At 53.3% G+C, this 274536-nt stretch overlaps 12 protein-coding genes, 3 long non-coding RNA genes, 1 other non-coding gene and 2 pseudogenes across 48 annotated transcripts in view; 10 read left to right on the top strand and 8 right to left on the bottom strand.

Moving 5' to 3' along the window:
• The window catches only part of B3GNT3 (UDP-GlcNAc:betaGal beta-1,3-N-acetylglucosaminyltransferase 3), an 18292-nt gene extending 8180 nt beyond the window's left edge, over nucleotides 1-10112 (top strand). The window contains exons 2-4 of the mRNA XM_077859440.1: nucleotides 4536-4595; nucleotides 6523-7109; nucleotides 8524-10112. Of these exons, the coding sequence (XP_077715566.1) occupies nucleotides 6543-7109; nucleotides 8524-9075 (1119 nt within the window). The 5' untranslated portion in view covers nucleotides 4536-4595; nucleotides 6523-6542 and the 3' untranslated portion in view covers nucleotides 9076-10112. The remainder of the gene's footprint in view (nucleotides 1-4535; nucleotides 4596-6522; nucleotides 7110-8523) is intronic.
• Nucleotides 10113-12675: 2563 nt separating this feature from the next.
• INSL3 (insulin like 3) lies at nucleotides 12676-14376 on the bottom strand. The gene is made up of 2 exons (XM_077859441.1): nucleotides 14166-14376; nucleotides 12676-13242 (listed from the first exon to the last, which is right to left on the bottom strand). The coding sequence occupies exons 1-2, from the start codon at nucleotides 14359-14361 to the stop codon at nucleotides 13040-13042; spliced, it is 399 nt and encodes a 132-aa protein (XP_077715567.1). The 5' UTR covers nucleotides 14362-14376; the 3' UTR covers nucleotides 12676-13039.
• A 2683-nt stretch (nucleotides 14377-17059) lies between these two features.
• JAK3 (Janus kinase 3) lies at nucleotides 17060-34315 on the bottom strand. Of its 3 annotated transcripts, XM_077859436.1 has the most exons (24): nucleotides 34160-34315; nucleotides 31981-32173; nucleotides 31399-31522; nucleotides 30987-31098; nucleotides 30663-30808; nucleotides 29976-30270; nucleotides 29310-29432; nucleotides 29054-29211; nucleotides 28281-28392; nucleotides 27851-28037; nucleotides 27198-27325; nucleotides 26848-26979; nucleotides 25383-25467; nucleotides 24455-24582; nucleotides 23628-23760; nucleotides 23400-23551; nucleotides 23100-23250; nucleotides 22299-22438; nucleotides 22033-22222; nucleotides 21466-21590; nucleotides 21031-21203; nucleotides 20389-20506; nucleotides 19912-20022; nucleotides 17060-18328 (listed from the first exon to the last, which is right to left on the bottom strand). In XM_077859436.1, exons 2-24 carry the CDS (start codon nucleotides 32162-32164, stop codon nucleotides 18224-18226), a joined length of 3312 nt encoding a protein of 1103 aa, XP_077715562.1. In that variant the 5' UTR covers nucleotides 32165-32173; nucleotides 34160-34315; the 3' UTR covers nucleotides 17060-18223. The 3 variants fall into 3 exon arrangements, with proteins under 3 accessions (XP_077715562.1, XP_077715564.1, XP_077715565.1); XM_077859438.1 differs by lacking the exon at nucleotides 19912-20022; XM_077859439.1 differs by lacking the exons at nucleotides 31399-31522; nucleotides 31981-32173; nucleotides 34160-34315 and having other exon boundaries at nucleotides 30663-30764; nucleotides 30987-31085.
• Nucleotides 34316-45698: 11383 nt separating this feature from the next.
• RPL18A (ribosomal protein L18a) lies at nucleotides 45699-49208 on the top strand. The gene is made up of 5 exons (XM_077859435.1): nucleotides 45699-45848; nucleotides 47120-47299; nucleotides 47943-48072; nucleotides 48721-48830; nucleotides 49060-49208. Exons 1-5 carry the CDS (start codon nucleotides 45831-45833, stop codon nucleotides 49150-49152), a joined length of 531 nt encoding a protein of 176 aa, XP_077715561.1. The 5' UTR covers nucleotides 45699-45830; the 3' UTR covers nucleotides 49153-49208.
• Nucleotides 48444-48577, top strand: LOC144291320 (small nucleolar RNA SNORA68). Its single transcript, XR_013358620.1, has one exon. It is a non-coding gene; the product is annotated as a small nucleolar RNA SNORA68 (small nucleolar RNA).
• Nucleotides 49209-55481: 6273 nt separating the features above from the next.
• Nucleotides 55482-68057, top strand: SLC5A5 (solute carrier family 5 member 5). Of its 7 annotated transcripts, none has more exons than XR_013358043.1 (15): nucleotides 55482-55926; nucleotides 56735-56800; nucleotides 57103-57154; nucleotides 57341-57408; nucleotides 58249-58403; nucleotides 58840-58980; nucleotides 59062-59191; nucleotides 60100-60188; nucleotides 60917-61029; nucleotides 61110-61180; nucleotides 61509-61595; nucleotides 61678-61871; nucleotides 64887-65011; nucleotides 65463-65830; nucleotides 67066-67099. XR_013358043.1 is itself a non-coding variant. In XM_077859432.1 (15 exons), exons 1-15 carry the CDS (start codon nucleotides 55570-55572, stop codon nucleotides 67228-67230), a joined length of 1884 nt encoding a protein of 627 aa, XP_077715558.1. In that variant the 5' UTR covers nucleotides 55493-55569; the 3' UTR covers nucleotides 67231-68057. The 7 variants fall into 7 exon arrangements, 4 of the variants coding, with proteins under 4 accessions (XP_077715558.1, XP_077715557.1, XP_077715559.1 ...); XR_013358045.1 differs by lacking the exon at nucleotides 67066-67099 and having other exon boundaries at nucleotides 65463-65615; nucleotides 65715-65836; XR_013358044.1 differs by lacking the exon at nucleotides 67066-67099 and having other exon boundaries at nucleotides 65463-65611; nucleotides 65715-65830.
• Nucleotides 68058-93241: 25184 nt separating this feature from the next.
• LOC144289300 (small ribosomal subunit protein uS8 pseudogene) lies at nucleotides 93242-94569 on the bottom strand (annotated as a pseudogene).
• A 1981-nt stretch (nucleotides 94570-96550) lies between these two features.
• LOC144290316 (uncharacterized) lies at nucleotides 96551-99811 on the bottom strand. Its single transcript, XR_013358042.1, has 3 exons — nucleotides 99512-99811; nucleotides 97545-97622; nucleotides 96551-97034 (listed from the first exon to the last, which is right to left on the bottom strand). It is a non-coding gene; the product is annotated as an uncharacterized LOC144290316 (long non-coding RNA).
• Nucleotides 98812-109081, top strand: CCDC124 (coiled-coil domain containing 124). The gene is made up of 5 exons (XM_077859429.1): nucleotides 98812-98962; nucleotides 102956-103125; nucleotides 107717-107906; nucleotides 108397-108511; nucleotides 108631-109081. Exons 2-5 carry the CDS (start codon nucleotides 102967-102969, stop codon nucleotides 108836-108838), a joined length of 672 nt encoding a protein of 223 aa, XP_077715555.1. The 5' UTR covers nucleotides 98812-98962; nucleotides 102956-102966; the 3' UTR covers nucleotides 108839-109081.
• Nucleotides 109082-115326: 6245 nt separating this feature from the next.
• On the top strand, nucleotides 115327-146501 carry KCNN1 (potassium calcium-activated channel subfamily N member 1). Of its 4 annotated transcripts, none has more exons than XM_077859427.1 (10): nucleotides 115327-115473; nucleotides 117271-117385; nucleotides 127449-127931; nucleotides 128614-128709; nucleotides 131181-131599; nucleotides 134427-134568; nucleotides 137868-137978; nucleotides 138585-138712; nucleotides 143590-143659; nucleotides 145900-146501. In XM_077859427.1, the coding sequence occupies exons 3-10, from the start codon at nucleotides 127530-127532 to the stop codon at nucleotides 146152-146154; spliced, it is 1623 nt and encodes a 540-aa protein (XP_077715553.1). In that variant the 5' UTR covers nucleotides 115327-115473; nucleotides 117271-117385; nucleotides 127449-127529; the 3' UTR covers nucleotides 146155-146501. The 4 variants fall into 4 exon arrangements, with proteins under 4 accessions (XP_077715553.1, XP_077715554.1, XP_077715552.1 ...); XM_077859428.1 differs by lacking the exon at nucleotides 115327-115473 and adding an exon at nucleotides 115752-115770; XM_077859425.1 differs by lacking the exons at nucleotides 115327-115473; nucleotides 117271-117385 and adding an exon at nucleotides 122902-123056.
• Nucleotides 146502-148049: 1548 nt separating this feature from the next.
• ARRDC2 (arrestin domain containing 2) lies at nucleotides 148050-154591 on the top strand. 2 transcript variants are annotated; one of them, XM_077859424.1, is made up of 8 exons: nucleotides 148050-148323; nucleotides 151255-151321; nucleotides 151545-151692; nucleotides 152218-152320; nucleotides 152409-152665; nucleotides 152744-152906; nucleotides 153156-153313; nucleotides 153520-154591. In XM_077859424.1, exons 1-8 carry the CDS (start codon nucleotides 148065-148067, stop codon nucleotides 153571-153573), a joined length of 1209 nt encoding a protein of 402 aa, XP_077715550.1. In that variant the 5' UTR covers nucleotides 148050-148064; the 3' UTR covers nucleotides 153574-154591. The 2 variants fall into 2 exon arrangements, with proteins under 2 accessions (XP_077715550.1, XP_077715549.1); XM_077859423.1 differs by lacking the exon at nucleotides 148050-148323 and adding an exon at nucleotides 148550-151146.
• Nucleotides 154592-164145: 9554 nt separating this feature from the next.
• On the bottom strand, nucleotides 164146-164445 carry LOC144291098 (small nuclear ribonucleoprotein G pseudogene; annotated as a pseudogene).
• Nucleotides 164446-164480: 35 nt separating this feature from the next.
• Nucleotides 164481-165881, bottom strand: LOC144289299 (uncharacterized). Its single transcript, XR_013357262.1, has 2 exons — nucleotides 165388-165881; nucleotides 164481-164715 (listed from the first exon to the last, which is right to left on the bottom strand). It is a non-coding gene; the product is annotated as an uncharacterized LOC144289299 (long non-coding RNA).
• Nucleotides 165882-176987: 11106 nt separating this feature from the next.
• IL12RB1 (interleukin 12 receptor subunit beta 1) lies at nucleotides 176988-199854 on the bottom strand. Of its 2 annotated transcripts, XM_077859422.1 has the most exons (17): nucleotides 199639-199854; nucleotides 198641-198703; nucleotides 197494-197608; nucleotides 196833-197002; nucleotides 195296-195438; nucleotides 192530-192563; nucleotides 191987-192112; nucleotides 191270-191352; nucleotides 189951-190188; nucleotides 187374-187541; nucleotides 186570-186707; nucleotides 186051-186212; nucleotides 183974-184108; nucleotides 182999-183104; nucleotides 182599-182680; nucleotides 181698-181787; nucleotides 176988-177595 (listed from the first exon to the last, which is right to left on the bottom strand). In XM_077859422.1, the coding sequence occupies exons 1-17, from the start codon at nucleotides 199715-199717 to the stop codon at nucleotides 177425-177427; spliced, it is 2103 nt and encodes a 700-aa protein (XP_077715548.1). In that variant the 5' UTR covers nucleotides 199718-199854; the 3' UTR covers nucleotides 176988-177424. The 2 variants fall into 2 exon arrangements, with proteins under 2 accessions (XP_077715548.1, XP_077715547.1); XM_077859421.1 differs by lacking the exon at nucleotides 176988-177595 and having other exon boundaries at nucleotides 180719-181787.
• Nucleotides 199855-206818: 6964 nt separating this feature from the next.
• Nucleotides 206819-245926, top strand: MAST3 (microtubule associated serine/threonine kinase 3). 20 transcript variants are annotated; one of them, XM_077859417.1, is made up of 30 exons: nucleotides 206869-206922; nucleotides 213464-213495; nucleotides 216104-216193; nucleotides 224150-224238; nucleotides 224318-224390; nucleotides 224573-224593; nucleotides 225151-225265; nucleotides 225674-225834; nucleotides 226017-226092; nucleotides 226393-226602; nucleotides 226686-226787; nucleotides 227076-227208; nucleotides 228986-229047; nucleotides 229454-229539; nucleotides 230591-230799; nucleotides 231453-231591; nucleotides 235021-235153; nucleotides 235358-235523; nucleotides 236116-236217; nucleotides 236912-237034; nucleotides 237871-237980; nucleotides 239053-239189; nucleotides 239713-239957; nucleotides 240434-240640; nucleotides 240883-241109; nucleotides 241561-241683; nucleotides 242263-242399; nucleotides 242506-242687; nucleotides 243573-243988; nucleotides 244176-245926. In XM_077859417.1, the coding sequence occupies exons 1-30, from the start codon at nucleotides 206884-206886 to the stop codon at nucleotides 244176-244178; spliced, it is 3948 nt and encodes a 1315-aa protein (XP_077715543.1). In that variant the 5' UTR covers nucleotides 206869-206883; the 3' UTR covers nucleotides 244179-245926. The 20 variants fall into 20 exon arrangements, with proteins under 20 accessions (XP_077715541.1, XP_077715540.1, XP_077715543.1 ...); XM_077859406.1 differs by having other exon boundaries at nucleotides 224321-224390; nucleotides 225151-225229; nucleotides 243573-245926; XM_077859400.1 differs by having other exon boundaries at nucleotides 224321-224390; nucleotides 243573-245926.
• Nucleotides 238617-246716, bottom strand: LOC144290310 (uncharacterized). Its single transcript, XR_013358041.1, has 3 exons — nucleotides 243814-246716; nucleotides 243230-243366; nucleotides 238617-242499 (listed from the first exon to the last, which is right to left on the bottom strand). It is a non-coding gene; the product is annotated as an uncharacterized LOC144290310 (long non-coding RNA).
• Nucleotides 246717-246729: 13 nt separating this feature from the next.
• Nucleotides 246730-259190, top strand: PIK3R2 (phosphoinositide-3-kinase regulatory subunit 2). Its single transcript, XM_077859420.1, has 16 exons — nucleotides 246730-246884; nucleotides 248671-249414; nucleotides 252332-252424; nucleotides 252770-252820; nucleotides 252903-253034; nucleotides 253129-253339; nucleotides 253754-253839; nucleotides 253984-254092; nucleotides 254182-254280; nucleotides 254390-254570; nucleotides 254663-254788; nucleotides 255843-255985; nucleotides 256216-256392; nucleotides 257239-257310; nucleotides 257463-257633; nucleotides 258021-259190. Exons 2-16 carry the CDS (start codon nucleotides 249093-249095, stop codon nucleotides 258226-258228), a joined length of 2181 nt encoding a protein of 726 aa, XP_077715546.1. The 5' UTR covers nucleotides 246730-246884; nucleotides 248671-249092; the 3' UTR covers nucleotides 258229-259190.
• Nucleotides 259191-261965: 2775 nt separating this feature from the next.
• Nucleotides 261966-265353, top strand: IFI30 (IFI30 lysosomal thiol reductase). Its single transcript, XM_077859398.1, has 7 exons — nucleotides 261966-262138; nucleotides 263111-263293; nucleotides 263379-263453; nucleotides 263695-263787; nucleotides 264595-264747; nucleotides 264920-264973; nucleotides 265065-265353. The coding sequence occupies exons 1-7, from the start codon at nucleotides 262007-262009 to the stop codon at nucleotides 265125-265127; spliced, it is 753 nt and encodes a 250-aa protein (XP_077715524.1). The 5' UTR covers nucleotides 261966-262006; the 3' UTR covers nucleotides 265128-265353.
• The last annotated feature ends 9183 nt before the right edge of the window (nucleotides 265354-274536 follow it).

Here is a 274536-nt window from a genome sequence, read left to right as displayed (position 1 = left end):
GCAGGAAAATTAATACCAAGAAACTTCCCCTCCTTGGTGGAGCTGAGCCTCTAAGACTCTGTGCCTTCAGGTCATAAAACCCTTAAGGACAGATGGGTGACTACCTGGGCCCTGGGGTGCTACCCACAGAGGCACCCAGACCAGTAAAATCCTCAACACTCAGCCTTGCTGACAGGGAGGCCCAGAAGTTTGCCCCGTCCGTCCGTCCGTCCTTCTTTCCTTCCTTCCTTCCTTTTTATTTTTTTATTTTATTTTTTTTTAAATTTTATTTATTTATTCATGAGAGACACAGAGAGAGAGAGAGGCAGAGACACAGGCAGAGGGAGAAGCAGGCTCCATGCAGGGAGCCCGACATGGGACTCGATCCAGGATCTCCAGGATCACACCCTGGGCTGAAGGCAGGCGCTAAACTGCTGAGCTACCAGGGCTGCCCCCTTCCTTCCTATTTAAAGATTTTGTTAATTTTTATTTTTTTTAAGATTTTGTTTATTTGGCAGAGAGAGAGAGAGCACGAGCAGGGGGAGTGGCAGAGAGAGAAGCAGGCTCCCCGCTGAGCAGGGAGTCAGAGGACATGGGGCTCCATCCCAGGACCCTGGGATCCTGACCTGAGCAGAAGGCAGATGCTTAGCCAACTGAACCACCCAGGTGCCCCAAGATTTTGTTTATTTATTTGAGAGAAGGAGCAGGAGTGAGGGTGGGGAGGTGAGGGAGAGGGAGAAACAGACTCTGCTGAGTGGGGAGCCTGACACAGGGCTCATCCCAGGACCCTAAGATCATGACCTGAGCTGAAGTCAGACACCCAACCAACCGAGCCACCCAGGCATCCTCCCAGAAGTTCTTTCTTATGCCAGGCCAGTGTGAAATTTTATGAGGTTTGCAACATTATCTGCTTGAAGGTTTAAGGGGCTATGAGTTAGGAAGGGCCTTGGTGGATCATAGAGGGAAGGAGATCTTGGATGCATTAATAGAGGTCTAGCATAATGTGGAGGGAAAGTGAACCTTCCTCCCCCACCTCCCACTTGAGCTCTCAAACCCTAATCAGGAACCTCAGGGGGCTGAGAGGGTAGAGCAGCAGAATCCCTCCATTGAGAGAAACCTAAGACCCAGGGAGAAGAAGTTGGGAATGCAGGTAGCCAACAAAGGCCCAGTGTTCCATATGCAAAGAGTTCTTATAAATAAACAAGAAAGAAAAATGCAAGAAAAAGAACAGCCATTAATGGAACTCATTAAAACCAAATGGGCCACCCCAAGAGGTTCTCTTTTGCCCTGAAACCCTAAGAAAAGCCATTTAGCCATTTCAGTTCTTCTCCTGCCTCCCCTTCCCAAAGCCCAAGTTTGGCTGAGTGGTAAATATTCATATTTGCCAAAGTATCTTCCTTCATTTTAAAACCCTTGTTTGGAACTTATAAAACACATTTCCAGTGAACTGATCCTTGGCCACTTAGGTTTAATTTTCTATTTAATAGATGTTTAATAAGTACATATATAATATAAAAATAACAAATCTCATAAATACTTAATATGATGAATTTATACAAACCTGTATCAAAGGCTTTAGTCTGATCCTGATTTCCTCTTCTAACCTTCCCTCTTTTGAGCTCCTCATTCCGGATTTCTATGTTGGTTTAGACCAGGATATCTCAACCTTAACAATGTTGATCTTTGGGGCTGAATTTTCCTGAGGTAGGACTATCCTGTGTTCTGTAGGATGTTAATTTATGCAGCGTCCCTGGCCCCCACCCACTTATTTTTTTTTTTTTTTAAGATTTTATTTATTTATTCATGAGAGACACAGAGGAGGGGGAGGGAGGGAGGGAGGGAGAGAGAGAGAGAGGGAGGGAGAGAGGCAGAGACACAGGCAGAGGGAGAAGCAGGCTCCATGCAGAGAGCCCGATGTGGGACTCGATCCCGGGGCTCCAGGATCACACCCTGAGCTGAAGGCAGGCACTAAACCACTGAGCCACCCAGGGATCCCTTACACCCACTTAATGCCATTAGCAGTACCTTACCTCTACCCTGCCCAAATCACGACAGCCAAAAATGTCTCCAGATATTACCAGGTGTTCCCTGGGAGATAGAGTCACCTGTTTGAAGATCCCTAATTTAGGCTCCAAACTGTAGATGGGGAGATGGGTAATCACTCTCTAAAATTTTAAGAGTCCTGGAGCACTTGGGTGGCTCAGGAGGTTAAGCCTTTGGCTTGGGCTCAGGTCATGATTTCAGGATCAGGACTTTGCACTCAGTGGGGAGTCTGCTTGTCCCTTTCCCTCTGCCCCTCCCCTTGTTCATGCTTTTTCTGTCTCTCTTAAAAAAAAAAAAGAAATCTTTTAAATAAATAAAATAAAATGAGATAAAATTTTATGAGTGTTTAACGAGAATGTCTCTTTCCCAGGTGTTGAGTTCTGAGGTGTGCTATTGTTTTCCAGGATCCGTGGGTCTCTAGCCACAGGTGTGGCCCAAGAGAACACTGTGGCATTTCTAGTCTGATTTCCTTTTTTGGTGATATGGTCTTTCTATTACAGTTTGTGAAGGTTTTTTATTTATTTATTTTTTTCTATCCTTGAAGCTTCAGGGATCAGCACCAGGTTTGCCTGGGAGCACTCCTTTCCCATTGTCTATCCTGGACTTGGGCCTGTCTTTGGCTCAGGAAAATGTCTTTCTAGGATTCAGCTCATTCTTGTATCACATTCACCAGTACACAGTTTCTTTTTTTTTTTTTTTTAATTTTTATTTATTTACTTATGATAGTCACAGAGAGAGAGAGAGGCAGAGACATAGGCAGAGGGAGAAGCAGGCTCCATGCACCGGGAGCCCGATATGGGATTCGATCCCGGGTCTCCAGGATTGCGCCCTGAGCCAAAGGCAGGCGCCAAACCGCTGCGCCACCCAGGGATCCCCAGTACACAGTTTCATCCCAAGATTATTTGCCTTTTGAGGTCTCCCAGACCTGACTTCCAGCAGCTGAACCCCCAGGGCAGGCAGCCAAGCTGGGGTGCCACAGCAACTAGATGGGCTCTCTGCCGCCGGCATGCAGGGTTTTGAAGCCGCTTAGGCTCCGCTGGCCTGTTGTACCTGCCATTCCCTCCCCTGGGACCTTCCCCCCCAGATCTCAGCCATACTGGATCTTCTGTGCCATTCACATCTGACTTAAATGTCATCCAGACCTCAAAATCCAAATCTGCCACCCAACCCCATTTCCTCCTGTGGCTTTCATTGCCTCTTATCATTTCATTGAGGTTTTAATATGTTTGTTCTCCCTCAAGGGTCTGGGTTCTGTAGTGGAGACATTTAGGTATCTTCTGTCTGCAGAAACCCAACATCCATGCACCAGTCATTCAATACACATTTATTTATTTGTTTGTTTATTTATTTATTTACTTATTTATTTATTTATTTATTCATTCATTCATTCATTCATTCATTCGAGACACACAGAGAGAGAGAGGCAGAGACAAGGCAGAGGGAGAAGCAAACTCCCTGTTGAGCAGGGAGCCCGATGTAGGGCTTGATCCCAGGACCTCAGGATCATGACCTGAGCCAAAGGCAGACACCTAACCAACTGAGCCACCCATCGTCTGGGTGGCTGTCCTGAGATGGAATCTCGCATCGGGTTCCCTGCTCAGTGGGGAGTCTGCTTCTACCTCTGCCCCCCCTACTTGTGCTCGCATTCTCTTTCTCTTTCTCTAATAAATCAATAAAAATTAAAAATAAAAAACAGGGGATCCCTGGGTGGCGCAGCGGTTTGGCGCCTGCCTTTGGCCCAGGGCGCGATCCTGGAGACCCGGGATCGAGTCCCACGTCGGGCTCCCGGTGCATGGAGCCTGCTTCTCCCTCTGCCTGTGTCTCTGCCTCTCTCTCTCTCTCTCTCTGTGACTATCATAAATAAATTTTAAAAAATAAAAAATTAAAAATAAATAAATAAATAAATAAATTCCTTTACAAAAAAAAAAGTTATCATGTATTTTAGAAGGTGAAAAGTGGAAGAAAAGTAGAACACGGTCTGAGACCAGGGCCACCAGTAAGATACTGTATCCCGAGGAGTCCCTCCTGAGAAAGGGATGTTGGAGGAGAGGCAAGAAGTGAGGGAGGGAACCAGGTGCATATCCTGGGAAGAGTATTCCAGCCAGGCAGGAATAACCTGAGCAAAAGTCCTGAGGCTTTTCTGGGTCATGCCCAGAATGTTTGAGGTCAAAACCCCCACAACAACACTCTTACATAGGGTTAATTCTCCTCGTTTTCCATGGAGGCTCTGCGAAGTCCAGCTTCTTTTCCAGGGTCACACAGTGGAACCTGTGGGGTAGGATCTGAGCCCTGTGTCTGGGAGACACCTCGCTGGAGAGGCTTGGCCAGGCCGTGTGCAGAGACAGCAGGGGCACGTTGGAGAAATGGCCTCCTGAGTGCAGGCGGAAAGCCCTTTGCCCACTTCTAGGTGGAAATGCAAAGCCACTCTTCTTTGCTTCCAGGCAATAGCTGCTGGGGTTGCTTGGGGCAAGTGGAGCCTTCCAGAATCTACTGACTGTGGTCATGTTTTCCAGGTGCCAGTGGAAAGAACAGAGAGACCCCAGAACAGCACAGACAACCCACGGCAGCCTGAGGTAAGTACTAAGCTTCACATATTCACTCAACAATAGGCATTGAATGCCCACGAGGTGCCAGGTGCTGGCAGCTCCCTTCATGCCTGCACAGTCCCGTGAGTTGAGAACTGCTCAGATGCCCCCTTTTACAGCTGAGGAAACTGAGGCCCAGGGAATGGAGGGCACACAGCCAGAAAGTGATGCAATTGGGATTTAGACCCAGGAGTTGGGCTTTAGAGTCTGTACCTCTCCAGGTGAGTCAATAAGTGTTTTAAGAATGGTTAAGTCCGGGATCCCTGGGTGGCACAGCGCTTTGGCGCCTGCCTTTGGCCCGGGGCGCGATCCTGGAGACCCGGGATCGAATCCCACATCGGGCTCCCTGCATGGAGCCTGCTTCTCCCTCTGCCTGTGTCTCTGCCTCTCTGTCTCTCTCTGTGTGGCTATCATGAATAAATAAATAAAATCTTTAAAAAAAAAAAAAAAAAAAGAATGGTTAAGTCCTACTTTGGGTCTAATCCAGCACTTTCATGCTGCACTGGAAAATAGCCCTTCAAATTTAGGGCTGAAAAACAGGGCAGATACTACCTCTCCAGACAAAAGGACATTAAGGGAATCCAGGGAAGCCTGGGATCTGGAAGGAAGACCAAGAGCCCTGCCTGGATATGGGGAAGGAAAGCTTCTAGGAGGAAGCGACATTAGAGCTGAGGTTTTGAAGGATGGATAAGAGTTTGCCGGAGAAAACTTTAACAAATTTATTCATAAATTGTATTTGTTCAAACACTCCCTGCTTTCCCCATGTGTCTGCCTCATGCTGGGCGATGCAGGGACCCTCCAGAAGCCCCCAGTCTCAGAAAAACAGAGCTAAACATAGACACCCCCATGGGATCAAGACTGGGTAGAGGTAGACAGAGCTTGAGGTGCCAAACAGACCCAGCAGTGTTCCTGAGGGGTTAAAGAGAACTTCCCAGAGAATGGATCATTTAAGATGGGTTATAAAGGAAGAGTAAGCGTTTAACAAGGAAGATAGCTCTGTTTGAAACATGCCAGGCCTAAGGGATCTGTAAAGAGCCCATGCTCAGGTCACAAGACCATTAAGAATAGTCAAGAAGAAGGGTGCCTCGGTGGCTCAGTCAGTTAAGTGTCGGCCTTAGTCTTGGGTCACATCCCAGGGTCCTGGATCAAGCCCTGCATCAGGCTCCCTGCTCAGCAGAGAGTCTGCTTCTCTCTCTTCCCTTCCCCCTGCATGTGGTCTCTCTTTCTCTCTCAAATAAATAAAATCTTAAAATAATTGTCAAGAAGAATGGGTGATGGCTTGTTTCAGAACGCCAGCAGCAGGCACGTGGGTGGCTTAGTCAGTTGAGCATCCAACTCTTGGTTTTGGCTCAGATCATGATACCAGAGTCCTAAGATCGAGCCCCCCGTTGGGCTCCACACTCAGTGTGGAGTCTGCCCCTCCCCCCACTCTCTCGCTCACTCTCTCTGGAATAAATAAATGAAATCTTTAAAAAAGAGAGAGAGAGAGAATGCCAGCAGCTCTCAGCTTCCTGGAAGGACTGGGTTAGGACCCCAGTAGTTCTCAGTGATAAAGAGGCAGTTCTTTGCCTCCCTCAGGGGGGCTCCTGGGCCATCTCTGAGGTAGAGACATGAGGAGGACCAGGTTGAAAGGGGGGATTCTGGGCACACTGAGTCTGGGAGGCTCACCTTGGCATCTCCATGTCTCAGTCTTCTCTGTAAGCACTTAATCCCCAGCCAGACCTGGGCAACTGTCAGAGCCATCAGGGGTTGAGGTGCCAGAGGAGGAGGTGGGGGGCATGGGGGTGTAGGTGAGGGTGCATCTCGATGTCATACCTCCCTGAGCACCTACAGGTCTGCAGCCAGGTGTTGGGGTCCGCAGGTAGCTCAGGGAAAGTGCTTGGCCCATCCCATCTCATCAACGCGTTCTTGGCAGGAGCCGCCAGGCCAACCAGGATGAGGTGCTGCCGGCCCCTGCGGACAGAGGTGGGCTTGGCCATAGCCCTGAGCATCCTCGTCCTCTTCCTCTTCTGTCTGCACGTGTCACCACCCACCTTCCAGAGCTCGGAGGAGCTACGGGACAACCCCAAGACTCTGGCCTGGCCCACTCAGCCCTCCCGCCCACTGCCCACCCCCTGCAGGGCCAACACCTCCATGGCTGCCCTGCCAGGCTTCTCTGGGCAGCCACAGCAGGTGCGCGACTTCCTCCTGCATAAACACTGCCGCGACTTCCAGCTGCTGCAAGATGTTCCCCTGAACAAGTGCGCAGAGCCTGTCTTCCTGCTGCTGGTGATCAAGTCCTCACCCAAGAATTACGAGCGCCGGGAGCTGGTGCGGCGCACTTGGGGCAGCGAGCGCCAGGTGAAGGGTGTCCAGCTGCGCCGCCTCTTTCTGGTGGGCACAGCCCCTAACCCCATGGAGGCCCACAAGGTCAACCGGCTGCTGGCGATGGAGGCGCAGGCGCACGGGGACATCCTGCAGTGGAACTTCCATGACTCCTTCTTCAACCTCACGCTCAAACAGGTGGGCCGGCAGGGGTTACCTGATCAGGGCCACCCATCCTTCCTGCCCACTCACCATCATCTCCTCTGAGGGGCGCCAAGAAACCAGAAGTCCCCACCCACCCTACCCCACTCCCTCTGCTGTCCTCATGGTGATCTGAGGCCTTCTTCCTCTAGGGGAGGCAGGGAGAAAGGGCAGGGTAGCCTGAGGTTACGAGCCTGGCTCTCAGAGCCCATGATCTGGGTTTGAATTCAAACTCTGCCACTTACCTGCCATTTGCCTTTGATAATCATTTACCCCTCTGCGCTCGTTTCTTCATGGTCATCAAGGAACTGGGATTTAGTTGGATCCAGCTGCCTCTGAGGGCTGCTGCGAGGATTACAGGAGAGGATGTTTACAGGGCACCTGGAGTGGCGCCAGGTGCTCCAGTAACAGTGGCAATCGGTGGGGGTGGAGGGGCACTGGACAGGACACATCTCGTTTATTTGTTCTTATTCTCTCTCCCCATGAGGCCCACATCTGTGCAGTTGATGCTCAGTAAAGACCTTTTAGCTGGACAAAACCCCTCCAGAAGTGGAGGGAATCCTGCCTGTGCACAGATGAGGAATTAGAGGCTCCAAAGGCCCACCCAGGAGTTGAAGGGGGCCCAAGGCAGGTTCTTGCTCATAGTAGGCATAGAAAAGTCTGGGCTCAAGACCTTGAGTACCAAGAACAGTACTTTTCTGTGTGTGACCCTGTTCCTGGCATTTTTTCTGGAGATCCTCTATTTCCTCGTCTGTAAATGAGGTTGAAGACTACTCCTGCCTGCCTCCTAAGCTTGCATGAGCGATTCGAGACAGGGGAGGCACTGAGCACCGTGCAAGGCATGCGGCAAAAGTTATTATGGAGGAAGCTGAAGCCGAGGTGGGTAGAGGGCCAAGACCTCTTGACACAACGTGTTCTTCATGCAGAACACAAAAACATGTAAGAAATGTCCATTTGACAAACATGAATCCAGTACCTATGAGAGGATGACCCTCAGTGGGTGCTGGGGAGATGTCACAGAGAGGAGAGATAGTGCCCACCCAAGGGAAGCCTAGAGTCCGTTGGGGAAGGTAGACGTCAATAACAATCACATAAGTAATTATTTAACAGCAGTGCTTGGCCAGGAAGAGTCAGAAGGAATAGCAATAAATGTAAATGCGACAATTTTCAAGTACTTCTTGGTGCTTCACGAGGATCATCTCCATGGATCCCCAACACTCCCAGGGGCAGGTCCTATGATGAGGTCTGTCTGGAAAGTTGGTAGCTGAGGCTCAGGGTGGGTCCTCAAACCCATGGCTGGCCTGACCAGTAACACCCTCAATTGGGTTCCCTGGGATGGGGTGGCCAACAGGGACCCAAGGCTGATTGCCCCAACCCTTAAACTTGTGTGTCCCGTCCACCTTGCCTGCAGGTGCTCTTCCTACAGTGGCAGGAGACTCGGTGCACCAATGCCAGCTTCGTGCTCAATGGGGATGATGACGTCTTTGCACACACAGACAACATGGTCTCCTACCTGAAGGACCACAATCCTGACCGCCACCTCTTTGTGGGACACCTGATCCGCAATGTGGGCCCCATCCGGGTGACTTGGAGCAAGTACTATGTGCCAAAGATTGTGACAGAGGAGGAGCGCTACCCGCCCTACTGCGGGGGTGGTGGCTTCCTACTGTCCCGTTTCACGGCTGCTGCCCTGCGCCGGGCTGCCCCCAAACTGGACCTCTTCCCTATCGATGATGTCTTCCTGGGCATGTGCCTGAAGAAGGAAGGCCTGGAGCCTGCATCACACGGTGGTATCCGCACAGGTGGCATTCGGTCTCCCTCGGGCCGCATATCCTCCTTTGACCCCTGCCTCTACCGGGAGCTGCTACTCGTGCACCGCTTCTTGCCATTTGAGATGCTACTCATGTGGGATGCCCTGAGCCAGCCCAAACTCATCTGTGGCAAGCAGTCACAGATCTACTGAGGTGGTATCAGGACCCCTAGCCTCTAGGCCCTGATCTCTACCCCCGTAGAAAGGGGCAGCATCATCTTCCCCTTTCCAGAATTGGAAATCTTTGTTCTAAGTGGTCGGCATAAGAGAGTGTCCCCAGGGAGGTTTGGATGAGTGCATAGTCTAGCTGACAAACTCCTAGACATCTTTCCAAGCCCACCTGGTACTTGAACCCATGTTCCATCATCCTCTCTAGATTCTCAGCTGAAGGGACCTCCTCTTTCCATGGCAGCTAACTGCAGGAGCCCTTCTGCTAGGCTTCCAGTTGTTCCGTTTGAGTCAAGGTCCCATTTTCCAGCTCCGACTTTGATCTTGGGTTGGATTTTAAAGGGTGGCCAACCCCTCCTTGCTTGTAAACTACAGTGGTTTAGTGGTAGGTGAGTCCCAGCCATGCTTCAAGGTCAGTTGGGAATTCCTAGGTCCATTTGCAACTGAACTGAGCAGTATTTCTCAGCCTAGGAAAGAAGTTTTTTTCTCAACCTCTCCCTGCCAGTCTCCACACACCTCAGATGGTAGAAGGGGCCAGAGAAGCCATGAGTGGGACTGCCCCCTCCCTGCTCATGGTATCAAGTGCTCTAAAGGCAGAAGCATTGGGCACAGAAAGGAGGCAGCTGTCTGACTCAGGCTGTGCCAGCTCAGGGTTTCTGGAGTCCCTGATGGGGCCCAGCCCCCACATTTGTGCTCCCCAAGAATTCAGGTAATGATACTGGGGCCAGAGAGTCTTCACTGGGCCCACGGTCCGCACACATGCTCACCCCAGTGTTCAGAGAAGAGAGAGATTCAGATCTTTGGGTGTCTGTGAGCTCTGAGGACCCAGGACTGGCCCCTGACCCAGTATGTCTTTCAGACTGGGGAGACCCAAGCAAAATGGTGACACCTTAGTTCTGCTGACTCTGGGCAGAGGTCTGGGGCCTGGGTTTACAGGCATTCACAGGTAGGGGGAAGTCAGACAGCAGAATGACCACTGGGGAATGGGTACTCAGGGAATAAAATGTTTTGTGAAGACCTGAGATTCTTTTTTTTTTTTAATTAAGTGATTTATTTATAAGTTTTAATTCAGATAAGTCTACAATCTGTAAAAGTCTCATTTCCAATAGAAAATATGCACCAGGGATCCCTGGGTGGCGCAGTGGTTTAGCGCCTGCCTTTGGCCCAGGGCGTGATCCTGGAGACCCGGGATCGAATCCCACGTCGGGCTCCCTGCATGGAGCCTGCTTCTCCCTCTGCCTATGTCTCTGCCTCTCTCTCTCTCTGTGTGACTATCATAAATAAATAAAAATTAAAAAAAAAAAAAAGAAAATATGCACCAATAAAAATGGCAGGGATGAAATGAGGGCTGTGGAGCTTCCATTGGGCGGGTCTGATGCCATCCTGCCCCTGCTCACACATCCTCCATGGTTCCCTATTACCCTCAGATCATATCCCACCAAGACAGTCTCACTATCAGCTCAATGGCACGCTCAGGAGAGGCACAGGGGTGAGACTGGCTCCGTGGGACAGCGGGTTTGCCTTGGCCTCTTGCTTCCAGTCAGGCTCCCTTCTTTCCACCAGACTCCTCTCCCACTAACACTGCGGCTTTCCTGTCCTCCATCCCACCCTCTTTCCCTTTCATAAGCATTAATTGTGTGTACCTCCTGTATGCTGCACACCTTGCCCTATACTCCTGCTCCCAGCCCCATTAGGGTGGCAGATACCCACCTAATAGTGAGAAAACAAACCTATGAACAATCAAATAGGAAGTTATCAGAAGTGGTAAGAGCTTCAAGTAGTAAAATGAAGCAACTAGATGCAACAGTGATGGGAAAGAGTATTAACTGAGAGATCAGGGGACTGGGACAGAAGAGGTGACATTGGATCTGGGACCTGAAGAAAGAGGACATGGCCTTGGGAAGAACCGGGAGAAGGATGTTCCAGGCAGAAGGCACAGGATGTGCAAAGGCCCTGAGGTAGGACAACCTGGAAGCATTCAAGTTGCAGCGAAGAAGCCCTGGCTGGAGTTTGGTGAGACATGAAGTCAAAGGGGCTGGCCACATGGGAACTTATGGGCTGGGGTGAGAGGAGTTATTTTGGGAGTGATGGCACTTTGGGGGCAAGGAAATGACATGATTGATTTTTACGTTTTAAGAAGCCCTGTGGCTGCCGTGTGGACTGTTGGAAAGGGAGGTGGAGGCTGAAGCAGCATCCAGGCAGAGAAGGCAGGCCTGGATGAGATGGGGGCTTTCAGAGGTTTCTAGCCTACATCTGACCTCATCCTGCCCCTGCTCACCCATCCCCTGGGGAGAGAGTCCTGCTCCCCTGCTGCTCCAGGTTGAACAATATACAGCCCCTCAGAACCTTAGAATATGGCCCTATTTGGAAATAGGGTCTTTGCTGGGTCACCTGGGTGGCTCAGTTGGTTAAGCACCTGACTCTTCATTTTGGCTCAAGTCATGGTCTTGGGGTGGTGAGATCAAGTCCTGTGTCAGACTCTGTGCTCAGAGGGGAGTCTGCTTGGGATTCTCTGCCTTTTCCTCTGTTGCTTCTCTCCCTCAAATAAATAAATACATCTTTAAAAAAGAGAGAGAGAAAGGAATAGAGTCTTTGCAGATATAATTAAGGTAAGGATCAAGGTGAGATCATCTTGGATTAAGTGGGATGGGCCCCAAATCCAATGACAGTGTTTTTTACAAGAGACAGAAACGAACGCACAAGAAACGCGGAAAAGAAGGCCACGTGAAGACAGAGACAGAGCTTGGAGTCCTGCATCTAGAAGCCAAGGAAGGTCAGGGATTGTGAGCAGCCACCAAAAGCCAGGAGAGAGACTCAGACCAGGTTCTTCCTCAGAGCCTTTCAGAAGGAAACAACCCTGCCACACTTTGACTTCTGTCTCTGGCTTCTAGAATTGCAAGGAAAGAAATCTCTATTGTTTCAGGACTCCCGATTTCTGGTAATTTGTTATAATGGATTTAGGAAATTAAGACACATGACTGGCTCACATAGTCAAATGCGGTTGTTCTGCCTCAGGAGTCCTAGCACGCAAGTTCTATCTCAGGGTAAAGGGAGGGGCAAGGAAAATTGTCAGAGCTGGAACAGTAGGTGTCCACTCTGATCCATTCCCATGTCTGTGTGTCCATCGTATAGCGTGGACTTTAAGCGATGTTAAGCCACCCCCCCCCCCAGGTGGGTCTTGACAGATAATCTGGATTGGAATCCGGCACTCAGCCATTCCCTAACCTTGCAAGTAGCTGTCTCCCCTAGCCTCAGTTTCCCCACTTCGTATGGTGATGACTCTGAAATTGCTATCAAACTTCTGAAAGTATTGATGGGTCCATGGCTGGGGGGGAGGGGGAAAGACAACCTGCACAAAGGCTGAGGTAGGCTTATCCCTCTTTCTTCAGAAAAATGGAAAAAGCTGGGGCACCTGGGTGGTTCAGTGGTTGAGCGTCTGCCTTTGGCTCAGGTCATGATCCCGGGGTCCTGGGATCTAGTCCCATATTGGGCTCCCCACAGGGAGTCTGCCTATGTCTCTGTCTCTCTCTGTGTGTCTCTCATGAATAAATATATAAATATATAAAAAACTTTAAAAAAAACTGCTTCAGATTCTGCAAGAGCTTCATTTATTCACTACTGAGGAGAAATAGCAAAGAGGGTGGCACAGATGGGAGGGTGGCGCCTGAGGCTCCTTGGAGGGGCAGACAATTGGCCATGAGTATCTGGCATCTCTGCAAAACCAAGGATCTTCCAGCCAGGATGGAGGTGAGTTTTTTGTTTTGTTTTGTTTTGTTTTTTTTTGCAGTTGGCCCCACAGAGGAAGGCAGCCTGGGGGAGGTGGGGAGCATGGGGAGATCATTCTCACCATCCTCCCAGATAGGGCTTGATGGTGCTGTGTGGCTTCAGGAGGTCACCAGACCAGATCTGTCTGGGTCTCCGGACCCTCTGAAGTCACACCTGGGAGGGTTCAGTGAGGACACAGGGTCAGCAGGTCCTGTCGTGAGCAGCCGCTGAGGCAGCAGTAGTGTGCGGGATTGGTGGCAGCTGCTCGCCGGTGGTGGTGATGGAGAGAGGCCTGGGGCAGGGCCTGTGGAACGAGAACCAGCATGGGGTCCCCATCGGACACCTGCCCATGGAGATGTCGTCCTTCCAGCCACTGCAACAGCTCACCTGGGGACAGAGCAGAATTCAGCATGGACAGGGGACCCTAGGGGAGCCCTCCCCGAGATATGCATAGACCTGCACACTCACGTCCTGCTGAGTGACCCACCAAACACTCATCTTGGGCACAAATAGAAAGTGAGCACCTATTAAATGCCTACTATATGCTGCACTGAGCACAGATGTGTGCGTCCAGTGTGTGCACTCTCAACCCAAAACCACGCTCAGGCCCCCAGCTGTGCACATTCCCACAAGCCAGCTATCACACAGACGTACAGACACTTCACAAAGCCAAAGACAGCAGAGGTGACATGTGACATATACATGTGCCCATGTGTGCAGGCAGTGGGCTCATGTGGACATGCACATACGCAGGCGCGTACCCTCACAGCCCTTCCCAGTCCTCCCCCATGCGTGCCCCTGCACATCCGTCTGCATCTGTGTCACAGAGATGCAGACATATAGGCCACACATGTGTGACACACAGGCATACCCACCCCCCCTTCATACCCTCTGCACCAAGGCCTGGCGTAGGGTGAGAAGAGCGCACACTGGCCTCAACGCACAATTTAAGGGGGCGCCAGGGCACTCAACAATGAAGATCCATTACATTTTAATGCAATGTTTCTAAAAATCAAAAGCAATGCAAAAATTCACGAAGATCAAAATACTGAAATTGTAAATAAGACGGGATCTGCCCCGTGCACTCGCTCGTCACGCACAGATTCCGGCCTGGCAGGGGACGCATCCTTCGCGAACTTGCGCACACCAGCGTCCGGGCAAGCGGACCGGGGCAAGCGGACCGCGGCGCGTGCGTGCAAACCCACCCGCCTGCCCCGACGCCCACCAGCGCCCCGTGCACCTGCCCCGCCAAGACTGACTCTTGACTGAGCCCCGAACCCGGGGCTCGGTTCGCGCCCGCCCGCACTCACGGTCGCCGCCAGCCACCCGCCGCCCGTCCTCGGAGGACCAGCGCGGGCCCCCGCACACCCGCACCAGCGCCCGCACGAAGTGGTGGCCACACAGCTTCTCCCGCGCTCCCGGAGCGGGCGCAGAGCCCAGCGCCAGCGCCACCGCCAGCGCCGCGCCCAGCAGCACCAGTGCCCAGGCGAGCGGGCGGGGGCCCATGGTGGCAGGAGGCCGGCCCCAGCGGGCACCCTTCTTATAGGCATCCAGCCTGCCCCAGCTGAGGACCTTGGATGGGGATGGAACATTCTGCCCACAGCTCAAGGAGAAGGTCAAGGGCGGGGTGAGTGCAAGTGTAGTGTAAACCCAGCAGTTGGGTTTTCTCTTTCTCTCTCTCTCTCTCTCTTTTTTTTTATAAGTAACCTCTAAGCCCCACGTGGGGCTCGAACTCACAGCCCACAAACCCGAGATCCTGAGTTGCATGCTCCACCCACTGAGCTAGGCTTTTTTTGTAGTGTCTGATTTAAGCTCTGAGTGCCCAGGCATCCCCTTCAATGATGGCTGTTTGGAATAAGCCTATTTGTCAGCAACACCACTAGATAGAGCCAGGCTGCCTCCCCGCACTGAAGGCTCTCTTGTTAGAGGGGTTTTGGTCGGTTTTGATAACTGGCCTTTGGGGCCACTTGTTTTTTTTTTTCCCCTTCTGGCACTTAACATTCCCACTCCTATGTTTTAGGTTTATCAATAAACAATGAGTCCTGGGAGACCCAGGCTCCCATTGTGAACCCCAGTAAAAGCAGAGGCCCAGCCAGTGAACAGGTGGCTCTTTCTCTCTGTTCCCCACCTCCTCACTGTGTGGCCCTGGGGTGCTGTACAATTCCCAGGTCTTGTAAAGAATAAGCCTTTACTTTTTTCAGTTTCCTGATGGTTGTTGCTGAAGGGTGTCCTACAGTCAGCACCACAGAGGCCAGTCCAAGCACACACTGGATATTGACAGGCTGGGATGTAACCAGTACAACCTCCCACCTCTGCCAATTCCTATGTTTAAGCCCTACTTCCCATCGTGAGGGGGTCTGTGGATGTGGGGGCTTTGGAAGATCATCAGGTAGTGGAGGTGGGGGGCTCGCACTGGGATTGGTGCTCTAAGAAGGGGTATGAGAGAATGTGCCCCCACATCCCGTCCCTCTCCACGTGAGGACCTGGCCAGAAGACAGCCAGCTGCAAGCCAGGAGGTATCCTCAGCAGACCCCGACTGTGCTGGCACCCTGACTTCCAGCCTCCAGGGCTGTGAGAAGTGAGTGTCAGTGTTGAAGCTGCTGGGGCTTTGGTTCAAGCAGCCTGACCGTGCTGAGCCAGTGCCTGATGTGACCGCAGGGAGGAGTCCCCGGTAGCTGTAGAGGGAAGAGAGTTGTGCGCCCTCAGCTCAAAACATTAAATTCCTGCTCTATGACTTTTTTTTTTCTTTTAAGATTTTATTTATTCATGAGAGACATAGAGAGGGGCAGAGACATAGGCAGAGGAAGAAGTAGGCCCCTGCAGGGAGTCCGATGCAGGACTCAATCCCAGGATCCTGGGATCAAGACCTAAGCTGAAGGCAGATACTCAACCACTGAGCCACCAGGTGCCCCCAGCTCTAGGTGCCCCCATTCTAGGACTTAAATCTACCAATAAAGAGTAAGCTGGGGAAACTGTAGGCCCCCCGCCCTAGTCCCCAATAAAAGCCGAGCCCCAAGCCAGAATTGGTCTCTGTTTCTATGCATGACCTCACTGTGTAGCCCTAGGTCCGCTGTGTGACTCTGAGGTCTTGTGAGTAATAAACCTTTACTTTTTCAGTTTCCTGATGGGTGGTGCTAAAGGGGATCTAGCAATCATAATAAGAACCACAAAGATGGTTTTAACCTCAACACTGTTTATTAATAGCTGAGAGCGCCACAAAACAGTGAAGGTCTCTCTCTGCCTGGGCCAGGGCCCTGGGTGTGCCTCCCCTAGGGGGAGCACTGGCTGAGGAGTCTTTTTAAAAACAACTATTTTAGAGAGGTGAACTAGATAAATAGAATAATTTTGCAGGGTGGTGGTCGGGCATCCAGCCAACTGAGAGCAGGGACAATCAGAAGATTGTTGTCCTTATTCCTGTATAAGTAAAGAAACTGAGGCTGGGGGTGGTGGGGCTGGTCACCACACTTGTCCATGGTCACAGCAGGCTGGGGCTGTTGGCTGGCTCTGTCTCTCCCATATCGGTCTCTTTGGGTGGGGCAGGGACTGGAGGGCCCAGAATGAAGTTGGCTGCATTTGCTCATTATGACCTCGGTTTACTGAGGAGGGAAAGGAGCAGAGGGAAGGCAGGATACTCCATCCAAGGCAAGGGAGGGCCTGAGCTGAAAACCCTGTCTTGCTTGAGCCCAGACCAGCCCCCTCCTGCTTTTCACCAAAGCAGGTGGCTTTCTCTGGGCTAAGAGGGTAGGCCAGAGAGACAGAGAGAGACAGAGAGAGAGACAGAGAGAGAGAGAGAGGACTGCCTCCTCCTCCACTGTGTCTTTCTGTTACTCCTCATATCTGTCCAGCAGTCCTAAGGGAGACTTGCTTGTTCCCCACTAGTGTTGGACCCAGTCTCCCAACCCAACCTTGCCCTTGGCCTCCCCCCAGAGCAGCCTGTTCCTTCCACCCGCCCAGAGCCTGTAATCAGTTCCCAGAGCCAAGGCCAGCAGCTGGAGCTGGGGGGAGGGCTTCTGTCCTCCAGGATCCCAGCCCATGCCCCATCCTGCTGTCTCTCCTCCCCCAGCCAGCCCTGAGGCTTCCATTGTGGCCCCCAGGGGGTCTCCATCCCCCCCCAACACCAGCCCTAACCACATTCCTCCCCAACTCACAGCGGGGGGGGGGGGGGGGCATAAATTCCCCATCACCCAAATCCAGCAACATACCATTCTTTGCACAGAACTTTATTCATTCAACAAATGTTCTGTGCCCTTTCCAGCCCAGCCCCCAGGGAGCCTCCAGGTCGGAGGAGGTGGATCTAGACAGACACCCCAGCCCTAGGGTTGGAGGGAAGTACATGGCTGGTGAGTAAGCATTACAAGGAAGCCTACAGGGAGGTGATAGCTGGGGTTTTGAATGATAAATAAGAGTTTTCCAAGGGGTGAAAGTGGCAGAAAAGCCTGCAGGCAGGCGAGGAATGGGGGGGGGGGGGGGCTTAACCTGTGCCAGATGCCTTCTCACAAACTCCAGAAGCTGACTGTGTACAGCAAGGCACCAACACCATTTATCTGCCCATTGTACAGGGGATAGAACTGAGACCCCGTAGGGGAGGCAACTTGCCCACCATCCCACAGCAAATAAGACGCAGAACCATGGGTTCCAACACCTGGGTTCTTAACTTCTGTACTCTGAGCCTTCTCACTCTCACCTCACTGCTCCCTCTGCCAAGAAGACCTTTCCTTCCCGCAACTGCTGAAAAGCTCCTGTAAGTCTCCAGTGTCATCAATCATGTGACCCTCTGGTCCAGACAGAGGGGCAAACTGAAGCCCCGGGACGATCTGGTACAGTTAGGGTAGACCAGGACCCCAGCGTCTCCTGGACCCTCACATGATCCCAAAAAGTCATACAGGCTCCCCCAGAAAGTCAATTTCCAGCTGGGGCAAGCTGCTCTTGTCTGTGGCTTCCTCCAGCAAAAGAGGGATGGGGAGGACAGAAGCCTGAGAGCATATATTTAAAGCTATGCAACGTCTTCACTGAGACAGGAAGCTCAGAGCCAACCCTAAGAGGATAGGAAGATGGGAGGGACTTAAATTTGTTTCCTCAATTCTGGGGACAACGCATTCATCTTGAAAATCTACACGTTCGTTCCTAAGGCCACAGGACTCTTGTTGCCTCACAAGCCAGGGATGGCCCCCCAAATGCAATGTCAGCTTCCCCCCAGGGGTGGGGTGGGGAGTCTGTAGAGCAGGAAGCCCAGAGAGGAGCAACTTCCTGCCCAAGGTCACATAGCCAGTCCACAGAGACCAGAACCCAGGGGTATGTGCGCAGGAGATATAAAAATGGAGTGAGTGGGTTTCTCCTTCCAGACAAGCAGAGAAGGCTGAGTCTCACACTATGCTACTCCACGCCAGAGTGCATCCAGCTGGGGGCCCAGGGCACTGAATGTTGGCCGGTCTTTCGGGCTGGGGGCCCAGCACAGCTTCATGAGCTCGTGAACCTGAGGGGGCAGGAGGAGACAACAGGATCACATGTGAGCATAACTCCTAGTCACAGCTTTATTTATTTTTATTTTTTAAAGATTTTATTTATTTATTCATGAGAGACACACACACACAGAGACAGAAACATAGGCAGAGGGAGAAGCAGGCTCCCTGCAAGGAGCCTGATGTGGGACTTGATCCCAGATCTTGGGATCATGTCCTGAGCTGAAGGCAGATGCTCAACCACTGAGCTTCCCAGACGTCCCCTAGTCACAGCTTTAAAATATAAATTAGACTCCATCCCCTCCTCTGCTCCAAAGCCTGCCATAGCTCCCTACATGTCTTAGAACAAAATCTCATCCCCTCCCTTACCTCCTTCCATCACCTCCTTTCTTGTTCCCTGCAGCCACATCTGCCCCAATCTCATTATTTAAATGCATCAAAATGGGGATGCATGGGTGGCTCAGCGGTTTAGCACCTGCCTTTGGTCCAGGGCATGGTCCCAGAGTCCCAGGATCGAATCCCAGATCAGGCTTCCTGCATGGAGCCTGCTTCTCCCTCTGCCTGTGTCTCTGCCTCTCTTTCTCTGTCCCTCATGAATAAATAAGTAAAAATCTTTTAAAAAAATAAATGCATCAAACTCATTCCCACCTCAGGGCCTTTGCACATGTTCTGTCCACCACTGAAGAATGCCCTCTCCCACCTTTTCCCAGGGGTGGGCTCCTCTTCCTCCTTCAGGATCACCCCCCCTCAGAGGCCCTCCCTGACCACCACCACACCACACCGCCTCATCAACCCCTGTTCAACTCTTTCCAAACACTGATAACCACCAGAATGCTCTTGTTAGCCTCTGCTGATTACTAGGAGAACAGGGTAGTATCTGTTCTGTCCCCTGCTGGGTCCCCAGCACCCAGCACAGAGCCTGGCACACAGCACTCAATAAACATCTGTGACCTGGGCAGATAAATTTATTTATTTTTAAAGATTTTGTTTATTTATTTATTTATTTATTTATTTATTTATTTATTTATGAGAAAGGGAGCCTGTGCATTGGGGGAGGAGCATGAGGGAGAAGAGGGAGGGAGAAAGAATCTCAAGCAAACTCCTTACCCAGTGGAGAGCCCAACGTGGGCCTTGATCTCACAACCCTGAGATCATGACCAGAACGGAAACCAAGAGTCAGTCACTTAAATGACTGAGCCACCCGGGCATCCTTGGGCATTTCACTTTATGAATGACCAACCTCATGTCAGACACTTCCACAAAAGTTGTTACGATAAACCGTAAGAGTCGTTAACATTTATGGAGTGTTGACAGTGCGCTGGACTCTAAGCTGAGCGTTGGAGAAAGGTGGTAACTTGTCTGATCTTCCCCCACCCCATAAAGCATTGTTATTCCCATTTTGGAGATGGGTAAACTGAGGATCTGAAAGAGTTTGTGAGAACAGCAAAGTAGAAGCCAGAATCCTCTTTGGCTTCATGCCCCAGAGTATGCTCTCAATCAAAAGCCATCAGTGGTGGCTGGGGAGACCCAAGAGGCCAGCTGGCTCACCCAGAAAAAATCCAGAGTGGGAAACTGAGGCAAGCCCTCCAGTGCTCACCTCACCAGGGCAGGCAGGAGGCGCGGGCAGCCTCTGGCCCTCAGCCAGCAGCTCCACCAGGCGGCAGAGGGCCGGGACATCTCGCTCACATCCCATTATCCTCAGGAACTCCTGGGGTCAGGAGGGAGCACCCTCAGTGGGGGAGAAGCCATCCGTGAAGGAGGGAGAAGGGGCTGCAAGTGATTGGGGAGGGGCAGGGGGCAGCCCTAGGGAAGGGCAGGAGAGAACCACCCGTGATGGGGAGAGGGGCCATCCCTAAGGGGGGAGCAGGAGTCATCTGTGCTGGAGGGGGACTGGGCTGCCTTGTGGTGGGAGTCGGCCTTAGTGAAGAGAGGTTCTCCCCACTATGGAGGGCCTATATGATGCTGGGAACAGGTAACACTGAGGAAAGAGGCACTCGGGTACAAACAGGCCAGGGATTGGCCCGGAAGGGGTTGGGGAGAGGAGGGTCCTGGGGATGCAGGGGTGCTGACTCACGGCTGAGGGGCTGCAACTCTTGTTGCCATAGGTGAAAAGCTCGTACAGGACAACCCCGAAGCTCCAGACGTCCGACTGGCACGAGAAGATGTTGTCAGAGAGGGACTCTGGGGAGTACCTGCAGGGGACAAGGAATTCTTGGGATGCGAGAGGACGGGAAAGGGGACAGCCTTGGGCTGGGGGAGCCGGTCAGTTGTAGGTGGGGGCTGTGAGAAGGTCGGTCCCAGCTCCGGGGTCAGGGTTTGTTTCCCTGCCGGTGGGATGGGGTATTCGCCAACCTTAGGAGGGCCTGGGCGGGGTCAGGGCGGGGCCGGGGGCTAGGGGGCGGGGCCAGAATCGGGGGGCGGGGCGGGGTGGGACCAGGCTGCGGGGAAGGACCGTAGCTGGTAGGTGACGGAAGGGGCTAGGGCCGTGGGAGGGGCGGGGCCGGGCGGCCCCAGGACACTGAAGGCAGAGGAGGGGTCTGGGTAGTGAGGAGAAGTGGGGGGCCTGGGCGGGGTCAGGACGGGGCCGCAGCTGTAGGGGCAGGGGCGGGGCCATCACGCTAGGGGGAGGGGTCAGGACTGAGGGAGGGCGGGGCCATGGCGGGCCCACCAGGGTGGGCGCGAAGTAGCCGCCAGGGTAGTGGGGAGGGGTCCACACCAGAAGATGGGGTTCTGGCCGGGCCCGCGGACCACGTAGTAGTCTTTGTCGAGGGGCAGCAGCTTGGCGAGGCCAAAGTCGGCGATCTTGACGTGCGTCTCGCTCTCCACCAGGATGTTGCGGGCTGCCAGGTCGCGGTGCACGCAGCGGCAGGAGCCCAGGTACTCCATGCCCTGCAATTGAGCAGGAGGTACAGACTCCAGCATAACCCTCAGGGGCCCCAAGCCTGACCTGGAATCCAACCCAAACCCATTCCAGACCCCAAGTCTAACCCTGCCCTGGACCCAGCCTGCCCTCCAGTCTCGACCTTAGCCCTAACTCAACTGCTCCTCCAACCTGACCAAACTTCAACCCTCAGCCTTCCCCGCGACCCCACGCAGATCCCTGCCCAGACTCGGCCACCTCAGCCCCCGGGTCCCGGGGCGAGCCCCGCACCTTGCAGATCTGCGAGGCGTAGAGGAGCAGGCGGCCGGCGTCGAGGCGCGCGCGGTGCCGCTGCAGGAAGTCGCGCAGGCAGCCGCTGGGCAGGTACTCCATCACCAGCCGCAGGCTCTGGCGGCCTAGGGGAAGCGAGGGGAGGCTGGAGGAGGCCCCGCAGGACCCAACTCTGTCTACTGCCCCTCCCGGTTCTTTCTCTCCGTTCAGAGTGCCACCCTGGGGCCCTCCCAGCCTCCCAATGCTTTCTGTAAAATGACAACAGCTATAGTGACACCTATTGCCAATGGCCGTTGAGTAATTTCTACAATATCCATGGATTCATTTAAACCTGATAGTGACCCCATTTTTCAGATGTGGAAATGGACTCTCAGAGAGGTTAAATCGCCAGCCCAAGGTCTCCCAGCTACCAAGGGTTTGAGCAGGAATTCGAACCCCAGGTGATCCAAATTTGGATAAACAAGCGAGCCAATAGCCCCTCCTGGTGTTCCCAAACCACTCTAAAATGTTCCTGCAGGAGGACAAGGGTGTGTGATTTGAAGAGCACCCGTTTGGGAAGTGGCTCACCTGGGCCATAGCTGACTCCGCGGTACTTGACAATGAAGTCGCTGTGGAGGGCTTTGAGGATCTGGATCTCCCTCTGGAAGTCCCTCTGCTGGTCTGGCCCGCTGTGCTGCAGCTGCTTCACAGCCACTAGGGCGCCCGTGTTGTCACCCAGTGGGTCATAGCGGCACAGTTCCACGCTCCCAAAGTTGCCCTGGGGGACAGGAGGGCTGGTATACATGTGCATGGGTGCTTCCCCGCCCACCCCACCCCAGCCCAGCCCACCTCACCTTGCCCAGCTGTGAGATGTACTTGAGGTGTCTCTCCTCAAAAATGGTAGGGTCCTGGTAGGCATAGAGCTGGGCACCGTTCCACAGCCCATCGCGGGGTGCCAAGGCACCAGGTGTGGGATCTGAGAGAAGCTCATAATCTGTGGGGCACAGATAGTAAGTGACCCTTATTATTGGGCCCTGGGTCCCCCTCCTAAGCTGACTTGCTATGGGACTTCTTCGAACTGCATGCTTACTTTTTCCGAGTATTATGACAGGGCCACTGCAAGCCTAAGGGTATTTTGTGGGGGGCTGGAAAAAGATGCCAGCTGGGCAAAGGCAAACCCCTTCTGTATGCTGTGCAACCTACACATGGTTTTGGAGACAGAAGGCATTTTCCAGACTCCACTGCTGTGAAGTGTGACACATGATTGAGCTCAGGCTGACAGGGGAGAAGTCCTGGGTTTCTTTCAGGCCTGGCCCATGGAAACCTAGCATGAGACCCTCCACAGCCTCTCTCTTGTCTGCAGAGGATGCAACAGGGACTGAGGACATGGGATGTGGGGAGCCACAAAGGGAGAGGTGCCTGTTGACCTGGACACCCCCATTGAATGAAAAGTAAATATCCGTCACATTCAGCCTTGAGCTGAGAGGGTCTGTTTGTTACAGCAGCAGTTGAGGCTCATGCTGATTGCTACAGTCACCAACCACTCCAATCCTGCCAAGCACACAGGGCCAGCTCTGCATGCAAATTTCATTTTCCCCCCTCTGTGCCTAATATAATATGCCAGCCCTGCCTGCCCTGCTGGGCCCAGTGGGCACCTGAAGTGATGAGGCTGTTCAGGTCACGGATGATGGCACGGAAGGAGGGCCTCTGGCCTGGCTCATAGGCCATGCACTGTTGGATCAGGACAGCCAGCTCCATCCACTTCGGAGCAGGCAGCTGCTGCCGTTCCTCATAAAACTGGAGCTTCTGAAGTTGAGAAGAGTGGCTGGTCACTCCCGGTACACCTTCAGGAGCCCCCCCCCCCCCAGACCAGCCCATTTTCCCCAAGCTGGACCTCAGGCCATTCAACCCTTATACCAAATGGGCATTCAAGAGGCCAGTGCTGGTGTTCCGACCTTGGCTGGATCCAGGGTGCTGATGGGCATCGGGATCCCGCTGAACACTTCCCAGACTGTGGCACCAAAACCCCACTTGTCAGCTTCCAAGCCAAGTGTTCGGGCCTCCTGGAAACACTCAGGGGCCACCCAGGGGATCCTGTCAGTGAGCACTGGGGAGTGGGGCTGGGATCAGGATCTGCTCCTCTGCACCATTAGGCCCCTCCGTCTCCACCCTTCTGTACGTACTCTCCAGGCTTAGCACAGTGGGGCTGACACCAGGGTCACTCAGCTTGATGAAGGGCAGGTTCCCATCGGCCCCCTCCCGAGCCAGGAGGACCTTCCGGGCTGAGACATTGCCATGGAGGAGGCCTTTGTCTTCCTGGGTGGGCCAGGCATAAAGAATACCAGGGTTTGATGAATGAATACTCTGGCTGGAAAACTACTACACAGCCTTCAAAGCACACCTGGTGCTGCTCAGACCATACTCCTAGACCACCCTCTAGTCTACCGGCAACCTGTATTGCCTCCTCTTGGCCACCCCCTACGCTGACCTGAGTCCCTCCCCTTCTCAAACCCACCCTAAAGGCAATGGGGTAGCCAGAGGTCCTGAGCCTAGTGCTCAAGGCCCTTTGAGATACTTGCTCACTCTTCTATGACATTCTCTCTTCCACACCCCTACCCTGGTCTCCTGTCAGCTGAACTGCCAGATGCATCCCAGGACATGCAACACATCTTCTAAGCAGCAGCCCTTTGCCTAGGCTGTGTCCTCAACCTGACAGACCCTTCTTATTTTCTCCTCTTGAAGCTTCTGTTCAACCTTTGAGGCCCAGCTCCCATATTTCCTCTCCTGGAAAGCCTTCCCCATGCCTGACCTCATTGCTCACGACTCCCCTGAAATCCACCAATGACCAGCCGTCCCCTTCTCCTGCACCCTACATCTCTGAGCATGTACATATGCTTTTCCCTCAGTCTAAGATGCCTTCCCCTTGCATTCCTGCCAAACTCTTATCCATACCACAGAGCCCACTCACTCTCAATTCCCCCTCCATTCTGTGCAGTGAAGGAGCACTCACCAGGTAGTTGAGGGCATATGCCAGCTGTTTGATCACCTGCAGCTTCCAGCTGGCTGGCACCAGGTGGCCAGACTTGCGCAGGTATGTGTCCAGCGCTCCCAGGTGTACAAATTCCTGCACCATGATACCTGGTGGCAGCGAGGTGGGGAGGAGACAGGGCTGGGAGGCAGGACTGCATTTGTCTTGAACAGGCCCTGCCCCACTCCACCCTCAGGGCAGGGAGGGCCTGGTACTCTCAGTTGTGACTGTTCCCTCATCCTGACCTTACTCACTTCTCCTCCCCCTCCTCACTTCTCATATGGGAACTATTGGCCAGAAATCCCTGGAAGGCCCTAAGCTCTCTTCGCATCTCACTTCCAGCCCTTTGCATGTTCTGTCGGGAACATACCTCCTCCTCCTCTTCTCTAATTCCTACTTATCTTTGCCTTCTCTGCTTAGAACTTGTCTTTGCCTACTCAGGATCATTGCCTAACCTCCAAGCTGGGCTAGTGGCCTCCGACCACCTGCAGTGCCCTGTGCTGCCCCATCGCACATGATCATTTATCACCCTCCCCAGCCTGTCATATTCCACGCTGTGTGTCCAGCTCCTGGCACATCCTGGGCACCGATAAATAGCTGCTGAACTGATCTGGTGGCACTGAACCTTGGAGAGGTAACTTGGCCCTTGCAAAGCTGTAGACAGGCTATACTGTGAGGTGAGATCGGAACCCAGGCTTGTCTGACTTGAGATCATTTTGAGGGACTGGGTATTGGTGGAAGCCTAGAGCTGCTTCCCCAAGAGTGACCAGTGAAGGACACAGGTCCAGGGTGATGGACCCTGGGGGACACAGGGCCCCAGCTAGGGCAGGCTCTGGATCTGTATCGCTAATGCTGCCATAGAGGGTCTCAGTGAGGAAGGGCCGGGGTCGGGGCGAGGGTAGTCTCTCACTGTCTCCAGCCATGCACACGCCATGGAGCAACACGAGATGCTGGTATGACACTTGGCTCATCAAACTCGCTGCTTCCAGAAATGACTGAGGAGAGGAGAAGGGGAAGAAAAGGTCCACGGGTTCCTCCCACTCTAAGATTAAACCAAGCATTCCAAACATGCTGCTCACAAATCTGCCTCTGGGGACACCTCACCACAAGCCTTTGACCTTGGAGTCCACCCACTCGTATACACAGGACTCTGAATCATGATTTTCGAATGAAGTCCCCATTGTAACTACTTTGGGTCTCTTACACAGAAAGGGGAGATTTGAGGTTCAAGGAGGGCTCAAGCCTTCTTAGGATGGCCCAGCCCCTGCTGGTGCTCTAGCATCACCTCCCTCTTCTCCTTGGCTTACTCCTCTCCAGCCCACTGGTCCTCCTTCACTTTTTTTTAAATATTTATTTATTTATTTATTTATTTATTTATTTATTTATGTATTTATTTATTTATTTATTTTTATTTTATTATTTTTTTTTTAAAGATTTTCTTTATTTATTCATGAAAGAGACACAGAGAGAGAGAGACAGAGGCACAGACACAGGCAGAGGGAGAAGCAGGCTCCATGCAGGAAGCCCGATGTGGGACTCGATCCTGGGTTTCCATGATCACACCCTGGGCTGAAGGCAGGTGCCAAACCGCTGAGCCACCCGGGTTGCCCTAAAGTTTTATTTATTTAAGGAATCTCTGCACCCACTGTGGGGCTTGAACTCATAACCCTGAGATCAAGAGTCACATGCTCAGGCACCTGGGTGGGTCAGTGGTTGAGTGTCACCTTTGGCTTGGGTTGTGATCCCAGGGTCCTGGGATCAAGTCCTGCACCAGGCTCCCGATGGGGAGCCTGCTTCTCCTTCAGCCTATGTCTCTGCTTCTCTCTGTGTTTCTCTCATGAATAAATAAATAAAATCTTAAAAAAAAAAAAAAGAATCACATGCTCTTTCAACTGAGCCAGCCAGACGACCCCTCCTCACTGTTCCTTTTTTTTTTTTAATTTTTATTTATTTATGATAGTCACACACACACAGAGAGAGAGAGAGAGGCAGAGACATAGGCAGAGGGAGAAGCAGGCTCCATGCACCTGGAGCCCGACGTGGGATTCGATCCAGGGTCTCCAGGATCGCGCCCTGGGCCAAAGGCAGGCGCTAAACCGCTGCACCACCCAGGGATCCCTTTTTTTTTTTTTTAATTTTTATTTATTTCTCCTCACTGTTCCTTAAACAGGACCTTTGCGCTGGCTGTTTCTTCTGTTTGGTGTACTCTTTCTGTTTGCATCTAAATTCCCTGATTCTTTTGCATGTCATGGTTTGGAAAAACTACAGCTACATTTCTGTTGTTTTAAGACCTGTGTGTTTTTAAACTTCTCTAAATCCACAACACTCTCCCCAGCCAGTCCTGACCCCAAAGTCCTGGTCCCCATCACACTTACCTCCATGCAGTTTTTGTGCTTGGCATCCATCACTTTGAGCAATACCTCTGTCTCCCGGGCCTCCCCATCCACGACCTCATGGCGACAACCCCGGTAGATCTTGGTGAAGGACCCATGACCCAGGTTCTCATGCTGGAGGGTGAGGGAGCAACAGGAGAGGCTGGTAAGGGGGTTCCTGGTGGGATCCTGGTCCCCGGCCCTGGCCCCATTTTTCAGATAATGAAACAGAGGCACAAGGAGGCTATGTCACATGCTTGAGGCCGTACAGCAGAGATGTAAATAGGATGAGATGTAGACCCAGGATTTGGATCCCAACTGAGGTCCCTCCTCTATTTCCTGAGGCCACTTACCCACTCCAGGCTGTCAGCAGGGATCTTGTGAAATGTCATCTGACTGAGCTGGCATTGGGATTGGGGCTGAACAGGGGATGATGTGGGTGGGTTGCAACCCCTCCGCACCACAATCAGGTTGGACTTTTCTATGGGGAGTGGACGGAGGGAGAAAAACAGAGATCAGAGGTGGAAGGTCCCCTAAGTTTTGCTCACTCCCTGCCTTAATTTGGGGTCTCCCCGAGAAGCCAAAGGTGTACCCTGAGGTGAGGACTCCAGGGTACACAGTTTATTTGCAAGGAGGCTCCAGGAAGCCCCAATGGGGGTGAGTCACCAATAAGCAGGCAATCCTGTGGGTAACCTCAGTCCTGCTAGAGATTCTGGAAGACTCTGAATAACTCACACCTTGGAGTTGTCTCACCCAAAGAGCTGGTCTGAGAATGAAATTCACCCAAGGATGAGTCAAGAGATGTAGAAAGACTAAGTGCCAGCGACATCTCTCTGATCCGGTCAGCTGCAACTGGATCTCATCGTGCCTGAAGATAGCATCCATTCCACAAGCCAATAAATCACCTTTTCTTCCCTAACCCATCTTGACCTGCAATTTCTGCCACTTGCCACACAAGGCACGACCCCAGATTGATTGTTCAGCTCAGCGGAAGGGGCGGGCTCACCTTTGGGTCTGGGGGTGCAGCAGAAGGTGAGGTTCAATGCAGCTCCGTCCATGTGCAGCCCGCCATCCCAGCAAGCTGTCAAGAGTTCTCGAAGGCTGCTGTGGGGACGGCCAAGCCCAGCCAGGGAGAAGGTTCCCGTGGGGTCACACCGGATCAGGCAGCCCTTGTAATCAGGACCCAAGGGGGTCTGCAAGGAGGAGTGGTCCTTGAGTGGAAGTGGGTAGTACCTTCCCTTCACCCCATGTTCATCGAGCACCATAAGCTCATTCCAATCTCCAAGCCTTTACATATGCTGTTCCCTCCGCTGGGAATACTTTTACCCTTCCCTTCCTCAAGGAGCGAATATTAATTCATCTTGCAAGACTCAGCTCAAATGTCATCTCCTTCAGAAAGCCCTCCCTGGCCACCTGGCTCCTACTGGTGGACTGACCTGGACACAGACAGTGAGAAGGAAGCTGTCAAAATCTTGAGGACTGCGGCGGAGAACGTAAGAGCCAGGAAGTGAGCCCCCAGTCTTGAGCTTGTTGATGGCAAAATCCAGCCTGTGGAGATAGGTGAGAGGAAGAGACAGAGACAGAGAGATAGAGGCAGAGAAACCCAAGCTAGACTTGGGTTCTAATCCTGATCCCTCTGAAGCCTGGGGACCCTTACCAGCTAACATTCCCTGTCTCCTTCCTATTTTTATTTACTTTTAAAAAAGATTTTATTCATTCATTCATGAAAGACACACAGAGAGAGAAAGAGGCAGAGACACAGGCAGAAGGAGAAGCAAGCTCCATGCACCGGGAGCCCGACTTGGGATTCGATCCCGGGGCCTCCAGGATCTCGCCGGGCCAAAGGCAGGCGCCAAACCACTGCCACCCAGGGATCCCTCCTTCCTATTTTTAAAATGAGCCAAAAGTCACGGCTTCTACTAGGGGATTAAAGAAGACGCTGCAGGTGGAACTTCGGTGCCATCATATCCCCAAGACTGGCCCTGCAGCCCTGAGGAATCAGAGAGGGAAGCCGCTGGCCTGGCAGCGGAAAGGAAAGCCCAGTCTCCTCGAGCGCCAACCATGTACCAGGCGCTGTTCCAGCACTCGACCCTTGTGCAAGGCCCCTGGGAGGGCAGGACACTGAGGCCCGAGAAGGGGCGTGGTCAAGATTCGAACCCAGTTCTGGCCATCGAGGGCAGGCACGGGGCGGTGGGGGGCAGACCCTTACGTGATGGGGCCGTGGCACTGCTCGGCCACCTCCTCCAGCAGCCGCGGCGGCGCAACCTCCTTGCAGAAGAAGTGCCTGGAGTCGGAGGTCAGCCGGAAGTATCCGTCGACGAGCGCCACGAAGGACAATGCGGCGGGCAGCCCCGGGAACTCGGCCTCCTGTGAGGATCCGCGTCAGCGCCGCTGCGGCCCCAAGGCGACGGTGCCACGTCCCCGCGGTCGGCATAAGGCGGGCGGGGAGAGGAGCCAGCACCCACCAGGATCTGCTTGTCCGTCTTGGTGACGGTGACCAGGCGGTGCTCCCCGGCCGGGCCAGCACGCGGAGCCTGCTTGATGCTGATGTCCACAATTTCTGGAAAGTCGCAGAAGGGCTGGAGGGCCTGGGAATGAGGGGGAGGGCTGAAGCTGGCGGTCCCTTCCCTCCGAGTCCAGTCCCTCCTCGAAGCCTGGACCACACCATCCCACGCCATAAGCCCGGTCCCTCTCGGCCTCGCCCCTTCTGTCAAGGCAGCCCTTCTCACCCCCCCCCCCGCAGCGCATCCCCAGTTCTCCCACCGCACCCCTGCTAAAGAGAGAGAAAGAGCAGAGACACAGGCAAAGGAAGAAGCAGACTCCATTCAGGGAGCCCGACGCGGGACTCGATCCCGGGACTCCAGGATCACGCCCTGGGCAGAAGGCGGCGCTAAACCGCTGAGCCACCCAGGGATCCCCTTTACACACACAGGCCATCTCCATCGGTCGGCAGGTGCCCTCGCTGAGCCCCTCCCTCTCTTAGCTCCACTCCACCTCCAGGCGGGAGCCCCGCCCCCACTCAGCCCTGACTCCTCCCCCGACCTTCAGTTGGCCCCGCCCAAGCCACGCCCACCCATTCGCTCTAGGTCCCGCCCCCGCCTCGCTCAGCCCCGCCCAGCGGCCGCCCACACCTCCTGTCCTCCGGGACTCCAGGCGATGCCGCGGTCACCGGCCACTCGGAGCAGCCCCTGCGCATCCTGACCACCAGCAGCCCCGGGGAAGCTCACGAGGAAGGTCTCGACAGCCCTGGCCGGGTCGAGCCTCTCCAGGTCCATGATGTACTTGGCCATGAGCGAGTGCCGGTCAGCCTGGCAGGCGGTCACGCGGCCCAGGGCCCGGCGCACCATCCTCCGGATGCGCTTCCGCGTCACGAAGCTCAGGCCCTGGATCAGGTCGCGCAGGTCGGGGGGCAGGCAGACCTTGTAGCTACGAGTGGGGGTAGCGGGTCCTCACTGTGGGGAGGGATCTCCACAGGTATGGACGGGGACACACACACAAACCCGAATTTTAGTTGGGCTGAAGTGTGGCCTCAGTTGGGGGGCACGGAGACACTCAATGACACACATGGGGGAAGGACCTCGGGGTGGGGGCATGGCCATTGGGGTCTACAAGATAGACGGACACACACACAGGCCTTTAGCTGCGGGAGGGAGGCATGGGCTAGGGTTGGGTTGGTGGGGTCCTGGGTCACATGGACACACTCTGCAGGCTTATAGGTGAGGAGCTTCATGGGAGCCCGGGCTCTAGGGATGCCCTGGTGGAGCCACGTTTGCTCACCCCCAGGTAGACGCCGGTAATCACTGGCTGGAAGCCCTCACCTGACAGTCTTCAGCAGCTCCTCCGGCTGCTGAGCCTGCTCGCGGGCCATCCGGGCCAGGTCCAGCACCGCCAGGCTGAGATATTCATCTTGCTCCTTGAGACTGAGGCCCACGGGGAAGCGGCCGCTCACCAGGTCATTTCGGTGCTGGGGGCCGGCCACAGCCCTACCGTGAGCTCTGATGTTGCCCTACAGACCCCCCACCCTTGGGCTGATCCCCAGCCCTGGGCTGCCACAGATAGGGTCAGCCAAGGCCACCCAGCTGCACGCCCTGATGCTGCCCTGTGGATCCCACCCCCTGGCTAAGACCCAGACAGACCCCTACCTGGGCAAAGAGGTGCTCCAGGACTGGCAGGTCAAGGATGGCACTGGCCAAGTCCTTTCGTAGCCCGAAGCGGTGGCACTTCTCTAGCCCAAACCAGTTGGGGAAGTAAAAGCTGTTGGGGAAGGGGAGAACCTGGAGTAGAGGTATGGAGGGGTGGAAGACCGTGCCAAGACTTCACAGAACCCAAGTTGTGCCACTGACTTGCTATGTGACCTTGGGTAAGCAACGCACACTCTGACCTCAGTTCTTCACCTGTGATCACATCCTCCCTAGGGCACACCGGGAAGTGCAGGGAGATGACAAAGTTGTAGGATGGTGGTTGTTTTAAACTCCCCTTGCCCTCAACAAAAGGCATCCCCTCTTGGTAACATTTAGCCCATGCCTGTGGGAGTAGGGGTGATGTGCTTCCTACCGGAGCCTGTAGACCAGGACTTGGGTGCCCGAGTCCTCCACGGAGAAGATGTGGCTCGGGGGGAACCAGCAGGACAGGTCCTCCGTGGCCAGAGCAAAGAGGGAGTGGTACACAGGCAGGATGCCTGAAGGGATGCCCGCATCAGCACCCTCCTAAATCTCCCCATCTGTCCCTTGCAGGGCTGCCATGGTTATGTAACCCCCATGCAGCCCTACAGGGCTCTTTCTCACCTTTGGTTCTCACACTGTGACCCACCCCAGCTCACACACACTCCAGGCCTCCCATTGCCCTTAGTAGAGAATCCACACACAACATGCTTCCTGGGGCTCCCTGCCTCTCTCCCTAGAGTGCTCCTTCCACTGTATACTTTACCTCAAGGAGTGACCAACTATTTCCCCTCATGCGCCTCCAAGTCTTTGCACAGCCTTTCCCTCAGCACCTTCCTCCATTTACAAACTCTTATTCATCCCTCAAAGCCCCAGCTCCAGTGCTGACTCCACTTGAATGCTATTCCAGCTCCCAGTCTGGGCCTCCCACAGCCCTATCCCCTTCTTTGGCCCAGCCTTCCAGGGACCCACTCACCACTGGCCTTAGCAGCCCAGACACAGAGCTCTTCAGCTGAATGGTCCCCAAAGGAGAAGGATAGGCGCTGTGGGGGTCCAGGGCCCCGAGGGGGCAGCAGCACGTGCAGGGCACCAGCCTCTGAAGACGAGAGGCTGCAGGAACGCTGGGGGATCAGGGGCGTCTCCTCGCTTGGAGGTGCCATAGGTGTAGCCTGTGTGGACACAGAGAGAAGCATCCACTCAGTTCCAGCCAGAGAGACCACAAAGCTTCCAGGGGTGTGGGGGGCAGAGATGCTGCAGGGTGAGGTAGTGTTGAAGCTGGTGAAACAGGGAGGAGAGAGGAACAGAGACATACAGAAAGAGAATGAGATAGAGAAAGAGAGAGACAGTGGAGCTGAGTGTGAAAGGTGGGTGAGGAGCCAAAAGTCCCCAGATAAGGGAGATAAGGGTATGCTGGGGTCTGGAACCTTTTTTTTTTTTTTTTTTTATGATTTTATCTATTTATTTATGAGAAACAGAGAGGCAGAGACACAGGCAGAGGGACAAGCAGGTTCCCTGCAGGGAGCCTGATGTGGGACTTGACCCCAGGACCCCAGGATCACAACCTGAGCCAAAGGCAGATGCTCAACTACTGAGCCACCCAGGTGCCCCCCAATTTCTCCTCTTCTTCTTCTTCTTCTTCTCCTCCTCGTCTTCCTCCTCCTCCTCCTCCTCCTCCTCCGTAGGGTTAACACACATAATTTGTGCATATTCTTGTCAGTGTCCAGGGCAGACATCTCCAGTCAATTTGCAGCCTCCTCATATACCTTACTGCAAAGCCCCTGCCCCAGGCAGGCATGAGCGATCAACCACAGATGTGCAGATTTGCCGACCAGGAAGCCAGTGGATGCTGGTTTGTGTATATGGGGGTTTAAGGGGATGGGGTGGCCCATCACTTCCTGCGGGTGTAGGAAACTCAAGCTCTTCTGGGGCTGGAGCTAGAAGCTTTTGCAGCTGATGTAATGTATGCCTTGCAGCGTGTTTAAGATGCAGACTGATGACTCGTTCAAGAGGGACCTCTGTGTCTTATCTACCCACCATCACCAACTCTGTCCCCTTTACCACTCCCACTGTTTAGACCCCTGTAGCAAGCAGCCTTCTCTGCAATGGGCCCAGGAGGAAACTGCCCCTCACTCTTTATTCCCAGATCTCAGGACTCCTGGCTAGGCAGAGGAAAGGATGGGCTTTGAACCCAGCAGGGAAAGGCGTGTAGTAGATGGACAAGACCCACTTACATTGACTTGAATAAAAAAGATACGACTTCAGCCCAGGGTGTGATCCTTGAAACTTGGGATTGAGTCCAACTCATTGCATGGAGCCTGCTTCTCCCTCTGCCTGTGTCTCTGCCTCTCTCTCTCTCTGTGTCTCTCATAAATAAATAAATAAAATCTTAAAAAAAAAATATCCTCACTAACTGGCACAATCCTTGGCAACATGCCTAGCAAGCCCTTGACAAATGTCAGCTAAACAGGAAAGTCCCTTGACACAGTGGTTTGGTGGTTCCTATGAGGGAAGGGAGGGCATGAGGGAAAGAGGAAATTTCCCTGGGGACACCCCCATTTACCAGACCAGGAATTGGAACATTCCCAGTCCTAGGAGCTGTGGGGCCCCTGTCACTCCCCACAGAGGTGATCACCGTCTTATTTCTAATAGTCAACTTAACCATGGTCTTTGCACTTTGATGTAAATGGAATCACACTGTGTGTGGTTTTTTGTTTAAAATAAAGATATGTATATTGTTTTAAATATTGAAGGTTAAAAAAAGAAAAAGCCAGAGGGGTTGTTTGGGACACAGAAAAAATGTCCGTTTCAACACCCAAAGTCCCATCCCCTACCGTTGGTTGGTCACTCTATGTTCTGGCCTGGGTCCTGGGAAGGTGGAGGCTGGGAACTGTGTCCCCAGGGATCAGAAGCTCCAGGCCCAAAACACAGAATCATTCTGGCCCAGGGAGCTGGGGATTTCAGGTCTCATTTCATGCAGAAAAAGCCGAGGCCCGGAGCGAAGGGCACTTTGTTGGAAGCCACAGGGCCAACCCTCCCAGCTCTTGTCTGTCTGTCTGGCAGCTTTCCTCCGAGGCCTTGCCTTTGTCCCCAGCCACCGCCATTCACACACTCCCCCCACCCCCACCCCAGAGCCATGTGGCCCCGCCAGCTCTTACCTGGCAGCTGGGACCCCTGGGCCAAGGACAGGAGGGCAGAGCCAGGAGGCGGGAGGCGGCAGGAGGAAAGTCCCAGTCGGCTCCTTCCTGTGTGGGCCCCTTGGCTTCCTGAGCTGCTGTCACTTACCGAAAGTCATGGCCCAAGTGGGGGGATGGGGACGAGGAGGCGAGAGGGCCCAGCCGCGCGGGAGAGGCAGAAAGTTCCAGAAGCCTCCACAGCAGTGGCCTTCTTCAGACAGGGTGCTGGAAAACCTGGACCTAAGGGGAGGAGCGACAGCACAGAGTAGGGCCCCGGTCAAGAGGGGTTTTCAGTAGGCTTCAGACTCACTCATGGGTGGCCCTGGCAATGTCCCAGCTCCTTGGGCTTCAGTTTACTTATCTGTGGCATGTCTGGGTTGGGCATCTAGCAGAACTAATTCTCCAACCCAGAGAAGGAAACTGGGCTGAACTTACCCACGAAGGAGGCAGGAAAGTTGCCCCAGACAAAGGGCAAATTTTTCTTCAGGGTGTTCTCCCATGAGACCCTAGGAGGACTAACAGGCCCCTCTTGTGCACCATGCCCTCTGCCTAGAAACAGTGCACACCAGGCAGACCAGGCCTGCCTTCAGGCTTCAGGCTCACCTCATCTTCTGGTCTGTCAGGAAGACAATCACTAATTATGGATAACAAAGAAAAGCAGGGTGATGGGACAGGCACAGGCTGGGGCTCAGGGGTGGGTGGGTGTGTGGCAATGGGGAGATCTCTGTGCGGAGGTCATGATTAATTGAGCTGGAATCTGAAGCAGGACAAGGAAAGAACTCTCCTAGTGGAGGGAACCGCAAGTGCAAAGGCCCTGAGGCAGAGTGACATGAGCAGTTTGAGCAGAGACGAGGTAGAAATGGCAGGAAGAGGTAAGAAGCCGGAGGGGAGGGGCAAGGGTCAGGTCTGACTGACCATTTAATACCCCTGACTTTGTCATGAGTGGAGGAGGCAGGAGGCTTGGGCACCATCCTGGTGAGACCTGACCCAGGGTCCTTAGCCCAGAAAGTAGAGTTTGGGGGATAGATTTTAGAGGGCTCTCTTACCTCTCTAATATCATCACATGTCCTGGCATGAAAATGGCTTTGGTACATATGCATTTTGTCGACCTTAGTTCAATCACCCACAGAGAACTTTGGGAAATACATCAGGAGACAGAGCAGATCCAGTCTCGGCCTGGTAGAGCTGACAGTCTAGTGGGGGAGATGATATTGAACTAAGACTGAGGCCTGGCTGCCTCAGTTGGAAGAGCATGTGACTCTGGATCTCCAGGTCGTGAGTTCTAGTCCCATGCTGGGTGTAGAAATCACTTAAAAAAATAAACTTAAAAAAAAAAAAAAACATCCAGGGTGCCTGGGTGGTTCACGCCTTTAAGTGTCTCTGCCTTTGGCTCAGGTCATGATCCTAGAATTCTGGGATCGAGCCCCACATCAGGCTCCCTTGCTCAGTGGGGACTCAGGTTCTCCCTCTGCTCCTCACCTGGCTAGTGCTCACTCTCTCTTGCTTTCTCTCTCCCAAATAAATAAATAAAATCTTAAAAAACAAACAAACCCAATAATTAATTGTTTTAGTGGCCCTCGGGGCCAGGCTGCTAGAAGAGTTCCCTGAGTCTTCCTGGAGGAAATGACTGATTATACTGAAATCCAAGGACAAGTAAGATTAGCCAAAGAGTGATCTGGAGGTGTGAAGTGTTCATGCAGAGGGAAGAGCCCAGGTGAAGGTTAGGTGACTGGATCAGATCACAGTGTTTCTGAGAAGGGCAGGGTGTCAGGGACTTGATTAGAAGCATCAGTGAGGCCTTGTGGGTGGAGGGAGAAATATGAGTGTGACCTTGGTGCAATGGGAGATACAGCAGACTAGTGGCAGGAAATGCTGCATGGAGACTTTGCTGTAGTATTTTTCTTTTACTTCCTGGGTGGCTTCAGCAGAGAAGAATGAAAGGTACTCCCATCCCTGGCCCTGAGATGGAGGCTCAGCCCTCAGGAAGGACAATGACTTTCTAGGCTCCTGACAACTCTAGTGTGATAGTGACTGTGGTATTTCGAGAACGAACAGGAAGGGAACAGGGTTAGGACAAAGGTGACACCCTCAGCTCCAGAGAGGAGTATGTGAAGGCTCCATCAGGAAGTTTCAGGGAGGTAGAGCCCAGAAAATTTGCTCAAGGACAAATTGGAAACTTTAGTGATGTAAATATCCCAAATTTTCTGCTGGCAAAAAGCCCAAAATGCAGTCAAAGAATAAACAAATGAAACTAGAAACAAATGTGAACTCATATCGTGGATCAAGTATCTTTATTACACAAGCACCTCCTAGAAAACAGTAAAAAAATCCCATTAACTTAGCAGGATATGAACCCAGAAGTCACAGAAAATGAAATGCAAATCATTCTTAAACCCAGAAAAAGAGGGGCACCTGGGTGGCAAAGTCAGTTAAGGGTTGGACTCTTAATTTCAGTTCAGGTCATGATCTCAGGGTTGTGAGATCAAGCCCTGTGTCAGGCTCCATACTCAGCATGGAGTCTGCTTGGATTCTCTCTCCTTCCCCCCCTCCAAATAAATAAATAAATCTGTTTTTTTTTTAGATTTTATTTATTTATTCATAGACACACACACACACACACACACACACACACACACACACACAGAGGCAGAGACCCAGGCAGAGGGAGAAGCAGGCTCCATGCAGGGAGCCCGATGTGGGACTTGATCCCGGGTCTCCAGGATCACGACCTGGGCTCAAGGCAGCGCTAAACTGCTAAGCCACCCGGGCTGCCCAAATAAATAAATCCTAAAACAAAACAAACAAAACAAAACAAAACAAAACAAAAAACCCACAGGGGCACCTAGGTGGCTCAGTGGTTGAGTGTCTGCCTTTGGCTCAGGTTGTGATCCTGGGATCTTGAGATCAAGTTCTACATAGGGCTCCCCTCAAGGAGCTTGCTTCTCCCTCTGCCTGGGTCTCTGCCTCTGTGTCTCTCATGAATAAATAAATTCAAAAAAATCTTAAAATATGGGACACCTGGGTGGCTCAGTGCTTTAGCGCCTGCCTTTGGCCCAGGGCATGATCCTGGAGTCCCGGGATCCAGTCCCACATCGGGCCTCCTGCATGGGGTCTGCTTCTCCCTCTTCTTGTGTCTCTGCCTCTCTCTCTCTCTTTCTGTGTCTCTCATGAATAAATAAATAAAATCTTTTTAAAAATCTTAAAAAAACAGGGATCCCTGGGTGGCGCAGCGGTTTGGCGCCTGCCTTTGGCCCGGGGCGCGATCCTGCAGACCCGGGATCGAATCCCACATCGGGCTCCCGGCGCATGGAGCCTGCTTCTCCCTCTGCCTGTGTCTCTGCCTCTCTCTCTCTCTCTCTCTCTCTCTCTGTAACTATCATAAATAAATAAAAATTTACTTTAAAAAAAAAATCTTAAAAAAACAAAAAGATGCTCAGCCTCACTCAGGAGAAACACAAATTTATTTTATTTTATTTTTGAGAAACACAAATTTAAAGCATAGTGAAATTATATGACCATTTCAATGGATACAGAAAAGACCTGACAAAATTCTACACCTATTCATCAAAACTTTTAGCAAAGTAGGTGTAAATGAGAATGTCCTCAAACTGGTAAGAACCATCTCCAAAAATGCTATAGGTAATATTTTACTTAATGTGAAAGACTGAATCGTTTCCTCCTGAGATTGGAAAGAAGACAAGGATGTCCATTTTTACCACTTCTATTCAACATTCCTCTGGAGGTCATAGTCATTACAATGAGGCTAGAAAAATAAATAAAAGTATAAAGACTAGAAAGGAGGAAGTAAAACTTCCTCCTTGATGATATGATTATTTATATCTATGATGACGACTAGAACTAATACAGTTATTTAACAAGTTCTCAGGGATCCCCAGGTGGCTCAGCAGTTTGGAGCCTGCCTTCAGCCCAGGGTGTGATCCTGGAGACCCGGGATCAGATCCTACATTGGGCTCCCTGCATGGAGCCTGCTTCTCCCTCTGCCTGTGTCTCTGCCTCTCTCTCTGTGTCTCTCATGAATAAATAAATAAAATCTTAAAAAAAAAATTCACAGGTAAAAAAATTAATATACAAAACTCAATTGAAAAAAAAACAACTCAATTGAATTTTTATATACTATATATTCTTATATAATAGCCAATAATTGGAAAATGAAAAATTTTTAAAAATCCCATTTGCAGCAGTACCAAAAAATTTTAAATATCTAGGGGTACTTCCTTTTTTAAGGTTTTATTTATTTATTTGACAGAGAGCACAGCAAGAGAGCAGTAGACAGAGGGAGAGGGAGAAGAAAGCTCCCTTTTGAGTAGGGAGCCCAACAGGAGACTCGATCCCAGGACCCTGGGATCATGACCTGAACTTTAACCAAAAGCTCATGCTTTTTTTGGTTAAGGCAGATGCTTTAACCAACTGAGCCACCCAGGTGCCCCACCCCCAACTCATTTTTTAAAAAGGAAAGTCACAGGACTTACTCTACCTGATTTTCAGGCTTATTACAGAGCCACAGTAATCAAGACAATTTGGCATTGGTGAAAAGATACACATGTAGATCAATAAAACAGAATAGGGGATCCCTGGGTGGCGCAGTGGTTTGGCGCCTGCCTTTGGCCCAGGGCGTGATCCTGGAGACCCGGGATTGAATCCCACATCGGGCTCCTGGTGCATGGAGCCTGCTTCTCCCTCTGCCTATGTCTCTGCCTCTCTCTCTCACTGTGTGCCTATCATAAATAAATAAAATAAATTAAAAAAAAATAAAACAGAATAGATAACATACCCATATAAGTACAGCCAATTGGTTTTTAACACAGATACTAAGCCAATTAAATGGACAAAAGGAAGGTCTTTTCAACAAATGGTGTTAGAACAACTGGACATCATGCAGAAAACAACTTTGACCCTTTCCTCACACCATATACAAAATTAACTCAAAATTGATTATGGATTTGAGTGTAAAACTAAAGCTATAAGACTTCTAGGGGAAAAAAAAACATAGGGGGAAATCTTAACAAACTTGTGGTAGGCAATGTTTTCTTACCTGGAAAAAAATGATAAATTAGGGTAAATCAAAATTTGAAAGTTTTGCTCTGGGACGCCTGGGAGGATCCACCGTTGAGCGTCTGTCTTTGGCTTGGAACATGATCCTGGGGTTCCAGGATCGAGTCCCACATCGGGTTCCCCACAGGAAGCCTGCTTCTCCCTCTGCCTATGTCTCTGCCTCTCTCTGTGTCTCTCATGAATAAATAAATAAAATCTTCAAAAAAAAAAAAAAAAGTTCTACTCCTCCAAGAAAGCACTGAGAAAACAGAAAGGAAGATCCAGATCAGGAGAACATACTTATAATATGTGTGTTAAATAATCCTTACAATTCAACAATACAGGCAGCCCGGTGGCTCAGCAGTTTGGCACTGCCTTCAGCCCAGGGCCTGATCCTGGAGACCCGGGATCAAGTCCCACATCAGGCTCCCTGCATGGAGCCGGCTTCTCCCTCTGCCTAAGTCTCTGCTTCTCTCTCTTTGTTTCTCATGAATAAATAAAATCTTTTTAAAAAATAATAGTAATAACATGGGCAACAGATATGAGTAAATACTTCACCAAAGAAGATATATGAATGGCCAAGAAGCACATGAAAAGATACACAGAATCCTTAGCCATGAGGTAAGCACAGATCTACACCAACGTGAGATAGCCCTTTATGCCCAGTAGGTTGGGCAAAATTAAAAAGACAGGCAATAACAAGTGTTGACAAGTGCTGCTGGTGGCAATGCAAAATGGTGCAGCCACTGTGGTGAATAGTTTAGGAGTTTCTGAAAGTTAAACATACATTTACCATAGGATCCAGCCTTTCTTTTCCTAAGTACTTAGAGGAATTAAAGCCTACGTCTATACAAGGGCTTCTAAATGGACATTCACGCCAGCTTTATTTGTGACAGTTTTAAATTGAAAACAACCCAGATGTTCATCCAGGTGAGTAGATGAACAACCTGTGGCCCAGCCATACAGTGGAATACAACTTGGTTAAAAAAAAAAAAAAAAAAAGGGAAGAGGGCTGGGTGGCTCAGTCAGTTAAGTGTCCAAGTTTTTATTTTGGATCAGGTCATGACCTCAGGGGCCTGAGATGGAGCCTGGCATCAAGCTAGCACTGAGTATGGAGGCTGCTTGAAATTCTCTCCTCCTCTCCCTCTGCCCCCCCCACATGTGTGCTCCTTCTCTCTCTCACACACACACACACTCTCTCTCTCTCTCTCTCAAAGGAAACAAAAGGTAATCAACTACTGATACAGGCAACAACTTGGAAAAATTTCAGAATCATCATGCTGAGTGAAAGAGGCCAAGCACAAAGCTTATGTATAACATTCTGGAACATGCGAACTATTCTTAGTGGTAGAAAGCAGATCAGATAGCCTGGCAATGAAAGTGCAGAGAAGAAGGCACTTGTGAAGGGGTGCAGGACACTGGCGGGGGTATGTTGGGTGTTCATCATCCTGACTGTGGCTATGGTTTCCTAGATTCACATACTTGTCAAAACTGCACAAGGCGCCCACTTCACTTATGTGCGATTTAGTGTACTCCAATTACACTTAAAAAGGTTGAGAAGGGGAGCGCCTGGGTGGCTCAGTTGGTTGAGCGTCTGCCTTTGGCTCACTCAGGTCATGATTCTGGGGTCCTGGGATCCAGTCCCACACTGGAGTCCCTGCTCAGCAGGGAGCCTACTTCTCCCTCTCCTTCTGTCTTTTGCCCCTGCTCGTGCTCAATCTTGCTCTCTCTCAAATAAATAAAATCTTTTTAAAAAACAAAGTTGAGGGCAGCCCGGGTGGCTCAGCAGTTTAGCGCCGCCTTCAGCCCAGGGCGTGACCCTGGAGACCAGGGATCGAGTCCCCCGTCGGGCTTCCGGCATGGAGCCTGCTTCTCCCTCTGCCTGTGTCTCTGCCTCTCTCTGTCTCTCATGAATAAATAAATAAATCTTTAAAAAACAAAAATAAATAAATAAAATAAATAACAAAGTTGAAAGGGTGGGGCCAGGAAGGAATAACATGGGGCTGTTTCCCACCTGTTAGACGGACACAGATAAAAATGTAAGACTTCAGTGTATTATCCCAGGGTTCTGCACCGATTCTCATGAGTGCCATCAGGAGTGGAAATGGCCCAGCCCGATGGAAGGAATCAGGCAAAAGCAGGAGAAAATGCCCTTGGCCCCAGCAAGGCTCCTTCCAGCAAATCAGCCTCGTGGGAGTGATACCTGTACAGGGCTACGGATTCATCACAGGGCTCTCTGTAACAGCAACCAGCTGGAAATGACCTAAAGGTCCAGCCACAGGGGATTTGCAGTATAAACTCTGGCCATTCTCACCACTGAATATTATGCAACTGTGCAAAAGAACAAGGCGGCACAATGCTGACAGTGTGGGAAGACCCTCTGGTTTGCATAGAAAGAGATGATGAGGATGCGGAGACCCTTTGCTGGGGAAACATAAACAGAATTATAGAACTCGTTCCCGTGGTGGCCACTGGGGAGCTACGGTAGACAAAAGAGGGAGATAGTTGCCAGTCACCTTTTCATGCCTGTTGAGCTTTCTATTTGTTAATAGCATTTAAAGGTAAGTGTTTACTCAAAAAAGGGAATGTATGTAAGCACATGGGACGGGAGAGGAAATAGGAATGAGTAGAACTGCTGTTCAGGAGTTGACCGTGAACCAAAGCAATTAAATTGATCATGAGAAGAGCAAACACATGGAGTGCTCACCAGTGCACTATAGCTTTGCACACAGAGCAATTCATTTAATCCCTGCACCAGCCTCAGAGGTATGGACTGTGATTCCCCCCATACAGGGGGGAAACCGGCTCAGGAGGGCCCACTGACAGGATAGAAGAGCCTCCAGATTGTTGTGTTTTCCCTACTCACAATGCTCCAGGATCCTCTTCCAGTTAGGCTGAGAAAAGGGAAATAGGACCTGGCCCCTGGCTGGGGGTGGATGACAATAGTTGCATGGAGCCTAAAGAGACACCCCTGCTTGTTTATTTTTCTCCCCAGTACACATCACACTGCTGTGGTGCCTATTCTTATTTATCTTCTGTTTTTCTTTTTTTAAAGATGTTATTTATTTGTTTGACAGAGAAAGAGCACCCACATGCAAGAGCATAAGCAGGGGGAGCTGCAGGCAGAGAGAGAGGGAGAAGTAGGCTCCCCACCGAGCAGAGAGAGGCAGGTTGGGGCTCTATCCCAGGACCCTGGGATCATGACCTGGGTGGAAGGCAGATGCTAAACCGACTGAGCCCCCCAGGTGCCCCTTATTTATCTTGTTTTTGTCCATTTCTCCCATTAGGATGTCTTGCAAGCCTGGAGTATTAGGATGTCTTGCAAGCCTGGAGTATTTGGTTATCCTGATCACTGCGGTGACCTCCAGTGTCTGGCACCTAGAGGTACTTGAATGAATGAATGATAGAATTGGGAAGGAGAGCCTTAGGAGAGTCAGGAGCAGGGACAATTAGGGGCAGAAGGCCAGGGCCTGGGGGCCTTGCAGCAACTGGAGTCCAGGGGAATGAGTGGATTGGGGGCAATTGTGGGACAAAGGGACAGGAGCAGAATCTTGGGTCACTGCATGGAGTCCTGGAAAGATGGAGGTGCTGGTAGCCTGGAACCAGGAAGGTAGGAAGCCGGATGGGGGCAGCTCAGGCTGTGACCACCACGGTGGTGATCCAAGCTGGGGTGAGGCTGGGTATGGCCGAGGATCCTGGATTAAGGTCGGGCACCGTCCAGGTCCAACGGAAGAACAAAGACTGGGAGGACAGGAACTCGGCTGGGCCTGAATGGTGGTGACAGGCCAAGGGACACCAAGCCCGAACCAGCTGGCCTAGTTGGGCTCCCCACTTGACCCAGGTTGGGCAGGGGCAGCCAGGAGGGAGTACCTGGGAGGGAGGGGGCAGGTAGGAGGATGGGAGGCGTGGCAGGGGCCAGGGCAGCGCTCTCCAAGCAGAGCCAAAAAGGAAAAAAAAAAACTATCTTCTTAACAAACTTTAGACAACACACACCCGCCTCTCACCTCCGGGGTTCCTCCTTCTGCTCCAGCTGCTAGGGTCACCCTGACCCGGGGCCTTGGAGATACAAGCACCAGACTCCAAGGCTGCGGCGGGGCTTGGGGCCCTTTCTTCCCTCACCCTGTACCTCCCCGCAACCCCTCCTCTGGCTCCTCTCTGGCCCTCCCAGCACTCCATTTGCTTCATTTGCGCCGCAGGCCTGCTCTCGTTTTCCAGGACCTCTTTCTACTCTCCCATTTCCTGGCTGCAGCCTGGGGAAACTGAGGCCCAGAGCCAGCCCTGCCATAGCCACACAGCCCCAGGGCTAGGGCCTCTGTCACCCTAGACACCAAATATTTAAATCTCATAACCCCAGGAGCTGGGGACTATTACTAGCCTCATCTGATGGATGGGGAAACTGAGGCCCAGAGAGATAATGCTCTGTGGGATACGAACCTGTGCTGGCCCCACCCACACCAGCTCCTGGCACTTGGCCTCAGCCCTGCAGGCAAGGCAAGAGTTCTGCTGCCACCCCGTGGACACTCGCAGCAGCGTCTGCCCAGGGAAGGGGCCAGAGCCTGGAGGAGGCTGCCTAGTTCCCTGACTACACTTCGTCCCCCATGCTCCTCTCCCTCCAATTTCCCGATTTTTCAAGACCTCAATATCCACCAAGAAGGCACTGCCTATTTCCTGCTCATGTTTGGCTCAAGACTGAAGTTAGAAAAGATCCTAGAGGGCAGTTCTGGTGGCTCAGCGGTTTAGTGCCACCTGCAGCCCAGGGTGTGATCCTGGAGACCCTGGATCGAGTCCCACGTCAGGCTCTCTGTATGATGCCTGCTTCTCCCTCTGCCTGCGTCTTTGCCTCACTCTCTCTCTCACTGAATAAATAAATAAAATCTTTTTAAAAAAGGACCCTAGATGTTAATCCTAACACACACACAAAAAAATGAAAAGACCACAAAAAAGACCATTCTGTAATTATAAAAAGCAGCACAAATGCATTTTTGTGGTCACTTAGCTGATTTAAAAAAGCAGTTGTATGAAAATATATATTACTTGGGACGCCTGGGTGGCTCAGCGGTTGAGCATCTGCCTTTGGCCCAGGAGTGATCCTGGAGTTTGAGGATCTAGTCCCACCTCAGGCTCCCTGCATAGAGCCTGCTTCTCCCTCTGCCTGTGTCTCTGCCTCTCTCTGAGTCTCTCATGAATAAATAAATAAAATCTTAAAATACATATCTTATATATATATATTGCGTCATCGAGGGATGCCTGGGTGACTCAGTTGGTTAAGCATCTGCCTTCGGCCAAGTCATGATCCCGGGGTCCTCAGATCCAGCATCCCATTGGGATCCCTGCTCAGCAGAGAGCCTGCTTCTCCCTCTGCCTGTTTCTCCCCCTGCTTGTGCTCTCTCTCTCTCTGACAAATAAACAAATAAAATAAATAAATAAATAAATAAATAAATAAATAAATAAATAAATAAAATATTTAAAAAATAATTGTGTCATCAGCTCTCTATAACATTCAAAACATAATACATTTGACAATAGTACAAAGCAGGTGAGCGAAGCATAGGAATAAGGAAATGACACCCGCTAGTAACGCTAATCCACAAAATCAAGTGACTAGAACCAGAAATGCAAACGGAGAAAATTAATGTAACAAACTCTATAAATACATACTTGTCCTCTTCTATTTTCTCAGATTCTTTAACAGCTGTACAACTTTAAGTAACAATTATAACAATGTATCGTTATGTTTGTAACATATATGGATGTAATACGTATAAGAATAATAGCACAATAGCAACAATAATGAGACAAAAGGAGAAAGAGGAAATAATCTATATAGAAGTGACATTTCCAAATCTCATTAAAATTAAGGTATGTGGGTGGAGCACGGGACTCGACCTTCAGGTTGTGAGTTCAAACCAGCCTTGGGTGCCGAGGTTACTTAAAAAATAAAATCTTGGGATCCCTGGGTGGCTCAGTGGTTTGGCGCCTGCCTTTGGCCCAGGACGTGATCCTGGAGTCCCGGGATCGAGCCCCACATCGGGATCCCTGCTTGGAGCCTGCTTCTCCCTCTGCCTGTGTCTCTGCCTCTCTCTCTGTCTCTCATGAATAAATAAATAAGATCTTTAAAAAATAATAAAAATAAATAAAATCTTAAAAGAAAAAATATTAAATATACATAGCAAAAGATCATTAAAGGAATTAAAACAGTGCACTAGGAAATAGTCACTTCGTGCAGTATAAAGCAGTAAGGAAATAAATTCTACACAGGACCATACCCGGGGAGTGGCACTCTCTGCCACCCAGACCTCCCCGGGTGCCTACAATTCCCGGCATGCCTCATGCGACGCTCCCCCACGGCCAAGGTGGAAAGGGAGGGGCTAATGGAGCTACCTCCTGTGAGTTGTAGTCTTGCTGCGAAGGAAGGAGGGGCTGTGGAAGGTTGGTGGATCTGGAGCCAATGAAAAAGCACATCTTGCTGAGCGTCGGATCGAGAAGCCAATGGGCGTGCGGCTTGTGGGAGGCGGGACTTCCGGCAACGAAGTCTTGGTGAGCGGCTGCGCGAGGACATCTACTTCCTTTTTGGTGTGGCGGCGAGAGCAGAGAGTACGCTATGAAGGCCTCGGGCACGGTAAGGCGAGCGCGCGGCGGGCTGGGGGGCCGGGGAGTGCAGTGCGGATCGAATCGGGGGCCCCGGCCAGCGGTGTAGGTCGCGTAGGGGAAGCACACTCTTGACTGGGTCCCGCGCCCTCGCGCGCCATCGCTCTCGGGTGCAAGCCAACATGGCGGCCATTGCGGGCACCGCGTGGGGAGGCTTGTGCCGTGGGTCCGGCCCGCTGAGGAATCGCGGGGGCCGGGGAGGCCGGGTCTCCTTTCCAGGGGAAGGGACAGGTTACGCGGCTTGGACGCTCTAGTCACGGGACCTCGAGTTTTCAAGCCTCGGTTTTCCCGTTTGCAAAGTGGAATGGTGGGAGGACGTAGTAGTATTTCTTTCCTACTGGCGGGGCTGTGAAAAGGTAGAAGGAAACTGTAAACTCGAGCTGACACGGGGAGTGAGAGCCTTATGGCTGTGGCAAGTGCTGGGTAAAATCCTAGGGCGCTGTGGTGCAGAGATGGAAGAGCAAGCCCTCGGGAGAAAACAGGGCGGGCCCTGTACAGCTCCCCAGCCTCAGTTTCCATCTGGGAAAGAGGCCAGCTGCATAGGTCTGTTCCTGAGCGGGTGGTATTTAGGGCTAGCTTTTTCTCATATTGATAAAACGTTGGCAAGTCCGTTACAAAGATGGGTTCTTGGCACTATGTCACGGGGTTTGGCCTTGGCGGATTTTTTTTGTCTTTGCATCCGTGTAAACAGAGTTTCCACTGGGAAATCCAAACCATTTTTATTGTTGCTGGGAATACAGAGGCAGCTGCAGGTCCCATAGCAGCAGGACTGGGAAGGGAACTGGGTTCTTGTCCTGGTTCTGCCTGGTGTGGGCTGTCAGATCCCAGGCTGGTCACTGTCTTTGGGTCCCAGAGCTAAAGAGGACTTTGGGAAGATGTGAGCTGCAAAGATGTGTGGAGAAAGGAGGTTGCAGATCTAGACTGCAGCTATTTTCACGAATATAAATGGAAAGGGAAGGACAGTGAGATTGACAGCCTTGCCCAGCTTTCCTGAGTCCAGGCAGAGGATACTTAGCCATCTTAGTTCATCTTCCCCACCCTCAGTACCTATTCTGGGAAGTCTGGAACGGTGGGGCATGATCCAGTCACCCAGATTCCTCATGGATGCCCTGGGATGGGGCATCCTGTTGTCACTTTGGGGATGCAGTTCTCACCTGGGCTTGGGGAAGGGAGTAAGGTGAATCTTCACAGTTGTGGCAGGGCTCTGGGTCAGGCCCCACCTCACCTCTGTTTCTGTTTCAGCTGCGAGAGTACAAGGTGGTAGGGCGCTGTCTGCCCACCCCTAAATGTCGCACTCCGCCCCTGTATCGGATGCGAATCTTTGCACCTAATCATGTTGTCGCCAAGTCCCGCTTCTGGTACTTTGTGTCTCAACTGAAGAAGATGAAGAAGTCTTCTGGAGAAATTGTCTACTGTGGACAGGTACAGGATGTCTGAGACTGGGGGGTTAGGGGGAGCTGGAGTGGATTTATACCTTCTTGTGAGGGGCATTTCTCACCCCACAGAGTTCGCAGATTTCATAACCCCTGGCTTGTTCACATGCCCTAATTAAGCCCTAGTTTGGAATGTAATGGATACCTCTTGTTTTTTTTCCTAATGAGAGAGCCCAAGGCCCAGGAAGCTGTGCCTTGGCATGCTTGGATACTTTGGTTGAGGCCAGCACCTTCGCTGGGCCTCACGTATAAAGTGCGGAGAGATGCTGTCACCTGGGTACATTTGCAGTGATAGGCACTGGACTCTGTATATCATACGCTGCACTGGGTGGCAGCTGCTTTTTGGCCCAGATAGGTCTGAGAGAGTAGTTTTGGGAGGAGTTGAGTTGATGGTCTCCATGGGAGAAGTATGCTAGCCTGGACTGTTCTGTACACCCTGCTGTTGCCATGGGGTTTGTCCAGTACAGCAGATTGCTTTCATATGCTCTCAGATTCAAGGACTGGGAAACAGACGCAAGAGAGGCCTGGGGCTGGGCTTTCTTTGGGAACAGCAAGGGCACAGGATCAGTGAGTTGGACCTGGGTCGGAGCCCACTCACCACCCTGGCCTCCGCTATTGTCTTTGGCATCTAGGTGTTCGAGAAATCTCCCTTGCGGGTGAAGAACTTCGGCATCTGGCTGCGCTATGATTCACGCAGTGGCACCCACAACATGTACCGGGAATACCGGGATCTGACCACCGCAGGCGCCGTCACCCAGTGCTGTGAGCCATGGGGCCTGTGCCCAGTCCCTCCTTAGACTCCTGTTGCAGCCATCTGCAGCCCATTGGGCCTGCGCTCCCCTCTTCCCCAGACTGAGGCAGGACAAATGCAAGAGGCTTCTGGGATTGGAGGACGGGGAGTCCTGGGGGTGGTGATGGGGGATGCAGAGGAGGTGTTTGTGTAGGGAGCAAGAGTAGAGAGGATGCTCCAGGTACATCTTTTTCTGGAACCTGGCAGCAGGCGAACCTGTGGAGTTGATGACTTGTGTAGACATAATTCCCACCCAGAGTCTAGCCCGGGCCCTGTCAGTCAGGATCTGGTGCTAGTGGCCCCAGGCACACATAGAACAAGTTAACCTGCCAGGGCCCAGACCCCAGCACCTCAACCCAAGAACTGCTGTTTCTCATAGCAGCGGTTTAAACAGAGGTGCTAACAGCAAAGTGGATCTCGTCGCCTTTGGGGGGCTGTGGCTGTGCTCCTCAAAGTGAATTTGGAGGTTCTACACCCCTGATAATGCCAGCACCTGCTGGAGTCAGAGGTTATAACCACCTGGTCCCTAAGTTGGGGTACTTCTAGGCCAGCACTCAATCGGAGGTTTCAGGAATACCCAGATGTTGGGGTACACATTTGCCCTGCCTCCCTCCCTGCAGACCGAGACATGGGTGCCCGACACCGTGCCCGGGCCCACTCTATCCAGATCATGAAGGTGGAGGAGATTGCAGCCAGCAAGTGCCGCCGGCCAGCGGTCAAGCAGTTCCACGTGAGTGCTCTGAGGGCCCTGTTGGGTAAGGTGGGCGGGCAGGGGGATGACACACATTCCCTTGGAACATGGAGCTGGCCCAGCTGCTCCCCTGTCCCCTAGCCTTGGGAGCTGCAGGGAGGGACTGGGTTTGACGCAGGAGCCCAGTGGGGGGTGGCCACACTTCAGTGGCCCTGGAAGACAAGGTTGAGAGGCTTTTACCTCCCTCACCCACCTCTCCTTACCACAGGACTCCAAGATCAAGTTCCCACTGCCCCATCGGGTCTTGCGTCGTCAGCACAAGCCACGCTTCACCACCAAGAGGCCCAACACCTTCTTTTAGATGCAGAGCCTGCCGGTGCCCAAGTCTGCTCAAATAAACTCCTCGGGTAAAACCAAGGCGCTCAGACACATTTGTTTTCTTTGTACACCCTGCAGAACTCAAAAGGGCACAGCCAAGCTGTGAGTTCTCTGCCCTGGGAGGGCTTCTCCTCTCTTGAAGTGGGGCCCAGACACCTGGTTTCTCCAGAATGGGAGCCTCCAAGAATGGCAGAGGCCACACACCCCCAAATGCTCTCTCTCCTGCCTACTTGGCTCCCCAGGGCTGTTAGCAGGATCCTAGAGCCAGAGGGCCCGGTTTTCCGCCCTATCAGGTGGCTCTCTGCTGTGATCTTTGTCTTGCAGGCCACAAGATTTGGTCCCTAAACCTGTCCTTCCTTGTTAGATAACAAGCTTTGACTTCCCATACCACAACCACCATGTCTTTGGTGAGATGTGGGCAGTCCGGTGCCTGGAAGGAATCAGGATTATAGGGTTGGTTCATGCCACATGCAGATTTTCCTCTCCAGGTTCAGAACCCTGGTCTTTGAGTCCAGGATACTCAGGCCAGACATGAGGGGGCGCCAGAGAGGACCAACAGCTTGCTGTGCTATGGCTGTTGTCCTTCACTAGGTGGGGCCCCCTTGAAGGACACCCTGATCCTGCCCAAGAAGGTCAAGGTCTCACTGTGGGTCTCTGTTTCCAAGAAACCACTTGAGGCTCGAGGGAATTCCAGGCATGAAGCTAATCCCACCCTGGCTGAACCCCCTCAATCAGGACGCTGAGGCACAGCTAGGAGCACAGATCTTGGGAAGCATCAGTCCTCAGTGCATGAACTTGGGCAACCCTGGTCTGCTGAATGAGTCTTCATCAGAAAGTTAGGGGGCTCAGCAGATTTATTCACTTGATACTTGGGAGAGTCAACTGTAGGCACTGGGGGGCAAAGGTCAGTCAGAGATGTGACTTCTCTTCCAGAGAGCCATGGAATAGATCAAGAAGCCAGAGCACAAAAAGGCAGTGTGGGGTAGGGGCCAGGGCAGCAATCAGGCCTGCAGTATTGCAGGCAAGGGTACAGCTTCCCTTCCCCCACTGGGGGGGTGGGGGTGGCTAGTTGGCAGGAACAGTCCCAGTGGTTTCCAGAAAACTAGGTCACTTCATACCCCACCTGTGTTTGGAGAGGTGCCCAAGGCAGAGCTTGGGCACAGCCAGCAGCCATCGTCACAGGGAAAGATCTGAGGACAGAGTACTAGGCTTCCTGGACTTCACTGGCTGCTTTGCCCACTGCTCCGAAGTGGTTCCTCCCTACCTCCGTGCCTGACCTCGCTGAGCCTTCTCCCTGGGCTGTTCCATATCATCACTGGCTGGGCCTCCTAAAGTTTGTAAGTCACACGCATATAAGAGTGACAATTGGTGGGTTTTCTGTGCCCCACCAGATTGAATCTGAGAGGGTAGGGACCACATTTATCACTCCCTGGCCCCAGGACAGGCTCAGTAATTTGGGGGCCCAGAGAGGGGCTATGACAGCCAGTGACTATTGCTTTGTTTGTACACACCACGAGGAGTAAGGATGGTGGTAAACAACTAGGTCTGGCAATGCCGGACCCAAGTTTTGTATTTTGACCTTGCCAAAATCTGTTGCACCAGCACCCTGTAGACACTCCAGTTTACTCTCCTGATAGCATTTAACCATGTCAGCAACCATGGGTTAGCAAACTTTGACAGCTGGAAAAAAAAAAGACAAAAAACACCTCTAAGGATTTGTGTTTGCTTTTTCTTTTCAGGAAGTAAGCACTTTGCCTTAAAATAAAAATCATTTGTATGGACTTGGTTCTTTTCTTCATAGGACTGCTGGTTATCTTTTTTTTTTTTTAAGTTACTATTTTGTAAAAGCTTTCATAGGTAGGGCAAAAAACAGGAAAAATAACTAAATGGGTTTTACCCCATGCATGGTACAAATTTTTTTATCCAGGGCACTTGATTTTTTTTAAGGTATTTTTTGGGAACCAGACTAGAATTTTTTGCCTTGTTGGTGTCATTAATCTTGTGATTTGAGGCAGAAACCCTAGTTGCCCCCCAAATACTCCTTCCTCAATAATAGGGTTTCCATATCTAGATGCCACCCACAAAGAAATACATTTCCCAGCCTTTTCATCTGGGGTAACCATGTGATACTAGAGTAGCAATGTGTGCCATTTCCAGGAAATACCCATCTGGCTGGAATATAGGCACAAGGTCTGGTGCTCTGGCAGCCAGCCTTCTTTGGTCATCAAGCCACCCTAGAGCAACAAGGTAGAACTTTGGGTACCTGATCCTATGTCCACGTGCTGAGAACAAGGGGGAGAAGGAAACCCCAGTCCTGCTTAAGCTGTAATCTGGAGGCCTGAGGTAGGCCCCTATGGTTTTGCCGGGCCAGGTCACTATCCACACAGCTTTAGTTTCTATGAGGGCCCCATGAAGGCCTACTGTGCACCCCCATCCCCACCTTGGGGCTTCATCAGTGCTTCATGGCAATCAGTTGAGAGGGCTCTGCCTCAACCAGCCAAAGGATGGGGTCAGTCCCTTATTGAGGGACCTATGAACCGAAGATGAGTGAGCCCCAGCTTTCACACCTAGACATCCACCCACCCTGCCATCTACTCAGCAAGGTTGCCACAGACCCTCTACCCTGTAACCCTCCTGGGAATTCACACACACACACACACACACACACACACACACACACACACATACACCCTGCACAGAGCAGTTGTCTGGACACCGGCTGGATGTGAGAACTCCTGAACTGTGCCCTCATCCTCCAGAGAGTGTTGTGCTGGATCCAAGCAGAGCAGAAGCTTGGAGACCAGCAATGATGATCCCTTCATTGTGGGGCCTGTGAGTCAGAACCGGCCTCTGGGACCGTTGACACCCCTCTGGTTGCCTGGGGCCCAGGGAGGGGATGACTCTGCTGGGGTCACCCAGCCAACTGAGGATGACAAGGACAGGAATTTGGAACCAGCATGGCCCTAGTGGGCCCCTCCAACCTCAGGTGCTGAGGTGCTCCCAGGTCCTGTGCCTGGATTTGGCCAGGTGCCCAGGCTGGCAGGCCAGGAGCCCTGGGGAAAGAGGTCACCAGCTGCCCCTCCCTGTACCCCACTCCTGGGTCGGAACCATCAGGCAAGGGCAGACACCAAAACAAGACGAGCAGGGGGCCCCAGAAGACTTGACCCCAATCCTTTTTTTTTTTTTTTTTTAATTTTTATTTATTTATGATAGTCACAGAGAGAGAGAGAGAGAGAGAGAGAGAGGCAGAGACACAGGCAGAGGGAGAAGCAGGCTCCAGGCACTGGGAGCCCGACGTGGGATTCGATCCAGGGTCTCCAGGATCGCGCCCTGGGCCAAAGGCAGGCGCCAAACCGCTGCGCCACCCAGGGATCCCCCCTGACCCCAATCCTAAACCAAGAGGGACTATCTGAGAATCCTGGAATCCTAGAATCACAGTTGGGATCCTCAGGACTTCAGGATGGTGGGCTCAACAGAAAGCTACAGCACCATTGGTAATAATGGTTTGCTTTTACTGAGTGCAAGGGAGAAGTTCAAGGCCAGACACCCAGAAGGTCATGTAGGAGTCAGAGTAGCTCCCAGCGTCTCACCCCTGCCCCCTGCCTTGTCATGGGAACACTAGGCGGTGCCCCGGCAGCAGGTGGGGGTGGGGACAGCAGCCAGCCATGAGACACCCTGACATTCCTGCCCCTCATGGTAAGACTTGCAGGTGCCGGGCCCTCGGGATCTCCCTGCCGCTCCGTCACCACCGGGGTCCTGCCTCTGCCCAACCTGTGGTCAGAACTGGACAGTCAGGGAAGGTGCTGCTGCATCCCCCCACCCTGCTCCCTGTACCCGTCCGACCCCAGAAAGCATGCGCCCATCCACCCCTCAGAGTTCCCAACTCTGGGCCTTCTCTCACACCTTGGAATTCCAGAACACGTTCTGAATCCACCCATTTCTCCCCACCCCACAGTCGCTGCCTTGGACATGGCGGGCTTTTCAGAGTCCACAAATCTCATTAGGCCCCTCCTCCAAACTCTCCAGTGGCCCTGGCACCCTCAGAATAAAATCTACACCCTTTGCCAAGGCTCAAGGTCCCTGGTAGCCTTCCCTGTCCTCACTCTGCTCACTCCACTTGCTCCACCTCAGGGCCTTTGCATCAGCTGTTCCCCCTGCCTCTCTCCAAGCTTGGCTCATTCTCCGCCTGCAGGTCTGCAATCACCTCCTCAGAGTCTCCCTCCCAGAGATCCCACATAAAGGTGTCCCCCAGGCCAGCTCCATCTCTGACCTTGCTTCACTCTTGTCATCCATCAGCTTCTGGAATATGTGTTCCTCTCCTGGCTCGGTCAGTGTCAAGTGCCTGTGAGCAGTATGAGTCTGCCTGGATCCGGCTGTGTCCCCAGCAGCTGGGTGCATGGTCCAGTACACAATAGGTGCTCAATGAATGGGCCTCGGCCCAAGTGTCCTTCTGTAACCTCCCACCTCTAGAGGAAGAGAAGGCGGGCAGCAGATGGTAACCACTCCCAGAGCCTCCCTGGGGAGGGAGGACTGGTTTGTAAGCTCGGCAACAATTGGCATATGTTTGCATTCGATTGTATGGCTTTCAGGAAGGGATCCCCTCCCGGATTTCTCCTTTCTCACCAGGTTTTCCATGAAGGTGAGCGCGGGAGGGACTGAAAAATGGTGAGGGAAGGAAAAGGAACTCAGTGTCCTCTCCCCACCCTCCTGGCCCAGGGGGAGGAGTGCATGGCAGCGGGCAACAGAGGCATGTGTGGCAGCCTTGGTATCCCAGTCCCCAGGGGTGGGGGTCAGGCCAGCACCCCAGCACGGGTGGAGAGGGAGAGCCCGGGGGACACGAAGGGATCCGTGGGGGATGCTGGACCAACTGGAGTGGTGCCTGTCGGCCAGGGACCACCAGGAGGCGACAGAGGCTTGGACAGGACTCCAAGGCCCGGGCATTCACCTTGCGGAAGTCTAGATCCCTCCGGCTTGTGGAGCAGGGAACCCAGTTTTGGGAGACCAGTTCAGGACTTGAACCCAGGGTGAGAGCCTCCAGAGACCAAAGTCCCTCTGGTCCACCAGCAAATCGCCCCAAGACAGCAGTGTCTGGGTCCCTTGATGGCATGACCCCACGCAAGGGATGTCTCTTCCCCAACCTGGGTCTCCCCATTTGCGTGCCAGGGAGAATGCCAGACACCATCTCCCAAGTAGTCATGGGCCCCCCCATTTCTTTAGATTCAAGGCCACTCACAGTTCTTCCCCCATGACTACTTTAGACACTTAACGCTTGACACAGGACAGAGGCTCCATGAATATTTGGTGCAGGAAACAACAAATGAATGAAGACACTGACAGATGAGGGGCTTACTCTGTGCCAGGCTCTTACTATGTGGATTCAATTTATTCCTCGAGCCAGGGGCTACTTTATCCCCATTTACAGATGAGGAAACTGAGGCACAATGACAAAGACTCTCCCAAGTATGTATGCATTTAGGATCTGAACCCCAATGTCTCTCAGCTTGGCCTGTGTGGGGGGGTAGGGGTGCGGTTTGGTGAGGCCCTCCCCCTGGCTCTGGAGAAAGGGTCCAGGAGCCGGTTGGGGGCGGGGTCCAAGCAGGACGAGTTCTCCCCCAGTGCCAGGGCAACCCAGAAAGTGCCCCCTGTCTGTGGGAGCAAGCACTAGCTCCGCTTGGCTTAGGGTACAGAAGCACGGCGGGGATTTGAACGCTGCAGCCCCTGCTCCCAGCCGCGTCCCCCAGGTGAGCGACAGGCTCCGTGAGCCTCAGGTCCCCACCTGTCCACGGGGCACTTGAACAGCCCGGAGTGAGGGGAAGTGCCACCGAAGTAAGAGGGGTATGTGGGAGCCTCACCCCACCCCCACCCCAGCTGCCATCCACGTGCCGGGGCCTGGCCTATCTGGCCCAGTCCCGGGCGGAAAGGGTGCGGGTCCCGCCCGCCACCAACTCCAGGGGCGGGGTTTCGCGGACCCGGGAGCCCAATAAATCCGCCGCGGGTCGCCGGGAGCCACCCCTCCAGGCCCCACGGAGACCGGTTGTCGGCGCTGAGCCCAGCTCCCAGGGAGAGGGACCGACGGCTGCTCCGCTAGAGGCCGGCCGGAGCGCGCGGGGGGCGAGGGGGACGGACAGACGGACGGCGAGGCAGACGCGCAGACGGAGAGCAGGGACAGAGGCGCACGACCGCAGCGAGGACCCAGGTTCCCCGCCCGGGAGCCCCGGCCCGAGCCCCTTTGGCCGCCTCCCGCCAGGGGCCGAAGGACACAGGTGTGCGGCCTCGCCGCAGAGGCCGAGCATCTCCCCGCGCCCGCCGCCCTGCGTCCTCGGCCGCTGCCCGCTTCCCTTACCCGGGCGCGGGGTGGCGGAAGGGCCGAGGGCGCGCCTGGCCCCGCACCTGCGACCTCATGGCCGCCGTCGAGGCAGGGGCGCGGGCCACGTTCGGAGCCTGGGACTACGGGGTCTTCGCGCTCATGCTGCTGGTGTCCACAGGCATCGGGCTGTGGGTCGGGCTGGCGCGGGGCGGGCAGCGCAGCGCCGAGGACTTCTTCACCGGGGGCCGGCGCCTGGCGGCCCTGCCCGTCGGCCTCTCGCTGGCCGCCAGCTTCATGTCGGCGGTACAGGTGCTGGGCGTGCCCGCCGAGGCCTACCGCTACGGCTTCAAGTTCCTGGGGATGTGCCTGGGACAGTTGCTCAACTGCCTGCTCACGGCCGTGTTCTTCATGCCCGTCTTCTACCGCCTGGGCCTCACCAGCACCTACCAGGTACCGGGCAGAGGCCCGGAGGCAGGACCTGCCCGGCTCAGAACGGGGATGTGGCGGGGAGGCCCTGGGGCTTTGAAGTGCCGTGCCGGGGGGCCGCCGGCGGGCTCCCTGGTGCTCCCCGGTGCTTTAGCCGGGAGGCCCCAGGCGGACGGGTGCGGAGGGTTCTGGGAAGTAGCCCCAGGCAATGGGGTGAGAGGCAGGAAGGAGGAAGAGGAGCCACCGTCCCGGTTCTCCTCCGTGGAAGCCCACGCAAGGCGGAGCCAGGTGTGCACAGAGCCTGGACAGGCACAAACCTGCCCCCCACATGCCCGGGCGTGCGCACACCCGGGCGATCGGCAGCGAGCCGAGGGTTCGAAACCCGACTTCCCCCCACCTACTCCGCTCGGGCTTCCCAAGTGTCAGACTGGGCTAATTAGAGGACCTCCCTCCAGGGCAGTGGGTACTGTGATTAAAATCGTGACCCGTATACAGTAGGCGACCAATAACAATTGGCCACAGGCACTGTAGAGTGCGCTTGTAGGGTCAGAGCGGCGCCGCCCCGGGGGGCCAATTAGCCACCGGTGGGGGCGGAGGAAGGTGCGCATTGGATGGATCCGTCTTCCTGGGCACACTCCGTGTGCACAGGTGTGTGCAGACTGATCGGAATGTGTTCGCTTGGCGGGGGGCCCCCCCACGGGCGAGAGCGGAGAGAGAAGCCGGCGTCCGGAGGGAGGGGAGAAGCCGCGAGGGCGGGGGAAGTACCCCAGAGGCCTCGACCTCCTGGGTAGGACCTGTCCAGGTGACCACGAGCCTCGGCCCCTCCTTGCAGTACCTGGAGCTGCGCTTCAGCCGCGCTGTGCGGCTCTGCGGGACCCTGCAGTACCTGGTGGCCACAGTGAGTGGCCTCGGCCCCGCCCCCGCCCGCGGGGTCCCTCTCAGGTCCAGCCTGGGATCCCGGCGGCGGCGGCCCCGCCCACAGCCCGCCCCATCCTCTCGGCCCCGCCCCGTGGGTCCCACCCCATCCTGTAAGACCCTTCCAGGGCGCATCCTCCACCTCTCTGGCCCCGGCCTGCTGACCGCGCCCCCACTCTGCCCTGTCCCCTACTCGCCAGGCACCACGGGCTCCGCCACCACCTTCCTCTCCTACCCCCTTCCCCGCCGTCCGCGGGCCTCACCTGGTCCCGGCTCTCCTCGTAGGTGCTGTATACTGGCATCGTGATCTACGCCCCCGCGCTCATCCTGAATCAAGGTTTGACTCTGGGAGATCTAGGGAGGGTGACCGGAGGGGGCAAAGGCTCTGAGACGAAGGGGAGGGGCAGGGCAGCCCCAGGAGAGACTTGGGGAGGGAAGAATCCTGGAGAGAGGAGGGCCCTAGACACTGGGGGCCAAGTTTGCACCCTGCCTGGAGGCCTAATGGGGGGAGTTCCTTGCACAGTGACTGGATTGGACATCTGGGCATCGATCCTGTCCACTGGAGCCATCTGTACCTTCTACACGACGGTGGTGAGTGACACCCCCACCCCGCCCCACTGCGGGGGGTGGGGGCTCCATGCACACTGTGTGGGGGAGACCCTGAAGCCATCATCCACTCCCTACTTTCCCTTCCTGCCCCGCAAGCCTGCATCTCAGCTGGGCCCCTGTTTCCTCATCTTAATGAGGACAAGTCAGTTGAACGGCTCACTGCTGAGAGTCCAGGGATAGGCTAGCTTCAGGAGTGGCTGCATCCAGGTGGCTGCCACAGAGTCCTCTGGGTCCCTCTCCCATGTCTCGGGGATCCCATCAGCTCAAGAAGTGGGTTCCTATTTCAGGATGGGTTGGCCTCAGTCTTGGGTGCAGGATGAACCAATCACAGAAGTTTGGGGGGCCGGGGAAGATGTTCTGGTTGGCTGTTTCTGGAGCTGGGAGTAGAAGGATCAGCTTTCCAAGAATGGCCTGTGAGGGAGAAGGGGCTTCTCCAAGGGAAAATCCAGGGGCTCCCAGGGGAAGGCAAAGATACGGAGGCTGGAAAGGTAAAAGCAACAGCTAAGTAATCGTAGTAGTAGTAGTAGTAGTAGTAATAGTAGTAGTAGTAGTAGTAATAGTAGTAATAGTAGTAGTAGTCGTCGTCGTCGTAGTAATGATACTGCTGGCAGCCATTACTCAAGGAACTGGTACGTGCTAGGTGCTATTCCAAAGATTTTCCTAATTAATGAACTAATTAAATCCTCACAACAGCTGCATTTTGCAAATGAGGAAACAGGCAGAGAGGAGCATCGGTCCCAGCCACTGCCGAAAGCCAAGCTGGGTTGGCCTCAGACAGATCCCTGTCTGACCCCCTGTCTCCCCATCTGTCACGTCTTGCAGGGCGGTATGAAGGCTGTGGTCTGGACTGATGTGTTCCAGGTCGTGGTGATGCTAACTGGCTTTTGGGTGGTCCTGGCCCGCGGGACCATGCTGGCGGGTGGGCCCAGGCACATGCTTGAGATTGCCCAGAATCACTCCCGGATCAACCTGATGGAGTGAGTGAAAATGTAGTGAGGGTACTGAAAAAGGTGGAGCTGACATCCCTCCGCCCTGGGAGAAGCCAACCAATGCCTCCTGCTCCAGGAAGCCCTCCCTGCTTCCCTTCCCAGACTCCCGACAGACCAAACATCTGCTTCCCCTCTCTAGACTGCCCTAGCCCCCATCCCTCCATCTGTCCCACCATCTGTCCCCCAGCCCAGGCTGGAGACTGAAGGTTCTCTGAGGTCCTAGCTGGGCACAGAAAGGTTTTTGAATGCACACATGGACCACTCAGTCAACAAATAAATTTTCAGTCTGGCCAACTCCTACTCACACTTCAAAACCCACCCCAAAAGTCCCTTTGAGGCCCTTAAGGTTCAGAACGGCCATCTGGGGCCCTTGGGAGGGGGAAGTCTGTGTGGCCTTCCCATATGGCTGTCTTGTCCCACCCAGCTTTGACCTGGACCCGCGGAGCCGCTACACATTCTGGACTTTTGTGGTGGGTGGCACGTTGGTGTGGCTCTCAATGTACGGTGTGAACCAAGCCCAGGTGCAGCGCTATGTGGCCTGTCGCACAGAGAAGCAGGCCAAGCTGTGAGTGTTTAGGAGGGGCAGGGTGAGGGCCTCTGGGACGAGCTGCCCCCTCCCCAGCCTGAAGGCTGCCCCTCCCCACAGGGCCCTGCTCATCAACCAGCTGGGCCTGTTCTTGATCGTGTTAAGCGCTGCTGGCTGTGGCATCATCATGTTCGCCATCTATATAGACTGTGACCCTCTCCTTGCAGGGCGTATCTCTGCCCCGGACCAGGTGAGTTTGGCCCAGGCTCCTAGGCCACTCCGGCCCTCCCCACCCCGACTCTGAACTTCTGCGTGGATGGACCCCTGGGGCCAAGCTAGAACGGCATTCCTAGCAGAGAACAGCCTGAGCGCAGGTCCAGGGGCAACAAAGAGCTTGGCTCAGAGGAGGTTCTGGAAGGAGTGAGAAAGACAAGGCTGAGAGGCAATGGGGAGCCACAGAGGGTGTGTGAGCAGGGGAAGGGCACATTCAGATTTAGAGTCAGAGACTCCCTGAGGGACAGCAGGGAGGAGATGGGACCACGGTTCAGCACGCAATGATGGTGTTGAGAATTACATGATCGCCAGCTCTCGTGCCCCAAGCACCTACCCTGGGCCTCACGCTATTCCCTTCACGAGCGGTTAGTCTCCCATAAAATCCTTCAGCATGTGATGAGGCCAAGGCTGTCATGGCCCCCACTTTATAGATGAGGAAACTGAGGCTGGCGTGGGTGGGAAGCAGCTGCCTGAGGTCCACAGGTGAGTCCGGGGTAGCACCAGGGCCAGGACCCATGCCTTGTTCAGAGTCAGTTCAGAATTGGCAGGAGATGGAAGGCTATCCGGCCCGCTGCCCCCCCGCCCCCCCGCCCCCCCAGCTGACTCTCCAACCACAGCCATGGCCTGCACCTGTTGGCCTCACCATCCTTGTCAGTAAAGCGGGGGTGACACGGGACTCTGCCTCACTGGGATCCCAGGGCCCTGTGCGTGGGGAGGGGCGGGCTCGGTGACAGTCCTTCGGTGCATGCAGTCAACCCACGAACGCACACTAAGTGCCCACCTGAGTTCCGATCTGCACGGGGCCCTGGGGACATGCTGCGTGAGGACGGAATCCCCAGTCCTTGGGGTGCATTGTCCCAAAGATCAATGCCTGGCTCCCCCCAGTACATGCCCTTGCTGGTGCTGGACATCTTCGAGGACCTGCCTGGAGTCCCTGGGCTCTTTCTGGCCTGTGCCTACAGTGGCACCCTCAGGTGAGCGGCCCTGCTTGCTCACCCCGCCACGTTTGAGCCCCCTGGGGTCTCCTTGCCCCTACTGGCTGTCCCCCTGTGGGATGGAATGTTCTGGGCATATCCATCATTGACAGTTCCTTCTTGGTCCTCAGCGCCCAGCTCAGGTGGGCTCCAGTGGAAGGCACACCCTGGGGACAAGGACCCCAGCTGTGGGGTTTTCCATCTTATCACCTGGCAGGGCCACACCTGACCCCCCTCTCCTTTCCTTCTTTCCTTCCTTCCTCCTCCAAACAACTGTTTACTGAGCACCTACTATGTGGCAGGTACTGCTGTTCTAGATCCCAGGATACAGCGGTGACCAAGTGGTCCCCTGATCCTGCCCTCGGGGGCCTCACATTGTAGTGTTTTCAAATACTCCATGACTTCTGGCACACCCCTGCTTCTGCTGCGACCGGGGTGCCATGCAGCAGTGCTCTGCACCCTACTATTGCTGTGTAATGAGAACTTGTGTCATTCGTGTCCGTGGTCATGTGTGTCCTTGCTCCCGTGGGGGTGTCTCGGGTCTAGGGGCAGGGATGGGGGGGTGGACATCGCCTCCACTCTTAGGGAATTTTGTCACCGCGCCTCGTGGGGTGCAGGAAAGTCAGATGGTATGAGCAGCTGGGGCCTGCGCCAGCAGGTAGACCCAGGGGAGGTGTGGCCCGTCCCTCGAGGAGGCCTGTTGACCACCCTCCCCACCCCACTCTCAGCACCGCCTCTACCAGCATCAACGCCATGGCTGCAGTCACCGTGGAGGACCTCATCAAACCTCGGCTGCCGAGCCTCGCGCCCCGGAGACTCGTACTCATCTCCAAGGGGCTCTGTGAGTTGGGGAGACTCGGGTTGAGGGTGGGGGGCACGAGGACATCTCCCCGCTGACCATGTCGCCTCCATCTGCCATAGCACTCATCTATGGCTCAGCCTGCCTCACGGTGGCGGCTCTGTCCTCGCTGCTGGGGGGAGGCGTCCTCCAGGTGAGCCCCCCCCTCCCTGACCCAGCCCCATCTCCGCAAGGAGCTGCATCATGGGCATGGAACTGAAGCCCGGGGGTGGGGGACCCTACTTTTCCCACCAGCTTGATACTTTCTGCAGCCACCTGGCTGGTGGCAGTGGGAGGTGGGAGGTAGGGGGTGGTGGCTTGGAGGGGGGACCAGAATTTGTCAGGACAGAGAGAATGTGGCATCTTTGCCTCCCACACAGGGGAGAGAGGCAGGAATGGGGAGTACCGCCTCCCCTCTTTAGGGACACGGAGGCCAGGAGAGGTAGGACGCCTCTGCCTCAGCTCACCACCCCCTCTCCCAGGGCTCCTTCACCGTCATGGGAGTCATCAGCGGCCCCCTCCTTGGAGCCTTCATCCTGGGAATGTTTCTCCCGGCCTGCAACATACCGGTGAGTGGGGACCGGTGAGGGGGGTGGCTTGGGGCCGGGAGGGCACAAGGCCTCTCTCTCCTGATCTGGGCTCTCCCCCCAGGGTGTCCTCTCTGGGCTGGCCTCGGGCTTGGTGCTCTCACTGTGGGTGGCCGTGGGTGCCACTCTATACCCGCCTAGCAACCAGTCCTTGGGAGTCCTGCCATCATCGTCTGCTGGCTGTGCTGTGCCCTCAGCGAACGCCTCTGACCTCATGGGCCTGCTCCTTGCCAACAACACCTCCAGCAGGAACCCCAGGTGAGCAGACTGGTCTGAGTGTGGGTGTGGCCTCAGGGGTGTGGTGGGGAACGGGGGACTCTTAAACTGGGTCTCAAATGAAAAGGAGGAATGTGCTCAGGAGGAGGTGAAGGAAGGGCATTCCCAATGGAGAGAAGGGAAGGTGCAAAGGCCCTGAGGTCGGGTCCAGTTTAGTGCATTCCAGCTATGGTGAGGATGGGGTGTATTTAGTGAGCCGAGAAAGGATAGGAGATGGAGTCCAGCCAGAAGAATTTGGTCTGATTCTGTATTATTATTATTACTACTAAGATATAATTTACAAACCATAAAATTAACCATTTAAAAGAAATTTTTAGCGTATTCATAAGGTTATACAACCATCACCATTAACTCAAGGACATTTTCATCACCTCAAAAGGAAGCCTCATCCCCATGAGCAGTCACTCCCCATCTCCCCCTCCCTCCAACCCCTGGCAACTGCTAATCCTCTTTCTGTTGCTATGGATTTGCCTGTCTGAACATTTCTCATAAATGGAGTTATACAATATATGGCCTGTTTTGTTTGGCTTCTTTCTCTCAGCATGATGTTTTCACGGTTTTTATTTTGTTTTGTTTTTGGTGTTTTCAAGGTTTATCCACATTGTAGCACATAGTGGGGCTCGATTCCTTTTTATGACTGAATAATATTCCCTGTATGGATGGACCACATTTTCTTTATCCACATCCTTGATAAAACATGCTATTTTCCATTTTTTAAAATTCTAGCTATCCTAGTGAGTGTGAAATGATATCTCACTGTAGGCTTTTTGTTCTTTTACCTTTTAGTTCATCTTTCTTTTTTTTTTAAATTTATTTATTAATGAGCACTACAGAGAGAGAGGCAGAGACACAGGCAGAGGGAGAAGCAGGCTCCATGCAGGGAGCCCGACGGGGGGCTCGATCCTGGAACTCCAGGATCACGCCCTGGGCTGAAGGCAGGTGCCAAACCGCTGAGCCACCCAGGCACCCCTCATTGGTTTTTCATATATTTCCAAAGTTGTGCAATCCATACCACTATCAGGTTCCAAAATATTTTCCAACTCCAGAATATTTTAAGGAATTAAAAAAAAAAAAAAAAGAATTTTTCTTTGATGGGACGCCTGGTGGCTCAGCGGTTGAGCGTCTGCCTTCAGCTCAGGGTGTGATCCCAGAGTCCCAGGATCGAGTCCCGCTTCGGGCTCCCCTGTGTGTCTCTCATAAATAAATAAATGAAATCTTTTAAAAAAATTTTTAGTTGAGTTTAGTTGACACATAATATTCTTGTGTTTCAGGTGTATGATATAGTGATTCCTCATCTCTGTACGTCATGCTGTGCTCACCACAAGTGTAGCTGCTGTCTGTCACGTTGCAGCGCTGTTACAATCCTGTTGACTGTACTCTCTATACTGTGCCTTTATCCCTGTGCTGTATTCATTCCAAAACTGGAAGCCTGTACTCCCCTCTACCCTCCACCTGTTTCACCCGTCTCTCCATCCCCCAAAATTACCAATTGTAATTTTGATTTGCATTTTCCTAATAACTAATGATTGACCATATTTTCATGTGTTTATTAGCCAGAGTTATCCCTTTTTTATTTTTTTTATTTTCTTAAATATTTTATTTATTTATTAATGAGAAACAGAGAGAGAGGCAGAGACACAGGCAGAGGGAGAAGCAGGCACCATGCAGGGAGCCCGATGCGGGACTCGGTCCCCGGACTGAGGATCACACCCTGAGCCAAAGGCAGACGCTCAACCACCGAGCCACCCAGGCGTCCCGGATTTATCCCTTTTTTAAAAAATAGATTTTATTTGTTCATTTGATACAGAGAGATAGATACAGAGAGAGGGAGAGAGAGTGCGCACATGAGCAGGGGCAGAGGCAGAAGGAGAAGCAGACTCCTTGCCAAGCAGGGAGCCTGACTTGGGGCTTGATCTCAGGACCCAGAGATTATGAACTGAGCTGAAGACAGATGCTTAACTCTCTGAGCCACCCAGGCACCTCTCTCCCTTTTTTTGGGAGAAATGCTTATTTAGGGCAGCCCGGGTGGCTCAGTGGTTTAGCAACGCCTTCAGCCCAGGGCCTGATCCTGGAGACCCGGGACTGAGTCCCACGTCAGGCTCCCCGCATGGAGCCTACATCTCCTTCTGCCTGTGTGTGTCTCTGCCTCTCTCTCTCTCTCTCTCTCTCTCTCATGAATAAATAAATAAAATCTTTTTAAAAAATGCTTATTTAAACCCTTTGCCCATTTTTTCAATTGGCTCATTTTTTATTTATTATTGAGTTGTAATTTGTATATTCTTTAAATCTTTATGTATTCTGTACACTAGATCCTTATCAGATGTATGATTTGCAAATATTTTCTTCCATTCTGTGGGTTGTCTTTTCATTCTCTTGATAGTGTCCTTTGACACACACAAGTTTTCAGTTTTGATGAAGTCCAATTTATGTTTTTTTGGGTTGCTTGTGCTTTTTGTGTCAGATCTAAGAAACCATTACCAAATCCAAGGTCTAAAGATGCACACCTATATTTTCTCCTAAGAGTTTAATTTGGGTAGATTCTGAGGGAAATAGGGAGCCACAGAGAGTGGTGAGCAGTGGCAGAAGGTCATCTGAGTTACATTTCAGTAATGCTCCCTCTGGCTGTGTGTAGAGAATCCCTGTGGGTGGGAGTGGGTTAGCCAGAGAGAAAGAGAAGTGGCTACTGCACACATCTGAGTGAGCAATGATGGGAGACTGGGGGATGCCTAGGTGGCTCAGCAGTTCAGTGTCTGCCTTCGGCCCAGGGCATGATCCTGGAGTCCCAGGATCGAGTCCCACATCGGGCTCCCTGCATGAGCCTGTTCTCCCTCTGCCTGTGTCTCTGCCTGTGTCTCTGTATCTCTCATAAACAAACAAACAAAATCTTAAAAAAAAAAAAAAAATGGAAGACTGGGCTAGGTTGTGACAGTGGAGATGGGAGGAAGTGGACAGACTGGGAGAAGCTTTTGGACTCATGCCCACCTCTCCCATCCCTAGCCCTGGAGCGGACCTGGGCCGACCTGCCTTGGCTGACAGCTTCTACGCCATTTCCTATCTTTACTATGGCGCCCTGGGCACGATGAGCACTGTGCTATGTGGAGCCCTCGTCAGCTGCTTGACAGGTAAGCAGGGCGGATGGCCTCCTCAGAGATCACCTCACCAGTCCCCCTGCCTCCAGGACGCACCGGGCAGGAAGAAGAGGAAGGACATTCTGGTCAGCCAAATGGCCACTGCGTGCTGGATGCATCAGCACCCTTTATGCTGTGTCGCTTTTGGGACGACCCCGCACCTCGCGGCGCTTGTCTCGTTTTGCAAAGGCAGAAGAAACTGAGGCACCACCCGCCCCACCCTTCCTCCTGCCTCCTAGTCCCTTACGTGCCTCCAAAACTAAGTCCTCGCTGGAGGATACCGGCCGGAACCGCGAGGCGCTGTCCGTTGTGCTGAAATGTCTTCTCAGCAGGGCCTTGGCGCTTCCGTGTCCCTCCGGGAATTCTGAACGCCACCGAGAAGTGGAAAGAGACCAAGAGAAATCAATAGTGATCACAGTACCTGTTCTTTCTTCCTGTGTCTCAGCCTTTACCTTCACCGGGGCTTTACTGAGTCCTTCCCTGTGCCAGACGCTACTCTAGATGCTGGGGAGATAGTGAACCACCCACTGATATTACCTCCCTTCACTGTGTAGATGAGAAAACTGAAGCCCAGAGAAGGGGACAGGCCTGCCAGTGGGTCATTATTGAATCTTGGATTGGAACCCATCAGAGCTCTCCCTTCCCCTCCCTCTCCAGTTGCCGTCACTCCTTTACTAAATACCCTCATTTCCCTCAGGCCCCACCAAGCGCAGTGCCTTGGGTCCTGGGCTGCTGTGGTGGGACCTTGCACGGCAGACAGCATCGGTGGCCCCCAAGGAGGAAGTGGCTACCTTGGATGACAGCTTGGGGAAGGTGAGTCACAGGGCTGGCTCCCAGAGCAGGGGGAGGGGCAGTGAAATGACCTGAGGTGCCCTGGGCATGGCCATAATTCAGGGGAGGGACATGATGGGCCACCATCTTTCTCAACATCTTCCATTGAAAAGGCTCAGTTGAGAGCTGACTTGTCTTCAACACTTGTTATTACACCTTTTAACAAAGACTGAGCAGAATTTCATACTATTTATTTCCTTGGATTACTTCCAGGCTGTGGCAGGTGAAACTGGTTTACCTTTACGGTATTGATATAAAGTCTCTCCTATAAAAGTATTTAATTCAAAAGTGAGTCAACTTAGAGAAAATCTTACACAAGAAACATGACTGGCATAGGCCAACTTCAGCCAAAGTCATGTGGTTGCTATGTGAATGCCCTGAATTTGGAAAATGCTGTCCCTGATCCAGACCTGCCCCTGCTCTGGAATCCCTGTTTCATTTTCTCATTTCTTACAACTTGCTGTGGCCCCAACCCTATGCTAGGTGGGGGTTTTTGTCCACTGTCTAGGAAGAGCTGGTGAAAGCTAAACTGAGACATGAGTAGGATCTCAGCAGGTAATGAATACAATAAAACAGGGTATTGTGATGAGGGTGGCCTCTTGGAAGAGGTAAGAGAGGGAGCCCCTAAGGAGGAAGAGCCAGCCCTAAGAAACTCGGGGGAAGGGCATTCTTTTTTTTTTTTTTTTAAAGATTTTATTTATTTATTCATGATAGTCACACAGAGAGAGAGAGAGAGGCAGAGACACAGGCAGAGGGAGAAGCAGGCTCCATGCACCGGGAGCCCGACGTGGGATTCGATCCCGGGTCTCCAGGATCAGCCCCGGGCCAAAGGCAGGCGCCAAACCGCTGCGCCACCCAGGGATCCCGGGAAGGGCATTCTTGATGGAGAGTACAGCAGGTGCAAAGGCTGAGGCCAGAAGCTTGAGAGGGGAGATATGGAGAGGGAAGGGATTTGGCTGGAGTGTTTTTAAAGCTCCTTTCAGCTGTTGTGGGGAAATATTGATCTTCTTGAAAGGGAGCAGGGAGAAAGTCAGAGAGCAAAATGGAGGTTCTAGAGGCAGAAGGGACAGGACTGGCTGATGCATTGACCAAGGGGACAGTTGTACAACCCTGCCCAGGTTCTGCCCTTGTAGGCCTCAGTGATCCCTTCTGGGGGAGGAGCTGATACAGAGCAGAACAGGGTCTCTGAAGGGGTCTTTCTTCTCTTTTCATTCCAGGGTGCTGAGGAACTGCCCCCTGGAACCAAGAGGCCCCCTGACTTCCTGCCCAGTGACGAGGACCATCTGCTCTTCCTGGGGCAGAAGGAGGTGAATGGAGCTGGCTCCTGGACCCCCAGAAGTGCACGTGACCATGGTCAGGACCTTCGGGAGACAGACCTCTGAGCCAGCAGAGGGGACTGACCACCTGGGATGGAACCTCAAGATGGGCCCTCCCAGGCCACAGAAGAACAGCCTCGGGCTCTGACCAGCTAGACTGTGTCCTGTGCAAATGAGTTTGGGATTGTGTGTCCCTGCCCTATGGAAAGAGGTGAAGCCCTGCCTTTAGGAGATCATTTTATCCAGCACCCTCTAGCCAGCCCCTAGTTTTAGATGCTGCACTCTTGCCTGCTCCCCTAAAATGAAGCCAGATTTCTCTCTATGTACGATAGAAAGATGTTGGAGTCCCCTCTGGAACATGTCTGAACCATAACAAGGATTTGGGAGGTCCTCAGGCACAACCCTGCACCCCATTTCACAGATGGGGAAACTGAGGCCTAGAAAGGGTCAACAACTTGACCAAGGTCACAGAGCATATCAGAGATTCATTGAGAGTTGGACACCAGCTCTTCTACCTTTACCTCCTCCTTGTTTTCCTCCCTCTGGAGGGTCAGACATCACATGGCCCCTGACCCTGGGAGCAAGAGGAGAGGATAAAGGATAATCACATTTTCGATCTTCCTCTTACACTTGGACACTATCTCATCCATTAAGGAGCATGAACCCACTTCACAGAGGAATAAACTAAGGTTCAGTGAGGTAGCCTGAGGTCACAGCAAGTTGGATCTGGGCAGGGACAGACCTGGGAGTCAAATGATGCTGAAGCTCTACTGCCAGCATGTCACTGGTAGACAGGGTCAGATAGGTTGGGCAAACTTATGTCCTGGGGACACGCTTGACTTTGGATGGAGATTTAATCCATGCACATCAAATAAACGGACTTTGACGCTTGATGTTCTGTACTCTCTAAAAAATCATTCTGTTAACTCCTATCTCCTCAGTCAGATCTTAGTGTGAATCTCGGAGTCTCTTGCCCCCAAGCCTGTGAGTGAATAAACCTGGGTATATAAGGATCAGAGCAAGGTGACAATTGGCTGTGGCGGGGTACATTGTGCTGCCCTCCCTGAGATGCATAGCTTCTCTCCCCCTCCCGATTTGCTCCTGAAGCATCCCCTCCTCACTGTCCTTTCTGCCTGGACCCTGCCAGCCTCCACACTGTCCCTGCACCAGTCCCTTGGGGTCTCTGTGACCTTGAGAGCTGGCTGCACTCACATCTGCCCACATACCTGCTATGACTCCTGTAGTCCCCAAGGGAGCATCCCCTGCTCAGTTCAAGAGAATCATCTCTCTCTGTGTCTCTCATGAATAAGTGAATAGAATCTAAGGATAAATATTTCTCTAAAGATAAATCTAAAGATTTTATTTATTTATTCATGAGAGACAGAGAGAGAGAGAGGCAGAGACATAGGCAGAGGGAGAAGCAGGCTCCCCACAGGGAGCCCAACGTGGGACTCGATCCCAGGTCCCTGGGATCACGACCTGAGCCAAAGGCCGACGTTCAACCACTGAGGCACATAGGCTCCCCTAAATAAAATATTGTTAAAAATCTTTTTAAAAAGTTCCAGTTGTTTCACGTACATGGATCATGCATTTAATTTTGGTCACTCTAGTAGGTGTGTGGTGGTATACAGCCATGGTCTTGATTTATATTTTTCTGATGATTAATCATGAGCATCTTTCATGTCCATGTATGTATTTTTGGTCAAGTGTCTACTCAAGCCTTTCGCCCATTTTTTAAACTGAGTTGTTTATTCTCTTATTATTGTCATAATTCTTTAAAAAAATTTTTTAAAGTATTTATTTATTTACGTTAGAGGGAGAGCACGCACTCATGTGAGGGGGGGGCTGGCGCAGAAGAAGAGGGAGAGGGAAAGAAGCAGACTCCCTGCTGAGTAGTGAGCCTGAGGCAGGCTCCGTCCCAGGACTCTGAGATCATGACATCCTGATCTGAAATCAAGAGTCAGTTGCTTAACTGATTGAGCCACCCAGGCACCCCTGAGATCTACTATTCTAGAGACCTCATGTAATTGGAATCCTGCAATCTTTGTCCATTTGTGTCTGGCTTATTTCATTTTGCATAATCTTTCAAGGTTCATCCAAGTTGTAGCATGTGTCAAAATGTCCTTCCTTTTCAAAGCTGAATAATATTCCCTTGTATGGATATATCACATTCTCTTCATTCCTCCATCAATCAGCATTTGTATTTGTATGGTTTCCACCTTTTGGCTATTGTCAATAACACAACTGTAAACACTGATGTAGAATATCTGTTCAATATTTGTTTTCAGGGATCCCTGGGTGGCGCAGTGGTTTGGCGCCTGCCTTTGGCCCAGGGCACGATCCTGGAGACCCAGGATCGAATCCCACGTCAGGCTCCCGGTGCATGGAGCCTGCTTCTCCCTCTGCCTGTGTCTCTGCCTCTCTCTCTCTCTCTCTGTGACTATCATAAATAAATAAAAATTAAAAAAAAAATAAAGTCTTTTATTTAAAAAAAAAAAATTTGTTTTCAATGTAATTCTATGTTTCACTTTTTTAGGAATCCTCATAGCGTTTTCCAAGGCAGCTGCACAGTGTACATTCCCACAGCAAGGAACAAAGCTTCCAATTTATTCACATCCTTGCCAACACTTGTTATTTTGTAACAGTGGGTGTGAAATGGTATCTGTTGTGGTTTTAAGTTTCCCTAATGATTAGTGATGTTGAGTATCTTTTCATGTTTTTATTGGCCACTTGTGCATTTCCTTTGAAGAAATGTCTATTTAACCCCTTTGCCATTTTAAAAATTGGGTTGTTTCTTTGGTTGCTATTGTTGAATTATAGGAGTTTTAAAATATATTCTGTAAAAAAATTTAAAGGGGAGGGGTTCCTGACTAGCTCAGTTGGTTAGGGGGCAATTCTTGATATCCGGTTTTGAGTTCCTGCTCAACATTGGGTGTAGAAATAACTAAAAAACAAAATCTTAAAAATTAATTAATCAACTAATTCTGGGGCATCTGGGTAGGTCAGTCTGTTAAGCATCTGACTTTTGATTTTTGGCTCAGGTCATGGTCTCAGGGCTGTGAGATTGGGCTCCACATTAAGTGTGGAAACTGCTTAAGATTCTCTTGGCCTCTTCCTCTGCCCCTCCCCACCTCTCACGTGCTCTCTCTCTCAAAAAATTAAAAACTAAATAAAAGCAAATTTTAAAATAAATAAATAAATAAAATTCTGGATATTAACCCCTTATCAGTTAGGTGATTTGCAAATATTTCCCACCATTCTGCTAGGTTTTCTTTTCACTTTAGATGGTGTCCTTGGATGCACAACAGTTTTTATTTTTCATAAAGTCCAATATATTTCTCTTTTGGTGTCTGTCCTTTTGGTGTCATCTCTAAAAAATCATTGCTAAATCCAATGTTTTAAAGCCTTTTCTTATTGTTTTATTCCAAGAATTTTATAGTTTTAGCTCTTATATTTAGGTCTTTGATTCACATTGAGTTAATTTTTGTATATAGTGTAAGACAAGAGTCAAACTTCTTTCTTTTGCTGGTGGGTAACCAGTTTTCCCAGCATAAGTTATTGAAAATACCCTCTCCTGCCTCCTCCATTGAATGGTCTTAGCACCCATGTCAAAAATAATTTGACAATAGGGGCACCTAGTTGGCTCAATCAGTAAGCATCTGATTCTTGAGCATGGCTCAGATCTCAGTCTCAGGGTTGTGAGTTCAAGCTCCACATTGGGCTCCACACTCATGATAGAACCTACTTAAAAATTAATAATAAGGGCAGCCCGGGTAGCTCAGTGGTTTAGCACCGCCTTCAGCCCAGGGCCTGATCCTGGAACCTCAGGATTGAGTTCCACATCAGGCTCCCTGCATGGAGCATGCTTCTCCCTCTTCCTGTGTCTCTGCCTCTCTCTCTCTCTCTCTGTCTCTCATGAATAAATAAATAAAATAAAATAAATTAATAATAATAATTTGACCATATATACAAGGGTTTATTTCTGGGTTCTTCATTCTATTCCATTGGTCTACATGTCTATTTGGGTTCTGGATCCAATTTCAACATATAGAAGGGGTTTTCCCCATACCAAGCAATTCTCAGGACATTGAATGGCTCTCCTACAAATGAACTCAATTCTGACACTTACTTATCAAAAATAGTATCAGATTCCACAGGTTAAGGGCTCATTTCAACAAGGCTGTCCCCACCCTCTTCAGATGCCAGTTACAAGTCCAGGTTGTCATTCATGCTTCTGACTGATCAGCTATAGATTGGAGGTTTCAACAATACCCTCCAACTCAGGCTACCAATCATAAGTCCAGGTTATTACCTGTACTTTTTTTTTTTCTTAAATGTAGATTCCACACCCAGCATGGAGCCCAACACGGGGCTTGAACTCAGGACTCTGAGATCAAGACCTGAGCTAAGATCAGGAGTCGGATATTTAATCAATAGGACCACACAAGCACCACATTACCTGTACTTCTAACCAACTGGCTACAAATCAGATGTTCCCCATGACCCCCTCCTTGGGTTCGATTAAATTGCTAGAGAGGCTCACAGCACTCAGAAAACCCATTTACTCAAAAAAAAAAAAAAAAAAAAAAAAAAAAAGAAAGAAAGAAAGAAAAAGAAAAAAGAAAAAAGAAAACCCATTTACTCACTACACTGTCAGTTTATCATAAAAGAATGTAATTCAGGAAAAGCCATATAGAAGAGATGCATAGGGCAATGTTTGGAGAAAGGGTGTGGGGATCCCTGGGTGGCGCAGCGGTTTGGCGCCTGCCTTTGGCCCAAGGCGCGATCCTGGAGACCCGGGATCGAATCCCACGTCAGGCTCCCGGTGCATGGAGCCTGCTTCTCCCTCTGCCTGTGTCTCTGACTCTCTCTCTCTCTGTGTGTGACTATCATAAATAAATAAAAATTAAAAAAAAAAAAAAAAGAGAAAGGGTGTGAAGCTTCCATGCTTTCTCCTAGCACAACACTCTCCTCCAATCTTCATGTTCACCAACCTGGAAGCTCATAACATAGTCTTTATGGAGGTTTTTTTTTTTTAATATTTTTTATTTATTTGAGAGAGAAAGTGATAGAGAGCACGAGCCAAGGGGTGGGGCAGAGGGAAAGGGAGAAGCAGACTCCCCACTGAGCAGGGATCCTACTTAGGGCTCAATCCCAGGACCTCAGGATCCCAACCTGCGCTGAAGGTAAATACTTAACCGACTGAGCTACCCAAGTGCTCCTTACAGAGGATTTTTATGGAGGTTTTTATGGAGGCTTCATGACATAGGCATGATTGATGAAATCATCAATTGATGATTGATTCAACCTCCAGCCCCTCTTCCCTTCCCAGAAATCAGAAGATGGGCCTCAAAGTTCCAACCCTTTACTGATTCCCCTGGCAATCAGCTCCATCCTTAAGTTTTTTTCAAAAGTCACCTCAGTAACACAAAACCCACTGTGATGGAAAGGGGCTTGTTATGAACAGCAAGACACCTATTTCACTTCTATGACTCTGAAGCATTTTAATGAACTGAGGACAAGAGACCAAACGTTATAACACAATATTTTCCCAACGCTCTTATCCCCTAGAAATTCCAAGGGTTTTGAGAGCTATTAATCAGGAACTGTGAATGAAGACCAAATATATATGAATATATCTCATAAATCTCAGCATCATGATGTCTATTATATTATTTTGGCTATTTGGTATCCCTTGAGATTCCACATGAAATTAATGATGGAGTTTTCTATTTCTTAAAAAAATACCATTGGAACTTGATAGGTATTGAATTAACCCTGTAGATAGCTTAGTGTTGATACCTTAACAATTTTGTCTCCCAGTGCATGAACATGGGATGTCTTTCTATTTGTCTTTTAAGATTTCTTTCAGGAACATTTTGTAGTTTTTAGTGTATAAGACATTCACCTTCTTGACTAAGTGTTTCATAATATTTTATTCTTTTTAATGTTATTATAAATGAAATTGTTTCTCAATGTTTTTTCATATTGTTCATTGTTGGTGTATAAAAATGCAGCTGAATTTGTATATTGATTGGTATCTTGCAAAGTTCTATCCTGAAACTGCTGACTTGGTTTATTTGTTCTCATAGTTTCTTTTTTTATTTATTTTAAAAAATTTTTAAATTTATTTATGATAGTCACACAGAGAGAGACAGAGAGGCAGAGACATAGGCAGAGGGAGAAGCAGGCTCCATGCACTGGGAGCCCGACGTGGGATTCGATCCCGGGTCTCCAGGATCACGCCCTGGGCCAAAGGCAGGCGCTAAACCACTGCACCACCCAAGGATCCCCTGTTCTCATAGTTTCTTTTATGGAATCCTTAGGGTTTTCTAAGAATATCATGCCATTTGCCAACAGAAATTATTTTATTTCTTCCTTTCCAATTTGGGTGCTTTTTATTTCTTTTTCATGTCTAATTGCTTTGGCTAGAAATTCTTTTTTTTTTTTTTAAGATTTTATTTATTTATTCATGATAGTCACACAGAGAGAGACAGAGAGGCAGAGACACAGGCAGAGGGAGAAGCAGGCTCCACGCAGGGAGCCCGACGTGGGATTCAATCTGGGATCTCCAGGATCACGCCCTGGGCCAAAGGCAGGCGCCAAACTGCTGCGCCACCCAGGGATCCCAAATTCTTTTTTTCTTTGAAGGTTGAGGCTTCTTGTGCCAATGAAAGAAATCTTTGCTTAACCTATAATCATTAAGACATTCTCCTTTATTTAGTTCTAGAAGCTATATTGTTTTAAGAGTTAAGCTTTTTGTATGAAACATTTTTCTTCCCAGTCTCAAGTGAATTACCTTGGCACCTTTGTCAAAAATCAGGTGGCCAAAAAATAAAAATAAAAAATAAAAAAATAAAAAAAAATCAAGGGGCCAGTACATCTGTGGGTTATTTCTCTACTCTTTATTTTTATTCACTGGTGTATTTCTCGATTCCAGGTTTGGCATTACTGATACTTGAGTCTAAATCATCTTTTGTGGTGGGGACTGTTCTACTATAGCTACAATGCTATAGGACATGTGGCAGTATCCCTGGCCTCAACTTACCCAATGCCAGTAGCACTTCCTTTGAGTCATGACGACCAAAAATGTCTCCAGACATTGCCCAATGTCCCTTGGGGGCAGAACCAGCCCTGAGTGAGAACAGCAGGTCCCTGCCTATACTGGTACTACCTTATCTTGATCACCATAGCTTTATAGTAAGACCTCCCAGCATCAGCAGAAATCAGGGACTCTGAGCCGTTGAATGATGTTGCCTGACCCTGGCCCAAAACAATGCACTAGTGTGTATGGGGAATATACTGGGGTTCAGAAAAGCCAAGGGCTGAGGGTAAAAAAAAAAAAAAAAAAGACAGTCCAAATGTACACCTCAAGAGACTGGAATATAGGACACGGTGCTTTCAGGGGGGAAGAAAACCAGACTGGTGATAAAAATATCAGGGTGGGGCTTCACAGAACTCCCGGTGACAGGAAGAAAAAAGCAAGTTGCCTGGTGATACCCATAATCAGGCCTCATTCTGATTAAAAAAAAAAGTCACGGCCAGAATTTCTCAGTCAGGGCACTGTTGACATATTGGGCTGAGGAACCCTCTATTGTGAGTGTTATTCTGTGGATTATAGGGTGTTGAGAAGCATTTCTGGCTTTCACCCACTAGATAACAGTAGCACTCTCCCTCCCCCTAAGTTGTAATAACCAAAGATGTCTTCAGATATCACCAGTGGTCCCAGGAGAGCAGAATCATTCCCAGTTGAACACCACTATTTCATGCTCAAAAAGAGTCAAGATGGCATATGTAGGGTTTCCTTTTTCATAGTATATATTTAATATTTAAATTTATTATTTATTAAAGATTTTATTTATTTGAGAGAGAAAGCATGAGGAGGCAGGGAGGGACAGAGGGAGAAGCAGACTCCCTACTGAGCAGCGAGCCTGATGTGGAGCTCAATCCCAGAGCCCCGGGACGACAACCTAAGCCAAAGGCAGATGCTTAACTAACTGAACCGCCCCTGTATTTAATTTTTAAAGTCATTCATTTTTATAATCAAAATAGAGGAATATTTTTAAATGGTTGACATTTATTGAGCTTGTATGTGCCAAGTAGTTTTCTCATATTAGAAGTGTTAGTGTTTATTGAACAGTGACTCAGTAGCAAGCACCCTTTTTTTAGTAATTATTTCCTTGATTTATTTTTTTAATTAATTGATTTTATTTTTTAAAGCAGTTTTAAGATTACAGAAAGATTGAGCAGAATGTTTAGAAAGTTCCCATAGACCTCTCTCTCCCCTATAGCCCCAGTTTCCCCTATTATTAACATCTTTCCTTAGTACGGCATGTTTGTTAAAGTTGATGAGTGAGTATTGGTACATTATTATTAACTGAAATTCACAGTTTACTCTCTGTGTTGTATATGTGTTTTGACAAAGGTGCAATGCCATGTCTCCACCTGATATTGAAATCCTGACCAATGATACCCTACAGAATAATTTTACTGCCCTAAAAATCCCCTGTGTGTTCCACCTCTATTGGTCTTGCATTCAGTCTCTTCATCAGTTTTATCTATTTTGTTTGTTTATTCTTTCTGATTTTCTATCAATGATAGTATCATCCGGTCTCAATTATTTTTCTTATTTTATTACATTGGCCAGCACCTCTGCATCAGCATTTAATAGTAGCCATGACTGCGGGCATTCTAGCCCTGTCCTGGACTATGGTGTCCCTTCTGTTTCACCATCCAGCACAATGCAGATGATTTCTTTCTAAGCATGATCTTTGGTCAAACTAATTTTTTTCCTACTTTGAATTAAGAACTTTGAAAAATCAGAAGTGGTTGCTGAATGTTATCCAATGCTTTTCCAGCATAGTGAGATGATCGTTTGGTATTTTTCTCCTTTCATCTCTTCATTGAGTAAGTGAGATTTCTGATGCTGAACTTTCCTTGCCTTTTCCGGGAAGCAAAAAAAACAACAACCCTAGATGCCCCTGGTATGGTGTCCTTTAAAGTGCAGCTGAACTCAATTTGCTAATATTTTATTTAGCATTTTTGCATGCAGCCAGGCTCCTGACCCCTTCCTGGCATCTGCTTATCCTGCAGCTGAGCTGATTCCCACAGGGGGTGGGGGAGGGTCTGTTCAGAACATCTACATCAGCTTAACCAGGTGACTTCAACTCAGCAGCTCCCCAGCACCCTTCTCAGAACTGCTCCTCCTCCAGGTAACCCTGCCATCCTGGGAAGCCTTCTGCTTCCCGCTCACTTTCTACACCCCATTCCTTAGTACTGTTGATTCATTCTACTAAGTGAGGGGGAGGGGCCAGCTACAAAGCTCCCCGCCCCCCCACAACACCCCAGGGCCTCAGGCTTGTCTCCGTCTTCCCTGCTGATCTTGGCATCCGCAGCTGAGGCCAACAGAGGCCTTAAATTCTTGTTGTTCTGGTGCTGTGAGAGAGTTGTCAAGAAGCCAAACTGAGCAAAAGACAGGACCTGGTGGGAAGCAGGTAAGTTTCCACTGGTTTGACCCTACCTGTGTCCTCTCCGGGTCCACAACTTGTGTCAGCTTCAGGCTTAGCTGGCTCCAGGGACATCTGGGGCACAGCAGTACAAGGATAAAGGATCCACTTTATATCCTGTCCTCCTTGGGGCCAGGTCTCAGACTGGAGCAGGAATCTGGGATCCCCCTAAATCAGAAGCTCCTGAGGAGACAGCTCCCCTCACACCAGCCCAACCTGCAGTATAGAATCTCAATGAAATTGCTGAAGCAACTGCAGCAGTTGCTGCCCTTCCCTGGGTCATTCACATCACTTTCTCCAAATTCTGACCTAGCAATAGGTCACTCAAAAAGCAGGTCAAACTCATTGTTGCCCCGACAACACAGAGCTCCTACATCATGGAAAAAAAAAAAGATCAAGAGGTAAAGATTTCCTTTTTTTTTTTTAAATGCATAATGGGTCATATTAATTTTGCTCTGAAATCTACTTTTTCCTTTCAAGAGTAAGTCATAGAAATGTTTCCTGAGCAGTAATTATAAATCTGATTCATCTTTTGATTTTTTAAAAATATTTTATTTATTTATTTATTTATTTATTCATTCATTCATTCATTCATTCATTCATTCATTCATTAGAGACACAGAGAGAGAGAGGCAGAGATATAGGCAGGGGGAGAAGCAGGCTCCTCTCAGGGAGCCCCATACAGGATTCACTCCCCAACCCCGGGATCAGGCCCTGAGCCAAAGGCAGATGCTCAACCGCTGAGCCACCCAGGTGTCCCTCATCTTTTGATTTCTTTAAAATTTTTTTATTTTTCTTGTTACTTTTTTTTTTTTTAACACACAGCATTAAATTTAAAGAGCCAGATTGTTCTGGAGGGCTTATGAAAATCTGTAGCCCCCTACAGCTCCTATGTTTGATGAAATCAAGAAAAATATCAACACAATCATGGGAGAAACATGAACGGTGTTGGAGGGATCTGACTCACAGGTGTTAGGGAATGAGGGTGTTTGAACTGGAGCCAGACACCTGGACAAGCCTCCCTCTTGCCTCCCTCCAACACCTGCTGATCCCAGATCCTCTTTACTCAGACTCTGAATCAGCCCCTTGGTCTCCCCTCCCTGCATTCTGGTCTTTACCCTGCCCCCTATGCCTGAGGGATCTAACACCCAGACTCCCTCCCCAGCTCACACATCCTGCATAGCTCCCTACTGCCCTCAGAACAAAATGCATCTGGTAGCATGAAGCCAACTCTAATCCCCTACTGCTCCTTTTCCTTTCTCTCCTTATGCCCACCCCCAGTTTGGTGGTGAGGCTCTGGACTTAGAGCCTGGCAGAGCTGAGTTCAAATCCTGACTTTACTGCTTACCAGCTAAGCATGGGCATCTCACTGCCTTGAACTTTCACTTTCCTGGTCCATAAAAATGAGTGTGTGTTCTGAGGAGGTGGATAGTTCTGGGCTCTCTCTCCTTACATGGGTAGTAAAGGCACTGCCCATGACCAAAGGCACTGCCAGGATGACTGCAGGCTCTGAGGGGACCCCAGCCCAGGGCTGCTCATGGAGGTCCATGTTTGATGCAGGGAAAAAGGCACCCAGATAGCTGCTATCAGGGCAAAGTGAAAATGATGTGATGTGAAGTGGGGTTTCATGAGCCAGTGGTCAGGGAAGAATTCTTGAAACGTTTTTGGTCCAAAAAGTTGGCTCTATTATAGGACAGGGATGGGACCCATAGGCAGAAAGAGCTGCCCTGGGATTATGAGGAGCAATTGATTATATACTTTGGAGTTGGGGGAAATAATATAAAGGAAGCTTCTAAAAGGATTTTCACATGTTAAAGAAGACTTACAGGATCTTGGAGGCCCCGCTATTTGTCAAACTAAGGTTGTTTTTCCATCTAGCAAGGCATTAACAGTCAGATTGGGAATTTCTGGAGGGAGGTTACACTCTGCTTGCCTCAAGTATTTGTGGATGAGCCCAAGTTCTCTCTCTCTCTCTCTCTCTCTCTCTCTCTGCAAGTTCTCTCTCTCTCTCTCTCTCTCTCTCTGTTTTTGTAAAGGTTTTATGTATTTATTTATGAGAGACACAGAGAGAGGTAGAGATATAGGCAGAGGGAGAAGCAGGCTCCCAGTGGGGAGCCCAAAGGGGACTCTATCCCAGGACTATGAGATCACACCCTGAGCCAAAGGCAAACGGTCAACTGCTCAACCACAGAGCCACCCAGGCGTCCCTAAGGGAATTTAATTGTATTTATGTTTCCTTTTACCTTTGGTCTCCATGTCAAAAATAGCCCAGGTGTGCAAGGGCTGCAGGGCACCCACAGATTGCATTTACTGGGAGGAAGGGTCAACCCCAGAAAGCAAATAGCAGATTTGTGTCCTGGTCAACTGTTGAAATCTGGTCCCCACCCCAGCCATCCTGGGGCAAGTGCCATCCACACAAAGGTGCAGGATGTTTGCTAAATTCAGTCCTTGCTCAAACATTTGTTTTCAAGACAAGATGCCTGCAGAGGCCCCATGCCCTTTAGCTGGGGTCAGAGCCCACAGCTGGGGGGAGGAGGAGGAGAGGCACATGTCGGGGCGGGCTTCTCTCCAGGCCTGAGACTGTGCCAGGAGTCCTGTGGTGGGAGAACACGCACCACCCAGAGTGATGTCGTTTTTTGGGGTGTTTGTGGGGTGAGGACCATAGCCAATGGCCAAGAAAAAATACTTGAGATGTCTTTGGTGCAAAAAAGTGGTTTTATTAAAGCACAGGGACGGGACCCATGAGCACAAAAAGCTGTCCTGGGATTATGAGGAGTAATTGATTATATACTTGGGAGTTGGGGGAAGTAAAGAAAAGGAAAGTTTCCAAAAGATTTTCATAGGCTAAAGGAGACTCACAGGATCCTGGACACTTGGCTATGGTCAAGCTCAGGTAGTTTTTCCCTCTAGCAAGGTATTAAGAGTAAGACCGTTGGGGAGTTTCCTGGAGGAATTATACTCAGGCTGCCTCAAGTACTTGGGCTGCAGGTTATAAGGAGATTTAATTTAATTTAATTTTATTTTATTTTTTTTAATTTTTATTTATTTATGAGTCATAGAGAGAGAGAGAGAGAGAGAGAGAGAGAGGCAGAGACATAGGCAGAGGGAGAAGCAGGCTCCATGCACCGGGAGCCCGACGTGGGATTCGATCCGGGGTCTCCAGGATCACGCCCTGGGCCAAAGGCAGGAGCTAAACCGCTGCACCACCCAGGGATCCCTAATTTTAAAAAATAAATTTTTTAGAGGCGCCTGCGTGGCTCAGTTGGTTGAGCATCTACCTTTGGCTCAGGTCATGATCCTGGGGTCCTGGTATCGAGCCCCCTGCATCAGACCCTCTGCTCAGTGGGGAGCCTGCTTTTCCCTTTCCCTCTGCCATTCCCTTTGCTTGTGCTCTCTCTTTCAAATAAACAAAATCTTTATTATTTATTTATTTACTTATTTACTCACAAGAGACACAGGCAGAGGGAGAAGAAGCAGGCTTTCTACAGGGAGTCCGATGTGGGACTTGATCCTGGGACTTTAGGGTCAAACCCTGAACCAAAGGCAGATGTTTAACCACTGAGCCACTCAGGTGTCCCTAAACAAAATCTTTAAAAAATTAAAATAAATAAAATTTTATTTTTATTTATTTATTTATTTATTTATTTATTTATTTATTTATTTATGATAGTCACACAGAGAGAGAGAGGCAGAGGGAGAAGCAGGCTCCATGCACCAGGAGCCAGATGTGGGATTTGATCCCGGGTCTCCAGGATCGCCCCCTGGGCCAAAGGCAGGCGCCAAACCGCTGCGCCACCCAGGGATCCCAAAATAAATAAAAATTTAAAAGATTTATTTGAAAGCATACGCACACACACAGACACACACAGACACACACACAAGACCGAGTAGGGAAGGGGCAGAGGGAGAGGGAGAGAATCTAAAGCTGACCCTCTCCCTACCCAACTCCTGCTGCACATGGAGCTCGAAGTGGGGCTCAATCTCACAACACTGAGATCATGACCTGAACAGAAACCAAGAGTCAGATACTTAACCCACGAAGCCACTCAAGTGTTCCAGAGATTTAGCTATATCTCCTTTTTGCCTTTGTTCCCTGCATTAATTCCACAACATCATGAATATAGTAAATGTAACTGAATTGTACACTCTAATTGGTTAATTAAAACAAATTTTAAAAAGATTTTATTTATTTATTCATGAGAGACACACACACACACAGAGGCAGAGACACAGGCAGAGAGAGAAGCAGGCTCCCTGCAGGGTGCCCGATGTGGGACTCGATCCTGGGACCCCAGGATCACACGCTAGGCTGAAGGCAGGCACCAAACCGCTGAGCTGCCTGGGGCTGCCCATAATTAAAAAATTTTATGATATAATTTATTTATTCGTGAAAGACAGAGAGAGAGAGGCAGAGGAAGAAGCAGGCTCCCTGCAGAACAGAGAGCCCAATGCAGGACTTGATCCCAGGACCCTGGGACCCTGAGCAGAAGGCGGATGCTCAACCAACTAACACCCAGATGCCCTCTAATTGGTTAATTTGATGTCATATGAATCTCACCTTAACAAACATTAATAAATAAGTAAAATACTGTACTGAAAAAAATCACAGCTGATGTGGAGAGCAAAAGAAAAAGAAATGTAGATAAAATTAAATCTCCTTATAACCTGCAGCCTATTGACAAGTACCTGAGGCAGGCCAAGGATATCTTTCACCAGGAAACTCCCCAGTGGTCTTGCTGTTAATGCCTTGCTAGAAGGCAGAACAACCTAAGGGTGACCACAGCCGGGCCTCCAGGATCCTGAGTCTTCTTTAATATGTGACAATCCTTTTGGAAGCTTCCTATTTCTTTACCTCCTTTAACTCCCAAGTATATAATCAGTCACCTCTCACACTTAAAATGCAGCTCTTTCTGCCCACAGGTCCTGTCCTGCACTATAATAAAAACCACACACACACACAAAACAAATAAAAAAATACCTTGCACCAAGAAAGTCTCAAGAATTTCTTTGTTGGCCATTGGCTCCTGAACCCTACTTCAAACCACATCAATAGCCACTATGGAAAACTATTTGAAAATTCCTTAAAAAATTAAATGCAGGGGGGATCCCTGGGTGGCTCAGTGGTTGACCACCTGCCTTTGGCCTAGGGCATGATCCTGGAGTCCCAGGGTCAAGTCCCACATTGGGCTCCCTGCATGGAGCCTGCTTCTCCCTCTGCCTGTGTCTCTGCCTCTCTCTCTCTCTCTCTCTCTCTGTGTCTCTCATGAATAAATAAATAAATAAAATTAAATTAAAATGAAATCCAGAATTACTGTAGGATCCAGCAATACATTTCTGGGTATATCCCCAAAAGAACTGAAAGCAAATATTGAATAGATTTTTGCATACCCATGTTCGTAGCAACATCATTCAGAATAGCCAAAAGGTGGAAGCAACCCAGATGTCCGCAGATGAATGGGGAAATATATGTGTGTGTGTATATGTATGTGCGCATGCACGTGTGTGTGTGTGTGTGTGTGTGTATCCATTAGCATAGCCACTGGACCCCATTAGGAGCCAGTCATCTAGTTCTAGTTCTGGGCCTCTTTGAACCACAGTCAGGATATTAAGGGCCATTTGGTTTTGGAGGGCCACTTTTCCAGAGGATTGTGGACACTGGGCCAAATGTAGCTAGTAATTTTTTTAAAAAGATTTTATTTATTTATTAGAGACAGAGAGAGAGAGAAAGAGAGAGAGAGAGAGAGAGAGAAAGGCAGAGACACAGACAGAGGGAGAAGCAGGCTCCATACAGGGAGCCCGACATGGGACTCAATCCCAGGTCTCTAGGATCACGTCCCCGGCTGAAGGCAGCGCGAAACCGCTAAGCCACCGGGGCTGCCCTAGTAATTAATTTTTAAGGCCCAAGCTATTGGCTGAATTATTTGTGCCATAAAAGACAGTCCATTCTCACTTTGTAGGGATCAAGGGGTCCCAATCTAGGGACAGTTTCTTTGGGCAAAGTTTTTGTCACCTCAGTAGCCTTCCTATTCCAATGAGTAGCCTGGTGTAAATCCTGTATTACCTTCCATTAGTTATTTTGGGGCATAAAGATTTTTCCCTTATTAACAAGCCAGTCCTGTGCATTTTTTTTTGAATATCCTTGTTCCTGGGCAATGTGAATTTCTTGGTCTGAAGAGACTGGAGTTATGGACTTTATTGGAGTGAAGACTGATGTAAAACTTAATATTTGTTTATTTGGTGCTGCCTGCTTGGCTGCATGGTATGCCAGATAGTTCCCTTTAGATTCTGAGGTCATATCCTCATATCCTTTTGATGTCCTTTGAGGCGAGTTATAGTTACCTCCTTAGGTAAGTGTATGGCCTCCAGAGAAGTCATAATTTCAGGTCTCTATCTGGGAACTTATGGCTTGATAATAATCCCCTTTCCTTCCAAATTGCTCTATGAGCATATAGGACCAGGAAGGCATATTTAGAGTCAGTATAGATATTAATTTTGAAGCCCTCTGCCAATTGTAAAGCACAAGTGAGCACTCTTCTTTTTTTTTTTTTTTTAAGATTTTATTTATTTGAGAGAGAGAACGAGTGGGGAGAAGGGCAGAGGGGAGGGAGAAGCAGACTCTCTGCTGACTGGGGATTTGGGGCTTAACACCAAGACTCTGAGATGATGACCTGAGCAGAAGTCAGATGCTTAACTGGCTGAGCCACTCAGGCACCCCACAAGTGAGCACTCTTAACTCTCCTTTTTGGGCAGATATACTTGCTGGGAGGGCTTTGGCCTCAACAATCTGAGTGAGACTGACTGTAGCATACCCAGCTTTTGTTGCCCCCTTTTCCATGAAACTACTGCCATCAGTAAATCAACTGCTATCTGCATTTGCAATGCGGGAATTTGTGAAGTCTGATAGGCTAAAATAAACAAGATCAATAATCCCTGAGCATGGGATCCCTGGGTGGCGCAGCGGTTTAGCGCCTGCCTTTGGCCCAGGGCGCGATCCTGGAGACCCGGGATCGAACCCCACGTCGGGCTCCGGGTGCATGGAGCCTGCTTCTCCCTCTGCCTGTGTCTCTGCCTCTCTCTCTCTCTCTCTCTCTCTGTGACTATCACAAAAAAAAAAAAAAAAAAAAAAAAAAAAAAAAAAAAATCCCTGAGCAGGGCAGCCTGGGTGGCTCAGCGGTTTAGTGCCTGCCTTTGGCCCAGGGTGTGATCCTGGAGACCCAGGATCGAGTCCCATGTAGGGCTCCCTGCATGGAGCCTGCTTCTCCCTCTGCCTGTGTCTCTGCCTCTCTCTCTCTGTCTCTCATGAATAAGCAAATAAAATCTTTTTTTTTTTTTAAAATAGTTCCTGGGACAAGGGCACCTGGGTGGCTCAGTGATTGAGCATCTGCCTTTGGCTCAGGTTGGGATCTCAGGGTCCTGGGATTGAGTCCTGCATTGGGCTCCCTGCAGGGGACCTGCTTCTCCCTCTGCCTATGTCTTTGCCTCTCTCTCTGTGTGTCATAAATAAATAAATAAATAAATAAATAAATAAATAAATAAATAAATAAATAAAAATTAATTAAAAATAAATAAATAGAATCTTAAAAAAAAAGTTCCTGGAACAAATACGACTAAGAAATAAAACTATCAAGAAGCCCTCTTTGAGGTGCAGACTTAACAATACCCTTGTTCCGAAGAATCACTGGTAAGTGGGAAAAAACTTGTCTCAGGAAATAAGGATGCCCGAGCGCATCATCCAATCCAATCATAAGGAAAGTGGGATCACCCATTATCTTCACAAGTCCATAGTTTTTTCTTTTTTTTCAATGGAGATTCCACTGAACTTTTTTTAGTAGTCTCGCCAGGCCAGAAGCTAAGCCAAATACTTGTCACTAGACATACCTGTAGTACCTCTGGATTTGGGTGGTCCCCAAAGTATCCTGAGGTCCCTGCACCTGCCAGGAAGTGACATTCTTTACTTATAAGGTGAGGCTGCTGGGAACTTTGTATGCAAGTATCAGGCCAGCAGTTCCAAAGGGCTTTGTGGCTCTATAAAGATATCTTGAAGTCAACATTATTAGTTCCTTAAAGCTGTCTGGTCATATCTGAGCCTATGCATGCCTCTCAAATATGACTTCCAGTCAAAGCCTTAGTAGAGTAACCAGTGTTTCCAATGGTGTCCTGTTACAAGGGGAACAGATTCTTACTGAATTTATGCAAATGACTATGATAGCCATGGAAGAAAGAATACTCACCGAGACTTACTGAATTTCAGAGGTTCAAGTACGGAAATGCTTCAGTTTGTTCATAAATGAATACTCTATCACATTTTTATAAGTCATAGATATCTTTTTTTAAAAATTTTATTTATTTATTCATGAGATTCAGAGAGAGAGAGAGAGAGAGATAGAGAGAGAGAGAGAGAGAGGCAGAGACCACAGGCAGAGGGAGAAGCAGGCTCCATGCAGGGAGCCTGATGTGGGGCTCAATCCTGGAACTCCAGGATCACACCCTGGGCCCAAGGCAGGCAATCAACCGCTGAGCCACCCAGGCATCCCAAGTCATAGATATCTTAAGAGAAAGTTTCCTTAATCTGGAAGAGTAAACATTAGAGAACCAGCAATGCTTTAATCATGAGTCACAAACACTGTAATCACCTTCTTCAGTTCATTTAGTTTCTTTCTTTTTTTTTTTTTTAAAGATTTTATTTATTTATTCATTAGAGACACACACAGAGAGAGGGCAGAGACACAGGCAGAGGGAGAAGCAGGCTTCCTGGAGGGAGCCCAATGTAGAACTTGATCCCCAGACTCCAGGATCTCCCCCTGGGCCAAAGGCAGACGCTTAACTGCTGAACCACACAGGCATCCCAGTTCATTTAGTTTCATGTTTCTAATTCTTGTTCAGTTTGAATGCAGCTTTCTGGTCCTGAATTTTTTTTTTAAGATTTTTAAGATTTTATTTATTTATTGACTGAGAGACGCAGAGAGAGGCAGAGACAGAGACAGAGGGAGAAACAGGCTCCTCACAGGGAGCCCAATGTGGGACTCAATTCCCAGACCTGGATCACACCCTGAGCTGAAGGCAGACGCTCAACCACTGAGTCACCCAGGCATCCCATAGTCCTGGAAATTCTTATCCATTTTATTTCTATGATCTTTTTTTAAAGATTTTATTTATTTATTCATGAGAGACACACAAAGAGAGAGGCAGAGACACAGGCAGAGGGAGAAGCAGGCTCCATGCAGGGAGCCCGATGTGGAACTTGATCCCGGGACTCCAGGACCATGCCCTGGGCCGAAGGCAGGTGCTAAACCACTGAGCCACCCGGGGATCCCCCTATTTCTATGATCTTAAATGATTCGTCCTTTTCAATGAATCTTCATGAAGACAAACCACGTTTTCAAGAGAATATGAATGATTATAACTGACAAAAACTCAAAAATGGACATTGTAAACAACCTAATATGAGTTCATTATGATGCAATTGACAAGGAAATTCAGTTATTTCTGTGACACAGAACACTTCAATAATTAGAATATCCACTGATGGCCTTATACCAGAATTTAACATACCAAATAAAGAAGCCTAATTCATCAGAGACTTTGTTTACAATTTAAATCTTAGGGAAGTTTGTTAAAGCTGAAGCAAGTTTTAAAGCACATGTCTAATAAATAGGATTATGGATTATCAAAGACTTAATAAAGACAAAACATAGAAATTGTTTTTTCTGGGTTGCCTGGGTGGCTCAGCAATTGAGCGTCTGCCTTTGGTTCAGGGCATGATCATGGATCTGAGGATTGAGTCTCTCATTGGGCTCCCTGAGAAGAGCCTGCTTCTCCTTCTGTCTGTCTCTGCCTCTCTCTATGTGTCTTTCATGAATAAATAAATAAATAAAATATAAAAAAAAGAAATTGTTTTTTCTGAGCAAAGAAAAGAGACAACAACTTTGTTTACATTTTCTTATCAAGAGCAGACCAATAATTTAAAAAAAAAAACTTGTCTTTTTAACAGAGAGAAAGCAGAATTTGAATCTTTTTAATAAAACATATCTGAGGGACTGGGTGGCTCAGCTGTTAAGCGTCTGCCTTCAGCTCAGGGCGTGTTCCTGGGGTCCCGGGATCGAGTCCCACATCGGGCTCCCTGCAGGCAGCCTGCTTCTCCCTCTGTCTTTTTTTTTTCTCCCTCTGTCTATGTCTCTGTCTGTCTCACTCTCTCTGTGTCTCATGAATAAATAAATAATATCGTTAAAAAAAACATATATGGGGATCCCTGGGTGGTGCAGCGGTTTGGCGCCTGCCTTTGGCCCAGGGCGAGATCCTGGAGGCCCGGGATCGAGTCCCACGTCGGGCTCCCGGTGCATGGAGCCTGCTTCTCCCTCTGCCTGTGTCTCTGCCTCTCTCTCTCTCTCTCTCTCTCTCTCTCTGTGACTATCATAAATAAATAAAAATTCATAAAAAAAAAAAACATATCTGCTTTTTAGGAGTGCCTGGGTGGCTCAGTGGTTGAGCATCTGCCTTTGGCTCAGATCCTGATCCCGGGATTCTGGGATCAAGTCCCGAATCAGACTCCGCACAGGGAGCCTACCTCTCCCTCTGGCTATATCTCTGCCTCTCTCTCTGTGTCTCTCATGAATAAATAAATCTTAAAAAAAAAAAAAAATGTTCCACCTGGGTCCACTTAAAAGTCACTTTGTTCCTCATTGTCAATTTTTCAAAATAATTTTTTTAAAGATTGTATTTATTTATTCATGAGAGACACAGAGAGAGAGAGAGAGAGGCAGAGACAGAAGCAGGCTCCATGCAGGGAGCCCCATGTGGGACTCGATCTGGGGTCTCCAGGATCACGCCCTGGGCTGAAGGCGATGCTAAACCACTGAGCCACCCGGGCTGCCCCCCATTGTCGATTTTAACCTAGGGCACCAGTGGAGAAATCTGAAGTGGGTGGTGTAAACTCAAGAGGGTGCTCTTTATTTATTGAGAACACCCTCAATGTTCTGTTGAACATTGCTCAAAGGGTACCTTGACAACAGGGTAGGAGAAGGAGCCAATAGTGCTGGAGGCACCCAGATGGTATAGGAGCCAGGTATGCAGGCTGCACCCAAGGTGATGCAGAAACAGGTTGAGGGGGAGGGGGAAGCAGAAGAGGTGAAGTGCTGCCAGAAGGCAGAGAAAAAGATTTCCTGGTCCTAAACCCCATCATCTCAATCAGATGAGCAGATACCATGATTTTTTTCCACCAGAGTGGAAATAAGCAGTCCATATGGGCCAGAGAAGATAGGAAACGTCCCTGAAACAAAAGTTTTGGCAGCTACTCAGGAATATTTCTTAAAGTCCCTGTTCTCAAAGTAGACAAACCAGAGATAGCTGGCTCTAATTATTGTACCCATTAACCTGGTAAATGAATGAGGGAGAAGCCCCCACATCTATTAGGAAGAGGAACAGTGAGAGAAGGTCAGTCCTTCAAACACAGGGATAGTCTGTGTTTCCTCTAGCAACCTGGATTCTATCAGGAGAAGGCCTATTTATTTATTTAAATATTTTATTTATTTATTTGATAGAAATCGAGAGAGCACAAGCAGGGGGAGCAGCAGTGGGAGAGGGAGAAGCAGATTCCCCACTGAGCAAGAAGCCTGACGTGGGGCTAGATCCCAGGACCCTGGGATCACAACCTGAGTGGAAGGCAAACACTCAACTGGCTGAGCCACCCAGGGGCCCCAGGAGGAGGCCTATTTAGATAATTATCATCCAATATATCAGACGGAGCTTACTGACCAAACATGTTCTGCAAGAGGCCCTTAGGTCCAGGTCCTGATTTAGAGCCATGAAGGCCTGGACCTAGGGTGCCTCAATCCATTTGCCCTGTCTCCAACAAAAGAGAGATCTAACTGATAGACCATACTGAGACCATGCAGTGTTACAGGAGATCAGTCCTTTCTTAAATTTTGCAATCTGAATGGTTTCCAGTGGTTCAAAGGCATCCCAAGGGAGAGCCCTTGGGAACTGAAAAAGAAGCCTAGCAGGTCCATTTCCAAGAAAATCCCCCAGACTCCCAGGTGGTGTCCCATGCAGGATATGTCAGAGGTTCCAGGTGTCAAAAGTGACTGGAGGCATCCCTCGAACAAAATCACTATGATCACTGTCCTGCTGTAAAAGTCTCTGCAGGAGAGATGCTAGCATTCCCCCCTTTCCCATTACATTCTAGGGTACAGACGGGTGCCTGGTGAACGAACCAAAATGCCATGCCATGCCATGCCATGCCATGAAGCCTTGTGCTGTGCTGTGCTATGAAAGCCGTGCCATTTTTAATCTATAGAAAACAGTAGAAAAGTTTTCCAAGGGGAAATGACCCAATTTTATAGTTTAAGTGGTTATTAGAAGACATTGATGGAAAACAGTCAAGATAGGGATGCCTAGGTGGCTCAGCGGTTGAGTGTCTGCCTTTTGCTCAGGGTGTGATCCTGGAATCCTGGGATCAAGTTCCACATCAGGCTCCCTGTGGGGAGGCTGCTTCTTTCTCCCTCTGCCTATGTCTCTGCCTCTCTCTGTGTATCTCCCACATATATTAGAATATAATAAATAAATAAATAAATAAATAAATAAATAAATCTTTTAAAAAAAGCAAACACAGTGAAGATAGAAATATATCATGGTTTAAGCAACATTCCAACAAATGTAGTCTTTGCAACCAACTTCAGACTCCTTGCTGAGCAAAGAGGCCAATGTGGGAGACTCAGACAAGACTCTGAGATCATGACCTGAGCAGAAGGCAGGTGCTTAACCAGCTGAGCCACCCAGGTGCCCCTAAATAAATTTTTTTTTCAAAAAGGGCAAAAATATATAAAACAAATATTAACAGGCATAAAGGGAGAAACTGACAGTGATATAATAATAGTAGGGGGCTTTAACTCCCCACTTACATCATGGGGTAGGTCATCCCAACAGAAAACCAAAGGAAACAGTGGCCTTAAATGACACATTAGACCAGATGAACTTAACATACATTTTATAGAACATTCCAAATCACATGTTACGTCACAAAGCAAGTCTCCATAAATTCAAGAAGATTGCAATCATATCAAACATCTCTTCCAACCATCATGGTATGAAACCAGAAATTAATTACAAGAAGGAAACTGAAAAAATCACAAAAATATGGAGATTCAACAGGAATGCTGCTGAATATTCAATAGGTCATCAAATAAATCCAAGGAGAAAAAAATTACCCAGAGACAAATGGAAATAGAAACATAACATACCAAAATCTATGGGACACAGCAAAAGGGGTTTTAAGAGGGAAGTTCATAGCAATACAGGCTCTCTTCAAAAACCAAACTAAAACACACACACACACACACACACACACACAAATTAACAATCTAACTTAACACCCAAAGGACCTAGAAAAAGAAGAACAAACAAAACCTAACATTAGTAGGAGGAAGGAAATCATAAAGATCAGGATGGAAATAAATGTCTAGAGACTAAAAACAATAGAAAAGATCAATGAAACAAAGAGCTGGTTCCTTTAGAAGATAAACAAAACTTACCAACCCGCAACCAAGAAAAAGGAGGAGTTAGTGTTTCATGGGGACAGTTTCAGTTTGACATGAGGAGAAAGTTCTATGGATGGAGGCTGGTGATGGCCACACAATAATGTGAATGTGCTTAATGCCACTGAACTATGCTCTTAAACATGGTTAAAATGGATGTGATTTATATTAAGAGAATAAAGGATACAGAGTCTTCAAGTGTCAGATTCCTAGAATTTGAGGCTCTTAGGGGCAGTAACCTTGGAACGTGTCCCTCTGAGCTACTCCGGGCTCTGACGAAGGCCAGCAGCCTTGTCCACGGCAGCCATGTCTCAGGGGCCCAGCCAGACCCTAGCAGAAGTTCTGGTTGGACAATGCTGGGTATGTCGGTTATGGGCTTGCTGCAACAAGGGAGACATACACCACATGCAGACAAGAAGGGGCTTGTTTTTACTGGGTTCAAAGAAGAATAGTTTTACTCTGGATTGACCACAAACAGGAGGTGGGAGGAATGACTATTTGGGCATCTTGATTTTTATCTAGGAGATAGGAGGAACAGGGTGAGGATACAGCTATAGCTGTGACAAGTGACAGTTGCTCCTGGTAGCCAGGAAGGGGGATTTTTGGCCATTTTTGTGGTTTGTATGGTGTTCTTGCTTTTCTCTGTGCTCAGACATGGTTATGGAAAGGTCTTTTTGGGTATCTGGGTGGCTCAGTCAGTTAAGCAGATGCCTTCAGCTCAGGTCATGATCCCAGGGTGCAGGATGGAGCCCCATGTTGGGCTCCCTGTTCAGGGACGTGTCTGCTTCTTCCTCTCCCTCTGCCCCTCCCTTGGCTTGTGCTCTCTCCTCTCTCGCTCACTCTCTCCCAAATAAATAAATAATTTCTTTTATTTTTTTAAGATGTTATTTATTTGTTCATGAGAGACACAGAGAGAGGCAGAGACATAGGCAGAGGGAGAAGCAGGCTCCCTGCAAGGAACCCCATGTGGGACTCAATCCCAGATCCCAGGATCACACCCTGAGCCAAAGGCAGATGCTCAACCGCTGAGCTACTCAGGTGTCCCAATAAATAAAATATTTTTTTTTAAAGTTCTTTTCTTCCCCATTTTTTATTTTGAAAGGTTAAAGACCCACAAGAAGTTGCAAAAATAGTACAGAGAGGTCCCCTATACCAATCACGCAGCTACCCGGAAAACTAACATCTTAGGTAACTTTAGTACATTTTCAAAACTGGGAAATGTTGACAAAATAAATTATGTGTATTTATGCACACAGAATACAGACACATGTACATTATATATTTATATATCGTGTTTGCATGTTAAGTAAAAACATGGCAAAAAAATAAAGGCACAGGGAATCCCTGGGTGGCTCAGCGGTTTAGTGCCGCCTTCAGCCCAGGACATGATCCTGGAGACCCGGGATCGAGCACCACGTCGGGCTCCTGCATGGAGCCTGCTTCTCCCTCTGCCTGTGTCTCTGTCTCTCTCTCTCAGTGTTTTTCATTAATAAATAAAATCTTTTAAAATGTTTTAAAAAGGCACATCACAATTATGTTTAATGGCCAGTATTTTCTCTCTCTCTCTCTCTCTTTTATATTTTATTTATTTATTTGACAGAGAGGGAGAGAGCACTCACAGTTGGGGTGGGGGGGATCTGGAGAGAGAGAGGGAGAAGCAGACTCCCCACGGAGCAGGGAACCTGACTGGGGCCTTGATCCCAGGATCCTGAGATCACGACCTGAGCCAAAGGCAGACACTTAACTGACTGAGCCACCCAGGAGCTCCTTGTATCTCTTTCTTACTTAGAAATGGAATTCTTTTTCCATTTGCTGCCACATCAAATGACCACATACTTAGTAGCTGCAACTTCTTATCTCAGACTTTCTGTGGGTCCAGAGTCCAGGTGCAGCATAGCTCAACAGGAGTTTGTGCTCACGGTCTCACAATACCAAAGTCAAGGTGAAATTCAGCAACATTTAATACATTCACCGTGTTGTATAATCATCTCTGTCTAGTTCTGGAACATCTCCATCACCCCAAAAGGAGACCCCATCCCCATGAGCAGACACCTCTTCCTCCCCCTCCCCCAGCCCCTGACAACCACCAATCTGCATTCCATGGATTTGCCTGTCCTACACATTTCATATACATGGGATCCTACAATGTGTGGCCTTTTGTGTTGGGCTTCTCTCACTCAGCACAAGGTGCTCCATGTTCTTCTACACCACGCACGTGTCAGAGCTTCATTCCTTTTTATGGCTGAAAAATATTCCACTGTATGGATGAATCACATTTTGGTCATCCGTTCATCTGTTGATGGGCATCTGGGTTGTTTCCATTTTTCTCCCTAAGATTTTATTTATTTATTAGAGACAGAGGGTGCATGAGCAGAGAGGAGGGAGAAGCAGACTCCTAGCTGAGCAGGGAGCCCGATGTGGGACTCAATCCCAGGACCCTGGGATAATGACCTGAGCTGAAGGCAGATGCTCAACTGACAGAGCCACCCAGGTGCCCTGTTTTCCATCTTTTGATGAGTGTCTGCAGCGCTGTTATAAACACATATGTACAGGTTTTTGTGTCTTCTGGCCATTTTGTCCCATTTGCTGGAGTAGGCACTGAGAATACCCACAGAAAGACAATGATATTTCCATTAAATCAGCTTTTAAGTTTCCCAGGTGAGGAGAAAACGGAGAAAGACAGAAAAAAAGAATGAGGGGAATCATCTTCAGACATGACATTTCCACTGTCAACGGATCCTTAGGATCCTTAGGGGAGAAGTTTCGGTGGAGGAAAATCCATTTGGCACATGCATGCAAGCACAAAATAGGGTCATTATACTCAGTTTAAAAGATTAATTTGGGTCCTTGACAACCTTATGGAGCCCTAGAATGCAGAGCCAGCACTTATTACAGATGCCCCGAGGTCTGAAACAAACAAAGGGGCGTCTCTTATGTTTGGCCAAATGGTCTATTTAGACAGATGCAACAAATGATCTCTTTTTTTTTTTTTTTTTTTTTTTTAACAAATGATCTCTTTGTGACAGTTTTTTCCTTCCTGTTTCTAGATCCCTGTCCAATGAAAGTCTCCACAGCGGCCATGGCAATTCTATACTGCATTCCAAATTGTCCCTGATGGGGACAGTACCAGCAGAGAGGGCCATGTCTGAGTTAACCTGATGGAAATATGAAAGACACGGTGCCTGGTCCAAAAGAGGACTAGCTTTTTTTTTTTTTATATATTTTATTTATTTATTCATGAGAGACAGAGAGAGGCAGAGACATAGGCAGAGGGAGAAGCAGGCTCCCTGCGGGGAACCCAACGTGGGACTTGATCCCCGAACCCCAGATCATACCCTGAGCCAACAAAGGTAGGTGCTCAACCACTGAGCTGCTCAGACGTCCGTCCCAAAGGGACAGCTTTTGATGAAAGGACAGCGCCTGTGCAACCTTGGATCTCCAGGACTTTGCTAAAGGCCAGCAGATACCTATCAGAGGGTGGACGCGCCCCCAGCTCCAGGCAGTTGGAGCTTAAAAAAGCAGTTCTCAGAAACACAAAGATAGGATTGATTGGAGGAGATGACCTTTTGGGGTATTCTCTTTTCCCTTTAATATTTCAGAACGGTGAACAGTTCGTCCAAAGGATGCTGCTCTGAAGAGAACTTCCAAACACCTCAGCCAGCCGAGCTGAGTCCAGGGTGATTTACTGGATCTAGGCCTCTCCTCTTCCAGCAGATCTTTATTCTCATGGACTCACAACCCTCAAGGCACTTGTATTGAGGTGATGATGGTTCCCAAATATGTTCAGGTCCTGACCTCCAGAACCTGCAACTGTGACCTTATTTGGAAAAAGGCCTCTGTAGGTGTAATTAAGGTACGGATCTGAAGATGACAGCATCCTGGATTTTTTTTCCATTGAGGCATTTTATTTGCACGTATGAATTACATCCCTAGAAAAAGAATCCCGGGATTTTCCCTCCTGTGTGTTTTCGTCTTGCTTCTTCGTGGTCCTTGATGCCAGCTGAGGTCATCAGGACAATGAAACCTAACTGGCAGGATGGGAGCAGGTTATTCTGCCATTTTTCTAGATCTTTCAGTTGTATGTCAAATCTGGGGCTGATCACTCCACACTTGTTTAACCTGCCTGTGAGGTTCACAACAATTTTCCCAGCTCTGTGGTCATCAATGATTTCAAATTCGCCGATGTAACCACGCTTCATCATCACAGTGAGAAATCAGATGATGACTTTGGAGCATGGCCTAATAAGAACCTGGCTCTTACCTCTCTTTTCAGCATTGTTAATGCTCTTGAGAGGATCTGCCAGGACATTCATGCACACCATTGTGGTGCTCCAAGAGATGGCGGAAAGAGGACGGGAGGGGCGAGTGCACGGAGCTATGGGAAGCCACATCCTGGATTTAGAGTGGACCCTAAATCCAATGCCAAGTGTCTTTATAAGAGATTCAAGAGAAGGGACACCTGGGTAGCTCAGCAGTTGAGCGTCTGCCTTTGGCTCAGGGCATGATCCTGGAGTCCCGGGATCCAGTCCCACATCAGGCTTCCTGCATGGAGCCTGCTTCTCCTCCCTCTTCCTATGTCTCTGCCTCTCTGTGTGTGTCTCTCATGAATAAATAAATAAAATCTTAAAAAAGAGAGAGAGAAGGGCAGCCCAGGTGGCTCAGCAGTTTAGCGCCGCCTTCAGCTCAGGGCGTGACCCTGGAGACTTGGGATCGAGTCCCACATCTCCCTGCATGGAGCCTGCTTCTCCCTCTGCCTGTGTCTCTGCCTCTCTCTCTCTCTCTCTCTCTTTCTCAAATAAATAAATAAACTCTTTTAAAAATATAAAAAAAAAAAAAGAGAGAGAGAGATGCAAGAGAAGGCCATGTGAAGAAGGAGGCAGAGATTGCAGTGATGTGGCCAATAAGCTGAGAGACGCCTGGGGCTACCAGATGGTGTAAAGGCAAGGAAAGATGCTTCCTGCGAGCTCTTGGAAGGTCCCAGATGGGGGCAGGGAGGGTCTACTTGGTGGACCTCCATTCCTATTGACTCCCTTCAGCCAAAACCCACCAGAAACACACCTGTAGTCAGACAAAGTTGGGTGTATTGTCTTGTTGCAATGGGGCTCCACAGAGCATCCCAGAAAGACGGTGTGAAGAAGGGTTTGTTATAAAACTGAAGTTTATGTTAGGTGACTTGGGGGTGCTTAAGGAAGTGGACTTTGCTCTGGATTGGTAGCAAATAGCAAGTGAGGACAATTCTCTACTTATTTTAATCCTTTTTACCTAGGAGTCAGGGGAACCAAGTGAGGCCAATACTGTGATTAGTGAGAAGGAGCTGTCACTCACATTAGCCAGGGGACAGATGGAGAGGGCCTTTTTGTGATTTGGATAATGCCCTTGTTTTTGTCTGTGGTCAGATAAACAAGAGGGGTATTGTTTTTGTCTTGTTTCATGCTGGCCAGACTGGCCATTTCTGATAATGATATTCTGTGAAAGTATGTTCAACAGGAGAACACAGTGGTTTAGCTGTGGACATTGGGCCAATTCCCAGCTGCCAAAGTCAGGGTCTGCTTTCTTGTTTCTCACTTCACACTCATCACCCAGCCTTTGCATATGCTATTCCCTCTGTCCATTTGCTCCATTTCTTCACCCAACACTGCTTAAATGATACCTCCTCTGAGAAGGCCTCTTTGATCACCCAGCCTCCTGGCTTCCATAACCCACTCTCAACATGGGGACTATCTTCTGACTATAGTTAGGATCATAATTTTTATTTTTATTTTTTAAGACTTTATTTATTCATGAGAGAAACAGAGAGGCAAAGACACAGGCAGAGGGAGAAGCAGGCTCCATGCAGGGAGCCTGACATGGGACTCGATCCTGGGTCCCCTGGACCAAAGGCGGCACTAAATCACTGAGCCACCCAGGCTGCCCCTGATCATAATTTTTAAAAAGATTTTATTTATTTGGATGCCTGGGTGGCATGTATGTGTGAGTTTTTTGTGTGTGACTTCCTGACTGTGAGCTCCAGGAGACCAGGGGCCATATCTGTCTAATTTGTCACTGTATTTCCAGCACAGGCTCAAAGTAGACACTCAATACTTAATTGAAAATGTGAATATCCAAAAGCTATAGAATGTCACAATGATAGAAGTCAAGAATCTTCAGGTCTAAAAAAAAAGAAAAAAAAGAATCCTCAGGTCTAAGAGCCGCACCTCATAGCAAGGGTGTCTGATTGATGGCAAAAGTCACCTTGCAGAAGATTGAGCTTGTTCTGGAACGATTCACTTGACCTATACCTCAAAGTTATGTCAATATGAAGTAAGAGGCTTCCTGCCCCAAGAAGGCGTGACAAGCCAATCTTTTTAAAATTTTTTATTATTTTTTTAAACCTGGCTCTTTACCAGTGGCAGGCTCACGAGGTGGTGTTGGCTTTGCCACCTCCACACATCCCACACCCTGATAATGAACAATACAGCTGACCCTTGAACATGGGTATTTAATCTGTGGGTCTACTTACCCAAGGATTTTTTTTTCTTTCAATAAATATAGTAGAGTACTTGGGGCATCTGGCTGGCCCAGTTGGTAGAACATGCAATTCTTTTTTTTTTTCCTTAAGATTTTATTTATTTACTCATGAGAGACACAGAGAGAAGCAGAGACACAGGCAGAGGGAGAATCAGGCTCCTCACAGGGAACTTGATGAGGGACTCCATCCCAGAACCCCAGGATCACCGGGGTCTCACAGACGCTCAACCGCTGAGCCACCCAGGCGTCCCAGTAGAGCACGGAATTCTTGATGTCAGGGTCATGAGTCCGGGTCATGAGCTCAGCCCCACATTAAGGGTAGAGATTACTTACTTACTTACTTACTTAATTAATTAATTAATTAATTAAAAAATACAATACTGTATATAAATGTATTTTCTCTACCTTATGATTTTCTAAAGATTTTATTTGTTTGAGAGAGAGAGAGAGAGAAAGAGAACATGAGTGGGGTGAGGGGCAGAGGGAGAAGCTGACTCCCCACTGAGCAGAGTCCCATGTGGTTCTCAATCCTGGACTCCAGGATCATGACTTGAGCCCAAGGCAGATGCTTAACTGACTGTGTCACCCAGGTGCCCCAACCCTACGATTTTCTTATTAACATTTTCTTTTCTCTAGCTTACCTTATTGTAAGAATACATTATATAATACATACAACATGCAAAATATATGTTCATCAACTGATTGTGATTGGTAATGCTTCAGATCAACAACAGATTATTAGTAGTTAAGTTTCGGGGAGTCAAAAGTTATAGACAAATCTTTGACTACATAGAGGTGGGTGCTCCTAAACCCTGTGTTGTTCAAGGGTCAGTTGTACCTATTTTATACCGAGCCCCTTCTTGCTGATAAACACCATTTCAGCTGCATGGATTCCATCCTCCAGATATCACAGACACTGGAGAAGCAGAAAACAAACAGGTCAACAAATGGATAAAGCAAGTTGCTGCTGTGACAGAAATACAAAAGGGAAAAAGTCTGGGGATGGAGCACCAACTCCTTGGTTGGATGGAGCACCAACTACATGGGCAAGTCAGGGAGGTCCTTCTCTGGAAGGGGTATCTCGGTCAAAGCCTGAAGGAAGTAAAGGAGCTGGCTATTGGAAAAGCTGGGGGCAGAGAGAACAGCGCTGGGAAAACCCTTGAGGCAGGGTCATTCCTGGCAATTTGGAGAAAGGAGCCTGGTGTGGCTAGAGCTGAGGGAGAATGGAGAAGAGGGGGGAGATGGGATGGGGAGCTGTAAGGAGTCTTGCAGGACAGTGGGAACCCACCAGGCTTTAGAGCAGAGAGGTCCCAGCCGCGTCTCTGCGGTTGCCTTTCAGAAAATGACTCTGTGGTTAGCTCATCCTCCTGAACTTAGATCCAAAGCCTGCCCCCTCCCCACGGCCAGGTTCAGTGTAACCAACCTCAGACCCCTAGTACCACCATTTTTACAGATGAGGTCACTGAAAAAATTCTACAGGTGCCTTGGACAATTTGGCCTCCGAAACCTATTTTTTTTTCCCAAACCTAATTTTTGTTTTTTTTGCTTTTTTCCAAACCTAATTTTTGAATAAAATAAGCAAGGTATGTTTGGAGGGAGTGGGTGAAGAGGGGAGGGGAGGAATCTGAGCTGCTTGTGGTTACATTTTTGGCTAAATCCAGTTCCTGGTGTCTCTCGGCCTGTTTTCCCATCTCAGCTGGGTGGAGTGTGTTAATTTCCCGGTTCCCTTCTCCTGCCCTCTCCTTCTCCAGCTTCGCAGGTGAGAAGCAGAGAGGGTGGACTAGAAGAGCGCCTTCCAAGCGCAAAGCGACAGCAAAGGCTTCAGAGGATTCCTCTGGGCTTGGCAGCTCTAAGGCCCGCGGGAGGACCGCGGGCTCTGGCGCGCCCTGGCGGCCGGGCAGCTCCCGCCTGGCGCCGCCGGACCACGTGTGAAGTGGCGGCGGCCATATTTCATCCGGGCAACGGCCATCTTGGTAAAGGCACTATTCTAAATTACAGTGTTTACCCTCCTCTCCTAGTTTGCCAGTATCTGAAGTGAGAGAAGGAGGTGGAGCCTTATGTAACATAGCCTCCGCTCGAAGAGGCAAAGAAACGGCCGATGACCTGGACTCGGGTTCACGGAGGCGAGGGTGGCATTTCCCTTACCAAGATGGCGACGGCACCGAGGCGTAATCAGCGCGCGCCTCCGGGAGGTCGGCGCGCAAGCCCGGCGGTGACATCACGGACTCGCGACCGGGCCGGCGCTGGGGGAAGGAGGTAGGAGCGGCCGCCGCGCGGGCGGAGCCGGGGTGTGGGGGGCGGGGTGCGGGTGGGCCCGGCGGGGCGGCTGGGTCTGGGAGCAGCCCCCCGACCCGAGGGCTGGAGGCGGGGTGCTCAGAGACAGGGGCACCTTTGGCGCCCAGTCAAGAGGGCTCTCGCGGGGTCTGTGCCCATTTCCCGGAGCGGGCGACTGAGACCCGGAGGAATTGCGTCCTGTACGAGGCCAGCTAGCTCCGGTCCTGACTCTGAGCACCTTCCAGGATTGGGGGTGGCCCAGCTGGGTCGGATGCCCCCCAGCCTCTTGCAGTAGGGTCAGGGCTGGGGAGAGGGACGACGGGCAGGGGGAGCTCAGGAGGGGTAGCTGGAGGGCTTCTTGGAACAGACGGTGTTGAGCTTCACCTTCTTTTACACCCAGTCAACCACGTGGGGCTTGATTCCCTCCTAAGTGTACCCCCTTGCCCATCCAGAGCCACCCCCAGCTTCCCTGCCGGAGCGCCCTGCTTATCTCACCCCTCCAGTTCACCTCAGCAACCCCAGGGCTCTTACTCGCAGATCTGCTCTTTCCGGTTCTAACGCGCTCGGCGGCATCTCCTCGTCGCCGCGGAATACAGATCGACGCTTCCCAGCGTGCCTCGCCCACCGCTCCTGGGGGCTTGGAGCTCCTCGCTCCTTTAGGCCTTTTCTTCGGTATCTTCTCGGGAAGCCCTTTAACGCCCCCTAGCCCCCAGGCTGGGTCAGAAACCCCCTCGAGGCTTGCCCAGCGCCCCGCAAGTCCCATCACAGTTCTCATGGCAAGTTGTCCCCTTTACTGTCTATCTCTCAGCTAGCCTAGCTGGCTAGTAAATGGGTGCTGCCTCTTTCCCCAGCGCCCCACTCCTACTAGGTGCTCAGTTCATGTTTACTGAATGACAGAAGTGTGTGAGTAAGTATTTGCCACACAGAAGAGCTGTCTGTATTGGCTGGGGCCACCATAAAAAATACCACAGACTGGGTGGCTTCAACAACAGACATTTATTTGCTTATTTATTTGACAACAGACGTTTATTTGCTCACGGTTCCGGAGGCTAGGAAGTTTAAGATCAAAGTGCCCACCAGTTTGGTTCCTGGTACAGACACTCTTCTGACTTGCAGACAACCACCCTCTCACTGCGTCCTCACAAGGCGGAGAGAGCAAGCGCTGGGGTGTTTTGCTCTTACAGGGGCACCAGCCTCATTACATTAGGGCCCCACCCTTATGATTTCATTTAATCTGTCACCTCCTTACCGGTCCTGTCTCCAAAGACAGTCACACTGAGGATTAGGGCTTCAACATATTAACATTAAGGGAAGATAAACACGTAGTCCTGGCCTGAAGAGAGGATCAAAATAGCCTGGTCAGGCTTTGGGATGAGGTTGGGGGTCTTGAGCAGCCGGATGTGGGAGGAGAGGAGGCTGGGGCAGAGTGCCTGTGAGCGGGCAGGATTTTCACAGGGGGGAGGGAATGTCAGAGGGTGTATTGGGTGAGGGCACAGCAAGAGCAAAGGCTTAGAGGCTGGAGAGGGAGGTGAGTGGGAAGAATCGTGAGAAGCTGAGCTTGGACACACCCCAGAGTGTGAAGTAAATACTGAGGGAACTCTGGAAATAGACACTTGTTCATTCATGTGCTCAGAACATTTATTGAGCCCTGACTGTACAGGGCACTAGGGACACAGCAGTGACCAAGGTAGTCATGCCCTCCCAGAGTTCCCAGCCTGCTAAGAAAGGTGGACGTTTGTCAAATAATCATATAATTGGACAGCTAATAGTGGTGCCTCAAAGAAGTTTGAGGTCTGAGAGAGGGTGTCTCAGGGAAGGCTTCTTGGAGGCAGAAACACCTGAATTCAGCCCTGAACTTTAAATAGGAGTTGAGTTAACTGGGTAAAAAGAGGAATGAAGAGCGGCCAGGTGGAGGGCACAGCAAGTGCAAAGGCCCCGAAGTAAGAACCTGCTTGGAATGTTTGAAAAATGGTAGGGAGGCTGGTGTGGCTGCCTCCCATGAGTGGACCATGCAGAGGAGAGTAGGGGGAGGGTTCCTAATCTGTAACTTGGACAGTGACTCTCAATTCTTGGCACTTCCCTAGGAATCTGTGGTGGGGGTGTTCTGCTGAGTACCTTGTAGACGCTCAGTAATAAATGCTTGATTTAGGGGCCAAGGAGCAGCTGGGAGAAGTGCAGGATCAGGCTAGCATTTCCCCTGTGGCAGCTCATGCATCCCATGCGGGGAGCAATGGGAATTCGACCCTGTATCTCAGCTCAGGGGGAGCACTTTGGCTGTGATTGCAGAGCTGGAGTTCAACCCTGAGTCCTCTAGGTCCACTGACCTCTCCCACTTTGCCCTGTTCTGCCCCATGGGGCTCTCTCCTCAGTCTCAGCCTGGAGCACCTGGCCAAGGGGCCACCCCTTGATGTTAAGTGAGCAACCCCAGTGGTCTGTGCATTGATGTTCCCCCAGGGGGCCAGCTGGGACCCTGTGGTGGGGCAGTGGTTAGGAGCACAGAGTTGGGATTGAGGGTCCACTGCAGGGTCTTTGCATATCCTGTGCCGTCTGCCCAGAAGTCATCCCTTCATCCTCACAGCGCTACCTCTGACTGACCCACCCTTCAGGTCTCAGCTCTGCTGCCACATACCAGTGTTGGGAGAATTCACTCAGATGCTGTGTATAAAGTACAGAGCCTGGTGCGCACAGCTGCAGATGGGAGCTGATGTTAGAGTTTCCAGTGGGACCCTTGGTGGGAGCCCCCTGCCCCCCAAATCACACAGCTAGGAGGCTAGAATGAGGTGACCTGGTCCTGAATCAGAGTGGCCCCCATATTCTCTCATTCTTGGATGCCAGGTCTGTTTCCCCAAGGTGACTGTGCTGGATATGTTTAGGGGAAGCAAACAACCCAGGAATGGGGGACATCAGCCCATTTCCCAGATGAGGAAAACTGAGACCCAGAGAGCTGAAGGTATGTGCCTGGGCTGCACAGCCTTCCCTTCCGCATCTGGAAGGCAGGCTTTGGAGGTGAGACCCTCAGCTCAGTGCTATGCAACCTGGCCAGGTACCTTGACTTCCCCACCTCAGAATGGGAACAAAGGCAGTCCCCACAGTTAAAGCTTTGGAGGCATACTATTGAATATAGGGGTTAGTGGAGGGAGGGTGGTGCCTGCCATCTGCGTGCATCATTTCCCCAGCACCCAGCGTGGGAGTCGTACAGACCAGAGGCCTGCTGGACAGCAGCTTCCCAGTTGTTAGACATCTTCAGCTGTGCGAACCTGGGCTGGGTCACTGGGAGCAGTTCGCAGCTGCTGCTGCTTACCCAGGGTGAGGAGCACTTGGCCTCTAGAGTTCTGGGGACTGAGGCCTCATCAGTGGCAGAGTTAGAGAGGCCACAGAAGCTTGACCCTAAAAGCCAAAATCCCAAAACAGCTCAGGTGTCCCATCAGTGGCAGATGGATAAGCAAAACATCAATTTATGCAATGGAATATTACTCAGCCCTAAAAAGGAATGAAGCTCTGCCACACTGAAAAACACAGATGAACCTTGAAAACATCACACAGTGAGGGAAGCCAGACACAAAAGGCCACAGGGTGTATCATTCCATGTATATGAAGTATCTAGAAGAGACAAATCCATGGAGACAGGAAGCAGATTAGCAGTTGTCAGGGGCTGAAGAAGGGGTTACTTGACTGCTTCAGGCTTGGGGTTTCCTCTTGGGAGGATGGAATTATTCTGGAACTAGGTAAAGGTGATGGTTGTACGACATCGTGAATGTTCTAAATGGCACCAAATTGTGTACTTTAAAATGGTTCTTTTTTTGTTGTGTGAATTTTACCTCAATAAAAATTTTTTAAAAAAGATCACTAAGTCTGCAGCCCTCGTTTTACAGGCAAGGTCATTGAGGCCCCAAGGGGGAGCCTGACTACAAGTGTGAGCCTGGGGCTACCAAGGGTGGATGCCCCCCACTCACTGGTCCTGCCCTCCTCCCGCAGCCTGCTGAGGGATGCCCAAGAAGTTCCAGGGTGAGAACACCAAGTCGGCAGCGGCCCGGGCGCGGAGGGCTGAGGCCAAGGCAGCAGCTGATGCCAGGAAGCAGAAGGAGCTGGAGGATGCCTACTGGAAGGATGAGGACAAACACGTCATGAGGAAGGAACAGCGCAAGGTGGGTGGTTCCCAGGCTCTGGCATCTGTGGCTAAGGTGGGCAGTCTGCCACGTGGAAGCATGGTAGAAGATGGCAGGAGGCCTCTGGGGCTTTGGCTTAAAGGATGAGAAAGCACTGGACGTGGAGCAAGGGCAAGGAGGAGGTGGAGGCAGTGGGTCATGCAAAGGCCCTGTGGTGGCCAGGAATGGCGAGGCAGCCACTACCCTGTATGGGCTTCTCTTCGTGTAATGTCGAAGAGTGTTGGGCTAGACTGGCACTTCTCACCCTGGCATGATTCTGCACTCAGCGGACACTTGGCACATCTGGAGACATTTTGGGTTGTCACAGCCAGTGGGTGGAAGGTGCTACTAGCATCTGGTGGGTGGGGGCCAGGCAGGCTGCTATACACCCTTCAGGGTATAGAACAGCACCGTAGTAAAGAATGAGCCAGCCCCACGCATCAGCAGTGCCAAGGCTGGGAACTGCTGTAATAGGGCCTCCGTATCCACCCTGCTGGCGCCAGAGCTCACAGGCTCCTCCAGGTGTGTGTAAAAACACAGAAGAGTGCAGGGATGGCCATCTGTCCCCTGATGGGCCCCAGCAACACACACAGTGGCTACTTAGTGTCTGGGCGTGGATCAGGCCTGGTGCTGACTCGCTGGGTCCAGCAGGTGGCGCCAGAGACCCATTTTAGCTGTCGCTCCTCGCTTCCTCCACCAGGGCTGGTCAGAGCTCCTGCCTAGACTGGTGAGGGTGGCAGAAAATAGCAGTGGTGACATGCCATCCCTGCTTGCCCGTTCCTGGCAAGCCTGGGCACTTTTGTGAGTTTTTTTCCACCGTCTTTCTATGCAAGCCTGTATCCTGCCTTGTTTTTAGTTGGACATTGAATGTTACTGGTTCCCTTCCCACGGCCTGTGCTGTAGTGGGTCCATGGAGGTCTTCAGATTTTCTTTTTAACCGTCAGTATTTTAACAACACAGGAAAGTTGAAAACCCAAAAGAAAAAACAATGCCTGCCAAAGAGCCATTAGGCAGAGAGAAAAGCCGGAGACGTTTTAATAGTCCGGGAGGCAGCAGCCCAGGCCCCAGGAACCCTCCCCAGGCTGGCGTCTTGGGCCTTGGGGGGTCCCCAGATGAGAAAAGTGAGGCACGGATAAGGCAGGAAGCCCAAGTCACAGGGTTGTGAGGAAGGGCTAGTGCTAGCTGAAGCCATGGGTCTGCCTTCTGGGTTCTTACGAGGTTGGATTAACCAATGAGCAAGTGTCTGTGTCCTGGGTGTGTGAGCTGTCTGTTTGCTCAGCTGTGTAGTGTGCATCTGGAAGAACAGAGATCAGATAGGGTACAGGGGCCAGATGAGCTCTCAAAACCACTTGACCCTGTCATTCTAGCACAAAGCTACCACACGCAAATGGGCTAAAACCTTTACTGCAACAGGTGGAGGGCCATCATTTGCCACCCCCTGCTCTCTAGAACGTTCCTAGCTGCCACTCCCCTCCAAGGCAGTCCACTGTCTTGACTGGTTTGCATGGAGCTGCCAACATGGGGTGGTTTTCTGCAGTTTGTCCACCCCTCCTCCTGCTGTGCAAGACCTGCCCCCCGCTTTTAAAGATTTGTTTGTTTGTTTGTTTGTTTGTTTATTAATGAGAGAGAGAGAGGCAAAGAGACAGGCACAGGGAGAAGCAGGCTCCATGTAGGGAGCCTGACTTGGGACTCAGTCGGGTCTCCAGGATCAGGGCCTGGGCCAAAGGCGGCGCTAAACTGCTGAGCCACCCTGGCCACCCCAGCTCCCCCCTTTTTATTCTTAAAAGACAACTACTTTAAAAACATTGTTTCTATTTAAAAAAAGCAAATCCAGGTGCCTAGCTGGCTCAGTCAGTGGAGCATGCAACTCTTGATCTCTAGGTTGTAAGTTTGAGCCCCATATTGGGTTGTAGAGATTATTTAAAATAAAATATTTAAAGGGCCACCTGGTGGCTCAGTTGGTTAGGCCTCCAACTCTTTTTTTTTTTTTTTTTTTTAACATTTTATTTATTTACTCATGAGAGACTCACAGAGAGAGGCAGAGACATGGGCAGAGGGAGAAGCAAGTTCCCTGCCCAGGGAGCCCAATGGGACTCAATCCCTGACCCCGGGATCATGCCCTGAGATGAAGGCAGATGCTCAACCACTGAGCCACCCAGGTGTCCCAAGCCTCCAACTCTTGATCTCAGCTCAGGTCTTGATCTCAAGGTCATGAGTTCAAGCTCCATGTTGAGCTCCATGCTGGGCAGGGAGCCTACTTTAAAAAAAAAGAAAAACTAACAAGGAAAAAAATAGAATCTTAAAAAAGGAAAAGAAAAAAGCAAATTTATGCTTACTCCAAAACACTAAAAAATAAAACACCTCCTTCCCCAATGTGACACCAGAGACCTTTCTTACCCAATGTCCTACCCAAAGCCCATGTCCTCAGCTAAATAGGGTCCCACAGCCATTTTTCTCCTGGTCACCAGGCATCAGCCTCAGATGGGATTGTAATTCATCATCCCACATGGAAGTCAGCATTTCATCTCCACTTGTTCCATATTAAGCAACTGGGCAAAGAGCACCTGACTGTCTGAGTTCCATGTCAATTATTTATGAGACTCATTTCTTACAGCTCTGGAATATTCTGCAAAGTGGACTTATCTTCACCCATCACCAGATACTACCAACTGCTAATAGCTCTTTTTCAGAAACTGCAAAGTGACTTTTTCAAAAAATTTTGCTGAATGTCAAAGTATAAATGCTCATGCTCCCTCCTCAGTCCTGCATCCCTAGTGACTAATGGCCACAAGCTGCATGCCTTTCGTGAGTTATTGAGTTTTATGAGTTTTGTTTTCGTTTTTATTTTTTTAAAAGATTTTATTTATTTATTCATGAGAGAGACACAGGCAGAGGGAGGGAGAAGCAGGCTCCATGCAGGGAGCCCAATGTGGGACTCGATCCTGGGACCCCAGGATCACCCCCTGGGTCAAAGGCAGGTGTTAAACCGCTGAGCTACTCAGGGATCCTCAAAACCTTTTGGAATTCATGCATTCATTCAGCATACTTTTACTAAGCACCTACTGTATACTGGGCCTGGAGCCAGAAGGCAGCTGTTCAAAACCCAGGCCAAGGTCTGCCTCCGGGACAAATCACATAGTCAGAAGACTAGAAATGGGGATTTTTTTTTTTTTTTAAGATTTTATTTACCTGACAGACAGAAAGAGCCAGAGACCACAAGCCAGAGGAATGGCAAAGGGAGAAGCAGATGCCCTGCTGAGCAGGGAGCCCAACATGGGGCTCCATCCCAGGACCATCACCCAGACGCTCAACCAACGAAGCCACCCAGGCACCACCAGAAATGAATTTGTGGAACACAGGAAAAAGCCATGGCATGGGGTAGAGAGGCCTGATAGGGAGCCAGGAGCTCAGGGGGAGCCAGAGTTAGCCAAGGGAGGAGGCTGCGTTTGGTGCACCAGGAGGAGAGAGCAGCCAGTGCAAAGGCCAAGGCAGGGCCCTGTCAGGGGAGAATGAGCATAGGTTGTATGAGCACCACGCAGGGGTGAAGGGACCTTGGGGGAAGGACATTACCTCTGATTGATGAGTAAACTGAGGCTCAGAGCACAATGGCCCTGCCTGAGGTGCCTGAAAACACAGGGGCACCTCCTGTGTGCCCAGGGAGTCCTTAACCTTTAACCTCTCCCTCACCCTCCTGCTGGACAGACCGGATGAAGGTCAGAGGCCCAGTGGGTATCCTCAGGCACACTGAGGGTCTTCTGGGACTCTTAGTCCCACGGTAGGAGTGTCACACAGAGCACTGAAGGAGTGGGGACCATCCCAAGCCAAGGGAGTCAGACGGCAGAGTTGCAGGCTGAGGGCAGGAGAGTGGGGGTGCCTGGGCTGCAGGGCCCTATGGGGATGGGGGTGGGAGGGAGGCAGAATATTCCAGGCCCATGACTACCCTGCATTACAAATGGTCTTGAATGTGGCTCTGCCCCCTGGATTGGTGGAGGGGCAATGGCCAGATGGCATCAGGGTCTCCCTGGGGAGCAAAGGTGGGACCAGTCCCTTGTGACACTTGGCTGGGGACACTGCCCCTGCCCCAGCCAGCAGATGTGTTCAGACCCTCTCTGGCTCCTGTTGCCTTTGAAATCCAGTACAAACCCCTCCCCGTGCCCTTGAGGATCCTGGTAGCAGCACCCTCTGCCCTCCCCACCTCTTCTACATTTTCCCTCCCTGTTCTAGCCACATCAGCCTCTGTGCTGCTCCTCTGTCCTGCTGGGAGGTTCCTGCCTCAGGGCCTTTGTACCTGCATTCCCTCCTCTAAGGACTTTCCTGTCCTCCAGCTCTCCTCCTGGCTGGCTTCTCCTCCGGCCCAGGTGTCACTTTTCCTTCAGGAGCCACCCAGCCACCTGCAGTGGGCAGGGTTCCCTGTTGTTCCCATAGTGGTGTAGGCTGGGAGCCTCAGGTAGTCCCATTGTACTGCAGCTGTGTCTCCTGTGCCCAGCACAGGATCTAGTGCTCAGCAGGGCCTCAGTCCACCTTGGCTGAGACGAAAACCCAGACCCCATGCCAGTGGTGGGGTCCACTCCTGATCACCCCTTTCCCCCAGGAGGAGAAGGAGAAGCGGCGCCTGGAGCAGTTGGAGCGCAAGAAGGAGACACAGCGCCTGCTGGAGGAGGAGGACTCCAAGCTCAAGGGTGGCAAGGCCCCCCGCGTGGCTGCACCCAGCAAGGTCACCCGGGCCCAGATTGAGGAGACACTCCGCCGAGACCACCAGCACAAAGAGGCCCCAGAACCAGGTGGGGCTGCGGCCCACTCTGGAGCTGCCGTTTTATCCAGTAAAGGACAAGCTGTGGGACTGACCCTGGCTGAGTCTAGAGCCCCTTCTCAGCCCCAGAGAAGCTGCCTGGGCTGCATGGTGAACCTTGGGTGGGCATTGGCCTGGCAGGCCTGGCTTTGGGCACAGAGAGCATGGGCACACACACGTGAGGATTTACTTGCTCTGCATCCAACCTCAGCTTGTGCCCATGGGGTCCCCAGGGCATTAATGGGGTGCTAAGGCTAAGGAGACAGCAGCCATGAGTGGGGTGCCTCCTATGTGCCCAGTTGCAGGGAAGTCAAGAGAGCAGTGTGGCCTGGGCAGAGGGCTCCCCCATCATTCTTTGCCTGCCTTTCTCCTGTTCTTTCCCTCTCTTCCCGCACTGGGTCTCTCTCGTCTTTCTGGAACTGTGCATCCCTGCCTCTCTGTCTCTGTGTATGTCTCTGTCACCTGACTGCCTCCCGCCCCAGCCGAGAAAGCCAAGAGCCACTTGGAGGTGCCGCTGGAGGAGAATGTGAACCGCCGAGTGCTGGAGGAGGGCAGCGTGGAGGCCCGCACCATTGAGGATGCCATCGCGGTGCTCAGGTAACGGGCGGGGCTTGAGCAAGGGGGCGGGGCTGCGTGTCTGGCGGCTGGTACCTGACCCACGCAGGGGCGGGGTCACAGCTTAGACCCGCTCTTTAACGCCGCTGTACCCCTCCCAGTGTGGCAGAAGAGGCTGCAGACCGGCACCCAGAGCGCCGCATGCGGGCGGCCTTCACCGCCTTTGAGGAGGCACAGCTGCCACGGCTCAAGCAAGAAAACCCCAACATGCGGCTGTCGCAGCTGAAGCAGTTGCTCAAGAAGGAGTGGCTGCGGTCGCCAGACAACCCCATGAACCAGCGGGCCGTGCCCTTCAATGCCCCCAAGTGAGCCCAGAACTGGGGGAGCCGCCCCACAGGCGGTCAGAGTCTTGACCTTACACGCCCTCCCGCTGGGTCAGCTACATGGGTTACAGTAAGAGGTCCAGGGCTGAGGCAGGTGTCCTGGGGGCTACGTGGCATCATTGGCCATTCCTCCCGCTGGAGAGTCCCTGCTTCGAGTGACACCCACTACCCCCTTCCTGGGCCTGTGGAGCCCGTGGGCTGATGCCCAATAAAGGCAGTTGGTGAGGCAGGGTGTGCTCTTGAAGTCTCTGTGGGCAGCAGGTGGGGTGGTAGGGAGGTGGGTGGCAGGTGGGTGGTGGAATGAGGGGAATGTAGGGGTCACAGCCAGAAAAGATCAGAGCCCCCAACTACCCTCATGTTGCAGCAAAGCCAACTGAGACCTGTGTCTGGCTCTTAGGCATCCCCATCTGGCTGGGCCATTTAGGGACTTGTACCACCACCCCTGGAAACCTTGCTGGGCTGCTGCAAGGGGACTGCTTAGAGAGGTTGAGGCACCGGCTCTGGGTCATGGAGCACTTCAGGGCAAGCTGGAGGCGATGTAGTTAGCATCCTGAGATTCTGCTTCAGAGTCAGCAGCCAGGTCACATACTGTGCTTGGGGGTCAGGAAATGCTGGCTGTTCTGGTGTTATTCCAACATGGGAGGCATCTGGGTCAAGTCCTGGGCAGGCTTCCCAGTGGAGGATTTCTTTGGAGCGGGCCTGAGTGGGAGATGAATCAGATTCCATTGCATAGGCAGGCAAGGGCCTGGAGGCTGGAGCACTCCAGTGGCTCTGGGTAGGAATAAGTGTCCCATCAGAGGCCACATGTTTGGGAAGGGCTGGGTGAGATCTGTGCCTAGTTCTCGCTTCCTAGAGCTTGGTTGGTCATAAGAGAGTTGGCAGAAAGGGAGGGCTGCAGCCAGATGGGCCCACATGTGTTCAGCAGGTTCCAAACATTTACCAGGTCACTGCTGTGGCTCCTACTAACATCCTGGCAGCCACAAGCCTGCTCTTGTGACCTTTGAGACCCATTTCCCCCCAACTGTGTGGTGCCAGGGCTGGACCAGAGGCGGCCATGACGGTTTCTTGGAGGGAGGGACTTGAAGGATGCATAGGGGCAAAGACAGGGGCAGAAAAGGCTGAAGGAGCCACCTGTGCAAAGGCCAGGAGGTCACAACTCTCCCGTTCAAGGGAGGGGCACCATTAACAATTGGGTACAACTAAAATGCAGAATGGAAGGTGCCTGAAACGATTGTAGCTGGCATAAAACTAACCAACATATATGGAGCACTGGCTTAGTGTGGAGATCCTGGTGCTAACTCTAAGACAATGGCCAGAAGGCATGTGAGGAAACCAGGAAGTACCCCAGAAAACCCTGTGGGGGTTAGGAAGTGAGGCAGAAGGCCACCAAGAAACCTGGAGTGGATAGGGAGAGGGAAGATGGCCACTGAATGGCACCTAGACCAGCTGTGAGAACCATCCCTTGGATGCGGGGCCCTGGCCTAGCATATGGTAATATTTCACTGAACCCTAGGGACAGCCCCATGAGCCATTTATCCCCTTTACAGATGAGAAAACTAAGTCACCTGCCTGTGTCACATGCCGGAGAAAGTACCTGTGGCTGCAGGGGAGCCAGCAGGGGCAGCAGTGGGATCTGGAATCAGGGTTGAAGGTGTCAGCTAAATAGTGGGTGGAGGAATCCTGATGTCTCCCCACAAATAGAGTCTCCTGGGGTCTTAGGCCAGGGCCTTCATGGGTCTAAGCCTCAGTTTCCTCTTAAATAAAATGGGACTAAAACAGTGTCTAACCCCAGGCTATCTCGAGAATCAACGAGATGGTGCCTGGGAAAGGCATATTCTGAAGAAAGGCTTGGCAAAGGAGCCTCCTGCATGACCACGTTGAGGCCTTTGTGGCCAGGAATTAGGGAGGGCTGGCGACCAACGCTGATTAACCAGAAGGAAGGTGCCAGCGGGGCGTGCAGGGCCCCAGACGCCTGGCTGAGGAACGGGGATTCACCGCAGGGCGATGGGAGCCACGGCGGGTGTGTGAGCAAGGTAGGAAAGGCATCGGAGCGGCGTGTGGCAAGCTCTTCTGGAGAGGGACGCTGGGGGACCAGCAAGGAGATAAAACTCAGGACGGGAGCTGAGAGGACCGCCTTCGGTCCTCTGACAAAAGGACTGGACTTCGGCAACAGCCTTTGTTCCCTTTCACGGAAAAGCCCCTTCTCTCTCCGGCCCCGCCCCCGCGGAATCCCAGCCCCGCGCTTGCGCGCGGGCAGCAGGGAATCCCCGGCTCCGCTGCAGTGCGCGGGAGGGGGCGTGAGACGGGAGTTCCGTGCTCTCCCAGCCCGCCCCGCGCGCGTTGCCGGGACGACCGGGCGGGGCCGTGGGGACGCCGGGCTCACACTGCGCCTGCGCGGGGGTGCTCGCTTCACGCGCTAGGGCTTTCCCGTCGAGCGCCAGGCGGGGAGGGAAAGCCTCGCCTGGCGCGCATGCGTCGATCCCTTCCCGACCCCCGCCCAGTGGGCAAGGGAATCCTCACACGCCGCAGTGCGCACTGGGGGCGGGGTGGGGAAACCGGCTCAAACCAGAGTGGGGTTTGCTGAGGAGGTGGCGTGGGAGGGAGGGAGAGCGGGGTCTTCCGGAGGTTCCCGCTCCGGCCCTCGCCGTCGCCTTGGCAACGGGGCGCGCGGGCCGCAGCGAGGGGGGCGGCGGCCTCAGGGAAGCCGGGCGGCTCTGCGCCTGCGTGGAACTCGGCGCGGGTGGCCGGGGTTCCCCCTCGTGCGCCCGGAGTACCAGCGGTGGGCGGGGGAGACGGTTTCGCGAGGAGAGGAGAGGGTGGGCATCTGGGGAGGAGGTTATCTCGGAGAGAGGGGCTGTGGAGGAGGGAGAGGACGGTGGAGGGACGAGGAGGAGGGGTGGGCGCCGGAGAAGGGGCGGGGGAAACGCGAAGGGCTGGGGGAGATGGGGAGTGGGGTGCAAGAGGAGGAGTCGGGGGATGGGGTAATGAGGGAGTGTGTGGAAGGAGGGGGACAACAAAGGAAGAGGGAGGAGGGGGGAAACGAGCAGTTAAGGGACGTGGACAACGAGTGGGGCACAAAGAAAAGCCTAGGAAGGGAGCACGTGGGGAACGGGGTGGGGGATGGGAGGGGAGCGGACTGACACCTATAGAGCCCCTCCTGCTCTGCCTCCCAGCGAACCCCAGGTTTGCTTGGCCAGAAGATCTGGGCCTAGGGTTTCCAGATTTAGAAAACTACAGGTCGCCCCGTTAAACTTGACTTTCAGATAAACAACGAATAATTTTTATTTTTATAAGTGTGTCCTATTCCCTACCCTGTATTTTATCTGGCAGCCCTAATCTTGATTGAGCACCCCCCTGACTGCCCAACCTCCACCCCCCCCACCCCCCGCATCCTTTGAGGCTTTCTGAAACCTCTCAGATGATTCCTTTGTCTCTTCCCTCCAATGTTCCCCATATCCCTGCATGCTGGGTCCCCCCACTTCCTATGCCATCTCCCACCCTCTGGCCTTCAACACCAGCCTGAGGTTGAGTCCTGGCCTGGCAGTGAAATACACAAAGAAAAGGCACTCCCCCATCTTCAGGGGCTTTCCCTCTGCCTCAGCCCACACAAGCCCCCCCAAACCCTTGGCTTTGGGCCTGGCCCTGCTGAGGCCACACGTTCCTGCTCATCCCAGCTGTCACCTTTTCCCAGAACCCCCAGGGCTCTGTACTCTCAGGAATCCCTGAATCCCCACCCCTCCGAACTCACCCTTAATCCCTGGGCATATAAATTTATAGTAGGTGCTCAAACATTTCAGGGTAAATTTATGGAGGCAAGTATTGGGGGGCTGGTGTTTTATTTCTCAACACAGGCAGCTGTGTTTTCTGTCCCATGGGGGCATATACCCTCTCTGAGCTTTTGTACCCTCCAACAAAGCCTTTTATCCTCCCCTTAGGTTTCAAAAAGTAGAAGATAAGAAAACATGATGGAAAAGCTAATAACAAAGGAAAGGTCACACCCCTCCCCAGGGCCCATGCCCAGGGCCGCCCCAGTGCCTCCCCCTCCCTGCAGTTCTCATCTTTTGCTCTTCATACTTATTTGCCATCTGAACAGACACACCTCCGTACTGGCTTCTGCCCGACAGGCCCGGAACTCGGTACCTGTGGGCCATTTTTCCTAGAGGCGTGTTATTCTGGAAAGGAGCTAAGCCGTCCCCTGGTGGGGAACATTTGGGCGCCTGTGTTTTTGGTTTCACTGTGGAAGATGACGCCCCTGCAGAAGCAAGTGCTAGATCTTTTGTGCCATGTCCTAGGGGTGCTTTCCAGGGTGGCTTGCTGAGCACTGGTGCCATCTGTTCATTTGGAGCTGGGTAGCTTCTGGGGTGGTGCTGGGTAAGAGTTGGCCCCTCCTCTCATCAGCCAGACCTAAATTGCTGGGGGCGGGGGGTGGGGGCATTCCCTGGGGGAGGCAGAAGGTTAATGAGGCAGAAGGAGCACACCAGGAATTGAAGACCATAAACTAGAGGGATGTGCCCAGAGCCTGAGGTAACTTCAGACCAGGCTCTGAAAGACAATAGGGGGTGAGGGAAAGGCGATGCTGGCAGAAGGAACAGCGGATGCAAAGGCCCTGAGGCTGGACAAATTAAGACCGAGGCTGAGTGTGGCCACAGTGTGGTGGGTGATCTAGGGAAGTAGCCCTAGTGCTGCTGGGACAAAAGGGAGCGGGAGCCAGATCACTCAGGACTTGCAGGAGGGGGAGAATCAAGTCCTTCCTTAGGTTCAAGGAGGAGGTGCTAGTTATGACAGAGACATGATCAGTCACGTAGCTGAGGACAGATTTCTGTAGCTGCGTCATGGAGAAGGGACTGGAGAGACAGTGGACAAGACCAGCCGCAGGACTGGGTGGGGCGTTCTGGGGGCTCCACAGGGCAGTTGTCTGGGTTCAAGGGCCGGGAACTCCCCTCCCTCCATGAAGCCACCCTGTAACTGCTGGCTCTTGACTCTCCCTCCCTGTGTCCCACCAAGGTCCCGACCTCAGACTCTCTCCATGGGTGGAGAGTCATTCCCACAGAGGTACTGGGTGAGACCCCTCTTCAGTTGAGTACCCGCGGTTCCCCCAGACCTCCCTCTCTTAGCCTCCACAATGCTACCCTAGAGGTCCCCTGCCCCTTTGTTCTCTTTCCCTCCACACACGGTCACGGTCACGCCGGCGGCTCCTTCTGAGCATCACACACACAATGGAAAGTGGGGGGGGGATGCGCTCCCAATCGTCCCTCCCCCGTCCCCCCCCCCCCCACCGCGGTCCGCATCCTCCAGCCCCGCCCGCTCCGCGGAATCCCAGCCTCGGGGACCCCACCCAGGGAGTGCATTACCTTTCAGGAGACGCTCCGGGCGGCCAGGGGGTGTGGGGGGGGAAGAGTTGGAGAGGGAGGGCTATTTTTAGAATGAATGGAAGAAAAGAGGGGGAAAAAAACAACAAAAAAAAAAGGGGATGGAGGCTGGAGGAAGCCTCCTGGCTCCCAGAGGAAACCCCCTCATCCCAGGCCAAGGCAGAAGGTGGGTGGGGGTTCAGACACTGGGCGGGTGGGGCTGCGGGGGGGCAAGGGGCAGTGAGGGAGAACACGGAGGTCTGGGAGGGCCCCACTCCTCCTGGGGGGTAGCTGGAGGAGAACAGCAAAACGTAGCCGGCAGCCCCAAAGACCTCTGAGCTGGAGGGACCCCAGAAGTGGCTGCTGTCCACTCGTAAGAAAGAAAGAGGCTCCGAGAGGGGCCTGGGCAGGGCCAAGGTCGCGGGAGGGGCTGAGCCTTGCGCAGCGCCCCTTCCGCCCTCCCCCCCCCCCCCCAGTGACCCAAACCCCGGGAGCCGCATTCTTGTAATCTGGCGGAGTGACCTTCACAATCTCGCTGCCCAGGCCCCTGCTGTTCACGTTCTGCGGGGTCCCCCGAATCGTGCGGGGAGAGGGGAGACGTCACAGCCCAACAATGACATTAGAGAAGTTTTCTGTGGTTGGTTTTGTGGCCACCCGGGTACCCCTCCCTCACTGGGACCTTCTAGCCCCAGCAACGTCACCAACTGCCTGAAGCCTCCGGGTTCCCCCCTGTACCTCCCAGGCCCCACGACCCGCTCAAGGTTGAGGGGTAACTGCCTTCCTTTCTCTCCCTGGCTCCGTTCCTTCCCCGGACGCCGGAGAGAGACCCCCAGAGAGAGGCGGGCAGCCGCATTTCTAGGCTGCTGGGGCGCTGGGCCCTGGCCAGGGGCTCCCCATCTCTGGGTCTCAGTTTCCCCGTCTGTAACATGAACGTCGCGGGCCCGCGGCGGCCGAGGGTCCTCCCAGCTCTTGGAGCGTTCTTTGGGATTGGCTGTTCCACCCCTGCGGGGAGGGGGATTCCCTCCCCACCCTTTCTGGAGAAGCCTTGCGGGAGAGGGGGTCGCCCGGTGGCCGCCGCAGTCCGCCCGCCTCGCTCCACCGGGTAGGCGCCCCTCCCGGGCGGCGGGGCGGGGCCCAGGTCGGCGGGGAGGGGGTCAGCTCTGCGGCGGCGCGCGCACACCCTCCCGGCTCACACGCCCTTGCCCGGCCGTGCACTTGTCTTCGCGCTCGGGCCGGGCGCTGGGGCTCCGGCGGCGGCGGCCGTCCCCGGCCGGTGAGTAGGCAGCAGTGGGCCATCGGGGGGCGGGGGGGCGGTTTCAGGGCGGAGGTCCCAGCGGCTCCCCCCTTCTCCGTGGTGGGCGTTTCGGTCAGGGTTTGCCCCGACTTCGGGAATTCAAAGGGAGAGATGCGGGAGGGAGGGAAACCCCTTCCATCCCCCAACCTCCTCCCCCCTACCCCCTCCTCCGCCCAACTCCTAGCCCCGAGTCACTCCCGACGCCCCCTGCAGACCCCTGTGAGGAGGGGGTGACCGTTCTCGGAATTTGGAATGCGGAGACGTCCTCCCACAGAGGTGAAGGTGGAGACAAGGGGACCCTCCGGGGCTCGCAGGGGGGTGAGGCGGGGGAGTGAGGACCGGATCCAATGCTTCCTTCCCCTTCCCGGCCCCTCAGTGCTTCCCACTTCACGGCGTGGTGGGGATTCCCCCGGCTGGCCCACTGCAGAGTGGAAGGGAACCCCCCCTCCCCACCTGCCAGCCTACTGTGCGTGGGAGCTCCTGCTCTGTTCTCTTCCCTAAGCTCCACCCCCCCCCGCCCCCACCCCCATTGACTGGGAAAGGGGCTGAGGCCAGAGAGGGTGAGCACTTACCCAAGGTCACCCAGCTGGGCAGAGAGGCAGAGAGCTGTGTTTGTGGTGGACTCACTAACCCCCAGAACTCAGCTGGTGGTGTCAGCTCTAGGGTCCTCTGCTCCCTGCGTAGAACCGTCAGGGTGGGGCTGAGGGCCCTGTCTGGAACTGAGTAGGGAGGGGTGGTCCCTACCCACTCCAGGTCTCTCCACCCTGCTGGAGGCCCGACTGAACAGACCCACTAGCCCCTCACCTGGCTCCCTCCAGGTTCCCAGGTCTCTTGTCCCTGCTAGACCCTCTCCCCCCAGCCTCCTCTGGCTGCCCTAGACCTCAAAGGAAGTCTCGCTGATGAGGGGGAGATGGGGAGGGAGGGCAAGGGGTACTTCCAGAACTGGTAGAGTAACCTCCACTCTAACACACTGACCCACTGGGTGACCTTGGACATCTCCCTGTTCTCCCAGGGCTGGAGTTGGAGTGAAACAGGCAGCCCCTGAGCTGCCCAGGGGGCCCCTGGTCCCACTCCAGACCCTCAGCAAGAGGAAGGGCAACTGGGACTGCCACTTCAGACTGTGTGTCCCCTTCAGTCCCATTCTAGGGTCGTGCTCCCTCACCCCTCTCTACCATGGGGCTGCTCTGTGTCCTCTTTGGCCCCCTCGTCCAAAGTGAGGCCTGAGTACTGAAGGTCTTTGGCAACAACCCAGTGCAAAGTGAATTTTTGAGGGAGTTACAGACCCCAGGGGAGCTACAGACCAAGGAGGACTTGAGGGTGGCCAAGAATGTAGCTTGTCAAGTCAGGGAGCCAGGGATCCCAACCTCCTTCATCCTTGCACCAGCCTGTCCCAGCCTCACCCATTTAGATCTTCCTGTGGTGAATGAATTGTGGGTAGGGGGAACCGGGAGGGCAGGACAGGGAACAGCATGAGGAAAGGCAGATAGAGCCTTTAGTGTCCAGTGTCCAATGGAAGGAAGGGGGGTTTTGAGGGAGGGTGCCTGATAAGGGGTAGGAGTATGAGCAGGGGCTCATCAAGGTGCCTGAGCAGGGAAACATGGCCCCACTGGACAGACAACACCCACCACTGATCTTAAGTTTCCTTAAAACTTACAAGGCAATTCAGCTAGTCAGACGACAGATCTACTCTAAAGACTATTGTAGTCTCGGAGCTATCTGCACCCCACCCTCCTGGGGTCATGCCTCTACCCCATACCCCATGTCTGGTCCTTACAGGTCAAAGAGAGAAGAAAGGCAGCTCAGCCCCCTGCCAGCCAAGTGGTAATCCAGCAGGACTGAAAGGGACAGGCCCTTTGGTGGTGGCTCATCAGGGAGACCCCTGCACACCAGGGTGAGTGAATCCAGACTCAGGTATTGTTTGGGAGTAGAGGTGGCCCAGGAGCTGGATAGAAAAACTGGCAATTTTAAAAAAAGTGCCTACCTTTGACATCATACTAACAAAATAAAACAACAAAACAGCTATGCCTCCTAGAGCCCCCAGAGAGTGACTGTCTGTTTTCTCCAGTCACTGGTGATGGGGAACCTGCTCAGACAGGCTGGGTGACCTGCTTTCTGTCACATAGCCAGGAGGGGGGCATTGAGCCAGGTTGGAGGGTCCCGCACCCCCATAGCCTCTACCACCCAGATTCTGTGGTCTTACTCCCCGAGACAGCTGTTTGGGAGCAGCTTCTTAGCTCCTTCTTTCCCCTGCAAACATTGGCTGGTCATGGTCAACAGTGAGCTCCCAGGGGGCAGGTGTGTGTGTGGGGAGAATGGAGGCAACAGTTCTAGATACGTGTGGTCATTTAATCAGTCAAGGAACACTGAGCAGGTATTGTGTGCCCTGGACTGGGCGCTACGGACATAGCACGGACTGAGGCAGGACCAGATCAGCCCTTGTGAGATGTACTAGGAGGAAAATAAAAGATAGTGATGTGTTAGATAGAGAATGACGGAGGCAGAGGGACCTCTCCAGGGAGGTGACCATGAGCTGACACCTGAAAGAGGAGGAGCCAACCAGGTGGGAACTGGTAGAACAGCATACCAGGCCACGGGAACAGCACGTGCAAGGGTCCTGAGGCAGAGATGAGTTTGCCATGTGTGAGGAACAGTGAGGAGGCTGCTATGACTGGAACAGAATGAGTGACGGGGAGAGAGGACGGAAGATGAAGACAGAGGGATCTGCAGGCAGGGACTGAGGTGAAGGAACGGACTGCAGAACAGTGGGGAGCCAAGTAGGGTGTGTGAGCAGAGGAGAGACATGGTGGTCTGCTTTAGGATTCTCAAAAGCCTCTGTGACTACTGGGGAGCAGGGACTATTTGGGCAGGAGTGGAAGTGGCAGAAGGCCAGAGGGGAACCCAGGAGACAGCTGGGTACAATCAGGGATGGAGAGAGATGGACAGATTCTAGGACTGAGCCGGGCATGGAGGATGGCCTGTGTGTGGCCAGGTTTCTGCCCAATGCTGAGGAACCATAGGGAGGGACAGAGGGAGGGGTTGGTCATGCCCTGGGAAATCTGGGAAACCATCCTGGAAGAGGTGTTCTTGCTCTTTGAGCTACGTCTAGAAGGGCAAGTAGGCGTTTGCTTGGTGTCCACCTGGAGTCGTGCTGATGGTCTAATTGTACGGATGCTGTGAGGGCCACCGGGAGCCACAGAGCACTCGGAATTAGAAGCAACATGATGAGATTTTAGCAAGTAAAGATCTCTCTGTGGGGGCCTGGCAGAGACTGGACTGGAGCCCGAGAAGCCAGGAAGGCACTTGAAATGGTTCAGGTGCTGATCAGGCCAAGACTAGGAGCATCCAGTGAGCGCTTGTTGTGTACCTAGCACATTTGAGGGGGGTTAGCTGCCTAGCTCCTCTCACTGCCCTCAGAGGGCCCCACTGCCCTGCTGAGGTAACCGAGGTTCAGTGAGGGAGGGGCCCTTGCCTGTGACCACTGCCTGACTTTCTAGGGGTGCAGGAACAAAGGCCCACAGCCTTTATTTATGTATTTATTTTTTTTTTTTTTGGCCCACAGCCTTTAAACAATGGAAATGTCTTCTCTAGCAGTTCTGAAGGCCAGAGCCTGAAGTTCACGTGTGGGTAGGCCCACATTCCCTCTGGAGGCTCTAGGGGAGGGTCATTCTTCTTGGCTCTTCCCCTTCTGGGGGGCTCCAGGTGTCCCGTAGCTTCTGGCTACATCACTCCAGGCTCTGCATCTGTCTTCACGTGGCCTTCAGCTGTGTGTCCGTGTCTGTGTGTGTCTTCACATGACCTTCTTATAAGGATCTGGCCATTGGGTTAAGGCTCACCCCAATCTAGGGTGACCACATCTTAATTTCACTGTATCTGCAAAGACCCTGTTTCCAAATAAGGTCACATTCTGAGGTCCTGGCTGGACTGGAGTTTGAGGGGGGAGACTCTTCAAACTAGCACAGCCACACAGCAGGCTGGCCACACAGCAGGACACTGCGGCCCAGTCATGTCTTTGCCCCCAGGGCCTTTGCTGAAGCAGGGACAAAGGGGCATCCCAGGGTGAATTCAGGGGCAAGGATGGACAAGCCTGGGGTCCCGTTGGATGTAGAGTGTGGCTAGAAAGGGAGAGTAAGTCTGGAGCCTTCCAGTCTGTGTGTGAGAAGGGAGGGGATGCTGGTGTCTGGAACGGGCCCGCTGAATGGACAAGACAGCCCCAGGGGAGGTCCCCTGGTGTGGGTGGAATTGGCTCCTGGGCCTCAGCTGCTAGTGGGGAATCTATGCTTATGATAGAGCTGCTTCCCTGCCTGCCTGTCACCCCCAGGCTCCTACCACCTCCTCTAGAGTAGGGACCGAGGGGCTGCCCCTGGTGACAACCACCACTCTGGATCCTCATTTCTCCTGTAGACAATATGCAGGGGCCAGTTGTATTTATTTATTGGCTTCAAGATCTCATCTTGCCTGCTGAAAACATGAGTTTGGGGGGATTCCGTGTGTCTTCTTCACCATGGTATGTCCACTTCAGGCACATGTCTTGTATTTAGGAGATGCTCAATAAAAACTTCTCTAAGTCCCTGAATCCCAGCGAGCCCAGGAACAAGCCTGCTGAGATGCCTGTCCCTTGGGCCTTCCTATTCCCCCTCCTGCCCCTACAATTCACAGAATCCTAGAGGGCTTAACCCTCCATGACTTCCATTTGGCTCTGTCCTCACACATGCATCCCTGCAGGTGGGACCCCTGCCAGGGCTTGACTTGGTCCTTCCTTCTGGCCACACTGGTCTCCCTTCTCTTCCCCACACATGCCCTCCTTGGTTCCCCCTCAGTGTCTTGATCCTTGCAGTGCCCTCCACCAGATGTCCCCTTCTGTAGCTCTTCCAGGTCTGGCTCCTTGGCTGCTTTTGAAAGTTCCCTCTCCTGGGAGTCCTCCTAGCACCATCCCAAAGTCTCCCCATCTGTTCCTATCCTCCTCAACTTCATTGGATCTCTTTCTAATACTTTAGTGTATCTAGAATTCTTACTGGTCCTTTTGTTTGGAGAGGGTTGTTGCCAGAGTTCTAGAAATTCAGCTCCAAGGACAGGTTTCTATCTCAGACTCTATGTTCCCAGCACCAGACACAGAAAAGGGGCTCAGTGGCTATATGAATGGATGAATGAGTGAGTGAGTAAGTGAGTGAAGATCTTCCCCCTACCCTGCCATTTCCACACTCATGGGAGATTCAGGGTACAACCTCCTCCTGGGCAGCCATCTGTTAGGCCCTGGGTGGGTCTGAGATTTCTGTCGGTCCCTCAGCCCCTGTGAAGCTCTCCCAGGTCTCCTGCACCTGGACCCTTGGCCACTACTCTAGACTTGTGGCCCAGCCCTCAGGTCCCTAGAAGAGGGGCCTCCTGTTTAGCCACTACCCCATCTCCTGCCTGCTCTATAGACCATTTCCTGTGAGTCCTGAGGGCATCCCAACTGACAAGTTCCTTTGTAGGCTCCTTGGGTCTTTCAGCCAACCATGGGCTGATAAGAGGCTCTGTCTGGAATGAAATCTCACCCTGACCCAATCCACCTCAGCCAGCCTTGTCTCCAAGGGGTGAGATTCAAGCTGGCAGGAGGGCAGACTTGAGTGGATGGTGAGCATTCATCAGGTCAACCATCCTAAGTTTAGCCCCTTGAAGGGGGTCCCCAATCCCTCAGGGCTGATGACCCCAAAGGGGAAAGAGGAATCTTTCCAGAGAGAGAAGATGGGTACAGAACCTGCAGGGCCTGTTCAGGGTGGGAGGCCTGGAGAAGCCTCCAGGGTCTGTGGCCGCTGCTTTTGTGAATATCTGGACATTTACATGTTGGACTTGAACTCAAAAAGCATCAGATACTGCGAGGACTCCGCAGAAGCCTGCACAGGCCGGAGTCAGCTTGTGAGCACAGTGTGAGTGCTTCTCATGGGGCAGGGATCTGCATAGGGGCAGGCTCTGGTTGGCAAGGGCTGGGGCACTGAATGCAGTGCAAGGATATGTGCCGGGTCCCGAGGGGATGTGGGTGGTTCCATCACTACCATGCTTTATAGAAAGAGCCCCCAGCAGCTCTTTCTACCCTGGGGTGGGGGGCTGGTGAGTGGGTGGGTGGATGGAAATAAAGAAGGCATAGCTGCTCTTAGAGTATGGCTGAGAATGCATCCATTTAGGGTTCCCACTCATGGCACCCATGCGGACCCCTGTGTGGCAGGGCATGAATGGTCCCCAGGCCTCCACTGCCACCACAGCCAGGACTTCAGGGTGTCCCCAACAGGCTGCGATGAGAAAGAGAAGTCTTATCTGCTGACCCCAGGCTATCACCTGGCCCTGCTCAGCCTCTTCACTGGCCCATGAGATCAGCCCCTGCCCAGGCAGGCATCCGATCACGTATTCATTCAGTCTAGCTATTTTCCAGACACCACAGCGGAAACAGATCAGCTGCCAATAGGCAGTGACGAGCAATCAGATGCTCCTGACCCCATCCCAAGCTCAGAGCTGGGAAGAAAACAGTGGGGGCCTGGGAGAGAGATGAGGGGTCAGAGCTGGGCTTAGTCACCCCCAGCCAGGCAGGGACATGGTGAGGCCTAGGTAGTTAGGCAGCCTGGGGGAGGAGGAGGAGGAGGAAAGACAGCCCCATGCCACCACCAACACCCCACCCCACCCCCACCCACCCCCGTCCCCATCCCCAAGGTCCCTTCCAGCCATTATTAAGTTGAATGAATGAGTGGCCCAAGGACACCCTCTGTGCCAGGAGAAAAGAACATGGTTTTGGATACCCCCAAAGCAGGCTTCTGCTGGCCTGGCCTTCCTAGTATTGGTGGTAGGGGTTAGAAATGGAGGTGGGGGCTCAGTCCCAAAGAGGCCCATGGCCTCTTGAACCCATGGCCCTAGCAGGCACCCCCTCAACTGCTAGGACCCCACGTCGGGGTCCTAGGCACGCACCACTTGGCAACATCCTGCAAGCAGGATGTCTGAGGAGGTCATTTCAGGAGGGAGATGTCCAGTCGCTTTTGCAAAGTTATCCCCTCCGCATATGCGTGTATTTGAAGGGTTGCGGGGATGGTTGGAGTTTGGAGCCCCGATTTTGGAAAGGGGGTGGCTAGGAGTTAGCGAGAGCTGTCGGGGGCGGGAGTTGTCGCTTCGCTAAGTAAGGTCCCCTCCGCTGAGCCCCTCCGGAGAGCGAGTTTGAGGACCAGCTGAGCGCTGGGGGCTGAAGGGGGCTCCCGGGAATGTGGGATCTTTAAATGTAGGCGGGGCTTGCGGGGTCGCCGAGGGAGGTGCCAACCCGGACTCGACCAATCGGCGGCGCCGCCCGCGTCGCACCGCCCCCTCCTCTCCCGGCCCGGGCGGGCGCTCGCCCCCGGCCGGGCCCGTGGACAGGGCGGCGGGGGATGCACCCGCCGCCGCCCCCGGCCCGGCCGCCTCCTGGCCCCGCGCCCGCCGTCTGCTGCCCGCCCCGTCCGCGGCCCCGGCCCCGGCCCCGGCCCCGGCCCCGGGCGCCACGCGAGGGTCTGCGGCCGCGCGGGACCCTCTCCCCTCCAGCCTCTTCTGCCCGCGGGAGCCGAGCCCTGCAGGTACGGGGTGGGATGGACGGGAGCGCCCAAGGAGGGGGGCACGTCCCGGAGGGGGACGCGGTTTGGGACAGGACAGAGGGTCTCCGTAGGGTCCGCAACCCAGAGGACACGGAGGGGGGGAATGTGTGTATGTGCACTGCCTGAGTGAGCGGAGATTCACGGACCCCCCATTCCGGAGGGGGAAGGTACTGGGTTCACTTTGGCGGGGGTAGAGCAGTGAGTCTCTAAACTCCATAGATACGATGGGGGGAGCTCTTGGGGTGAAGGCAGTGACCGGGGACTGACTTGGGAACCGGAGGGAGGAGACCCTCACCACTGGCCTTTAGACACCGCTGTCAGTCGCCCCTGCCGGGGCCAAGGAGCCGGGTCTCCCAGCTGTCCCTGGACAGACGCTGGGGCACTGCCTCGGCTGTCCTGGAGGGCAGGGCTGCAGATGTAAGTGCTGGAGGCTGGGGGCCAAATGGGAGATGGCGATGGAGACGGGTCAGAGTGGAGGGTCAGAGTGGAGGGCGCTGTTGGAGGCAGCCATGGGGAGGGCAGGGCAGGCTAATTGCACCCCGCTGACTGCTGGCAGGTTCTTGACTGGTGGTGGTTGGGGGGAGGGGGCGCCAAGGGAATTGGGCAGTCACAGCCTCATGTACCCACTTCCGGGCCACCCAGGGGTGGGAGGGCAAGTGGATCCTGTTGACCCTGCAGAGCTAGTGCTCGAAGAATGCTGATGGGGCTGTCTTGAGGTCTTTACCCACTCTCCACAGGGACACATGCCCCACAGCTTGCCGCACATTCTGGAAGGTTGTGCCATGTGCTGCTCTGGCCATGGTTCCTCAGAGTGGTTGGGTGGGCATTTCACCCCAAGGGGGCTCTGCCTTGGAGAATGACAGACTATCTTCTTCTGGTTCAGCTCCGAAGGACAGACTGTGGCATTGGGCAGCAGCACCACCACAGGCATACCCACAGCCACGTGCTAAGCATTTTCTCTGTGAGATCTCACATCCATCCTGGCCGCTGACCTGCTGCAGGGGGCACCAAGTTATTCCTTTACTGAAAGAGGCAGCTGAGGAGGGGCCAGTGACTTCATCCTGGCTAGGACGCCCAGGGGTCCCTCTCAGGCGGCCACTGCACCAACTTGTCATTGGTGAAAGGGCTCACTTGAGGACCTCTGGGGTCTGGCCAGATTATATTTCTGTTGGGTGGGAAACTTTGGAGGAGCCAGCTGCCCTGTTCCCTGCCACCTGCCTACCCTTTCTCATTCCTCAAGAGCCCCCCAGGGGCCCCATGCCCCGTGTGGCTCACATTCCCACAGTTTCTCTTGGGATGGTGTGAAAAGGGGGCTCGGCTCATCCTCCCATCCCAGCCTTCAGTGAACAGAGGTCTCATGCCTCAGACACATTAGGCAGTTTTGGCGATTCTAGGGACCCTCAAAACCAGATGTAGCCCACAGAGTGTTTCTAACCTTTTAGAATTCATTGGTGAATCCAGAGCCTTCACCCAGAAAAATACACCCTTTCATAGACACCCAAACCTTGGCCAGAGCTTCAGAGGGGCTCCTGGTTCTTTGAGAATTTCCGAAGGTCCCAGGGACCAGCTTTAGGCCCACTTGCAATGGGGGAGGGGAAGGCAGACATGGAAAGGTTGGGGTCTCTAGTTGCCTGGGCCCTCTGGTCCCACCCAGACTTGCAAATGTGGGCTGCCCCCTTCTATGGAATCTCAGGGGGGCCATTCTGTCCTTCTGTGTCCTCTGAGGTCATGGGAAGGGTCAGACACCTACCATGCCTGTGTCCCGAGCTCTGTGGCCCCTCAAGGTCAGGGCCAGGCTGGCTCCCTTCCCAGATAGTGGCCAGATGGTGGCTTGTCAAGAGGGAACTTGGCAGATCCTGCCACCCACTGCCCCCCGGGTGGGACCAACTTAGTCCTTGCCCTTCCTGGCTTTGTGACCTTGGGCAAGGTGCTAAACTTCTCTGAGCCTTGCCTCCCATCTGTAAAATGGGAGCAGGAATGCCACTGGTTTCACTGAGTGGCAATGGAGATTCAATGTGATGGTTCTGATAAAGAGCCCAATAAGCACACAGTAAGCGCCAGATGCACATTAATGCTAGAGGCCCTGGGAAGCCTCCCCTCATTCCCCCGCCTTTCTCCCTCCCAAAAGCCATCTGCACCCATCCCTGCAACCCCTTCCTGCCCAGGGCACCTTAGGACGAGGCTGCCAGGCAAGGAGGAGCATGGCGGACACACGGCTGAATTTGGCCTGTGCGTCGGCCGGCTGAGTCACATCCCCAAATTGCATCTTCATCAGTGCGTTTCGGAAGGTCGTTTACAGCACCCCCACCCCCTCCAGGCTGTGTCTTCCAAGCCACTCGCCTCTCTTGCCTGTGCCCCTGAGCCCTGGGTGAAGACCTTTTGCACTCTCAGGAGTGATGGGAGGAGTGGTGCCTGGGGTTGCCCCATCTCCTGGGTGAGAGCAGGGTCTGGGATTCCTGCATGTGTCCTGGTGACAAGCTCTCGGCCCTACCTGGCAGCTGCTGGACCCGCGAGTGGCAAGCAGGGGCCCCAGCCCAGGAGGAGAGTGGCACCTGAATGTTCATGAAGGTGGTGGCAGAGAGAGATCAGGGCCAAGGTCAGCCTTATAAACTGTGAAGTACTGGGCCTGCAGGAGACCAGTCCGTATGAAGCATCAGACCTGTGTGAGGCCAGGCCTTAGGAACTGAAGTGTCAGGCCACAGGTGGCCATGGGCTGGTTGATGTCATGGATGGGAATGGCGAGGGAGGGGACATGTTGTAAACTCATGAGGTCACTCTGCCATGGAAGGAACATCTCTTGTGCTCCTGCTGGATGCTGGTACCAGCGCCTGGGGCCGGTAGGGAGCAAGACAGATACTGTCTGGGTGGGGTGCCAGACAAATGGCACAGGTAGGTGGTCCTGTGGTGCATGCGGTGGATGCCCTGGCCAAGGTGGCCTGTGTGCTGCTTGGTAGCATGGCTCATCCTGATGGGACAGTTTCCGGGTCTGTCACCCGCAGAGTGTGAGGAGGCACCCTGTCTGGGCACACAGCCCTCTCTCCTGGGCCTGGAACATGGGGCCCACAGTGCATGCCAGGGGACAACACTTGGCCCACTGCCTACCACTGCCCTGCTTGTTGGGAGAATCTCACAAGGCAGCCCAGTCTAGAATCTGCCCTATAAGGAGATGGCCCCTTCACAACATGTTGCCTCAGTTTCCCTATCTATGAAACCTGCCAAATTCTAGGACCCCCTTTTTGGGGGTACAGTGAAGCTGATGGAAAAAATTTGTGAGGACAGAGCCTGGCATGTAGTAGATGTTCACTAAACAGCAGCTTGTGGGAGGGGGAGTTGGCGGGGGTGAGGTAGGGCAGGGGAGTATCTAGCAAGTTGCAACCCTGGCGAGACTCCAGGCAGCCTCATCATATATGTGTCACTATCATCAGGGTCTTTGCCCTTTCCAAGGGCAGAATCCAAGGATGTCGGGGCAATCAGTCTGCTCCCTGGCAGCCTGGTGGGGAGACCGAGGCTGACCTGAGGTCACAGGGCCAGGGTGAACACATCTCACAGGGCCCTACAGAATCCTTTCTGGGATCTTAGAGCTAACTACCGGGTTGCCACCTTGGTCGTGGAATCTCTTTGGAGATCTCAGACCTTCCACCCAGGCAGGAGGGAGCTGGGGGGCTCTGTAGCACAGCCATGGTCCTCATGTCCCCACACTGATGTGTGTTCAGGCCTTTGGACAGCTCTAGGGGAAGAACTGGAGGCTCAGTAGGGTGAGATTAACTTGTCCAAGAGCCTAAATGTCAGAAGGAGTCAAGCCTGGTTTGGAACCACCTCCTAACCACACTCTTATACAGCCTCTGGTCCTCCCAGGCAAACCTGCTGGCAGGTTCCGTCTCCAGACATTCAGAAGCATTTATGGAGTGTCAGCTATGTGCCAGGCATTGTTCTAGGTACTCTGAGACAGAAAATCAGTGGGCAAAGTTTCCGTAAGAGGGTTTTCCAGGCAGAGGGCATAGCAGGTGCAAAGGCCCATGGTAGGACCAGGCTTGTCAGGATCTGGTGATGAGGATGCTTATGTGGCTGGAAGGCAATGACTCTGGGGAGAGTGAGAAGGTTGAGGTAGGTAAGAGCCAGACCCCAGAGGACCTAATGGCCAGACTGAGGAATTTTGGTTTTTATGCAACAACCCTGGGGAACCTTGGGAGGCTTTTTGAGCAGGGGAGAAATGTAGGCTGACTTGGGTATTTCTGGGAGGCTGGTCCACGTGTTAGCCCTTCTGGGTTCAGGGCTTCCTGAACCTCAGAATGTTTTGGGGTGGTGGCAATGGTCCCTGGCCCTCTGGTCAATTGGCAAGGCCCCTCCATGACTGTGTCCCTTATGCCCCCCCAGGTCAGCGCAGGAGTCCAGTCACTGAGCCATGCTGGGCCCCGGGTGGCCTACAGTGAGCCCAACCCCGGCACCCACATAGTCATGAACAGCCACAGCCACAATGGCTGTGGGGGGCGGCCGCTGGGCAGTGGGCTAGGTGCCTTGGGCAGAGACCCTTCAGAGCCCGAGGCCAGCCACCCCCCCCAGCCCCCACCTGGCCCAGGCCTCCAGGTGGTGGTGGCCAAGAGCGAGCCAGCCCGGCCTTCACCTGGCAGTCCCCGGGGGCAGCCCCAGGACCAGGAAGAAGAAGAAGATGATGAAGAGGATGAGGCAGGCAGGAGGAGGGACTCAGGGAAGACCCCAAATGTGGGCCACCGCCTGGGCCATCGGCGGGCACTCTTTGAGAAGCGGAAGCGCCTCAGCGACTATGCCCTCATCTTCGGCATGTTCGGCATTGTTGTGATGGTGACCGAGACGGAGCTATCCTGGGGGGTCTACACCAAGGTAGGCACGGCCCTTCCCGTCGGCACTCCAGGGAGTCCCCTCTGGGCCCACCTGGCTCCCCACTGCCCCTTGGGCAGGGCCTCAGGGACCACATTGGCCCCGGGAGAAACAGGTGGAGGAAGCTGGGGCGGGGGGGACCTGGAGGTGGGGTCAGGTGGATACTGGGCCTCCCATTGTGTCCACCTCCTGGGAGAGTTAGGCTCCAGCCCATTCCTTCTGCCCTATACCAGGAGGGCACACACCCTGGCTTAAGGTGGGGAAAGGGGGCTGCCCCCCAGGCCAGGCCCAGGACAGAAGAGCCTCAGAGAAGGCCTGGGCCACAGAGCCTGGAAAGAGCTGCTGCTTCTGAGAGTCATCAGGCTGGGTTATGAGCCTGGCTGTGTGTCCCCTCGTGCTGCCCAAGCGTGTATGAGGACAGAGAGAGATTGGGGCATATCAGCCTGTAAACTATGAAACAGTGAAGGTGGATGAGGCTAGGCCTTATAAACTGTGAAGTCCTGTGCCTACGTGAGGCCAGGCCTTATAAACTCTAAAGTATAGGCCAGCCTTGCTGTCAACCCAGGCCTAAGGAGTAAGGTAGGAGCATAGCTTCCTTAGTGGAGAGCCCAGGTGGGGGGTCAGGAGGGCTGCCCATCCCTCAGCATTCTTGTCCTCCTGCCCTCTGCTCTCTCTTTCTGCTCAGGAGTCCCTGTACTCATTTGCACTCAAATGCCTCATCAGCCTCTCTACAGTCATCCTGCTGGGCCTGGTCATCCTCTACCACGCCCGGGAGATCCAGGTCAGTGTCCAGCTGGCCAGGGCAGCTCCCCTCCCTGTGTCCCAGAGATCCCTCGACACCAGCCACCTGGGACCCTAGCCCCCTAAAATGTAAAAGGACCAGTAGTCTCTTTGTAGAAAAAAGAAAAAAGACCTCTGTGAAGACACGCCCTTTAGATCCCTCTAAATTTCTTTGGAATGCCTGTCTATGTTTTACTTTTCACTGATTATTTGGGAAAAAAAAAAAAAAGAACAGTAAGGGAGCCGGAGGTAAGCTGGGGTATGGCACACATAAGTCGCCTTCACAGCCCTGGGGCCTTCCGAGGGTTTACAACCTTGGAAACCAGTGTTTGTAACACCAGGCTTCTGTTCCTGTTCGATCAGACCCTGCACTTGAAGGATTTATTACCTGTCAGGGAGTTTGTTCTCCTATTTCAGGAGTTGATCGAAACCTCAGTGGGCCCCAGAGAGCCCAGCTCAGAGCACGTTGGGCACCTGTGCCCACAGTAGGCAGAGATCGCCTGGGGGTGCCAGAGGGTGTCAGAGCCGGCTTCTGAGTCTGGCCTCTGACCTCTGAGTTCAGGGAGCCCTGGTCTGATGGAAGACAGGTGTTAGGGATCCCTGGGTGGCGCAGCGGTTTGGCGCCTGCCTTTGGCCCAGGGCGCGATCCTGGAGACCCGGGATTGAATCCCACATCGGGCTCCCGGCGCATGGAGCCTGCTTCTCCCTCTGCCTGTGTCTCTGCCTCTCTCTCTCTCTCTCTGTAACTATCATAAATAAATAAAAATTAAAAAAAAAAAAAAAAAGACAGGTGTTGGAAAATCTTGCCTGGGTTGCATCACCCACAGATATCCCTGGGGACACCCAGGGTCTGGCACGAAGGAGGGGCCCTGGATGTGCCTGGGGGCAGTGGAGGGGACTGTGATATGTGAGCTGGGAGGAAGCAGTTCCTCAAATAGTGAAACTTGGAGATACCATATGACCCAGAAATTCCACGACATCCAAGAGTGATGAAAACCTACATCCACAGGGAGCTTGTACACGTGTGTGCATAGCAGCCCTATCCACAATAACCAAACAGCAGAAATAACCCAAAGCAGGTGGTGCATGTCCTGTGTCCTACAATGAAATAGGATTCAACCCTTAAAAAACGAAGCCCTGGGGCGCCTGGCTGAGTCAGTTAAGCATCTGTCTGACTCTTGGCTTCAACTCAGGTCTTGATCTCAGGGTCATGAGATCGAGCCCTGAGTTGGGCTCTGTGCTCAGTGTGAAGTCAGCTTGAGATTATTCCCTCCTTCCTCCCCCGCTGCCCCCTGCCCTGCTCGAGAATAATCGTCTTGGGCTCTGGGGACATCTGGGTGGCTCAGCGGTTGAGCGGTTGAGCGGCTGTCTTTGGCTCAGGGCGTGATCCCACGGTCCAGGATTGAAGTCCTACACTGGGCAATCTATCCCACTTCTCCCTCTGCCTATGTCTCTATCTCTCTTTCTCTCTGTGTCTCTTATGAATAAATAAATAAAATCTTTTAAAAAAAGAATCTTGGGCTCTGTGCTCTAGCTTCCGAACCCCCTGGGTTGGCAGTGTTACCCCCTTGGCTCTGGGTGGTGACCTTTTATGACTGCCTTCTTCAACTCAGTATGTTTTCAAAAGGTTCTTCCGAGTGGTAGGAAGTATCAGAGCTCATTCCTTTTTTTTTTTTTTTTTAAAGATTTTATTGATATGTGGTGCCTGGGTAGCTCAATCAGTTAAGCGACTGCCATTGGCTCAGGTGGTCCTGAGATCGAACGCTACATCGAGCTCCCTGCTCCGTCCCCACTGAAGCCTGCTTCTTCCTCTCCCTCTTCTGCTCCCCCTGCTGTGCTCTCTCGCTCTCTCTGTGTCAGATAAATGAAATCGTTTTAAAAAAAAGATTTTATTTATTCATTTGAGAGAGAGAATTGGGGGGAGGGGCAGAGAGATAGAGAGTCTCCGGCAGACCTTGCATCCAGCGCAGAGCCTGAGGCAGGGCTCTATCTCACGACCCTGCCATCATGACCTGAACCAAAATTAAGAGTCAGATGCTTAACCACCTGAGCCATCAGGTGCCCCTGGGTGGCTAATAATATTCCATTGTGTGGAAAGACCTCATTTTGGTAACCCATTCATTCATAGATGAACAGTTGGGTGGCTTCCACTCTTGGCAATTGTTCGTGTACAGGGATTTGTTCCCATGCCTGTTTTCATTTCTCTTGCATATATGCCTCGGAGTGAGATTGCTGGGTCATTGGTCACTCTGTGTTTTTCTTTTTCCAGAATGCCTGATCCACATTTAATTGGAATTGTGGCTAACCCCCCCAAACTAGGGAGTTTCGCATCTGAGGCCGCGTTTCTCATAAAAGCAAAGCCGGTGGGGCTGGGGTGGGGGTGGGGGTGGTTCTTGGGCTGGGGTCTCGTGGTGGGGGGCAGAGGCACGAGTACGAGACCCACCACCACTGCCTGTCCCCTGCCCCCCGCAGCTGTTCATGGTGGACAACGGGGCGGATGACTGGCGCATCGCCATGACGTGCGAGCGCGTGTTCCTCATCTCTCTGGAGCTAGCCGTGTGCGCCATCCACCCGGTGCCCGGCCACTACCGCTTCACGTGGACGGCCCGCCTGGCCTTCACATACGCGCCGTCGGCAGCCGAGGCCGACGTGGACGTGCTGCTGTCCGTCCCCATGTTCCTGCGCCTCTACCTGTTGGGCCGCGTCATGCTGCTGCACAGCAAGATATTCACGGACGCTTCCAGCCGCAGCATCGGCGCGCTCAACAAGATCACCTTCAACACGCGCTTCGTCATGAAGACGCTCATGACCATCTGCCCCGGCACCGTGCTGCTCGTCTTCAGCATCTCCTCCTGGATCATCGCTGCCTGGACTGTGCGAGTCTGTGAGAGGTATGGTCCTGGCCCCAGTGACCACCTCGCCCACCCCTGGCTCCAGAGCCCCAGGGCTCCCCCGGCCATCAAACCCCCACACCCTATCCCTGGGATAACCCCCCACCCGCACCCACTTCCTGGCCTCAGCCCTCGAGCACAGCGCCCTCATCCCTGGGACTCCAGGGGGTACTCAACCCTTACCTCAATCCACACCCCTCTGGGGCCTTGGCTCTCTCCCCCTGGGTAGGGGGGGTCTTGTGCTCCTCCACTGCGAGCTGCCAACCTCTGACCTCTGGCCCAGGGCAGTGGAGGCAGCAGGAACAAGATAGCTCCCAACTGCCTGTTTCCCCCCAGTTTAACCTGCTCTCCTTCTGCCCTCTGCCCGCCCCACCGGACTGTAGGGAAAACATGTGAGTCCTACCCTTGGCCAAGCTGTGTGTACAGAGCTGCTGCTGTCCCGCCCGCCAGGAATTTAAGATTAGCTGCCGCAAGGGGAGGGCATAGGGAGGTGAGGTGGGGTGGCTGCCACCAGCCCAGAGTCCCAGCAGGGCCGGGGCAGGCAAGTTTGGAGTCGGGCCGAGGACAGCAGGCGGCAGGCTGCTCTTGGGCCGCGTCCACTGGGCATCCTGGAGGTCCTTGTGTCCAAGGCCGGGGAGGGTTTTGTTTGGGCAGTGGACCTTGGGGGACTTGGACATCTCCTCCCAAGTGTTTAGTGGGTCTGGGATAAATAAAAACCGGCCAGGCCTTTAGTACCCCTCCCTGCATGGGGTTGGTTCTGAACAGCCCTGGAATGTGCAGACCACCAGCCCAGCTTACAGATGAGGAAACAGAGGCTCGGGAGCAAAGGGACACTCCCAAGGCCTGATTCCTGGTCAGCTCTCTGGACCTGCAGGGTGCTTCAGGAAAGGGAGGGTCTCCACTGGGCCTCTCAGAGCATGGGAGTACCTTGCCTGGGAAGGAGCCTCTCCTACCTCATGCCTCGCTGGGCAAGGCCCTGGAAGGGTGTGTGGCAGGTGGTACTGGGACTGGGCTTCCTGGGTGGGGGTGGGGGGTCCCTGGGCTGGACCGGCCTCCCAGGGGCCCCAGTCTTCATCCCTTTAAGCCCCCCTCCATGGTCCTTGCCTCAGCCTGATGTGGGGCTCATAGGGATGAGGGCCCAGCTCTTGTTGTCATCGAGCCTACCGTCTCGGGACCTGACAGGGTTTCCTTGGACTCCTGATATACCACCATGCCAGTGTCCACAGCCCACCCCCCGACCCTGTCAGGGCAGGGTCAGGATTGTGTTCTGGGGAGTGGGAGGGGGTATTCCTCATCGGGAGTCCTTGAGGTGCAGTCTGGGTCATTGTAGGGGTCCCCAGGTTGGGGCAGGGAACGGGGCAGGACCGGGGGGGCAGCCAATCCTAAATTCTGAGCTCTCTGATGCTGCTTGAAGCCCCCTCGCCTGCCTCGCTCCGCCCCTGTGGCTCTGTCCCATCCCCACCCTGCCTCCCGCATGCCCCCCACTCCCTGGTCCTAGGTAGTCCCGGGGGTCCCGCAGCCATCACCACAGCTCCAGCCAGGCCCAGGGCTCCCCTCCCCACTGCTGGAGGGCCTCCCTCTCCTCTTGTCCCCTGGGCGTGGGGTGCTGGTCTACTGAGAGGGGGAGGTCAGGGAAACTTGGGGCTCAGGTGCCCCAGTGAAAGATGGGGTTCAGTCCCAGCTCCCCTGGAATGGCCATCTGGCCCCCAGGGCTGGGCAGAGACTCCCAAACATCAGACCCGCTGAGGTCTCCATCCCTCCCACCCACCTTTGGGCTTCTGTTGCCTTCCCCTCTCTAGGCCCTGACTCCAGTCCGGTCTGCCTGGAGCAGCTCCCCTGCTCCCCAGTTCCCCTGCCCTGCCACTGCCCACAGAAGAGGGCCCACCTTCTCTGTGCCACCTCAGTTGACCTCTAACCTTGAAACACCCCCCCACACACACACTCAGGGCCTGAGGCATGGGAAGGAGTCCCCTGGAAAGGGCTCCCTGAGCTGGAGGGGCTTTGCAGGCTGGGGGCAGGGCTGGTGCAGAACCTGGCACTGACCCTGCAGACCCCCAGCCTGGGCTGTCCCTAGGTTGACTTGTTTGTGACCCACGTGACCAGGTTCCCAGGGCTGGCTGTGACCAGGGACAAAATCATGTCCTTTGGGGCCTGCCCCAGACCCAAAGGTTAGCCCTAGGCCTCCCCAGGCTCAGATTAGGGCAACTGGTGCCAACCCAAACATACGGACTTCCCTTTTTCTCCCTAGCCCTGCAGTCCTGCAGTCCTCCAGCGTCCTACGTCCCTAGTAGTCCTCTCCCCACTCCCACCCCCCATGGGGCCCTGCTGGCTGGGGGAGTTCTTCCTGCGGTCTGACCTGAATCCTCACCTCCACTCCCTGCCGCTTCTGGTACCCGTGGCCACCTGTGTCTGCATCTGTCTGTGTGTCTGTCTTTGGGAGAGGGCTCGTGGGCACACGTGTGGACACGTGGACCTACCCTCACTCGGACCGCTCTGCCCCATAGCCAGGGCCTGGGGACAGAGCACAATCTGGGCAGCAGCTTGGGGTCTGAGTGAAGGGAAAATGTTGGAAGGAATCCTGGGAGGGGAGTGTGGGTGCCCTCTGCCCTGTGGTACCCTCGGGAGGGTGCTAACCACCCCCTTCTCCCTGCCCCAGCAGTGGAGCCTTTATTACTTGGAACCCTCAGAGTGATCAACAATTTGCAGTGAGGGTCCCCCCATGCTGGTGGACCCAGGGCCCTGGTGTCCCGGTGCTGCTGGGCCCAGGGCTGTGACGAAGGCAGAGAGACCAGTGTGGACTGACTGGGCCTTCCCCGGCTCCCCTCAGGTACCACGACAAGCAGGAAGTGACCAGCAACTTTTTGGGGGCCATGTGGCTCATCTCCATCACCTTCCTCTCCATCGGCTATGGTGACATGGTGCCCCACACCTACTGCGGGAAGGGCGTGTGTCTGCTCACTGGCATCATGGTAAGGGTGGGGGGCCCTTGCATACCCTCTGCTGAAAGGCAGCTCACCCTACTGCGAGCTATAATGCATCAGAGTTCCTCCTTGTGTCATCCTGCCCCTTCGCTTCCCTCCTCCTTACCTCTGCCATGACCTCAGAATCTCCACCATTGGGCTTCCTGGAGGCCTCTCTTCTTGGCTTCTTCCAGCCCTGGGTATGTAGTTCCTGTGGTGCCCACAGGGCTATATGCTGTGGTCCACTCTTAGCACCGAGTTTTCTTTGCCCTTTATTCTCTGCAGCCTGCTGAATTCACACCCTTGGGTCCAGGCCTAAGGGCTTGATGCTTCCATGCCTCAGTTTCCCCAGCTGTAACCAGTGCCCACTTCTGCTCGTTGTAGGGTTCAAGTCTCTTCCTTTATGTGAATGCTGTGAACACCCAATCAACACCCTCTGGGTTGTGCCATCACAGCCCAACTCCCCCCATCCTTGCATGACTTTTGAGGTATCCCAAGCACCCCACGGAGAGCCGCCATGGTGTGAAGTTTGTTTCATGTGACTCAGTGGGCCCTGGCAGCACCCCATCTCCCCAAAGACTCCTCAAGGCCAACTGTGGGTGAGGGTAACCTTTGACATTGGGTATCTCCTTTCCCTGATTCCATCACCAATTTTCCTGCTCATCCCTTCCTTCTGGAACCTTCTTTTTCCAAACTTCCACCTCCTTCACAAACACTTCACCATGTTTTGGATTATGAATTGTTGAATGCACAGTCTCCTACTCCTCTCCCCAGCCCCCAGTGAATAACATGTTCATTTCTGAAACTCAGTGAATACCAGTAGGCCAAAGAAACCAACCTGATCCCACCCCAGGTTCGACCCCAGGCCACTCCTTGGACTGTGTCCTTCCTTTTCTCCACACAGAGAGATGCATTCTTGGGAAAATAAGACACCATCGCCACAAGTTTCCTTTCTTCTCGCAGATGGAGAGGTTGTCTTGTCGTGGCTTTGCCCGTCCTGTTTCATGGCTTGTGGATTGCTCTCAGTTGTCACTATCTCCCAAAGGCCCGTGTCCCCTCTTCACCTTTCATCCCCTCTAAGCTGTTTGGGCATAAACTAGGGGTCCTTGTCCTCTCCCTTGCTTCCACTGGGGCCGTCCTTCTGGCCAAGCTGACATGGCCCCTCTCTGGCAAAATGGCCACACACCAATTTATTACACTATTTTGCAAGAGAGGGGAGGGGAAAAGACTAAAAGATCGGCCACAGTCTAGCCCCCACCACAAGCAAGTAAACTTTACAAACGAACAAAGAAAAGTACTCAGGTAAGGTGAAGTCAAACACAGAAAGCCCAAGATTAGATGGAAAAGCTGAGTTCTGTTCTCTGGAACCTTGGCTTCTGCCAGAAAATGAATTCCTTGTGTGTCCTGCAGCTTACTTGCTGCCTCTGCTCCTGGCGTGCACGCCAACAGTCATGCTTGGGTCAGTCTTGAGCTCGCTCTTTCTTTGAGAGAGAACACAAGTGGGAGGATCAGAGGGAGAGGGACAAGCAGATACCCCACTGAGCTCAGAGCCTGACATGGGGCTCGATTGATCTCAGGACCCTGAAGATCATCACCTGAACTGAAATCAAATTGGTGACTTAACCAGTTGAGCCCCCCAGGCGCCCTGGTCTCAAGCTCTTCTTTTTTTTTTTTTTTTTTAAGATTTTATTTATTCATGAGAGACACAGAGAGAGAGAGGCAGAGACACAGGCAGAGGGAGGAGCGGGCTCCATGCAGGGAGCCCGATGCAGGACTCGATCCCGGGTCCCCAGGATCATACCCTGGACCGAAGGTGGTGCCAAACCGCCGAGCCACCAGGGCTGCCCTCAAGCTCTTCTGTTAGCTCCCTCCTCTTCCACCCTTGCCCAGGTGTGTCCCCTCCTTCCAGTAACTCAGCAGCTGTGCGTTTGGCTGTTGAACTCCAGGGCATCCTCGTCAGGCCCCCTCTGAGCCCGCTGTCTCTGGCCAGACGTGGTTTCTGTGCTCTTGTGTGGAATTGGCAGATGTCCTTTTCCCTTGTGCATAGTATGCCACGGGAACTTTCCAGCATGTTTCTGTGCCACAGTGGACAGGGCTTTTTCCCGGAACCCATGACAGGGTTTCCTCAGAGGGTAACCTTGAGCATGTCCTGCCCAGGCTGGGCATGTGGGCATCTGTACCTGCCCAGGACTGTCTGATGGTGTCCCTAGCCCTTGCCCAGCCCTCCCCATAAGTGTCTCCCATCCCCAAGCAAGACTGAACTACAGCCCAGGCCCCCTAGGCCCCCAGCCCCCCCAGCCTAGGAGCTGAGCCCAGCCTCTCCCTCTTTCCTTAGAGGTAGCAGCCTGGGGAGGAAGCACCTGGTCGGTAAGGCACCAGGAACTGACTTCAGTGCAGGTGGGGAACACCTGGCCTTGCCTGCTCCTGCCACCTGCCTTGGGCACCTCTGGAGCCGATGACACCTCCCAGATGTTCTAGGCTCCCAGCCCCTACTCCTTTGTGGCAGACTCTGCCTCCCTCCCATGTCCCTTTTTGCTGCCCCTTCTTCCACCTGTCAGCCCTTTCCTCTCTCTTGGGTCCTCACTCCTGCCCTTCTCTCCTAGGCTGCTTGCTCCCTGATAGACGAGCAAGTCCTCTCTGACCTCTTTCACTAGCTGGGAGGTCTGGCTGCCACTTTGGGCACCCTGGGGAATGTGGTTGCATCCAGCAGGGAGCTCACCATGGGGGAGGCATCCTTCCCTTCCCCACCTCCTGGGACCTCCACTTTGCTCTTTCCTACCTGCAAATGCTCCCCCCCCACCACCAATAGGCAGCCAGCCTGACCCTTCGCTCACACTGCCTTCTCACCCTGCCAGCTGACCCCTCCCTTGAGTGTGGAAAAACATGTCTTCTGGGTCTCTATCCCCAGCACCCAGACCCCAAAGCCTTGATGGAAATGCTTCCAATCCTCACTCCTCCATGGTTGTCAGCCCTGGATGTACCTGCAGATCTTGCCTATTCTCTCTTTCTCATCTCTGAGCCCCTCTGCCCAATGGAGGAAGAGTGGTCTTACCTACCAGAGCTCTTGGGGGACCAGATAAGCTAATCAGTGGGACACATTCCCCAGACTTTCAACTGATATTAAGCAGGTGGGGCTGGGAGTCAGTGAGCTTAATAACAGGTGGGATCTGCCAACGCTATTATGGGCTTGGAGGGTAAAGGTGAGGGTGGAATCAGGGCATGCTTCCTGGAGGATGGAGGGTGTCCTCTCTGCGGCCTGGGACTACGTGAGGCAGGACACTGATGTGTTCCTCATCCTCTGCATGCAGGGGGCCGGCTGCACAGCACTCGTGGTGGCCGTGGTGGCCCGGAAACTGGAGCTCACCAAGGCAGAGAAACATGTGCACAACTTCATGATGGACACTCAGCTCACCAAGCGGGTAAAGACCTCCCTCACGGCCGCACCCCCCCTCCCCAGTCCTCAAGAGTAGAGCCTCCCCACTTTACTCCTGAATACACTGGGCATGTCCACATGCCCACAGGTCATTGCACTGCCTTGTGCCCTGTTGCCCATGTGAATGCTCATGAGCCATGCACAGAGAGATGGCAGTGGCCCCAGGTGGCCGGCCACCTCTGTGCGCAGTCATAGCCCCACCCTGAACCACATAGCAAGAGGCAGGCATCTTGGGGCCAGGCAGGCCTCCAGGTACAATATATAAGCTGTCTGATCTTGGCAGGTTGCATTCTCTGTGCCTCAGTTTCCCCATGTATAAAGTGAGAGAGATATCAACATCTGTAAATTCATTGATTTAACATTTGTAGGGTGTATAACAAGGGTCTGGCCTGTACTGAATGATAGAAATGACATACATGCACACACACACAGATTCATAGAGCACAGATGTGGACATGTAAATATGGCCGTGCCTTACAGGCCCAAGACCCCAGAGGGGCATTTCCAGGAGTTTCTAAGAGTTTCTGGAAGCTTCCAGAACTGTCTACAGTTTTGTGCCTACCTTACGGAATTGTTCTTTTTCTGGCCCCAGGTAAAAAATGCCGCTGCTAACGTTCTCAGGGAGACGTGGCTCATCTACAAACACACCAGGCTGGTGAAGAAGCCAGACCACGCCCGGGTTCGGAAACACCAGCGTAAGTTCCTCCAAGCCATCCATCAGTAAGTCCAGCACCTTTCCCACTCACGTTTCTGTGTCCACCTGGTGCGGAGGCAGCTGTGGTCCTCAGGAGGAGGCTACAGGCCAGGCCAGACAGCTCAGTGTGGCTTCGTCATGGCCCCTCCCATTCTGGGTGGTCAGTTGGTTGGGGCTTGCAGCCTCTGTGCTGGGTGGGATGGTCAGAAGGAGGCAAGAGATGGGCCCAGCTATTATCCAGGGCAATCACCTTTTGATAAGTTAGGCAACCCACACAACATAAATGGCAAGAAGCATATTTTATTCTCCAAAATAGCCAAAATTATTTTACCTTTTAGATGTTAAGCAATGCAATTTCCCTCTTTTGCTTTGGCTGCCAGAAAGCTCAGAATTAACTTTGTGTCCTGATTCATGTGATCATGTGGGGTAATTGGAAATTACTTGATTTCCTCTCTTGTCCCTTTGCCCTGAAAATTATTTAATCAAGTAGTTCTCATCCTTGGCTGGAATCACCCACAGGGCTTTAAAAATTCTATAGGCTGCACGTAATGCCAGTTAGCACAGACAGACTCTGGAATGCACCTTGGCTTTAAGTTTAAGTTCCTCAGGTGAGTCCAGTGTGCAGCCAAAGTTGGCAAAATTTTCCTATAAAGGGCCAGAGAGTAAATATTTGAGGCTTTGTGGACCAGACAGTCTGTCATAACTACTCTACTCTGCTGTTGTAGCAGGATTGCAGTGAAGAGGAATGGGTGGATCATGCTCTAATAAAACTTTATTTTCCCAAATAGGCAACTAGCCAGATTTGGGCTATGCCAGGCTCTAATATGTCAATCACTGTCCATTAGAAATACCATGTAAACCACTACATAATTTAAAGTTTCCTAGTAGCCACATTTAAAAAAAAAAAAAGTAAAAGAAAACAAATGACACAAATTTTAATATATTTATTTTATATATGGAAAATATTATTTTAACATGGTTAATATAAAAATCAGTAATGAGATATTCTAGAAAGTTTTGGCACTAAATCCTCAAAGCCTATTGTGTATTTTACATTTACAGCCCATTTTTATTCGGACCAGCTACATTTCAAGGCTCAGCAGCCACATATAGAATGTATGGGACAGCACCCAGTCTAGAATTTAAACAGCTCCAAATCCTGTGGAGTGTGGCACTTTTAGTTTATATTTACAATCGAGTCATGTGGTACCTGACTTAAAATTGCAAACAACAGAAAAAAAATGTATTTAGGCACTTCTCAGAATGAGCCCATGGATTCTCATCTCTCACTTTGTGAGAAAACCTATTCACTATTGGGCTCCCCTAAGAAAATCAGATGTTCCCTGCCTGAAGAGCTCCCAGGCCAGACACAGGGACCAGTGAGTCACAAAGTGAAGTGAATAGTGTTCAGTCTGAACTAGTCCAGCAGGAAGGCTGCTGATTCAGCCGTGGAGAAAAGAGACAAGAGGCAGCATGGAGAACCCCAGTGTGAGTGGCGGAATTAGGGAGGTTGGGCTGGAGGAGAGTTTAGGGTTGTGGCTGGGGCAGCCCAGCTCCCGGGGTGCCAGAAGGTAAAGGAGTGAGCCCATGAGGAGACCAGCCCACAGGAGAGGAAGCTCAGCCAGCTGGACTTCAACTTTTGAATCCTGTTAAATAATCTTTGCCTCAGCTTTATCGATGTATAATTGACATGTAGTCAACTGTATCTACTTAAAATGTACAGTCTGGTCAGTGTTAACATAGGTACATAACCATGAGATAATTACCACAGTCAAGATAAAAAACAGATCCGTTGCCCCCAGTTTCCTGGGGCTCTTAACAGTCTGTCTTTTAGCTGGAGAATTTAGTCCATTTACAGTTATTGTGTTTACTATTATAATTGGATTGGTTTCAAATATTAAGTCTCTATATCAGAAGACTGCAAGGAGATCTAAATGAGAGATCTAAATGAGATGATATGCAGGAATGCCCAGCACAGTCCCTGGCACAGAACTTGCACTAGTGACACATGGTGGACCGACTCCCAACCCCTACTCCTGCTTCTGCTTCCACCATCATCTAAAAAGCAGAGAGAGGAGCTGGTACCACACTTACTCAGTCTCACTGTGTCCTGGTCTTAGTCCTCACAAGACCCTAAGGCCCATGAGGACAGAGACCCCTCACTTATTGATGCTCGTACAGTTGTTCACTGACCACTGGGACCCAGGCTGCTGTCTGTCACTGACTGTGGGGCCTGGGCAAGTGACTGTGCTATTCCAAGCTTCATTTCCTTAAAGTGGAGACAGTGATAATTATAATTAATGTGCCTTTTCTCCAGGGATGAGGTGTGGATCGAACACAACTGGGGTTTCAACTATGCCTACCTGCCATACAGTGTTTTCTAAACATGGGAACTATCAGTGTTGCCATTCCCACCCTTCATATGTTCATTTGGTGATTGCTCTGGCATTTCCTGTGCCAGCTTGTGTGCCAGGCATGGGGGACACAGATGTGGCCCTGCCCTGGACTTTGCCCCAATGGGTGTTCCAGACGGTTGTTGGGGGTAAGTGGGAAGATGAGAATTGAGGAGAGCCAGGTTTGTGGAGAATGTACCAGCTCTGTGAGTTACCTGTGTCCCTTTGTTCTGGGGCAAGACTGCCCCACTCTTTTTTTTTTTTTTTTTTTTTTTTTTAGGACTGCCCCACTCTTATATATTGATTCATCTATCTATTCATCTCTTTATTTATATATTTTAAGATTTTATTTTTAAGTAACCTCTACACCCAACATGGGGCTCAAACTCACAACCCCGAGATCAAGAGTCACATGCTCCACTGACTGAGCCAGCCAGGTGCCCCTCACTCATTCTTAGGTCCCCCTAAACCTACTCCCTTCCCAGCCAAAAGAAAAAAAAGGTGCCCTGTAAAGCTGATAAAATCAAAGAAGTTTGAACTAGGGCCTGAAGGGTGGTTGGAATTTGGTTAAGAAACCAAAAGGTGGGTAGGCATACCAAGGATTGTCCACAGTTTGGGCAATGGTGGGAAGGTAGGAATGAGCATGGTGCTAGGGAGACCGGAGGTCTGATATGCAACCATGAGGGAGCCATGGCATATTCTTGAGCTGGGGAGTTTCCATGCAGGAGCACTGTATGAGCAGCCACTGAAAAGGAAGAAATGGTCTCAGGACGGATTGAGGAGCATAGCATGGGTTTGGAAAGTATATGAATTTGCTGGGGATGCAAAGTACCACAAAGTGGCTGATTTAAAACAGCAAATTTTATGATCTTCCTGTTCCAGAGTTCAGAAGTAGAAAACCAGTGAGTTAGCAAGACTGTTTTCCATCTGAAAGCACTAGGGGAAGATCTGATCCAGGCCTCTTTCCTAGTTTCTGGCAGCCTCGGGTGGTCCTTGGCTTCTAGATATGTCATTCTAATCCCTTATCTTCACATGGCCACCTCCCTGTGTCTTCTCATCCCTCCCTCTGTGCATGTCTGTGTCCAAATATCCCCCTTTTTATTAGGACACCCATCCTTGCATTCAGGCCCACCCCCAAGACCTCCTCTTGATTAAATCTAGAAAGACCCTATTTCCAAATAAGGTCACATTCTGAGAAACCGGGTGAGGGGGTAAGGCTTCAAGATACCTTTCTGGCGGAACCCTGTTCAATGCATAACATGGAAGGTTGCCAAGACATCAAGACCAAGTTCCCCGCTAAAGGCATTCCTGAGCTTGGCAGGCCTCTACCCGCACTCCGGGGCAGCCTCACACCCCCAGGGCTGGGGTGTTTGCGTCCACCGCATTTCTCCAGACCGAGGGCTTGGTCCTATCAGGGATCCCGGAAGTACCCAGCATGGGTGGGCCCTAAGGGGCTTCCCTGAGCATCTGTCACATGTGGGCACGCAGAGATGGAGTTTGGACCAGTGGAGAGGAGTCCTATCTGGTATAGTTTCCCTAGGCTAGTTTAACAACACAAGGGATGGAGATGAGGGACAAGGACACTCTGTGGCCAATTCCCCACCCTCCTACCCACAGGCAGCTGTTGGGAGGCCCAGGTGCAGAGGCTAAGTGGCAGGTACCGGTTCAAATCCTGCTGGAGTGCTGGTGGGCACTGGCTTTGCCTCTCTGAGCCTCATTCTCCCTCTTGGGAAACATCACGGGCAGAGTTCTCTGGACTGAAGGCCACCTCTGGGGCCAGGTGCCCGGCACAGACTAGAATACAATGGGACCACAGGGTGAAAGCAGCCGCATTTGCTGAGTGGGCACTACTGGAGGGAGTCCAAAAGAAGAAATGCATCCCCAAGGGGCTGGCATTGCCCCCTCAGCCACACAGGGCCCCCAGCCTGGTCCTGGGGTTGTGCATGCGGGAGGCGGACAGGGTTGGGCACGTGCCACCCAGTTGCACTGAGATTAAAATTGCCTTGTGATTTCTTTCTGCTCTGCCGGGTCCTGCCAGAGCTCAGAAGTAAGTGTCTTCCTGGGGGCGCAGGGTGCATGGTGGTCCTGGGGCAGGGCACACCCCCAGGGCAGCTTGTGGAGCACTGCCCCTGGCCTCAGGACCTCAGGAGGTGGCCAGGGCTTGTATCCACCCTGCAGGCCTGTGAAGTCTTCACTTGGGCTGGAGGGAGGCGGGGGGGGGGGGGGGGGGGAGGGTGGGCGTGCAGGTCCAAGTTCCCAGGACATCCTGAATCAGGCCACTTAGATGTGGCCAGAAGGTGGACACTGGGAGACAGCTTAACCACCCCCTAGACCCTGCCCCCTGCTGTGTGCTAGGAGGGAATGGGCTGCATGGGGCCTGACCCTAATTCCCACCTCATGCCCCCTCCACACGTCCCACAAGGCCACCCCAGGCAGGGTGGGTGCATGAAGGACCCCACTCCTCTACAGCCTCCACCCAGCCCCTACCCACCCTCCCACCTGTCCTCCAGGCTCCGGAGTGTGAAGATTGAGCAGGGGAAGCTGAATGACCAGGCCAACACGCTCGCCGACCTGGCCAAGGTCAGTAGGGCCGGGCAGGGTGGGGGGTTCCCTGGGGCCAGCAGAGGCTGGTCAGGCCCCCACAGGAGGATAGGGGGTGTTCAATAAAGAGAGATGCTAGGAATCTATATCTACATGTAGACCACTTTTTAACTTTGGCAGCTATTTTATTTTTTTTAAATAGTATCTAATAAAATAGCTTAATTCAGAATATCTAATTAGTGGGCTAAACTGATAAAGTACCCTTTTGTTTTATTTTATTTTATTTTTTTAGGCATATCTACATAGAGGCTTTAAAATTGGAGAGAAAACAAGATTCTTTTTGGATATATGGATACAAATTCAAATGATAGCATTAGCAGAAAGCTTATTTGTGCAGCAGTTAAATATCTTTCAGGAAATTAAAGTTGGCTGCAGGAGCTCTCTAAGACCAGTTTCTGGAATCTCTCTGTTGGTTTCATTGTCAAGCCCGACCCTGTTCCCCGCTTTTTATTCATCCACTACAAGATGGGACAGGTGACCCATCTTTAGCCAGGCAAGCTCTTAGAATATCTGCCACGTGATTCTGAGCTCCCTTCTGAGCAGCAGCAAACCTTTCACGAATGGTTCACATGTGAACTCGGCTCACTGGCTCCAACCCATAATCAGTTAATTAGTCTGAGGTTAATTTAATATTATCTTTGGAAGATGTTAAGTCCTATTCTCCTTCTTATACCCAGAGCGTTTTGGACTCATTCTCTTCATCATTATCAAGAGAATGCAGTGTGATATTAACCTACATATATTTAATTTGGAAAGAAACATTATAGATAGGGGGAAAAAAAAACCATATTGTAGAGCCCTGAAGAAATCACTTGGTGGTAGCAAGAACATAATCCTAAGAGCATACAGAAACCCTTGCCAAACTAATTTGATGTCCTATGAGATTATAGCTAGAAATACATACGAAATGCCTTTGAAAAGCTCAGGTACTAGTTATTATAATTGGGATTATCCATATCGCACTTCCTTCCATTAGTATAGATGATTGAAGTTTGAATTTTTCAGAGTTATTTAAACCTCTCAATCATGGTAGTATAGTCCTCTCCGTACATTTAACAAAGCCTCCTTTGAAGTAAGGCTTTAATTGGATGGGATTATAGGGTTCCTAATTTTTAAAATTTAATAAGGTTAAAATGTTTTCCAGTATTAAACTTTAATGCGCTCCTACCCAACGTCGCTGATTTAATTTGTGTATCTCTGACAAAAGTAAAACGCATATTCTACGTTTTGAAGAATTTAAACCTCAGGCCAGAAAAAAATCATCAGAGACCAGGTGCCTTCAGATGTTCCCCTAGGCCCTGGGGACTGTGGTGCCCTGATGCAGGCCAGGGTGAGGGTCAAGTGACCCTAAGAGGGGACCCGGGAGGACCTACCGAGGCTCAGGCACGGAGGCTGGAAGGCAGAGGCCAGCGGTAGAAGGTGGAAGGCAGCAAGGCGCCGCGCTAGGTGCCTCATCTTGTCCCCCTGCTGGGCAGCGGGAGGCTGGGGGCTCTTTTCCCCTCAGCACCAATCCTCCCACTCAGCGCTGCCTGCCTGGGGGTCCGGTGGACACCCCACTGAGGTTAGAGATGAGGAACAGTGTTCTGTCGCCGCCTGGTGGCGAGAGCGGCGCTGCGCCCAGGTCTGAGTGGCCGCCTCCCCTCCGGGGTCCAACTGAACGTTGGCAGAACCGGCTCCTGCTTGTTGGCTTGTGGGGAGCAGGCGAGGCGGTGGGGATACCTCATCGCCTGTACGACTGTTACAGTCCTTGTTGTGGCTGCTGTGCTCCCCGATCTGTGATTGGGTCAGATCCTTGGACTGGTCACTGCCCCCCTGCCCTGCCCCACCCTGCCGCTGACCCTTGTCCCTCCCCAGTCTAATGTGGGGTGCGGGAGGGACGGTGGTTTACAACTGGGCCTCCTCCCCCTCGACCATGTTCCCAGCCTGGAGCAGCGTGAGCCCAGAACCGGCATGCCTTCCCCCACCCCGGGACCACCCCAACCTTCCCCAGGCCTGGGGGTCCCCAGCCTGGCATTCAAGACCTGTCTCTCCTCTCGCCCATTCCCTGCGGTACAGCGAGAGACCTGTGGGGCAGGGGTGTCCTCGCACTTGTCCCCCACTTGGGTCCTTCTTAGTGGCCTCCCACCCAACTGGGGCTGGTCACCCATCTCTCTCTCTGTGTGTCTGTCCTCTGCTGTCTCTCACTTGGCCTCTCCTTTCTCTCCCGCTGTCTCCGGCAGACCCAGAATGTCCTGTACGACCTCATGTCCGAGCTGCACGCCCAGCACGAGGAGCTTGAGGCCCGCCTGGCTGCCCTCGAAGGCCGCCTGGATGCCCTGGGCGCCTCCCTGCAGGCCCTGCCCGGCCTCATCGCCCAAGCCATACGCCCGCCCCCACCACCCCTGCCGCCCCGGCCTGGCCTCGGACCCCTGGACCAGGCAGCCCGGAGCCCCCCGTGCCAGTGGCCCCCCATGGCCCCTTCAGACTGTGGGTGACAACCCTGCCTGCCACCGGACCCCTCAATCTTGGCCATCGTGTGGCCGCCACCTCCACGCCATCCAGGAAGCCCTGTACAGCGGCGCCTCTTGGAGTTCAAGGAGCCGAAGCTGAGTCGGGCTGAGCGGACCAGGGCCCTCCCCACCCAGACTGTCTGGGCAGAAGACAGGGCCGGACTGCAGGCGAGGGTAGGGGTGGGCCACCGCCCGCTTCCTCCCTGATTGGAGCTGGGGGAGCCAGGAGCTTCCTTTGGCCCCCGGGCCCCCTGATTCTCCCCAGGCCCCCGGTGGGCATGGAGCAACCAGGAGAGGGGTCCTTGCCTTCTGAATAAAGCAGGACCCACCCAGCTGCCGCCTGTTTTGCATGGCTCTGGGACGTTCATATTCACTGCATGGGAGGGGGCCACCTGACTTCAGGTCCCATGACGGATGTGGGGATCTAGAGCCCATCCCATCACTGTGCTGGCCTGGTAGCCCTCCAAGTCCCAGCTCAGGTGGGCACACCTGAGGTCATCAGTCCCGACTGCTATTGACAGTCCTGGCCTGCAGGAGGCAGCAGATCCTGGGGAGGTCCTTTCCATCCTGGAGTACCCAGTGTGGGCCAAGCTCCAGTGAGGCCATGGGTCATGGTCAGTGGAGAAGGTGACATGTGTGAGGACCATTCAGGCTTCACTGGACATAAGCTGAACAGAGTCCACAATGTAAATGACCACTTCTTCACCAAAACCTGACCAGGGTAGGATGGGGAAACAGGGTCAGAGAAGGAAAGCCACTGCCTGGGGCTCCAGAATGGGGGGGCGGGGGGACGAGTCAGGATTCAAACTCCCGTCTATAGGCCAAAGTGAAAGAGCCTGGACTTGGTGGAGGATGCTCTGTGGGGAAGGGTATGGTGTGATTCAGGGGTTAGAGTGGCCTTGGGGCAGGCTGGAGGGGAAGGATCTGGACTTGAGTAGAATCAGAAAGGTTCCTCCAGGCGTTGGGTTCAGGGTGCTGGGGTGAGGCAGGGGTGGCAGGCACTTGGCAGCGGCTGGGCTCAGCGTAGTAGGGAGACAGAAGCCTGGCTGGGGGGCGGGGGGCGGGGGGGCTAGGTCTGGACGCAGCTGAGAGCCTCAGGCCCTGGCAGTCTCTGATAAAGCTATCAGCCATATGGCTCAAAAGATAACCTGGGCCCTGAGACCAGGAAATGGGGAGGTGCCAGGGGCTCCAGAGCTGTGTTGGGAGTCCTGATTGCCACCACTGGGTGCTTCTGGGTGAAGGCTGCTCCCTATGGGGGGGGGGGCTCAGTTTCCCCATCTGTAAGATCTGGTGTGGGGAACAGCGTACAGTGCCCACCTTTGGGGAGCACCTAGTCTGATGGAGGAGGAGGCACCAAAACCATGTCACAGTCACAAACAGCGACCAGAACCATAAAGAAATAAGGCCCGAGTATGATTAGGGGGCTCTGAGGAAGTGGCATTTGGGCATGGGGGGCAGGTGGGGGGGTGGGAGAGCGGATGTGGGGAAGGGCGTTCCTAGCAGGGGAACCGTCAGTGCAAAGGCCAAGAGGCAAGCCCTGAGCTTGGTGTGTTTGGAAAACGGCCAGGAGGTGGGCGGGAGGGGGAAGCTAGGGCGAAGGTGCCGTAGGCGACAAGTGAAACCACCAGGTAGGCGGGTGCCTCTCCGCGCCGCTCCGGGCAGCCACATCCGCCCCGCCCGCCCGGCCGCCTCTGACTCAACAGCGCCGACCCTACAAAAACAGGGCCCGCCCCGCGCCGGGTGGCAAAGTCAACAGCGCGGGCACGCGGGCGGCACGTCCCCGGCGGCCCCGGCGCGTCACGGCGGCGGACGCGGAGCACCAGGAAGTCGGCGGCCGACGAGCCGGCACGAGTTCGCGGGGCCGCGCCGTCCCCGCCGAGCGCCCAGCCCGCGCCATGCGCCCGGGGGGCGTGCGCAGCTTCGCGCTGGAGCTGGCCCGGGGCCCCGGCGGCGCGTACCGCGGCGGGGAGCGGCTGTGCGGCCGGGTGCTGCTGGAGGCGGCGGCGCCGCTGCGGGTCAGGGCGCTCGAGGTGGCGGCACGCGGCGGGGCGGCGACGCACTGGCTCGAGGGCCGAAGCGTGGGCATCAACGCGGTGTCCAGCGACTACGCGGCCGCCGAGACGTACCTGCGGCGGCGGCAGCTGCTGCTCCGAGGTGAGCCGCTCGCTCCGCACTCCGCAGCCGGGATCCCCCGGCGCCCGCTCCCCGGGGCCGGGAGACTTTGGGACTTTCGCCTTAGACGCTGTGCGGTGTCGGTGACCCCTCTTAAGTGAAGACCTTCTCTCCGGGGCCTGGACCCGCCCGCCAGGACACCCACCCACCCACCCACCTCCCTCCCTCCTTCCCTCCCTCCCAAACTCTCTTTCCCAGGAACCCCTCTCGGGGTCTGGGCGACCCCCTTTTCAAGGCCGGGAAGCCCTCCACCCAAAGGCAGGGACCCCCCCCGCCCAACCCGACCCAGAGTCTGAAGAACCCCTGGGTAGTCAGGACATCCTCCACTCTGAATCCAAGGATCCGCCCTTAACTCCAGACCTGGGGTCCCTTTTTTCCCAAAGAAGACCCCCCATCTCCCGTTCTACTAGTGCCTCCTCCCTCAGTTTACCTCTAGTGTTTGCAGGAATGAGCTCACGCCTGGGTGGGTGGGGAGTTCTGGTGGTGGTTGCAGGTCCCTGTGCATCCCCGGGAGGGAGGAGACTTGGGGTGGGGTGGGATCAGGCTGAGAAGACTCCCAGCTGGCTCCCAGCTCTGAGCCTCAGCCCCTCACACCCAGGCCACACAGCCGGTCAGGAGCAGGCCAGGGGTGAGGCTGTGCTTCAGCACTGAGCTGTGTTTGCTGTGGAAGATGTTGGCTCCCGGGGTTGCCTTGCCCCCCTCTCCGTCCCCCACCTCAGCTAAGCCGGACTCGTCTGTAAAGTGGGCAGAGGCAGGAGGCAGCTGAGACCTGGTCTCCTGCCCGCGGACTGTACACAGGAGATGCTTTGCCCGCAGCCGTTCGGCCTTAGCCCAGCAGCCCCAGATGTGGGGACTCTCCTTACTAGCTGTGGAAACCCAGCCCTAGAGGGCCCTAGGGCGGGACAGGAAGAGGCCCCCCGAGGCACTTCCTTTCCTCTGAGTCTCAAGGGAAATTGGGGCTGGTTGCACCCAGCTCCCACTCACCACCTGCTTCATTAAGATACTGGGGTGAAGCTTGCAGAACTGCTGTGTAACCTTGGGTGAGGTCCTGCCCCTCTCTGGGCCTCTGGGGAGCCATCTGTGAAAAAGACTCACCACTTCCGCCGCCCCCTCTTCTGGGGTTACGGCCTCCAGGGCTCCAGGTGGCCCTGGGAGAAGATAGGAGCCCTTCATTTCAGTCCCACAGTCCCCTTCTCCACGCAGCCTCCCAGGGTGATCGCTGCGTCTATAGCCTCTGCCCCTCCGTTAGGTATTGCTCTGACCCCCATGCTGCTGTGGTCACTCTGACTGCAGGGGACCGTGTCCGGCTATGGCCGCCCCCCACTGAGGGTTCCCAGGGTCGTTCTAAGGCACCTCAAAGGTGGCGTCGCCTTCAGGGTAGGGGGTGGGTTGGAGCAGCTGTGCATCTTGCTGCCACCAGAGGGCGCCGGCGCCCTGCAGACCGCGACTAGGAAAAGTTCATTGAGGTTCTCGGAGTAAACTGAGGCCCAGAGAGGAGGACAAACCGTCTGGAGGGCTCGCTGCAGCCCTGGCCCTCGGGGTTCCTGGGACGTCCCCTCCACTTGCATCTATCTGCGAGGGGACTGAGGCTAGGGGGTGCCAACAGCCGGCCCAAGGGCTACGCCGGGGCGCGGGGGGCTTGTAGGAGTTTGCTGGGGCCTCAAGTTGCGACAGGAACATGGGCTGGTGGGAACAGCTTGGGCAAAAGCGCTGAGGGAGCCTGGGTGGCGGCATGTGGGGAGTGGGTTGATGACCTGGGAGCCAGGCTCTCGGGGGGAGGGGGATGCCCGATGCCCGAGCACGGTTGTCTACAAACCACAAACGTGGAACCTTAGGTTCCAGAGGTTGTCACTAGCCCGGGGTCACCCAGCTGAGCGGGATTCGAATCACAGGCAGGGGGCAGGGGCGCCCAAGCAGAAGCAGGCCCTACCTACTTCCTCCTCCTTCCCCCATCGCTTAGAGGGGGGGAACTGACGCCCAGGGTGGCCCTAGGCTCTCAGGGCCCCAGTGGGGCCGGGCCATCCCCCAGCCTTCCTGCTCGGGGCAGAACATGCCTTGGGTCAGATCTGCAAGTGGTGACCCGCTGATGATTAAACCTAGTGGCAAAATGCTCTAGCTGGGTGACCTCAAGCCCGGGGCCCGCCTCCGGCCCTAAGCTTCCCCACTGTAGCCCCGAGGGTCCCCGAGAGACCGGTACTGGACCGCGACGCTTCGGTTTCACTCTGGGGCCCACCAGGGCAGAGGGCACTTGGGGGTTTGTTATTTTGCTCCACGCCTGGGCGGGGCCCCGCCCCTCGCCGCGCATTGGCGTATTCCTCTCTGGGGGCGGGGCCCGCGCGTCGCCCCGCCCCGCCCGCCGTATAAAGGCAGCGCCGGCGCAGGGCGCGCAGGAATTTTTGACCTGGTCGGCAAGTGCGCCTGCGCGCCCCGGGCAGGTTCGCGTTCCGAGGCTGTAGCCTCCGCACCTCGTACCGCCGCGTCGCGGGTTCGAGGCCAAGGTCTGGGCGTCGCGGGTTCGCATCCCGGGCGCGATGCTGTTCGACAAGGTGAAGGCGTTCGTGGTGCAGCTGGATGGCGCGAGCGCGGGCGCCGAGCCGGTTTTCAGCGGCGGCCAGGCTGTCGCGGGCCGGGTGCTGCTGGAGCTGGCGGGCCCGGCGCGCGTGGGCGCCCTGAAGCTGCGCGCCCGGGGCCGCGCCCACGTGCACTGGACCGAGTCGCGCAGCGCGGGCTCCAGCACCGCGTACACGCAGAGCTACAGCGAGCGTGTGGAGGTCGTGAGCCACCGTGCCACGCTACTCGCGCCAGGTACGGGCCGGCTACCCGGCTACCCGGCTACCCGACGCGGCGCACGTGCCCCGCGCTCCTGGAACTCCGGGCGGCAGCTCAACCTCCCCCTCTTGCTCCTACCTGCAGACACCGGGGAGACCACGACGCTGCCTGCGGGTCGCCACGAATTCCCGTTCAGCTTCCAGCTGCCTCCGTAAGTCCTGCATCTGGGGCGCAGAATTGTGGGGGATTCCCTAAGCCTGCAGCCCCTTTCAGGTTTAGGGCTCCATTGCTGGGTATGTGGGGACCCTCTTGACCCCAAGGGGAGGGAGGTCCTCAGTGTCTCTTTCATCCTCCTAAGTCTCTGGGACCACCCCTCAGCTGCGAGTGTCTGTTTCTTGCCCTTTGAAGTCTCCTCCTTCCACCCCCACCCCCAGGACCCTGGTAACATCATTCGAGGGTAAGCATGGCAGTGTCCGCTACTGCATCAAGGCCACCCTGCACCGGCCCTGGGTCCCTGCCCGCCGGGCGAGGAAGGTGTTTACTGTCATTGAGCCTGTGGACATCAACACCCCTGCCCTGCTGGTGAGTGGCTGCCCCCAGGGGAGGTGAGGGCCTGGCTACCGGGTGACCCCAACTGGCTCCTCAGTCCTTCACTTCCTCACAAAGTGGGAATCACAGCTGGGCCCTGGCAGGAAGGGAGGGAGGGAGGGAGGCAGGCAGGCAGGCAGGCAGGCAGGAAATGTCCTTGGAGCCCAGGGGAGCTGGGTGCAGATCTCAGCTGCACCCGTTTGCTGGGTGGCTCTGGGCAACTGCCTCGCTCTCTCTGAGCCTAGTTCATCTGCAAAATAGGGGACAGCTAGGGCTTGTAATGATAATGGCTGCCGGAGAACTAATTGCACACTGTAGTAATTAGCTTGTTCACTTCATCTTCAGCTTTAAAAGATGGGTTTTACCTGTGGAGTTATTTTACAGACGGTACCTGGTTGTTAAGAAAAAACCAGGAACCCTGCCCCAATTCCTCCCTCAGCTTGGGGTGGTTTGGAAGCTCCAGGGGGTCTGTGGTTTGCACAGAGTGACCTGTTCCTATCCCTTCCTCCAACCCACCAGGCCCCTCAGGCGGGAGCTCTAGAGAAGGTCGCCCGATCCTGGTACAGCAACCGTGGTCTTGTCTCTCTCTCCGCCAAGATCGACCGAAAGGGTTACACGCCAGGTACCAAGCAGGCAGGGTTGGAAAGGGAAGGGTACCAGCATCAAGGCTGCAGATGGGGAATCTGACGCCCTGCTGCTCCCCACTACAGGTGAGGTCATCCCAGTCTTCGCTGAGATCGACAATGGCTCCACGCGCCCAGTGCTTCCTCGGGCCGCAGTGGTCCAGACGCAGACCTTCATGGCTCGGGGCGCTCGCAAGCAGAAACGAGCAGTGGTGGCCAGTCTCGCCGGCGAGCCTGTGGGTCCTGGGCGGCGGGCGCTGTGGCAGGGCCGCGCGCTGCGGATCCCCCCTGTGGGCCCTTCCATCCTGCACTGCCGGGTGCTACATGTGGACTACTCCCTCAAGGTAGGGCATCCCACTGGTCGGAGGAAGAGGGACGGCCGCATCTGCCTGGGCGCCCTCCCTCATGGTCTGTACCTCCAGGTCTGCGTGGACATCCCTGGCACATCCAAGTTGCTCCTGGAGCTGCCACTGGTCATCGGCACCATCCCCCTGCACCCTTTTGGGAGCCGCTCATCCAGCGTGGGCAGCCACGCCAGCTTCCTGCTGGACTGGGGGCTGGGAGCCCCGCCAGAGCGGCCTGAGGGTGAGCTCAACGTCCTGCAGGGAGCTGGGTGGGTAGAGAGGCGGGTGCTTGGGTGACTTGCCCTCCCCCAGTCTCAATGCCTCCATGCATAAAAATGCACAGTAGTGATTATGCTGGCGGCCACAGGTCCCCCCCAGACTCTCAGCCCACAGCCCCAGAATTGGCACAAGTTTGGCTCCCTGTTCATTGTCCCCGATTCTGGGGCTCCCCTCCTCTACCAGCCTCACCCACTCTGTCTCTCACTTGTAGCCCCTCCCGAGTACTCAGAGGTGGTGGCAGACGGGGAGGTGGCAGCCGTGGGGCAGAGCTCCTTTCCACCACTGCAGGACACTGACTTGAGCTTCGAAGGCCCCTTCTTCGCCTATATCCAGGAATTCCGCTACCGCCCGCCACCCCTGTACTCCGAGGTGAGCTTGGGGGTCCGAGAAGCTCCCAGGCCCTGGGAGCACAGGTGGGGGTGGGACTCAGATGAATTTGGGCTCAAGCCCACCTTGCCCCAACCCCATCGGCTCTGCATGTTGCCCCCTGGCTGAGTGTGGGAGTTGGAGATGATAAGTGGGTTGTTTCTGAGCCTCTGGTGCCCCCTGAGGCTTAATGGGACTGTCTCTCTCAGGAGGATCCAAACCCACCCTCAGAGACCATGAGGCCACGCTGCATGACCTGCTGAGCAAGTGGATACCTCAAGGGATGAGGTCGCCCACATGCTTCCGGGCACATGGAGAGTAGCTGTCTCCAGAGCAGACCAACCGGACGGCATTGAAGTTGGGGAATCCGAGTCTCAGAACAGGGCAGGGCTTTCCAACATCACAGGGGACAGAGGAAGAGCCAGGCGGGAATCTGATTTAGCTGGCCTGGTCCTCACAAGGCAGTGAATGCCCACTGTCGGAATCTGTCTGTCTCCGCTGGCCCGTGAACAGGGCTCGGCAACCCCAGGAGCTTCTAGTCTGGGAGAGATGTAGCCAGACATAAATACTTCCAGTCTCATGGGACCAGAGGAAGAGACCCAGAGCTGGGAGAGTCCAAACAGGAGCAGAGACGGCTTCCTGGAGCAAAGGGCATTCTAGCTGAGGCCTTGGCATACAAGCGACAGCTCAGCGCGCAGACAAGCAAGAGGAAAAAGTCGGAGAAGGTCAGAGCTGAGTGATGTTTGGAGATCACCCCCTTCGTCTTAGAACCGGGGCTCAGAGGGCAAGTGCCTCAGTTGAGGCCACGCGGCAAGGTCCGGCAGGCGAGAGGGCCCAGGAACCGGTGCATTTGGGGAAGCAAGTCCTTGGAACTCTGTGGGACCTGTGGGTGGCAGGGGCAACTGCTCCAGCCTTTGGAAGCCAGAGAGACTCCTGGTCCAGGCCGGGACTGTCTGGGGGCTCCTCCAAGTGCTCCAGGACATGAGACCTGTCTGCATATCATATGACCCAAAAAACCCGGTTCAAAATATTCAGCCAGGCCCTGGGGACAGAGGTCAGCCTGGGGTAACAGAGCAGGGCCAGTGCAGCTCTGGAGACCTCCTGTAGGGAAGGAGGGACAAAGTATGAGGGGGCAGCCGGACCAGCCCCTGGTTGCAGAGTCTCACCCGTGGCTGGGGCGGGGCCCCTGCCTGGGACTCAGCATTTCTGATAAGCCTTAAATTGTTCTCTTTTTTACAGTTTTTGTTTTTGTTTTTTTAAATAAAAGTGTGGGGGAAGAGACTGGGTTTACCGGTTTATTTTCCTCAGCTGCCAAGAAAGCTGAGTGGCCTTGATCTCTGTCTTGGGTCAGGATCTCTAGGGCTGAATTGGCATTCAGGCCAAGGAGGGTTGAGGGGCCCATTGTCCGGAAGGAGAAACGAGGCCCAAGGACGCATGGCAGGGGGCAAAGAGCTCAGGTTGGAGCTCGATCCCGTGCCCCTTCCCTAGCATAGTCACAGAGGCTGGGAGCGTGAACGGGGAAAGGCTTTTGTTTTTAAGACACAATTCGTTTGCCTTCAAGTGAACCGTTTTAAAGCTTCCGGTTTAGTGGGATTTAGTGCATTGACGGTGTTGGGCACTTGTCACCTCCCTCTAGCTCCAGGACACTCTGGGCACCCACTGATCTGCTTTCTGTCTCTGGATTTCCCTGTTCTGGGCATTTCATATACGTGGGAGCCTACAACACATGGCCTCATTGGTGTCTGGCTTCCACCCAGCTTAAATTTTCACAGGACGTTTCATCCGAGGGTTAGCATGCGTCAATGTTTCGTTCCTTTTTATGGCCAAATAATATTCTGCCGTGTGGACAGATTCCATTTTGATTGTCCCTTCACCCACTTGATAGGCAGTTGGGTCACCCCCACCTTTTGGCGATTGTGACTGGGGCTGCTGTCTGTGGACACGGGCGTACAAGGATTTGTTTGAATGTTCCCTGGGCCTTGAGGCAGCCCTGGTGGCATGGAGGTTGTGTCTGCTGGAGCAGAAGGTAGAGAAAGTGAGTCAAACAGAGTGAGGCGACTGGGGCAGGGTCTGGAGTCACCACTCAGAACCCCCACACCTCACAGGTCAGTGCCAGCCCTGGTGGGACTCCTGGCCCTGCCCCAGACCGAAGGCCCCTCCCCAGACCAGAGGCCCCGCCCCTTGGGATGACCATTGGCAGGGGTGAGCACGGGGGAAGGACCCCAGGGTTGGACACTGGCAAGTGGGGGTTCAGGCTTAGTTCTTTGAGTGATCACAGACAAGTCACCTGCTCTTGAGCCAGTTTCCTCATCTGAGACTCTGGGATACCTCCCCACCACAGCCTTAATTGCCCCCCCATCCCTGGCCTGAATTTGGGTTCTGATTTGCACCTGCTGCTTGGCCTGAGGTTTGCCTGGCCTTCCCTGTCCAGCAGCCGCTGACCCGGTGTCAAGTTCAGAACCTGTCAAACTTAGGGTTCTTTGGGCCCCCCCCCAGAGGGGAGATGTACCCACATAGTACAGTCACCCCGGGCCCCCAAAATAGCAGTCTCAGGAAGTGGTAAGTTCCCTGTCATCTGGGTGTTCAGGACACAAAATCCCAGCTTCCGGATCCATGTTCCCAAACCAAGAAGAGTCTAAGGTGTCTATTGCAACAGCAGATGTGAGTAGTTCTACCAAAGGTTTCCCCCGGCAGGCTCGGGAGGACGAGCCACCTCGTGTCCCAGACTCCTACATCTGCAACTGTCTGGAACCTTATCCCTAAAAGAGGTGGATTATCTGGTTCAGATAAATGAAAACCAGAATGGAGCTGGCTTCATTCAGGGAACTCCCTGAATGCAGAGTGAGGCCCACAGGGTAGAGAGGAGAGTGGCCAAATATTCTTCTAAGATAAAATCCCACCCCTCCCTCAGCCCCTAAGATCTCTCACCCACCTCTCCTTCCAGCTTCCCCTGGATCTCTGACTACTACTCAGGTACCCCAAGCCGACTCCTACCTCAGGACCTTTGTACATGTGGTTCCCTCTGCTGAAAGTTTCTTCCCTATGACCCACTCCTCTCTTACCTCCTAGCCTCATCTTTTCAGGAACACCCCAACTTCCTGGTTAATGGTGCCACTCCTTTTACTCCCTCTCCTATCCCCCTATCCTATTGTCTTTGTAGCCCTTGTCACTCTGAAATTTTTTATTTAGATATTCACTTGTTTGTCTGAAACTTTGAGGGCGGGGCTGGGGCAGGGCTGTGTCCCTGGCTCCAGCACATAGCAGGCATGGGAGGCCTGAGGGGGCTGTTGACTGGTGGGGACTCCTCCCTCCCCAACTCAGGTGTAGAACAAGATTCTGATGGGGGTGGGGGTGTTACTGCCTGACACTTGTTCCCAGGACCGCCTAGAGTCAGTCACCCGTTTGGAGAGTCAAGCATCAGGTCTCTGTCTCTGACTCACCCTCCTTGTCCCCCCACTCCGCCTCTCACATTTTCACGCTGTCTCTTTTGCCCATTCCTTCTGTCAGTCTCTCATTGTCTCTGTCTCTGGCTCACCATCTCTGCATCTCTCTCTGTCATTTCTTTCTCTATCTCTTGCCCACCATCTCTCTTGGCTATCTCTCTGTCTCTCCCGGTCTCTGACTCCTTCCCCATCTCTGTCTCCTTCCCCAGCCTGGCCGGGCCCTGGGGCCACGGGGTGACAGGCAGGCCGGGCACCCTCCGCTTGTTTTCCGCCCTGGCTGGCACGGGGCCCAGCTGGGCTGCTGTTCAGGAATCCTCCAGCTGCCCTGCTCCAGCCACCAGGCACAGCCACTGGCCTCTCCTCCCAGCACATTCTGTCCCGAGCAGGGAGCCCTGGGGGTGGGTGGGGTGGGAGTGGAGGGTTCCTGTCTGCCTGTCGTTACAGGACAGTCTGTCCTAGTGGCCTTGCTCCCCACCCATGCTGCCCCCTGATGCCCCCCCTCCCTACTTTGGGCTTAGATCTTCCTGAATGGGGCCCCTCTATCAGCTCACTCCTACCTCAGGGGCTTTGCACCTACTGTGCCTCCTACCTGGAGCACCCTCTCCCCAGATATGCCCAAGACCTTCTCCCTGGCAGGCTTCAGATCACAAATCACCTCTTCAGGACATCCTCCCTGTCTCTAGGCCTGAACGCGCCTCAATTCCCCTCCTGTCCCAATGCCTTTTGCTTCCCGATCTTTCCCCTTCCTCAGAGTTCTAGATTTCCTTGTTTGTCAGTATGGTGTCAGTATACCCCAGAGCCCTGCCGTATCCCCAGCCTTGGAGAATATTTCAGAGTTGATGCCATTTCATCCCAAAGCTCCGCTCAGCCTTAGCCACCTCGGCTCCCGCAAGCAGCTCCCATCCCTTCAGCCTGGCTGACCAACCCCAGGCCCGGCCTCCTCCTGTCCCTGCGGCCGCCCCAGCTGTTCCCTGCACACACCTCCCGCCACTGTCCCCTGCGCCCCCGACAGGCACAATACCCCAGCCCTGCCGTCTGTCCCAGAGCGTTCCTTCCCCTAGCTGCGCCTTTCCCGATGAGGGGCAGGGTCTCACTGGGCTGCATGTGGGGGCTGCTACGACGTACACACACACACACACACACACTCAGAAATGGATGCACACGTGCAGAGACACAGAAAGGGGCCAGCCGACACCGGGGCGCACAGCCTAGACCTCGATGAGCACGGACCCACGTGCATGCGCGTGCACACATGCAGAAAGCACGCTGACACCTGTCTGAACAGGTACGACAGTATTGCCCCCCTGGGCACCCCCGGCCCCGGCTGAGGGCTTGCAGGGTGTTCAGATGTGGAGGCCCCCAACTCTGGAGGGAAGCAGGTAAGATGCCCTGCATGTCACAGGGGGTGCAGGACGGGGGCTTGGACCCCACGCCAGGGTGTGCACAGACCTGTCCACACGCACCTCTGCCCTCACTCCCCCGCCTCCCCCCCCCCCACCGCCTTATTTCTGACATTCGAGGAAGGCCAGGAAAGTCCCCAGAAAGCATCAGGCTGGGCAAGGGGCCCAGGAGGAAGAAGTGACTCGGCCAGTAGCCATCCGTGCCTGCCTGGCTGGGAGGCCCCGTGAGGGGCTTGGGGGATTCACAGAGAACAATAGAGGGCTGGGGGGCGGGGACAGGGTCCACAGGGCCTGCTGAGCAGGGTTGGGGGGTTGGGAGGGGATGGATGGGGCATGCCTCAGTGGGTCTCCAGTGCTCTAATACCTCCCCTCTGCGGAGCCCGATTCGCAGGTGGGGAAACAGGCACAGAGAACAGATGACTTGCCCAAGACCCCCCAGCCAGCATGGGGCAGGCAGAGGACCCCTCAGGCCTTGGTAAAGGGCTTTTGGGGGCATCTACTCTCCCCGCCTGTTTCGGTGGGCAAACGGAGCCAAGCCGGGTCCACTTTGTGACACCACGTGTGGCCATGTGACTGGGTCTGGCCAATTAGAGCCTTTGGTGACCGCAGACTCAGGGATTGGCTCAGAAATAGGCATGTGACTCAGCCAGGGCCAGTCACCCTGGGGGATTGGGGGCCCCTGGAGGTGATAATGCGAGCCATCTTTGCTACCACAAGTTGCCACAAAACAGAGTCCCAAGGTCCTCGTGGTGAAATCCACAGACAACCCCAGCCCTGTGGAGTGAGGGTGGAGCCAGGGGGAAGGATGAGGGCTGGAGGGCCCTGGGAGAGCTTCCAGGAGGAGAAGACACTGGAGTGGGGTTTTGATGGATGAAGAGGAGTTTGCCAAGGAGCTAGAGAAGGGCATTCCAAGCAGAGGGAACAGCCTCTGCAACCACAGCAGGCGAGACAGGGCCAAGTGTGTCCTCAGCCACTCCGGGGGCTCCATGGGGCTGGAGCACAGAGAGGGTTTGGTTATTTGCTCCTAGGTGCCCCCACCAGCCCCTTAAGGAGGAGACCAAATCTTTGCCGGCAGCTTCGTTGGCAACTGATGTTCCTTTGGTGTTTGTAGTGTAGATGGCCTTTCTTTGAGGACCTGGATGAGGAGCCATGGTGAATGGGAGAATTGGCTTCGTGGGGCAGGAAAGCCTGGAGCTGGGTGAGGGCAGTCCCGGGAGCCCGGGGAACAGGACCACAGTCCAAGGCAGGAGGAGGCATTTCTCGTCTCCCCATATGTGAGCCCCCCCACCCCTGGGCATTGTGTGCCAGGGGGGACAGGGTGGGGCTCAGGGTCTGCACTCCCAGCACCACCTCTCCCTTCCTGTGTGACCCTGGGATAGTGGCCGTAGGTCTCCAAGCCTCAGTTTGTCACCTGGAGCCTGACTTCACCATGGGATGGGGGCAGTGCCAGGCAGAGAAGCAATCCAAGGTCTGTGGGACTGGCTGGGGTGTGCAGAGCCAGGGGAGGGGGGGCTGGGTCTGTCCAAAACATTCCCTCAGCAGTTCTCGGCCTCTTTGAAAACAGGAAGCCAGCTCTCAGGGGAACCCCCAGCAGCGCTTCCTGAGCCTTCTCATGACGCGTGCTGGGGCGGGGCGGGGGGTGGGGGGCGGAGTGAGCACACATGCAAGTTTGCAGGCAGCCTGGAGATAAACAGAGCCCACGAGACCGTGCATACGCGTTTGCGTGTCAGCCTTGTCTGCAGAGTTGCCCTGAGGCACATGCACACGTGTTGCATGTGCTTGAATGCAGGTTTGCACATCTCGGCCCTCACAGGAAGCAAACGTGGGCTGGTCTGCGAGTCTGGGTCTTGGTGTTGGACACAGGGGTCTACCGGCAGTGGGTACTGGGGGGTGCTGGCAAGAGCTAGCTTGTGCTGGGGTAGCCTGCTCTCCTCTCCATCTGCCTCTCACTCATCAGCCTCTGGCCCACTTGCTCTTCCTGGAGACTGTTAAATATGTTTTTACCTTAGGGCCTTTGCACCTGCTGTGCCCACTAAGCTACTGGGTCCTCCATTCCTCTCCATCTCTGGGGCCTCAGGATAATGGCCTTGGGCAGGTCACTCTCCCTGCCCCCACTTCCTACTTCTTGACTGTTCCCTTGCCCTTCCTCTGAGTCCTGACTCAGCTCTGACCACTTCCCTCTGCATCCTAGGATGTGTGGGCTCCCTCTACAAATCTCAGTTTATTCTCCCGTAAACTGGGGCCAATCTTGGTGGGGTCTCACTAGCGAGAGTCACCCAGAAAGTGGAAAAGGCTGAATTTAAGCCTGGGCTGGCCAGATCCGACAATTCGTAGAGCCTTTGTCCTTGCTCACATCAAGTGAAGAAAATACCTGAATGTCAAGGACAGGCTGGGGTCACTCAGCCACAGGGGTCAGATGGGGCCAAACTGGGGCCTCCTGTATGCCATGTTCCTCGGATGCTTTTCTCCTGCTGGCAAACTTCTACTCATCCTTCAAAACCCCATCCTCAAAAACCCCTTTTCTCCAAGCCAGTCCTGACACCATGGGCTGAGGGTCCTTGGTGTCTGGCCATGCCTGTCCCCTCCAGACAGACAAGGGCTGAGGCCTCTCAGTTGCATAGCCAGGACCACAAGATGCTGCTGACTTTCTGGAACTGGCCAGGTACCTTTGCCATGCCCGATGCCCAGGAGGTGACTCCTGCTGCCATATTGCCCTCAGGATCTGCCAAACTGTGTGATTTAGAAGGGAAGGCAAGACATTTCCACTTGATCCAGAGGCCCGTGTGTTCTGGAAACTCTCCTGCCCAGGCCTGTGGTCTTTCTGACCTTGGGTCACAGCAGCTCCACACAAGCCTGGTTTATCTGTGGAATGGACCAGAGATAGTCCAAGGCTCCAACAGTGTAATGAGGGTTTCATGCTGGTGTCTCAGTGCTCCAACCCCAGGGAAGCCATGGAGGCTTTGAAACAAGGCTCGGATTCCATCCCTTACACACCCTCCCCAAAGCCCACAAGGTCCTGCATGGCCTGGCCCTCGCAGCCTCTATCACAACCTCGGGCCCTTTGTAGTTGCTGTGCCTTCTGCTCAGATAGTCCTTCCCTCACTCCTCACAAGGCTCCTACCTTCTCCTCCTCATTTTAAAAAAAATATTTTATTATTTATTTATTCATGAGAGACACAGAGAGAGAGAGAGAGAGAGAGGCAGAGACACAGGCAGAGGGAGAAGCATGCTCCACGCAGGGAGCCCGATGTGGGACTCGATCCCGGGTCTCCAGGATCACACCCTGGGCCGAAGGCGGCGCTAAACCGCTGAGCCCCCTGGGCCTAAGTTCAAATGTTCCCTCCTCAGAGGCCCCTGAGCCTCCCTGACCAAAGCTGCCCTATTCTCTCAGGCCCTCCCCTGTGCTTCTGGCAATTCATAATTACAACCTATTGGTGGCTTCACGGCCGTCCTCCACCTCCCCTCTGTAATAGGAGCTCCAAAGTTAGGGTGGGGGTGCAGGGTGCAGGGACAGCACCCCTCCCCAAACTGGGAGAGTCTCCCAGCATCATCTCTCACCCTTTCTTTCCAGAATAGGCCTAGAAGCTTCCTCATGCTGGCTACATCGGCCAACAGCATAGACGGGAAGTGCAAGGTGAGGAGAGGAGGTGGCCCCGTGTCCAGGCAGAGCGTGCTCCTCCTCTGCTCCCACAGGCCGGAGCTCCGCCTCACCCTCAGGAGAACATCCAGCTCTTGGGCTCAGAGTTCAAGGTCCTGGCCGTGAGTGGCGGAATCTTTCCTTTTTCCTTGGCCAGATTCTTAGTTACCCTTTGGGTTTCATCTTGGTTGCCCTTCCCAGTATTAAGTGTTGACACAGGACACATCAGCTGTCAGAGTCCAAATACTCGCTGCACCCAGCATGTCAGCACACCAGGCAGCCTGAGACTCTTATAAGGGAAGGGGACGCATTTGTGCAGCATATGAACCTGGTGGACCTTTTAACTCGTTGTTTGCACACTATGTGAACGCTGTGTGCACCACGGGTGACCGGCAGGATGCTGAGTGCAGTACAGAGAACAGGGACCGCCCATGAGCTCAGAGCAGGAGCTGATAAACTTATAAAAAGTCAGATGATAGGGCAGCCCGGGTGGCTCAGAGGTTTGGTGCCACCTTCGGCCCAGGGTGTGATCCTAGAGTCTCAGGATCGAGTCCCACGTTGGGCTCCCTGCGTGGAGCCTGCTTCTCCCTCTGCCTGTGTCTCTGCCTCTCTCTCTCTCTCTCTCTCTCTCTCTCTCTGTGTCTCTCATGAATAAATAAGTAAAATCTTTTTTTAAAAAAGTCAGATGATAAATATTTGAGGCCCTGTGAGCCCTGCAGCCACTCAAGTGCTCCCCTGAAAGCAGCCTTAAGCAATACGCAAATGAGCGGGCATGGCTGTGTCCCCATAAAACCGTATTCGTGAACACTGAAACTAGGGTGCCTGGGTGGCTCAGTTGGTTAAGCATCTGCCTTCGGCTCAGGTCAGGATCTCGGGGTCCTGGGATCGAGCCCCACATCGGGCTCCCTGCTCAGCGGGCTGTCTGCCTCTCCTCCATCTGCCTCTCCTTCAGCTTGTGCTCTCTCTTGTTCTCTCTCTCTCCCTCTCTTTCAAATAAATAAAATCTTTCTTAAAATGAACCCTGAAACTTGAATTTTCATGTAGTTGTCATGTGTCACAAAATATTCTTTTGGAATGTTTCCAATCACCCAAAAGTGTAAAAGCCACTTCTAGGTTGTGGCCAGGGCTGCAGCCTCTGGATGAGGCACTCAGAGGGCAGCAGAGAAAGTATCAGGAGTCGCTGTTGATAAAGGGCCGGAACTCTGCTCCAAGGGCTTCCAGGTCAGCCAGCTAAGAATGGGACAGGGGCTGAGACCCCAGCGGTGTCTGACCATTGATGAATGACAGCTCTCAGGGCTCGACGTGTGCAGCGTTAGCACAGAGCAAGTGAGGACGGCTCACGAGGTGTCGGGACCCGCTTTAAGCTACACCCCAGCCCCTGGCTCGAGCACCACACGGACCCAACGGGGCAGTGCTGCCCATTCTCCGAACACTGTTTACCAAGTATCAAGTGACGGGAGCCTGTGGCAGGGTATCGAGTCACAGGGCAGTCACACTGAGACTTGGGCACTGTGACAGCAACTCTAGACACCAGCTGTTTACAGTGACATGGGGCCGGCTGTTTACAGGGGACCAGCTGACCTGCTTCCGGATGCCAGAGTCCAGATGGCCTGTGGGATGGGTTCCTGTGCAGGTGTTTGCCGAAGGCCCTGGGCCTGGGGACCCCTCGAGTGCAACTGCCTCCGGCACAGGGAGTGGGAATGTGGAAAGAACTCTGGGCCCAGGCAAGGTGAGGCTTTTGCTGCCTGAGGACCCCCACGCTCATACCTGCTTTTTGGAGGCAGGAATCAAGCCCTGAAGGTGTGGGGTCCCAGGGTCTGGCTCACATTCTGTCTCGGCTCAATCCTGGCTGTGCCACCTTGTGCCCATCCCTTAACTTATCTGAGCCTCTGCTTCCTTGTCTGTAAAATGGGTATGACAATGGATCAAGGTTCCAGACCAAACACAGGATACCCAGTGAACATTGAATTTCAGAAAACAACAAATACTTTTTCTTTCCTTCTTTCTTTTCTCCCTTCCTTTTTTTTTTTTTTTTTTTTTTTTTGCACTTGACCTGATTTTTTTCCATGACCTGATTTTTATATTGTAGTAAAACAGGTGCTATGGAAAGGGGACAAATGGAAGCAGGTGATTTCTTCTGGTGAGCACACTCATTGCTTTTGTTTGTTTTTGTTTTTTAGGTTTTTATTTACTTATTTGAGAGACAGCCCACAGGCAAGCACAAGGAGGAGGGGCAGAAGCAGACCCCCCCCACCCTGAGCATGGAGCCCCAGTGCAGGGCGAAATCCCCGGACCCTGAGATCATGACCTGAGACAAAGTCAACCACTTAACCGAGACGCCCCTCACACCATTGTTTATACTTGTTCCAAGGCTTCCAACATGATGATACTATTTCCTCATATTACCATTGCTCCGATCTTCTGGAGCCCGTCAGCTGCCATCCCCACAGATTTGTCTATCACAGGATTCCTAAAGGGATCGAACCCCCACGCTATTCCTTGGGCATGTCTGTCACCATTTGATTTCAAACGATGTTTTCTTGTCCATAAATTGTTTCAACTCGAGAGGGTAAGCTTTGCTTATGGAGTCTATTCGGTGAGCTCAAAGATCAAAACCAATACACTTTGAGTATAAGTATATCCCAAACGTTGCATGGGATTGACTTATACTAAAAACCCACAAAAGACAAAAACAAGAAAACAAGATGTTTATTTGTCAAATCTGCCTCTCCTCTGATGACATCTCCCCGACAGGAGGTCGTGAAGGTCCTGAAGGGATCTCAGGCCAGGCACGAAGGGGCCTCATGCATCATGGCACAGATGTTCACCGTCCTTGTCTTCCCCAGGACCTCATCACGAGGATGAGCCCAAGTAAGGTCTGGTGATGAGCTCATAAATGCATCACGTGTCTCTGGGGAACAGGGCCTGGGTGACAAGAATGGCACCATTATTCAAGAGTTTCACTAGGAAAAAAAAAAAAAAGAGTTTCACTAGGATGTCAGCAAGAGGTTCTGGGCCACAGGAAGGAAGGAGGGGGGCTCTTCATTCGTAGGATGTCCCCTGCACCTGGATGCCCTGAAGAGCTCAAGGGAGTTGTTGATTGAATATAAGATAATATTTGATAAACAGCTGTTGAATTCAATGTTTGGTTTCATCACCTTTTTTTTTTTTAATTTAAAGGTTTTATTGATTTGACACAGAGAGAGAAAGCGAGCGAGCGAGTGAGAGAGCACAAGCAGAGAGAGAGAAAGAAGCATTCTAAGCAGGGAGCCCGATGCGGGGCTCCATCCCAGGACCCTGAGATCATGACCTGAGCTGAAGGCAGATGCTTAGCCCACTGAGCCTCTCAGGTGCCCCTGGTTTTTTGTTTTTTTTTTTTTTTTTTAAGATTTTATTTATTTATTCAGGAGAGATACACAGAGAGAGAGGCAGAGACACAGGCGGAGGGAGAAGCAGGCTCCATGCAGGGAGCCCGACGCGGGACTTGATCCCGAGGACTCCAGGACCATGCCCTGGGCCGAAGGCAGGGGCTAAACCGCTGAGCCACCCTGGGATCCCCGGTGCCCCTGATTCCATCATTCTTTGTTGAATACTTACTGTATGCAGACACTCCAACCCCATGGGTATTGATGCAGTCATCACCGTAAATGCAGAGTATCAAGTCACAGGGCAAACCTGTCAAAGGGAGACACCTGGTCCCAGGACCTCCTGCATAGGGTCCAGAAGGGCTTTCTGAGGGAGGTGACACTTGACAGAGACCCAGAGGCAGAGCTTTCCAGGTACAAACAGGGAACAGAGAATCCTAGGCAATGGGCACAGCGTGTGCAAAGGTCCTGGGGTGAGAGGGAACATAACGATTTCAGGGCCTGGCTTTGTGCCACCCTCAGCTCCCTTTGAGAATTTGCAAGCTCCAGCAGATAGTCAAGGCTAAGTTTAGGATGGCCAGGTTTGCCTGGCAAGTCAGGCAGGATGTGGTGCCCTCAACCGTCCACAGGAAGAAGGACAAAAGTCTGGGCACATCCTTGGCCAGAGGGCAGGGAGAGAGGGACAAAGCGGGGGGTGCAGGTGAAATGAACAACGAACAACGGCCTCTGCACTGGAACTTCCTGAGCTACCTGCCTACCCAATGCACCCTCCTCTGTCCCATCGCCATGGCTACCTCCCAGGACACAGGGCAGGAAGAACGAGATAAGACCACATGCTGCCAGGTGGAGTCAGGATGCAGACAGAAGAGCTTTGGGGTGCCCAGCTGGAACCCTCAGGACTGAGAACCAGGGCTTGGATGGCAACAGTAGCACCCACAGTCATCATAGCTGCTAAGGCCGAAAAGTGCCCAGCTGAGCCTTGCTGGGAGCTCCCTCTCACAGCCACAAAAGCCCCAGCAGGTTGATCTCAGGTGTATCCCCATTTTACTGACAGGAAGACTGAGATTCAGGATGAAGCCCCTGGCCGAGGGCTCGCGGTGACCCCGCGAGCGGGGTGCGGCAACTCTTCGTTCAGGCTGCTGTGACAAACACCACAGAATGGAGGGCTTACCCAGCAAACATGTACTTGGCACAGCTCTGGAGGCTGGCAAGTCCCAGGTCAAGGTGTCAGCAGATCTGGTGTCTGGTGAGGGCTGCTTCTGGATCTGTGGACACCCACCTGCTTACCGCATCCTCACATGGCAGAAAGCAGGGAGAGGAAGCCAGCTGTCCTGTGTCTCCTTCTAAGGGCACTAATCCCATCATGGGGGCCCCCCTCATGACCTAATCACCTCCTAAAGCTTCCCGCCCCCAACACCACCCCACTGGGGATCTGGGCTTCAATTTATGAGTGTTGTGAGGACATAAACATTCCATTATAACAACACCCACCTTTCCTTTTTATTCTCTTTTGGGGCAAGAAGATGGAGGGCCAAGTCCAGGGCTGCAATCGGGGCCATTGGACCCTCTGGGTCATTTGTCTCTGGCCTCAGTAGCCCTGGCTATAAAATGAGACTTTGGCCAATTGCCAATATCCATGGGCTGAGCTTCACCCCAGCCTCCTGGGCCTGCGCTGGGCTCAGCCCAGGGGGATCTTGGCAGGAGAGGTCTCTATCGCCTGCCAGTTGAATTTGTAACTCACTGTTTCCAGCTGGTAAAGGCAAATGTGTTCATTCAGTATTTGTTACTTACTGTATACCTGGGGGAGGGGTTCATCTGCAAAGGGGGCCCGATGGAGCTTTCTGGGTAATGGAAATACATATACCCAGATTGATAGTTTCGGGACTGTGTGCCTTTGTCAAAACTCATCCAGCTGTACTCTATTGTATGTGAGTTAGGCCTTAACAGAGCTGACCTTTAAAATAGTTATATGATATTTTATTTTAAGACTGTTGGGGAAAGGCAACATCATAACAAAATCCAAATGCTTTTATACAGTCTTCTGTTCCAGGAACTTGTGTTATTGGCTATAGCGATGGAAGGATGAAAAATGCTCTTGCTATAGAGTCTAGCTGTCCAGATGTGCCTGCTAGTGTTCTTTTTCTCATTTCGAAATAAAACACACCAGTATTTTTTTTAAAGATTTTATTTATTTACTCATGAGAGACACAGAGAAAGGCAGAAACATAGGCAGAGGGAGAGGCAGGCTCCCTGCGGGGAACCCAATGCAGGACACAATTCCAGGACCCCAGGATCATGACCTGAGCCAAAGGCAGACATTCAACCACTGAGCCACCCAGGCGTCCCATATCCATATTTTAAAAAATATTTTATTTATTTGAAAGAGAGCGAGAGAGCACAAGCAGGGCGAGCAGCAGAGGGAGACAGAGGCGGCTCAAGCAGGCTCCCTGCTGAGCAGGGAGACCATTGTGGGGCTCCCTCCCAGGACCCTGAGATCATGATCTGAGCCAAAGGCAGACACTTAACTGACTGAGCCATCCAGGCGCCCCTAATCTGTATTTTATTTTATTCTTTAAATTTTTATTTAAATTCAATTTGCCAATATATAGCAAAACACCCAGTGCTCATCTCATCATGTACCCTCCTTAATGCCACATCTGTATTTTAAATCATGTAAATAGTAACGTGCTGTGTACAAAGCCTATGTGAAATACACACGAGCGTGAGCTTACATAACACAGAAAAGAGATGAAAGCAGCCGAATTAGGAATGTGGGGGAGGTCACAGCCCCATGAGGGAACCTTTGAAGGCTGTGGCTCTGGGGACTCAGCAATGTGGCCCCCAGGATGGGGGGTTAACCAACGAGGCAAGGCAGCCAGGCCCGGGTTGAGCCCAGCGTGTACAGCTTTGGCTTCATTCAAAAGTCCAGCCCAGAGCAGCCCGGGGGGCCCAGGGGTTTAGCGCCGCCTTCAGCCCAGGCTCTGATCCTGGAGTCCGGGATCGAGTCCCACGTCGGGCTCCCTGCAGGGAGTCTGCTTCTCCCTCTGCCTGTATCTCTACCTCTCTCTCTCTCTCATGAATAAATAAATTAAAACTTAAAAAAAAAAAAAGGCCAGCCCATCAACCATTCAGCGGAGGTTCAACAGTATGGCTCTTCCCACTCAGACTGGAGAGGTTCAGGGGTAGAAGCAGGAATTGGGGAAGGTGGGACAGGGCACCCAATCCACCTGTGAGAGAGATAGACAGTGAGAGACAGATGAGACAGAGAGATAGGAGAGAGACAAGGAGAGAGATACAAAGAGAGATGGGGGAAGAGAGATAAAGAAAAGAGAGAGGGAGAGAGAGAGGGTTTTGAGGGTGATTTTGATTTTGGAGCTGGGTTTGTCCTGTGAGAAGCATCTCAAATCTTGGGTAAGGAGCATGACCCTGGGATCAGCAGCACCCTAATAAGGTCAATAAGTGTCATGGAAATGGGGTCAGTGCCTCCCAGATCACTGTGAGTCTGGGGACAGCACATGGGGTCACTGTGTGTTCTTGACGACAGGGCATGGTTGAAATTTTCCATAACACAAAGCATTTTAAAATGACCTCTGGGCTCCTGGGTCTGATCCCAGGGATGTCCAGGATGGAGGGAAATCTCCACACTTCCTGGAGACCAGCCCAGAGGCTCTAGTGTGGGGGATGCTGAGAAAACTCTGAGAATGCCCCAGGCTTGAGACAGAGGCGCCGGGCAGCCTCAAGGAGGTGGCTTGGAATTCTGCTCCTGGCATCTCCCTACCATTTTGGGAAGAGGTGGTGCTCACCTCCACACCTGCCGGCAGGCACTCCAGGGCTGGAATTACCCAAGCAGTGGCTGCTCCTTCCTCACCCCTGGGGTGGTACTTGCAATATAAAGAGGGACCCCACCCCCCCACCCTACCACCTTGCCATGGGCTGTCTTCCCAGGAGATGTTGAGGGAAAGACTGGACGGAGGAGGGAGGAGGAGTTAGAAGTGATAGCCTGAGTTTTAGGGAACCTGGACTCTCATCCCATTCCCTGAGACTGGGAGACTGATGCTGGCTTTATCACTGATGTCCCTGAAGAAATGGGCTGGAATCCAAATGACCAGATCTGGAGAAACTCATCATTTCACCAGGAAAAGTCTGAACCATGGCCTCCACCAAGAGTGGAAATAGGAGGACAGATAGGCCAGGAGCTTAAAATGAACTTGATATGCACCCCCAAAACGTACAAGGGAAGATGATGGCCCTGTGAAAACGGGTCTATCCAGAAACAAACAAAACAACTCAGTGGTATCAGCAATGTGGGAAGCAGGGATAACCTGGTGAAACAGAAGGTCAGATTGGAGGCCTCCCTGCATTGGAAAGAAAAATAAATGAAATAAATGTTGTTCTCAACATTTGGAAAAAGAAATGGCTGTCTTTAGAGATCTCAAGGAAGCAATAGGGATGGTGGATGTACCATATTCATGAACAAGGAGGCTGAGGCTCAAAAGATACCGATTCTCCCCATCTGAAGGTTTGGGTTGTTTTGGCCCCCCCCATCTGAAGTTTTAACACCATCCCAATTAAAGTCACAGAAGGGGTTTCCCCTCAGGAACTTGATAAGATGATTCAAAAAATTTACCCGGAAGAGCAGACGATTGCGAATAGAATACTTACACAAAACACGTGGCGTTACCTGTCCTACCAGATATGGGGACCCATGACAAAGCTTGTAATTAAGTCAGAGGGATATAGCACAGGGAGAGACATGTTGACCAATGGGTTGGAATTAAATGCCCAGAGACACCCTATGCAGGTCAGGAATTTGCTCCAAGATGGAGGTCTATTCCAGCAGTGGGGAGAGGAGACTATTCTATAAAAGAATCTGTGAAGTGAGAGTCCATGTTGAAAACAAGTCAGTTGGGTCCTTACGTCACATCAGACACAAAACTCAGTCTCTGGCTCTAGTCTCTGCTTTCATCTTACCTGGCCTCCTCCTGTCTCAGATCTTTCCCTCCTTTCTCTTATCTCAAAAGGACACTTACTGGATTTAGGGCCCACCCTAATCCCAGGATGATCCTATCTCGAGAGCCTTACCTTAATTACATCTGCAGAGATCTATTTCCAAATAAGGTCACATTCACAGGTTCTGAGTGGACATGTCTTTTTTTTTTTAATATTTTATTTATTTATTCATGAGAGACACAGAGACAGAGGGAGAGACATAGGCAGAGGGAGGAGCAGGCTCCATGCAGGGAGCCCGATGTGGGACTCAATTTTGGGACTCCAGGATCACACCCTGGGCCGAAGGGAGGCGCTTAACCACTGAACCACCCAGGTGTCCCCCCGAGTGGACATGTCTTTTGGAGGACACCCTGCAGCCCACTACCACGGACTCTTGATCTTAAGATCACACCCTAACACACTGAACATCTCTCAGCCTGAGGTTCACAGGTCACGTCCCTGGTGCTGCCAATTCTTGTTCGCCTTGGTGTCCCCAGCTTCTGGCAAGGATTTGGCACACAGCAGATAGGAGGTGATTATGGGGCAATGATGCAGGGAGATTCAGGCTCCAGACAGCCAGGGTTTAAGTCCTAGCCCTTCAGATCAGCAACCTGATCTCTCTGTGCCTCAATTTCCCATAAAGTAGAGCTGATAATACCTGCCTGGTGAATGTTAGATTGTGGCCTCCAACAGATATGTCCATCCAGAATGTTGGAATGTGACCTTCAAGGGTGTTAAAAATAAAACCACTTTGGCCAAGTCACTAAAAATTCATTGAAGTTTCAACCTCCCCCAGAATGTAAGTCTTCACCAGCCAGCCAGGAATTTTCTGTTTAGCTCCAGTGAGCTGTCTGACTCAGGGGTGTTCTCCATCCCACCCCCCAAGGGAAGAGGAGGTAATGCCTCGAAGAAGGCCCCGGGCCCCTCTCTCTAAAGCAAGGTGGCTTCATCTGGAATAACCCTGGCTCAGCGGTTGAGCGTCTGCCTTCAGCTCAGGGCTTGATCTTGAAGTCCCGAGATCGGGTCCCACATCAGGCTCCCTGCATGGAGCCTGCCTCTTCCTCTGCCTGTGTCTCTGCCTCTCTCTCTCTCTCTGTCTCTCATGAATAAATAAATAAAATCTTTACAAAAAAAAAAAGAATAACCCTTTCTTTTTTTTTGCTAAAAACGGCCTTACCCCACCCTCCTTCCGGTAAAAACCTTTCATTTTGTCCAGCTCCTCAGAGCTCCCTCCACTTGCTGGACACGACGCCGCTCCATCCATGCCCGGCTGCAGAAGGCTAGTTAGATCTTCAAATTTACTTGGTCTAATTTTCACAAGGCTTCCTGCAGATGTAATGAGCTCTGGATCTGGAGACAAGATCATTCTGGATAAGGGTGATCCAAAATCCCATGACAGGTATCCATCCTTATAAGGGACAGAGAAGAGAGGCACCTGGGTGGCTCAGTGGTTGAGCATCTGCCTTTAGCTCAGGTCGTGATCCCGGGGTCCTGGGATCAAGTCCTGTATCAGGCTCCTCATGGGGGGCCTGCTTCTCCCTCTGCCTACGTCTCTGCCTCTCTCTCTGGGTCTCTCATGAATAAATAAATAAAATCTTAAAAAGAGAGAGAGAGAGAGAGAGAAAGAAAGAAGAAGAAGGAGAAGGAGAAGAAGAAGACAGAGAGACAAAGGCCACATGGAGATGGAGGTAGAGATCGGGGTGATGCAGCCACAAGCCAAGGAACACCAAGGGCTGCTGGCGGCCACCAGAAGCCAGGAGAGGGGCCGGGATGGGCTTTCCCTCTGACCCCCCAGCAGGAACGCAGGTCACCACCGCTTCACCACTTTGCTTCCAGACCACTGGAAATCCGTCTCCATAAGCTGGTTTACACCCGGCAGGTTCCAGCAGCCCCAAGAATCGAACGCACTGCCTTACAGGGCTGAAGGGGGGTGATCCGATGAGCTAAAACCTGGGATACAACCTGCCAAACAGTAAGCAGTTAATATGTGCTCACTGGGAGAATAAAATGTGCTCATTCAGTAAAGCATGAAGTAATTGTGGACTGCTGATGGAACGAGTGATCAAAGCTCCGTGGGGAGGAGGGCTCGGTGCACCCCAGGTCCCTGGCCACCCCTCCACCCCGGGGTCGCCCTGCCTCCCCCGAGCTGACAGGTTGTTCAGTCGCAGGGCACGCAGACGGTGGCGGTGGCACGCAGCAAACCTCCCCAGGCCGAGTGACGGCCGCAGGCGGCTGGAGCCAGACGCTATTTGCAAACCGAAACTGAGACAGGCTTTGGCCACCCACTTGTGAAACCAGCCGCTGCTGTTCCCTCCCTGTGAGAAGGTCCCCCAGTGAGGCTGCATCCACCGGGGAGGGGCGGGGGAAGGTGGAGGAGGGCTGACTGCACTCCCGCAGGGGACTTAGGAAGTGATGGCATCTTTGTTCCTCAGTTTACCTGTCTGCAACTGGGCAGCATGGGGTGGCTGGAAGGGAGGGATTTGTAGGCTCTTGGTTGGAGATAATGAATTCGGGGATGCTGGGTAAGGGACTTCAGCTCTCTGTGCCTCAGTTTCCCTATCTGTGAACTGGTGAGATCCACACAGCTGCTCTTTTCTTTGGGAGACACGAATCAAATCCTGTCACCTGCCTTGAGACCTCCCACTGAGGTTAGAGACCTGAAGGAGGTGCCGGAGACATATGGGCATCTTGGGGAAGACTATCCCAACCTCAGGGTGCCCCACTGCTCTGAAGGTGAAGAGCAACCCCCTCCCCATGGTCCTCAGGGTCCCATGAGTCCAAGTTTGCTGCCCGCCCCATGTCATCTCCCTACACTGCCTCTTCACAAAGAAACAAGTCTGGGGCACCTGGGTGGCTCAGCAGTTGGGCGTCTGCCTTTGGCTCAGGTTGTGATCCGGGGGTCCCAGGATCAAGTCCTACATTGGGCTCCCTATGGGGAGCCTGCTTCTCCCTCTGCCTGTGTCTCTGCCTCTCTCTGTGTGTCTCTCATGAATGCATAAATAAAATCTTTTTTAAAAAAAGAATTTATTTTAAAAAAAGAATTTATTAAAAAAAAATGAGCCCGATGCAGGACTGGATCCTGGGACTCCAGGATCACGCCCTAAGCCAAAGGCAGATGCCCAACCACTGAGCCACCCAGGCATCCCACTAAATTCTTTAAAAAATTTTTAAAAAGCTCATTCTCATCTCAGGGCTTGGGCCCCAATGCCACCTCTTCCAGGAGATAATGATCGGAAAAGACCCTCTCTGTTCTGCATGTGGCCACAGGTCCTGTTTTATTCCTTCTGTCCATCTCCATCCCTGCCCCCAGGCCATACAACCTACAAGTGCAAGGATATGTCTCAGTTGTCCTCAGCTATGGTCCCAGCCCTCAGCCCAGGGTCTAACACACAACAAGCACCTGGTAAATGACTCTTAATATGAATGTGATTGTTTGTGAGCACAATGATTAAGCACATTGGTTTCACACGGTTGTGAACAAAACACAGACTGCTGATGGCAAGAGAAAAAGAAGGGCATGTGGGCAGACATTGGAGCTGAGACCTGAAGGAGGTGCTGGAGACATATGGGCATCTTGGGGAAGACTATCCCAAGCAGAGGCACTGTCTACTGTGCAAAGGCCCTGAGGCAGGAGTGTGCCTGATGTGGAGGAGTATCCAGGAGGCCAATGTGGACCGAGTGGAGTAAGGGTTGTGTTAGAGTAGGCAGTTAGTTAGGCTTTAACAGGATGCCTGGAGGCCAGCAAAGTGTGAGTCATGGTCAGCTATCGGGAAAGTCAGAGGTCTGTCCTGGCTGCTCTCCAAAACAAAGCCATTAAAAAGCTGGATCAAACTAGACAGGCCCAAGACAAAAAAAAAAAAAAAAAAGTGCAAACTCTTGCTCTCAAAAAATCCCCTCGCCAAGAGATAAATATTCCACCCTTAGTGAACAACTGTCAATAAAAGCTAGAGACCCAAGCCCCAGGCCCAAAAGCTCTCCCTTGAGTTCCCCTGCTCTCCCATCTCAGAGAATATACTTTCACTTTAATTATATGTTCCTTCTTGCACCACTCAACCGTTATATATGGTCTCTTCTTGAATCCTTTCTTGCAAGGAGACCAAGAGGCCCTGGCAACATCCTGGGGGCTGGGAAGTGGGAGCAGCAAGACCAGTTGTGGCTACAAGGCAGATTTCAGCTTTTACCCCAAGGGAGATGGGAGCCATGGATGATTCTGGAGAAAGGAAGGACAAGTCTGACTCCAGCCACCACGGAGAGAGGACTCTATGGGGGCTGAGAGCAGAAGCAGAGGGAGGCAGTGCCTGTGCTGGTCCCAGGGATAGATACTGGGGCTGGACCAAGGGAGGACAAAGGGTCAGATTCAGGAGTAGTTTTGCAGGAGAACAGAGAGTCAAGAATGTCTGTTTGATCCCATATCACAGGGAGGTAAACTGAGGATCTGGGAGCAGAGGAATCTAGGAACAGGAGAGGCTGAAAGGGACAGCAGGAAGTTAAGAGGTGGCCAGGGTCTGGGAGGGAGATCCGGGGACTCCCCTGACTCGCCAGGGCAGTCACCTTCCTCCCGATACAAACACTGTCCTCCTAGCTCTGATTTTCTCTGTAATTTCAATCTTGTCAGAGGGGAGAGGCTCACCACTTACGATTGACAACAGGCCTGACCCAGCTTCACAGAGGTTCTTGCACTCCCCTCAGCGACTCTGAGAACAGGGCACAATGCCTGTTTTACAGAAGGGGAAACTGAGGCCCAGAGCGACAGAACGGTCGTGCAGGTTGATGAGTGGCGCAGGAGAGATTCGCACCGAGGATATCAGGCTCGAGACCCTGTTGTTGGGATGGGACTCTGCTTGGGGGTGGAGGTGAGGCAGCAGCATCAAGTGTCCTGCCCTAGAATGTACTATTTAGTACCTGGCTTCAGATGGGGGCTGGGATGGGAGCCCCCCGGGGTGTGCTAAGAATTCGGTTTCGCTCTGCATGGCCTTCCACTCCTGTGGTTGTAGGGTTGTTCACTCTGTTGTTCGTTCATTCCTAGCCACCTTCAGGTTCCTGCCTTGTGTGGAGCCAAGTCCAAGCTTCCAGGTTGGGAGCGGTCGGGCCTGATGCGGATATACCCAGTTCCATAGAGTCTAGGCCTGAAGGAGGTACCCAGAGCTGGGGGTTCCCAGGGGTCTGAGGGCTTCTTGAAGAAGGATCCTCAGCTTGAGACCCCCTTCCTGCCCCCTCACCCACATAGTTATGATGAAAGGCAGGGGGTGGGACCAATGAGGGGTTTCCTGGGCCAGAGGCTCCACCTCTAGCCCCCACTCCTGGCTGGCACCGGCAGCCTCTAATGCCCCTGGGACTTGCCTTGGGCCACCTGCCAGACCACAGCCACTGGGAAACCAGCTCTGGAGGTGAGGGTGTCACCAGCCTGCCCAGATAGAAGCATTTGCAATGACTATTTATGGGGCAGGCCCAGGGGAGAGCAGGCTGGAGGGCAGTCTGAGAGCCACTTAGTGTGGTGGCTGGACCAGAATGACCAGCGATGCCACTGGGGCTGGAGGCTCTGAATGAGACTCTTTGCGATACTGGCCTCGGTTTCCCCATCCAAAAAACGTGGTGGTGGGGAGGCGTGTGTGTATGTGGGGGTGGGGGCTGTGTGTGTGACTGGGGATGTTTGAGAGGGATTCTTTTGCAGTTTCGGTCTTCTGGGCAGCAAGTGAGGGCTTCAGGTTTCCTGGAGCCGCCCCGGGGGGCCACAGAGGGGACAGATGCAGGGACAGTAGGATCTGGGCTGGCGGGGGGCGCCTAGACTGATCCCTCTGGCGCCGGGTCAGGCTGGGAGATCCTCAGGCAGGTTTCCGAGAGACAGGGAAAGTGAGAGAGGAGGCAGGAGAGAAAGGGAGAGAAGCGGGCAGGACGGAGGGGGGCGCAGTCAGGGAGACACAGCCCCCCTACCCTGCAGATCCGCCACAAGCTGGGGGCTCGGGAGCAGCCCCCTGTCCCCCGCCAGCCGCGGCCGTATTATGGCGGTGGGGATGGTGTTGGTTCGCCAGCGCGCCACCGGCTCCCTCCTCCCCACCCCCAGGGAGGACGAAAGACCCCCATTTCACCGATGGAGAAACTGAGGCCCAGAGAGCCCCAGGCCGCCCAGAGCTGGGGGCAGAGCCAGGGCAGCCCCGATCCCTGCGGCCTCCGGACCCCTTCCCCCACCAGCCCTCCCGGAGTGTTTTTCTTCCCTCCTCCCGGGTGTTTTGGTTTCGGCGGGAGCGCGGCCGCGGTAGCAGGCGGTTCTCGCCGGCAGGGTCAGCCCAGGGCGGGCGGGGAGCCAGGAGCAGCTCCGGGCCAGGGTGGGGAGGACCCGGGGCCATCGGCGGGGCGGCGGGGGGGGGGGGGGCAGCCCCGCTTTCCCCTCCCCACCCCCCGCGGCTCCCTTGCTCCACCTGCACCGTGGGGCCCGCGGGGTCGCGGCCCCTGCGTGGGGCCCTGGTGGCGGGGGGGGGGTGGAGGGGGGGGGGCTCGCTGGACGCGGCCGAGGGGCCAATGGCTCCGGGCGGGGTTTCCCGCGTCGGTGCCAAGGTTCCGTGCGCTCGGTTCGTTATTAAACATTGATGGAGGCCTGCTGGGCGCCTGCCCAAGAGGCCTCCCCGTTGGGCGATCAGGGCGATCAGGGCGCAGATGCCCCAACGCGGGGGGGACGCGGGTTGCAGGCCCGACCGGAGGGAGGCGCTGGGGGCTGGAGGATGCGAGAGGTGCACCCGGACCAGGAGCTTTCTTCCATAGGACACCTAATCACCAGCAACCAAAGGAACATAGAAACTGGGCTCCATATAATTAAAAAAAATTTTTTTTCTACAAAGGATGCTCTCTCTTTTTTAAAGATTTTATTTATTCAGAGAGACACAGAGAGAGTGAGAGAGGCAGAGACACAGGCAGAGGGAGAAGCAGGCTCCATGCAAGGAGCCTGACGTGGGACTCGACCCTGGGACTCGACCCTGGGACTCCAGGATCACACCCCAGGCGCAAGGTAGGCGCTAAACCGCTGAGCCACCCAGGGATCCCAAAGGATGCTTTTCAGATGATGAAAAGGTAACCCACAGGAGAAAATATTTACAAATCTTCTATCAGACAGGAGATCAATCTCCAAACTATGTAAAGAGCTCTTAGGATTCAATAATAAAAGGATAAATAACCCAATTAAAAATATGGAAAGAATTCAAATAGAGAAATCTCCCAAGAAGATATGTAAATGGCCAATAAGCACACAAAGAAGGGCTCAACACCATCCAATCTCAGGGAAACGCAAATCACACCATGGTGAGACACCACCTTACACTAGGATGGCTCCCCTCCCCCAAATGGGAAATAGCAGGTATTGATGAGGTGGGGGGTGGCGGGGTGGGGGGGTGTCCCAACCTCCCGTGTTGCTGATGGGAATGTAAAGAATATGGCCACTTGGGAAAACAATCTGACAGCACCTGGAGAAGGAAAGTGAAACCCAGAATTACCCTATGACCAAACACTTGTACTCCGAGCCATGTACTGAGAGGATTGAAATAAATAGGTGTCACACCAGAGCCTGTAGGCCAGGCTCTCAGCCAAGCTGCTCAGAATCGCCAGAAGGTGGAACCCACCCAGATGCCCAGGAACGAAGGAATAAATAAACAGCGATCCGGCCAACGGTGGAATACTACTCAGCCATAAAAAGGAAAGAAGTCTTGATTCATGCTGCCATGTGGCTGACCCTTGAAAACATGATGCTGTTTCTTTCACAAAAGCACAGACAAAAAAGGGCACATGGTGTATGATCACAACGATACAAAATGTCCCAGGAGGCAAATCCACAGAGACATAAAGCAGATTGGTGGCTGTTGGGGACCAGGCAAGGTGGGATGGGGAGTGACTGCTTGTGGGCGCAGGCTTTCCTTTTGAGGTGATGAAAATGTTCTGGAATGAGACAAAGGTGGTGGTTGCACAATGCTGTGAATGCACCAAAGCTTTGGAATTGTTCACTCTGCAAGGGTGATGTGTATGGTATGTGAATATCTCAAAAAAAAAAAAAAAAAAAAAACCACGGAAAAACAAAAAAGGAGGAATGAACAAAGGCGCACGGTTGGGGGAAGGGCACCCCTGGCTGAGGGCCTGGCTCCGCAGGGTGTGGCCAGCTAAGTGTGACAGGCCAGGCCACGGCCCTCCAGTGTGTCACCTTCTGTAGCACAGGGTCCCCGGAGGCCACTGATACCTCAGCCCCATCCTAGTGACAGCATCCGTTTCTCACCCAGCCCAGAGGCCACTGGAGAAAATGAGGAGGGGGGTATCTGGGGAGGTAAACTGAGGTAGCCTATCTCTCTGATGGAGACATCCTTCCTGACTCATGGTGGAAACCATGGTGAAAGGGAATCAGACAAAAGGGACAAATGCAGAGGAGAGGGAGTGAGATGGGGGTCAAAGGCTCTGGAGAGCCTTATCCATTTTACAGACCAGAACACTGAGGACCACAAGGCTGAGTCACCTGCTCCTCTGAACAGCGGCAGGAAGAATCTTTGAACAACTCACAAACTGAGTCTCAACAATCCTGTTGCAGGATACCCCCCACCCCAGCCTCACAACAAAACCCCTGGGCCCCAGGAGGCAGTGACCTCTCTCTATGCCCCTGGCTCACTCACACCCTGACCAACCACACCTGCCTCAGGGCCTTTGCTCTCGGGTTGTGCTGGCCTCTCCTCACCATCTTGACCCTGGTATCACCGCTTCCGGAAAGCCCTCTCTTACCCACTGCTCTTCACACTTTCACTCATCACTCTCTCAGGGTTATTTTAACTCCCTGTGTGGTGATCGGATCAGCATCTGCCTTCCCCTCCCCAGCAGAAGCCCTTCACAATGGAACCGATTCCAATCTGTGCAGGACAGGGCTTGGCCTACAGTGGGTGCTCAATGCTGACTTCAAGAATCAAATAATGAATAAAGATGGGAAATGGGGTCTACTACGGTCCCGACTGCTGGAGTTGCTGGGAGGAGCTCAGCGATGGACATTCAGAGGGCCATAGAGTAGTGAGCACACAATAAACACCGGGCCAGGGCTCCGCTAAGCAGTTGCCCAACCCATTGAGGTAGGAGCTCCAAACCAGTGCTCTGAACCCCTTCCTATCATATAGACAGGCAAACAGAGACCCAGAGAGCGACCTCCTATGAGTCATTTCCTAGCAGCAGAAACAACTCAAAGTAGCTTCAACAAAAAGGGAACCTGATGAAAAAAAAAAAAACCTATCTATTTATCTATCTACCTATATCTCCCAGGGTTGTGGGCTTCAGGCATGGCTGGATCCAGGGACAAGGGGGCCACCAGTCTGGGCTGCTGTCTTCCCTGAAAGCTTCTCTCCAGGGCAATTTCTGCCTTTGAAGCAAGGTGTCTGTCTTCCCCAGTCACAACAGCAAAAGTTCTAGATGGTGCTCAATAAATGTCTAACTCCGACTCCTTGGACCCATGGGGCTGTGCCTAGTGGGCTTGTTAACTCCAGGGGCCACCAAACAGGGTTCTGTTGTTCTGTGTGGGCCCAGGACTGGGGCAGGCCCATATGAGGGCTTTTAGCTTCCTGGAGGTTTCACAGCAGGAGGTAGGGGTGAGTGTGGGGTTTTGGACTTGAGGGTGTAGTTCTGGGGGGGTGGGGGTGGCTCAGATCACTCTGTTCTTTTTTTACGAGGCCGCTGACCCAGCATCCCTTCCTGTCTGCCCACTTGGTCCTGCTGCCACCAAAGAATGAGAACTGATTCACAAGGCAAGGCATGCCTGGCGGGGAGGTGGCAAATTCAAGGGAGGGAGCATGCGCAGAACATTGAGCAGACACCCGGGGGCTGGAGCACTGGGGCCAAGGCTTCTGTTTCTCCATCTAGAGGCATAAATGGGAAACTAGGGACCCCCAAAAGGGCGGGGCCTGGCCCTCCAGTCTCCCAGCTTATAGAACCAGACCTCTCTCACCCAGAGGCCACAGGTCCTTTGGCCACAAAATTCAGGGATTCTGGGTTCTACTATCCACCCCTCCGCCTCCCGCCTCCACTTAAACCGGAAAAGTCTGTTTTGCAAACTGCCTAGCGAGGGGGGGGTGCCCCCCAAGACCTGGGAACCATGTGCTGCTGTTGCCACCTGGTGGCCACTGGGGGAATCCCAGATGACTCGTTTAACAATGGGAGGAGCTCGGGTCGGGTGGGGGGAGCGCAGGAAAAGGGCAGATTCTCGGGATGAGTGTGGGGCACGCGTTCCTGCTGCGGGGCCTTGGGTGTCAGGAGAAAGAGGAACCCCAATTCCTGACCTGAGTCCTGGGAGAGGGCCGACCGACCCCTAAGAGGGGCGGAGCTGGAGGGAACGCACCAAGGCCCCTGTTTTGGAGGGTGGGGACAAATCCCTCTCCCCTTCGCGCGGTCCTCCCCTTGCCCAGTCCTGACTTTGCAGAGTTCGGAGTGATCATCCAGTTCTGAGTCTCCCCCAGACTGGCGGCCCCTGGAGGCGCCCAGAGGGAGAGATGAATAAATGCGTGTGGAATGAATGAAAGCATTCCCCTACTGGGGATTTTGAACAGCACGTGCAGGCTTCAGCCAGGGGCAAGTTACCCAACGGAAGGCTCGTTTATTGAGCCGCGGACCCCCTCGACAGACCTGCGGGTTCAATATTAGTCACTCCCACTCTACAGGCAAGGAGGAAGGCAAGGGGGGGCCATCACCTCCCTCAGAATGCTTAGGGTAGGGTCCCCTTGTTTTCCCACGACTAGGTCCTCCGAGCCTGGACCGTGCAGTGCAGCAGGAGCTCTGTCTGCACCCAGACTCCCCATCAAGTGCTCCTGGGACACAACATCCAGCTTAGGGTCCTAGGATCAACAGGAGCCCCCGTTGGCCCCCCTCCAATCTATATGACGCTGAGAAGTTCTGTCCCTTTCCCGTGGATGCCATGGGGTGTGGCAGTTTCCTTTTCGTGGTGGTTTCTAGGGTTCTCACCGCAGGACATGGCGCAACCTGAGCTAGACAGAGAGGGGGGCAGTGTGGCACCAGAGCGTAGGAGGAGGAAACAACAGGTCGGGGCGCTTGGCCCAGGTTTGCCTCCTGCCCAGGCCCGGGTGGCACCAGGCTAGCCACTTGCTCTCTCTGAGCCTCGGTGGTCATATCTGTAAAATAGAATAGCCGTGTGCCTCCCGAGGTGGTTACGGGAATCAGGACATCATGTGAGGTGTAGACGGAACCGGCTGGGTGTGCGAGATCTGCTTAATAACCAGCTGCATCCGGTCTCCCTCCCTGAAGGACGAGACCGACCTCCCGCTCTCTCCCTCAGGCCTCCAGGCCCATGTGCGCGGGGCCACTGAATGTGGGGGTCTGTATCAGGTCTCCCAAGAGCAGTGACAGTTCAGCCACCTGGGCAGGGTTGCCCTCCAGACCATCCTGCCTGCCGGGCCCCAGAGCCCGAGCCTCAGGGTGGCCTTGCACCTGTCTCCTGTCCTCCAAGGGAAGCTCTGTGTCCTCCAAGGCCAGTTCAGGAGTGCCCCGAAGTAGCTGTGTCTTCTTCTGGAAATGCACAGGTGTGTCCAGGTCAGTTACCTGAGCTTTTTCCCAGGACAAGTTCACCACCGAGGCCCCTTTCAAGGACACCTCCTCCGGGAAGTCTGCCGGGCTTGTCCACTGCCAAGCCTAGATAGGAAGGGTGTGGTCAAGGCTTTGGGTAGGGCTCTACTATCCATCCACACAGGGGGGCAGGCGGATCAGGTTCCTGCTGGCTTAATTGCCTAAAATCCTGAGTCCAATTTGAGGGTCAGCTCTGCCTCAGTGACCCTCACTTAGCCCCTTTTAGAAAGCACCCCTCCTCCCCCACCACCACACACAGGCCATTTCTCTTTGGGAAATTATTCCTCCTCTTCTCACGGTTCAGGTGGTTGGGCACTGGCCCCACCACAATTTGAGTGGTGGACATGTGATCTGGCTCAGCCAATCAGAGCACTCTAGCCCCTGATTCCTGCCATAGACTCGGGGATGAGCACGTGATCGAAGCACGGCCAATCGGTGATGGCCCTGAGACTTTTGCTAAAGTGAATGGGGGAAATGGACACCCTGCTTCCACTGGGGAAAGGCTGAGCCTGAGTGGGAGGAAAGCCGGTATACAGAACAGCAGTCCAGACAAACGGATGCCCAGTCTGTGGATTCCTAGATCTAGCCATGCCTGAAGTCCACCATCTGCAGACTTTCTCTCCCACCCCCTACCGGGTTCCCTTTTTGTTGAAATCACTTTGAGCTGTTTCTACTGCTAGGAAATGACCCACAGGAGGCTCCTCTCTGGGCTCCTGATTGCCCGTTTGTGAAATAGGACAGGTTTTTGGAGTCCTGCGTCAGTGGTTAGGGGAGAATGAAATGAGTTAGTGCATGGCCATTACTTTGTAGAGCCAGAGCCCTGGCCCAGAGTACAGACCCAATAAATAGGACTTTAAATTAGAAAAGGAGCCCTTACCTGCTTTCCCTGGCTGCTAGGGAACTCGACCGCAGTGCTGGCACAGGGCGTGGGCAGCGGTGGGCACAGGCACCGTGCAGCCCTGCGGTGGGAAGGAAGCTGGTCAGAGGAGCTGTGTTTCTATCTCCTCGTACTTTTTAATCGTCCTGACTTACTTTTTTCATCTCCACCAGGTTACAAAGGGAAGAATGGATGTAGATTGGGGGTGGGGGGTGGCGGGAATCTGACAGACCTGGGTTCAAATCCCAGCTCTGCCCCCACTGCTGGATACCTTGGGCCTGACTACCTAGGCCTCAGTTTCCTCATCTGTAAACTGGGCACAAACACCAACTTGGTGTGAGCAGTTACTATGATCACTACTGCTCTTACGGGTCATCTTAGGGGAGATGGTGCTAGTTACCTGTTCAGGCCGAGGTACCCAAGGACGCCCAGGAGAAGGATGCTCACGAAGCTCCCCAGAGACACGAGGATTATGGACAATTCGAACACCTGGGAGACCTGGACTTCTGGGAGTGGGAGAGGTTGGGTTGGGGGAGGGACACTTCCTGCCTCGTACTGGGAAGGGAGTTGGGAGGGCTGGACCCTCCATCAACTCGCTGCTGACTGTAGTGTGTTGTGAGCCCCTCTATGCCTGTTTCCTGTGAAGTGGGAGACCAGAGAACCCACTTGCTCAATGTCCTTGGGATAAAGGCCTGAAACCCAGTGTTCAGGACACTGGAGCTCCAAGCACCCGCAGGTTGCGCCCATGTGGTTGCTCCCCTGGACCCAGACCTGCCACCCCACACCAAGCCTGACTCACTGGTTCTCCTGAGACCAGATTGCACTATAGCAGGTAGGGACCATGGCAGGAACAGGGATCATTTGGTTTCCAAATCTCTTCCAGCCACACACCCCAAGACAATGGAGCCCACCTCCTTATCTTTGTGATAAGAGAGACATTCATTCATTCATTCATTCCCTCAGTAAATAGCCCCCTGCTCCCTCTACCTCTCCCGGAGCCCCCAGGCTAGAGGAAACGGAGCCCAGACACAGAAGCCCTCACCCACTCCCAAGGTGTCAGGCCAGGAAGGATGGATTGTCACAGCTAAGGGTGGGATGGGAGGGAGGGGTAGGCACCCAGAGGAAAGCATGGAAGGCTTCCTGGAGGAGGAAGTTTCTGAGCTGAGTTTTAAGGATGAATAGGGGTTAGCAGGGAGGACAAACATCCCTGGGAAGAGGGGCCTGCCTGGGCAAGGTAAGGGGAGTGTGAGAGAAGGTTCATGAGGGGAAACTGCAAGGGGAGGTGGGAGCAGAGTGGGCTGGGACTTTCTCCTTAGGGTGATACACGGGGAGCAGGGCCCAGGTGGGGCTGCTTGCGGAGGCTTGGGCTACTCACCGATGCTGAATGGCTGGGGCTGGCTCCAGGTGCCCTGCAGCGTCGGTGTGTCTGCTCGGACCTGCACGGTGTAGGCTGTGCCAGCCCGAAGGCCACCAAGGGTGACCTGGGTCTCTGTGGGCTTCACGGGCAGCTCTGTGGGAGGGAGGTGGCCATGGGGTCCCAGACTCCCTTTACTCCCAGGAGGTCAGGCTTGGGCAGTGGGATGTTGGGGTCCTGGCTGGGCAGCCACACCCTGGGAGTGACAGTGGGGACTCTAGGACATTTTTGCTGAAAATTCTTTTTTTCTTTTTCTTTTCTTTTTTTTTTTTTAAGATTTATTTATTTGAGAGAGAGAGAGAGAGCATGAGCAGGAGGGGCACAGGGAAAGGAAGAGAGAATCTCAAGCAGACTTCGCTGAGCATGGAGCCTGGCGCCAGACTCGAACCCATGACTCTGAGATCACGACCTGAGCCAAAACCAAGAGTCGGACGCTTAACCGACTGCACCCCGCAGGTGCCCCTGCTGGAAACTCTTAATGCACCCATTCACCTCAGCTTATTTGGAGGAATATTCTTCACCAAAATATTTAGTGAGTGATGCTGTTGTTTTCAAAATCTGACCTCTGCTGGCTCCCCAACCCCCCATCTGCCTTTTCCTCCAAGCTCTCTAAAGACTCTGGGTTTAGTTGCACCTCAGGGCCTTTGCACTGGCAGTGCCCCCTCCCCTACGTTGTTCACTCTTTCCCCAGATATCCACATGGTTTCCTCCCTCTCTTCCTTCCCATCTTCAGGGTCAAGATCAGCATTAACTGTCTGCCTTGCTCCCTCCGTGTCCCTAGAACGTCAGCACATAGCAGGACCTCAGCACATGCTGTGGAATTATGACTTTTACAAGTAAAGTTCTCCATTAAAAATCCTTAAAGTGAGAATACAGTTGTTGGCTGTTATCAAGAAGAAAAACATTCCTAGAACCCTGGTCTATATTCTTTGTATAGAAGAATAATCAAGAGGAATATTCTTTGGGGCACCTGCTGGCTCAGTGGTTGAGCATCTGCCTTGGGCTCAGGTTGTGATCCCAGGGTCCTGGGATTGAGTCCCACATCAGGCTCCCCACAGGGAGCCTGCTTCTCCCTCTGCCTGTGTCTCTCTCTCTCTGTGTCTCTCATGAATAAATAAATAAAAATTAAAAAAAAAAAGAAGAATATTCTTCAAAAGAAATTTGGGGGCAATTGGTAAATTTGGCAAATGCTCATTTGGTGCACTCATCTTCAGCATTTTGACTTTGGGCAAATAGGTATGAGCTGCTTCTAGCTGTGCCACCCTGAAGAAGTCACTGAACCTCACTTGGCCTAATTACCTCCTCTAAACAACGAGTGGTCAAGAGGATAGCAGGAGGCCTATGTCTCCGATGCCGGAGCATCCCCCCAGCATTCTCCTGCCCGCACCCCACCCCAGCATTCATGCTTTGACCAGTGCTGGGTGCTTGGTGGCAAGACACGTAGTGGCAGGTCTTGCTGGCCTGGCCTGTTGCTGCAGGATGTGGGTGGATGAGGCCATATTCAAAAGACTGTGCTCCCCGCATGGAAGGTGGGGCCCCCAGTGTGTGAAAGGGCAGGAAACTCGAGCCCTGGTGAGACTTGCCCTGTCCATTCTCCTGTCTTTCCTTCCTAAGGGGCAGAAAGGGGCACTGACTGAGCTCAGTTCCAGGTTTGCTTAACCCTTGGACAGGAATCCCATTCCATTGAACACCAATAAAAAATAAATTTATTATAAAAAAAAAAAAGGAATCCCATTCCAGGCCTCAGTTTCCCCATCTGTGAAATGGAGACTACCATCCCGCTCCATGGGAGTGGAGTTGCAGATTCACATGAGGAGCTGCCACCCACACACGGGGTATTGGGAGCACACAGCTGCTGCCCGCAGGGCCCCCCCTTGGAGAGGGCAATCCATGGACTCTTTAAATCGGACAGATCTTGTTTTATGGGTGAGAAAACCAAGGCCCACAGAGGGCCAGTGAGGTGCCCGGGGTCCCTAGGAAGGCAGACCTCAAGCCTGGCCCCTTCTTCCCCCAGCCGGGCCTGTGCTGCCCAACGTACCAGACACCTGGTTGCCCTCCGCATCCTGGCAGCGCACGACGTACTCCTTCAGGACCCCTGGGCAAGCACTCAGCAGGGACGGCGTCCAGTCCACAGACACGGAGTCCTGGCTGAGCTTCTTCACCAACACATGTTGGGGACTTCCGGCCCCCGAGGCTGCAACTAGCACCATCACCAAGGTCAATTCCAAGAGCACTGGCCCTTCCTGCTGCCCCACCTGGCACCGTCCAGAGGCCCAGGGAACCTTGGCAACAGAGTCGAGTGGACCTGGGGTCGAATCCCGGCTCCACGGCTCAGGCACCATCACCGCCCCTCTCTGAGACTCACTTTTCTTATCTATAAAATGGGGCAATGCCGCTCAGAGTGTCTTCGGGATCGTCTGAGACTTCTGTACGTCTGGCTTCCAGCTAAGGCCTGACCCGGACTAAGTGCCTCTAGGTGTTCATTCCCTCCTCCTGACACCCAAGAGCCCCGCCAAAGCCCTCCCGGGAGACCACCCTGCAGGTTTGGGCTACTCACCATTGCCCCCAAAGTGGTAGGTGGACAAGACCGTGGACCACGAGGTGAGCTTCTCTGGGCGTGCAGAGGCAAAGATTGTGATGTGGTAACACACTTTCTGCTCCATTGCCCTAGATGCTCTGCTCCAGCTGTGGGTTGCTGGAAGGATTGGCAAGGCCCAGGCCAGTAAATAGGTTGTATCGCCACCTCTGCCTCTTTGCAGTGGCTGGACCACGTGCCAGGAACCCCTAGAGCACTCCTGCTCAAGCTTCAAAGCCCTTGAACCCATGTCTCCTCTTCCACGATCCCTTCCTTATCCCCCCACAGCCCAGCCCTGACCTGCAGCCCAGCCTGCATTCTACAGAGCCAGGTGCATCTGTCTCCCCAGTCTGGGAATTCAAGGGCCAGGCTGAGGCTGAAGTTTCCTGGGGCCCTGGCCAGCAGCCAGGGCTGTAAGGCTTCCCCTGTTTCTCCGGAGGCCTCATTAATTTGCCACCATAATAGCATCTTGCTAGCTGCCACCTTCTCTGGCACAGGTGAATGTTTAACAAACACCCTGGGATGTGAGACTCATTACCTACTGGGGTACAATCTGCCCAGGGCTATAAAGCTCTGACACCTGAGGATCCTGGCAGGAGGCTTCAGACCCACGTGTGTGGGAGTCTCCAAGTCTCAGTCTGTTCCCACCTCTGTGTGACCTCAGGCAAGTATCAGACCTCTCTGGGCCTCAGACACCTCACATGCACGGCCCCTATAGGCTTGAGCTGAGCAGGAGCTCTGAGGGAGGATGCAGAAGTGGAGGCGCAGCAACTGACAATACGGTACCCATTCCCATGGGGTCCGGATCCTGGGGTGCAGTCAGGGTGCACATGGTAAGGTTCCTGTCCTGGCCCTGGGGCTGCCACTCAATGCAGTATGTCGCGCTCTGGTGCTGCGCTGGCCAATGTATGGTGGTCCCGTTGGCTCCGGCGCTGATATTCAGAGCCCCTGGTTCTGGAAGGAGATGAGAGAGGTGTATCAGAACCGCGCTCCACTGGGCCCCAGTCCACGCTCCTGCAGCCCCATCCCACCCGCTTGCCAGACTCTAACCCTTCAGGGCGGGAAGTATCCGTATGTGGCTCCGTCTCCTCTCACTGGGGGCTGCCGGGCTGGGGGCCAGCCCCAGGGGCAGGGGCAGGCCGGCCAGCGTGCGCTCTTCCCTGGGTCTGACCATGAGTTAGTTCCCAGCCCAGCCTCCCACCATCAGGACGACCCATAGCCCGGACTACTACCCTCCCACCCCACCCCCACCCCTGGCCTGGGGAGCATCTCCTGCTCTAGCAAATGCTTGGCCACCCACCACCCGCCTCACCCAGCGGCGGGCAGGTGTGGTGCAGGATGGGCCTCCCAGCCCAGACTGGAGCTCAGAGGCCTGAGGACACACCCCCTCGGTCCCCAGGGCTCATCTCCCCTGCTCCCTCCAGCAAGGGCATCTGCAACAACCTTGGGGGAGGTGGGCACTGCTTCCAAGTCCAGAGACAACAGCTACCATTTATTGAGCACCAACTCTATGCACCGGGCCAGTGCTGAGCACTTCACGGTGCCACTCTGCTACGAAGTAGGACCATGGTCACTCCAATAATGCTGAATCTGAGGCTCAGAGAGGGAGAGCCACTGGCCCCAGGGCAGGAGCTGACAGACTTTTGGCTGTGCCACCGTGGCAAGTGGCTTTACCTCTCTGAGCCTCAGCTGTCTCATCTCTGAAATGGGCATCCTCGTAACAGCCCTGTCCTCACAAGATTGCTGGGTGTTCAGTAGGCCCAGGACCAGGGTGAGGTGAGTGAGGCACTCATCAGGCACAAAGCGGAGGCGCTAAGGAACTCAGTCATCAAGATAAACACTGTTTTTTAAAAATAAAAAAATGGATACAAAATTATGTGATGAGCTAATTCGTCTTCGCCAAAAGGTGGAAACAGCCCAAATGTTCATTGACGGATAAACAGATAAACACAATGTGGCCCATCCACATGGTGGACTGTTACTCAGCCACAAAAAGGAAGCAAAGCCCTGACACATGGAACCTCAAAAACATGAATCCGGGTGAAAGAAGCCGTCACAAGAGGCCACATGGTGTGTGATCCCACTTACATGGAATGTCCAGAACAGATAAATCTATAGAGATGGAACGCAGATTAGTGGTTGCCGGGGGCTGGGGGTTAGAGATGGGGGGATGACTGATGATGGACATGAGGTCTCCCTTTCGGGATGATAGAAATGTTCTGGAACTAGACAGAGGTGAAGGTTGCACATCACTGTGAATGTCCAAAATGCCACTGAATTGTCCCTGCTAAAGTGATTAATTTTGCTATGTGAATTTCACCTCAATAAAATATGTATGTGTATTTATATTCATGTATGCATACATCTAAATCTCGACTTTTTTCAACATATATATATATATACATATACGTGTGTCTTTAATTTTGTCTATCCATATACACAATGAACAAATATCAAGATTTTAAATGAAGATAGGATCAATCGTGTACTTGCACCGCCCTGCCTCACTCACCGCACCCTGATCCTGCCCTGGTCCCAGAAAACTGTATTTACAAAGACAAGTGGTTGGCCTGGGATATAGTTTGCCAGTTAGAGGTTTGTTATTTTTTAAAAATATTACATTATAGGGCCACCTGGGTTGCTCAGCAGTTAAGCATCTGCCTTTGGCTCAGGTCATGATCCTGGAGTCCCAGGATCGAGCCCCACATCAGGCTCCCCGCAAGGAGCCTGCTTCTCCCTCTGCCTGTGTCTCTGCCTCTCTCTCTCTGTGTGTCTCTCATGAATAAAGAAATAAAATCTTAAAAAATGGGATCCCTGGGTGGCGCAGCGGTTTGGCGCCTGCCTTTGGCCCAGGGCGCGATCCCGGAGACCCGGGATCGAATCCCATATCGGGTTCCCGGTGCATGGAGCCTGCTTCTCCCTCTGCCTGTGTCTCTGCCTCTCTCTCTCTCTCTGTGTGTGACTATCATAAATAAATAAAAATTAAGAAAAAAAATTAAAAAAAAAATCTTAAAAAATACATTGTATTATAGGGGTGCCTGGATGGCCCAGACGGTTAAGCATCTGCTTTCAGCTCAAGTCGTGATCTTGGGGTCCTGGGAACAGGCTCTTTGCTCAGCGGGGAGCCTGCTTCTCCCTCTTCTCCCTGCTTGTGCTCTCTCAAATAAATAAAAATCTTTTAAAAAATAAAACAAAATATTGCATTATAACAATATGGACCTTGATTAGTGATTTTGACACGTTCCTAAGTTAGACATCCCCTTGATTTTGTGCCTTACCTGCCTCACCCTAATCAGGTTGAGGCTCAGAGTATGCTCAGCTCCGAGAAGCCCTCCCGCACCCCTCCCTGGCCAGAGGAGGCACCTGTGTGGGTGTGGGCAGGAATGTGCCACGTCTGGTTGGGGCCAGGGCCGAAGCGATTCTGGGAGACGACAGCCAGGTCATAGGCCGCACCAGAGAGGTTGAGTAGTTTCTTCAGCTGAAAGGTCGCCATGGCCTTGGCCTTACACGGGCAGGACAGCATGTGCAGGCGGACGCTGTAGGTCACCTCCCCGCCAGAGTTGGACCCGAGGCAACCTTCTGGAAGCTCAAGCAGGGGCAGCTGTCATGAATGTGAGAGATGGTTTGTGGAGACCTGAACATAGTCATCATCCCCAGGAGCCAACATCAGGGTACAGCCCGTGAACAGACTCATCCCCATCCATGGACCACAGTCTGTGACATGAGGCAAAAAATTAAAAAACAAACCAACAAACCAACAAAAAACCAAACCAAACCAAAAGAACACCAAAAAACAAAGCAAAGCAAAGCAAAGCAAAACAAAACAAAACAAAACAAAAAACACCCCCATCAGTGCTGGCAAGGCTGCTGGGAAATAGGTATTCCTGGCCAGTGAATGTTGGTTTGGAGGGGAAATAATTTGGCAAAACCCACTGAGAGCCAGGAAAAAAATGTTTTTCCAATCTTTGGACCCAGTTACCTCAAGCCTGGAAATTTTTCATAAGAAAGGGAATTCAAATGAGAAGAAACCCAGGAAGGGAAGCTTTACTGTAGCCTTACTGTGTGCCAGCCCATTAGGGACCTGTCCAAGTTAGTAATGTTGAAGCCAGTGGGTGAAACATTTGGTGGGTTTGTCCCTGACTTGTGCAAGAGACTTTCCCTCTGTGCCTCAGTTCCCTTCTTTGTAAAATGGGGATTCATTAGACTGTTCTTAATGGGCTGTTTGGGGGACTTCAAAGAAATTATCTCCCACCCAGACCAACATGGTAGACCCATAGCCTGCCTGCTTCCATCCTAGCCCCTCACAATCTGTCCCTTACCCCACCTCGGCAGCCAGGGGAAGTCTGTGAACCCCTGAACCCGGTCATATGCCTCCTCTGCTCACAGACCCTCTATTGCTCCCCATTACCTGCAGAGTTAAACCCACAGCCCACAGTTGTCCTAGGGACCAGATCATATATATGTATATACAGTTTACCTTTTGGTGTTGAAAAAATGTTAGCTCTTTTACAATCTTAAACAATTATTCCAAGGGCAATGTGGAAGCTTGGATCAGGTTCAAGAGTCCTTGCCACCTCCAAGTCTCTTTCCTCACCGTGTCCCACCACACACCCCCAACTCCAGTCTCTTGCCCTCCTTCTCCGCATCCCAGGGCACCCCACAGCCCTGGGCCAGCCCGTTACCTGCCCATGCAGGGTCACCTGCCTCCTCCCGTTTGGGCGGAGCGCCTCCACTGAGAGCCTCAAGGTGGGCTGTGGCGGATGTTCTGAAATGCGATGGCAAGTCAGTTCCCCTGGGGGTGGTCCCTTGCTCACTACCTCCCACAGACCCTGCATGGGGACCCGAGACCTTTGCCTTCTCTCCCCTGAAACACAGGATTCCCATGGGTTGTTATATAATTTTCAAAATCTGAAGCATGGATGTCAACCCCCTGTGTGACTTTAAAAGAGTAAAACCAACTGAACACATTGGAAGGAGAGAAAGACTAGCGAATGTTTCTTTTTTAGATTATGGGGTTCTCCACGTTTTGCAAAGTGAAGCTTGCTCACTGCCCTACGACCTTTGACTAATCTCCAAGAATTTCTCCCACTGCCTTTTTTTTTTTAACACCCGCCACCTTCTTTCTTTTTTTTTTTTTTTAAAGATTTTATTTATTTATTTATTCATAGAGACACAGCTAGAGAGAGAGGCAAAGACACAGGCAGAGGGAGAAGCAGGCTCCATGCAGGGAGCCCGATGTGGGACTTGATCCCTGGGTCTCCAGGATCACGCCCTGGGCTGCAGGCGGCGCTAAACCGCTGCGCCACTGGGGCTGCCCCCGCCACCTTATTTCCAATTCTAATACCCACTGCCGTGTTCCTAATGCCTGTCTTGGTTCCCATGACTCTGAGTGCTCTCACCAGGGGGGACACACACGGGGGTGCTCCAGCTGCTCCAAGGATCTTCTGGGGTTCCTGGCCTGAGCCTCCTCCTGCGTAGCTGGAATTCCTGGGCTGCGTCCATCTGCAGGGGGCAGAGGCACGACTCTGGCAAAAAATAGGCCAAACATCAAGCTGCAAGAGGGGTGTCCCACACTTGAGGGTGCCCGGGCCTTGGCACTCATCATTTTGCCATCATACACTTATTGAGTGCCAACTGTGTGCCGGAGCCCTGGGGCCACCAAAGGAATGGGCCACACCCTGTCCTCTTGGAGCCTCAACATCTCCCATTTTTGCCCCTGCCCTTGGTTGGAGTCCTGGCAAGGCCACCCATTGGGATGTGACCCTGATCAATGGCTTCTCACCCCCAAGGCTGTTTCCTCACCTGCGGAATGGGAATTATCCAATACTGAACTACAGGATGGGCCAGCAAGCATACAAAGAATTTAGCACTGGGCCTGGCACACAATGGGCGCTCAATTTATGCTAGCTTGCTGCAGCTGTTGTTGGTACTATTATTCTCACCGAAGCCAGCATCATCCTGACGTCCGCAGTTGTCCTAGGACCAGATCATATATATGTATATACAGTTTACCTTTTGGTGTCGAAAAAATGTTAGCTCTTTTACAATCTTAAACAATTATTCCAAGGGCAATGTGGAAGCTTGGATCAGGTTCAAGAATAGAAAGAGGACATTTGTTTAAAAAAAAAAAAAAGAGGACATTTGTGGAAAACCAGGTGACTTCAGAATAACCTCTGTGGCTTAGTGTGTAGCAGTGTGTCCTTTTCACCTCAGCTGTGAACAGACGCACCCAAGAACGTGAGAGGTTCACGTGTGAGCAAGCTGGGTAGCGTTTCTAGGGCAGCTCTCTACTTCCTTGTAACTTTTCTGAAAATCTAAGATTACTCCAAAAGTAAAAGTGTGCTTAAGAGATTTGGGGAGGCAAAATTATTATTTGCACTTTCCTAAAAAAATTTTAGAGGAAAACCTGTATGTCAGTGGTGCTGGGGGTCCGGAGAGACAGGTTTAGAGCACAGCCTACCCCACACACCGTGTGATGCTGATAGGTCCCCCAACATTCTGAGCTTCAGTTCCCTCCTCTGCAAAGTGAGCGAGGGAGGATTCAGGGTGTACTGCAGAGTGTGTTTAGGGGGGCTGGAAATAAAACAGAGAGACACCCCTTCCTAGCAGGGGTCCCATATCACCTGCCTCTGACTGCTCTCATTCACATGATAGAGTAACTGAGGCTTGGGGGACGGGGCACCCAACATCAAGAAGGAAGATGGGGCTGATGCTGGAGTGGCTCCCTGGCCTCAAGATGCTCTCAGCCTGAGGGAGGAGGAAACGGCACAATTCAGAAGACAGACAGATGGCCAACAGGTAAATTAACCATGTTCAACATCACTAGTCATCAGGAAAGTGCAAATCAAAACCACCATAAGATATCAGCTCAGTTAGAATGACTATGATCAGGGACACCTGGGTGGCTCAGTAGTTGAGTGTCTGACTTTGGCTCCAGCCATGATCCCCGGGTGCTGGAATCGAGTCTTGCATCAGGATCCCTGCTCAGCAGGGAGCCTGCCTCTTCCTCTACTTCTGTCCACCCCCCTCTTTTCTCTCTCTAATAAATAAATAAAAGACACAAGACAAGCATGGGGGAGGATGTGGAGAAGAGGGACCTCTGGGGCACAGTTGTTGGGAATGTTACGTGGTGCAGCCACCATGGAAACCATAGTGAAGTTCCTTGCAAAATTATAAATAGAACTATAATGGAGTCCAGCGATTCCACTTCTAGGTTTTTATCTGAAGGAAATGAAAACACTAACTCCAGCTATCTCTGCACCCCCATGTAAACTGCAGCGTCATTTACAACAGCCGAGATGTGGAAACAACCTAAGTGTCCATGGGCGGGCGAATGGATAAAGAACACATGGTACGTACGCACAATGGAATATTATGCAGCTGTAAGAGAAGGAAATCTTGTCATTGTGACAACACAGATGGGCCGTGGGGACACTATGCTAAGGGGACGAAGTCAGAGAAAGATAAATGCCATAGGATCTTTCGCATGCATGGAATCCAAAGAAAAACACAATGGAACTCACAGAACAGATCGGTGATTGTCAGAGGCAGGGGGCGGGGATGGGGGGGAATGGGTGAAGGGGTCAAAAGGTGCAAAGTTCAGTTATAAAATAAATAAGTACTGGGCAGCCCTGGTGGCACAGCAGTTTAGCGTCGCCTGCAGCCCAGGGTGTGATCCTGGAGACCTGGGATCGAGTCCCACGTCAGGCTCTTCTCCCTCTGTCTGTGTCTCTGCCTCTCTCTCTCTCTCTCTCTCTGTGTCTCTATGAATAAATAAATAAAATCTAAATAAATAAATAAGTCCTAGTGATGTAATGTGTGGCGTGGTGACTACAGTTAGTAATACTATATGATAGGCAGCCCCGGTGGCGCAGCGGTTTAGCGCTGCCTGTAGCCCAGGGCGTGATCTGGAGACCCTGGATCGAGTCCCACGTCGGGCTCCCTGCATGGAGCCTGCTTCTCCCTCTGCCTGTGTCTCTACCTCTCTCTCTCTCTGTATGTCTCTATGAATAAATAAATAAATAATCTTTAAAAAAATAATAATACTGTATGATATGCTCAAACGTTCCTAGGAGAGTAGATCTTAAAAGGTCTTATAAGACAAAACGTTTGTAGCTTCATGTGGTGACGGATGGCAACTAGACTGTGATCATTTCACAATATCTACAGATATCAAATAATTATGTTGTGCACCTGAAACCAATATAGTGCTATAGGTCAATTATATCTCAAAAAAGGTGGGGGAGGAGGAAGGAAGGAAGAAAGGAAGAAAGGGACGGGAAGGGCAGCTTCCCGGAGAGGCAGCCCTGGGGCTGGACCCTGAAGGTGGGCTGGATTCTCACATGCTCAGATGGAGAAGAAGGCGTGCAGATGGAGGAGACCGGATGGGCAAAGACAGGGTCTGGAAATGCAGGGCACAGGCAGAGAATGAGGGCCATTCGGAGGAGACCAGAGGAAGCATGAGGCAGGTGAGGATACCTAGGGCCGGCTGAGGAAAGGATGCCCTCCTGAGGGCAATAGGGAGCCATGGAGGGCGTGTGAGCAAGGGAGGTCATGATGAGATCTGAGTGTCAAAGAGGGCCAGGTACAGGGCAGGAATGGAGGCCAGATGGGAGGGGTGACTGATGTAGAGATGGTGAAACTGATTTGGGGGTGAAGTTTCCCGAAAAGAGGCCTGCGTTCTCTCCTGAGCTGGGAGATAAACTCACCAACTTCCACAGGCTGCCAGGTGTCCGATGCCGGAACTGCACCTCGGCGTCATCCTGGCGGGCTGGGGTCTCCCACTTGAAGAGCACCTGCCCCGCGGACCTGGACAGAGTGATGTCTTCCGCTGGTGGAGGGTCGTATTTAACTGGAAACAGAGATGGGGGTTGGAGAGGGGAGCCAGCATATATGTGAGTTATTGGTCCTAAAATTTTCAGAAAATCTGCTCCACTCAGCTCGGGGTAACTGACTGAATCCCCAGTATGTGAATTGGAAAAACCCTTAGAGGTTCCATCTAAACTTGGGATTCTATGGATCGAAGATTTAAGACTCTCACCTAGGATCCTTAGTGGTGATGTCTTTAAAATACGGACACTCCCTGTAGCAACGCTATCATGAGACGAGCACTTTTGTGAGTTGCTGACAAGAGGATAATTAATTGAATCTATTTTTTTAGAGGACTATTAGGGCAATCCTAATAATTTTTTAGATAGAGAAACATCTATCATTCTTTCTGCCTCTTGGTCATACAGTGCGATTCTACCTCAGGACCTTTGCACTTGCTGTGCCCTTGTGCCCTCTGCCTGGAACACACTTTATTCTTGTGGGATCCTTTTTATCCTTCTGGGCTCAGCTTGAGCTGGAGGCCTCCTTGACCTCCCACTAGTATCTCATCATACATAATAATCATTCCTATTCATCACTCCCACTGGAATCTGGGCTCCATGAGGGCAGAGACAGGGCCAGGACTTCAGTTTGAGGCAAAAAGACAAGGCTGTACAAACACATGGTCGGATCCAGCCTTTATTTTTAAATTTGATATTTTGTTCATCGTGGATTTTTTTGGCATTAATTTTGTTTTTTTTTAAATATTGCTTTACAGAATTACTTATTTTTTTAAAAGACTTTTTATTTATTTATTTGACAGAGAGCACAAGCAGGGGGAGCAGTAGGCAGAGGTTAGAGAGAGAAGCAGACTCCCCGCTGAGCCCTGATGTGGGGCTCGATCCCAGGATCCTGGGATCATGACCTGAGCCGAAGGCAAACGCTTAGCCCACCGAGTCACCCAGGCACCCCTACAGAATTATTTCCATTGACTACTGAGTTTGTTGGCACCCCCTTACAATTTTGTGCCCAAGACAGGTTCCTCCCTCACCTCACCCAAATCCCAGCCCAGAGCTGCAAACTTTGCTGGCTTCTCTCGGGTCCCCTGTGACTCAGTGTAGCACACAGCAGCAGGTCAGCGACTATATGTTAAATGTATGTGGTTGAGTTGTGAAAACAGATATTAAAGACCCAACGAGGTCTGGGCAGCGAGCGTTACAGTTTCAAGGAGAAACCGGAAGCAACCTAAGCATCCAGCAGCTGGGGATTGTTGAGGGGACCATGAAAATCTCCACCATGCCGCACAAGAATGTTTGATGTGAAAATAGTTGGCATCATCAAGCCTCTTGCCAAAATCCCCGCAGGTAGAGGCTCAGGGACCAGAGGCTTCTCTGGGTGGGGAAGGGGCAGCGGGGAGGAGGAGAACAGGGTGCTGACCTGAGCTATGAAGCTTCAGGGTGATGTTAGGTGACTTTTCTGTCCGGTTCTCCGCTCGAGATTCCACCCAGAGCGTGACAGCCTGGAGCACAGATACGCCGTCCTGGTCAGAGAACTGCAGGCTGGTGGCTGAGCCCACGGCGAAGTAGCAGCAGCGCCCGGGCCTGAGGCTGCGGAAAGAGCACTGGTGCTGAGTCTGGGGTCCTAGAGACCCCAGGGTGGCTCAGCAGCCACAGCAGGTGGTGCTCATCCCATCCCAGCATCTTTTTTCAGCCCCCTTTGTTCCCTCACCCCAGCCTGGGGACTGTGTGGGGATCAGCCTGCCATTGAGGGGCTTGGGGGACCCCAGAATGTTGCAAGATAGACTGCCACCGAGAGAAGGAAGAAATGAAGGAATGGATGGAAGGATGGACAAATGAGTGAGCAGGTAATGAGGAAGGAAGGACTAGAGGGACCCTAATTGCCACCCAACCTGGATGCCCACCTACGCTAACCCCCCCCACCAAAAGTAGAGTCCCCACCCTCCTTCTTACATGAGACACTGAGCCTCCGGAAAGGGCAAGGACCCTGCCAAAGTCACACCTCTGAGAGCAGGGGTATGGGGGCAGGAGCAAGTGTGGGATGACGGGTGACAGTTTGGGGGCTGGGGCAGGGTCCTCACCAGCTCCTCAGGAAGTGGCTGACCCCAGCCGTGGGGCCCTCATACTGCCAGGAGCATTCATAACCAGCGCTGAGTATCCGGTAGCAGTTCAGGTCCCTGGGGCCTGAAGCTGAGCCTGGAGGAGATCCCAGAGGTTTGAGAATGGACCAAGAGTGGGGAGGGGGGCCCTCCTGGCTGATGTATGCTCAGGGTGACATTTAAGTAAACCGGTGTCAACCTCAACCCCAATCCCCTCCCAGCACCCTCCCTGCACCCTTCCCTCTTGTCTCCTGCCATCTCCCCTGCTCACCCTGTTCCAGCCACACCAGCCTCCTCACTGGTCCTCAAACACATCAGGCTCACTTCCACCTCAGGGCCTTTGCACATGCTGTGCCATCTGCCTGGAATGCTTTTCCCCCAAATCTCAACATTCTAGCTTCTCCTTCAGTGTCACCCCCTTTACCAGCAGCCCCCTTCTTCACCCCCCCCCCACCTTCCTCCGGTTTCTCATAGCACATCCTGGTATGCTGTCCACACATTTGTTTGCCTGTTATCCACCTCCCCCACTAGGCTGACCCCAGGAGGTCAGCTGGGTTTGCAGCTGATTCTTTCACAGCTAGAACTTTCATAGCACATCCTGGTATGCTGTCACACGTTTGTTTGCCTGTTATCCACCTCCCCCACTAGGCTGCGACCCCAGGAGGTCAGCTGGGTCTGCAGCTGATTCTTTCACAGCTAGAGCTGTGTCCACACATAGCAGGTGCCTGGTAAGTATTTATTGCACAAAAGAATGGACGAAGCACCTGCTCGGTGGCAGATCATTAGTGAGGTGCATCACAAATGTGAATGTTCCAGCAACACCTGCCTCCAGGGGACTCCAAAATGTTTAACAGCTTTAGCAGCACCACATGCTGATCACTCTGAACAGACACAGACGCCAGCCTTGGGACCCTGCTAGGGAGCAGATGATGCTCAGAGAGGCAGGTGACTGCCCTGGGACACCTGAGCCTGGTGAGAACAGGACAAGTAGGCTGTCTGACTGCTCCCAAGACCTCAAGTGGGCCTGAATCTTTGACTGGGCAGGAGGATGCTGAGGGAGGAGCTGCTAGGGAGGGATGAGTCAGAACCCGGCATGATTTCTCCCCCGCAATGGGGAACTGTCCCAGACCTGAGTCTGCATCCGGATATGGCGGGTCCTGAAAACAGCACCCACTGGTACTGCAGGCTTCAGCTGCAAAGACAATGAAGAGATAATGATACTCCCAGTCTTTCCCCGCATGGGAGGAGGGGCTTAAGCTGGGGTTTGCCAAGCGACCATCCATCCACCCATCTGCTCTCCCATTAATGGATCCACTCACCCATCCTGCCATCCATCCATAAATCCAATCTTCCACCCATCCACCCATCATGCATGAGTGCACTCATCTGCCCTCGTATCCATCCATCCATCCATCCATCCATCCATCCATCCATCCATCCACCCTTCCACCCACCTACCCACCTAACCATCCAGCCACCCATTCATTCATCCACTCATCAACCTCTTAGGCTGCTTTTCCAAAGCAAGCCAGGGTCTTCTGTCCCCCTTCCAGTCTCTAATCTCCAGCCCTGCCTGACCCCTGAAGGCCCTGAAACCTTGCTGATCCTGTTTACAGAGAGGGAAACTGAGGCACAGAGAGGCAAAGTAGTGGCCTGAGGTCACACAGCAGCAACAGCAGAGCTGGAATTAGAGTTCAGACCCAGTCATCTGCATGGTCTGGACTCCTTCCCATCTGATTCCACATGATGGAAAGAGAGTATGTGCATATATATAATATATATATATAATATATATAATATATATGGTATATACCATACACATAATCAGTTATCATGTATATCCATTCTACACATACTTGCTCCTTATCCTTTTCTTAGCATTTCTCACAGAACTCCAGGAAGTGGGAAAGATTCAAAGAATCAGCCCATTCCACAGAAGACCAAGTCAAGACCAGAGGAGAGATGCCCAAGTTTGACCCCAGAAGCCATGATCCCCAACCTCCCATTTGACAGGGGGAAAGACTGAGGCATAGAGATCCAGAACTAATCCCAGAACCCAGGTCCACAGCCTTCCACACACATGCTCCCCCAGCCTGAAGAGCCACAGTGTCAAGGTGGGGCACTCACCGCCTTGCCCTGGGAGCGGGAGCAGAAGGAGGGGGATCAGCCAAAGGAGGGGGATCAGCCTGCCCCACAGCTGCCCCATTGAGCCCACGCAGAGGCCGGCAGCCCCAGATGAACTTCTGCAAGCCACCCCGTCCTCGCCCCGGAACACATTGAAGCTGAGTAAGAAAGAAGACTAAAGAGATTTAAAAAAAAAAAAAAAATGCTAAGTGCCACGGCCCCTCCTGGCGCAAGTCAAAATGAAAGAGAAACCCAGGAAATCAGCTCGGTGGTGGTGGCGTCATCCTGGCCACAAACCTACCCATGGGGCAAATTTGACCCAGGGCCTCGGATCTGGGGAGGGGTCTGTTCTGCTGGCCCAAGCCCAAGCTGGACACAAGGTGACAGCCGCATGAGTAGCCTGCTGCTCTGTGCCCTGGCCTTGGTCTCTGGCCCTCTCTAGCTGATGTCTGAGACTCAGGTGCCCAATGGGAGCCCCGTGTTCTTGGATGCCTGAGTCCACTCTCCCAACAAATCCTTATGAAGTGTTCGCCGGATGCCCCCTCCCCAAATGCCCACCTCCCCCAGTTTCCCAAACTCCAACCTCAGGTTCCTGAAGAGCCCCTTTGCTTCCTTCAGAAGACTAAGCTTGGTCTCTTCTCTGCATCTGTTTCTTGGCATCTGGAGGGTCTCCGCTTCTGAATCTTTCCCCCCTCTCTCAACAAAGGCCCAAAATGTTGGTGGAGAAGGGTTGATTCCTGCTACAACGTGGATGAACCTCAAAACCCTCACGCTGTGTGAAAACAGCCAGACACAACAGCCCACGTGCTGTTTAATCCTAGGTACCTGAAGAGTCCGGAACAGGTGAATTCAAAGAGACAGAGAGATGAGTGGGTGCCAGGGGCTAGGAGATGGAGATTGGGGAGTTACGGCCTTGGGGTGATGAGAATGTTCGGGAACTAGACAGAGGTGATGGTTGCAGAATATAGCGAGTGTTCTCAATGCCATTGAACTGTAGATTTTTAAAACGGTTTGTTTTATGTTAGGCGATTTTCTTTTTTTCTTTTTTTTTTTTTATGATAGTCACACACACAGAGAGAGAGGCAGAGACACAGGCAGAGGGAGAAGCAGGCTCCATGCACCGGGTCTCCAGGATCGCGCCCTGGGCCAAAGGCTGGCGCTAAACCACTGCGCCACCCAGGGATCCCCAGCGATTTTCACCTCAAACAAAAGTGTTCATGGAACACGGAGGGGTGGGGGGGAGACTGAGGAACGTGGCCAGGGTCTCTCCTGGAAGAGCATCTGGGGACTGAGGCCCAGGTGGGCTGGAAGGAAGCCCATTCTCAGAGGCGCCCTGTCCCCAGGGGCAGCTGGGCCAGTCAGGGTCAGGCGCCTGGGAGGCCATGAGGTCAGAGCCAAAGGAACAAAGAGGCAGTGTCCCAGGCCTGGCACAGTGGGGACGGGGACCCCGTGACCCCGCACAGAGCAGCCTTCACGGGCAGCAGGGCCCAGGCCAGGCCAGGGGGCGGGGTGGGCTGCAGAGCTGATGTGGAGGAGCAGAGACAGAGACAGAGACAGATTGAGAGAAACATAAAGAAAGATGGAAGAGATTGGTTGGAGACAGGGCCAAATCCCTGGCCTCCTCATGATGATCGTGAGGCCCCCTACCCCAGTGGATACCATCTATGTGCCCCATTTCACAGAAGGAGAAATTGAGCCCCGAGGTGCCCAGACCACTGGAGTCCCCTGCTGCACATGAAGAGACAGATTCAGACAAAACCCCCAACCCCACCCTGGTGAGCCCAAGCTTTGCTTGGGAGTAAGCCTCATGCCCCAGGGCTGCCCCTCCACCCAGGTTGGCCCTTCCAGGCCTCAGCTACCCCATCTGCAAAACGGGCTGTCGTGAGGATAAAGGAGGGCTGGCTCCTGCCAGATAATGCCCCTCACACAGCCCATATAATTAATCATTGTTTGGGGGACCCCCAGTGGCCTCTACTCTTGTCGCAGCTCTTTCCCAGCCCCCAAAGTCAGAGCAGCCACCGGGAAGACTTTGAGCGGGGGAGGGAAGTGGAGGCGGGGGCCCAGCTGGACACAGATGCCCCCCAGCTCCTTGGTGTCACTGCTGGGTGCGGGGAGGGGCAGAGGCTGGGAGTGTCCCAAGGGAGAGTTGGGAGGGATGCCCAGAGAAGGGGGCTCTGGCACTGCGTGTATAGATTGAAAGAGCATTCCTGGCAGAGGGCACAGAAAAGGCTTAAAGGTTCAGGGACATGCTTTGGGGAGCATCAAGATGAACATGGCAGGTCCGGGACTCCACAGGAGAGATGAAGGTGGTGAGGCAGATGGGGACCTCAAGGGCCAGGCTAAAGGGCTGGGCTTTCTCCCAAGTGCACTGGGGAACCGTAGCAGGTGTGTGAGCAAGACTCCAGCCCCACGTGGGGTGGTGTTTCTATGCTGATCAAAGTCGCGGTCCGAAGCTAGCCCCAAGGTTCACTCCATTTCACCTTCCCCTTCACTACGCTTCACCTTCCCTGTGCCAAATCTGCACACCCACCTGCCTCAGCCTGCCTGCCTCCTACTCCAGGAAGCCCTTAGGGTGCCCTTCTGGGCTCCTCCCCGCTGCCGCCCCAGAAACACAGCAGGGATACGCCCCTAGGGTAGCCCTACTTTCAGATGCCTCACTAGCTGCGGGGAAGGGGGGGCAGGAAGGACTGGTTAAAAGGGGCCCCCGGATATGGAAATGGAAATCGTGACAGGAGTGACCACAGAATTTCCCCCACCCTCCTCGGCTTCCGTTTTCTCCCATCGTGAGTGACCTGCAGTGGGAGGAGTGGCCACTGAGACCCTAATTCCCCCGGAGGGCATCTAAGGAGAATGTTGAAGGTTAAGTAGGAGTTAGTTTGCAGGCAGAAAATCTGTTAGTTTGTTTATCAAACACATTTGTAGGCATCATTCGCCAATAAGAATATTTTTCATTCATTCAACCAAGGACTTTCTGATGCCTCCAGAAGATCATCTGAGGATGTTTTAAAGAATACACAGGACGGGCGCCTGGGTGGCTCAGTTGGTTGAGCATCTGACTCTTTATTTTGGCTAGGTGGTGATCTTGGGGTGATGGGATCGAGCCTTGCGAGAGGTTCTGCGGTCACCAGCACAGAGTCTTCTTGTCTGTTCCGCTCACTGCTCACTCTCTCTCAAATAAATAAATAAATAAATAAATAAATAAATAAATAATACATAAAATATTTAAAAAATAATAATAATACACAGTAGGTGGGGGTGCCTGGGTGGCTCACTTGGCAGTGGTTAAGTGTCCAACTCAGGTCTTGATCTCAGGGTGGTGAGTTGAAGTTCTTCGTTAAAAAAAATACACAGAAGTTTATCAAGAAAACAAACTCTCACTCCCAGATGCCCTTTAGAGACATTTGAGGAGGGTTTTGATGGATGTGTAGAAGTTCACAGGGAAAAAATTTATTCAGTCAATAAGTGTTCTCTGATGCTTCTCAAGAAAATTTGAAATTATGAAGGATGCATAGGTGTTCACTAAGGGGAAATTTCACTCATTGACTCATTCATTCATACAGTCAGTCAGTCAGTAAATATCCCCTGTTGCCCATTGAAGGTGTCATCTTGGAAGTTCTATGTAGGATTTCTCCAGATGGAGCAAGAGCATTTGATACCTCTCTGGTGGCTCTCCCTCCAGCAGCTCCCCATCTGCCTGGTCTCTGTCTGGTGCAGGGAACCTATATTTCCCCAGGATTCTAGCCAAAGTCTCCAAGGAAGACTGCTTGGCTGAGCTTGAGTTACCCGTCCTCCATGAGCCAATCACAGTGGCTGAGGTGGATGAAAGTCTCTAGGTCACATGTCCTAGACTTTTGGACTCAAAGAGAATTTTTGGCAAAACAAACCACAAATAGAGCCATTGGGCCCTACAAGGCGTGAGCTTCCCATCACTTGAGGTAGGCAAGCTACAGCCTGAAGTCCATTTAGTGAAGAGTTGCCAGATAGAACACACCCAATTAAATTAGAATTAGCATGTCTATTTACTAAGGATTGCATGGGACATTGTACTGAAAAAGTATTCATTGTTTATCTGAAACTAAATTTAACTGGGTGGATGTACTAATTTTCTAGGGCAGCCGTTAACAAAAAGGCTGAGCGGCTTCAATAAGTGATTTATTTCCTGGGGTGCCTGAGGGGCTCCGTTGGTTAAGCCTCTGCCTTTAGCTCAGGTCATGATCTCAGGGTCCTGGGATCGAGCCCCACATCGGGCTTCCTGGTGAGCAGGGAGCCTGCTTCTCCCTCTCCCTCTGCCTGCTGCTCCCTGCTGCTTGTGCTCTCTCATTTTCTGTCAAATAAATAAATAAAATCAAAAAAAGAAGGAAAGAAAAGAAAGAAAGAAAGAAAGAAAGAAAGAAAGAAAGAAAGAAAGAAAGAAAGAAAGAAAGAAAGAAAGAGGAAAGAAAGAAAGAAAGTTAGTTTACTTTTTTACAGTTCTGGATGCTAGAAGTCCAAGAACAAGATTTTGGCAGGTTTGGTTTCTTCTGGGGTCTTTCTCCCTGGCTTGCAGATGGCATATTCCCAAATGTCCACATGACCTTCCCTCTGTGCACGTCTGTGTCCTTTTATTTATTTATTTTTTAAATATTTTATTTATTTATTCATGAGAGATAGAGAGAGAGAGGCAGAGATACAGGCAGAGGGAGAAGCAGGCTCCATGCAGGGAGCCCGACATGAGACTCGGTCCCAGGTCTCCAGTATCACACCCTGGGCTGAAAGAAGGTGCTAAACCACTGAGCCACCCAGGCTGCCCTCTGTGTTCTTATAAAGACATCAGTCATATTGGATTAGGATCCACTCAAAATAACCTCATTTTACCTTGATTACCTCTTCAGAGGCCCTATCTCTAGGGCACCTGGGTGACTCAAGCAGTTAAGAATTGCCTTTGGCTCAAGTCATGATCCCAGGGTCGTGGGATGGAGCCCTGCATCAGGCTCCCTGCTCAGTGGGAAGTCTGCTTCTCCCTCTCCCTCTGCCCTTCCTCCTGCTCGTGTTCTCTCTCTCTCTCTCTCAAATTAATAAATAAAATGCTTTTTTTTTAAAACCATAAAGGCCCTATCTCCAAATACAGTCACATTCCGAAGTAATGGTGCTGAGTATTTCAACACACGAGTTTTGGAAGAACACTACTCAGCCCATAACAGTGGCTGCTTTGGACTGCTCATAACAGTCTGGCAGTTTTTGAAAAAGCTGAATATAGAGTTACCATACAACCCAGGAATTCTACTCCTAGGTGTAAACCCAAGAGAATCAAAAGCATATTTCTGCATAATAACTGGTGCATGAATGTTCATAGCAGCACTATTCACAAGAGCCAAAAAGTGGAAAAACTCAAATATCTATTAACAGAAGAGTGGATAAACAAAATGTGGTCCATCCACACAATGGAATATTATTCATCCATAAAAAAGGAATGAAGTACTGATTCAAACTCAATCAGTTTGAATTCAAACTGATTCAAAACATTGTACCGAGTGCAAGAAGCCAGACACGAAAGGCCGTGTGTTGTATGATTCCATGTACATGAAATGTCTAGAACTGGCAAATCCATAGACACAAAGCTGACTGATTGTTGCCAGGGGCTGGAGGTGGGGGGGACCGTTTGTGACTGCTCGTGAGTAAAGGTTTTCTTTGAGGGTTGATGAAATGTTTGGGATTAGATAGTGGTGGTAATTACATAACTCTGAGAATATGCTAGAAACCACTGAGTGGTATTCTTTAAAAAGATACATTTTAAATAAATAAATAAATAAATAAATAAATAAATAAATAAATAGATATACTTTATGGTGTGTGAATTACATGTCAATTTTATTTTATTTTTTAAAAGAGTTTATTTATTTATTTGACAGAGAGAGAGATTGGGAAAGCATGAGCAGGAGGAGTGGGAGGCAGAGAAGCGGGCTCCCCACTGAGCAGGGAGCCTGAAGTGGGGCTGGATCCCAGGACCTTGGGATCATAACCTGAGCCAAAGGCAGTTGCTTAACTGACTGAGCTCCCCAGGCGCCCTATATGTCAATTTTAAAATGTGGATGAGAAAAACAAGTGTTGTCAGGGCGTCCTTTATTTTTATGTATCAATCTGGCCACTGTAATTTGGTAGGAGCCTAGAGAACCTCAAAGGTTATTGGGTCCCCCCTGGGGTCTCCTCTCACCTGAGAAGAGACAGTAATATCTAGGTCTAGCAGTGGGCAGCCAAGGGGAACTGCAGCTGCAGAGACAGTGGGGGTCCCAAGGAAAGAGAGAACATGGATGCTGTCTTGGGATTTGGGGTTTTTATCTGCAAAGTGAGGCTGATCGATTATCACCAGATACCTGTGAAAGGCGGTCCTCACCAAGCACTTAGCCAGGTGCCCAGGTGGCTTGGCAAAAGCAGCCATCCTCAAAACAGAAACTGGCAACAACAGCGGCTGCCCATTCTTATAAAGAAAGTTTTATTGGGACCAGGGCTAGGATTAGGGTGAAACAAGTGAGGCAGGGTCAGGGAAGGGCGGAGTCTGATCCTATCTTTACTTGAAATTTTGATGTTTAGTTCATCACACATTTTTTGCATTTGTTTAGAATCTTTTTCTTTCAGATTTTATTTATTTATTTGAGCGAGAGTGAGTGCACAAGTAGGCAGAGAGGCAGGCAGAGGGAGAGGGAGAAGCAGGCTCCCCACTGAGCAGGGAGGTCAAGGTGGGGCTCCATCCCAAGACCCTGGGATCAGGACCTGAGCTGAAGGCAGACGCTTAACCAACGGAACCACCCAGGAGCACCACCTTAATTTAGATTCTTTAAGTTATGGTATTAAAATCTTGTGTATCTTAATTACTGGTATTAGTGGGTCCTCTTAAATGTTGCAGGGAACGGAGTGCCTCATTCACTTCACCCTAGAACCAGCCTTGTTGTGTGCCCTGGGCACATTAATGAACTTCTATGGGCCTCAGTTTCTTCATCTGCAAAATGGGGACGATAATGTTCCCTTACGTCTGGGTGGATTCATTGAAAACCAAAAAAAATGTTTTCATCTTGGCTGTGGGGGGCGGGTAGGGTGGGGCTGGGAAGGGCTGTCCGGCGATCCAACGACGGAGGCGGGGCCCTTCGAGGAGGGCTCCGCGGGGGCGGGGCTAGGCCGCGTCAGCTGACCGGCTTGACCAATGGCGCGGGGTGGCGGGGCTTGGCAGGTTGGGGCGGGGCCGGGGGCGGGCCGGGCGGTGCGGACTAGCGGGCCATGGACGAGCCGAGCCTCCTGCGGCGCCGAGGGCTCCAGGTGAGGCCCCTGCGTGGGCGGGCGGAGGGCACAGCGCGGTGGACCTGCCCTGGGTGCCGGGCGCGGGGCTTCGGTGTCTGGAGAAACTGAGGCGGAAGGCGGGGCGCGCGCTCCGATCGCTCCCTCTGCCCACCCGCTTCTCAAAGTGCTTCTTGCCGGGTGGGAAGGGGATATGCCCCGTTTGACAGATGGGGAAACTGAGGCACCAGGCGCTACGGTGGGAGAAAGGGAGTGAGGGCTGCCCCCCTTGCCACCAGCTGTTCTAATACAAGCAACAGCAGCCCTTGCGCGCTCACCATATGTTCATCCCTGTATTAATCTCTTTACTAGTGATACATTACTATTAATTAATGTGTATTATTGCCAGTCTCGTGCCTTTGCTGCGCCACCGCGCCCCAGCCTCAGATCACCCCTAAGGGTAGCCGGGGAGGTCGGGGCTGTCCAGGCGCCCGTTTGTCAAACGAGGAAACTGAGGCTGGGGTCTGGAAGAGTCACAAACTCGAGGTGGGCCGACAGGGATTCAATCCAGCGGCCTGAAATAGCTCTCTATTGCACAGAACACTGCCAACTGCCTGCGGGGGTGGAGGAGGAGGGCGGGAGCCACTTTTGCTTCTCTGGACCTCAGTTTCCCCATTTGCCATAAAGGCTTTCCTTCTCTGCCCTTTGGCCTGGGGTTGTGTTTGGGAGGCTGCGTTACCAGGAGGTAAGAACATAGGTGTCAGAGTTTGAGCCCACTCGGGGGCCATGTGACTCCGGTGGGCCACTTCTTTGACCTTTCTGGGCCTCTGTGCAAAGGGAATTAAGGTGATCGAACCAAACCCTCTGGGGCTTAGACCACACCCTTAAGAAGCTGCCAGGTTGCCGACCCGGGAACCCGAGATTCATCATTTACACAACGAACATTTATTGAGTGCCTGCTGTGTGCCCGGCAGCGGAGAGGCAGCGGGGTGTTCACCTCTGAAACCGCTCCCCCAGATCTCCCAGCGTGTTGGGAGCATCAGTGACCCCAGGGAGCGGTCAGCTGCAGTGTGGGACGCTCAGGCATACTTGGAAAAGGCGCCTGAACCAAGCGTTGCTGGGTGGCCTTGGAGCAGAGGAAGCAGCCGCGGGTGGCGGCGCAGGTGGCGGTGGGTGCATGGGGAAATAGAAGAGTCCGAAGGAGGCTAAAACCTAGAAAGGACTGGGCGGCGGGAGGGGGTTGGTCAGGGAGAGCAGGGGCAGAGCTGCGAGGCAGAAACACTCCCACCCCCGCCAGGTGTGGTGGGGGAGGGGATCCGACAGGAGGAAGTCCGAGGCCAGAGGCAGGAGTGAGGGGCCTGGGTGTAGAGGAGGGGGCGGTGAGCAGTGGGGTGTTGTGGGGGGACAGGCCCCGCCTGGAGCCCCAGTTAGATTCAAGCCCCGCCCGCGGCCTCTTAAAATAGAGAAACTGCCATCGGGTAGGCGAATGGGGGCGCTGCTGACGTCAGGAAGTGGGGGCCTGTTCCGTGGGGAGGAGGTATCCCTACCCTGATGACGAGTCCCATACTACAAAAGGGGAAACTGAGGCTCAGAGAAACGTAGCCACTGTTCAGGTGTCACAGCATGTAGGTGAGGTAGGCAGCATTTGAACCTAGGCAGGTCTGGCTCCCCCTCCAGACCAGCCCTGCACTAGCAGGTCTTCCTCCATGGAGACAGAGGGACAAGGGACTGCCCAGATGGGTGAGGGATTTCTGGGTGGAGGGCACAGCCTGTGCCAAGGCTCAGAAGCATGTAACTCTATGTGTTGTATGGGGAAACTAGAAGCTAGAAGCTATTTCTCAGCACTAGAACTGGGGGCGAGAGGGGACTGTCTGCGTCAAGGGATTCCAGCACCAATTTTAAAGAGGTTAGACTTTCCCCCTAGGGTGATGGGGAGCTATGGAAAGTCCTGGAGCTAGAGAAGACACACCAGACCTGAGGGCTTTGAAAGACTCCTCTGGAGCCCGTGTGGGGCAAAGAGGGAGCCAGAAGCCAGGGAGGGAGGGGCCTGGAGTGAACTACCAAGTAGGAGACAATGAAAATATATTTTTTAAAGATTTTATTTATTTATTCATGGGAGACAGAGAGAGAGAGAGAGGCAGAGACATAGGCAGAGGGAGAAGCAGGCTCCCAGAGGGAGTCTGATGCGGGACTTGATCCCAGGATCCCCAGATCATGACCTGAGCCAAAGGCAGACCCTCAACCACTGAGGCACCAAGGTGTCCCTAAGGTATAGTTTATTTATTTAAGAGACAGAGCATATGCCAGGAGGTGGAGCAGAGGGAGAGGTACAAGCAGACTCCGAACCGGAGAGCAGAGCCCACCCACGGGACTCCATCCCAGGACCCTGAGATTGTGACCTGAGCTGAAATCAAGAGTCAGTCAACCGACCAAGCCACTCAGGTGCCCCAGACAATGAAAATAATTTTCAAAAAATATTTTGTTTATTTATTCATGAGAGGGCAGCCCAGGTGGTTCAGCGGTTTAGCGCCACCTTCAGCCCAGGGCCTGATCCTGGAGACCTAGGATCGAGTCCCACATCGGGCTCCCTGCATGGAGCCTGCTTCTCCTTATGCCTGTGTCTCTGCCTCTCTTTCTCTGTGTGTGTGTGTGTCTCTCATGAATAAATAAATAAAATCTTTTTTTAAAAAATAAAATAAAATATTTTGTTTATTTATTCATGAGAGACACACACACACAGAGGCAGAGACATAGACAGAGAGAGAAGCAGACTCCATGCAGGGAGCCTGATGTGGGACTTGATCCCGGGACTCCAGGACTCCAGGATCACGCCCTGAGTTGAAGGCAGAGGCTCAACCGCTGAGCCACCCAGGCGTCCCAATGAAAATAATATTTAAAAATAAAAAGATTAGTATAAATAACAGCTGACGTTAACTGGCACCTACAGATGCAAAGCTCTGTACATGCATTTAATTCTCCTAAAAGTGCAAGATCAGTGCTATTATTAGCCTCCTTTTTCAGAGGGAGAAACTGAGGCTCAGAGTGGGAGAGTAAGAGATTTGGAATTCTAGCCAGTCTGGCTCCTGTGGGTACCTGGTGGTGGGAGGGCCTTGGTTTGGGGCATTAACTATACAGTCCCCTAAATGGCCCAGGAGCTCCCCCAGCCAGTCAGGTGGCAGCCTGCTGGTCAGAGCCAATCAGATACTCTGGAGGCTGACTTGCCAAAGGTCTAAGAGTCAATTCATAAAAACCTGAGGAAAGGTGGGGGGAAGGGGGGGGGTTCCTGTCAGTTACTGACTGATGGGGCAGGCAATAGCCGGTGGGAATGCTGGCCAACCTGCTTGTGGCAATGTAAGACGCTGGGAGGTGGTCAACAGGACCTGGTCTGGCCCTCCCACCACCAGTTTGCATTCTATCAAGGGAAGAGCTGGCAACTGGGCCTTACTGGTTTGGGTTAAGCTCAGTCTTTTTTTTTTTTTTTTTCATTTATTTATTCATGAGGGACAGAGAGAGAGGCAGAGACATAGGCAGAGCCACTCAGGTGCCCCTGGCAGGCCCTCAACCACTGAGCTGCCCAGACGTCCCTAAGCTCAGTCTTCCATGCAGCGCTTGCAGGTGCCAGTTAAAGTGAGCTGTTATTGCTACAACTACTATTCTTCTTATTATTTTTTAAGATTTTATTTATTTATTCATGAGAGATGCAGAGAGAGAGAGGCACAGACACAGGCAGAGGGAGAAGCAGGCTCCGTGCAGGGAGCCTGACACAGGACTTGATCCCAGGTCTCCGGGATCATACCATGGGCTGAAGGTGGTGTTAAACCACTGAGCCATCCGGGCTGCCCTATTCTTATTATTTTATCATTATTTTTATCATCTACCACCTGGACCCTTGCTTCACAAAGGGCAGAATTTTAAAACACCAGATCCCCAAATCCAGGGGCAGTAGAGGTGGCCAGGGCTTGTAACTGAACTTTGTCTCTGCTGCTGCTGAAGAGGTTCCCCGGAAGGTCCATCTTGCCTCCTTGTAGCGCAGTTCCACTTATTCTGCTCCTCCCCAAAGCCCTCAGGCGGGTGCTATGTGGTCCCTGCTGACTTTTCTCCCTGCACTGCAGCTGCCAACTTCCCCCAGGGCTTGGTGCCAACTGGGCTGAGTCCCACTTCCACCCTATAGATTCTCACTAGCCGGGGGAGGGGGAGGCAGGAAGTCTCTTGTCGTTCCCCACCCCCCTGCTGCCTGCTCCAGCCTCTTCTCTCCCTCTGGGTCCCCCCTAATGCCTCCAGTATGGAGGTGTCCACGCCCTGCTCTGTCTTCTCCAGATTGGGGGTTCCTCAGGATGGAGCTGAGGCTTCTGGCTGGGAGGCAGCTCGCCCAGCCCAGCCAAGAACAGAAGAGGATGCCGTAAATATTATCTTTAAAGGGCAATTCCAAGGGATCGGGCCCCCACCTACCCCAGTCTACGCAGGAGTCACTCCTTGGGGAACAGCCTGCAAAGAGGGGGCTGAGGGCGGAAGCAGATGGCTCTGGGAGCAGAGGGTCCGGGGGCGGTGCCGGGAGAGTTCCATGTGGTCCTAGCTTTCCATCCAGCCTTTGCCGAGAGCTGCCGACCTTCCCTCGCTTCTCTCTGCCACTTCACATCTTTCTGTATTTTGGAAGCAAATTAAAATTTGTGGTTCCACTGGTGGTTATTATTAACCTCACAAAATCATTGTCTTGGCTCTGATTTATTGAAGCCTCTCCGCCGGTGCCAGGTCCTTAGCTTGCTACTTGATTCCTCCCGGGACCCTGTGTCACCGGGAGGCTTCCCAGATGAAGAAACTGAGGCACAGAAGTGCGAGATTGCTTGGCACGGGTCACACAGCTCAGATGAGGGGGAGCTTGACTGGGAACCCAGGACTGCCTGGGGCTTTGGAAGGAGATGGCTGGGGTGGGAGGAGGGGTTGCAGCAAGTAGCCCTGGGGTCAGATGCCAGCTCCTCACTGTCTTCACAGGTTAGAGAGGGGAAAGCTGACATATGATCTCAAAACAATTGGAGGGGGCAGAAGGAGGCCTTAATGGTCGTGGTGGCTCCTGGGACTATAATGATCAATTGCCCTGAATGACAGGGAGCTTTCGATCCCCAGAAGCATTCATTCAGGGAGACAGAAACATCTCAGATGGCAGGTCAGCCTCTTCCCACCTTGAACAGCTCGGTTTTGTTTTGTGGGTTCAGAGTAGCTGGGGTCAGGCCTCTGAGTGACACCTCAATCCCCCAGACCTGCCCTTTCCCCTGTTGGGGGACCCAGCCAACCTCTCCCAGCCCCGTCCTGCGCAGGGCAGCTTCCGGCCCCCTTGAATTGGCTGCGGAGGTTGATGACGTCAATCGTTGCCATGGTGAACGCCCCGCTCTGGATGTGGGCAGCCCAGAGCCCACCTAGGTAAAAATAGTCATGTGTCCTCGACTGGAAGGCCCTGGTGTGTGTGTGTTGGGGGAGGGGGGGGAGGAGGGATGTCCAGAGACCTGGATTCCCCACCCTCTCTCTACCAAGAGACATGGGCAGCTGGCTCCCCTCTGTGCCTCAGTTTCCCTGCCTGTAAAATGACTCCTGCTCCTGGTCTGTTGTAGGTGGCTCAGTAAATGTAAAATCTATCAGATATTATGGTAGTCTGCCCAGGCCCTTGGTGAGCTCAACAACAACACCACAACACACAACAGCAACAGTAATACTGACTGCTCCTTATTACCCTGGACCCTCCTGATGTGACCTCCACATTAGAGATGGGAAAATCAAAGCACAGATAGTACAAGTTATTTGGCTCGAGGTCTCACACCCAGGAAGGAACAGCTAATAAATAGATCTGGACCCAGGTCTGAGTATCCCCAGGTTCTAAACTTGTACTACATGGCCTTTGGGGAATTTAAGGACCTTCTTGGGTGAGCCACATTTGAGGATGGACTCTGGGGTCACTGTGGACCCCAAGTGCTGGGCTTTTTGCCCTGGTGAGGACACCCAGGGTTGGTGCAGATCAGCTTGTTGAGCTCTAAAAGGGTCTTCAGTAGGGAGTCACAGATCAGGGCCCCCACTCCCCAGTGGTTCCCAAGATGCAAATCTGCATAGGCTTTGCCAGGTGAAGGAGAGGGGGGACTGCTTTCAAATCTGGGAGGGGGCAGGGTGAGGATGAGTCAAGAATCTCTCTTTTCTCAACAGATTGTTAGTATGTAACAACTATTGATATACTTCTTTATAAATATAACTAATTTGTTATTTAAAATAATGAAGCTATTTTTAGGTACAAGTAGGGTATGAGCTGGGCAGGGAGGTGATTGGGAGTCTGAGAGGGCTTCCAGGAGGAAGGGATGCCTGAGCTGAGGGGATGATGTATAATTAACTAACCAGAGGGGAGGGAAGGCCGTCCTGGCAGATGACAGAGCCAGTGCAAAGGCTCTGAGGCAGGGCACGCACGGCCCAGTGTGTTGGGCAGCAGAAAGGAGGCATTGTCCAGACCTGGTGACCAAGGGGCCAACTGGGGAGTGACCTGAGTGGAGGGCCAGGGATGTGAAGGGCTTGTCTCCTTGGGAATGACCCCTGTTTCCTCTCATTTCAGAAGGAGCTGAGCCTGCCACGCCGGGGACGTGGGTGAGTTCATCTAAGGCCAGTGGGCTGGGCTGGGCCCTGTGGTCCTGGGCACAGATTTTTCAGCAGCAGCTTCCAAATTGTGAATTTAATAGTTATAACAAAGTTTCTCACCTTGATCCTTTCCCCTTGTTGTTTGCAAAATGCTTCAGAAGTGCTTCACTTGGCTCTCACGAACTGGGAGGCCCGTGCCAATTTGCAGCTGAGACAGAAGTGCAGTTGGGTTGCCGCACTGGCACAAGGGCATCTGGCCTGGAAAAGGGAAAATCAGCTAGCATCTAAAGTCCAAACTGTAGAGTTACAGCCAAGTATTTTGGAACCAGCTTGCATGCCCCGCCATGATGGGGAACTCACTCTCAGGGAACACAGGTAGAAAAGTGTATCTCTTAGGGTCACTGTAGCATTTTTCTGGAGGCTGGCAATTTTTAAAAAGATGTTATCTATTTATTTGAGGGGGGGAGGACAAGCAGGGGAGAGGGGTAGAGGGAGAAACAGACTCCCCACTGTTCAGGGAACCCAATGCAGGACTCGATCTCAGGACCCTAGAATCACAACCTGAGCCAATGTGAGATGCCTAACCGACTGAGACACCCAGGGGCCTTAGGTTGTCATTTTTGGATCCCCAAAGCTCGCAGAACATTTTGGTCAGTGCCTTTGCCAGTTTACAGTCGAGAAACCAAAGCCCAGGACAGGGAGGGGTGCGCCTTGTGCCGATGCCCTGGAACTGTGTGAGTGTAGACACTCTTTGGGGGCTGTGTCAGCCTGAGGGGTGAGAATTCTCTTGACCTGCAGTGGTTTCACTTAACAAACTTATTTTTGAGTGCCTACTGCGTGGCGGGCCCTGTTCCAGGCACGGGAGACCCAGAGACAGGATCCAATGTTGGACCCTGCCCCTGAGCTCACACTGTCTTGGGGAGGGTGATGGCAAAGTGATATTATGCAGGGGGTGGAGGGGAATTAAACGGCTTTAGCCCTGAAGACATTGCTCCTCTTGGAGGAGGTGACATTTGAGCCTCGATCGGGGGGAAAAAAAGGAAGAGGAAAGTGGGAACGTCCAAGGGGAATGTCATTCCAGCTAGAGAGAACAGCATGGGCCAAGGTCCTGGGGTGCAAACCAGCTTGGCATTGGAAGAACACCATGGAGACAGGGGTAGCTGGAGTGAAAAGAGCACAGGGGAGGTGGAGGGAGAGGAGATGGAGCAGGTCCTGGGGCTGGGGTGAGAGTTTGAAATGTGATGATGGGGATGGGTCAGACTGGCCCCCAAGCCCAGACCATCTGTTCCTGTTGAACTGGGGATAGTGCAGCTGCTGGGGAGGAGCCCGAGGGGCCCAGCAGGGGCAGGGCTCCAACACTGACCAGAAGGCGGGCACTGTCCCTGGCCTTTGCCCAGGCTGGGGGCAGGGTGGTGGACCGGAATCTGGCAGAACCTGGAGGGCAAAGTCCTGGGCTACGGGGGCAGGACGAGGACAGAGACTCTGCTACCTGCCGTGTTCGTGACTGGGTCCAAGTGGGGTGCCAAGAGGGCCATAGCCAGACACAAACAACCCGGACTCTTGGGATATGCGCTGGGCACAGGGAGAGCAGGGCTGGGGGCGCCATGGGCGGTTGCGTAGGGACGGCTCTCGGGAGGGGGGCCCGTGGGACTCAGCTCGGATATGAGTGAGGGGGACGGGGACGACGCTCCTGACAGAGCAAAGGCCTGGAGGCGTGGGCCGGGCCTCGGGTGTGCGCGGGGATGCTGGGACGGCGGCGAGGGGCCCCGGCCGCTGCGCTGCGCTGCTGGGGGTGGGGGAACCCGGGCAGGACGCGCTCAGATCCGGGGTGCGAGGGACCCCCCCGGGGGCGGGGCGAGGGCAGACACCGAGCCGCAGCCGGGAAGGGGCGGGGCCAGACGATGGAGCAATACTGCCCATCGAGGAGGCCGTGACCGCCCTTCCTTTCCGGCCGCGCACCAGAGGGCTCGAGACCCGGCAGCCTCGGCGTCGTCCTCCGGGAGGGGGTGACACCCGCGGCTCCAGCCTCCCGCGACCCGACTTTTCCTGCTGGGCTGGGCCTGCGCGCAGGTGCGGGGTTCGAGCCCCGCCCCGGGGCGGAGAGAGCCCGCCCCCCGCGCCCCCAGCGGCCCAGCCTCAGCGCCGCGTCGGTCGCGCCCGCCGGGCGTGCTGTCCCCACGTCCGCGTCTGTGGGTCTGTCCGATCGCGCCACGGTCGTGACTTGGGGGCCACCAAGGGGGCTTTGGCACCCGGCCGCGTAGACGCAGCCCCGGCCTCGGCATGAAGTCTCGAAGGGACAAGCTGCACATCCCGGCTCTGACCCTTGAGTGAGTGCTTGGGGGAGAAGCGGGGAGACAGGGTGGAGGGAAGAGAGACCGACGACCGCCCTTCCCCCGCGTCTCTGTTTAAGTCGCCCAGAGTCGCATCGCGCCGCCTCCGGGGAGCCCTCCGGGGTCATCTGTCAGGCCCCGCCCTCGCGGCCTGCTAGAGACCCAGAATTCCGGGCCTTGGGGCCCCTTCTCCCTAAGGGAACCTAAGTCCTGATACCTCTCCGGATTTGGCCACACGCAGCGGCCACCACCACCAGGTTCACGGTCCCCGGCCTCTTTCTTTGCAGTCTGTCTCCGAGCAGCCAGAGCCCATCTTTGCTGAGTCCCAGCAGCCCCTGCAGCCCCTGCAGCCCCTCTCTGGGCTTGCACCCCTGGAGGTAAGTGACAGCACATGGGGGCGGGGCTCGGACATTGCCCTGGCACCCTAGAGCCTCGGAAGCTGCCTAGACCCAGCCTCCTCCCTGAGGTACTGTGGGCTGGTGACATCACCTCTCTGGGCCTCAGTTTACCCCTCTGTTAAATGAAACTGCTATCCAGACTCAGGCCTTGATAGGGAAATTCCATTTTCAGCCATAGCCAACAGGTCCTCCCATCCCACAGGTGGCCAAGGTGAGGCCAGAACTTGAGCTATTGCCCAAGGACATCCCTGAGACAGGTGCTGGGTTCCCAGCCTGCTTTGGGCCCTCCCTACTGAATCAGCCTGGCATTCCAAGTTAGGACCTCAAGGACCCTCCCCACACCCACCTCAGCTGGCCAGAAAGCCCCTCCCACTGAATGTACAGACAGATGGACACACACCCACCCCATGGCTAAGAGTTCACTGTTATACCCCTGTGCCCTGAACTAGGCAAAGTGATGTAGGGAAGAATGAACCAGCTTGACTGAGGGCCAGCTCTGTACCAAACACCTTATTTCCTCCACAACCTCGGGAGGGAGGTGCCCTTCCTGGCCCCATTTCTCAGCTGGGAAAACCGAGGCTCAGAGAGGAGACACCAGTTCTCCTGGTTCAGTATGTCTGGGGACCAAACATCAGGGCCAGCTTGCCTGCCAGAGTCTGTTGAGGGTTTGAACCACCTCACCCCAGGTGACTGGCACCTCTCAGGGTCTTGTCCCCTACAGGGGGGACACAGGAGGGAATATCAGGGTTATCATGGACTCTTCGCACAGCTTGGGAAAACTGCAGGGACGGGGCAGATGTGTGAGTCAGTGATGCCTGGAATTAGAGGGCCCATCAATCATTTACACCTCAGTATGAATGAGCTACTTAGATTCTTTCCACAGACCTTTAATGAGGAAAAGAGAGAACAATTTGGAGCCCACAGTGGGTGCTGATAACAGACGGTTCCTTCATTAAGTAGGCACCTACTGCAAGCCAGGTGCTAAGGGCATAGCTGTGAACAAGATTAACATAGCCCCTCCTTCATGGGGCTATCAGCTCTCAGGAGGTGGGCAATGAACGAGTGGACAGACAGGATGCATTCAGATGGTGGCCTCTTGGGGGTGTTTTAGTCAAGGCCTAGGCAGAGCTAGGAGAGAGTCACCAGACAATGGGAATTGCACTTGCAAAGATCCTGAGGCAGCACCAAGACTTTTAAAGTCTCTGTGGCTGCCTTGGGGGAAGAAAGTTCTGCTGGGGGCAGGTGACAGGAATGGAGGTAGCAGAGTCAGGGAGGTGGCTAGGACATCTGGGTAGGAGCTGGTGGAGCCTGGACCAGGTCAGGGTGTCCAGTGGGAGACAGGGACTGCTGTACCCCTCATTTAGGGAAGGAAGAAACTCAGGACTTCAGAGTGTGTTGTCCATGGGCATCCTGAGAGACGGTCGGGCCAAGTCTGACACCGACCCCTTGGATTCTACCTCGGAAGAGGACAGGATGAGGGGAGGGACCTGTTGGCAGCCGCTGAGCCAGTCTTACCAGGAGCAAATGGAGGCAGAGTTTAGGGCTCTGAGCAGAAAAGACTCCTCACCCACCACCAGAGGGCAGCAGAACCACATCACCTTGGGCCAGGCAAGGAAATGGGTCCCTAACTTCCATGCCCCAAGCACCCTAGGAACAAGCCCACATTTGTTCCCTTCTCCTCCAGGGCCCTGTGAGTCTGGCCCCTGCAACCCCACACCTCCTCCCTGTCTGTCTCCCCATCTGGTTCACCCAACTCTAGCCATGGGCTTCCCGGGCTGCCAGAACATAAGCTGGTCCAGCCTCAGGGCCTTTGCATGTGCTGCCCCTCCACCCAGAGCTCCATTTCCTTCTTTCTTCATTTGTCAAGTCTCTATCAAGCCCTCAGATAGGAAGCTTTTCTGAACCACCCTATCAGGGCCTCCCAAGCCCCAATTATATCCATTACATCTGTCCATTTCCCTCATGGAGACTGCATCATGAGTGTGATTTCCATGTTTTCTTGTGTGATTATTGGGTTGCTTTTCTCACGCAGAGGTTTTGGGGCCCCTTGAGGGCCAGACCTGGATCTGTCCTCTATCCTAGGGCAGGGCCTGGTATACAGCAGATGCTCAGTTAATGCTTGTGGCAAAGTAGGTAGGAGGGCTCTGCTTGTGATGGTGGTGGTGGTGGTGGTGGTGGTGGGTGCGAGGTAATTGGGAGAATGTGGTGAATTTGGCCCTCTCCCACAAGGTCGCAACAAGAAGCATTGTCAGAAGTGTTCCCTCTGGGGCCTTGAATGGCAAGGACAGGAGGAATTTGCATTTTTATCTCCAGGGCACTAAGAACCACACAGCAGCATATGGGGCTGGGAGGGGTGCGCACAGTGTATGGGCAAGGGGGGAAGGGCTGGGGTGGTCAGACCAAGGAAGGGTTGGGGGTAGGGGTCTGTATGCTCACTAGTGCTTTGCCATTTACACAGTCACTAGCACAAGCAGAGGGAGGCAGATCCTGAGTCACAGACAGGGTTAGGATCTGAGCCCTAGGAGAGGGATTCACCCAGAAGTGTGGTTTTACTGTAAAGGCAACAAGGAGCCATGGAGGGTGTATGAGTCGGGGAGGGATGTGGTCTGGTGGGCAGTGGGCTGGTGCCAGAAATCAGTGGCTCAGTCACCCTTTCATGGGAGGCCTTTGCCATGGCCACAGGCGCTCTGGATTGTCAGCTGCAGCCCTGTTGTGCAGAGGAGACCAAAACTGAGGCCAGATGGGCGTGGGAGAAGTGACTGCTGGGGATGCCAGAGCAGTGGGTGTAATGCGGGGCATGTAGGTGGTGCAGGGTGCAGCCACAGCTGGGATTGAGCTGGGTGCTTCCTTTACTGAATGTGCAGCAGTGTCCCTGGCACACATGGTGGGGAGGGTTCATGGGCACAGCATGTCAACATACGGTGACACGAGACCGTGACTCCATCCCTACTTGGGTCCCCAGACCTGAGGATCTTGCATTCCCCGCATGCAGGAGGCTCTGTCCCTGGCATGTGACTCATACTGAACACCCTTAGGTCATAAGTGACCACTTCCATCCTCCCTTCCACATCTGGCCCCTTCCTTGGCAGGGCCCATCCATTGACCTCAAACATGTTCAGAATCTACCCACTTTTCTTACCCTGGTCCAGGCTTCAGTGTCCCCCTCCCAGACCTTGTCATAGCCTCAACTAGCCTTCTGCCATCTGCACCCCTGCCCCTGACAGCTCTTGTTCCCCATGGCAGACGTGGTGGTGGTGGTGGTGGTGGTGTGTGTGTGGGGGGGGTGGGGGGTTGTTGACAAACAATTCAGATCACACCCTTCCCCTGCTCACACATTCTGCATGGCTTCCCACTGGTTCTGCTGTACAACTGCAGTCGTCTTGCAATGCATGAGGCTTATGTGGTAAGCCCTGATGGCATCTTCCCCTCAGTCCTATCTCAGGACCTTTGCACAAGCTGTGCCCTCTGCCTGAAACACTGTGTTGCATGGCTGGCTCCTCTTCCTTCTCAATGTCTCAGCTGGCTATAGTGTCACCTCCTCAGAGAGGCCTTTGGGCTAAAGTCATCCATTGCCAGTGTTACCTCTGTCCCTTTCCTTTCTTGACTTCAGTGTTTGAAATTACCCTAATCATTTCATTGTTTCCTATTTACCCTCTGCCTCCCCAACTAGACTTGGGGCCTCTGAGGGCAGGGTCCTCACAATTCAGCAGAGGGTCAGGCACACAGCAGCTGTTCAATAAATGTTGAGTGAGTGAGTGACCAGAAATGGGTGTTTGAGACCCAGGCCTGGGGGACCTGGAAATGGAGAGCATTCTGGGATGACACACCCAGTAGATACCTGAGAGTGACACTGGCCATGAAGACAGGATGGGGAGTCTCTTGAGATACCCAAGAAGCAAAATTAGTGGCAAGAGGGTTGGGGAGAGTTAGGATTATATACCAGGCAGGGGCAACTCTCTTTGCCTTCTCTTCTCAGATGTGGGGTCTGGGCTTCAGTGTCAGGCCTAGGTTGGTTCCCAAAGTGTCATGTGGCCTGTGAGGGGGCTACTATTAGGGTGATACTATCTCTGTCTTCTGGGGCTGTCATGAGAGGAAGAAGCATTAATTCACTGCCGACTGTTCGAGACAGTCCTATTTCCATGGTGAACAAGTACTGTACTCCCAGCACTTTCTGTGCCTCCAATTCTATTCCATTTTCAGGAGGAGACATTTGTAGATGGAGAATCAGAGGCCTGGAAGTTAGCCTGATGCTAACATTTATCAAACATGTATCAGGCACGGTAGGTGCCACCTTACATCTAATTCCTGCAATCATCCTGTCAGCCCAGTTTCCCTTCCATTTTACAATTGAGAAGACAGGCCTGAGAAGTTAAATTAGGTGTCCCCTGAGTCCTGACTATACTCAGGCTGATGGCCTTTCCATCACAAAGGCAGACAGAGCCTGTCAGATGCCCCGACTCAGTTTGCTAAACATGCCCTTTCTGCCAGGCCATTTTGGGAGATGCTGGGACCCCCCAAGGAGTCCAAGAGAAGACAGAGCCAGACACGCAGGGAAAGGAAGGCTTCCCCGGAGAGGGGACGCTGGATTTTGCCAGGCAGGAAGGACATTCCGAGAAGTGGAGCCTGCGTGGGCGCGGTAGCATGAGCCAGCCCAGACAGTTGGATAGTTCTCAAGTGCCACACTCAGAAGGGGTCAGCGCGGGGGGAGAGAGGGAAAGGGGGACGCGCGAGCAGATTTACATTCTGAGGGAAGGGGGCCTGGTTCCACCGTCTAACCCTGCCAGGCGCCGGCGCCCCGCCCCCGCTGCTCGCGGCCCTGGCAACGCCCCGCCCCTCCGCCCGCGGCCCTGGCAACGCCCAGCCCACTAGCCTGCACGCGGGCCCGCCGGCTTCGCTTCCGCGTGCTCGCCCCGCCCCGGCCGGCCCCGCCCCCGCCAGGCCCCGCCCCCGCGCCCGTCTGGGCGGGGTTCCCGGCCGCGCTCTGGGGCGCGCGCTTCCTCCTCGCCCCCTACCCCCAGCCCCGCGGCGCGCACCCTCTGCCCCGCTCGGCGGGGCTCGCGGGGCCAATCCGGCCGCGGAGGTTAGCGCCCCGCCGCCGCCGGCTGCGCCCCCGCGCCTCCCGGGTCTCGGGCGGCGGCGGCGGCACAAAGAGAAGCAGCATGTCCGACCCCAGCTACTGGACGGCGGTGGCGGCGCCAGGCCACCGGAGCCGCCTTGCCAAGGGCGCGCTGCTGCAGCGCTCCAAGAGGTAGGGGCACCGTGCGGGCTAAGGAGCGGCGGCCGGCCAAGCAAACACGAGTTGCCAGAAGTATATCCCGGCGGCGTGGCGAGGGCCGCTGTGTGCGGCGGCAGGGGGAAGGGGGAGGACGCTTTGCGGTCAGGATAGTCGCTGGGGGCCCGGACCCCCTCCTTTCGCCCCTCGTAACCCGGAGTTGGCTGTCGGCCCGCCGGGTTCGCAGCTAGGGTGGTGACACGGGGCAGCAGGGGGTTGGGGCCGAATCAGGATTCGAACCTGGGTCTGTAGGCCTGGGCAGCCTTGGGGAGGATCTTCTTGGAAAAACTGAAGCTTGTCTGTCCCTGGGGCCCCCTCAGCGGAAATATTGTTTCAGAAGCAGATATTTGCTGCACGAGGCTAGCGTGCAGGTGGCGTGGCAGGAGCGGGTAAAATCGTGTGTTTACTGGGTTTAAGCCACAGCAAAGCCTGGTCTGTCTTGGACTCTCTGTTTCCCCTTCTGAAATGCAAAGGCCAAGTAAGGGCTGTGGACTTCACAGGACTTGGGTTCATACTCCAGCTCAGCCACTGCCTGGCTGTGTGACCTCAGGCAGTTCCTTAACCTCTCTGTTCTTGGGTTTTTCACTGGCACTGGGTTGGGGCATTCCTATAGGGGAGCGCAGGCAAAGGCTGTGCACTCACGGCAGCTGCTAAAGGACCCCGAATACTAGGTTCAGGGCATGGGCTTAGACTCCTCTTCTCCTTCTCCTGTAGCAACAGAGGGCTTAGGGCACCCCAGCAATCAGGTGGAGGCAACTGGCCTCAGGCCAGCGTTTTCTGGCATATTGTCACTCTGTGTTGTTCCATATGGGTGTTTATCAAATGGCTAGGTGGCTTCTTGGGGTCCTGGGCCTTCTCCAGGGAGGGCTGACCAAACAGTGGACACCTGACAGGTGCTCGGGAAGTGAACAAATGTTGCCCAGTTCCCCCTTTAGAGACCTCAGATATGCCTATGTTTTCAAGAAGGCCCTGCCTGAGCGCAAGAGGGAGGTAGGCCAAGTGTTTTTCCCAAAGGCTGCTGCTGGTGACAAATGGTGCAGCGTGGGGCTGAGGACCCAGATGAGGGCTGGGAGAGGATGTGAGACCGGCGGCTCTATGGGTGGGGGGTGGGTGTTAGCAGGAAGTTTTGCAGGAACCTGTGGGTTTCACTTTTGCTTCTGCACATCAGCCTACAGGACAGCTCCCTGTGGCTGTTGACATCTGGCCTCAGTTTCCCAGGCTGGGCAGGGGGTGCAGGTGGTCTCTCCCACCTTCAGGGTTGTTGGGATGGGCAAATGGTGGCTGAATTCACTGGGGAGGTGTCGCCTGCCCTCCCGCTGTGCGTACTGGACAGCACTGTACATGCTCACCACGGTCTACCTAGTGCCGGGCCCGAAGCTGGACGCTGTGTATGTAGTTCATCAAACCTTCCTGGCACCTCACAGATGAGGAAACTGAGGCTTGGAAGAGCAGCTGCACATGGAGCTGTGGGCAGCCTGGATCCCTCCTCCCTGCCTGTCCTATTGCGTCAGTTGGCCAGTTGCTGACCACGCCGTCCCACGCCTTGGCCTGCGCGGTGCCTTTTGCCGGGGACACCATCACTGGCCCCGTGAGGCCCTGAGGTTTCATCTCTCCCTCCCTGAGCCACTGAGCTGCGTTGGCGGCTCAGAGTATGTGGGCTGATGCACTTGTCGAGAGAGCGAGGAGCAGAGCCGTTGCTGGGCGACTGCGCTGGGGAGGGAGGGGAGACGGTGTTGCTCTCAATTTCCCTCTACCAGGGCGGGGGCTGGGGCCAGGGCCCGATGGGAGAGCCTGGGCAAGGGTGGGAGTGGCCTGGGCAGGGGGCGAGGAAGTGGGGTGTCTGGAAGTCAGAAGGGAACTGAGAGGGAGGGAAATGTGTGGGCAAAAGTTAGGAAGGATGGGACCTGGGATGCCTGGGTGGCTCAGTGGTTGGGTATCCACCTTTGGCTCAGGTCGTGATCTCGGGGGTCCTGGGATTAAGTCCTGCATCAGGCTCCCCGTGGGAGCCTGCTTCTAACCCCCTGCCTACATCTCTGATTCTCTCTGTGTGTCTCTTACGAATAAATAAAATCTTTAAAAAAAAAAAAAAAAAAAGGATAGGACCTAACTGTGCAAGATGCTGATTTGTGGGTTTTTAAGGGTCAGGTTGGCATTTGCGGGGAAACTGGGGGAGGAGGGTTGCCAAGAGATTGGGGCAGTGGGCCTAGGAAGGGGTATATGGGTTAGAGTGGGGAACTGCCTCAATTCACTTGTGAGCTCGAGGGTCCTCGCCACCCTCTGCCTTATCTGCCGGTGTTCCCGGCAGTGGGCCTGGCAAAGGCAGAGGTTGTGGGGGTGGGATGGTGAACACAGAAGCATGGGAAGGCGAGCCGGGGCTCCTGGCCATGTGCAGGGTCCACCGGGAGGCTACAAGGGCTTCATGCCACCGCTGATAATAACAGTGGTTTTCATAATACGTAGTATTTGTCAAAAATGACTACCCCAGGCCTCAAAGGCTGGGCTAGGGGCCACTCAGGAGTCCAGCTAGGGCCAGAGTGGCAGTGGTCATACCTAGCTTCCCATCCTGCCCCAAGGCCCGTGTGTATGCTCTGGCCTGGGCACACAGTCCTCCGAGCCCTGAGGCCTGGGCCGGCGCCTGACCTTGCCCCCACCTCTCCCGACAGCTGCCGCAGTGGGAACCGCAAAAGCCTGGTGGTAGGAACACCCTCACCAACCCTTTCCCGGCCCCTGTCTCCGCTCTCAGTCCCCACAGGTGAGTGTGGGAACAAGCAGGCAGGGGCAGTGTCCTGTCTTTGCCCTCCCTGACTCAGTTTCCCCTGCCGTCTCCTCAGCAGGCAACAGCCCCCTGGATAGTCCTCGGAATTTCTCAGCTGCATCTGCTGTGAACTTCCCTTTTGCCCGAAGGTGAGTGAGTGGTCACTGGCTTGGAGGGATGGTGGCAGTGTGGCTGGTGAGGGGACAGGCAGGGGCATGCGCTTGGTGGCTGGACCTGCCTCCTTATTCAGTTTTTCCCCTCCCCTACCCCCTGCCCTCTGGTGGTCTCCCTCTGGCTTCTGCCCCTGGCAACCATGCACGGCCTTCTGCAGCCACATCCCACGCGTGGACAGGTAATTTCAGGGAGCCCTTGGGGAGGAGGAGGGCACGCCTTCCAATCTAAAAACTTTTTTTTTTTTCCAATCTAAAAACTATTAATTCACCAAAAGTCACTAATTCACCTGATGAGAGCTGATGAAGGATGTGTTGGGTATAGGCGCTTAAATGTCATTTGTTCGCTTAGTAACATTTATTCAGCACTTCCTCTGTGCCATACCCCCTGCTGGGGGCTGAGGAGGCGAGGCTGGACTTCGGCCCTTGGGTTGCCAGTCAGGCTGGTGGGGGTGACCAGCAGATGTCCCAGCAGCTGCAACTCAGGGAAGTCAGAGCTTTGATGGGGTATGCGCTGGCAGCTGGGTCAAGGAGGACTTGCCAGAGGAGGTGTCTGCAGGACGAGGAAAAAACACAGTGGACTTGTTCACCTTGAATCTCTGTTCTCAGCCTTTTCAGAAGCCCTTTCCCTCCAACAGGGCCATTGTCTGCCAGCCATGGTGTCTGTCCTTAGTCCCTGTGGACATAGAGCCATGGCGGCCATGCCTTCCTTCCAACTATTCTGGTTTCTCCTCTCTAGGGCTGACGGCAGAAGATGGTCCCTTGCATCCCTCCCATCTTCTGGCTATGGAACCAACACGCCCAGCTCCACCGTCTCGGTACCCACAGTCCCACCTTGGCCAGCAGACAGGCGGGTGCGAGGTGGGGCGGGACACGTCTTTGGTTTTTATCGAGGTTTGGATAGCTGTCCAGTCAGCATATATTCTGGCTGGCCCCTCTGTGCCCCATTCTGGGCAATGCATGGGTCCCTGAAAAGACTCAGCCTCCATCCCCCAAGCCCCTAGTCTGAGGGACACAGACATCCCCATTCCATGGGGTTTGTGCCTGGCCAGAGAGAATCTTGGGGTCACCTAGGGAGGAGGCAGGGAGGCTTGCTGGAGGAGGGGGCATCAGAGCTGGGGTTTTGAAGGATGCATAGGAGCCAGGCAGGCGTGTATTGCCACCTAATGACCAGCAGACAGCCTGGGCCTTGATGGGTAATGTTGGGGTTCTGGCTTTGGCGCTGACTGTGAACTCGTGGCCCTGATACCCCCTCCTGCCAGTCGAGCTCATCCTCCCGGGAGCGCCTCCACCAGCTTCCTTTCCAGCCGACGCCGGATGAACTATGCTTCCTGTCCAAGCATTTCCGCAGCTCAGAGAGTGTGGCTGATGAGGAGGGCGGCCACCGCTCACCCCACCTCCGCCCCCGTTCCCGCAGCCTCAGGTGGGTCTGGACCTCTGACCCCAGCCCCTCCCTGGACTGGCTTTGGGGCCCACATTGTGGCTTCTCCTCCATCCTGCCCCTGCCCCTGTCCAAGCTTGGCCACTGAGCCTTGACCCTTCCCTGGACTGGGCCTCTGGTCCCATGTCACAAGCTAACTGTCCGTCCACCCCTCCCTCCCCCAGCCCGGGACGCACAACAGGGAACTTCGACAATGAAATCGTCATGATGAATCATGTGTACCGAGAGAGGTTCCCCAAGGTGGGCAGTGCCGATGGCCAGACCGTCCCTAACTCCCTTCCATGTAGTTATCCCTCCATGGCACTCTGTCTTCTTGGCTCTGTCCCCCATCTGTCCATTTCTGTCTGTCCCTGTCTCTCTGTCTCAAACCACCCCTCCAACCTAGACATATTGCTTCTCCCCCTCCCCCCTCCCCCACCAGTTTTCTGACCCCATCACCCCCATCACCATGTCTCTCTCCCCAACTGTCTCTCTTGCCCCATCTGTGTGTTGCTCCCCAGCCCCGTCCAATGACCAGGTTGCCCCGTCCACCCTGCCCAGGCCACGGCGCAGATGGAAGGCCGTCTGCAGGAGTTCCTTGCTGCTTTTGCGCCCGGCGCCCGGCTGGCCTTGGCTGATGGCGTCCTTGGCTTCATCCACCACCAGATCATCGAGCTGGCCCGAGACTGCCTGGCCAAGTCCGGAGAGGCGCTCGTCACCTCCCGCTACTTCCTGGAGATGCAGGAGAAGCTGGAGCGGCTGCTGCAAGATGTACGTGGGGGGCGGGGGTCTGGGGTCCCCAAGAGGGCAGGACCAAGGGCCTGCAGGTGACACCATCACCCACCTGCCCCCAGGCCCATGAGCGCTCCGACAGCGAGGAGGTCGGCTTCATTGTCCAGCTTGTCCGGAAGCTGCTCATCATCATCTCGAGGCCAGCAAGACTCCTTGAGTGCCTGGTGAGTCTCTGCACATGGCCAGGTGTGGCGCCCAGCAGAGTTGAGGCCAGGTCCCTGATGGTGGTGCCGGGATACCAGAGAGTTCCCGCTGGAAAGAGTCTGGAGAGGGACACAGGGTACCTCCGGGCCGGGGTGGGCTACCTTCCCTGGGGAAGCGTGGTTAGGAGCCAAGACTCAGAGGGGAGGGTTGGAGCTGCCACTCAGGCTGCCCCAGGCAGAGGGAACCGCGTGTGCCAGGGCCTGGAGGTGGCACCAGGCGCCGGCTTACCAGGCTCTCTGCACGTGCAGGAATTTGACCCTGAGGAGTTTTATCACCTGCTGGAGGCTGCTGAGGGCCAGGCCCGAGAGGGCCAGGGCATCAAGACGGACCTGCCACAGTACATCATTGGGCAGCTGGGTCTGGCTAAGGACCCCCTCGAGGGTGAGCTGACAAGGGAATCGGGTGAAAAGAGAAAACCAAGGTCTGTCAGGGCAGACCTGTGATTCAACCCAGGCCCAGGGACTGACCTCACGCTGCTGTACTGTCCTTTGTCTCTGTGGCCCTGCCCTCAGACACTTGTAGGGCCCACTGTGGGAAAGTGCCTAGGGTTCCTGGGTCTGACAGCTCCACATCAGACCCTCTGGCTTGCCAGGGTCCAGGAGCCTCAGTGTCTTCCGGTGCCAAGTTAAGATGGGCCAGGGAGCGAGGGAGCCACCATTAGCGAAGGCATTCAATTCACATCATCCTACAAACTACAAAGTGCTTTCCCGATTTCATCTGATGGTGGCCCAGGAGGTGGACTCGGAATCAGACAGGGCAATCCATGGGCTTGACCAAGCTGATCCAGAACTGCCCCCAGAAAGCTGAGGCAGGAGAACTGTGACGTGGTACCAGGGGGGCATTGAACTTGGATCTGATGTGGTCGTGGGAGGCTCTGGGAAAAGGTGATGTGTAAGCTGAGTCCTGGTGGTTGGAGAGGCGAGCAGGTACAGATCTGGGCAAGAGAGGGGGTGAACCAGGAGGGGGAAGGGTGAAAGCAAAGGCCCTGAGATGGAGCTGTGCCTGGTACGTGGGCAGAAGAGCGGGGAGGAGGGTGTGGCTAGAGCGGAGGAAGCAGGGTAGCCGGGAGGAGGTGACAGTGTTGACAGGGCTTTGCCACCAGTGGCCACTGTCCTTCTAACATCATTGCCATGTGATAATGGGCTGCCATTGTCCCCATTTGAAGCTGGAAAGACTGAGGCTCTGGGCAGATGAGGTTGAGCAGGGATTCAGACCTCAGAGGGGAGCCCAAGGCCAGACTGTTCGTAGACTTGCTGTGTGGCCACGGCTGCTCAGGCGTCCGAGGGAGATACTGCAGGTAGCGCTGTGGGTGGCCCCAGTGTCAGAGGAGGCAGAAAGTGGCCAGGCTGTTGGAGGCTGAGACGATGGGGCAGATCATGTACCCAGTGCCCCCGGGGGGAATCCATTGAGTAAAAGGGGCTGTATTCAAACCAAGGCCTCCCTTACCCATGAGACTCCACTGTCCCATCCCAGGCCTGCCCTGCAACCATGAGACACTGTCTTCATTGCCATCATCACAGCTCATGTTCACCAACCACTCAGTTGGGGCCACTCCTCCGCCAAGCCCTAGGGCCAGAAAATAGGAGTGGGGGCTCCCTGGGCCACACCCTAAGCCAAGGAGGATATTAAGAGCCAAGACCCAGAGGGCCCATGTCACAGCCTGTGTTAACAGGCCCAAGGCTTGGAGCCAGGATGATGGCTGTGCCGTTCTGAGGCTGGGCTTCCCACTGGTCCTTCTATTTTATTTTATTTTATTTTAATTTTTATTTATTTATGATAGTCAAACACAGAGAGAGAGAGAGGCAGAGACACAGGCAGAGGGAGAAGCTGGCTCCATGCACCGGGAGCCCGACGTGGGATTCGATCCCGGGTCTCCAGAATCGTGCCCTGGGCCAAAGGCAGGCGCCAAACCGCTGCGCCACCCAGGGATCCCCCCCACTGGTCCTTCTAGAAGTCTTCTCCGTCATTGCTGAGTCTGGCCTCCTGGGTTTGGCCAAGACTTGGACCTAGTAGGGGCTCAGTGGTGGCATCATGGGAGCTAGTCTGGGAGGCACCATGTCCCCAGCCCGGAATGAGCCCTGGAAGCCGTGGGAACTCTCTAGGGGATGGAGGGGCAGGGCATGGAGGCCCAATTTGAGGCTCCTCCCTTGTCTTACAGAGATGGTGCCTCTTAGTCAGCTGGAAGAGGGAGGACAGCCCCCAGCACCTGAGTCCCCAGAGGTAAGTCACAGAGCTTTGGCACTCTTGCCTGTCTTGTTCTTTTCAGGGTAGACCAGGCAAGTGTGGGAGAGGCTGGGTTTGTTGAGGTTTTGCATCTAGTAGGTGCTTAATAAATGCTTGTGACTTTAGGGAGAAGGTAGAGGCAAGTGAGACTACTCTGTCATGGCAGTTGGGCAGGACAGGGCTGGAGGAGGCACTGGAAAGGGAAGTTTGGAAAGATGTATAAGACTTTTCTGGAAGGAGGACATGACTTGAGCCAAAGCTCAGAAACTCAGAAGCTGAGCTGGAGAAGTTTGGAAGGAGGAAGTAGCATCAGATGCCAGGCCCAGTGGTTAGGACTTGAGGGCAGGGAGAGCCTGGCCTGCTCTGAGGTGGGGCAGGACCCTGACCCCTTCCCACCCCCCAGAACCGTGCCCTCGTCGGCCCATCACGGAGGAAGCCATGTGAGAATGACTTCGAGACCATCAAACTCATTAGCAACGGGGCTTACGGGTAAGTCCTCAGGTCTCCCATAGACCCATTTCTCAGATGCCCATGGGGGTGCCCGAGGTCCAGGTGGCCCCTGAGTGTGGAGGTAGGGAAACTGGGGCTTGAAGAGGGAAGTAGAGATGCGGTACAGCCAGGCCAGAGCCTCAGATGGGCTCATCCATGGTCTAGGCTGGTACCTGCCCCAGGTAGAGGGAGTTCTAGGTATTTCAGGACCACGCAAGGAAAAAGGTGGCCACACAGTGGCAGTAGCGTGCAGTGAGCATTATTTTAGTGCCACTTTGACAGATTCATGTGGAGATGGGGTGGGAGGGGGAGTCCTTCACAGGACAAGGCTATCCTGAGGGGGACTGGGAGAGGGGGCTCACGTGTCTGGGTAATGTTGTTCAGTAGTGTGGCCAGGAGTCTGGGTCAGACGCTCCAGCAGGCAGTAATGGCTTGCGGTCCTTATAACCCAGGGTTTACCTTCTCGATGGCTAGTAAGTTCGAGGCAGTTTTACTAGATATGCAAACCTGCCAAGTTCTCAACGGTAAAAATCTGTTCATTTTGGCTCTGTGTAAAGCAGTTTGAGCCAAGTGCCAGGGGGCTTTTGAGCTAAAAGGTCTCAGTCCGCCATGAAGAAATAACTTGAGGGCCATCTTTGGCTTTTTGGGTTTTTTTTTTTTTAAGGTTTTATTTATTTATTATTTATTCATGATAGAGAGAGAGAGAGAGAGAGAGAGAGGCAGAAACACAGGCAGAGGGAGAAGCAGGCTCCATGCAGGGAGCCTGACGTGGGACTTGATCCCAGGACTCCCAGACGCGCCCTGGGCCAAAGGCAGGCGCCAAACCGCTGAGCCACCCAGGGATCCCCAATCTTTGGCTTTTTGATGTGACACCAGGAAGGGCAGCTTAGACTCGTAGGGTGGCTGCTTTTGGAGAGAGGCTAGGTAAGGAGGAAGGGTATCCTAGATGCAGGGTACAGCACAGATAAAGGCCTGGGAGGTTGGGTTCTAGGCCCAGATCAGTTCCCATTGCCCACTGGGGCCTCAGTCTCAGGCCTTGGCGCACCCCCAGGGCTGTCTACCTGGTACGGCACCGAGATACACGGCAGCGCTTTGCCATCAAGAAGATCAACAAGCAGAACCTGATTCTGCGCAACCAGATCCAGCAGGTCTTTGTGGAGCGTGACATCCTCACCTTTGCCGAGAACCCGTTTGTGGTCAGCATGTTCTGCTCCTTCGAGACCCGGCGCCACTTGTGTATGGTCATGGAGTATGTGGAAGGTGAGATCACCAGGGCTTGTATGCCTCCAGTGACAGGGAGCTCACGATCTACCTGAAAGAGAGTCTGTCCTTTGACCAAGCTGGGGTCTGCTTTGTCCTCCATGGGGTCCCAGCCTGCCTTGGGGGACCCTTGGTTTGTGGAGGGGGGCATCCTGAGGGGTTGGGGCTGAGGGAGCTCAAAGAGGCGTGTGAGGGTAGGACCCTGGGGTATAGGATAAGGATGAACATCTTAGGCAGGGGGACCGGTGAGCAGAAGCCTGAAGGCCAGAAGTAAGACCAGGGAAGGGAGAGAGATGTGGCACAGAAGGGCCAGGATGGTTGAGGGCAGGAGGAGTTGTGGGGTCAAGTTTGCAGTTTCAGAATGAGCAGGGCCTACAGGTGAGTGCAGGCGTGTGCATTGATCAAGGTGCTTCTGAGCAAGGAGAGAGAATGAGCACTTAGGAGATACCAGCTGTATACAGGGTAAGGAATTGTGCCCTCACAGAGCTGCTGTCCTGCCAGGAAGAATCAGGAGTCAGGGTTTGCCCTCTCTCCCACCCTTCTCGGCCCCCCTGGTTCTGTACAGACGAGGGACGTTTTCGAGGAGGTAGGAGGGGTAGGGGCAAGGCTATAGAACCCAGGGCCCCTGTGAATGCATCTGTGCCCCCCCACAGGTGGTGACTGTGCCACACTCCTAAAGAACATGGGCCCGCTGCCCGTGGACATGGCCCGCATGTACTTCGCTGAGACGGTGCTGGCACTCGAATACTTGCACAACTATGGCATCGTGCACCGGGACCTCAAGCCTGACAAGTGAGCAGCCTGGGGCCTGGGTGGGGGGCGGGGGTGCAAAGAGGCTAGGGGTGTGGGGCCAGGGCTTCAGAGCTCTGCCTGTCTGGATTCGGCACCTGGGGCCCCTGGTGACAGGAAGACACAGAACAATGGTAGTGTTGGGCACCTGGTGTGTACAGAGGAGAGCAGGCACTTAATAGGCACTTGCTGTATGCAAGGGAAGGATAGCACATGTATGGAGGTGCTGCTAGGCAAAGAAAGGATGTGCACTTTAGGATGCCCAAAATATACAGGGGAAGTGATTGCTCACAGAGCTACTGCTACATGGGGATAGAACGTGCACTTAGGAGGCACCATGTATAAACAAGGAACCGGGATAGGCCCTTTGTAAGACCTAACATATGAATGAAGAAAGGGACTGTGCATGTCTTGAGCACTTGTTGTATGTTCGTGCAGGGAAGAAAGGAAGAGAACATGTTTATTGAGAGCCTCGATATGTTTATTTTACTCTAGCACCTAAGAAGCACCTGCTGCATGCCAGGTTCCCTATGGGTAACTATAAGACATGTGTGTGAATGATCCTTCATGCTATGTAACTCCTGCATAATTTACGAGGCACTTTTGTCTACATTAATGGAGCAACTGCTGTTTATAGAGCAAGAGGCTGCTCTTCTATCAGGTGCCCTGTGGATACCCGGCAAGAACCTGGAATTTCTCAGGTTCTTGCCTTGTGGGGGTGTGAACATAAATGTCAGGAAACGGCATGTTTTCAATCATCTGGCAGTTTGTGAGTAGCTTCGAAAACAAAGCAAATGTTTATTTGGCAGCTGCTGTATACCTGGGCGTGTGTTCATTTTCAGAAACCCAGATGGTAGTGTGACTAACTCCTCACACACTGGTGACCCTTTCTGATTTTTATAAGCACATTTTTAAAAAGTCTGGTGCGGGGGCGCCTGGGTGGTTCAGTGGTTGAGCATCTGCCTTTGGCTTGGTCCTGATCCCAGGGTCCTGGGATAGAGTCCCACATCGGGCTCCCCGCAGGGAGCCTGCTTCCCCCCCTACTTATGTCTCTGTCTCTCTCTGTGTCTAATAAAATAAAATCTTTATAAATAAATAAGTAAATAATCTGGTGCATATTCATAGGGCACCAGCTTCGTAAGAGGTGGTTAGAGGAACAGTTAGTAGGCTATGGCTGTGTGCCAGGCCCAGAACACTCCAACTGCCTTTTTCATAAAGTTTTTGTTCTGAGGGCAGCATTGAGTACCTACTGTCCATTTCTCAGCTGAAGAAGATACTTGCTCTGTGGAGGTGGGAACAGAAGTGTTAAGAGACCTGCCTGTTTCCAGGGCATCTTGTAGTTTGCCAGTAGCTCAGAAGATAAACTGTGTATTTGGCACATGCTGTATAGCTGGGCCTCGGTGCTCAATACTCTAAGGATGCTCTGTGCCCATCAGACCTCGGTGGATCATCCTAGAGTGGGGTGGGGTCTTCCAAGTTTCTCAGGTCAAACTCCAAGGCAGGACCTGCCCCTTGCCCCTCCCAGGCTCAGGACCCTCATCTCCAAAAAGGTGCAAGCAAGCGCCCTGCCCCTGAGGGCTCAGTGAGGTAAGCACACATGACAGGTGCTTAAGAAAATAAGAAAAAAAAATTTTTTTTTCACTCTTTGGAAAATTTCAAATACACCTCAAGTGTATTCATTTTCTAGGGCCATAAGAGCAAAGTAGCACAGAGAAGGGAGCTAAAGCAACAGAAAAGTATTCTCACAGTTCTGGAGGCCAGAAGTCCAAGATCAGAGTATCAACAGGGCTCCCTCTGAAGGCACCAGGGAAGGGATCTCTTCCAGGTCTCTCCCTCAGCTTCTGGTGATTTCTTGGCTTGTGACAGCATCACTCTGGTCTTCACATGGTGTCTGCCCTCTGCATGTCTGTGTCCACATGTCCCCTTCTTTTTTTTTTTTTTTTTAAGATTTTATTTATTTATTCATGAGAGGCACAGAGAAAGAGAGGCAGAGACAAGGCAGAGGGAGAAGTAGGCTCCATGCAGAAACCCAATGTGGGCCTCGATCCCGGAACTCCGGGATCATGCCCTGAGCTGAAGGCAGATGCTCAACCACTAAGCCACCCAGGTGTCCCTACATATCCCCTTCTTATAAGGACACGAGTCATAGCAGATTAGGGGCCACTGTAATCTAGGATGTCCTCATCTTAACTGATTACATGACCATCCTCTCTCCAAATAAGGTCATATTTGTACTTACTGGGGGTTAGGACTTCAACATGTGAATTTGGGGGTACACAGTACCCAGAACAGAAGGCCCCAGTGCTCCCCCAACCCCTCCATTCCCCACATCTATCCTGATTCCAACACTTGGCCAGTCCTGCTTTTTCCCCACTCCCAGATCCCCTCTTCTCCCCCATGCTGGATAATTTGAAGCATATCCCAGGCATCATATCATTTCATTTGTAAAAAGGAAAAAATTGTTCTTAAATAGCTCATATAGTCACTGTCCAAGAAATGAGTGTTTTTTAGACAGGCGTATGCCCATAGGAACTCCAGAAATGTTGGTTGTCTTAACACTGGATGGCCCCAGGCCTGCTGTAAGCCCTTGGTTTTCACTGCACCTGGCAGGTACACCAAAATGGTTTTCCCCGGCTGCCATACATAGTAGCTGCTCAAGAAATATCCCTTATTTTTAAAAATAGTGGCTGCACACAGTAGGTAAACAGAGTTGTTTCTTTATACAGTCGAGGTATGCAGGATGTGCCAAATAAATGGTTTATGAAACATCTTGGATATAGACAGTGAGTTCTCTAGGAATTAAGCAGCAGGTGTACCAGGAGGTGCACGAAAATGTGACTTTATAAAGATGATGCGTATGATTCTATCACCTAGCCAAACGTTTATATACTTAAGCTGATGGGAAAACTTGAACAGCAGGGTACATGGTAGGTGTACAGGTTTTTGAAAGTGGGTCTTCTCATGAGGTGCACAGAAATATTTCTGTGTGTAGCAGTTGCTCGAGGTATGTTCGTTTTCCAGCAAGGAATGAAATACTAAGTGCTTGCAAAGCGATTAGTTTGTTAAAAAAAAAAAAAGAAAGGACACACATACAAAAATATATAATAGATCCACCCAGTAGGTGTTCAGATGTTTTAATGCATAGTGGGGAGATGGTGTGATTCTCAGGAAAATTTATATTTGAGCAGTGGAGCATACAGTAGGTACTCAGTAGCAATAGCAGACGCATCCAGTAGATGCACCAAGATGTTTGCCAAATTTGAAAGACCTACTGGATCTTGTGATAATGTGCCCGTGTTGGGGAAGTGCTTTCAGATCCCTTGTGGGGAGTTAAGCTGCCCTGGCTGGACCCCAGCCCGCCTGGGATAGCACCAAGTTCTGGGGTGGCATGAGTGACCCCCCAGCTCTGAATGCATCCCCCACCCCCCACAGCCTGCTCATCACCTCACTTGGCCACATCAAGCTGACCGACTTCGGCCTGTCCAAGATTGGGCTCATGAGCATGGCCACCAACCTCTATGAGGGCCACATCGAGAAGGACACCCGGGAGTTCGTGGACAAGCAGGTGTGTGGGTGGGCAGGTGGCCCTGGGTGCGGGACCGCCTCCCTCTGTCTAGATCCTGACCCTCAGGACACGGGGAAACTTTGCAGCACAGAGGAGAAAATGCACTGCCCCGCTCCCCGCCGTAATTCTCCATCCCTGCTCCCAGCCTGGCCGTGGCCTCTCGAGTCGGAGGCCATCCTCCTTTTCCTGTTCTGCCCAACCCAGGTGTGCGGGACGCCTGAGTACATCGCACCCGAGGTCATCTTCCGCCAGGGCTATGGGAAGCCAGTGGACTGGTGGGCCATGGGTGTTGTCCTCTATGAATTCCTGGTGGGCTGTGTGCCTTTCTTTGGAGATACCCCAGAGGAACTCTTTGGCCAGGTGGTCAGTGGTGCGTTTCCCCCACCATGGAGTCTAGGCCCCCCTGGGGCTCTGGGTGGCAGTTTTCCCCACCTGTGCCAGGGAAGGGAGCAGCTCTGTGTGTGGGTTGGGCACCTACAGTGTGCCTAGCCCCGACCGAGTGCTGGGTACACAGCCAAGGGCGAGACAGACAGTGAGGGAGATACATAAGCAAATTACGGAACATCAGAGACAAAAAAAGGCAAGGCAGGGAGAAGCGGGAAGAGGGGAGGGGATGGAGGTTCCAGATGTGGTGTGGGCCTCATTAAATGGGGGAGGGGGGTCATGGAGGCCTCGCAGAGGAGTCTCAAGAGGGAGCCACAGAAGTGGAAGATGGGGTAGGGGCCTGGTAGAGGGGTACAGCCAGAGCAGAGGCTGTGGGGTGGGACTGAGCGTGGTGTGTTGAAGGAACAGAGGAGGCCGATGGCTTGGTGTGCAGTGAGTGAGGGGAGGTGGTTAGAGGGGCTGCGAAGGGTTATCCTTGCCTTCTCACTCCCTCTCCTATTTATTTTATTTTACTTTAACGCTTACTTTATTTTCCTTTATTTAGTTTATTTAATTTTTTTCCCCTCTCTTCATTTTAGATGAGATCATGTGGCCAGAAGGGGACGAGGCCCTGCCAGCTGATGCCCAGGACCTCATCACCCGGCTGCTTCGACAGAGCCCTCTGGACCGTCTGGGCACTGGTGTGTGAACATGGGGAGTGGGGTAGGTGGGTGGGAGGGGGGCTGGGGTAAACAAGCGCTCTTCTTGAGAGGCTACATGATCTTGGGGACTTGGGGCTAGGGTTTTGAAGGATCCATAGAAGTTCACCAGGACCTAGCATAAGACCTTGAAGAAATAACAGGTAGCTGGGGCTGATGTAGACAAGGGGCACTGAAGCTGAATATGGGAGCCTGCTAGGTCACCATGACCTGTGTCCTAAGGTCCTCAAAGGCCCGGCCCTGTGGATCCCATTGTTCAGAATTCCCTAGCCACCTAATTAATGGCTAAGGGATTATTTGAGATTCACGCAGCCACTAAGGTCATGTTCATGAGGAAACTCAGCTGCTGGAGAGGACCATGGGACGTGAGGCTGGGAAATAGGATGCCTTCACACTGTCAGCTCTACTGCATGGAGTAGAAATGCATGGAAAAGGCCCAGGAAGGAAGCCCTCCTAGGACTCTGGGGTTTCTCTGGGTGGTGGGATCTCAGAATCCACTGGAGGAAAGATCAGGGCCTGGGTTCCAGCCCCAGCTCTGTCCCTGTCTCAGACTCTGAGACAGCAGCTGCTCCCTTCGTCGTCTCTATGGTTATGTGTTGGCCAAGTTCTGGCTCATAATTGGCCCAGGGGGCGATGGGGACAGGGACCCGCAGGGCTGAGCTGGGCATGTCTGCAGGTGGCACCCACGAGGTAAAGCAGCACCCCTTCTTCTGGACACTGGACTGGGCTGGACTTCTGCGACACAAAGCTGAGTTTGTGCCACAGCTCGAAGCTGAGGATGACACCAGCTACTTTGACAGTAAGTGGGGACTGAGGGGGCGGGCTCTGCTGTCCCACAATTGCCTGAGACAGGGAGGGGGGGTGACTGCCAGGGTCCCCACCCAAGCACCTCGCCCTGACCTGGAGCTTCTGACTTCCTGCACTTTCTGAGAAATGAGAGCATGTCTGCTGGCAGCTGTGCCCCTGGCTGGTTTCCTGTGCATCTGGGTTCAGGAGGCCACGCATCCTCCTAGGTTGTGGGAAGGGAAACCGAGGCACTGAGTGTGGCATCCCTAGCAGTTTCAGCCTCCGGAGTGTCCAGCCCTGACCAGGAACAGAGCTCTGTCTATCACCCAGGAGGGTGGGGTGCTTTGCTGTGTTTGGTGGAGGGAGCCCCTCTGATACTGTGGGGGGCGCTCAGACAGATCTTCCTCTGCCCGCTTGGGGCTCCAGCAAAACAGATGAAACACCCTTGGTTTCCAGCACCACCTTCAGAACTTGCTGTGTGACCTCGGGCATGTCAGCAGTCCTCTCTGAGCGTCTGTTTCCTCTTCTGAAAAATGGGGAGCATCCTTTTAAGATGCACAGTATTACCTAATTCTAGGTGACCCATCAAGGGTGAGGATACTAAGGGCAGACACAAGCATTCCCACCCAAGATCCCACACATTGTAGGGACACAGCTGCGGTTTATTGCCAGGTACTCACTCTGCCACTCAAGCCTCCTGTGGTCTCTAAATACACCAGACAGGGTCCCACCTCGATGCCTTTGCCCTGACAGTGTCTCCTCTCCTGGGACACCCTCCCCACACCAGCCCACAGCCTTTGCAGCCACCTCTGGGCCTCAGGTGGTCTACATGTGCCTTTCCTCCTGCAGCACGCTCGGAACGTTACCGCCACCTGGGCTCTGAGGATGAGGAGACCAATGACGAGGAGTCATCCACAGAGATCCCTCAGTTCTCGTCTTGTTCCCACCGGTTCAGCAAGGTGGGCCCAGGGCCCTAGACCCCTTGAGCACTCAGGAAACGTATCTAGCACCTAGAAAACGTTGCAAGATGTTCTGTGCGGGGGGCCTTCTACCTTTTTGTTGTTATTATGGTAAAAATACATATAAGATTTACCGTATTAGCCATTTTAAACTGTACAGTTCAGCAGCATTTAGTATATTCAGAATGTCAGATGCTCATCACCTCTGTCTAGCTCCAGAACCTTCCTGTCACCCCAAAGGGAGTCCCCGTTCACCTGAGCAGTCACTGCCCTTCCCTACCTCCCCTGGCCTCTGACAACCACCAGTCTGCTTTCTGCCTCTGGATTTGTCTGCTCTGGATATTTCACCTAAGTGGAATTACACATACTTTGGCCTTTCGTGTCTGGCTTCTCAGCACTCAGCACGATGCTTACATTTTTTTTTTAATTTTTATTTATTTATGATAGTCACAGAGAGAGAGAGAGAGAGAGAGAAAGGCAAAGACACAGGCAGAGGGAGTAGCAGGCTCCAGGCACCGGGAGCCTGACGTGGGATTCGATCCCGGGTCTCCCGGGATCACGCCCTGGGCCAAAGGCAGGCGCCAAACCGCTGCGCCACCCAGGGATCCCAGCACGATGCTTTCAAAAGGCTCATCCACAGTGTAGCCTGTGTCAGAGCCTGGTTCCTTTTTTTTTTTTTGAAGACTTTATTCATCCCTGAGAAACACAGAGAAAGGCAGAGACATAGGCAGAGGGAGAAGCAGGCTCCCTGGGAAGAACCCAATGCGAGACTTGATCCCAGACCCCGTCATCATGCCCTGAGCCAAAGGCAGACACTCAATGGCTGAGCCACCCAGGCGTCCCAGAGCCTCGTTCCTTTTTATGGCCGAGTTAATTATTCTCTTGGTAGCAGGGCCTCTCTGAGCCTTAGTGTCCCCATCTGTACAGTGGGCCAAAGACCCTGCTGTTTTTAGGGATGTGGTAAGTATGGGTTGAAGGAAGTGACTCACAGGGAAGCACCCAGCGAAGCCGGCTCTTCCCCAGGGGTGTGGCTGCCTGCCTCCCTGTCCTTACTGTCATCTCTTGCTGCCAGGTCTACAGCAGCTCCGAGTTCCTGGCTGCCCAGCCAACGCCCACCTTCGCCGAACGGAGCTTCAGTGAGGACCGGGAGGAAGGCTGGGAGCGTAGCGGCGAGGGCGAGTGTGGCCGCCGCATGAGCATGGAGATCCGGTAGGTGGACCGGGGAATGTGAGCAGATCCAGCTTCCAAGCCTGCTGGGAGGTGGAACCACAGGATCTAACACGGGAGAAAGCTTCCCAGTGCCCCAGGAGCAAAGGGTCAGACACATGGGCCAGTGGGTCAGAGCCCTGCCAACGTGGCCCCCTGGCTTTGCGTCCCTAACCACACGGAGCATAGAGCGGCTATGCACCGTCATACTGCTAGGCTTTTGCTCGCACTCTTCCCTCTGCCAGAGTACCCTTTGCTGACAAACTCCTGTTCATTCTTCAAAGACCAGACTCGACAGAAAAATAATCCATGTCTGCTAAAGGATGAGTGTTGGAAGCTGGCTTTTAAAAGACAGATAGAAATTCTCCGGGCAGACCAAGGACCCAGCACACAGAAGGACCTCAGTCCGCATTTACAAATTACCTCTGTTTCTAAGCTGAGAGTTAAAACATGGCCACTAGGGGTGATTGGGTGTCCCGGGGCGAGGGTACCTGGCACATGCGACTTTGGCTCTTCCCTGCCACAGACTGAGATCCTGGACATCTTCTGGTTCTTCCTGCCAATCGTCCTCTTCCCAGCCTGAGCGGGGCCCCAGCCCATCCCTCTTGAATACTATTAGCCTGGACACAATGCCCAAGTTTGCCTTCTCGTCAGAGGATGAGGGAGTCAGCCCAGCCTCTTCGGGCCCCAAGAGGCCCATCTTCATTCTGGGCGAGCCTGATCCGCCCCCAGCAGCCACCCCAGTGATGCCCAAGCCCTCAAGCCTTTCTGGTAGGTGAGGTCCAAGTGGGAGGGATACTATAGTAAAAGGTTTCCCAGAGGAGGGACTATTTGAGATGGGTTTTGAAGTGGGAGCTCTCCAGAGAGACCATTCACTTGTCTAATAAAGGTTTTAAGATTAAAGAGGCCAGGGGTCCCAAGAGGCCTTGGGCCTCAACTTTACTCCCAGGCTTGGGGTGATAACCCCAGTTCACTGGATCAAGATGGGACTGGAGAGGGAGATGAGGCTGGGGACTTCGAAGGGAGGCATAGGGGTCTGATGGGTGGGGGAAGGCTTCTTAAGAGGAGGGGACTTGAAAAGTGGAGCTTTCCAGGAAGAGCAGCGCAGGAAGGAAGTAGGGGGAGAGGGAGCTGCCTGAAGAAAGGCCAGGAGGCTGAACGGTGTGCCCAGTGACTGGGGAGGAAGGGGCTTCGCCTCCTCAGTGGTGAGGTTGACCAGGCTGAACCCCACCCCTGCTGACCCCTAGCTGACACAGCCGCCCTCAGCCACGCACGCCTACGAAGCAACAGCACTGGTGCCCGACACTCAACACCACGGGCCCTGGATGCTGGTCGGGGCCGCCGCCTTGGGGGCCCAAGAGACCCAGCTCCTGAGAAGTCTCGGACCTCCCCCAGCGGGGGCCGCGTGCCCAAGTCAGCGTCAGTGTCCGCCTTGTCGCTCATCATCACAGCCGGTACCACATGTCACCCAGCCTTGTCTTTGCTTGTCTGTCCATGTCTATTTTAACCACCGGTTGGGGCCTACCATCCAACAGAAGGAGCTAGACCCAGGGAGAGGTGGGGGGACCGTGCTTGGGGCATTGGAGCAGCAGCAGCATAGCCAGAGGGGTCAGCTCAGTGGGAGGGTTGGGGAGAGGTGCCCGCCCAACCTTTGTCCCTGCAAGGGAGTGACCCCCTCCCAACCCTGGTCCTGCAGATGATGGCAGCGGCGGCCCCCTCATGAGCCCTCTGTCCCCACGCTCGCTGTCCTCGAACCCGTCATCCCGAGACTCCTCTCCAAGCCGAGACCCGTCCCCTGTGTGTGGCAGCCTGCGGCCCCCCATTGTCATCCATAGCTCAGGCAAGAAGTACGGCTTCAGCCTGCGGGCAATCCGTGTCTACATGGGTGACAGCGATGTCTACACTGTGCACCACGTTGTCTGGGTGAGCAGGAACAGCAGGACCTGGCTTGAGTCCAGCTTCACCCTGGCAAGGCGCTTTTACCTTCTAGTCTTAGGAGTGCAAACTTCTTGCCTGCGAGGTTCTAGAGCCCAAGGCAGGGAACTGGTGGCACCTGAGTCTTTGCAGTCCCTCTTTCTTATGGGGAGGAGGTCGGGTGAGACACACAGGGACGGACAGAGGGGTAGAGACCTCAGTCCGGCATGAAGCTCCCATCCCATACCCACAGGTGCACAGTGGGAATGTCGTCCCGCCTCCCCTGAGCCCAGAGCCTCTTCCCTCCCTGCCAGTCACTCTCTGAACAGCCCCCAAGGTCAGGGAAACAGCATGGGCGGCATCTGGTTGCTGGGGTCCCACAGCTGAACCAGATGGCATGGGGTCTCCGGCTGTGGGGTCCCAGACCTCACAGCTCCTCCCACCCCATCCCCACTGCCAGAGCGTGGAGGAGGGAAGCCCTGCCCAGGAGGCGGGCCTGCGAGCCGGGGACCTCATCACCCACATCAACGGGGAGTCGGTCCTGGGGCTGGTGCACATGGACGTCGTTGAGCTGCTGCTGAAGGTACAGTATCCCCACTGCCTTTCCTGGGGCTCCCAGAACCCCCACGCCTCAGGGCCCCCAGATCTGCCCCCACTGCCTACCCTCTGGTTTGCTCCTGTGACCCCTTGGCAGCTCTCAATTCTGTGGTTCTCCCCGTGGAACCACACATTTCCACACTTGGTCCCACCTCCAGGCCTTGCATGTCACCTCCCCTATGCCCAGGATATTCCTTCTTCTTTGCCCCCTGGGTGCGCCGACTCTTGGCCCTCCCTGTGGCTCACCCCAACCTTAGGAGGCCGGGGATATTCATACTATCTTCGTCTTCCTCAGACCAGGGGACCTCGGGGGGCAGAGGCCTGGGGGTTTCAGGCCAGGAGGCAGGGCCTTATTTGGACAGCTCCTAGGACCGGTGGGTGGGTGGGCAGCTCATTGCACGGGTGGACAGATGGTGGATGTTGTATTTTTGGCCCATTGGGTGATGGGTCATTTGTGGATGGATAGGATCTGGGGCTTTGATGGAGGAGGAGGGAGGTGGGTAGGTGGGTGGGTGGCTCACTAGATGGGAGGCCCCCAGGTGACTCCTCACCATCCCTCCCATAGAGTGGCAACAAGATCGCCCTGCGGACCACAGCCCTGGAGAACACCTCCATCAAGGTGGGCCCCGCCCGGAAGAATGTGGCCAAGGGCCGCATGGCACGCAGGAGCAAGCGGAGCCGCCGGCGGGAGACCCAGGACCGGTGAGGCAGGGTGGGCCCTCCCTGGAGTGTTGGTGGAGGACCCGTGGCACAGCTCCGTTGGCTGCTGGGGGCGTGGGTTCTGAAGCATCAGGTCTCTCACCTGCAGGCGGAAATCACTTTTCAAGAAGATCTCCAAACAGTCCTCTGTGCTGCATACCAGCCGCAGCTTCTCCTCTGGCCTCCACCACTCCCTGTCGTCCAGCGAGAGCCTCCCGGGGTCACCCACCCACAGCCTCTCCCCCAGCCCCACCACGCCTTGCCGCAGCCCAGCTCCCGATGCCCCAGCAGGTAGGTGTGCTCCCCGGTGACCTGGCCCCATTGAGGGAGCCACCAGGGTTTAAAGGAGAGAATGACATAATAGAGGAAATGAGGTGACCGGAAGGGCCTTCCAGGGCAGCCTGGAGGTGGTCGGAGACAGGTGTGAGAGCAGAGGAGAGGGTACCCAGCAGAGTGAGCATCATGAACAGAGGCAGCTGGACGGGAGGGTTGTGAAAGCAGGGGAAGGCCAGGGAGGGAGGAAGTTGGGAGATGGGTGAGGCCAAGGAGCTGGGCTTGCATTGGTGGGCAGGTGGGAGCCATGGTGGGTGTGTGAGCCGAAGGGGGCATGTTTTAGAGGGGTCTGCTTTAGAAAGATCTTCTGAGGCAGGAAAGGATGGTGACTTGGCCCAATGCTGAGAACCCTCAGTCACAGCCAGCCAGACACAGACACCCTGAGCCCCACCGGGTTAGCATCCAGCTGAAGGGAGGAGCAGGCTGGGACAACCCAAAGGGGAAGCAGGGAAGGCCTCCGGGAGGCCCTGGGCACCCCAATTGCTATCCCTCTGACTCACCCTGACTTCATGGGGCAGAGCGTATCTGCCATCTTTACTTTCCTCAGACCAGGCATCCTCTACGGCTGAGGCTTGAGGTAGAGAGGTGAGCAGAGGCAGATGTGGGTGTGTATCTTTGGCGCATTGAGGTGATAGGTCTGTAGATGAGAAGTGGGTGGATAGGAACTAGGGCTTTGATGGATGAGTAGGAGTTCACCAGATCTAAGCCAAGGGAACAGCCTGCACACAGAACATGAGGCAAGAAAAGCAGGACTACTGGGTGGCCATGGGGTTTGGCAGGTGCGCTCAGTCTCAGGGCCCCACCTCAAGGCTGGAGACATTGACCCTCATCTGTCACCCACAGACGCTGCATCCCCTCCCAGTGTCTCCCCGAGCTCCAGCAGCCCTGCCTCCCCTGCCGCCGCTGGCCACACCCGGCCTAGCTCCCTGCATGGCCTGGCCGCCAAGCTTGGACCACCCCGCCCCAAGGCCGGCCGCCGCAAGTCTACCAGCAGCATCCCGCCCTCCCCGCTGGCCTGCCCACCTGTGCCTCTGCCCCCACCCCGCTCACCCTCACCCCTCCCCGGGCACCCGCCCGCACCCACCCGGTCTCCACGGTTGCGCCGGGGCCAGTCAGCTGACAAGCTGGGTTCAGGTGAACGGCTGGATGGGGAGCTGGGGCGCCGCGGCCGTGGGCCAGACTCGGAGCTGGTGGTCATGCGGCGGCTACACCTGTCCGAACGCCGAGACTCCTTCAAGAAGCAGGAGGCGGTGCAGGAGGTGAGCTTCGATGAGCCTCCAGAGGAGGCCGCCGGGCCGCTCACCTCTGTACCACAGATTGCTGTGGAGGGCGCTGAGGCTGTGCTGGGAGCCCTTGGACCTGCCGGGAAGGACTGATCCCTCCCACCTGGCCTCTCCCTGGCCTAGAAGTGGGGCTATTTTTTGTGCAATGTTTTTTTCCATGAAGTGACTTCTGGATGGAGACTGAGCCACCAGACTATGACACCTGGAAGGCAAGAAGCCATCTCGGTCCTTACTGGAAGACGGAGACAGCACCTCCTTTGTGTTCTGGTGCAGATCGGGGGCCGTAGGGGCAGGAATGGGGGACAAGGGTGGCATTGTAAATAGCAGCAAATCCCTGCGACTAATTTATTACTTTTTATAAGCGATAGGTAGACTGAGCTGCCATTGTGAAGGCGGCTGCCGGGGTCCTGCCCCTTGCACTTGGGACCCCATTTGCAGACGCTGCCCCCTGGGCTCAGAAGGAAGCACTTTGGAGAAGTCATGTATGTTCATGTTTTCTAGGTTTTCTGTATTTTTTAGGGTTTTTTTTGTGTGTTACTTGATCCCATCCTGGCCCAAGACCCACCGATTTGAGGGGATACAGGCAAGCTTATGTGTTCGGGCCCAGTTTGGATATGACTTGGAGAGTCTATAAATGATTCCCCTCTACCACAAAACAAAACAATCTCAAAGACGGACTGGATTCTGAAAGCTACTTCTCACTATCATAGCCTCCATCCCTAGGCCAGTCTTGCTAGTTTGCTTCTAGTCCTGAAGGCTTCAGCCTAGAAGAGGTTGTGGGAACGGAGACTTTGATGGATGCGTAGGAATTTACCAGATCTAGACAGAGGGGTCATCCATTCCACAGGGTGACACTGATGCCCTGGGAGGGAGACTCAGGACTCCCGAGGGTACTGGGAATGAATGTCCGCCCTGCACAAGATTTGGTGTTTGATGCCCTTGACCATGATGTATCTGAAATGCCCTATGGCGATCCCTCAATGTGTCACAGCCTTCCTAGAATGAAATTCAAGTGAGAAAACCCACCTAGGGGGCAATGGAGCCCAAGTGTGAATCTTGGCTTCCCTGTGTGGCTCTGGCAAAATGGCTTTCCCACTCTGTGCCTCAGTTTCCTTGTGTTTACAAAACTAATCCCAATGACTATTTATTAAGCATCTACTCTATGCCAAATGCTTTTACTCGTGGCTTCTCCCTCAGCCAGCCTTGAGAAGGCTGCAGGTGGTGTCGTCATCCCCATTTTACAGACAAGTAACTGAGGCCTGGTGAGGGGTGGAGACTTGTCCCACACTCACCTAGTAAAGAATCATGCAGCCAGGTCCTATGGTGGGCCTCGTCAACAAGGGAGCTTGAATGGAGAATCTGGGGCCAGATACAGCTGACTCCCATCTCCAGCTCTCTTTCCCAGGATGCTTTGTGACCCCCTGGGCATCACAGACAGAGCCTCCATTTCCTATTTGGAGGTGCCTGGCAAGATCACTGTGCCCTACATGGTGAGGGCACTTTGCAGGCACTGTAGCCCACTCTGCATCCCTCCCAGAGACCCCCACCCAGCACTGGCTTGTGTTGGAGCTAGACCAAGGCTGTGCATGACTTGCTCCCTCCTTCCATCCTGGAGCTGACCGTGAATAAAAGCCCACACTTACAAAGAGGAGGTCCAATGTCTGGATTTGTGAGGGGCAAAGAAAGGGGTAAGGGAAGAGTGTGGTAGGGACAGGGTGAAAATTGGCTTCTTTTGAAGGGGTTTTGAAGTCTGCATAGGAGTTCACCAATGAGATTTCCCCCTGATGCCTTCTCAGGTCCCTGGCCTCCTGCTGCCCTCTCCCTGACTACCCATCATTAAGCTCCGCCCTTAAAAGCTCCATCCAGACACTGATCTGGGGCCCTGAGCCGTGTCAATAAAATAAATAAACCATCTTTGTGTCCTTTCTACACAGGTTTTTGCTTGGACTGTGCCCTATCCCCACCCGCCGGCCCCTGCCCCCCAACCCGCACCTGAACCCAGCACAGCTCCAGTGCAGTTACTTCCTGAGCTCTGGGTAGTACCAGGAACCTTTGGCCACGCCCCCCCGCCTCCGAGTGTCTTCGGCTATTTCCGGAAATAATCGTCGCGTCTGGGCCCTGTTGGGCGTGTTCTAGCGCTCGTAAGGGGGCAGTTCGTTCAGCGTTTCCGGACGCTCTAGGCTGCCATGGAAACCGCTTCCAACCCTGGCCTAGTCGGCTTTCCTGAAAAGCTCAGCTTTCTGTGGCGAGCTCCTTTCCCATCCCACCGCCTCCTCTTCCCTAAGCTCGGGGCCGCCTCACCCGCCCTCTGGAATCATCTATTCTTCGGCAATTTCCGGAAGTTGGCGGTCAGTCTCTGGGTCTAAACTCCCAGGGCCTCTATCTGGGTCTAGGCATCCTCGGTTCTTTCCAAAAGTCTCCGCAGTCTGGAGGCTTAGCCTCTGTTCCATCAGTTCAGCTGGAAGGCGCACAGTGCTTTCCGGAATCGCTCGGGGATCTCAAAGCCCGGCCGAACCCGAGCCGAGTCCAGCCGAGCCTAGGGAAAGGCTTAGCTGACCCGATTGCGTTCGGCTGTTTCCGGACATGATCGGCCATCTCGCGGCATCCTCCGCCCGCCAGTCCCGCGGGAGTATGTTCGGCTCTTTCCGGAAATGTTCGGCCGTCCCGAGGCTCCGCCTCCGCCTCGCTTCACCCGCCCGGCCCGAGTGCGCTCGGCCATTTCCGCCGGGGGCGGGCCCGGCTGTTCGGAACCGCGGCGGCGGTGGCGGAGGCGGGGATCCCGCGGCTGCGGCGACGGCGGCCGCTGTGGAGCCACGGGTCGGGCTCGGATCGGTGTGACGGCGGCCTCGGCGGCGGTGGCGGCCGCGACCAGGTAAGTCCAGGCCGGCCGGCGTGGCAGGCCGGGCTGGCGTGCGCTCAAATGCGGGTCGCCTAAGCAGAATGCGGGGCCGAGGTGGAAGTCAGAACGCGAGCGCGGAGCTGCATCGCGCCCCGCGGGAACTGGGGGCCTCGAGGAACGGGAGGGAGGCCTCAGGCTCGACCTGGCAGCGCTGCTGCCTGCCCTGGACGGTGGGAGAGGAACGGGGTGCCCCCAGGCCGAGATAAGGGGCTAGGGCCGCGGCCCCGAATGGAAGGAGGCCCTGCCTGGAGTGGGGCGTCGAGCAGTAATGAGTGGCACCCAGGCATTGTGTGGGACATAGTGGGATGCAGGAGGGTCGGGGTCGACTGCACTTCCGTTCCCGGGGCTAGGCTACTGGGTCCACACAGGCCCGGGTCCGCGTCTAAACACGCGTGAGCGCGCGGGCCCTGCGTCCAGCCGCAGAGACCCTGGCCAGGCCTGGCCCCTCCACCCCGCCTCTCGGATTCGGGGAGCGCTGGTTCCCGGGCGCACACACCGGGGCGTGTGCAAACCTGTGCATGCTGGAGCGCGGAGGCGGGTAGGCAAGCGGATCCAGGCGGTTTCTTGGATGTCCCCTTGCCGGGCCTCAGTTTCCCCTCCTGTAGAATGGAGGGTACGGGGGCCAGGAAGCGGGTAAGTTTGGGTGCTCTGGAGTGTGGAGCCTCTGCTCCCTGATCCAACACCTTCTGGGGCTGTCGTGGTCGAGGAGGGGGGGCGATAAAGCCCAGACCGTCCGCCTGGTACTCAATTACCAGCGTGCTGGACGCTTAGTGGCATTCGTAGAGACACCCTGAATTGGCAGGCAACTTCCCGCTGTCAAGCCTTTGCACGCACTATCCCCTCCGGCCAGTGCTGTCTCCTGTCCTTATGAAGACCCGCCCTCTAGAAAAGCACGCCCTCCCCCACTACCGAGTCTCTGGAGAAGTCAACCTGCAGGACTGAGACTGGGAATGCTGTCTGTGGTGGGCTGTTTCCCCAAGGCTTGGGGCTCCTGGGGCTTGAGCATCGCCCTGCATCCAACAGCCTCCCCCTTAGCAGTTGTGACACCTTCCTCCCCTTCACCCTCTCCTAGCTCCATGACCTCCCATCACCCCCCTGTTTTGAGATCCTACTCTATGCCTCTCATTTAGCCAAGCTGGGACACTGTCCCCTTCACTGCATTTCTCCCCCACAGAGACCTTGGACTCACTTCTTAGTCCTTTGCCTCTGCCTGGACCTGCTTTCCTACCTCTTTGCTTCCTTACTGTGTCCTTCTGTGCTCTGTTGGCCCAGCCCCTCCTTGGAGCTCCCTAGTACCCTGAGCATTCCCCATCACACATTACCCACTGTGGGTGTAACTATCCAGCCATGTGGCTGTGCCTCCTGGAATCCATCCTGGGCCTTGATGTTGAGTGGATCTCTCGGGTTTAGGAGTCCTGGCTTCGCCACCCACCGAGTGGTCCAACAAAGATCTCCCTGCTCTGAGCCTCAGTTTTGCCATCTCTAACGAAGAGGCAATGAAGGGGCAATGAAGAGCTTGTTTACTGAGCATGCATTATGCCTGGGGCAGGTTCTTGGGAGTTCTGCTCCCAGTGACCCGCAGGGATGGCTGTTGTTACACCCATTTTACAGCTGGGGAGACCAGCTGAGAAAGGGGCTGGGGCTGGCCCAAGGTTACCTAGCGAGTCAGGGGTTTGCAACCCCATATTTGGGCCCATCTCTGGGGTGGGGGTGGTAGGAGCCCAACCTGGCTGATGCTGCCCTGCCCATCTCCCCCTAGGTCGGCGTCCTGGCCAAGCATGGTGACAGCCTGTGCCCTCGGCCCCCTCGTCTGGCGCAGCCGGAAGAGCCGCCAGCCTCGGGCGCCGATGGCCCCCCATGTGAGGGAGTGAGCAGCCTGGCCCTGCCCTACGGATTGAGGGGGGACGCAGCGGCTGAGTGACCTGAGACCACGCTGCCGACCCCCTCCCACCAGTTGACGAATGGTGGACCGAGCCACGAGTGACCCATGTCAGGGTCATGGAATAATGGTGGGAAGCAAGGCATGAGTGACCCCCGTGGTCACCTGTAACTTCTCAGTAGAAATAGTGGTCTCAGTGCCCCGAGCCGGCCCAGTGGACCCTCCCGGCCCTCACCCCAGCTGATGGGGCCACTGGGGCCCCGAGCAGCAGCTTGACCGTCCAGACCTCACCCTGCCCAGCCATGGCCGGTGCTGAGGGCTTCCAGTACCGAGCACTGTACCCATTCCGCCGGGAGCGGCCGGAAGACCTGGAGCTGCTGCCGGGAGACGTGCTGGTGGTGAGCCGGGCAGCCCTGCAGGTGCTGGGCGTGGCTGAGGGCAACGAGCGCTGCCCACAGAGCGTGGGCTGGATGCCTGGCCTCAATGAGCGCACGCGGCAACGAGGTGACTTCCCCGGCACCTACGTCGAGTTCCTGGGTCCTGTAGCCCTGGCCCGGCCCGGCCCTCGTCCACGTGGCCCCCGCCCACTGCCCGCCAGGCCCCGGGATGGGCCCCCTGAGCCAGGTGAGCAGCAGGCAGGGGCCCTGGCAGTGACGGGGTCCTCTCAGACCCTCAGTTTCCTCTTCTTTCTAATGAGGCAATGGCACCTCTTCCAGGGGAGGAGGAATAAGCACATTTGGGCAGTTCACAGGTGTTGACTGCACCGCTGTCGAGGGCTGGGGTCAATTCGTGGCATTGGGAACACAGCAGTGGACATAGGCCTGGCCCTGCCCTAGTGGGGCTCCTGGTTCGAGAAGTGACAAGAATGTGATTAGGTAATGGAAAATGCTGCGGGGAAGGAGCCTCACATGGGAAGAGCCGGGAGTGAAGGTCTCCGGGCAGCAAGCACAGCAAAGGCAGAGGCTGTGAGGTAGGAATGTAACGGCAGGTTCGGGGAACAGCCAGTGGGGTGGAGTGGTGGGAAGGGAGGGGCAACTAGGGCTGTGCCTCAGGATTCTGTGGAATTGATTTTGATGACAGTGGGGAGTGTTCAGTAGGATTCAGAGATTCAACTTAGTTTCATCCCTCAGTTTGCAGATAGGGTCCCTCAAGAAACTCCTTTTGTTACCCTAATTTTTCCCAGTTTCCAAAATGAAGGGAGACACAAAGCCAAAAGAGGATGGGATGATCCTGCAAGGCCATGCAGCACACATTCATCCCTCCCCAAAGACCCTTGGCCATCTACACTTCAAGAGATGTGCCAGCAGTGAAGAATGAGGGCATAAGGAGATTGCTGTATGCTGTAGGCAGAGTGCGTGGGTTCCAGCCAGGGAAACTGAGGCCTAGGCTGTGGGGATGAGTCTGATAAGTGCTGAGTGCCTCAGAGTCTGCTCCAACCTTCACAGCAAGCCAGGGAGGGCCTGTGTACAGATGGGGAGACCGAGGTACTAAGGGGTCAAACCACTCACTTAGGGTCCATCCACCAGGGAAGGCCAAGGCCTGCGAAGCGCTATGGCCTCGACCTCTGGCCTGCCTGGTTTGGCACCAGAGGGACACCGAGGCCCCCAAGAGGGTCACATCCAAGCCCCACAGCATGGGGCCGGATGGGAGGCACCGAGGTGAGGGTTTGCAGCATCTGGTGCCTCCAGGCCCTGGGCCTACGTCCCGCCTCAGCCTGGAGGAGCAGGAGGCGGCCCCATCCGGGCTCCCAGCCAAAATCTGCCTCTCCCCCTGGTAACAGCCTCCTCCCTCCTCTGCCTGGCCTCAGGCCAGCCTCCACACACATACCCACTCCGGGTGGCTGCCCGGCCCCGCCCTCCAAATCCTCCAGGGCTGCGTGACAGTGGCTGGGGCCAGCCCTCCGTGGGCCTCAGTTTCCTCATCTGGCCACTAGAAGTCTTGGTCCTTTACCCGTTCAGGCCCTGCCCCTCCAGGTCCTGGGACCACCCAGCAACATGCTGTGGCCACCTGCATTTCCCCCATTCGGCCCCACAGGGAGAGCCGAGCCCAGAATGTCAGTGTCGCCTGCACCCCCAGAGGGAGGTTGCTGCCTCTCTCAGCCTCAATTCCTGATCCATAAAATGGGAATGACACGAGTTCTGATGAGACGTCCCTCCCCGTTTTGCAAACTAGTCACAGGCAGAGTTCAGAACTGTACCCTCCACCCCCATCACCTACCTCCTCTCCCCTTGCTCTCTCTCTCTCTCTCTCTCTCTCATTTTTCCTTCAGCATTTTTCACTTAGCTGGGCCTTTCTCCAGCTTGAGGCACCACCTGGCCCATCACTCAGGGAGGCCCCGCAGGCCCGGGCTTGCCCCTGCTGTATGCCAGGGCGTCCCTGCCGAGGGCCGGAGCTGCATCAAACGGTGGCCATGCAGGCAGAGCAGCCTGAGGACAAAGGGCCTGGTGGAGCGAGACACGCAGGGCCAGGAAGGCCCCTGGCGCCCACTGGGAGGGGTTTCAGCATTTTTAAAACAGGGGAAATACTTTTTTAAAACAAGATGACTTAGAGAATGGAAGAAGGTTCTTGGAATGAGGCGTTCTGACCTGCAGAGGGATATCGTCCTTTTATCCTTTTCAACCACTTTGTTGTTCCAAGAAAGGAGGGAGAGAGGCCACCAGGAGCCAGTTTCCTACCTGAGGAGGACCGAGGCACAGAGAGGGTGGGTCCTGTGCCCAAAGTTGCACAGTAAGCAGTGGCAGCACGTCCCAACCCTGCTGTAAGGAACTCCCACAAGCTCGGTGGCTTCAAGCCACAGTTCCCTGCTGTTCTGCAGGCCCAAAGTCCAAATTCAAGGTGTCAGCGGGGCCGTACCCTCTCTGGAGGTTCTAGGAGTGGACGGTTCTTTGCTTCTGCCAGCTTCTCATACCTCCGGGTGTTCCTCGGTTTGCAGCCCTGTCATCTCAATCTCTGCCCCTGTCTTCACACAGCCTTCTCTTATAAAAACACCAGTCATTGGATTGAGAGCCCTAAGTCTAAGAAGATCTCGTCTCAAAATTCTTACTTTAATTCTATCTGCATAATAAGGGCATAGCCACAGGTATCAGGGATTAAGATGTGGACATACCATTTTGGGGGACACTGACCAACCCACTATACCTGGTCTGAAACTGTGTAAACTGATATTTTATTTTTTAATTTATGTATTTATTCATGAGAGACAGAGAGAGAGGCAGAGACAGGCAGAGGAAGCAGTAGGCTCCATGCAGGGAGCCTGACGTGGGACTCGATCCTGGGACTCCAGAATCACGCCCTGGGCTGAAGGCAGGCACTAAACCACTGAGCCACCCAGGGATCCCCATAAACTGGTATTTTAACCCAGAAAATTGTTTACCACCAACTCAGCCCCTCCACCCAGGTTTTGGCTTCCCTAAGATTATGGTACAGATGCCAGACCAGACCCAACCTGGAACTGCCCAAGCCGAGGTCCAAACGGCCAAAGAAAGGGGCCAGGATCCTTCCAGGAACCCCACTAAACAGGCTGTCCGTCCCCTTCTGCCAGGCCTCACACTCCCCGACCTGCCAGAGCAGTTCTCCCCACCTGATGTTGCTCCTCCACTCCTGGTGAAGCTGGTGGAGGCCATTGAACGGACAGGTGAGCCTCAGCCCGCCTACAACCCCTGTATGCTGCTTGCTTACCCCCGGTGATGGGTAACTCATCCCCTCATGGGGCTGCCAGACCTCCTGTGCATGGAAAGAAGCTGAATTTGGATGCTCTGGGCCTCCCTGTTGAGTTGGGGCAGTAGTGATTCCTAGGGTGTGGATGGGAATGTGGTCACCGATCGCTATTGCATGTGCCGTGCCCTCTGGCACCGTCGTCCCAATTATGTCTAGGAGGTTGAGTAGTCCTCCCAGCCCCCACGAGGGGTCCAGGAAGCATGTGAGAGCCGGTCTTGCCCCTCGGGGTGGATGTGACCCACCCCTTTCCCTCTCCCCCCAGGGCTAGACAGCGAGTCCCTCTACAGGCCTGAGCTGCCCGCCCCGCGCACAGGTGAGGGGAAGCTTCCATGGGCAGGGGTGGGGGGAGAGCTGGCCCCGGACGTCTCTGCCGACGCGGCCCCCTGCACCCGCAGACTGGTCCCTGAGCGACGTGGAGCAGTGGGACGCCGCGGCCCTGACGGACGGCGTCAAGAGCTTCCTGCTGGCGCTGCCCGCGCCCCTCGTGACGCCCGAGGCCGCGGCCGAGGCGCGCCGGGCCCTGCGGGGTGAGCCTGGCGCGAGGCCCGGGGCGGGAGGGGGCCCCGGGCGGACGGACGGGCGCCGGCCCCGGCTCACCCTCCCCTGGCCGTCTGTCCGCAGAGGCCGCGGGGCCCGTGGGGCCGGCGCTGGAGCCCCCGACGCTGCCACTGCACCGCGCGCTCACGCTGCGCTTCCTGCTCCAGCACCTGGGCCGGGTGGCCCGCCGCGCCCCCGCTCCGGGCCCCGCCGTGCGAGCCCTGGGCGCCACCTTCGGGCCGCTGCTGCTGCGCGCGCCGCCTCCCTCGCCGCCGCCAGGGGGCGCGCCCGACGGGTGAGCGGCCGGAGGGGGCGGGGCCTCGGCGGAGGCGGGGCTTTGAGTGGAGGGCGGGGCGGGAGCCCTGGCCCTGGGGCCGAGAGGCGGGAGCCGTGGCGATTGTCGTGGGACAGGACGGAAACGATCGCAAGGGCGGGATCTGGGCCCCAGGGAAACCCCAGCAGGCCTGAGGCCGAGTGATGGGACCTAGACCAGGGGGAAAGCGCGTGGGTGGTGCGCAGGCCTCCACTTCTGCCCCCTATCTTGGTGCGTTGTTGTGTGAACATTTATTGAGAGCCTGCTGCATATACAGAAGCAGGAGTCAGCCTCCCACACCTGCCTGTCATCGACCCTGCCCTACACGTGCCTTCCCGTACCTCTGCCCCAGGCGGCCAAGCACGGTCCTACCCACTGCCCTCCTCTTCCCCCTAGGACTGAGCCCAGCCCTGACTTCCCTGTGCTGCTGGTGGAGAAGTTGCTCCAGGAACACCTGGAGGAGCAGGAGGTCACACCCCCAGGTGATCCTTCCCCATATTCTCTCATATGGTTGGGAGCTGTGAATGCTGACTTGTGGCCCTGCCAGTATCACAGGCTCTGTCGCAGTAGGAGCCAGCCACAGTATACAGTCGTGCTCAATGTACATTTGTTTTCCTGTCCCCCAGCGCTGCCACCTAAACCTCCCAAGGCAAAGCCAGCCCCTGCAGGCCTCGCCAACGGGGGGAGCCCGCCCTCCCTGCAGGACGCTGAGTGGTACTGGGGTGACATCTCTAGGTAGGGTTCTGGGATGGGAGCCACGTGCTGGGCAGGGCCTGAAGGGCAGGGTATCTGGGCAGGTGCCCCAATCCTGGATGTCCCCACAGGGAGGAAGTGAATGAGAAACTCCGGGACACACCTGATGGCACCTTTCTGGTCCGAGATGCATCTAGCAAGATCCAGGGAGAGTACACACTGACCCTCAGGTGGGGAGCCTGTCCCTTCAGGGATGACTGGGTGTGAAAGGTGGGCAGTGTCAGCCGGGATGGCTGGGGGGTCCTACCAGCTGCTGACACCCCTCTCACCCGCCCCTAGGAAAGGCGGGAATAACAAGCTGATTAAGGTCTTCCACCGCGACGGGCACTATGGCTTCTCAGAGCCACTCACCTTCTGCTCCGTCGTGGACCTCATCACCCACTACCGCCATGAGTCTCTGGCCCAGTACAACGCCAAACTGGACACACGCCTCCTCTACCCAGTGTCCAAGTACCAGCAGGTCTGTGGCCAGGGTGGCAGCCAGGGAGGGTGGCACCAGTCTCGGGCCTAAATGTCCCAGGCAGTTTCTCTGATCACACCGGGTGTCCCCAGGACCAGATCGTCAAGGAGGACAGCGTGGAGGCGGTGGGTGCCCAGCTCAAAGTCTATCACCAGCAGTACCAGGACAAAAGCCGCGAGTATGACCAGCTCTATGAGGAGTACACCCGCACCTCCCAGGTACCACAGCTTGTGCTCCTGGTAGGAGCTCCTCCCAGGCGCTGAGGGACAGTAGCAAGGCCATGGGGACAGACGCCTGCTTCCAGGTCACAGAGCAGCCACTTAGCACCCGGGGCTGCCCAAAAACCAGAAATCAATGTATGTGTTTTCAAAAAAAAAAAAAGAACAAATGAGAAAGCACCAGCGACCCACCCCCCTCCCAACTGCAGGAGCAGCCAAGTCAGGACCTAGGAGATGTCTGCTTGAGCCTCTGTGTCTCTCTGGGCCTCACTTTCCCCATCTGGAACCGTAAACTGGGGCTGTGGGTCTTTCTCCCTGCCCTTCAACCTGGATCTTATTCAAAGTGCTAGCTAATAACCTGACAAGAAGTGATGGAGACAGAGTCAGGAGGTCATGGGAAAGACAGCCTCTTTTAAAACAGGGAAGGGGGAGGGCGGTTTTATAATTCAAGGACCATGTTAATAAGTTACTTTCAGAATTCGAGATGCGCAGCATATTCAGACTGAACATCCCATCTCAGGCAGGAAATAGCTCAGCCTCCCCCATTATCCCCAAGGAATTTCTTTCTTGCTCCCTTTTTACTACTAATGGATCAACTGAGGCTCTGAGCAGACAGGACACCTGTCTGGGATTGGTTATGAGCATCGGGATCTTGGAAGTGATCTAGGGCCCTTGAGTCTATTTCCCCGTTAATAGTTCTGACTTTGTAGGAGGCTACTGGCAGGTTCCACAAGATGATGTATAGAAAGTACTCCGCGAAGCATCCACCCTGAGAGGGAGCCCCATGAACTGTATGTCGCAACTAGATTTGTCTTTAATTCTCAGCAGTGCTAACAGATCCAGGTGTTGGTAAGGTATCCGAAAGAGGATCTAAAGGAAGAATGGGTTTGGGGAGTGGGAGTCCGTTCGGTACAGCTGGAGCTAGAGAAATGATGCACCTTGATGGAGGGAACAGCTTGAGCGAAGTCCATATCAGAGTTGGGATCTACCTCCCCCCCTCACGAGGGACTTGTAAGGAGTCCCAGCAGGAACTAAGATTCACCCCCTCCTCCAGGAACTGCAGATGAAGCGCACAGCAATTGAGGCCTTCAATGAGACCATCAAGATCTTTGAAGAACAGGGCCAGACGCAAGAGAAGTGTAGCAAGGAGTATTTGGAGCGCTTCCGACGTGAGGGCAATGAGAAAGAAATGCAGAGGTGAGTCGGTTCCTCTGCCCTGCCCTACCCCACCCTGATCTGGCACAGGGCAAGTGGAGAAAGAAAGAAAGCAGAGGGGGCATCCTGAGCTCCCAGGAGGGGTGGGGATCATTTGAAATGGACTTTGAAGGATGAATAGAAGTTCACTAGAAAGAAATCCGGGAAACAGTGTGTGCAAAGGCTTAGAGGCTTGGAGGCCATGTGAGGCCTTAGAGCCGCTCCTCCCACAGGATCCTACTGAACTCAGAGCGGCTCAAGTCTCGCATCGCTGAGATCCATGAGAGCCGCACAAAGCTGGAGCAGGAGCTGCGGGCACAGGCTTCAGACAACCGGGAGATTGACAAGCGCATGAACAGCCTCAAGCCAGACCTCATGCAGCTGCGCAAGATCCGAGACCAATACCTAGTGTGAGTACCTGGCTCTGTGCTCACCTGCGGGTCCCTTGGTTCAGGGACATCTAGTGAGGTGGTCTCTGTCTGTGTCTCACTCTTATTTTCTCCACCGAGTGGTCCTACCTTGCCCCTGAGACCCCACCCTCTCAGTCAGGCCCCTCCGGGCCCCCTCAGCAGGGCTCCCCTATGGGTTGGCCTCAGCCTCAATGCACAGAATCGCAGCTTCTGTGAAATGGGAGCTCTGCTCCCACAGGGCTGGGTCACTGGGAGCCTCCAACAGGATCCACTCCCCGAATGCTATGACCTAGCACCCCAGCCTGGGCTGAAATCCTGCCTCTGCCCACTGAGCCATGCAGGCTTCGTCAGGAATCTCCCTCCCACCTCTGCCTTGGATGCTGACATGCACCTGCTGTGTGCCAGGCACTGTGCGAGTACCATGGACACATGAGCTCACTCTGTCCTCTCAAAGTTCTTTGTAAAGTCCTTAACAGTGAGGGAAACTGAGGTACAGAACAGACAGCTTGCCCTGTGTGAAGGCACACGGCCGTGCAGCCCTCAGGCCTAAGCCTCTGGTAGTGATAAGGCCTTGCTAGAATGGCGTGTTCTGGGGTTCAGTAAGAATCAACGGAAACAGTAATAAGTAGGGGGTTCCCTGAAGAGCCCCAGGTTCAAGCTTTCCTTGACCAAGCCAAGACTGACCTCTTGTGGCAACCGGAGGCATTACACCCATCCCTGGCCCTGGTAGGTCCCCCTTGCCTCCAGCCAGACTGCACTGGCTCACAGTGGGCTAGCCAGCCTGTGCTACAGCCTCTGTTCCTCTGCCACCAGAGTGGAACAAACGTACGTTTCCTCTCCCTCCAGGTGGCTTACCCAGAAAGGTGCCCGGCAGAAGAAAATCAACGAGTGGTTGGGGATCAAAAATGAGACTGAGGAGTAAGTGAACACCTACCTGAAGGGGCCATTTTCAGTGGGTTTTGCAGGATGGGTAGGAGTTCACCAGGGAGGGACTGCTGTCCAGACAGGCAGGGGAGCTTCAGAGGCTTCAGAGTGAATGACCAGGTCTCGCCACCCTGCTTCCCTCACAGCCAGTATGCGCTGATGGAGGACGAGGACGACCTCCCCCACCATGAGGAACGCACATGGTATGTGGGCAAGATCAACCGGACACAGGCTGAGGAAATGCTGAGTGGCAAGCGGGATGGTACCTTCCTCATCCGTGAGAGCAGCCAGCGGGGCTGCTATGCCTGCTCTGTGGTGTGAGTGCCTGGCTGGGGAGCCGAGAGTGAGCAGAGAGGTGCGGGGGGAACCACACATTCCACCTGAGGGCTCTCACAGAGCACCTGCCGTGGCCTGGACCCTGGGAAGGTGGCCAGGGAGGAGCCCCCACCCCACCCCACCCCACCCGGCCTGCCATGGCTGCCACAGGAAGAAGGGATCGTTGGGGGCATGGGAGGAAGCTAGAGCAGTGTTCAGGCGGGAGGTGGCGTTCAGGCAGGAGGTGGCGGCATCTGGACCCTGGACCGAGTTGGGATCCAGGAAATGGGGAAATGCGAGTCCTGGGCGGAAGTCACCTGCTGGCCAGAGCCGGAGCTGGGAGAGCCCCGCGGGAGCCCCGCTAAGTGCCTGTTTGCCTGCACCGGCAGGGTGGACGGCGACACCAAGCACTGCGTCATCTACCGCACGGCCACTGGCTTCGGCTTCGCGGAGCCCTACAACCTGTACGGGTCTCTGAAGGAGCTGGTGCTGCACTACCAGCACGCCTCCCTGGTGCAACACAACGACGCGCTCACGGTCACGCTCGCCCACCCCGTGCGGGCCCCCGGCCCCGGGCCTCCGCCCGCCACCCGCTGACCACCGAGCACCAGGATCCGCCCGGAGCGGAGCCACCGTGGGGCCTGGTGGCTGGGGTGACAGCCCCATCCAAGGTGTCCATCTTTGGGATTTTCTGTCCGTCTCTTTCCTTTTCAAGTCTCTTCCTGTCTCTCTCTTTCTCTCCATTTCTCTCTATCTGAGCCTCTCTTTCCATCTCTCCATCTCTGCCTGTCACTCTGTGTCTTTTCCTCCCCATCATCTGTACCTCCTCTCTGTCCCTCTGTGTCTCTGGGTTGGGGGTCCTGCCTCTCCGGCCCCATACGCCCCTCTCCCGTGGGCACTGCCCACCTCTGACCCTGTGCCCTGCCCACCCAAGGCCCCCCCCAGGGTCCCCGAAGACCCACCTGGCTGTACCTGCCATGTTTACAGAGGCCCCTGGGCTGTGCGGCCCCAGCCTGGGTGCCCCAATTTTTAAGCCATAGACCTGGGGTCACGGCAGGAAGGAACTTTACTTGGCCACTTCCAGGAACCACCTTGGCCGGGACATTCTGGGCCGGGCGGGACCCGCCCCACAGACCCCCAACTTCCCCTCCAAACCCTGAAGTGAAACCAACACTTGGTTATCCCCACATAGGGGCCACTGCCAAGAAGTACCCCCCCCCGAAAAAAATAATTAAAAATAAACTTACGAGCCGGCCCCACCCAGCACCAGGCCTCCCAGAAATAGAGGCTGCCCGCGTTGCTGGGGCGGCTGAGACGCACCACTGCCCACAGCACTTCTACTCAATGTAGACTCAAGGCTTCTCCTCGATCATGTTGGGTTCTGATTTTATTTTTTCTTGACTGTAAAGCCCTTTTTTCTCTCCTCTTTTGGGACGAGAGCCCTGGTTTTCTACACGACCCGTGGACTGCCCCCCTCCCCCCGCCTGCCCAGCTAGGCTGGCAGGCAGGTTTTGTATGGTACGTTGATATTGATATGGATATAAAACATGGAACATGTGGATGCTGTTGTTCTGTTGTTGCTGTTGTGGCTTCTCCATGGCCACTGTGTGCTGGGGACCCTGGCATTCACAGATCACACTGATCCTGCCCAGAGGATTGTAATTCCAGTAGCCAATGAAGGGCGACAACCCTCCCTTCCCCACCCCCTCTCCCCCGCCCAGTTTAGCTGCTGGTAACTGGAGAAGGGGAGAGACTTGTCCAGGCTCTCGAGCAGAGAGGCTTAACCGCTGAGCTCAGACTCCATCCCAGCCTCTCACCAGTGCCTAGGTCGGCCCCCTCCCGCCCCCCAAGCTGGAGTCCCAGGCCCTCGGGCAATCACCTCCCCTCTGATGTGCAGCTTCATCACTGCCAGGTGGGGTCAATAACATGACCCCTCCGGTGCCACCCAGAGAGGGACCCCATGTCCTTAATGCCCTCAGTGCGGCCCCTCCCTGCTGACTCTCCTCTGACCCCTTTCTACACCTGCCCCTGACACGCATACCACCAGGTCCCAGGGGACATTGACTTGGGGGCTCATGATATCTTTGACCTGAACCATTCATCATGCTCCCCCTCTGCCAGGGTCCCCGTCTCAGCCCTCCCTTCCTCTACACCCCCACCCCAAGACTAGGCATTTCTGCCCTCTTCTCCCCATACAGCACCCCTGGAAGCTGGGGGGTAAATGAACAAAGTTCCACTAGGCTCTCGGAGGGATAGGAGCTGCCTCCCTTGGCCTCAGAGCCCTGGGGCCTTCCCAAGCACTGTCCCTGCCATGTATCCAAGTCAGGAGGTGCCCCATGAGTAACCCGAGCCCAGATGCCACCTTCCCTGCAGTCTTCACCCACTGCAAGGGGGGACAAAAGATAAAGGTCACCTTCTAGATCCATGACGCCAGCCAGTTGGGCCCGCAGACAGAAGATGACAGCCCACAGGGCCTCCAGTAGGTGTCTATGCTATGTCTCCTTGGGAAAGCCACCCCCCACCTCTGATCCTCAAGATTCCTGTTACCCGGTAGGGTCAATAGTTGCCTCCCTCAAGCCCCAAGGGGAAGTTTCTTGAGGGCCAGACAAACAAATGAGTGAGGTTACCTTTGTGAATCCATCCAATAGGGCTGGTGCTTAGTAACCACTAGAAAAACTGTAGCACTTTATTACTTCTTCTGTCCTGCCCAGCATAGAGCAAGTACACACCAGTTCCGCAAAGTTGTGCTGCTTAGTCTTAACAGAGGCATCATAAAGGAAATGGGGTTTGCAAAGGGTTCAAAGGGACAAGATGGCAGGATCATCCAGCCGTGGGCACTTCAGGGAAACCCCGGTCCCGGAGCCTGCTGCTGTGGACACCAGGCCGGGACTTCCCCAAACCGGAAGAAGACAAGGGAGCTGGGGAACTGGGGCCTTTGGCTATAATCTGGGCCAGGTGTGGGTGTTTCCTCCCATGGGATCAGGTCCTGTGTCATGCCTGGTATTTGAGGCCCTGCAAAGTCTAAGCATCTCAGTTATCCCCTCATGACCTCAGTCTCCACGAGGTGAGGCAGGCTATGGGCTATTCTCTGTCGGTGCTAATGTCCTGTGTCAACACCTTTCCAGCGGTGCCTCCCCCACCACAGCCTGGGGAACCTCTCCCTCTGCCTCTGAGCCCTCCCTGTGGCTTTATTCTCCAAACTTCACTTTTTTTTTTTTTCTAAGATGTTATGTATTTATTTGTGAGAGACACAGAGAGAGAGGCAGAAACATAGGCAGAGGAGAGGTGGGCCCCCTGAGGGAGCCTGATGTGGGACTCCATCTCACCACCCCAGGATCATGACCTGAGCCAAAGGCCGATGCTCAACCACTGAGCCACTCAGGTGCCCTCCAAACTTCACCATTTTACAGAAGGGGAAGCAGAGGGTCCATGACTTGAGGTGCCCGGTAAAGTCCAGCCCCAAACCCTGGTCTAGGTGATTCCAGCAGGTTCGAGTCCCACACTGCCAAGCCCCCAGCCTAACCCCGCGTACGCAGGATGGGCCTAAGGTGATTACTGCCCCTAGAGTCCCCTGCGGGCCCAGAGGCCCCACACCCGCACCTCAAGCTTTGGATGGTGGCAAGAAGGAACGCCAGCTTTCCTTGTACCCCCGACTCTCACCCGAGACAGGGCGGGGAGGACAGAGAGAAGTGAGGGGCCCTCCCCGCCGGCTTCTGCTTTCTGGCCTGGCTGCGGCGGGCGCCGCCCGAGTCAGCTGGCTGGTGGGCGGGAGCCTGAGAGGAGGGGGCACCAGGGGCAGGGCCGAGGCGTGGAGAGTGGGGGGGCGGACCCCGCCCCGGGCTAGCGGGAGGCGGCCGGGCTGCGCAGTCCCGACCCCCCGGGGCAGCGGGGGGGGGGGGGGAGCGACGTGCCCGGGCTCGGAACCGGGCTTGGGGGAGCTGCATGACCCTTGGCCGCCCCCCAGAGCGGTCCGCGGCCGCGTGGAGACCCTCGCGTCTCTCTGCCTCCCTGCGTCTCTCGGTCTCTGAAGCCGCCACCTAGTCTCGGCTCCCGGTGCTGTGACCCCAGCCTCACATGACCGGGCGGCCCCGGCGGCCCGGAAGGGTCAAGGTGGCCCCGCGGCCCGGCAGGTGGGGGGAGGGAAGCGCCCCCACGGCCGCGTGACTGCGGGCCCGGCAGCCGGCGCGAGCGGGGATGGGGGTCAGGTGGGCGTGGGCCCTAGGCGGGCCGGGGGACCCCAGAGTCGCCCGCCGCAGCCCCAGGGGCGTGGGCACCGGGAGGCGGGTCCGGCCTGGGGGCTGGGCCACCGCCGGGTTAAAGGCGGCTCCCGCCCGGGCCGCCGCTCCTCCCGCCTCCGCGTCCTCGCCCCGCGGTGATGGCTCTGTGGTCGCTCCTGCCGTGCCCGCCGCCGCCGCCGCTGCTGCTGCTGCTGCTGCTGCTGGGGGTCCCCGCGGCGGCGCGGGGGTCCCCGCGGAAAGTCCTCTCCGAGGGGGCGGCCGCCTGCAAGGTAGGGACGGCCTCGCGGCGGGAGGGCCAGCGGGGACCGGCGCGCCCGGGCTGCGGGCTGCGGGCTGCGGGCGGGACGCTGCTCAGGCTCCACGGACTCTGCCGGAAAGCCTGGGGTTCGGGGCCCGGGGAGGGGGGCGCTGCCCCGGTCGGTTCCGAGTCCCCCCCGCGCTGCCGGCGCTCGGAGTGCTTTCACTTCCCCATCCCGCGTCTGTCCCCGACCGCGGCCCGGGGGTGCACGGAGCTCCTGCTGTGTACCCCTGGGCGGCGGAGGGAAGCCCAGAGGAGTCGGCGCGTGGCACCCACACTCCAGGTGCTGCTTACGGGGCGCCCTTCGGCGGGGGGAGAGCTCGCGCATTTCTGGTGCGGAGCAAGCGGATGTCTGGGAGCCGAGCGCCTGCTCCCCGCTGCACAGACCCTGGCGGGCCTGCCGCCGGCCGCTGAAACCGGAAGTCAGCACGTATTAGGCGCCGCCTCAGCAGGAGAGCCTGGGAGGGGTTCACCTGCGCCCCCTGAGAGGCAGATTAGTAACGGGTTAGCCCAAGTGTAGGGCCTTGCGCAGCCCGGGGCCAAGGCTCTGGGGGTGAAGTGGCAACAGATGAGCATACATTAGTCTCCTGGGGTATACACCCCTGTCAGAGAAGGCAGGATTGACAGCAGCGACCAGAAGTGTCCATGCATTGAGTCCTTACTGCATACACTTCCCCTGGGCCAAGGGTTTCACCTCAACTGAGGGAAAGCAAGAGCTGTTCATAAATTAAGTGCCTACTGTTTGCAAGTCTTTGTCACATCCGTTTTTGCAGAAAAACTGAGATTTAGGAAGATTTAGGGATGCAGTGAAGCCCTGGAGTCAAGATTCCACCTGACAATGTCTGAAAGGACTGCAATATGGAGCACCTACTGTTTGTAGCTGCAAGAGAACCAAACAGGGCTATCCTCCCTACAAACCCCTCCCTTCCTCCCTCCCGCACAGGTTGGGGACCTATGCCTGCAGGAGCCCCTCAGGAAGTCAGAAGCACCACTTGTCAATGTGAGCGTCTACTACGAGGCACTGTGTCCCGGGTGCCGGGCCTTCCTGGTCCGAGAACTCTTCCCGACCTGGCTGATGGTCCTGGAGATCCTCAATGTCACGCTGGTGCCCTATGGAAATGCCCATGTATGTTGGCACTGGGGAACCAAGGCACTAAGCCAGGGAAGGGGCACCTGGTGGGCCAGCCAGCACTCACCTACCTGCTTTGCAGGAACAAAATGTCAGCGGCAGGTGGGAGTTCACATGTCAGCACGGTGAGCAGGAATGCAAGCTTAACAAGGTGGAGGTGAGCAGACCCCTGAGTATTCGAGTGGTGGGGGCACAGAGGCTGGGGAGATGCCCATTGTAAGGAAGGCAAAAGCAAGGCTCAGAAGGGATTGGAACCAGTTCCATCCTCTGCCTGTCTGCCTCTTTAATCACATCTTCATTCACCGCTTCATTAGTGAACACCTGTGTTACTCCCAGAGTGGTCCAGGGGTGCTCTGGGCCCACTTTAATCCCTCACCTCTCCACCCCCTATCCCACAGGCCTGCCTGTGGGACAAGCTAGATAAAAATTTGGCCATCCTGATCATTGTCTGCATAGAGGAAATGGATGACATGGAGGAAAATCTGAAACCGGTGAGCAACACCCCTCACTTGGCCCCGGGCTGGGAGACCCTGGTCTTCCCTGTCTCCAAACAGACCCAAGTTCAAGTCTTGGCCTGACTACCACTCTCTGTGTAGCCCCAGGAAAACAGCCTTCCCTCTGGAAGCCTCAAATCTCTAAAACAAGGGAACAAATATCTTTTGGGGGCATTGGTAGATCAAGGAGGGCTTCCTGGAGGAGGTGCCTCTGAACTGAGCTTGGATGAACAAAAATGTGCAGAGACACAGATGATGATCCTCATCTCGAGTATGGGGATGACAGGACAGGCCCGCATACTTCTCTGGAGGATTATGAAAAACAACTCCCAATGGAGTGACTCATTGATGCCAATAAGTTTATTCACTCATCAAACATCTGGACCACCCAAAAGGCTCACCCTGGGACACCCCCAGCTCTGCAGAGTCATAGTGGGGCCAGAGGAGTGCAGAGGAGGGAGCACTCAGAAGATTCTGGGGAAGTGGAAGGGTGTTCCTGGTGGGGGGAACAGCACAAACAGAAGCCCTGAGAAAAATGAGATACTGCAGTGGTCCGGGGCTGCGGGTCTGGTCTTATGAGAGGGAGGAGCAGCCTGAGCCCCTGCCTTGGGGGCCTCCACTCAGCTAAGTGTTAAGTACGTGCTGTTTGTGGACATTGTTGCATTGCTGTGGACCCAAATGTCTCCTGTGGCCAGTGAGGAACAAGCTTGGCTTGGGGGGACTGGAGGAGGGACCGTTGGGGAGATAACTCGGAGGAAGCTGAGGCAATGCTCCTACTCACCAGCAACCCTTGTCCACCCTCAGTGCATGGAGATCTATGCCCCAACAATGTCCCCAGACACCATCATGGAGTGTGCAGTGGGGGACCGTGGCATGCAGCTCTTGCACATTAATGCCCAGCTTACAGATGCTCTGCAGCCGCCCCACGAATATGTGCCCTGGGTCGTCGTCAATGGGGTAAGAGCTCTTGTAGCCTTCAGTGTGCCACCAGGCCGGGACCGGGATGATGGATGTGCCTTCTGGTCTGGGAGGCAGGGGTCAGACTTGCAGCCATTTGCAGCCCTTGATGGGCCGGGCATGGGTTGGTTGGGGCAAGGGACTGTATGACTTCCTGTCTTGCTTTGTGCAGAAACCCCTGAAAGATCTGAGTCAGCTCCTAAGCCTCGTCTGCCAGTTGTACCAGGTAAGCTGCAAGGGGAACAGAGGGATCCGCTGGGTGCAGGGGTGGGTGGTGCCTTTTTTCAGGACCCCCAGCTCACGGCCATCTCCTCCAGGGTGAGAAGCCAGATGCCTGCCAACTCACAGCCACCTCCCAAAGGAAAGTCTGCTTCAAATGACAGCTGTTGCCCTGGAAGGGAGCTGATGGAGGAAGAGCAAGAAAGAGCACACCTGCCCGTTTTTTTCTGATCCCTGACTCTCAGCCACTGCTGCTCATCATCACAGTAACTTCTACACATTCTATGAAGCCCAGACTCAGAATCCTGCCCCAAGATTAAGCATCTTGCCCCACTGAGATTGGTGCTGCATTGAAACTAGTTTAATAAACACTTCTGGATTTTGTGATTCATTTGATAAGTTAGCAAATCCCCCTGGACTTACACAATGCTAGGACCCCCTCTCTAGGGGATGCAGATCCAGACAGATATTCCTAGTCCTACAGGGAGCAGAAATGGGCCAGAGGGAGGCACCAGGGCTAGAGGAGTCCAGGGAGGGAATAAAGGCTCTGCAGAGGGAATAGAACCTTTGGGGTGGGATGGATTTATTTATTTATTTGTTTGTTTATTTATTTATTTATAATCTATTTATTCATGAGAGACACAGGGAGAGAGAGAGAGGCAGAGACACAGGCAGAGGGAGAAGCAGGGTCCGTGCTGGGAGCCCGATGTGGGACTCGATCCCAGTACTCCAGCATCCCACCAGCCACCCAGGCATCCCATGGGGCTGGGGTTTTGAAGGGTGACTAGGAGTTCATTAGGCGGAAGCTGTATTCAGTAATAATACAAACAACCCTAACTACTCCCTTTTGCAGTCCCCACACTGGGTGAGAGAAATTGAGCCATAAGATGGAGCGGGGATCTTGTCTAGGGAGTTTCAAGAAAACGTGTTCACTGGTGGTGGGGAATGGACCACGGTGTTCCAGGAAAGGTGAACAGTGTGCAAAAGACAAGCCAGCAACAAAATCGAGCTAAATGCCAGTCTGAGACAACTGAGAACACCAGGGCGTGTTCTAGGATACTTTTCAAAAAAAAAACAAGTCATGATTCTTATACTGATATAAAATGATCACCTGCCAAAGATGTTATTTATTTCATGGTTAATGAGGGAAATTGATCAAATGTTCAAAGAAGGATTGAAGAACAGGCACATTGATATACAGGAAATCTTGAAGCGATGGTGCAAATAGAAGCAAAACTGACCTTTTTCACAAAACAGTGGGGGCAAGGGTAGGTGGCACTTTTTTCACCACCAGCTCTTTTTTTTTTTTTTTCAAATTTTAATAATAGATTTTATTATCGGGGTGGTGCAGTCAGCTAAGTGTCCATCTCGGTTTTGGCTCAGGTTGCGATCTTAGAATTGTGAGATTGAGCCCTGTATTGGGCTCCACGTTTAATGGAGAATCCGCTTGGGATTCTTTCTCCCTCCTCCCACTGTCCCTCCTCACCACTGTCCCTCTCTCAAATAAATAAATAAATCTTTACCCCCCCCCAAAAAAAATAGATTTTATTTAACCTTATATATATCTGATACATTATATATAGTTTCAACGTGGAGGCTTGATATGAGAAATGCTAATGAGATCCTCTCTATCCTTTTTTTCTTTTCATACTGTTTTTTTTGTATATTTTTTTATTGGAGTTCCATTTGCCAACATATAGTATAACACCCAGTGCTCACACCATCGAGTCATATTAAGTCTTAACTGATGTGTATTTTACAGCCTCTCTCAACTCAGATTAGCTACACTGCAAGTGCTCACTAACCATGTGGGTTACTGATGACAGGTGTAGGACAGGAGAAATCATGTCCCCCTATCCTAGTCTCTGCAGTTGAGACCCCCTGCAATAAAAGACAAATTGAATAACATGCATATCTCGTGAATATATAGGAAGTACCCACTAGAATGGAGTAAAACTCCCCAAAGTAGCCTAAGCCACCACTTTTTTAAAGTTTTTTTAAAAACTTTCTTTAGATTTTATTTATATATTTGAGAGAGAGCGCGTGTGCACACACACACAACTAAGGGGAAGGGGCAGAGGGAGAGGAAGAAGCAGACTCCCCGCTGAACTGGGAGCCCAACCTGGGGCTCAATCCCAGGACCCTGAGATCCCAGGACCTGAGCCGAAGGCAGATGCTTAACAAATAGCCCCCCCCAGGCACCCTTTTATTTTTAGTTTCAAGTAATCTCTACACTCAACATGGGGCTCAAACTCACCATCTAGAGATCAAGAGTCGCATGCTCCATGACTGAGCCAGCCAGATACCCCTAAACCAACCACCACTCTAAATACCATCGTATTTTAAAGACAAAAGAAGGGGAGGTATCCCCAGGTTTATTCAGGTAGAATTGAGAAAGTTGTATATATTCAAGGTGTACAATGTGATCCTGAAACAAGTACCACAATCAAGTCAATACCTCTAATCACCTCACATAGTTATATTTTTGTCTTTGTGATAAGAGCAGATCTACTTGGTTAGCAACTTTCAAGTATACAATATGGTACTGTTACCTAGAGTCCCCACACTGTACGTTAAACCCTCAGAAAATACTCATCTTGTAATAAAAGCTTGTATCCTTTAACAAACCCATTTCCCTCACTTCCCCAGGCCCTGATAGCCACTGTTCTTCTGTTTCTATGAATCTGACTTTTTGGATTCCACATATAAGTGAGATCACACAGCATTTGTCTTTCTGTAGCTTATTCCATTTAGCATAATCCCTCCAGGTTCATCCGTGTTGTCATAAATACCTGGATTTCCTTCTTTTTTTAAAGATTTCATTTATTCATGAGAAACACAGAGGGAGGCAAGAGACATAGGCAGGGGGAGAAGCAGGCTCCATGCAGGAAGCTTGATGTAAGACTCCATCCCAGGACTCCGGGATCATGACCTGAGCCATTGACAGATGATCAACCACTGAGCCACCCAGGAGCCCCACTTCTTTTTTTTTTTTTTTTTTTTTTTTTTTATGGCTGAATAATATTTGAGTTCATCCTTTTGGGTTTCTTTAAATATTTTATTTATTTATTCATGAGAGACACAGAGAGAGAGGCAGAGACACAGGCAGAGGGAGAAGCATGCGCCATGCAGGGAGCCCGACATGGGACTTGATCCCTGGTCTCCAGGATCATGCCCTGGGCTGAAGGAGGCGCTAAACCCCTGAGCCCCCCAGGCTGCCCAAGTTGACCCTTTTGTTAAAAGTAATTTCAAAGGAAGACCTTCTCTAGCAGGTCTCACTGGATTTGTCCTGATTTTTTATGCAAGGGCAACAGACATTCAGTTTGCTTTTCTGGAACTTTCTGTAAGCAATCTCAAGCTGGGACTTCCAAAGACTTCTATCATTCATTAACTCCAGCCAAGAAACCCCCCCAGCAAATAAATAAATAAATAAATAAATAAATAAATAAATAAATAAATAAATAAATACTAAATAAAATAAAATTAAAAAAAAAAAAAAAAGAAACCCCACCAGGTTTCACCTGCAGTATCTATTCCTTCTGGAAAAATCCTTTATTCTGGACATCTCTAAAACAGCACAAGGAACTTAACTGACCAGGACCAACCTGTAAGGCTGACCCTGCCAGCCAGGTACAAGCCAGTTTTCCTGTGAGGATTTTGTAAGCATTGGCTCCCAAAAGTCAAACTTAGTTTCTTGCAATTGGCTGGTCAAATCATGTAAGTAGATAATCCTCTCTCAGGTTCTGGAGAAGCCTAATTCTACACCACCCCCCTCCACCCTGAGAGTGGACTGGATTTTGTAACTTGATTCCAAAGAATAGAGAAAGGGAAAAAAAGAGTAACTTGACAGTAAAGAAACCTGGCAGGTATCACCTTAGCCGTGTGACCCAGGTTAGCGTCACTCGTGTTAAATCATGTATATATCACATGCCCTGAGATGATGCAATCAAGAAGCTCCATCTCTGTTGCATTCCTCCCGAAGATACAGAACCCCAGTCTAACCATGAGGAAACACCACCCAAACCCAGATTGAGGGATGTTCTACAAGACACCTTATCAGAACTCCTCAAAAGTGCCAAGGTCATGAACAACCAGGGAAAATGGAGAAAGTGTCGATGACCAGAGGAAACTAATTTAGTGGGACCCTGGTCAAGTTAACACTGTAAGGAATAACTGGAATTATGACTAACAAGCTACTATTCTTGCCTCACATTAGCCAATGAACCTCCAGGAATCTAGCAAATAGAAATGTATTCACAGACAGGGAGGACATTAACCAGTCTCCCTTCAGATGAACTGATTAGGATAGTAATGCCTGCAAAATCCCTTCTGGAATATAACATAATACCATATTCACATTCTTTTTTTAAAGATTTTATTTATTTAATCACGAGAGACACAGAGAGAGAGAGAGGCAGAGACACAGGCAGAGGGAGAAGCAGGCTTCCTGCAGGGAGCCCAACATAGGTCTTGATCCTAGGACCCCGGGATCATGATGTGAGCAAGGCAGATGCTTAACCACTGAGCCACCCAGGTGCCCCTCTTCTTTTTTTTATGGCTGAATAATATTTGAGTTGACCCTTTTGTTAAAAGTAATCTCAAAGGATGGGATACCCAGGTGGCTTAGTGGTTGAGCGTCTGTCTGCCTTTGGCCCAGGGGTCCCGGGATAGTATCCCACATCGGGCTCCCTGCATGTAGCTTGCTTCTCTCTCTGCCTGTGTCTCTACCTCTCTCTCTCTCTGTGTGTCTCTCATGAATAAATAAATAAAAATCTTTTTTTTTTTTTTTAAGAAAAAGTAATCTCAAAGGAAGACCTTCTCTAGCAGGTCTCACTGGATTTGTCCTGATTTTTTATGCAAGGGCAACAGACATTCAGTTTGCTTTTCTGGAACTTTCTGTAAGCAATCTCAAGCTGGGACTTCCAAAGACTTCTATCATTCATTAACTCCAGCCAAGAAACCCCACCAGGTTTCACCTGCAGTATCTATTCCTTCTGGAAAAATCCTTTATTCTGGACATCTCTAAAACAGCACAAGGAACTTAACTGACCAGGACCAACCTGTAAGGCTGACCCTGTCAGCCAGGTACAAGCCAGTTTTCCTGTGAGGATTTTGTAAGCATTGGCTCCCAAAAGTCAAACTTAGTTTCTTGCAATTGGCTGGTCAAATCATGTAAGTAGATAATCCTCTCTCAGGTTCTGGAGAAGCCTAATTCTACACCACCCCCCTCCACCCTGAGAGTGGACTGGATTTTGTAACTTGATTCCAAAGAATAGAGAAAGGGAAAAAAAGAGTAACTTGACAGTAAAGAAACCTGGCAGGTATCACCTTAGCCGTGTGACCCAGGTTAGCGTCACTCGTGTTAAGTCATGTATATATCACATGCCCTGAGATGATGCAATCAAGAAGCTCCATCTCTGTTGGATTCCTCCCAAAGATACAGAACCCCAGTCTAACCATGAGGAAACACCACCCAAACCCAGATTGAGGGATGTTCTACAAGACACCTTATCAGAACTCCTCAAAAGTGCCAAGGTCATGAACAACCAGGGAAAATGGAGAAAGTGTCGATGACCAGAGGAAACTAATTTAGTGGGACCCTGGTCAAATTAACACTGTAAGGAATAACTGGAATTATGACTAACAAGCTACTATTCTTGCCTCACATTAGCCAATGAACCTCCAGGAATCTAGCAAATAGAAATGTATCACAGACAGGGAGGACATTAACCAGTCTCCCTTCAGATGAACTGATTAGGATAGTAATGCCTGCAAAATCCCTTCTGGAATATAACATAATACCATATTCACATTCTTTTTTTAAAGATTTTATTTATTTAATCACGAGAGACACAGAGAGAGAGAGAGGCAGAGACACAGGCAGAGGGAGAAGCAGGCTTCCTGCAGGGAGCCCAACATAGGACTCGATCCTATGGATCCCGGGATCACGATGTGAGCCAAGGCAGATGTTCAACCACTAAGCCACCCAGGCGTCTCTCATATTCACATTCTATCATATCAACAAGATCTACCTAAGCTAGAGGAAGGAGTACAAGTGCACACCGGAGGCGGAAATCTTGGGGCCATCTTAGAATCCTGCCTCTCATACTTCCTGACATAGAAAATGACATAATCACACAGTGAGAAGACCTTTCTGAATCACAGACAAATATATGTGCAGAGAGGGTTTATGGCTTCAATTCTAAAATTTCAGCCATTGGGGTGGTTGGCTGGCTCAGTTGATAGACTGTGAGACTCTTGATCTCAGGGTTCTTTTTTTTTTTTTTTAAGATTTTATTTATTTATTCATGAGAGACACAGAGAGAGAGGCAGAGACACAGGCAGAGGGAGAAGCAGCCTCCACGCAGGGAGCCCGATGTGGGACTCGATCCCGGGTCTCCAGGATCACACCCTGGGCCGAAGGCGGCGCTAAACCGCTGAGCCACCCGGGCTGCCCTCCTCATTCTTATTTTGAGCCAATCTTTAAATACCCTTAAGCTAGGACAAAATTACCCTCCTTTACCTTTCAACCTCATACATTTCCTGCCAAAATACATCCTGTTTTCTTTGCATATTTTATAGAAGGGCTTTTCCTGTACCCTATTAATAATAGTTTCATTTTCTTATATTGATTATTATTTATAACACTAATTTCCAGTAAAACCAGAAGCCAGCGATTGTAAACCACAGGCATGGCAACATTCTCCCTTCATCAGCAAATCTGTGAGTCCACCGTTTTGTCGTTCCTAGAGGCCTATGCTTTCTTACAATATTTCAGTGGGTGGTTCAGTCAGTTAAGCGTCTGCCTTTGGCTCAGGTCATGATCCCAGAGTCCTGGGATAGAGCCCCTCATTTCGGCTCCCTGCTCAATGGGGAGTCGGCTTCTCCTTCTCCCTCTGCCTCCCACCCCACCCCACCTGTGCTCTCTCTCAAATAATAAATAAATAGGGATCCCTGGGTGGCGCAGCGGTTTGGCGCCTGCCTTTGGCCCAGGGCGCGATCCTGGAGACCCGGGATCGAATCCCACATCGGGCTCCCGGTGCATGGAGCCTGCTTCTCCTTCTGCCTGTGTCTCTGCCTCATTCTCTCTCTCTCTCTGTGACTATCACAAATAAATAAAAATTAAAAAAATAATAATAATAATAAATAAATAAAATCTTAAAAAAAAAAACAACCAATATTTCAGTGTGGCAAAAGACATGCTCGCAAACTAACACAAATGTCTTTAGTCCCTCTATAAAAATAAAAATAAGGGGGATCCCTGGGTGGCTCAGCGGTTTGGCGCCTGCCTTTGGCCCCAGGCGCGATTCTAGAGTCACAGGATTGAGTCCCGCGTCGCGTTGGGCTCCTGGCATGGGGCCTGCTTCTCCCTCCTCCTTTGTCTCTGCCTCTCTCTCTTTCTATGTCTATCATGAATAAATAAACAAATAAATCTTGAAAAAAAAATAAAAATAAAATCTTAAAAATAAATAAATATTGAGACAAATTTTAATTCATGTTTAGTAAGTAATGTTTCAGTATTTTATTTGGAAAGGATCTAGGTATTCAACAAATATCCATCATCTAACTTAGCAAAACTTCAAGATTCCAAGTTTCCCAAAAGATTTGGGAAACTACTTTTGAGCTGACTTTTTATAAAACACAATTCTGTTCAAAAAAGTTTATGTGTGGGATCCCTGGGTGGCGCAGCGGTTTGGCGCCTGCCTTTGGCCCAGGGCGCGATCCTGGAGACCCAGGATCGAATCCCACGTCGGGCTCCCGGTGCGTGGAGCCTGCTTCTCCCTCTGCCTGTGTCTCTGCCTCTCTCTCTCTCTGTGACTATCATGAATAAATAAATAAAATCTTAAAAAAAAAAAAAAAGTTTATGTGTAAATTTTTATCCCATTTACATGTACTTAATTTATTCATTTTTAACAATTATGCTTAGATGACTCATGAATGTTTCCTGAGTCAGGAGACAGCTAACCATCATCTTAAGTTATTTTCTTTCTTTTTTTTTAAGATTTTATTTGTATTTATTCATGAGAGACACAGAGAGAAACAGACATAGGCAGAGGGAGAAACAGACTTCCTGTTGGGAGCCCGATGTGGAACTCGATCCCCGGATCCCAGGATCATGACCTGAGCCAAAGGCAGACGTTCAACCGCTGAGCCACCCAGACGTCCCTTAAGTTATTATTTTTTGTTTTTTTTAATAGTAGACTTCTTTTTTTTTTTTTTTTTAGGATTTTATTTATTCATGAGAGACACAGAGAGAGAGAGAGAGAGAGAGAGACATAGGCAGAGGGAAAAGCAGGCTCCACCCCGGGACTCGATCCTGAGTCCCCAGATTCACACCCTGGACTGAAGGCGGCGCTAAACCTCTGTGCCACCCAGGCTGCCCTTCACTTTTATTATAGGTTTTGTTCTAAGGATTGAATTTATACTTTTGTAATCTTGAACACAGATATAATAAGTTTGTTTGACTACGCTCTTATTTTTAAATTTTAGGCCATGATACAGGGACAAGAATACAAAACTCACAAGTTTAAAAAAATGTAGTTGAGGGGCACCCAGCTGGCTCAGTGGGAAGACCATGTGATTCTTGATTTGGGGGTTGTGAGTTCAGGCCCCATGTTGGGTGTAGAGATTAAAAATGTTTTAATTATTATTTTTTTAATCTTTAAAAAAATAGTTGAGGGGGCACCTCTGTGGCTCCATTGGTGGCACATGGGACTCTTGATCTCTGGGTTTGTAAGCTGGAGTCTCACACTCGGTGAAAGATTACTTAAAAAAAAAAAAAAAAAGCCTTAAATTTTTTAAAAAAATAAATTTAAAAAATTAAAAAAATAGTTGAATCCAAACTACTTTTCTGACAGATGGAACAAGTTACTAATATTTGCAAAGAGAACTTTTAAGAGATTTCACGTGCTGGTTTGTTCCCAAATAACCCTCTGAGTAGGCAGTTCCGTGTTAGCTTTGGAGAGAAGGCTTTGGAAATAGTTCCCATCAGCCTGGGAATATCAGCCTCCAATTAGGCCAATTCCTGTCCACAGAGTTCCTTTATTTTTTTTTTTTAATTTTTTTTTTTATTTATTTATGATAGTCACAGAGAGAGAGAGAGAGAGAGGCAGAGACATAGGCAGAGGGAGAAGCAGGCTCCATGCACCGGGAGCCCGACGTGGGATTCGATCCCGGGTCTCCAGGATCGCGCCCTGGGCCAAAGGCAGGCGCCAAACCGCTGCGCCACCCAGGGATCCCGAGTTCCTTTAAAGAATAAAAAAAAAGTCCTGGGACACCTGGGTGGCTCAGTCAGTTAAGCATCTGCCTTTGGCTCAGGTCATGATCCAGGGTCCTAGGATTGAGCCCCAAGTTGGGCCCCATATTGGGGGCCCCTTTTCAGCAGGGAGTCTGCTTGTTCCTCTTCCTCTGCCCCTCCCCCAGCTCTCTCTCTCTCTCTCTCTCTCTCTCTCTCTCTCAAATAAATGAATAAAATACTTTTTTAAAAAAAAAGAATTCAAAAAGTCCCTTCGAATATCCCATCAGGTTTAAGCTCAAACAGTAGATTTTTCTGGCACTAATGAACTTTCT

The sequence above is a fragment of the Canis aureus genome, chromosome 19 (assembly GCF_053574225.1).
Source record: "Canis aureus isolate CA01 chromosome 19, VMU_Caureus_v.1.0, whole genome shotgun sequence".
In the NCBI taxonomy this organism is placed as follows: Eukaryota; Metazoa; Chordata; class Mammalia; order Carnivora; family Canidae; genus Canis; species Canis aureus.
This window is presented reverse-complemented; position numbering and strand designations above follow the sequence as displayed.

What these genes read in the sequence shown, in the direction of transcription:
- ARRDC2 (XM_077859423.1), top strand. Translation starts at nt 150,873, where the DNA reads ATGCTGTTCGACAAGGTGAAGGCGTTCGTGGTGCAGCTGGATGGCGCG. An exon ending in TGCCACGCTACTCGCGCCAG is followed by an intron (nt 151,147 to 151,254) that starts GTACGGGCCGGC and finishes TCCTACCTGCAG; the next exon opens with ACACCGGGGAGACCACGACG. An exon ending in CCGAAAGGGTTACACGCCAG is followed by an intron (nt 152,321 to 152,408) that starts GTACCAAGCAGG and finishes TCCCCACTACAG; the next exon opens with GTGAGGTCATCCCAGTCTTC.
- IL12RB1 (XM_077859421.1), bottom strand. Translation starts at nt 199,717, where the DNA reads ATGGGGCAGCTGTGGGGCAGGCTGATCCCCCTCCTTTGGCTGATCCCC. An exon ending in CTGGCAGCCTGTGGAAGTTG is followed by an intron (nt 192,564 to 195,295) that starts GTGAGTTTATCT and finishes ATCTGGTCCTAG; the next exon opens with GACAACTGCGGACGTCAGGA. An exon ending in TCCTGCCCACACCCACACAG is followed by an intron (nt 187,542 to 189,950) that starts GTGCCTCCTCTG and finishes ATCTCCTTCCAG; the next exon opens with AACCAGGGGCTCTGAATATC.
- RPL18A (XM_077859435.1), top strand. An exon ending in AAATTGTCTACTGTGGACAG is followed by an intron (nt 47,300 to 47,942) that starts GTACAGGATGTC and finishes TTTGGCATCTAG; the next exon opens with GTGTTCGAGAAATCTCCCTT. An exon ending in CAGCGGTCAAGCAGTTCCAC is followed by an intron (nt 48,831 to 49,059) that starts GTGAGTGCTCTG and finishes TCCTTACCACAG; the next exon opens with GACTCCAAGATCAAGTTCCC.
- KCNN1 (XM_077859427.1), top strand. Translation starts at nt 127,530, where the DNA reads ATGAACAGCCACAGCCACAATGGCTGTGGGGGGCGGCCGCTGGGCAGT. An exon ending in CCTGGGGGGTCTACACCAAG is followed by an intron (nt 127,932 to 128,613) that starts GTAGGCACGGCC and finishes CTTTCTGCTCAG; the next exon opens with GAGTCCCTGTACTCATTTGC. An exon ending in ACCACGCCCGGGAGATCCAG is followed by an intron (nt 128,710 to 131,180) that starts GTCAGTGTCCAG and finishes TGCCCCCCGCAG; the next exon opens with CTGTTCATGGTGGACAACGG.
- INSL3 (XM_077859441.1), bottom strand. Translation starts at nt 14,361, where the DNA reads ATGGGCCCCCGCCCGCTCGCCTGGGCACTGGTGCTGCTGGGCGCGGCG. An exon ending in GCGGGTGGCTGGCGGCGACC is followed by an intron (nt 13,243 to 14,165) that starts GTGAGTGCGGGC and finishes CTCTGTCCCCAG; the next exon opens with GTGAGCTGTTGCAGTGGCTG.
- JAK3 (XM_077859436.1), bottom strand. Translation starts at nt 32,164, where the DNA reads ATGGCACCTCCAAGCGAGGAGACGCCCCTGATCCCCCAGCGTTCCTGC. An exon ending in GCACCCTGGATCCAGCCAAG is followed by an intron (nt 23,251 to 23,399) that starts GTCGGAACACCA and finishes TCTCAACTTCAG; the next exon opens with AAGCTCCAGTTTTATGAGGA. An exon ending in GGCCAGAACCCCATCTTCTG is followed by an intron (nt 20,507 to 21,030) that starts GTGTGGACCCCT and finishes TGTCCCCTGCAG; the next exon opens with GTACTCCCCAGAGTCCCTCT.
- SLC5A5 (XM_077859431.1), top strand. Translation starts at nt 55,570, where the DNA reads ATGGCCGCCGTCGAGGCAGGGGCGCGGGCCACGTTCGGAGCCTGGGAC. An exon ending in GTACCTTCTACACGACGGTG is followed by an intron (nt 57,409 to 58,248) that starts GTGAGTGACACC and finishes CACGTCTTGCAG; the next exon opens with GGCGGTATGAAGGCTGTGGT. An exon ending in GCCTACAGTGGCACCCTCAG is followed by an intron (nt 60,189 to 60,916) that starts GTGAGCGGCCCT and finishes CCCCACTCTCAG; the next exon opens with CACCGCCTCTACCAGCATCA.
- PIK3R2 (XM_077859420.1), top strand. Translation starts at nt 249,093, where the DNA reads ATGGCCGGTGCTGAGGGCTTCCAGTACCGAGCACTGTACCCATTCCGC. An exon ending in GGAGGCCATTGAACGGACAG is followed by an intron (nt 252,425 to 252,769) that starts GTGAGCCTCAGC and finishes CTCTCCCCCCAG; the next exon opens with GGCTAGACAGCGAGTCCCTC. An exon ending in ATCCGAGACCAATACCTAGT is followed by an intron (nt 256,393 to 257,238) that starts GTGAGTACCTGG and finishes CTCTCCCTCCAG; the next exon opens with GTGGCTTACCCAGAAAGGTG.
- MAST3 (XM_077859399.1), top strand. Translation starts at nt 206,884, where the DNA reads ATGGACGAGCCGAGCCTCCTGCGGCGCCGAGGGCTCCAG. An exon ending in GGGAGTTCGTGGACAAGCAG is followed by an intron (nt 235,154 to 235,357) that starts GTGTGTGGGTGG and finishes TGCCCAACCCAG; the next exon opens with GTGTGCGGGACGCCTGAGTA. An exon ending in GTCGCTCATCATCACAGCCG is followed by an intron (nt 240,641 to 240,882) that starts GTACCACATGTC and finishes CTGGTCCTGCAG; the next exon opens with ATGATGGCAGCGGCGGCCCC.
- CCDC124 (XM_077859429.1), top strand. Translation starts at nt 102,967, where the DNA reads ATGCCCAAGAAGTTCCAGGGTGAGAACACCAAGTCGGCAGCGGCCCGG. An exon ending in TGAGGAAGGAACAGCGCAAG is followed by an intron (nt 103,126 to 107,716) that starts GTGGGTGGTTCC and finishes CCTTTCCCCCAG; the next exon opens with GAGGAGAAGGAGAAGCGGCG. An exon ending in CAAAGAGGCCCCAGAACCAG is followed by an intron (nt 107,907 to 108,396) that starts GTGGGGCTGCGG and finishes CTCCCGCCCCAG; the next exon opens with CCGAGAAAGCCAAGAGCCAC.
- IFI30 (XM_077859398.1), top strand. Translation starts at nt 262,007, where the DNA reads ATGGCTCTGTGGTCGCTCCTGCCGTGCCCGCCGCCGCCGCCGCTGCTG. An exon ending in CCTGGGTCGTCGTCAATGGG is followed by an intron (nt 264,748 to 264,919) that starts GTAAGAGCTCTT and finishes TGCTTTGTGCAG; the next exon opens with AAACCCCTGAAAGATCTGAG. An exon ending in TCGTCTGCCAGTTGTACCAG is followed by an intron (nt 264,974 to 265,064) that starts GTAAGCTGCAAG and finishes CATCTCCTCCAG; the next exon opens with GGTGAGAAGCCAGATGCCTG.